This window comes from Papio anubis, unplaced genomic scaffold, assembly GCF_008728515.1.
Source record: "Papio anubis isolate 15944 unplaced genomic scaffold, Panubis1.0 scaffold50, whole genome shotgun sequence".
Lineage (NCBI taxonomy): Eukaryota > Metazoa > Chordata > Mammalia > Primates > Cercopithecidae > Papio > Papio anubis.
Window position 1 is genome coordinate 182,226 of NW_022165199.1, and position 217,851 is coordinate 400,076.

The following is a 217,851-nucleotide window of genomic DNA, read 5'->3' on the forward strand; positions in this document are numbered from 1 at the left end:
CCTGTCCTCCTGTGTTCCTCTACCTTAATTTGATACGATAAATACAAATAATGCTTACTCCTCCCAGACACGCTGCTAGAGGCTTCCCTATGTTACATTTTGGGAGCCTCCGTTATTTTATACAGGTGGCACTTTCATGCTCATTTGCAGACAAGAAAGATAAGCTTCGGTGAATTGAGACAGCTGGTAAGTAATTCGTGGGTTTTGGAACTGGTGTCTGTTTGGTCCCGGGGAACCAACTCTTAGCTTATTCCTGGTAACTATATTATGCTGTCCTCCTATTCTCTAGGTTTCTGTCCATGTCCTCTTTTTTTAGGTGTGTGTAAAGCACACAGAAATGTTTCACATTCCCTCCAGGCCACCCCCTGCTGTTTTTTAGCCTCCTTTTCCTTATCCCTAGTAACTGCTCAAGCAACCTGTCCCTTTTCCTGACTTTTTCATTTCTGATCCAGTTACCTGGTTGCATCATTTCCCTGGGGAAGAGTTGAGGGCCTTCATCATCCCTGAGGAGAAAGCAGTAGAATTAACCAAAGTGAGGGCCTGACAGAAACCATTCTCATGTGCACTTCTTTCATGTTGAAGCTCAGAGCCAGCCCTTCCTTTTTCATCCCAATGCCATCCTCATCCCTTGATGGCTAGTCACTTCTGTGTAGCCACCTGCACCCCTCTTTTCCTTAAACAGCTACTGCCTACCCAGAGTGCTAGATTTTTCCCCTCTTATTCTGAGGATCACTTTAACCTCAGTTGGAAGTAAAAGAAAACAAGACCCAAGCTAGCTGAAGCAGAAACAGGAATTTAAGCAGTAACTGGAGAGTCCGGGGCCAAGACATCAAGGATTTTAAATCTATGGCTTGAATGCTGACACCTGGATCTAGTTTCACTTTCACTATTTCTCCTCTGCACCTCCTTTGTTCTCATTCAGGCTTTCCTGTTGTTGCCCAAAGATGGCTGCCAACAGCCCTTAGGGGTATATGCTTTCTGGCTCAACTTCAGAGAGAAATACAAGAATCATCTTCTTAGGAGTTCTCATTAAAAAAAAAAAAAACAAAAAAATCCCTAACTGGATTATGCACCCATTCCTGAACCAATGTCTGTGGGTCCTGGGAAAAAAGGTGCTAGTTGTTTTAAGCCAATCAAGGCTCACACATGGGGCTGAGAGTACAATCAATTTCACCTAGGCCATTTTATGGAACATTTTAGGGTATTATTAAAAAGTGGAGTTAGGGAGAATAAATTTGGGGAAGTAATTTGCAAATGTCTATAATACATACCTCAGGAGTCCCAGTGATTCCAGCTTTGAGCCTGGGATCCAGCTCTCGCTCTATCAAGAGGTCAATAGATGTCTTAGTCTGTTTGGGCTGCTATAACAAAATACTGTGAGCTGGGTAGTTTATAAACAGCAGCAATTTATTTCTCAGAGTTCTGGAGGCAAGTCTAAGATCAAGGTGCCAGCAGATGTAGTGTTTGGTGAAGGGCTACTTTCTCATAGATGGTGCCTTCTCATTGTGTACTGTTTCGTAGAAGGGACAAATTACCTCTCTGGGGCCTGTTTTATGAGGGTACTAATCCCATTCATGAGGGCTCTGCCCTATGATCAAATTACTCCTCAAAGGCTCTGCCTCCTAATACCATCACATTGGAGGTTAGGATTTCAATATATGAATTTTGTGGGGGACATGAACATTAAAACCACAGCAATAGTCTTCCTAGAAATATTGCTGCCATCTTATATCTCCAGTTCTCAATTATCTTTAGTGGTTCCCCATCGCTTCCTATTGTCTTCCACCAATGACATCTATAGACAGTTGTATTTGTACAGCATACTAGAACATACCTGGCCTAGAGTTGACCAGGTGCCCTGGCTTCTGCCTGACTCCTTTGAAAGGTGATCGATAGCTTAGCACATTGGCTGCCCATTCTTGGTACATCTCTTGGGAACCTCTGGTCTATAAAATGAAATTTAAACTTTATTTTCTGGCTCTTCTGAATCTGACTCAAACTTTCACTACACTCAATTAACAAATATTTATTGAGTAACAAATATTTATTGAATTTCTACTATGAACCAAACATCATTAGGTATTAAATATTTTAAAATGTACCAAAACTTAATTCTAACTATTCCTTTTCAAGGGCACTTTGTCTTTAGCAAGGCTGGTCTGCTAAAAACCTAAAAATGCCCTGCACCTTCCTCTTTCTACTGGCTTGTTCTTACCACTTTCTACCCCTGAACATCCTAACCCTGTAAATCTCAACTCTCCTTTAGGGCAGAAGTTCTTTGATTCCTGAATTTCTTAGTCCAGTAGTGTTGTATTTCAAAACCAAGTTAGGGACTCAAAAAAGGTAACAACTTCTTAATTTTTCTAGCAAAAACAACCCCCTCCCCCATCACAGTGTATTTGTTTTTTTATAGAAGAATGACGTTTTTGGCACTAAAAAAGTATACTTGAACTGTACACTTAAAAATTGTTAAAATGGTTAATTTTTATGTTATGCATATTTTACCACAATTTTTTAAGACAGTAACAACAAACATATAGCCCTTTCCAAGAAAAGAAGACAATGTTACACCAACATATAAAAAGTACAGAAATTATCCAAGTATGGTGGCATGCATCTATAATTCCAGCTACTCGGGAGACTGAGGCAGGAGAATCACTTGAGGACTGGGCCACAGAGTGAGACCCCTTCTCATATAAAAAACAAAACAAAATAATCTTACAAATTCTCACAAACAGATAAAAATAAAAAAGAAAATATTTTAAAATGTAGAAAACTGTAACTTTTTTCTGGGTTTTTATACCATATAGAAATTGTTTTTATACAAGTTTGTCTATTCAGTAATGTAAATTCCACAGTGAAATATGAAATAGAGCCAGATCTTGGACTTTGATATAATTTAGGATTTTGTCAGCACTGAGATCTCAGACATGGAGATTCTCCGTCCCCATAGCCTTAGTTAAGCCTCCTCATCCCACTCCTCCCATTCTCCAACATTATTGAGCCTACTCATTTCCTTTATCAAGTTTTTGGTCCCTTCCTGGCCAGTCACTTCAATGTGGCCTCCTAGACTCCTCTTTTCCTTAAACTTTCTATCCAGATATAGATGACCTCAAATGCCCACTGTCTTCTGTCCTATTCTAGGTATTGCAGGAGAAATTTAGGACCAGACAGGATTACTGGGTGTGCATATTGACACCTTCTAGCCTTGGTCAGGACGTTCATCCCTATCATCTATCTCTGCTCTTTGAGAGAAGACTTCCTAATGGCAGTCCCAGACCTTCCCTACCCCCTTCAAAATTCCCAATCCCAATCTCAAATGTTCTTTTAAAGTAGGTGGCTTCCCTTCCTACTTTATGGAGATGACATAGTTCACTATTTCTCAAACTTTACAAGCCTGAGAATCACTTGGGGAACATGCTAAAACATAGTTCATTAAACCCCATCTCCAGAATTTCTGATTCAGTGAGTCTTGGGTGGGGCCAAAGAATTCACATCTCTAAGAAGTTACCAGGTAATGTTGACACTGCTAGTCCAGGGACTATACTTTGAGAACTACTGATTTAGTCCATTGGCCTCCAAACTACTCAGTAGAGCCCTAGTGGCTGAGAAGCCACTGAGGAGAGTTCATTGCAGAGTGGGTAAGGGGCTCTGGGAGGATCCTACCCTAGCTCCAATCAAAACAGCTCATATACCTGTTTTACACTTCCATGTAGAGTTCATGTGAAAAAAAGTATTCCCAAACTTTTTCCTTTAAATCTTCCAGCCCATGCTGATCCATCCCTTGTACTGAACTTATAAACCCATCGCATAGCTTGGCTTTCGATTGTTTCTTACCTGTCAGTTTTGCCTTCATAACTAGAATTCAATTTCCTGGAATAAAGTAATAGAAAAGGTTGTGAGACTTGAAGCCAGAAGACCTGATTTTGAGTCTTTATCTGTCATGTATTGGCTGAGTAGCTTTGAGAAGTGTACTGAGCTCTTACAGTGACTTGTGTGAATTTTGTAGAATTTGAGGCACCTAATGCACAGGGCTATTCTTGACAAAAAATTATAGATTATGAAACTTGCCATTTTTGTGATGTTACATACTTGCTACGAATATAAATTTTGTGTGACTGACTCATTCAGTGGTTTGTGGGAAGAATAATCTCTGACTGTGGTTGCCATAAGTTAATCACATTTCTTGAAATGTAGGTGCCTGTTATCCTATTGACTGTTTAGCATGGTGCCATCTGAGTATAGACATACAAGTGTCAGGCCTCTGAGCCCAAGCTAAGCCATCATATCCCCTGTGACCAGCATGTATACATCCAAATGGCCTGAAGCAACTGAAGATCCACAAAAGAAGTGAAAATAGCCTTAACTGATGACATTCCACCATTGTGATTTATTTCTGCCCCAAACTAACTGATCAATGTACTTTGTAATCTTCCCCACCTTTAAGAAGGTTCTTTGTAATTCTCCCCACCCTTGAGAATGTACTTTGTGAGATCCACCCCCTGCCTGCAAAACATTGCTCCTAATTCCACCACCTATCCCCAAACCTACAAGAACTGATGATAATCCACCACCCTTTGCTGACTTCAGACTCAGCCTGCCTGCACCCAGGTGAAACAAACAGCCACATTGCTCACACAAAGCCTGTTTGGGGGTCTCTTCACACGGATGTGTGAGACAACAGGATGTGCAGATATTCAGAGAACAAAATGGCAAGGGTTTGATGGAGATGGTGTGTGATAAGATTGACTCTCTTTTTGGAGAATGAAAAAAAGGTGAGACTGGGAACAACTGATTATTGATATTAGACATGAGAGAGCAGGGAACCCTTGCATTGGCATCCCAGTTGTGCTTGCTACACAGTCAGGACAAATTATAATTTGAGAAAAAGGTGTTTGCCCTCTTTAGTTCTGACCAGAATGTCTTTGATTAGGTGTTGAATTCTAACTTAGGGAAAACTCTTAATGAAATCATCATTGTTTCTAGTGTTAATATGTGTGCTAATATGCCAGATTTGGCTTCTATTTTTTCAACAGCTCTCTCTCTCCTTTCAATATCCAGCTGCAACCCACATACTCTCCATCCCAGTCACAATGTACTCTTTTTTTTAAATTTTATTATTCATTTTGTTTTTTAACTTGATTTTTAAAAATTTTTGTCTTTCCATAAGTTGTTGGGGTACAGGTGGTATCTGGTTACATGAGCAAGTTCTTTAATGGTGATTTGTGAGATTTTGGTACACCCATCACCTGAGCAGTATACACTGCACCAGATTTGTAGTCTTTTATCCCTTGCTCCCCTTCCACTCTTCCCAAGTCCCCAGAGTCCACTGTATTAATCTTATAGCTTTGCATCCTCATAGCTTAGCTCCCACATATCAGTGAGAACATATGATGTTTGGTTTTCCATTTCTGAGTTACATCACTTAGAATAATAGTCTGTAATCTCATTCAGGTCACTGCAAATGCTGTTAATTCATTCCTTTTTATGGTTGTGTAGTATTCCACTGTGTGTGTGTATGTGTATATATATCACACACAGGGATCGCCACACTGTTTTCCATAGTGGCTGTACTAGTTTACATTCCCACCAGCAGGAATGTTTACTGCATCCATGCCAACATCTACTGTTTATTGATTTTTTGATTATGGGCATTCTTGCAGGAGTGAGGTGATACCACATTGTAGTTTTGATTTGCATTTCTCTGATCATTAGTGAGGTTGAGCATTTTTTAGTATGCTTGTTAGTCATTTGTATGTCTTCTGTTGAGAATTGTCTATTCATGTCCTTAGCCCCCTTGTTGATAGGATTGTTTGTTGTTTCCTTACTGATTATATTTGTTGGTTAGTTTCTTAGTTTCTTATTGATTAGATTTGTTAGTTTCTTACTGGTTAGAATTCGTTGTAGATTCTGGATATTGGTCCTTTGTCAGATGTATAGATTGTAAAGATTTCCTCCCACTCTATGGGTTGTCTATTTACTCCACTGACTGTTCCTTTTGCTGTGCAAAAGCTCTTTAGTTTAATCAGATCCCAGTTATTTATCTTTGTTTTTATTACATTTGGTTTTGGGTTTTGGGTCATGAAATCCTTGCATAAGCCAATGTCTAGAGGGTTTTTCCAATGTTATGTTCTAGAATTTTTATAGTTTCAGGTATTAGGTTTAAGTCCTTAATCCATCTAGAGTTGATTTTTACATAAGGTAAGAGATGAGGATCCAGTTTCATTCTCTTACATATGGCTAGCCAATTATCACAGCACCATTTGTTGAAAAGAGTGTCCTTTCCCCACTTTATGTTTTTGTTTGCTTTGTCGAAGATGAGTTGGCTTTAAGTATTTGGGTTTATTTCTGGGTTATCTATTCTGTTCCACTGGTCTATGTGCCTATTTTTATACCAGTACCATGCTGTTTTGGTGACTATAGCCTTATAGTATAGTTTGAAATCAGGTAGTGTGATGCCTCAGATTTGTTCTTTTTGTTTAATCTTGCTTTGGCTATGTGGGCTCCTTTTTGGTTCAATATGAATTTTAGAATTGTTTTTTTCTGATTCTGTTTAGAATGGTGATATTCTGATGGAGATTGTGTTGAATTTGTAGATTGCTTTTGGCAGTATGGTCATTTTCACAATATTGATTCTACCAATCCATGAGCATGGGATATGTTTCCACTTGTGTCATCTATGATTTCTTTCAGCAATGTGTTGTAGTTTCCTTTTAGAGGTCTTTTGACTCTTTTGTTAGGTATATTCCTAAGTATTTTTTTTTTTTTTTTTTTTGTAGCTATTGTAAAAGGGATTGAGTGCTTGATTTGATTCTCTGCTTGATCACTGTTGGTGTATAGAAGAGCTACTGATTTATGTACATTAATCTTGTGTCCGGAAACTATGCTGAATTCTTTAATAAGTTCTAGGAGCTTTCTAGGGAAGTCCTTAGTGTTTTCAAGGTAAATGATCATATTGTCAGCCAACAATGACAGTTTGACTTTCTCTTTACTGATTTGGATGCCCTGTATTTCTTTATCTTGTCTGATTGCTCTGGCTAGGACTTCCAGTACTGTGCTGAAGACGAGTGGTGAGAATGGGTATCCTTGTCTTGTTCCAGTTCTCAGAGGGAATGCTTTCCATTTTTCCTGATTCAGTATTATGTTGGCTGTGGGTTTGTCATAGATGGCTTTTATTACATTGAGGTATGTCCCTTGTATGCCGATTTTGCTGAAAGTTTTAATCATAAAGGGATGCTGGATTTTATTGAATGCTTTTTCTGGATCTATTAAGATGAGCATGTGATTTTTGTTTTTAATTCTGTTTATGTCATGTATAACATTTATTGGCTTGCATATGTGAAACCATCCCTGCATCCCTGGTATGAAACCCACTTGATCATGGTGGATAATCTCTTTGATATATTGTTAGATTCGGTTAGCTAGTATTTTGTTAAGGATTTTAGCATCTATGTTCATTAAGGATATTGGTCTGTAGTTTTCTTTTTTGGTTATGTCCTTTCCTGGTTTTGGTATTAGGGTGATGCTGGCTTCATAGAATGAATTAGGGAGGGCTGTTTTTTTCTCTATCCTGTGGAATAGTGTCAAAAGAATTGGTACCAATTCTTCTTTGAATATCTGGTAGAATACTGCGTGAATCCATCTAGTCCTGGACATTCTTTTCTTGGTAATTTTTAAATTATCATTTCAATCTCACTGTTTATTCAGTGTATCTAATTCTTTCTGATTTAAGCTAGAAGTTGTCTTTTTCCAGGAATGTTTCCATCTCTTCTCGGTTTTCTAGTTTATGTGTGTAAGGTGTTCATAGTAGCCTTGAATGACCTTTTGCATTTCAGTGGTGTCAGTTGTAATATCTCCTGTTTTGCTTCTTTGTGAGGTTATTTGGATTTTTTTCTCTTCTTTTTTTGGTTAATCTTCCTAATGGTCTGTCAATTTTATTTATCTTTTCAAAGAACCAGATTTTTGTTTCATGTGTTCTTTGTATTTTTTTTGTTTGTTTTGATTTTGTTTAGTTCTGCCCCGATCTTGGTTATTCCTTTTTTTTCTGCTGGGTTTGGATTTGGTTTGTTCTCGTTTCTCTAGTTCCTTGAGGTGTGATCTTAGGTTGTCTGTTTCTACTCTTTCAGTCTTTTTGATGTAGGTGTTTAGGGGTATGAACTTTCCTCTCAGCACCGTGTTTGCTGAAACTCAGAGGTTTTGATAGGTTGTGTCATTATTGTCATTCAGTTAGAAGAATTTTTAAATTTCCATCTTGATTTTGTTTTTGACCCAAAGCTAATTCAGGATCAAGTTATTTAATTTCCATGTATTTGCATGAAGGTTTCTTTTGGAGTTGATTTCCAGTTTTATTTCGCTGTGGTCTAAGAGAATGCTTGATATAATTTCAATTTTTTAAAATTTATTGAGGCTCATTTTATGGCATATCATATGGCCTATCTTGGAGGAAGTTCCTTGTGCTGTTGAATACAGTGTGTATTCTGTGGCTGTTGGATGACATGTTCTGTATATATCTGTTAAGTCTATTTGTTCCAAGGTATAGTTTAAATTCATTGTTTCTTTGTTGACTTTCTGTCTTGATGACCTGTCTAGTGCTGTCAGTGGAGTATTGAAGTCCCCCAGTATTATTGTGTTGCTGTCTATCTCATTTCTTAGGTCTGTTAGTAATTGTTTTATAAATTAGGGAGCTCTGGTGTTAGGTGCATATATATTTAGGATTGTGATATTTTCCTGTTGAACAAGGCCTTTTACCATTCTATACTGTCCCTCTTTGTCTCTTTTTAATTGCTGTTGCTTTCAAGTTTGTTTTGTCTGATATAAGAATAGCTACACCTGCTCACTTTTTTTGTCCATTTGCATGAAATACCTTTTTCTACCCCTTTAAGTTTATGTGAGTCCTTAGGTATTAGGCGAGTCTCCTGAAAGCAGCAGATAGTTGATTGGTGGGTTCTTATCCATTCTGTAGTTCTGTATCTTTTAAGTGGAGCATGTAGGACATTCACCTTCAATGTTAATATTGAAATGTGAGGTACCATTGCGTTTATTTTGCTCTTTGTTGCCTGTGTACTTCGTTTTTTTTTTTTTGTTTTTGTTTTTGCTTTTTACTTGTAGTTTTGTTTTATAAGTCCTGTGTGATTTATGCTTTAAAGAGGTTCTGTTTTGATGTGTTTCCAGGATTTGTTTAAAGATTTAGGGCTCCTTTTAGCAGTTCTTATAGTGGTGGCTTGGTAATGGCAAATTCTCTCAGCATTTGTTTGTCTGAAAACGACTGTATCTTTCCTTCATATATGATGCTTAATTTTGCTGGACAGAAAGTTTTTGGCTGATAATTGTTTTGTTTGAGGAGTGTAAAGATAGGTCCCCAATCCCTTCTAGCTTGTAGGGTTTCTACTGAGAAATCTGCTGTTAATCTGATAGGTTTTCCGTTATAGGTTACCTGGTGCTTCTGTCTCACAGCTCTTAAGATTCTTTTCTTCATCTTAACTTTGGATAATGATGACAGTGTGCCTAGGCAAAGATCTTTTTGTGATGAATTTCCCAGGTGTTCTTTGTGCTTCTTGTATTTGCATGTCTAGGTATCTAACAAGGCTGGGGAAGTTTTCCTCAATTATCCCCTCAAATATATTTTCCAGGCTTTTAGAATTCTCTTCTTCCTCAGGTACACCGATGATTTTTAGGTTTGGTCATTTAACGTAATCCCAGACTCTTGGAGGCCTTGTTTATATCATCTTATTCTTTTTTCTTTGTCTTTGTTGTATTGGGTTGATTCGAAGACCTTGTCTTTGAGCTCTGAATTTCTTTCTCTTACTTGTTCAGTTCTATTGCTGAGACTTTCCAGAGCATTTCACATTTCTAAAATCATGTCCAAACTTTCCTAAATTTTTGATTGTTTTTTCTTTAAGTTATCTATTTCCATAAATATTTATCCCTTCACTTCTTGTATCATTTTTGAATTTCCATGCATTGGGCTTCATCTTTCTCTGGTCACTCCCAGATTAGCTTAATAACTAACCTCCCAAATCAGGGATTTCTTCTTGGTTTGGATTCATTGCTTGTGAACTAGTGTGATCTTTTGGGGATATTGATGAGCCTTGGTTTGTCATATCACCAGGGTTGGTTTTCTGATTGCTTCTCATTTGGGTAGGCCCTGTCAGACAGAAGGTCTAGGGCTGAAGGGTATTGTTCAGAATTTTTTGTCCCACAGGGTGTTCCCTTGATATAGTACTCTGCCCCTTTTTCCTATGGATGTGGCTCCTGTGAGCCGAACTGCAGTGATTGTTTTCTCTCTTCTGGGTCTAGCCACCCAGCAAGTCTACCTGGCTCTAGGCTGGTACTGGGGATCGTCTGCACAGAGTCCTGTGATGTGAACCGTCTCTGGGTCTCTCAGCCATGAATACCAGCACCTGTTTTAGTGGAGGTGGCAGAGGCTGCAAGGGACTCCATGAGTGTCCTTAGCTTTGGTGGTTTAGTACTCTATTTTGTGCTGTTTGGCCTTTTGCCAGGAGGTGGCACTTTCCGGGAAGCATCAGCTGTAGTAGTGTGAGGAGGGACTGGTGGTGGGAAGGGCCCTAAAATTCCCAAGATTATAGGCCGTTTTTCTTCCACTACCAGAGTGGATAGGGAAGGACCATCAGATGGGGGCGGGGCTAGGCATATCTGAGCTCAGACTCTCCTTGGGCGGGTCTTACTGTGGCTGCTGTTGAGGATGGGAGTGAGGTTCCCAGGTCACTGAAGCTGTGTACCTAAGAGGATTATGGCTGCTGAGTCTTGCAGGTTGTCAGGGAAGTGGGGGAAAGCCAACAGTCACAGGCCTCACCCAGCTCCCAGGCAACTTGAAGGGCTGGTCTCACTCTCACCATGCCCCCTAACAGTCTGTTTCCAGGAGGAGGGCGAGAGGGGTTTGAAAAGTTGCCCGAGGCTTTCCACCTACCAGCTGCGAGAGAAAAGGGCTTTAGTTCTTCCCCAACCTGTGAAGTCTACACACCCATTTAGTGCCCTTCTCTGAGTTCTGGCCAGGAGGCTTTTCACCTCATTCAAATTGTCACAAAGTTCAACTAGAGAATTCCTTCTCCCTGTGGACTTTTACCCCCTGCTCCTCTGGTCACCCTCCTGATAGATCTCTTTGGTGCCAGGCAGGAATGGGCTGCTTGGGGGCCCAGCAAGCTCACAGGGCCTTTCTCTACTCCCGTATTTCACTTGGCTCTCCAAATGGACTCAGCTTCAAGTAACGTCGGAAACCTCTTCCACAAACAGACCTTCAGCTTCTCCAGTGGGGGTGTGTGGTTTGAGAGAGGAGGGTCTACCTTTCCCACGTCCACAGTTGGGGCACTCACAGTATTTGGGGTGTCTCCTGGGTCCTGCAGGAGCAGTCCGCTTCCTTCAGAGGGTCTGTGGGTCCTCTTGGGATTGTGGGTTTGTTCTTGCAGTTGATCTGGAGCTAAAATTCACAATGCAAGCCTCCGCATGCTGCTCTGTTGGGAGCTCCCAGTCACCATGTACTCTTTATTTCTGAATGTGTTGGTTAATTCTTTATACTTAGGTCCTTTGCTTCTTTGTTTTCTTCTCTTGTAATATCTTTTCTTCTCATTCAATTCTTAAATGTAAAAGTTTCCTAGCATTATGTCTTCTACTTCAGCTTTTTATTGTTTTTCTATCTAGTTGATCTCATTTATTCCTATGGAATTGACTGCCACCTGTATGCTGAGCACTTCTAAATATTCAGCCCAAATATGTCTGCTGAGTTCTAGATCTGATTTAATTATGGCCTGCTGAACACCTACAGATGAATCTATTCCTTTATTTACTCACATATTAATTTATTCATTTGTTGTTTATTTAAAATAAACTACTGTACTATGTGCAGATTACTTCATATGGAAGCATGTAGGACAAACATTATTCCCATTTTTTGGTAAGGGAATTGAAACTCAGGGAGATTAACCAACTTGCTTAAAGCCACACACAGCAAGTCAATTGTGAAGCAAGGATTATAACCCAAATTTTCTGATTCCTAGTTAAATGCTGGTATGCTAAGCATAGTGGGTCGAATGTGTCTCACGCTGCCCTCCAAAAAATGATATATGTATACCCAGCGCCTGTGAATCTGACATTTGAAATATGTGTTTTTGCAGATATCATTAAGCTAAGGATCTTGAGACAAGATCATTCTGGGTTAGGCTGGGCCCCAAATTCAATGACAGGTATCCTTAGAAAAGAAAAGAGACAGAGAAGAGAAGGCAATGAGAAGATGGAGGCAGTGATTGAAGTGCTATTTCTACAAGCCAAGGAATGTCAAAAGTTGCTGGCAGGCACTAAAAGGTATGAGAGAGGCCTGGAATGGATTCTCCCTCAAAGTGTTCAGAAGGAGTCGACTCTGCTGACACCTTGACTTTGGACTTTTGTCCTCCAGAACTGTGCGACCATAAATTTCTGTTGTTTTAAGACATCAAGTTTGTGGTGATTTGTTGCAGTAGCCCTAGGAAGCTAATATGCTAAACCACATTGTGTTTCAAATAAATTGGGATTTTGACTTCAAAACTAGGAGGCACAATGGTCAAAAAAAGTCCAGTAGTTGACAAAATAGAAAGAAGTACAAGGATCTAAAGTAGGCTGTAACTATTTCACTGAAACAGTGAGAATCCTCATATAATTGGCCTCATGGTGAGTAAAATTGTGATCTGGGAATTAAACATTTCCCATGGAGTCAGGGTCAGCTTGTTGACCCCAGAATCTCAAGTTAACTGATCATTTACTGTTGTGGTGATTCAGCTTTTTTCTATTGCTGTTTTGTTGATCCTGCCACAAATTTCACCCTCAGTACTATAAAACATTCCAACCCCCAATCCCCCATGCATGGATTCTGCGTAATCAGGTGTTCTATTGGCTTATGGCATGTGATTACCTCCTTCTCCCTGCAAATCTTTCAGCTTTGGCTCCCTGTAGACTCAACTAGGTTCCCAGTTTTCTAGGTCATATTCTTAGGATAATAAATCTGGTAGCCCAGACAATCACCCACATACATGATCGTGTAGAATGCTGAGGTTTCTGTCCAACCATTAGACTATTGTACTTGAGTAAGATGCATGGTCCTGGTCCAGTCAGCTGTGTGTATTCCTGGAGGTGGATGGAAGTGGAAATAGGGAAGGTAGTTGGGTTTCCTTATTCAAAACATTGTCACTATAAATAAGGCACTCACCAGTAGATAGTTGGCAATTTTCCTCTAAAGGAGCTTATCTCCTGCTTTGTTAAGATATAATTCTCTCTGATGACTAATAGCTACTTTCTATTACTAATAAATTATGATGTAATTTAGTGCTTACTTGTGTGGCAAGATCATATCTTAAAATATTTATGGAAATTCAAATTTTTGTCTGATGTCATTTTCCTTCTGCTGGAGGAATTTCCCCTAACATTTCTTGTACTGGAGATGTGCTGGCAATTAATTTTTTAACCTTTGCTTTCTGATAAAGTCTTTATCTTACTTTCATTTTTGAACAGTATTTTCACTGAGTATAGAATTCTGATGTGATAGTTTTTATTCTTTTGGTACTTTCAAGATATAAGTCTATTGTCTTGTGACTTACATAGTTTCAGGCTGCTGTAATTCTTATATTTGTTATTTTTTTCCTGTTTTCAAGATTTTCCCTTTATCTAATTTTCAGCAGTTAGATGAGGGGTGTGTGTGTGTGTGTGTGTGTGTATGTGTATGTGTGTCCTTTCGGATTCTCTGAGCTTTCAGATCTATGGTTTGATATCTTTGATAACTTTGGAAAAATTTGGGGTCATTATCTTTTCAAATTTTTTATCTGTCTGTTCTCTCTCTTCTCTCTCTTTGACTCCAGTTTGTGTTCGGTCGTTTGATATTGCTCAAGAGTTTTTATGTGAACATTTTTTATTTGCTTTTTTTCTTTTTGTGTTTCAGTTTTGATAATTTTAAACCTATGTTCAATTGACTGGGATTTCCGCCTCAGCTTTGATAACTCTAGGTAGTTCTTTATTTATGATATTGTGTTTCTTTATTTCCAGAATTTCCATATGACCCCCGCCCTTTTATTTTTATGGTTTCATCTCTGTTGATATTTCCTTATCTTCTCACACATGTTGTTGACTTTTTCAACTAGATCCTTTAAAAATTTTTTATGTGGGCGGAGGAGGTAGAGCAAGATGACCAAATAGAAGCCTCCAGTGATTGTCCCCACCACCCCCCATGCGAACATCAAATTGAGCAACTATCTACACAAAAAAACATGTTTATAAGTAAAACAAAAAAACCAGGTGAGTGAACACAGTACCTCACTGTGTTTTAATATCTTATTAAGGAAAGTGGGACTGGACATGGTGGCTTATGCCTGTAATCCCAGCACTTTGGGAGGCTGAGATGGGCAGATCACTTGAGGTCAGGAGTTCGAGACCAGCCTAGCCAACAGCATGAAACCCCATCTATACTAAAAATACAAAAATTAGCTGGGTGGTGTGGTGGTGGGCACCTGTAATCCCAGCTACTTGGGAGGCTGAGGCAGGAGAATCACTTGAACCCGAGAGGCAGAGGTTTTAGTAAGCCAAGATTGTGCCTCTGGACTTCAACCTGGACAATGGAACGAGACTCCACCTCAAAAAAAAAAAAAAAAAAAAAAAAAAAAAGGGTATTGAAGAGGGTAGGAAAGACACTCTTGAATTGCCTATACAACCCTTCCCAGATCCCCTGGCAGCAGCCTCATGGCATGGAGAAATAATCTGTGTGCTTGGGAGAAGGAGAGCACAGTAATTGTAGGACTTTGCATTGGAACTGAGGACTGTCCTGTCACAATGGAAAGCAACATTTAACTGAATTCAGCTGCTGCCCATGAAGAGAACGCTAAGACCAGCCATAGCCAGAGGTGAATCTCCCATCCTAGTGGTCAGTCTGAGTTCTGGAAGCCCCGCCACCATGGGCTAAAGTGCTGTAGAGTCCTAAATAAACTTGAAAGGTCATCTAGACCACAAGGACTGCAGTTCCTGCAGAAGTCCTGTTACTGTCCTGGGCTTAGAGCCAGTGGACTTGGAGTACACATGACCTGGTGAGACACCAGCTGGAGCAGCCAAAGGAGTACTTGCTTCATCCCGCCCTCAACCCCAGGCAGCACAGTAGAGAGACTGTGCAGCTCTGGGAGAGACTTCTTTCTTCTGCTTGAGGAGAGGAGAGGGGAGAGAAAGAAGACTTCGTCTTACAGTTTGGATACCAGCTCAGCCACAGTGAAATAAGACACAAGGTAGGGACCTGAGGCCCCCATTCTAGGCCCTAGCTCCCAGATGACACTTCTAGACATGCCCTGGGCCAGAAGAGAATTGGTACCTTGAAGGGAAACATCCATTCTTGGCAGGATTCATCACCTGAGACTAAAGAGCCCTTGGTCCCTGAATAAGCAGCAGCGGTAGCTAGACGGTATTTGCTGTGGGCCTTGGGTGAGACTCAGAAATATGCTGGCTTGAGGTGTAACCCAGCACATTCCAGCTGTGGTGGCTACAGACAGAGACTCCTTCTGTTGGAGGGAAAAAAATGTGATGAGTAAAGGGAGCTTTGTCTTATAGTTTGAGTACCAGCTCAGCCACAGTGGGGGTACAGTGCCAAGCAGGCTCCTGGGGTCCCTGACTCCAGGCGTTGGCTCCTGAACAACATTTCTGGACCTGCCGTGGGCCACAGGGGAGCCCACTGCCCGGAAGAGAGACTCAGGCCTGGCAGAATTCACCACAGGCTGACTAGGGAGCCCTTGGACCTTGAGAGAACATTGGAAGTAGCCAGGCAGTACTTTCCATGAGTCTGGGACAGTGGTGGCCATGGAGAGAGACTCTTCTGCGTAAGGAAAAGGGAAGGAAGAAGAGGAAGGACTTTGTCTTGCAGCTTGGGTGCCAGCTCAACCATGGTAGAATAGAGTACCAAGTAGATTTCTAAGGTTCCTGACTTTAGGTCCTGGTTCCTGAACAGCATCCTGACCCACTGAGGGCTAGGGGGATCTTGTAGCCCTGAAAGGAAAGATACAAGCAAGGCTGGATTCACCATCTGCTGATTGTAGAGCCCTTCAGCCTTCAGTAAACATAAGCAGTAGCCAGGCAGTGGTCACCACAGGCCTTGGGTGAGATCCAGTGCTGTGCTGGCTTTGGGACTGACCCAGTTCAGTCCCAGTGGTTGTGGCCATTGGGATGCTTGTCACCTTTCACCCAGCTACAGGCAGCTCAGCACGGACACAGACTCCATTTGTTTGGGGAAAAGTAAGGAAATAGAACAAGTGTATCTGCCTGGTAATCTAAGCGAATCTCCTAAATCTTACCAAGACCACCAAGGCAGTATCTCTATGAGTCTGCAAGAGTCACAACATTACTGGACTTGGGGTGCCCCAATGCAGATATAGCTGCAGTTACCAAAGACTTAGATCACAATAGCCAAGTCCCTTGGAATACCTGGAAAGCCTTCCCAAGAAGGACAGGTACAAACAAATCCAGGCTGTGAAGACTACAATAACTACCTAACTCTTCAATGCCCAGTCACTGACAAACTCCACAAGCATCCGAAACATCCAGAAAAATGACCGCATCAAATGAACTTAATAAGGCACTAGTGACCGATCCTGGAGAGATGGAAATACGTGACCTTTCACACAGAGAATACAAAATAACTGTTTTGAGAAACCTTAATGGAATTCAAAATAACACAGAGAAGGAATTCAGAATCCTGTCAGATAAATTTTAACAAAGAGATTGAAATGATTAAAAAGAAGCAGAAATTTTGACTCTGAAAAACGCAATTAACATACTGAAGAATACATCAGAGTCTCTTAACAGCAGACTTGATCAAGCAGAATAAAGAATTAGCTTGAAGGCAGGCAACTTGAAAATACACAGAGGAAACAAGAAAAAAAACAAAACAAAAATAAAACATGCCTATGAGATGTAGAAAACAGCCTCAAAAGGGCAAATCTGAGTCATTGGCCTTAAAGAGGAGGTAGAAAGAGAGATTGGGATAGAACATTTATTCAAGGGAGTAATAACAGAAAGTTTTCCATATTTAGGGAAATATATTAATAAAGTATAAGAAGATATTAATAAAGTATATAAATAAATAAAGATATTAATAAAGTATAAGAAGGTTATGGCATACCAAGCAGATTTAACCCAAAGAAGACTACCTCAAAGCATGTAATAATCAGACTTCAAAGGTCAAGGATAAAGAAAGGATCCTAAAAGCAGCAAGAGAAAATAAACAAATAACATACAAGGGAGCTCCAATACATCTGGTAGCAGACTTTTCAGTGGAAACTTTATAGGCCGGGAGAAAGTGGCATGACATATTTAAAGTGCTCAAGGTAAAAAAATATTTTATCCTAGAATAGTATATCCAGTGAAAACATCCGTCAAACATAAAAGAGAAATAAAGACTTTTTAAGACAAACAAATGCCGAGAGACTTCATCAACCCAAGACCTGTCCTCCAAGAAATGCTAAAAGGAGTTCTTCAGTCTGAAGGAAAAGAACATTAATGAGATTAAGAAATGATTGAGAAATCATCTGAAGGTATAAAACTCACTGATAATAGGTACAGAGAAAAACATAGAATATTACAACACTACAATTGTGGTGTGAAAACTAATCACATCTTGCATAAAAATACTGAAAGATGAACCTATCAAAAATAGTAACTACAAGAAAATTTTAAGGCATAGACAGCACAATAAGATATAAATAGAAAAAACAAGGTAAAAAGTGGGGGATATAAAGTGTAGAGTTTTTATTTTCTCTTTGCTTGTTTGTTTATGGAATCTGTGTTGTTAGCAGTTTAAACTAATGGCTTATGACATATTATTTACAAGCCTCATGGTAACTTCAAATAAAAAAACTTACAACAGATACATAAAAATAAAAAGTAAGAGATAAAAACATACAGTTAGAGAAAATCACCTTCACTAAAAGGAAGACAAGAAAGAAGGAAGAAAGAGAAGATCACGAAACAGCCAGAAAACAACAAAATGGAAGAAGTAAATCCTTACTTATTAATAACAACATTGAATATAAATGGACTAAACTCTCTAATGAAAAGACACACAGTGGCTGAATGGATAAAAAAGCAAACCCAATGATCTATTGCTTACAAGAAACACACTTCACTTGTAAAGACACACATACACAGAAAATAAAGGGGTGGAAAAAGATACTCCATGCCAACGGAAACCAAAAAAGAGCAGAAGCAACTATACTTATATTGGATAAAATAGATTTCAGGACAAAAACTGGAAGAGACAAAGAAGGTCACTACATAAAGATAAAGGGATCAATTCAGAAAGAGGATATAACAATTTTAAGTATATATGCACCCACTACTGGAGTACCCAGACACATAAAGCAAATATTATTAGAGCTAAAGAGAGAGACTCCAATACAGTCATAGTTGGAGACTTCAACACCACGTTTTGAGCATTGTACAGTTAATCCAGACAGAAAAATCAGTAAAGAAACATGAGATTTATTCTGCACTATGGACCAAATGGACTTATTGAAGACATAATAAAACGTCTCCCAGCAAAACAAAAGCCAGGACCCAATGGCTTTACTGCTGAATTTTATCAAACATTTAAAGAAGAACCAATATCAATCCGACTCAAACTATTCCAAAAAATAGAGGAGAAGGGAGTATTTTTTGACTCATTCTAGGAGGCCAGGAATCATCAACAGAATTTTAGCAAATCAAATTCAACAACACATTAAAAAGATCATTCATCATGACCAAGTGGGATTTATTCCAGCAATGCAAAGATGGTTCAACATACACGAATAAATCAATGTGGTATATCATATCAACAGAATGAGGAGTAAAAACCATATAATTTTTTCAGTTGATGGTGAAAAAGCATTTGAGAAAATTCAACATCCCTCAAAAATCAGGTAGAAGGAACAGACCTCAACATAATAAAAGCCATATATGACAGACCCACATGCTGACACATACTGAATGGGGAAAAACTGAAAGCCTTTCCTCTTAGATGTGGAACAAGACAAGGATACCCACTTTCACCACTATTATTCAACATAGTACTGGAAGTACTATTTAGAGCAACCAGACAAGAGAAAGAAATAAAGGACATTCAAATTGGAAAGGAAGAAGTCAAATTATACTTGTTTACAGATGATATAATCTCATATTTGGAAAAACCTAAAGACTTGACCAAAAAACGATTAGAACTGATGAACAAATTCAGTCAAGTTTCAGGATACAAAATCAACACACAAAAATCAGTAGCATTTCTATATGCTAAGTGAACAATCTGAAAAAGAAATCAAGAATATAATCCCCTTTACAATTGCTACAAATAAAATAAAATACTTAAGAATTAACCAAAGAAGTAAAAGATCTCCACAATGAAAACTATAAAACATTGATGCAAGAAATTGAAGAGGACACAAAAAAGGAAAGATATTTCATGTTCATGGATTGGAAGAATAAATATGTTAAAGTGTCCCTACTGCCCAAGGCAATCTACAGATTCAGTGTAATCTCTATCAAAATACCAATGATATTCTTCACAGGTATAGAAAAAAAATCCTAAAATTTATATGGAACCACAAAAGCTATCCTGAGCAAAAACAAACAAACAACAAAAAAACAACCTGGAGGTGATGGGTGCACTAAAATCTCAGTTAATCACTGTACAATTCATCCATGTAACCAAAAACCATTTGTACCCTAAAAGCTATTGAAATAAAAAATAAAGAAGTGGGATCTGAAGCAGGATCATTTTTGTGAAGAACAGATGATTCTTAGAACTGGTGTACAATATTGCTTGAGCTCTTTGAGCCCTCCACTTCCATGGCTCATCTTTTCTGCACTGGTGAGTCTTCTCTCAGGCCAAGTCTCTCTCTTTTTGGTAGAAGCTTTTGACTTTATTTGGGATTTGGTTTGGTTATGAGGCCACTTTATATAAAGGACCTTATATATCCTCTTGGGATGTTAAAAAAACTTTCTGTCTTTTCTGGCAAATTCTTTAAGTATCTTTTTGGTTTGAGTACTCTGGTTTTTACAGAACTTACATTCTATCAGTGGGCATGTCTTTTCTGGTAAATTTACTTGTGGTTCTTTCTGTGTGCCTAATTTAATATTTTGTTTGATCTGCACACTTGAGTTACAAATTTTTCTGAACATTTATCTTGGTCTCATTTTGGTCTCTGGTTATTTAAGTGATTTAGCTCTTTCCCTTGCTTGTTTCTAAAAATCTTTCAAGAGCAAAAATAAACATACTAAATGGTAGATACAAGATGACTACTTAAAAGCCACTAAGACAATCACGACAATCTAAAATACCAGTCCAAGCTCCTGATACTCTCTGACAGGATTTGTAAGATAGTCTTTGCTCTTGAGAGATTTTAAATAAGTGGAATGGCAATCTCAAACATTAAGTCATGCCAAGGTTTTCTGAGACTCTGGCCAGCTATAGTATTATCCATTCTCATGCACATTTAAAAAACTGATGTGCAAATTGCATCAAGGAAAATGTAGAGCTCAATTTACATTATTTGAACCTAAAAAATCTACAGCTATAGTTAACATGTAGAGCCTACTAAGTTTTTTGCTTATCTCTGTCTCTCTTTTTGGCCTACCTTGAATCTCCTGACCTTTCTTCTGGTGTTGAAATAAAACTCACTACTTATGATATTCCAGCCAAAAAAAGAGAGATGGTGAGTATTAAATGGCTTTGAAATTAATGGTTTTACAAATTATAACAGCGTTATGGTACCCAACTCCCTAGAGAGCTTTTGGAAGTATAAATTTAGGTTTGCCTGTCTAACAATTGCTTAAGGTGATGAAATATTTAATGAAGGATTGAAGTTTAAAATGAAAAAAACCTAAATAAATGTGTATAAAAGTTAGGTCTCAGAGCAATTATATCAAGTATCTCTATCTGTCATAAAAATTGCTTTGTTTGGTGCACAGGGGCCAAAAGGAAAAGCAACAAAACAAAACGAAAAACCTCTAAAATGCTTTGCCATCTGCATTGACTAGTTAAATCAAACCAGCAAACAAATATATATATGTATATATTTATTACCAAGAATTCAGGGATATTAGATTTTGTTTGTTTTTATACCAGTCAGCCAGTCCTAGCTAAAATATAAACATTGAAAATTTAGCCCTAAACTCATTTGAAACTGAAAAAAATATCTTTTAAAACCAAACTTCTTTACCCAAAATTGTAGCTCACGGCCTTCATTAGATGACCTACTGGGGCAAACAAAGTTTAGCCATGTGAACAGGTCTCATTTTGTCAGAAATATAATTTGGATCCACCTATTATTTCTATTAACTGGTGAATTTGTATTGCTATCTCATGACTAAAGCTCTAAAATGAGAGTTATAATATCTTTGTGTATGTATATGTGTTTAAGTGTATTTATGCATATGTACATACATTATGTTGTATGTTGTGTCTACATGGTAAAATGTGACATAGTTATCTAGAACCCCCTTAAGAAATTCTATTTAAATTGGCTTAGATAAATGAGTGTTTATGTAATATATATACTAATTAACCCAAATGCCTTTTAGTTCATGTGACTTAGGTAAATCTTTAGTAAATAAGTTGGTTTAAAAATTGTTGTTAAAATAAAAATAAAAATGACTTCAAGATTGTAAACACACATTTTTCCTGGGTTTATTGGTCAGACAGTTTTATCTTCTTCTTCATTAGTTGTTTTAAGGTGTCAGAGTTTGACACAAAGGTTATAAAACTGTATGTTTATAGTTTTATAAATATAGTTTTATAACCTTTATAAACATATAAACACATACAACAATACACTATAAGTCTAAAACAGTGATCTTTGTGCAATTCTTTGATAAATAAGACTAATTCAATATTATTGGTTTAATAGAAATAACTATTTGAGAAACAGCTTCTGAGTTATTGGCAAAATGCATATATATTTAACTTTAAGGTTCTTAGGTGAACACCTGATAGTCACAAACTATAAAAGTAGTTAACAAGAAAAATAACTAGCTTTGTTAAATATCTCAGTTTTCGTAAGTAATCTATACATAATGGTTAAAAATAGGTAATGTAAACAAGATAAATATAAGTAAGCTTTCATATAATTCAAAAGCTTAAAGTTATGTTATGTTAAATTAAGTAATAGATACTCATTAAATGCTTGGATCATTTCAAATAAAATAAAAAACTTAAACAAATTGCTGTGCAGCCTGGCCAACATGGTGAAACCCTGTCTCTACCAAAAAGTACAAAAATTAGCTGGGCATGGTGGTGAGCACCTGTAGTCGCAGCTACTCTGGAGGCTTGAACATGGGAGGTGGAGGTTGCAGTGAGTCGAGATCACGCCACTGCACTCCAGCCTGGGTGACAGAGTGAGACCCTGTCTCAAAAAAAAAAAAAAAAAAAAAAAAAAATTGTTGAATATAAATATGTTTGTTCTTGGTTTATTAAATTTTTATAGAAATACTAAATATATTTGGAGCTACTCATATACATTAAAAATTATGTAATAGAAAAATAGGTTTCTAAAAATTATAAAATTGTTCTCATCTATAAAATATTGATATATAACATACAGTTGATAATTGCTTGGTAAAAATTAAGGTTACTCCTAGTTAAATTTCTGATTAGTGTATATATAATTGTATAAGTAAAGTGTTCCAAAAATATGTTTTTGATGAGAAAAACTAAGAAAGACATAAAATGTGTTTTTCTAATTGAGGAAAAACAATAATTTTGTCTAATTTGTTTCAAGATATGGATTTAGAAAGGAAATAAAAACAAGACAGAACAGAACGAGTAAATAGGGTAGAGAGATGTAAAAAAAAGTCCTGGGTTATTCAGATGTATTTTTGGTTAGATATGTTAAAAAGAAAAGATAATAATTTTATATAAAAAGAATCCTGTGTGATAAATTTTTGTCCTTAAGTAAAATGATTAGTTATTCATGAAAGAGAAAGTATAAGACAAAGCAGAAAGTTTTAGCTGTTGTTAAAGGACTGAATAAGTTGTGATAATGTTTGTGAACGATATGTTTATGAAAGAAATTTTGCATGTGATCAAATTGGCTATGATTAGAAGCGAATTATTTATGTCTTTCTAAAGATTGAGCTTGGATATTAAAAATTCACTAATATAAAACTAAAAATTTGGTCCTCTGTGTTAGAACAACAAGGTTTTTTAAAGTATTGATCTTCTCTTCATAAAAATTAGAAGAGGTTTCGATTTTTAATTTTAAAATCTGTTTAACAGCCATCTTCTAAACTGCAACAGTTTCTATTTCTGCCACACAACTCATTTCCTTAATTTTAGTTTGGAAATTCTGTCTTTTTCAATCAGAATGATAATTTCATTTCTTGTATTTCTCTAAGAGTTTTTCTCTTAAAGCTTCTCAGATTCATATCTCAGAAGTTCAATTTTTGCTTTATCTTGTTGCACATGATTTGTAGGCTGTGCATCATTGCCTTCAGCTCTTTCTCCCCTTAAGAAGGTGTATCTTTTTGTTTGCCTTGAACGAAAACTCTTTCCTTCAACTTTTTTGTCAGCTTCTGTAACTTCTCTTGTTCAGTTCTAATTCTGCTGTTATGATTTGTCACTGAAATGTTCTGTTTGAAGGCTTACAAAGACAATGTTTTCCTTCAGTATAATTCGATTCTGTACTCTTGGCTTTTCTTGATATGTTTGAATTGTTCCATGTAGCCAGCAAATTTCATACACTCTTACTTTTTTCAAGAGCCGTGCATTCCTCTGCTCAATATACCATTTTCTTATTTACATTCCTCTATAATATGGTGTACCTTGATAACTTTGGACACATTCTTTCTGTGTGTAATTAAATGCAGTGTCCTTTTCATCAGTTTTGACTTCCAGGTTATCTAAACAGGCTTCCCAGAAGAAGCAATCACAATGCAGGAAGTTTTTCTTTACCTTTTTGGTAACTGGCCTAAAAACCTCCACAAAATATTACATTTTATCAAGATAAATTTCAGTGTTGTCTTCACCAGGTTTTTGATTACTTGGGAAAACTGAGCTTTGAAAGGGTTAAGGTTTTAAAAATCCATGTACCTTTCTGTATTGCGTTTGAAATCGTTTGATTATCGCTCTGGTTAAATGAATATTATTTCACTCCTTCGATCAAATGTTTTGAACTTTTTGACATCTTTGACAGACTTTCCCAGGATTAAAATTGTAAATTAAATCTTTTTGATTTAGAATTAATTTGAGATTTTCTAGATAGGCCCTGGGAGAGCCTCAAGGAATGTATCTCTCATCTTGTAGAGATATTAAATAATTAGGCTTAATTGGCCAATTATATGGAAAACATTGTCAGACAATAAGTGATACTAGATTGCCTTTCAATTACATTTATGGGCATTTTATTGCTATGAATATTTCTAAATTGTATAAAACTCTTAGAAATCTAATATGAAATCAGTCACGATTATGTTGTCTGCCATAAAAATAACTAAATATTCTTGCCAATTGCTGATTGTGATCAACTTCCATCAGATTTTTAACACAGCCGTTCTAAGTTTTTGTCATCCATAGTTACTGTTTTAAGTCCTTAGTTCCTTAGTTACTGTTTTAAGTCCTTCTCTAAAAGCATTTCCAATCAGATTTATGGAAAAGACTCTAACAAGTACTCTTAAATACAGGTTTCTAATAACTTTAAGATTAATGAATTAAATATAATTTTTTTCAAAATTCGAATGAAGAAACTAATGAGTTTATGAAACTGCTAATCAATAGATCAGGTAGAATAAAAATTAACTACATGATATTATATAAATGATAAAGAAATGTTTTTATGACTTCTTTTTTTTTGTTTTTGAGACGGAGTCTTGCTCTGTCGCCCAGGCTGGACTGCAGTGGCCGGATCTCAGCTCACTGCAAGCTCCGCCTCCTGGGTTTACGCCATTCTCCTGCCTCAGCCTCCCAAGTAGCTGGGACTACAGGTGCCCGCCACCGTGGCCGGCTAGTTTTTTGTATTTTTTAGTAGAGACGGGGTTTCACCATGTTAGCCAGGATGGTCTCGATCTCCTGACTTTGTGATCCGCCTGTCTCGGCCTCCCAAAGTGCTGGGATTACAGGCTTCAGCCACTGCGCCCAGCCTGTTTTTATGACTTTTATCTAACATTAGTTGTTCTTCAAGTGTTTTGTTTTCCAGACTTAAAAAAATTTTTCTCTTTTAAGCTATCTATAGTTTACAACATTTTGGTAAAGTATGCTTTTGTGAATAAAGCTGGAAGCATTTACTCTTAATTCTTACTATTCCTCAAAAATTTGGAAACTGTTCATGAGTTTTCTTATGGCAATATAGTTATTTGCATAAGTTCAGCAAAAATCTTATCTCTCTCTCTCTCTCTCTCTTTTTTTTTTTTGAGACAGCTTCTCGCTCTGTCTCCTAGGCTGGAGAGCAGTGGCACAATCTCAGCTCACTGCTGCCTCCACATCCTGGGCTTAAGTGATCATCCCAACTCAGCCCTAGGGTAGCTGGGACTACGGGATGTGCGACCACATCTAGCTACTTTTAAAATTTTTCGTAGAGACAGAGTTTCGTCATGTTGACCATGTCAGAGTTCTTTTTTCTTTTTCAATAGCAGAATACAATCAGAAACATTAGTTATATTACCAAGGCTTTGATTAAAATATCATATTTGAGAATGTGCATAGAATGACTGGCCTCAAGTGTTCCCAGACTTATAATAAATAGATAAAAGTTGTCACTCCCTGGCAGGCCCAGGAACCTTCAGACTATAGGTAAAATCTAAATCTGCCTTGGTTTGGCTTCCTAGCCTAGAGAAATTTTTAAATCTGAGTTTCCCATGTGATTAATATAGATTGAAAAAGTTATGTTTCTGAAGAAAAGCTATAACACACCTGTTACTACATTGTAGCTCTGTGCATTGTTTTTGAGTTCCTGTGATCTACCTACAGACTAGAATTCTAGATCCTTCCAATCCAACTTTCTTTCATGGAATTGCTAAAAATTGAAAATGCTCCATTCCTGAAGCCCTATAAAGCTGAAACTAGATAAATTTTAAGGAACAAGTCTTGTGCCTGATAATGAGTCACACAAAAATTTACCAAACCACCTGCTGCCGTAGACAGATTTAATCTGCAAACCAGGATAAGATGTTTTTGTGCTCTAGACAGCCTTCCCCAAGATGTTAGAACAGGAATCCATATCATAATAAGACTCTTACCCCTGTTAATGCCAACCATTTTTACTTTACAGGATAATGGTCATTTGATTTATTCAATTGGTTGTCTTTAGCCCAGGTTCATATCTCAAAACCATTATGCAAACTAGAATTGTCACAGTACTATTAATTTTGTGTTGTATTTTCTTATTTTAAACTTTGTATTTGTTATTTCTTAAATTCTTGCAGAGGTACAACTCTGAACAGAATAATGCTGGCCCAGAACTTGAGGATGATAGCAAACCCCTACAAAACAGACAAAATTAAACTTATTAATGGATTCCAGGTAGACTAGCCTGAGAGCTTTGCTTCAAGCTCCCTTTGTTGCTCAAATGTGGCCAGAAGAGTTTCAACATGACTCCTAGTCACCAATCACTCCCTCCAATGTGGGAGTAAACTAGCAACCTGGGACAAATCCATCCTGGCACTGAGGGACATCAAAATCCAACTATAGGTTGATTGATCAGTGATGCTTTTGGAGAGAAGATCTTGATGAAAAGGAGGGAAGTATAAAAGTTCTCAGAATCAAAATGGAGTCCACTGTGTTAAAATCCTCCCTGAGAAATGGAGCTGGGGTAGGCTATGCAGAGAAAAGGTCTCATGAAATGCCTGATAATACAAACTATCACAAAAGACTACAAAACTCCCAGCCTTCACAAAGACCGTCACAGCCTTTACAAAAAGCACTTCTATGTGGATATTTGCCCAGTAATTCACTGTTCAAGCTCACCTGCTGTCACCCTTGTTACTGATCCTTGTAGCCAAAACACTATGTTTTTTTTTTTTTTTGAGACGGAGTCTCACTCTGTCACCCAGACTGGAGTGCAGTAGCGTGATCTTGGCTCACTGCAACCTCCACCTCCTGGGTTCAAGCGATTCTCCTGCCTTAGCCTTCCAAGTAGCTGGGATTACAGGCGCCTGCCCCCATGCCTGGCTAATTTTTGTATTTTTAGTAGAGACGGAGTTTTACCATGTTGACCAGGCTGGTCTCCCAGCTAACTATGAAATTTTCTTAATTTTTCTCTTAAAAACCTTTGTCTTCCTTTACTTCCCTGAATTCACACATAGTTTACTATGGCGTGTGCATTCCTATTGCAATGCCTTATTCCCAAATACATATCATTTATTTTTAGAGGGTCTCTCTTTGCTATTTAGGTTGCCTCTATTAGAATTTCATTCTAATGAAGTAGTTTTTCATTAGATTCACTTCTCTTTTGAGCATATTATCATCATTATCATCATTATTATTGTGGTTATTTCTCTAAAGAGCTCCTCTCTGCAGCTGTTTCCTACCACCTCAGTGGACTCTGTCAGGATCAAAGAGATCTGCTTCAAGGCTTAATGCACATACACATATTATCCCCTCTCACACTTGCCTTTTGTTTCCTTATAATATTAACTATTTAACCAGGAAAACAGGTCTGACTCTGATTTGAAGAGGAAGAGAGGTCAGCAGTCTACGATCAGATTAGACTCTACTAGTGATACTAGGATCTCCTTTCTAACTTCTGGCCTATAGCTTGCTCTCTCATGTCTTCTGTGTTTCATGCTTATGACATGACTCAGATAATATACAGGGACATACTGGGCACTACAGCAGACCTAGCCAGTCAATCATGGCATTATCTTAGGCTGAGCCTAATTGTGTCAGAATTGTTCTTAACACAGTGCTCTCAACTGCTGCCACCACATTAACAGATTTAACCCCTGAGATTAGTTCTGCTTTTCATCTCTGTAGTATTGATTCATAGATGAATAAGAGAATCACCTGGGAAGCTTTATAAATAGCGTGATATATTGTTATTTTTAAAAGGGATACTTATCTTTTTGAGATTCGTACTAAGTTTTTATGGATGAAATGATATCGAACCATTTGAGAGATAGTTGTAGACAGTATAACATTTTATTCCTAAACACTTTCAGTATGTATCACTTAAAACTAGAGAATTTTGTAATCTAACTACAATAGAATTATAACACTTGGGAAATTTGAAGTCGACACAATTTTATTATCTAATATTACATTCAATATTATTATCTAATACGAATTCTTATTCAGTTTCCTAATTATTTCAATAATATCTGTGTTAGCCTGTTTTGTGCTGCTATTACAGAATACCTTAGACTGGGTAATTTATAAAGAACAGAAATTTATTTTTTCGTAGTTTTGGAGGCTGCAAAGTCCAAGATCCTTTGCATTAGCAGGTTGGGTTATCTGGTGAAGGCTGTAGCCTCCAAGGAGAGGAATGCTGTGTCCTCACATGGCAGAAGGTGGAATGGCAAGGAATGCACACTACATGAAGCCTCTTTTGTAAGGGCCTTAATCCCCTTCATGAGGGAGAAGCCCTCATGGCCTAATCACCTCTTAAAGGCCCCACCTCTTAATACTATCACATTAGCAACACCTACATTTTGAAGGGGACACATTCAAACCATTGCAATGTCTTATAGCTTTTTTTTTTTAAATTTTTTTTTAAACCATCCAAAAGCCAATCTAGATTACACATTGCATTTAATATTAAATATAATTACTTATTTATGTCTTTTATGTTTACTTTAATCAAGAGCAGTCCCCCAGCTTTTCCTTGGTCTTTAATTGACATTGACATTTTTGGAGCCCAGGCCAGTATTTTGTTGAATGTTCTTTAACTTGGGTTTATGTGATGTTTCCTCATGATTAGATTCAGGTTTTGCAGTTTGGCAGGAACACTGAAGAAGTGGTGTTCTGTCCTCAGTGTGTCAGACCAGGAGGCATCTGCTGCCTGATTGTCCCGTTATTGCTCATATTAAGTTTGATCACTTAGTAAAAATGCTAACTTCCAGATGCATTGGAAAGATGTAGTTCTTCTTCATAATTAATACATATTGCATGGAGTTATACTTTTAGATCGTATAAATATTCTTTTATGCCTCAATTTCCCACTGAATGATTTTGGCACTCTTTGATGATCCTTGCCTGAATCTATTATTTCTATGGTGGTTCTGAGATGGTTATTTCCTGTTTCTATCATTCCTTCTACATGCATTCATTGGCATCTTTTCTTTTTCTTTTTTTCTCCTTTAAAGGATGGGTATAGACTCAGCAATTTAAAAAAAATTCAATGTTATATATTCTTTCGTATCATTGATCTTGGTTGGCTCCTGTGTCTTTTGGCAGGTCCTGATCAGCCTTTGAGCATGTTCTGATACTCTGAAACAAGAGATGTTCCAGGATCACCTTTTGCTTCCCTTGACCCAGCCCTGGAATAAGCCATTTCTCCGTGGGATTCTGCTTTTGTCTTTTGACTATGGTGTTTAGGCATGGAAGCCAGGGTGCAGGTATACTCCTTCTGCAGGAGGGTTACTGCTTCTAGGCTCTTTCAATGGACAAAATAGGAAATAAATACTTTTTTTTTTTTTTTTTGGAGACAGAGTCTCTTTCTCTCTGTCGCCCAGGCTGGAGTCCAGTGGTATGATCTCTGTTCACTGCAACCTCCGCCTCCCCGGTTCAAGTGATTCTCATGCCTCAGCCTCCTGAGTAGCTGGGATTACAGGTGTGCACCACCACACCTGGCTATTTCTTGTATTTTTAGTAGAGGCAGGGTTTTACCATGTTGCCCAGGCTGGTCTTGAAGTCCTGACCTCAGTTGATCTCCCTGCCTCAACCTCCCCAATTGCTGGGATTACAGGCATGAGCCACTGTGCCTGGCTAATATATAGTTTTAAAGACCACGAATTTGTACTGATACCTTTGATTTCATAATCCAACACCAAAGAGTTTGCTGCTTCTTCCTTTACTCCATATCTTTTTTAAAAAAACAAAACACAAGCTTCCTACAGTGGAAAAAGTGGTTCCCAGTGAGACAGCCAAGTGGGAAGGGGGTCCCTGGAAAAACTCCAACTGGCTTGTGCACTGGGAAGAGTACACACTGGGGTGGAGACACAGAAGTTTACAACGTTTGTATCAGGGTTCCTCTTCCTGTGTGGAACCTGCAAGGCCCCTCCTCTTCCTGTGTGGAACCTGGAATTCAAGGCCCCTCCTCTTCCTGTGTGGAACTTGTGGGTGGGAAGCTCTCTAGCAGGGACTTTGGCCTTAGGAGGATCCCTGTTTTCCTTTCTTTCCCTTTTACCCAGTAAAACCCTGCTTTACTCAAGCTTCAAACCATCTATGAGCCTAAATTTTGGTGACCATGGGATGGACAAGGACCCTGTCTTTAGCTGAACTAAGGAAAAGCCCTGCAACACCAGCAAGATCATACGTTTATCTATTTGAAATTCTAAAACACACACTAAGTAGTTTCAGAATTACTACATCAATACCACTACCAAAGACAAACTTACCTTACCAGGTAAAGTTCAAGGCTTTCTTAGTTATTATCTTTAGAATATTCCCTGAGGGTGACTAGTTAGAATTTCACATTCAAAAGTTACTTGAAATAATTATTTTTCTTGTTCTGAATAATTACATTTTTTATATGATACATGCTTAGGTTGATTTGTTTCTGTTTCTGTTCAACTTACAGCCCTCCCAACCTGGTGATTAAATTCTATATTTGAAAACCTAGGCCAGGCATGGTGGCTCACGCCTGTAATCCCAGCACTGTGGGAGGCCGAGGCGGGTGGATCATGAGGTCAGGAGTTCAAGACCAGCCTGGCCAAGATGGTGAAACCCCTTATCTATTAAAAACGCAAAAAATTAGCTGGGCACGGTGGCAGACACCTGTAATCCCAGCTACTTGGGAGGCTGAGGCAGGAGAATTGCTTGAACTCGGAGGGCGGAGGTTGCAGTGAGCCGAGATCATGCCACTGCACTCCAGCGTGGGTGACAGAGACTCCGTCTCAAAACAAAACAACAAAAAAAGTGTAAACATTTATGTGGTTCAAAAGTAAAATAAAAATGTAATCAGAAGAGTTCCATCTTTTTCCATCTTTCTCATTCATTTTCATCCTTTTGCTTTAGGTAATCAATCCCACTAGTTTCTGGTTAATCCTTTCTGCATTTCTTTTTTTGCAAAAATTAGGGCACATGCATGTATTTTCTGACAAATCAGCTTTGGCCAAATAAAAATATTGTCTTGCTGGGTACAAAGCACCAGTTTTCAAAGAAGTTTCCAATGACTGAGCAAACATTTTCTCTTCTTGGTGTACCTGAGTGCACCTGTGATAGTAAGAAAGAAAGGAAAAAGAAAAAAAGGCATGGTGAGAGTGGCGGCAGAGAGTAGGGGGCCTAATTAGCCTTAAGAAGTTATTCACAGTTAGTAAAATTTCCACTAGATGGCAGTAACACTCCAAGAATAAGTTTCCTTTGTGTTCCGGGACAGGGTTACCCACCTACATGGAATGATGAGCTGTGGAGTGTGTTTAGGACGGACTCCCACCCAATGCAGAAATATTTTAAATGGATTCATTTTTCAGATAATACCGATTTAACTTTTAAAATTAACTCTAAATCCAGTTTTTCCCTCAGTAATGTAATATACTGAAAAAAGAAAGAGACTGATCCTGAATCAATGTGTGACTTACCTGTGATTGGTAGCCTCTCAAATCAGACAAGATACTATAAACAGCAAATGTTAAAAAACCTTTAAGATGCAGTAAAATGTATTTTTATGTCCAGTGTTAATTAAAATCTCTTTATTGAATGCACTTTACCTCTTTATTTTTTGTTCAATTTTGTTTTATCCTGATTTTTAAAACAAGTAAAAAGTAGTCAAAACCAAAAAGTAAACTAAATATCAAGGTTCATTTCAACTCAGATTAGGATCTGGTACATATAGCCGGGATTGTAGGGGTAACACCATACCCCTGATTAACTCAATAGATCTTGCAAAAAGTTCTATTTAATATCAGTCACTGCTTTTCATGGCTCAGCTAGGCTATAGGAATGAAATATCTTCTATGATGTTCAGTAGTGTAATATGATATGGAAGCAACTGCTTCCATAAGTGTAGAGGGCAGGAGTGATCTAATCAGCTGAGAGTAGTCAGTGAGGGCTTCCAGGAGTAAGTGAACTTTGAAGAGGGTGCTGAAGGAAATCATAGATATGAGCTGGTAGTTAGGGAAAGGTGGGCCCTGTGGATAGGAGGAAAGATGTAAAAAAAAAAAAAAGGTAATTGAAGATTACATCATCTCTTATTAAGTCATTCTTTCATGAGGAAGTGAAGGAAAACATGACTTAACTTTGTGATATGGTTTGGCTCTGTGTTCCTACCCAAATCTCATCGTGAATTGTAATCCCCATGTGTCAAGGAGGGGACCTGGTGGGAGGTAATTGGATCATGGGATCGGTTTCCCCCATGCTGTTCTCGAGATAGTGAGTGGGACTCATGTAATCTGATGGTTTTATAATTGTTTGACAGTTTTCCTCTTTGCTCTTCTCTCCTGCTGCCATGTAAGATGTGCCTTGCTTCCTCTTTGCCTTCTGCCATGATTGTAAGTTTCCTGAGGCCTCCCCAGCCATGCGTAACTGTGAGTCAATTAAGCCTCTTTTCTTTACAAATTACCCAGTCTCAGGTATTTCTTTATAGCAGTCTGAAAACCGGTCTAATACACTGTAAATGCAAAAGTCTATCATGTTCACTAGAATTATCTCAGAATGTTTTTCATGTCTCTTCCTCTCCTTTGCATTTCTACCACCATCATCCTACTCTAGGCTTTTCATACTGGGAAATGGACTCGAGGTTTCAACTTGGCATCCCTGCTTCCATTCTTCCCTCCTCTAATCTATTTTCCACATTGTGACCAGGATTGCCTTCCTAAGGCACAACCCTGACCTAGTATGTTTCCTTTGGTAAAACAAAGGGACCGAATTAGCTCGGTTTCCAGGGCACCATGAAAACAGTCTATTGATAGGAAGTTGGTCTCAAAAAGCCCTTCCATTCTAATGTTTTATGATCCTTATGTGTCATCCTTTCACTGAGATAGCATGTGTGGCTCACATTTATCTACAGATGAAGTTGATGTTCCCTTTTTAGACATGCAAGGCAGTCTACAATGTGGGCCTGTATTTTCTGGGGTTTCTTCCCCTCACTCATGATCAGTTCACTTTAGCCAAATCAGACAGAGGCCATATAACATGGTATCTTTAATTACGCTGTTCCATCTGTCAGGAATGCAGAATTGTTCCTCCCCTGTTTCCATTTTAAATGCTTCATTCATAGAACACTTGTGATTTGCACAAAGCCACCCTTTACTGTTGTGGCACCTAGCCTCTAAGTTGACGTCCAGAGAGCCATGCTGCCTGGTACTCATGCACTGTGAAATGACCACACTGAATCATGGCTGACCCCGTATGGTCAATAACTGATGGAATATGGTGAAAGTAAAAATCTGTTACTTCTGAGGTTAGCTTATCAAAAGCTTTGTAGTTTCTGCTTTAGTGTCTTGGATCACTCACTTTGAGGAGAGCCAGTTGCATGCTATGAGGACACTAAAGCAGCTTTATGGAGAGATATACTTGGCGACAAGCTGAGGTCCTTACTCAACAGTCAGCGCCAACGTGCCCACCATGTGAGTGAGCCATTCAGAATGTGATTCCTCCTGCCCCAGTGAAGCCCTTGAGTGACTGCAGAATCAACTAGTATCTGACTGAAGACAGCAAACCAAAACTGCCATTCCACTTGCTCCCGAATTTCTGACCCACAGACACTATATTGTTGTTTTAAGCCACTAAGTGTTGGGGGTGATTTGTTATACAGCAATAGATAATACAACTATCAAGCCTCTGATGGCACAGTTTTGGCAGCCAACTTGAATTACTTGCTCTTCGATTTCTATTTTTAGAAGAAAAGTTCTTGCCTTTAAGGGAAATGAGGGCTTTGATGAGGTTGATATCCTCAAAGGAAGGTCCCGGCATCTCCAGGTCTTCAGCTTCTCTCCTAAGCTAAGCATTTGATTCATTCTTAACTCCTTCCTATGTATTATGCATAGTCAGACCCTGAAACAGTTTGTTGCTTATCAAAAGGGAAGATAGTAGAAACAGAGGCAGAGTAACAGTCAAGGTCATAGATTGTGGAAGCAGATGTGTGCGTAATTGAGTCTCGGCTTTGCCTCTCCCTCCCTGCATGTCTACTGGCTTTGGAGGATTGCATGGGGGATTGACTGTTAAGATCTATGCCATGCCCACACTTCAGTGCCTGGAAAATACCCAGGACTCAGTAAATGCTATGATTTTTATTACTAAGATTACCTGGACATCAGCCTCTTTTCATTACTGCATTAAACTAGAGTCATCTTTATCATTCCTCCTTGCTTTCTACTACTATTTCTTTCTACCACAGGCTCCTCCACGGAGCTACCAAGATGTTCTTCTTCAAAGTGAAATATAGCCATGTTGTTTTCCTGCTTAAAAGACCTCTATTAAAATACAAAACAGATCCGTAGGGTTAAATCTAGGCTAGAGTTGCTTTGGGGAGGAGGAGGAGGACGGGGGGGCTTTTGAAGTGCTGCCATGTTGTTTCTCGACCTTGATGGTGATTATACAATTGGGTACCTTTCATGATAACTCTGAGTTGTGTCCTAGATGCTCTGTGTGTTTTTCTGTATGTATATTATATTGCAATACAAAGTATATTCATAAAAAATGAACATACAAACAAGTGAACATCACTGTTGGCTTCCTTGCTGTCAGGGATAAAAGCTCTTGCTTTCCTTCACCATCCAGAGCTGCCCCGTGGCTCCTGTTCAGGACCTGCTTCTTTAGCATTATAACTCACTCCTGAGTCCCACACAGCCAGTGTTTCCAGTGATATTTCTCAGCATTCCCTGAACACGCCATGCAACTTCTCTGCCTTTGTGCATTCTGTCCACTTCCTCTTTCCCTACCTCAGTTCTTACATTTCAGGAAAATTCATATTCATCTTTCAAGAGCCCCTCAAACATGCCATATATGAAGCCTTATGTGCCCTCCTCAAGCAGAGAAGTCACTGCCTCCTCTGGCTTACCACAACACCTCTCTCACAGTGCTGTGCAGACCTTCTGTGCTCATGGAAATGTGTTGTGTATGCTGTCCAATATGGTGGCCACTGGAAACCTGGTTAGTGTGGTTGAGGAAAGGAATTCTTAGTTTTGTTTCACTTAAAAAAATTTTTAACTCTTTAAAACAACTTTATTGGGGTATGATTTACATGCCATAAAATTCACCCATTTTCTGTACTAATCTTATTTAATTTTAATTAACTTAAAATTAAATAGCCACATATGCACAGTGCAGCTCCATCACAAGTTGTCACACAATGTGTGTATAAATCACCTGTTTACATATCTTCCTCTTGTGGAAGATCATGAGCTTTTTGAGGGGAAAGATTTTGTCCTTATCAGTCTCTTGGTGAGTGAAAAGCCTGTTACTTAAGAGACGCTCAATTATTACTATAAATGAATAATTGGATTGTATTTCTAAGAACCCTGCCCTGATTGCCTTTGAGTCCTCTCAGCTCATTACTGAGAATTTCTACCCAAGTTTTTCCTTACTCTTTCTCCAATAGGAATCAAAAACCATGGCCCAGGATCATGGTGGTAAGGCCTTGGAGAGTCTGGAACCTTTCACCTCTGAGTTTGTTGTGTTTTGGTTTCTCTATTCTTGGTGGTATTAATCAGTTAGCATCCCTTAAAAGGGAAAGGGCCTTTGTGCTTATCTACAGGGGCAGCCAAACAGGAAGAGGAAAAGGAGGTCGCTGCTCTTGCTGTGGCTGGTCTTGGAAAACGGACGTCCCAAGGGTTGGGGCAGATGGAGTCAGACTTAAGAAAAGGGGAAAGAGGAACAAAGAAGATGGGCCCTGGAGGCAGGTGCAGGTCAAGAGCATCCCAGGGTCACAGATATCGGGGTGGGGATCTCTGACCAACGGCTTCTTCCATGATGGAGTTCTAGAAGGTACTAGTAGATTTTTCTCTTTCAAGGATAGTCTCATTGTCTTAGAGAGATCAGTGTTTGTACATTCTCAGTTACTGCTTCCCAAAGTTGCCTGCATATTACAGTCACCTTAGGAGTTTTTAAAAAAAGTGGATTCCCCAGTCTCATTCCAGAACTACAGAATTCGAATCTCCAGGAGTGAGGCCTAAAAGTCCCTATGTTTTGAAAAGGTCCCCTGTTGATTCTCTTGCAATTTATTCAGGTGGATGTTTAGGAACCACTGCTCTAAACATAGAGTAAAAATCTTATGTCAGTAGTTTTCCCCAGAGAAGCATGGTGTGTTATTTCATTCTTTGTATATTTTGAATCCGGGAATTAGAATAAATGAAACTATGTTATGGTTTTAATACATGATAAATATTGATCTACTTTGGTAAATAACATTTACCGAGTAATGATATTTATGGCACTCTTAACCCTTCCTAAATGCTTTGTTATCTAAGTTTTCATAACTACTCTGGGAGGTAATGAATCAAAAAATATTTAATGAATTTCTAGTGTTGATCCGACACAGTGCTGGGTAGACAGGGATATAATTATGGCTTCCACATTACACATTAGGAAATGGATTGTAAGTGATTTAACTAAGTCCCAAGGCCAGTCTTGGAAGAGTCAGGAGTCTGGGCCTGGAGTGGGCAACTTGGCTTATTACATTACTAGGCTTTGCTGCTTGGAAACTAGTGTTGTCATGGTTACCCTGGGGGAGCTCCTAGATATCAGTGATGGCTCAATGTACTCATCTTTCTATTTTATTCTCTTTCTTTAAAACCATTTTTTAAAATTTCAATAGCTTTTGGGGTACAAGTCTTTGTTTTTTTACATGAATAAATTATATACTGGTGAATTTTGAGATTTCAGTGCACCTATCACCCAAATAGTATATATTGTACCCCATATGTATTTTTTTAATCCCTAGCTCCCTTCCATCATTCCACTTCTGAGTCTCTAAAGTATGTTATACCACTCTGTATGCCTTTGCATACTCATAGCTTAGCTCCCACTTATAAGTGAGAACACACGGTATTCGCACACCTATTGTGCTTACCCAGTTTTAATTTCTATCTGCTTATCAAGCAGGAAACATCTTGCTGTGCAGTTGGACTTGAGAGAAAATGTGATCTCTAACAAAAATAGTTTCTTTAGCATGTAGTGGTTCATGAAGTTACTTCCCCTAATATGCATATTCCAGGGTAGTCAGTGAATTTTCTGAAAATAAAATTTGAAGTTTTGTAGGAAGATTGTTAACAGTGAGAATTACTTAATGCTTGAACTACTAGTCTGATCCATCACAGTCACTCTAAGGAGTATTGACTCATCCATCAAACACACATATTTATTTATTTACTTATTTTACTTTAAGTTCTGGGATACATGTGTAGAATGTGCAGCTTTGTGACATAGGTATACATGTGCCATGGTGGTTTGCTGCACCCATCAACCCGTCATCTAGGTTTTAAGTTCTGCACACATTGGATATTTGTCCAAATGCTATCCCCTTGCTCCCAACCCACCGACAGGCCCTGGTGTGTGATGTTCCCCTCCCTGTGTCCATGTGTTCTCATTTTTCAACTCCCACTTATGAGTGAGAACATGCGGTGTTTGGTTTTCTGTTCTTGTGTTAGTTTGCTGAGAATGATGGCTTCTGGGCTCATCCACGTCCCTGCAAAGGATATGAACTCATTCTTTTTTATGGCTGCATGGTATCCTATGGTGTATATGTGCCACATTTTCTTTATCCAGTCTATCATTGATGGGCATTTAGGTTGGTTCCAAGTTTTTGCTACTGTGAACAGTGCTGTAGTAAACATATGTGTGCATGTGTCTTTATAGTAGAATGATTTATAATCCTTTGGGTGTATACCCAGTAATGAGATTGCTGGGTCAAATGTATACCCAGTAATGGGATAGCAAGGATCTAGTTCTAGATCCTTGAGGAATCACCACACTGTCTTCCACAATGGTTGAACTAATTTACACTCCAACAGTGTAAAAGCGTTCCTATTTCTCCACAGCCTTGCCAGCATCAGAACAGACACATTTAATTAACTTATCTGTTCACACAATTTCCTCTATACCAGCAATTGAGTCCTTTCATGCTACTTTGGCTTTGGAAATAAAAAGGATTTACAATGCAGACAGACTTCTTAGAAGATGGAAGACTAGGAGAAAGTGGCCGTTGTATGGGTATAAGATAACAATAAAGGTAGAAAAAGGTAAGAAGTGACTGGGAAATAATGTTTTTATTTTAAAAATTTCCAATTTCTAGTTTGAAATCAGGATATTTCCAGTCAGTGAAATTCAGTTGACTTTACAAGGTATGCTTCTTAGATAATAGTTCATCCTTGGCATTGTGTAATTCCAGTATCTGCCACCAGGTGGGAGATGATGCCTAGTAGGATATTAAGGTGTGGCAGTGGTGCCTTTTACGGTGTTTAGGTATGGGTAACAAATGACTGAGCAGATAATTTATCCAGATATCTATCTATCTATCTATCTATCTATCTATCTATCTATCTATCTATCTATCAATCATCTCTTTCTCTCTCTGTCTGTCTCTCTATCTATCTACCTGGACCTGCAATGCTCTGTCCTTTGCTAATAATGTACACACACCTTTGACACACCTCAGATCATTTCTTTAGTGTAAATTCCTGGAAATAGAAGGATTGAGTCCCAAGGTAGACACATGTATGGGGTGTTTGATACATTGCAAGGCTGCCCTCTGGAAAGACTGCACCAGTCTACCCTCTTACCACCAGGGTATGAGACAAGCTGTCCCAATGTGGTTTACAGATTGCAGAAGGACGAAAATGTGATAGAATCTCTCAGTCACTGGCTAGAGTGATACTAAGATGAGCATTACAGTTGGCAGGTTGTGCTCACAGCTCACAGTTACTAAAATATTGATAATTAAGTTGGTAAGTGAGAACTTTTATAAGGGAGTAGTTAAGCAGAGAATCTTGTCACTAGATGTGGTACAGTGAAAACATCCTTAAAATAGCAGTTAGGCCTGTGTTCTGGAATTTAATAAATGTTGGGTTCCTTCTACTCCTCTCTGTGATGATCACCTCATCTTCAAGATGACGTCCCTCCCAGCTCTAACACTGTGTACATCTCTGAGGATCATGTGCGTCACTTCACAAGAAGAAGCATCGTGAGCATGATTAAGGAGGGAGAAACATCAGATGCCTCATGGTGCACAGTGACATGCAACAAGGCTGTTCTTGTGCCATGGTTGTTTGTTATGCATTTCTTGGCAATTTGCATTGTTGCCCTCGGAGACAGTGATTCAGATCTTAGAGCACATTCACTCTGAGACACTTCCAATAACTGAAGCAAAATGCTGCTGGCAGTTAGTCAGGATGTTTAAATGTCACTCGGTGATTGATCACTTGTGAGTCATGATGACGCACAGTGACGCTCAGCATGTAAAGGACACAGTGGCTGTCCTCAGCCGGGACTGCACAGAAAGATGTATGTGTAACCTGCTAACCCTCTGAAGAGCCTTCCCAGAATGCGCTGGCTAACATGGAGAATCTAGACAGCTTCTCTCAAAACATTGCTTTTCTAGAAGAATTTACTTTGATTGGTGAGAGCCAGGGATATTAGGTAGCTCCACTTAGATAGCCCACTGGCTGGCTCATAATAGATCCTTGTTGGATGAATGGAACATAAGGAGAGTGAATGAGATAGTATTTTTGGGAAGATTGACGTTAAATCAGTGCTAGCATGTAGCTTGATTCTGTGACTGTAATATATTTGAGAAGCCTCTTGCACAGTGCTTGATGCATTGTAGGACATCAATATGTCTTATAAGTGCTCCAATAAAAAAATATGAGCAAAAGCTATGGGGATACAGAATTCAGAACCCAAATAAGAGAACTCTTATTGGTGTTTCAGGGATTCATCCCTGAACTGAAGAAAAGAACTTTTGTTTCTTTTGTCCAATGTTTCAATTATAATAATAAAATAATATGTATGGAATGCTTTTCATGTACTCAGCACATTATTTTATTGACCCCTCACAGCTCGATGAGGTAGGTACCATTACTAACAACCCCATCTTACAGATGGGGTAACTGAGACACACAGGGTAACTTGTCTGGTGGTGTTCAGCTGCTGCGTGGCGGAGCTGGGCTTCACGCAAAGGCAAGTCTGACTGCAGAGCCCCACCCCCTCCATCAAGCAGTGTGGCCTCTAAAGACACACAAAGTTTGTCCTGTGTTCTCAGTACCACATCACAAAGGGTAACCCCCTCCCCCGCCACAAATGGGACATCTGGTCACTTTCAAAAAGAGAGAAGGGACGAAGTGAACTAATTTCTACTTAGCAATTAAGCCCTGCTCATTTAGCAAAGGAAACAATTAGGATACAATATCTTGATCATGGAAAAATCAAACAGCCCTTCCAAACCAACATTTAAGCCACATTTGCCCCAACCTGGCTTTATCCCTGTATGAGTGGTGAACTGACTGGCTTTTTAATTTTTCTCCTGGACGTTTTGACATTTTATAGATGCACAGAATGCATTCGTGAAGTGCCCACAGTTTGAAGTTTCTGCATAGCGCTCCTCCCTTTAGTTCTTGCCATGATAAACATGCCCAGATAGCAACTTCACAGAAGGCTGTGAACTTTGAAGTCTTTGAAAAATCTAAAAATTATATGACAATGTTGTATATGGAATCACTGGCGAGAGAAACCCAACATCTCCCCGAGTGCCAGACACGCGGCCCTCATAAATCCTGGGCTAAGAGCAGAGAGGGGTGGTCTTGTTTACTTAAACTCTGGGATGGAATGGGCATGGTTAGCATCACAGTAATCGACTCAATCAGGGGATCCAAATGGAATTGCTGCTACTTGTGTGCATTTAAATGTCATGCTTATATCAATAGTTCGGAAGAGGAAAGTATCCACACTCAAGGTTGGATTAAATAAAACAGCTTCACCTTTCATTGAAATGTACATGAAAGAATTATTAAATGTCAGAGGACTGCTCAGTGTAATTTTGGGGAGATATGAGTTAATCAGTGAGAATTTAGCACTCTTTTGTAGGCCTTTTGAAGCTACATCTGTGTTCCCTTAATTGGATAGAAAGTTTCCCCATTGGATATAAGAGGAGCCTAGGACATTTCTCTTTATGGTCCTCTGCTTCAATGGCATTAGTATGTAGTTACAGTTTTATGTATGTCGGGTTTCAATTATGATGACTGGTGAAAAAATACGTCCAGAAAGTAGACTCCAATTCCTTGTTTAGCAGAAAGCATTTGCTTATTGTGCCGCCAGGTAAAGTCTCATGTGGAATTCTTGTGCTTGGATTTTTAATGAGTTTGTTCCCCACACTTAGTTTAGATTTACAGAATGTCTAGGAGCATGGTCATGTGTGCACATAAAAGGTCACCTAAAGCGGTCTTGGGCAGATGTGACAGGTCAGATGCTCTGGGTATAGCTCAAGCAATTCCCACAAGCCACAGTGATAACGATTCATGGAAATGAGGTTAAAATGAGAGGTTCTCTGAAGTGTGACACCATCAAGTGATGGCAGAGTGGTTAAAGATTGAGAGCAATGTGGAAAAACTGTTCAGAATATTGATGGAGGGAAAATCCAGATGATGAAATGTAGAGTACCTCCTTATCACCCTACAGGTTAGAATTTGTCCCACTAAATATTTAATGAAGAGAAAACGGAGAAAGTTTAGAGATGAGTGATGCATCACACTCAGGTCTCAAAAGGAGAAAAGATAGCTTTCAGATTTCGACCAGCTAAGGACTAAAGGACTGGGAACATAAAACCATTTAAATTTTCCTCTAAGATTAGACTTTGAGGCTCTAAGTTAAGGCTTAGTTGTTCTGGACAACCCACTTGAACATTCAGAAAACCTGAAGAATCTTGTTAACAACGTTCAGGTTTTGTTTTACTGCTGTGAGAGTAAAAATAACTTCACCCTCACATCTGATGAGTCACGGAGTGACTGTTGAGCTTGAAATGTTCTCTACTTCTGCTTTGTCATGAGCTAGCTGAGCATCGGAACACAGAACTCAAACAGATGGACCAGAAGTTGTTCCACATTCTCTCCTTATTTTGGTCAATGCCACCAACATTCCCCTAGCCATCAGGGCAAAGAATGTGACATCATCTTTGACTTTTCCCCTCTTCCTTCCTCTTCTGTTGCCAAATGGTGTCAATTCTATATTTGGAATATTTCTTGAATCTATACTTTGTTCTCCATTCTTGTTGACACTGCCTTAGGCTATTATTGTCATGTACTAGGATAATTGTAAGGGTTATAATCTAACCCTGTTTTTTCCCCTTATTTCCCATTATCTCGTTCTACGCACTCCACTTGCCAGATAAACTGAGGCACAGTATTTGATGTTCTTTGCAGATACTCTGTTTTCTGACTTCTCTGTCTTTGCTCCTGCTGTTCCTTCTACTTGAATGGCTTTCACTCCTTATTGTTGTACACAGGAATCACACCAATCTTCAAGGACTAGCTCAAGAGCTTTCTCTTCCCCAAAGTCTGCTCTGATCTTGACCCTCTTCTCACTTGTCTTTCTTTCCCATTGCAACTTTCCTTCCACCTTTATAAGAGCACTGATCATTGCATAGTTTATTTTTCATAGTTATTTTTACATTATGTTTTATTTCTTTTGCTAAACTCCAACTTTTAATTTTTATTTATGTTTGACAGTCTGTTTTTCTTTTTTTCCATTTCTCTCTCCCTGACTATCTATCATTCTTACATATTAATTTATTTTTCCCTATTTTACTGAGGTATAATTTATGAATAAAAATTGTCTGTATTTAAGGTATACAATGTGATGATTTGGTATACATAGACGTTGTGAAATAGTTACCATAATCAAGCTAATTAACATATCCAATCACCACACAGTTACCATTTTTTTATTTTAAATTTTATTTTTTATAGAGATGGGATCTTGCTATGGTGCCCAGGCTGGTCTTAAACTCCTGGCCTCAGTGATCCTCCTGCGTTGGCCTCCCAAAGTATTGTGATTCCATGCATGAGCCACTGTACCTGGCCCATTTTTTTTTTGTGTGTGGTGAGAATGCTTAAGATTTACTCTCTTAGCAAATTCCAAGTATATAATGCAGTATTATTAACTATAATCATCATGTTGTATATTAGATCTCCAAAACATATTCATCTTTTAACAGAAAGTTTGTAAATTTTGACCAACATCTCTACATTTCTCTAACCCCAGCCCTTGGCAACTGCTTATTATGCTCTCTGCTTCTGTGAATTTGACTTTCTTATTTTTAACTTATTTTTATTTTTTATTTTTGAGACAGGGTCTCACTCTGTCACCCAGGATGGAATGCAGTGGTGTGATCATGGCTTACTGCAGCCTCCACCTCCCCAGACTCAGGTGATCCACCCACCTCAGCCTCCTGAGTAGCTGGGACTACAGGCATGTGCCACCATACCTGGCTAGATTTTTGTATTTTATTTTTTTGTAGAGATGGAGTTTCCCCATATTGCGCAGGCTGGTCTCAAACTCCTGGGCTTGAGCAATCCTCCTGCCTTTGCTTCCCAAAGTGCTATGATTATAGGTGTCAGCCACTGTGCCCAGTGAGTTTGACTTTTTTAGATTTCACATGTAAGTGAGATTATACAGTATTTATCTTTCTGTTTCTGGTCTATTTCACCTAGCATAATGTCTTTCAGGCTAATCTAGGTTGTCACAAATGGCAGGATTTTCTTCTTTTTCATGGCTGAATAATATTCCATTGTTTCTGGGATACATGTGCAGAACGTGCAGGTTTGTTACATAAGTATACGTGTGCCATGGTGGTTTGCTGCACCCATCGACCCATCATCTACATTAGATATTTCTCCTAATGCTATCCCTCCCCTAGACCCCCACCCCTCAACAGGCCCCAGTGTGTGATGTTCCCCTCCCTGTGTCCATGTGTTCTCATTTTTCAACTCCCACTTTTGAGTGAGAACATGTGGTGTTTGGTTTTCTGTTCTTGTGTTAGTTTGCTGAGAATGATGGCTTCCAGCTTCGTCCATGTCCCTGCAAAGGATATGAACTCATTCTTTTTTGTGGCTGCATGGTATTCCATGGTGTATATGTGCCACATTTTCTTTATCCAGTCTATCATTGATGGGCATTTTGGTTGATTCCAAGTCTTTGCTATTGTGAATAGTGCTGCAGTAAACATATGTGTGCATGTGTCTTTATAGTAGAATGATTTATAATCCTTTGGGTATATACCTAGTAATGGGATTGCTGGGTCAAATGGTAATTCTGGTTCTAGATTCTTGAGGAATTGCCACACTGTCTTCCACAATGGTCAAACTAATTTATACTCCCACCAACAGTTTAAAAGCATTCGTATTTCTCCACATCCTCTCCAGCATCTGTTGTTTCCTGACTTTTTAATGATCGCCTTTCTAACTGGCATGATATGGTATCTTATTGTGGTTTTGATTTGCATTTCTCTAATGACCAGTGACAATGAGCCTTTTCTCATGTTTGTTGGCCGCATAAGTGTCTTCTTTTGAGAAGTGTCTGTTCATATCCTTCACCCACTTTTTATGGATCCATAAAAGAATCCATATCTAATTAATATTCATATTACCAATGCAAGCTTAGGATGGCTGTTCCTGTACTTTTTATTATGAAAGTCATGAAACAGGATACTAATTATTTAATAGTTATACAACCTGTATTTAAATAAATATTGCCAATAACTTGTTTATTTTCAAGTTGGTTTCAGGGGTGCCAAACCACAGGCCAATTGTTGAATGACTATTATAGTGTGTGTGAGTGCTGTAATCAGGCATAGAAACAATGGCCTTTGGCATTACTTTTAAAAATAAGTGAAAGGACAAAATAAATCTAATAAAAGTTTGGACTAATATAAATATAATCAGGTAAAATTTCCAGAACAAAACATTTTTGTATCTAATGCTGAGTAATAGGTGCAAGAGCAGCAGCTGCATGATTTTATAACCATTATTTTAAAAATATTTCTAATTACATGATAATATTAATTAAAATAAAAATATTTTTAGTATTTTAGTGTTAAAATATTTATATTTAATTAATATTAATTATAATATAATGATATTATGTGAATATAATAATATATAAATATTGTTAGTATTATTCCAAAGATACTACTAAGAGTTTGAAGTATATCAATGCTTATATATTGGTGTTAAACATTTGATTATAAGATATTGAAATGTTACTCCCCTTTTTGCCTAATTGTGATGAACTAGAACTTATATTTCTAGCATATAAATGAAGAATCAGACATACCTGGTTTCTTGGGGGTGAAACATTCACACCAGCTCCTCTAGCGAATAAAAGGAGACGTCATTATAGAGAGGCAGAGATAGTGGATTGGTTAGGCACATAGATTCTAGAACCGGACTGTCAGGTACAAATTCCACTTCTGCCATTTTCTAGCTCTGCAGCTTTGTGAAAGTTCTTTAACCTTTCTGTTTCTCTGATTCTTTATCTGTAAAGGATAGAATTATTGTAATATGAAATGAATTACTATACGTAAAGCACTTAGAACTATTAAGTACTGCATAGCTATTAAGAGTTCTTACCTATCATTATTGATATGCTTAGGTTTTGTGTCCCCATCCAAATCTCATTTTTAATTGTAATCTTTATAATCCCTGTAATCCCCATGTGTCAAGGGAGAGACCAGGTGGAGGTAATTGAATCATGGGGGCAGTCTCCCCCATGCTGTTCTCGTGTTAGTGAGTGAGTTCTCATGAGATCTGATGGTTTTATAAGAGGCTCTTTGCCCTTCACTAGGCACTTTTCCTTCCTGCTGCCTTGTGAAGAGGTGCCATGCTTTTCTGTCACCTTCTGCCATGACTGTAAGTTTCCTGAGACCTCCCCAGCCACGCTGAACTGTGAGTCAATTACACCTCTTTTCTTTATAAATTACCCAGTCTTGGGTAGTTTTTTATATCAGTGTGAAAATGGACTAATACAATTACTAATACAGAATGTTAGACTAAGGAGAGTTGCTTAGACATTGCAATCCAAGACTCTTACTTTTTAGATGAAGAAACTGAGGATCCCAAGAAGTTGAGTGATTTGTATAACAATACTCAGTTACTCGCCAGAGCCTGGGTAATCTTATCACAGGAGTCCAGGGCTCTTATATGCTATGCTAGGCCCAGTGCTACCAGTGGGAAATTGAGTTGCTACCCTCAGGTATTGGAGATTCAGACAAAGGGACAGGTATGAGATTATAGCAAGGCAAGTGCCGTGATGGGGAAGTGCAGCATATCGTGGGAGCCCAGAGAAGCTCTGATTTCTTAAAATTCTCTGAAGAGGATTCCTAGAGGAAGTGAGAATGCAGTTAAGACCTGAAAGATGTAAAAAATTTAGCCAGGTAAACAAGGCAGGGAAAGGGCATCTGGGCAGCCTGTGAAAAGGCCTCGACATGCATGTAGAGTAGAGAACCAAAGAAGTCTAGTCTGGCCAAGTGGTGGAGACCTCTAGATCTCTTTATAGCAAATGAAAATCTCTGTAGTACTCTACCATGTAATTTCTTTTCTTTTTTTTTTCTTTTCTTTTCTTTTTTTTGAGACAGAGTCTTGCTCTGTCTCCAGGCTGGAGTGCAGTGGCACCATCTTGACTCACTGCAGCCTCCGCCTCCGGGGTTCAAGCAATTCTCCTGCCCCAGCCTCCTGAGTAGCTGGGACTACAGGCGTGTGCCACCATGCCCAGCTAATTTTTGTATTTTTAGTAGCGACGGGGTTTCACCATGTTGGCCAGGATGGTCTCGATTTCTTGACCCTGTCTACCACATAATTTCAGTACTGGCCATTAATTTAAATCCCCTTTTGCTTTTGTGCTGCACTGAATAATGTGCCCCCAAATTCACGTCTACCTACAACGTTGGAATGTGGCATTACTTGGAAATGGAGTCTTTGCAGATGTTAAGATTTTGAAGGTCATATTTGATTATGACCATAATCAAATCATATTTGATTATGACCATAATCAAATCATATTTGATTATGAAGGTCATATAAGATTATAAGGTCATATTTGATTAGAATGGGGCCCAAATCTAATCATGTCCTGATAAGAAGGCTGTATAAAGACATGAAGAAACAGAGAAGACACACAAAGTGCATGCCATGTGTTGACAGAGGCAGAGTGTGGAGGGATGGGTCTACAAGCCAAAGATTGTCAGCAGGTACCAGAAGCTAGAAGAGAGGCATAGAACAGATTCTCTCTCAGAACCTCCATAAGAAACCAACTTTGCCAACACCTTGAGTTTGGTCTTCCAGCCTCCAGAACTGTGAGAGAATCAGTTTCCCTTGTTTTAAGCCACCCAGCTTGTGGTACTTTGCTATTCCAGCCCTAGGAAACTGATACAGCATTCTTGATATGAATTTGACTCCTCAAGATAACAAGAAAAAAAAAAAACCAGATTGCATTCAGTGATGGACATGAGTGTAGCTGGGAGTCACAATTTGCTCACACTATTATCTATATGCCCTAAAATATGTGGCTACTTAACTTTTTTTTTTTTTTTTTGAGACAGAGTCTCACTCTGTCACCCAGGCTGGAGTGCAATGATGTGATCTCAGCTCACTGCAACCTCCGCCTCCCAGGTTCAAGTGATTCTCTTGCCTCAGCCTCCCGAGTAGCTGAGATTACAGGTGCACGCCACCAGGCCCAGTTAATTTTTGTATTTTTAGTAGAGACAAGTTTCACCATGTTGGTCAGGCTGGTCTTAAACTCCTGACCTTGTGATCCACCCACTTCGGTCTCCCAAAGTGCTGGGATTATAGGCATGAGCCACCGTGCCCAGCCTACTTAACTTTTTACAAAGGATCTGTCCTTTTTCACTAACTCACAGACTCCAAAGGGTAAGTAGGGAAAAAAAATCCCCAATAAACCTTCCACTGACCAATTTACCAACCACAGTATTTTCCAGTTCAAATAAGCTTTTGATTATTTAGTCTTTTTTAGGGCCTTTTGGTGTCCCTCTCCTCCCCTGCTTCTCTCCAGAATGGCATCCCAGAGAACCTATGTGACTCTGTGACACTAGAGGGAAGTGGGAGCGTTGGATCCATGCCAGGTCCTCTGGATTCTCTTTGCACAAGCAGATCTTGTCATTTTGGCCCAGGCCTTGCCCTTCATCAGCCATAAGCAGGCAGGAACATAGCCTCAAGCATCTACAGCCAACTTTCTTCTCCAGTGTTCCATACTGCTCCCAGCCTTGCTGGATCTGATGCTCTGATGGACAAGGGCACCCTTCAGAGCCACAGGAAATGGGCCCTTAGCCTAGATTTTCCATGTGACTCCAACTTTCTGGATGTTTCTAAAGCCAGCTCCCTCTTGAAGCTTAGCTCTGAAGCTAGGAAAACCCAGGACTCTGGTGTCTGTCTCCATGTTTCCCCTTCTTTCGCTGGCCTCTGGCTTGACTTAACTCCATAATTGTTCCTCCTGCTTTTCTGGGGTGGTATTCATTCCTTCTTCTCTTGACAGACTGGATACAAAATGAAACACTGGCTTACTCAAAAGAGAAGCTCTGAAGGTAGCACCTTCCTTACCCTGAAATGCGCAGAAACATGGGGTTGCACAAGAAGTAACTCCATCATTTACTCATCTGCCGTAGCCCCTGGGCCTTGAGACTGGGGCACACTCTACCTAAAGGTGGCTGAGCATTGGTGGGGATGTGTGCCGAACCACAGTGAGGCATACCTTGGTATTGTTCATCTGAAATTAATGTTTCTTCGAAGACAGATCTTACTGGTGTTTGTTCCTCTCCCCATGTATAATGTGATATCTCTAGAGGGCGGGATGGTCCTAGAGCTGCCTTGAACAGCTTTATCTCTCTCCTGCCATCTGACACTTTAACCTCCTGCCTCAGTGCAGTCTTCTAGTTTTGTAGGATCAATTTCTTTGCAATCAACATTATAGCACAAGCTGCAACAGTTTATTTATCTAAGAGAGAATGCATCTAGGTTGCTATCCTCAGAGATAGTGTGTATAAGGCAACATTTGCGGCCTCCATGACTCAATTCTTGCCTAATCTTTGCCTGGTCTCTGATCCATTAGGACCTAGAAATTACCTTGACTGATATACTGAGATGATGGCAAACTCACTTTTGCTCTCCACTTTCATGAATGCTGTGGGATGTATGTTTGTGACTCACTCCAGCCATTTAGAATGGAAGCCCAAGTCACAGTAGAGGAAGGCTGTTGTTACTGAGCTGAACTTAGGTCAGTCAATGTGCCTGCCCATGCAGCAAAGCCAAATGCTAACACTGGGATTGATTTGCAGTGAGGGAAAGTGAGGCATTTATTGCAGGGTGCTATGCAAGGAGAATTGAGCAGCTAATCTTAAAACCCAAACCCCTTGATGGCTTACATGTAAGAGTTTTTTTTTTTTTTTTTTTTAAATTTATTTATTATTATTATACTTTAAGTTGTAGGGTACATGTGCATAACATGCAGGTTTGTTACATACGTATACTTGTGCCATGTTAGTCTGCTGCACCCATCAACTCGTCATTTACATCAGGTATAACTCCCAATGCAATCCCTCCCCACTCCCCCCTCCCCATGATAGGCCCCGGTGTGTGATGTTCCCCTTCCTGAGTCCAAGTGATCTCGTTGTTCAGTTCCCACCTATGAGTGAGAACATGCGGTGTTTGGTTTTCTGTTCTTGTGATAGTTTGCTAAGAATGATGGTTTCCAGCTGCATCCATGTCCCTACAAAGGACGCAAACTCATCCTTTTTTATGGCTGCATAGTATTCCATGGTGTATATGTGCCACGTTTTCTTAATCCAATCTGTCACTGATGGACATTTGGGTTGATTCCAAGTCTTTGCTATTGTGAATAGTGCTGCAGTAAACATACGTGTGCATGTGTCTTTATAGCAGCATAATTTATAATCCTTTGGGTATATCCCCAGTAATGGGATGGCTGGGTCATATGGTACATCTAGTTCTAGATCCTTGAGGAATCGCCATACTGTTTTCCATAATGGTTGAACTAGTTTACAATCCCACCAACAGTGTAAAAGTGTTCCTATTTCTCCACATCCTCTCCAGCACCTGTTGTTTCCTGACTTTTTGATGATCGCCATTCTAACTGGTGTGAGATGGTATCTCATTGTGGTTTTGATTTGCATTTCTCTGATGGCCAGTGATGATGAGCATTTTTTCATATGTCTGTTGGCTGTATGAATGTCCTCTTTTGAGAAATGTCTGTTCATATCCTTTGCCCACTTTTTGATGGGGTTGTTTGTTTTTTTCTTGTAAATTTGTTGGAGTTCTTTGTAGGTTCTGGATATTAGCCCTTTGTCAGATGAAAGGCAGGGAGGCAGAGGTTCCAGGCAGAGCCATAAATCAATACATGGAGGCTATACATTGGTTTGACCTAAAAAGGGGGGGCATCTCCACAGGTTACAGGTAGATTCAAAGATTTCCTGATCTGTGATTGGTTAAGATTTGTTTAAAAACTTGGGGTCTCCAGCTGCATCCATGTCCCTACAAAGGACACAAACTATCATTCAGAAAACCAAACACCGCATGTTCTCACTCATAGATGGGAACTGAACAATGAGATCACTTGGACTCGGGAAGGGGAACATCACACACCGGGGCCTATCATGGGGAGGGGGGAGGGGGGAGGGATTGCACTGGGAGTTATACCTGATGTAAATGACGAGTTGATGGGTGCTGACGAGTTGATGGGTGCAGCACGCCAACATGGCACAAGTATACATATGTAACAAACCTGCACGTTATGCACATGTACCCTAGAACTTAAAGTATAATAATAAAAAACAAAAAAACAAAAAAAACACGTGGGGTCAGCAGAAAGGAATGTTGAACTCTGGCCTGTGGGTGTGACTTCTGCCAGGCTCCTCAGGAAGAAATTTAGAACAAAGAACAGTGGTCAGAGTTCAGTCCCCAGTTGCCCCTTCCCCAAGGTCTGTGTGCCAGTGGATGGTGTTTTCCATTTGGTGGGCGGTGTGTGGGCGGGGGCAGGTTTCTGCAAAACAACTCCGGGACATATGTTAAGATGTTATTTTTAGTTTCTGTTGGGACTCTAACTTCTTTGGCTATTGTTTCAAGCTATTACTTCCTTGCTTATAAGATTTCCTGCCACTCTCCAACAAGCATGGAAATAAAGGAACATCTTGAATTTCTTCAATGGAAATTCCAGGCACCTAGCTAGTCCTGAGCATTAAATGAGCAACTTGATAAGTAAGAAGGTAATAGTAGCTTAAAATAATAGCTAAGGAAGTTATAGTCATAAGGTGTTTGGTTGTCTACAGAAACTAAAGATAACATCTTGACATATGACCTTGAGTTTACTTTTCAGAAACTTGGACCTCCACCAAATGGAAATCTTTCTTGCATGAGGTCCAGGAACCCTCTCTTGGGATCTGGATTGGGATCCCTTTCCGGTAACAATATCAGGACATCAGGACATTTCCTGGGTCTGTTCAGTAAATGTTGTTAACCTGTTCTCTTAACTGAAACTGTCTAAGAATGACTAACCTCCTGGCAATGTAAGATGGAGTTGCTCTGGTTCAAATGCCTTGGATGCCTCTGACAGTATTAGTGAAGTTTATTTTTATTTTTTTTTCGGACTGTTAGCTTATTAGGAACTAACAAGACCCTCCCTAACTCATCTACTCATCTTTCAGGACTCAGCTTCACTTGTTCTGAGGGTTTCGCTTGACACCTCCACACCCACACCAAAGTATGACCTCCCCTCTCCTATAGTTCCAAAGCCTGTTTTGACAAGGGGCACCTAAATTAGAGTTACTATCACATTGTGTTACAATTTGTTCACAACTATTTTCTCTTCCACTGGAAGGATTCTTGTTAGGGCAGATATCAACCTAAAAGAAAGAAGCCCAGGCAAAATAGATGTAACTAGAGGGTTTATTTGGGCCAAGCTTGAGGATTGCAACCTGGGAGCATAGATTCAGGTTTTCCGCAGTTACAAGCTGTAGCAGCAGTTACAAGCAGGTTTTTAAAGAAAAGAAGAGGCAGTTTCTAAGTTGTTTGCCAAGAATTTACATTAAAATAACATAAGTTATTGATTGGCTATATGTCATTTCCTTGTATTATAAATTCCAGGAACATGAAGATAATGGGTGAGGCAGCTAGGCAGGAACAAAATGCCTTTAAACAATTGCCCCCACAGATGGGTTTGGGGGCACATGAGTGAAGTCTTAGACTCCGGTCTCTTTTGGCCTGATAAATTTTGCGAACCTCCCATAGTGCAGACAGCTCTGAGCTATTTTTCTTTTCTCATGGAGACCAGGTCTTGGTTACCTTGGAGTCCCCAGTGCCTTGGAGAGGAGTTGATACAGAATTGGGGCTTGGAAAATGGTGAAGAATGTGTGAAATGTCCCAGAGACATGTCCTGACTAAGAGCCTGAACTCCTTTGATCTTGGACCCTACACTTCCTGAGTGTCATATAAGAGGTAGGAAATTTTCACACCCAGTGACCTGGAGGACAGGCTAAAAGGGTAAAGAGATGAAGAGCTGCGCTTCTTTAAAGCCACGTGGCTTTGCTGCTTCTCATTGGGATGACAGTTTGCTAGGGAGAAAATGGGGCTGGAGTGTTAAAAGACCCTAAGTGTCTGGCTGCTCCTTGGGTCTTGGAGATTCTGAGATAACAAGAACCATGGAACTCTGAAATTGATCCAGATTGGGTTCATTGTTCTACTCCTCCTTTCTTGTAAATAAATGCCCTGATTGTTGGAAGGACTTCTTATGATGTCAATCTATAAAAAAGCAGAGGCCAAAAGTCTTTACTGGATACCTATTATGTGCAAAGAAGATACTATACTCCCCTGATAGCAAGGGATACATTATTTTAGGGAATGTGTCTCTTGCTGATGCCAACAGCCTATTCCAGGATCCAGTTTTGACTGTGGAGCATTAATCACTTAGAAATGAATTGTTAGAATGACTTTTACAACTAGAGCTGCCAATTGTCTGGCTTGGTGTTAGGCCGTCTCGGTCATCTAGTTCTGGAATATATGGTTCAGATAGTGTTTGAAAGGGCAAGTTAAATGTAAATCACTTAATTTTGGTGAGTGGGCTTGCATAACAACAAGCCCTCTAGGATTTATTGTTCTTGCTTGTGTCTGAGTGTCTGCACTGTAAGGGATATTCAGGAGAACCCTTGAGGAAAGTCCAGATCCCTGTTAGGAGCTGGTTCCCAGAGGTGGCTTTTAGCACCCATAAATTTGGGTATTTTTTTTTTCTTTTAAAAATCTTACCAGCTTAATTGTAATGTAGTGGTGGATTTATATGACTCTTAAGTTTAATTACTGAAATTTTATTAGTAGAGTAGAAAAATCCTCTGCTCCTAAATGTGGGTCTCTTATTTGTGGCTTAACTTCTAACTTTTTGTTTGCATTCTCTTATTCTCTTTTTGTTCTTTTCATGAGTTAGTTGAGTAATAACTAAAACTGAACTGTGAGTCTTTTCATAGAGGTTGGAAAATCCCACATAGGAAATGGCACCACCAGCAATGGTCAGTCGTTTATGTTGGCCAATGTAAAGAAACCTCCTTTGTTTCATAGAAGGTTAAGTAATTGGTGGGGAAATTGGGGTGGGGGAGGAGTTGAGTTACCTTGTCTTGGTGAACTTCAGCCCGATACACAGTGGAAAGTGCCAGATAATAAATGAAACTACAAGAGGTTAGAAAACTATACTTTCTTTTTAGATATTAAAGGCCATGAGGTCGTATGTTACTTCAAAGATTTGTTGGATCTGTTTCCGAATGGGAGGGAAATTGGTTTCAGTCACTCAAGAGAAGGGGGCATGGTGGGCCAGGAACATTATTAGTGTACTGTACTCCTGTCACCTGCTGAGGTAAGCAGGTTCTGAATAGCTCCTCTGGGGTGCAGGAAGAAAATACTAAAACTTTGAATTGTCCTTATTGATCTCATCCCTTTAAAATGTCTGTTTTTGCTGTTTTATGGCGTATGGAAAGGATATGCTTGGGGAATACTATCCTTGAGAGAGGAGGAGGAGGCAGGTAGTTGGATCAGAATGCAAATAACTGGAGATGTGGAGTAGCTCAGAATTCAGAGGTCTCATAACTGCCCAATGGGTTCTCATTGCCTGCTGCCTAGACAGAGCCAATTTATTAAGACAGGGGAATTGCAACAGAGAAAGAGTTTAATTTACACAGAGGCAGCTGTATGGGAGACAGGAGTTTTATTATTACTCAGAGCAGTCTCCCTGAAAATTTGGGGATTGGGGTTTTTAAGGATAATTTTGTGGGTAGGGGGTCAGAAAGCGGGGAATGCTGGTCGGAAGAGTTGAAGATGAAATCACAGGAGGTTGAACTGGGTTTTCCTTGCTGTCTTCTGTTCCTGGTTAATTCTGTAAACCATTCAGGAGCAATATGGGGAGGTTCAGAATCTCGCAGCCTCTGGCTGCATGACTCTTAAGCCGTTATTTCTAATCTTGTAGCTAATTTGTTAGTCCTACAAAGGCAGACTGGTCCCTAGGTAAGAAGGGGGTTTGTTTGGGGAAGGGCTGTTACCATCTTTGTTGCAAAGTTAAACTATAAACTAAATTTTTCCCAAAGTTAGTTCAGCCTGTGCCCAGGAATGACAAGGACATCTTGGAGGTTAGAAGCAAGATGGAGTCAGTTAGGTTAGATGTCTTTCACTGTCATAATTTTCTCACTGTTATAATTTTTGCAAAGGTGGTTTCAGTCTCCTATCTGTTCTGATAAAGAAAATGTGGTCCTCATTGGATTCTGGAGAGATAGTAGTTTCTTGTTACTGTGGAACCTTGGTAGGAAAAGGCTCCTGTTTCTGTGAAAACCTGAGGGCCCAGTGTGAGGATGTTCCAGGAGAGTGGAGTTGACAGTGCGCAGGGGATTAGCTTGCTCTGGTGATAAAGACATGATTAAAATCTATTTGATTTCAGTACTTAACTGGCAAATCTGATGCAACTTCTGGAAAATTCCTAGATGGCTTTAGGCATATTTAAAAGAAGCCATATTCTTCCTTTTAAAAATAGATATGCACCAAAATATTTTATTTTCATCTAATCCCACTTTAACGACCAGAACCCCCTTAAAAGCAATTCCAAACTAAAAAATGTAAAACCATTTCCTATGGGCATTTGTTCTTTGGTATCATCAGGGTTAATGTTTGCATCCTCTGTGCTGAAATTAAGGATGTTGGGAAAGAAGTGTCATTGCTTTGCCTACTAAATGTCTCTTGAGTATGCTTAGCTTTCATCCATAAGAGAGCCGAACTTCCCTTGTGATGATTAAAAAAAAAAAGACAAAAACTCACTGCTGATTCTTTCATCTCTGCAAAAGCAGGTGGGAACTGCAAAGAGATTTGCTTATCTTGCTCAGTCAAGGGCTGGTAAAAGTTTGGTAAGCAGACCTGGTAGCTGGTGTCCCCTTCCACAGTTCATTTTCATCCTTCTGAATTCTTGATTCCCATAGAAGAAGCCATCCTCAGAAGCCAGCCTCTTGGGATTTTCCTTTTGTTTCTCCAAGATTAACCAGTTCTGTCCTGTCAGCAGGAGCAGGCAACTAGGGAAGGAGAGGCTCTTCAGGGCTTTCAGCATTTTTCCAAGGAGTGCTTTTCTCCCTCAATTCCTCACTGGTAGTGAAGCTGCTTTCTTGTAACGTCTTCCTCTTCTTCTGATGAGATGCTGATTCTGATTGCCATCTAGCAGCTTCCGGTGGTGGTAAGTGGTCAAGAGTGTTTTTCCGGGACTTGATCTCAGGTTTTCAAGAATACCCCCTAGAGACCCAGTCTGTGTTCTGTATCATCGCTCGAGCTTTCAGAGTAGCCTTGCTTTTCCCCTTGACATGGTCATGTTTGATCTTCCTGCACTGCTGGGAAATCTTCCTTTTGGGGGAGAGGATTAGGTCTGGGTTGAGGTGAGTAGATGGGTAGCATTCAATGGTTAGTGAGATGAAGTGGAAATTTAGCTGTGGGCTGGTTGGAACGATCTGTTTCTTTTCTCCAGATCCCTATTTTTTTTTGCTGTTTTCATCTTGGTGACTAAGATTTCACAAATATTCTTTATTATTCTCCTTTTGTGAAAAAATAAATTTGGGGGAGTTAGTTGGAAATGGGAGATAGGACATTTTCTTTTTTGTTGTTTGAAATTTCTATTTTTTTTTCTGTTAGCATGCCTATTAAATGATCAATGACAGCAGCATAAATGTGCATTTCTTCTTGGTTTGTAGGTCTTGTTCACTTCCTTTGGTGGTAGTTGGTTTTATTTTTTTCATGGAGTTTGTATCCAGTGCACCTATTCAATATATTGTTTATGGTCAATTTATGCTTTAGACATGAACAGTTTGCACTGAGCTAGCCCTCTGCGGTTTGAGGGTTATGTTTTCAGTGCTAAAATTTGTCTGAACAGAAAAAGGTATCCTTCTAGTTGTTTTGTTTATAGGCAAGAGAGTGTCTCGGGTCCCTGGTTAACAATTAGCTGTTTTGAAGAAAAGAAAACTGGTGAAAAACATTAATTGGAAGCTGAAGGCTTGTTAGAAAGGAAATGAGGAAATAGAGGTGTTCTTGTGGGATTACCAACACCTGTGCCCATGAAGCATTTTCCCCGCCCCCCCCCCTCCCCCTTTTACTCAGCTGTTGCTCCATGCTGGCCTTTACTGCAAAATGTAATCTCAGAGTGATTTCAGTTTTGATTTTTTAAAATTTATTTTTTATTTTTTATGTGATATGTAATAACTGCACATATTTATGGGGTACATGTGATATTTTGGTATATGCATACGATGTGCAATGATCAAATCAGGGCAATTAGCATATATATCACCTCAAACACTTATCATTTCTTTGTGTTGGGAACATTTCAAATCTGCTAGCTATTTTGAGGTGCAATAAATTAGCATTATCTATTGTCATCCTACTGTGTTATCAAATACTAGAATCTGTTCCTTCTATCTAACTATATGTTTGTACCCATTAACTAGCCTGTCTTCATCCCCTTCTTCCTCTTCCCCTTCCTAGCCTCTGGTAACCACCATTCTCCCTCTCTACCTTCATGAGATCAACTTTTTTAGCTCCCACATATGACAGAGGATATGTGATATTTGTCTTTCTGTGCCTGGCTTATTTTGCTTAACATAATATCTTCCAGTTCCATCCACGTTGCTGCAAATGATAGAGTTTTATTCTTTTTCATGGCTGAATAATGTTCCATTGAATATAAATACCACATTTAAAAATTTTATTCCTCAAGAATAAACATAATTGCTTCCATATCTTGGCTATTGTGAATAGTGCTGCAATAAACAAGGGAGTGCAGGTATCTCTTCAATGTACTTATTTTATTTCTTTTGGATATATTCCCAGTAGTGGGATTGCTGAATCATATGGTGGATCTATTTTCACTTTTTTTGAGAAACCACAGAGTGATTTATTTTAACCTATATTGTGCCTGTATATTGTCTCTGCAGAAGTCTTTAAAAATAAGGGAACAAATGATTTTTTTGTATCCCTGGAGGATTTTTTTGTGGGTGGGAGAATTTTATTTTGTTCATATGTGGCATATTGAATATTTTCATTTAGTGGGAAAAAAGTTAACTCACCATCTAAAAGTAAATTGGAAATTGTAGCTCTCATTGAAATTAAACTTAATGTATGTTTGGCTGGATGCAGTGACTCATGCCTGTAATCCCAGCACTTTGGGAGGCTGAGGCGAGCGGATTACTTGAGGTCAGGAGTTTGAGACTACCCTGGCCAACATGGTGAAACCCCGTCTCTACAAAATACAAAAATTTGCCAGGCTTGGTGGCGCATGCCTGTAATCCCAACTACTCAGGAGGCTGAGGCAGGAGAATTGTCTGAACCGTGTGGTGGAGGTTGCAGTGAGCTGAGATCAGGCCACTGCACTCCAGCCTGGGTGACAGAGCGAGACTCTGTTTCTAAAAAAATATATAAAATAAAAAAATAAATAAAAAACAAAACTTAATGTGTGTAATCTAGATTCTTGTATAGCATGAGTAGGAATTAGAAACAAGTATTTATTTTTAGAATTTCTCATGAAAAGATATTAAAAAATGGTAACCCCCTAGCAACATTATATATTTCAAATATAATAAAAATTCTTGTTAAATATTACATATTGATTGTTATGTTTTTGGAAACATGTTCCTTCCTTACTTTAAAGCTACCTTGCTTTTCTTTCTCCTTTTATTTACTCAACTGAAATTTGAGTACCTACCCAGTGCCAGGCACTGTGCTAGATGCCTGGGGGAAGAGGTCACAGAGGGAGGGCCACAGCATTTCATTTCAATGGATCCTTCTCTGACCTTTCTTTTGCAGTTGAGCGCCCTCTAGAGCTCTGTCCTTGTTCCTCATCCTGTCTTTTCCTCACCTCTTGTTCTTTCTGGGTGAGGTCATTCATTCCCCTTGACTTCGCTCCTTCCTTATATGTTGATGATTCCAAGTCTACAAATCTGTTTTTTTGTCTTTTGTGCTGTGAAGATGTTTTCAATGATCAAGAGGCCTACATTTTCAAACTAAATTCATTATTTTTTCATCCCAATTCCTTCTTCTGCCCCTTCACCTTCTCCTCCTTTTCCCTTTACTGCTGTATTTATCGTCATAGTGGCACCTCTATTCCCTCAGAGTCCCAAGGCAAAAACCTGGAAGTCACCCCAGATTCCTCCTTGTTCTGCATCCAAACACACAGACCGTTTATTTTATTTTGAAAAGACGGGATCTCACTATGTTGCCTAGGCTGGTCTCTAACTCCTGGGCTCAAGCAATCCATCTCCTCGGCCTTCCAGCTGGGATTACAGGCATGAGCCACCATGTCTGGCCCATACAGATCATTTATCATTTATAAACTGCATATTTAACTATGGAAACATTTCTAGAATTCAGCCCCATTTGCCAGTTGTCATTGCTCCCCCATCTCCTTTTCTGCCAGCCCATACTGTGAGATTAACCTTCCTAAAATCTCTGACAGCCTGGACTGGCACAGAAAGACAAAAAGGAACAAGGATAATGGAAAAGAGGGCTGAATTCTAATTGTGCCATTCTACTTAGATACCTCTTCTGTCTCCCTGCAACCTGCAGGAGCAACCACAGGATCTTGACCATAGCGATGCTCTGTGTCACCTTATCTATAAAATGGGGATAATGATAATTCCTGCTCATAGAGTTTTGGGGAGGACTGAATAAGACAACACACATCAAGTGCTTAGCACAAGGCCAAGTCCCCAGTGAATGGCGGTGATGATGAGGACACTGATGAAGATGATCCTTTCAGAATCCAGCTCTTACCTTCCTTGCCAGCCCCATATCACTGCACATTCTTCCTGTGCCTGTATGCTCTGCTTGCCACGACTATCACTGCTCCCCAAACCTTCCTTCCCTTTCATAACACTTGGCCTTTCCTCATGCTATTCCTTTAACTTGTCCTTACCTTATTTTGTTTAGGAAGCTCTTCCTTTCCTTTCAAAAGGACTCAACTCACAATTGCCATCTGTGAGGTCTTCGCTGACTCTGCAAAGTCAGAATGCAGAATGTGACTGCATTCTCTCTGCCTCCATAGTTCTCCATCCCTCCTTCTACCATAGCCCTACATTCATCATCCTTTTTAAAAATATTTATTTATTTATTTATTTTGAGGCAGGGACTTGTGTGTCACCCAGGCTGGAGTGACGTGGCGCAATCACAGCTCACTGCAACCTTGAGCTTCTGGGCTCAAGTGGTCCTCCCACTTTAGCCTCCCAGGCAATGGGACTGGAGGTGTGAGCCACCATGCCCGGCTAATTTTTTGTGTTTTTTGTAAAGACGGGATTTCGCCATGTTTCCCAGACTGCTCTCAAACTCCTGGACTCAAGTGAGGAGACAGGGGGCATCTGCTTACCTTGGACTCCCAAAGTGTTGGGATTACAGGTGTGAGCCGCTGCGCCTGGCCTACACTCACCATTTGAGTGGTCTTTTATGTGTCTGTCTGCTCTCATCTTCCCCAGACTGTGGGCTTTCGAAAGACTGGAAATGAATTTTTGCCTCCCTCGTGCCCAGCCCAGGTTAGATATAGACTAGGCACCTGATAAGTCTTTGATAATTGAATGTCAGTAGAGGGAGGAGATGGTTCTCAAATTTGGTAGGAGGTTTTCTTCACGTGGAGAGTTAAAAAAATACATTTTAAGAAAAATAAAAATAATCATCGCTTTCCCTTATTGACTACTAACTTTGTGGCAGGAGGCGTTGAGCTTTTCTTTATGGGAATGGATTGGTTTAGTTTTCCTAGTGATCCTATGAGTTGCTCTGAGTCCACAGAGGAGAAAACTGGAGCTTAGAAGGGAGGGGAACTTACTTGAGATTCTAGGGTTAACAGGAGCAAACTTGGGCGGCCTAACCCCAGCACTGGCGGAGCAATAGGGAAGTGAGAAGAGGAAGGAAGATGGCCAAAGCAGGGTTGAGAGAAGAGGGACAGGATGAGGACAAGGAGGGGAAAATGAGAAAGAGACCAGCAAGAGCAGGCTAGGAAAGGAAGAGAAGAAAAGAGAAAAGGAAAATAGAATGCATTTCATAAGTGCTTCCATTGTTCCCTGAAGTTTTGATTGAAGTAACTCAGGAAGGGAAAACCAAACATTGTATGTTCTCACTCTTAAGTGGGAGCTAAGCTATGAGGATGCAAAGGCATAAGAATGACACAGTAGACTTTATGGACTCAGGGGGAAAGGGCAGGAAGGGGGTGAGGAATAAAGGACTACAAATTGGGTGCAGTGTATACTACTTGGGTGATGGCTGCACCAAAATCTCACAGATCACCACTAAAGAACTTACTCATGTAACCAAACACTGTTTCCCAATAACCTATGGAAAAAAAAAAATAATAATAATAAAAAAGAGGAAACCAGGAGACCAAGAAGGAAAATGAACAGGGGATACGTGAGAGGAAGAAGGGCAGCTTTGAAATGTTGTGGCTGGGTAACGGCTGCATGACTAGAATATAAAGAGACTCCTGTATGGACATGACAACTCACAACAATTAACCTGCTATTTGTTATACAGGAAATATAACAATAATTTATTGTTGAGGCATGGTAATTGCATATACCTGTAGTTGCAAGCCATTTATAAATTTGGCTTTTTTTTTTTTTTTTTGATGGAGTTTTGCTCTGTTGCCCAGGCTGGAGTGCGGTGGTACGATCTCAGCTCACTGCAACCTCTGCCTCCTGGGCTCAAGCGATTCTCCTGCCTCAGCCTCCCAAGTAGCTGGGACTACAGGCATGCGCCATCACGCCCAGCTAATGTTTGTATTTTTAGTAGACATGGGGTGTCTCCGTGTTGGTCAGGCTGGTCTTGAACTCCTGATCTCAGGTGATCCACCCGCCTCGGCCTCCCAAAGTGCTGGGATTACAGGTGTGAACCACCGTGCCCGGCCTTATAAATTTGACTTTTACACGCGCCCACACATACACACATACACAGATTTGCTTAATATTTTTTTTTACTTCTACTTTTGTACAGTTCCTACAATCTACAAGCACTGTGGCTGTTGGCAGCTGTCACCGATACCGAATAGAATTATCTCTAGTGCCCACCGTCACACTCACACTCAAAGCTGCACACGTTCAGGGCAGAAACCTGGGCTTGTTCCTTTTCTCTCACTGGTCTTAGCTCTTAGGCTGAGATTTCTCTGCTTCATCTGGATCGCCAGTCTCTGGGGTCTCGTAGCTGAGTTTCAGTTCCCCAATCCTACCTGATCCTCAGGGGGCCAGCACTGGGGCTGCAGGTAGTATTTTGGGTTGGCAGGCAGGGATGCCTGTGGGTGTGACAGCAAGGTCACCCCTACATGGGTCCCAAGGTGGGAGGACTCTCTGAGGCTTTGCTCTTCAGGCTCTGGGAACCTAGGGCCAGAGGGAGGAAAGGGGAAGGGCTGGGCAGCCGGAGGAGAGACGGGCTTGTTCCTTCCTCCTGTCATCCTTGCTTGCCATCCTCAGGCTGGGCTCCTGCTCAAGCCCACACTGGTGCAGCCCTCAAAGGGAGCCTCTTCCTCTCCATGCTTCATTGGGTTAGTCCTCAGAGAGATGTTGGGTTGGGATGGGAAGCAGGGGCCTTATTGAGAATTGTGAAGAAACGTTAGGGAAACGGAAAGGAAACTGGGAGAGAAGGAGATGGAGTAAGAGGAGAAAAAGTAGACTGGGGAGGTGGAAATGAGGTGGAGGGAACACATTTTTATGGAGTGAACTGTTCATATCTGTCTACTTAACCTCACACAGCTTGGAGGAAGGCATTCCCATCTCCACTTTACAGATGTGGAGATTGAGTCTCAGGCAGGGTACGTGACTTGCTCAAAGTAATGCTAGATAGAAAGCCACTGAGCTGGGACTTGAACCTTGCTATTCTAAAAGTCTCTTCTGTGTAGAACTCTGTCTCCAAAGAGGAGAGGAGGCAAGCAGAGCAGAACAGAGAAGGGAGCATAGAAAGCGATCTAGGGTTGGGTACATTGGGTATTGAGTCTGGGCTTGGGCATGTTCCATATTGGGTCCCTTCGTCTTTGGCCTGCTTTGTCCTGAGTCTTCAGAGAACTGGAGAACACCCATACCTAAAGGAAGTAGAAGATCCCCACCCTGGTGGGAACACTTCAGTTCCTCCCTAGGCTCTCAGATAGGAGACAGGCAGGGAGGGGCTCGCCTGGGTAGGTCTCCGGGCCAGCGAGGTGGACTGCCAAGGCTCTGCCTGTGCTTTTTCCTGGCCTCCACTGCTCCTGTCTCTTTCTCAACTGCCCTGGCTCCTTCCTTTTCCCGTTCTTTTCCAATCTCCTCTAATTCCTTTGCTTTTCTGTCACTCTACTTCATGTCTTCAATCTTTCTCTTTCCACTGGCCCTAACCCCTCAGTTTACCACATGCCCCCTAGCTCCTCACTGCAAACACAGCTTCTGTTTAAGTCCCATCATCTGTTCACTCTTATGTCCGTTTATTTATTTATTTGTGTAGAGACAAATAAATAAATAATTATTTATTTGTTCAGGCTGGTCCAGAACTCCTGGATTCAAACAGTCCTCCCACTTCAACCTCCCAAAGTGTTGGGATTACAGGCATAAGCCACCCTGCCCAGCCATTGTCTCCTTTCTTTTATTGCAGAATGTCTTAAAGGAGTTACACTTGCTGTCCTCATTTGTTCCTAATGTTTATGCAGAAACGTTGACAAAGAGACATCAATGGTCTGCCTTTAAGATAACTAATATCAAATGCACACTCTCATTATGTGCCCTGTCCCCACGACCCACCCAGGTTGGCTCTGAAGTTTACAGAGCGTATTTGCCCCAGATTCTGTAATGAGTTAGTGGGAAAAGCAGGAATCCAAGAATAGGGTGTGTGGCCCCAAAGGACAGGCTTCTGACCACCATGTCCTGCTTCCCCATCCCCCCGAACAGCTCTGAGGGCTGTTCTCTTGGATGGCTTTTGGTGAGTTTACTATGGCCAGAGTGGGCCATTTGTCCTGTAGACTGTGGACTGTAATTCAATAGCACACCCAAAACAGATCTTTCTGGGGGCAGATTAATAGTAGCTCAGGAAACTGATGATATAAAATAAGAATGACAATTTATTAATTTAAAATACATACTCTGTCAGGAGAACCAGAATGTTCACTCCAGCATGACAAGTGCATTCTTTCCCTGTGGGCAGGCTTCTGTGGGAAAGCAGATTATTATCAGCAGGTTGCTTGGTGAGCATGGAATCAGAGCAAGGGGAATTAGCTGTAATAACTTGATTGCTGTATGGCCTCAGAGCATTAAAGAGACTCTCCATTTTAATCCTTTGCTTAAAGTGGTGCATCACCTGCACCCAGATGTGCCCATTTTCAGTGTAAGAAGAGACTTCCTTGTGGAAGGCTGATCTCTTCCTCACAGGATGCTTAAGTAGCAGTTCCAGCATGGAGGTCTTGTTATCTTCAATCTCAAGGTGTCTAAAACCAACTCTTTAATTTCCCTGCACAAACTGGCATCTTCTTTTGACTTTGCTATTTCTTGCATTAGAAAATTATTTTCCATGACCAAGATTCAACACCTAAACCTGAAATGTAAAAAAAAAAAATTGTGGAAGTGCGAATTTCAATCTTTAAAACAAATATGCATTGCTTTTAAAAATAAATTAATATATGTAAAGTCCGTAGCTATTATTTGCTACATTCCTCTCTCTACTTTCTCACACTTCCCTTATTAAAAACAACCCTCTAGGATTTGCACATGAAGAAACTACCATTTTAATCCCTGGCATAAGACGAAGCTAAGGGAAAGATAAGACCCATCCAACAGCTTTCGTTTTTCCATTTCCTCTACTTTGAGGCAGTTTTTAAGAGGGAGAACTTATTCTTGTAAATATTGTTTGCTTCAGTACTTGTAAAGGGTTAAATTTCAAAATCCTAAGTTCCTGCTTCTAGAGCTAGACTTGACTTTAGCAAACCTTTTTCTTTCAACTGATTTTGTTTACTCTATTTCCTTAGATCTTTACTGTTCCAAAAGTTCAGCGAAAGATGACTTTTTCTTTACTCCGACAACCTTTAGAGGTGGAGCGAGTATCAGTGGTGGTATTTCGGTGAGTTGATAAATTTGCAAGAATGACAGAACTAAATGTTGCTTCTAGAGTTAAACTAGAATCTGCTACATTACTATGAGTCCTCCGTAAAGTATACCTGATTGTCATTGCTACTAGAAAAAGACTGGATTTGAGGAAACATGGACTTGAATGTCAATTCTTATTTTTTCGATGTTACTTTATGTTTTAGAGAGTGACAACACTTGACTAGGATCATTAATAAGAAACAACTTCTGGAAATCTTAGAGAAATATTGTTTATTTCATGCAATAGTGATTATATAATTCCCATGACAGAATATTTTCTACACAAGGAAAAATGGCTAAAATTGAAAAATAGATTTATTCAGTATGTTCAAAATAAAAGGTTTCAAAGACACTTTGGAAGATGATATTGGAGAAATTAACAATAGCAACATAGCTGTATGTTTTAAAAGTAATTTTAGGAAGAATATGGAAGAATATGACATTGCTTTATGTTTGAATGTCTAGAAACTTTTAAACTGAGAAGTGCTAGCAGGAAGATCTAAAATAAGATAGAGAAGAGGTTACACGGATATTTTCTCCTTAGTTACCTTACATTACACAATTGTATTTAAGTTCATCTTTGTTATCTGTTAGTACCAATCCCACAAACCAATCTAGCAAACCGATAAGGACAAAGAAAGGATAAGCTGCCAAGTGCCTGGTACTTTGATTAGCTTTCTGAGAGATAAATGTCTTCTGTCTGCATTCTCATTGCCACTGTTTGGGTACAGAGTCCCCTCTTTTTTTCATCTTGCTTAAAGAATTGTTCTTCTTTTCCTCTGCTCTGGGGACTCAGCCCATGAACACAGAACATGTTGACTTAGTCCCACTGGCGAATTTTCAAGCCCTAACAAGTTGGCTTGGAACTTGCTGATGAGCCTTTATCCTCTGGGCAAGTGGGGCCACCAGATACAGATGTCATTGTCACAGAATTCATTCACCTGCCCAGTACCATTTTGTATTTGTTTCTATGACTATTCTGCGAAACAAAAACAATTTTGTTTTTTGTTTGAGTATTTTGTGAAACAAAGAAACAACAAAGTCCTTCACCCATGAAAACTCACTTGTGTCTGTGGTATTTTTCACAGGAAGTCTTTACCGCCAAACATCCTTTTTGTGTATCTTCCTTTGTAATTATAGTGCCTCCTCTCCCCAGATTTGCTCATTTTCTCTTCTTTCTTCTGCTCTTCAATTTGCCTGCAACACTCTTCCTATTGCTAACCCAGTTTTGCTCATGCTTTGAGGTTCTTCCCAGGCTGAAGATAAGGGTGTGTAAGAAGATAGGGACCAGAAAAAGGGAGGGAGCAGCCAAAAAAGCTGCAGCCACTCCAGCTTGAGAAGGCAGATCTGAGACATTTTGGGCCTGGGGACTGGGGTCTGGGATCCAGGGAGGGATAGTTACGGAAAGGAAAATGTCTTTTAGCATTTGGAAGCCCTTCCTCCATTTCTTGTGGAAATTAATCTTTCATTCAACAAGTGTTTACTGAGCATTACTATGTGCTAGACAGGCATTAGATGCTGGAGATACAGCTATGGAGCCCTGTCCTAAAGGAGTTTGTGGAATAATAGGAAAATAGCCAATATAATAGAAAAATGTATTCTAGAGTGATTGGGGCTCTCACATGGGCAGTGCCAGGTTCTACGGGAACGCACAGGAAATGCTCCTCCTATCTCTGATTTGGGGAAGTCGGAGAAGGCCTCCTAAAGGAAATGATATATGAGTTGCCATTGGACAGATGAAAAGGAGCTAGTCTGATAAAGGGAGTGGAGACAGATGGCTACAGGCAGAGGGAAGAGCATGTGTGAAGGCTCCCAAATGGAAGGAAGCTGAGTTGTATATTTCTGGAGTGCAGACATGAGGAGGTGCAGAGAAGCATGGGAACAGGGAGGGAGAGTGATGAGGAATCAGGCTGGAAAGATGAGCAGGGACCACGTTGCAGAAGGTCCTAGGAGTCATGTTACAGCTTTTTTCCTGAGGCCAACAAGAGGTGTTGGCAGGGTTTTTAGCAGGAGTGTGACATGATGCCATTCTCCTTTTATAATGATGACTCTGGCTTTGATGTGGACACTGGTCTACAGGTGGCCACGCCTGGAACAAGGGAGGAACATAGCGGGAGAGCAAGCACTGGTCAGCAGGCATGTCCTGGAGATAACCCACTGCTTGGGGCTGGGGTGGGGGAGTAGAGAGGTGGGGCTAGGAGGCATGGTCTTGGGCAGCCTTGCTGGCAGCTGATTGAAGGTGCGGAGGGAGCCACAGGGGAGTTACTGATGGGGTCATATATGATGACCTAGCCTTGCTTTTAGCAACACCTGGCAGCGACACCCCTATCTCCTTGCTTGGATTCATAAGTTTTAGTTACCTGGTCCCTATAAAACACTGGGTCCTGCAAAGTATCAGTGACCCTGTTTGTCAGGCATACCCCAGGGGCCAGAAAAGGAAGAAATGGTCTCAGGCTTTTTAGACTTCTTGGTGATTTGTAGTGGAGAGTGCGTGTTGATGAACTTCCTCTGCAACCTCTTTTCTTGTAACTACTAAGCCATAAGTGTTGTTCTTCCCCTTCTCTGGTCACCATATGACTGACCAACTTCTTCTTTATGTACGTTGGCTGCATCCTGCCACACCACTTTCCTGAGCAGGAAACAAACCAGTCATTTTGTTTTTTCTAACTGAAAGAGCATGCGGTCAGTACCTCTGCCTGCACCGTCATATGTTTGCAAAAGTGCGTTTATTTCCATGGTATTTTGGGTTTTGAATGTTTGAAATCACTTGTTTGCTCCTTCATTTCTCATTCTAAATCTCTAAGAGTTTACAGAATGAAGGAAATTAGACCACATGTAGGGAAAAATGAAATCTAATAATGATATTATTCTGGTTTTAAAAAAATAACTGCCCAGAGAAGACTTACATACATGAGAATAAATTGAGGGAAAGTTTTGGATTGCATTTTGTTTCTCTAGAGCCTGGGCAGTAATTTCCTCTCACACATAGTTCTCGAAGTTCAGTTGTGGTTCTCAGCTATGGCTTGTGAAAGAGTCACCTATGGCACTTAAATAAAAGGCAGATTCTGGAACCTTACCCCTGAGATATTCTGATTCACAGGATTTGAGATCTGTTTCACTCAATTTTAATGCCAAATTGAGTGGCATATTTGTGCTTACCTTGAGTTGTCTCATATGGCCTTTAAAATACAAAGATTATTTTTGTACAGAATTATTCTTATCTGGCTGGACTAAAGCCTGATAAATTCAATCTGTTGTTCCTTCCTGTGTCAGTGACTTCCTAGTTATCTAGATTTGTCTAGGAAGAAAGTTAAAGGAGGCAAATTTATAGTTATTGTGCATTTTTCAGATACTAATATTGCATACTTCTGCTTTCTTAGGTCGGCCACCTGTTGAGACCTGGTGAAAGATCAGGTAGTTCTACAGTAAAAAGAAATCGCTTGGTAAGTTTTGAGTTCTTCCAATGATGCAAAGTGATGTTTTAAAAATATAATTTTAATTTTTTCGTGGAAGTTTAATTTATATACAAAAAGCACACAGGTCTAGGTGTTCAGCTCAATGAACTTTGACGATTATATACACCCATGTAACTACCAAGGGTGTATAAAACAAGATATAGAACATTGATTTCTATCACCCCAGAAAGTTCCCCTGTGCCCCTTTTCATTCATTCTTTCTACACCCATTGTGGCCATCTTTTGATTTCTGTCAGATCAGTTTTATCTACTTTTGAAATGAATATAAATGAAATCATACAGCATGTGTTCTTTTGTATTGCTGCTTTTGCTCAGCATAAGGTTTTTGACATATACTCACACAGTTGCGTGTATTAATAGTTTGTTCTTCATTTTAAATTTCAAAGCAGTGTTCCATTGTGTGAACACACCAACATTTAAAACAGAGTTCATATAGTTAGAAATAATTTTGGTCATGATTGCAGAAAACACACTTTGGTTTTTTGGTTGAGTAATTTGGTGGATTAATTAAAAGTATTACACTTCAGTTTACTGAATCCAATTTCTTTAATATAGCATCCACACCAGAGAGTGTTGATTTTCTCTTTTGTCTCTAGTTAGTCAGTGACAGGCTACTATGTAATTAGAGTTTACATAGTGCCCTGTCCCTCCTTCCAATACCATCCCTAATAGGTGGTTAACCTACTTCCACAGGTACTTAGAGCATGATGCATTTCATTCCCTTGTTAGATACTTGTTCATTGCAACATTCAGTCTTATAATGAGCTGAATTCTGTCTCAATGTGGTTCCCACCCATAGGCCATTAGTTATGCCCTCTGGAGCAATATATTCATATTCCCAATGGTAATCAGGAGTCTAGAATTATTGTCACCCATTTTTTTCAAGTAAAATGATTTAATTATATTTAATCTTAATAGTGTAAAGATAAGATTAACTGGCTTTAACACAAACAGATTTTCAACAGGACCCAGTGTTGCAAAGTTTTGATATGTTCTAACATGATCTAAGATCCAGGTCTCATTCTCTTAAACAGTAATTCATATGTATATGTGTATGTATGTATTAATGCATATATGTAAAAGTAGGTAATTTTTGGAAATAAAAATAAGAAAGCAGAAGTCACCATAATCATGCTGCCTAGAGATAAATTCTTGAGGTTGCTGTGTTGCACAACTTTACAGGGCTCCAATTATAGTGACCTCTATTAATGTATTTGTGTATATTGATCCAAATATATATCCCCAAATAGAATTATCCTGTACGTTATTTTGAAACTTCCTCTTTAAACTTAGAATTATAATCAAAGACACCTTTTATGTCTTTAAACATTTCTCAATAACATTATTCTTATTTACATTTCCCCTAACTTTTAATTTTGAAAATGTTGAATGTTACATAATTGAAAGAATGATACGATGAACACTCATAACTTAATTCTACAATTATTACTATTTTGCCACGTTTGCTTCCTTACTGTCTGTCTCTTTTTCTATACAAACACATTCCCTCATGTGTACACACACACACATGGGGTCTTTTTGTTTTTCAAATTTCAATAGGCTTTTGGGGAACAGGTAGTGTTTGGTTACATGAATAAGTTCTTTAGTGGTGATTTCTGAGATTTGGTGCACCCATCACCTGAGCAGCATACACTGTTCCCAATTTGTAGTCTTTTTTCCCTCACTCCCCCTCCCACCCTTTCCCCCAAGTCCCCAAAATCCATTGTATCATTCTTATGCCTTTGCATCCTCATAGCTTAGCTCCCACTTATGGGTGAGAACATACAATGTTTGGTTTTCCATTCCTGAGTTACTTCACTTAGAATAATGGTCTCCAATTCCATCCAGGTTGCTGCAAATGCCATTATTTCGTTCCTTCTTATGGCTGAGTAGTATTCCATGGTGTATGTATGTGTGTGTGTGTGTGTGTGTGTGTGTGTGTGTGTATGCCACATTTTCTTTATCTGCTTGTTGATTGATGGGCATTTGGGCTGCTTCCATATTTTTTGCGATTGTGAATTGTGCTGCTATAAACATGCGTGTGCAAGTATCTTTTTTGTATAATGACTTCTCTTCCTCTGGGTAGATACCCAGGAGTGGGATTGCTGGGTCAAATGGTAGATTTACTTTTAGTTCTTTAAGGAGCCTTCACATTGTTTTCCATAATGGTTGCACTAGATTACATTCCTACCAACAGTGTAAAAGTATTTCCTTTTTACCACATCTGCATCAACATTTATTCTTTTTTGATTATGGCCATCCTTGCAGGAGTGAGGTGGTACTGCACTGTGGTTTTGATTTGCGTTTCCCTGATCATTAGTGATGTTGAGCATTTTTTCCTATGTGTGTTGACCATTTGTATATCCTCTTTTGAGAATTGTCTATTCATGTCCTTAGCCCACTTTTTGATGGGATCCACTTGTTTTTTTTCTTGCTGATTTGTTTGAGTTCATTGCAGATTCTGGATATTAGTCTTTTGTTGGATGTATAGATTGTGAAGATTTTTCTCCTACATGTGGGTTGTCTGTTTGCTGATTATTTCTTTTGCTGTGCAGAAGCTTTTTAGTTTAATTAAGTAACATCTATTTATGTTCGTTTTTGTTGCATTTGCTTTTGGGTTCTTGGTCATGAAGTCTTTGCCTAAGCCAATGTCTAGAAGGGTTTTTCTGATGTTATCTTCTAGAATTTTTATAGTTTCAGGTCTTAGATTCAAGTCTTTGATCCATCTTGAGTTGATTTTTGTATAAGGTGAGAGATGAGAATCCAGTTTCATTCTTCCACATGTGGCTTGCCAGTTATCCCAGCACCATTTGTTAAATTGGGTATCCTTTCCCCTCTTGATGATTTTGTTTGATTTGTCAAAGATCCATTGACTATAAATATTTAGCTTTATTTCTGGGTTCTTTATTCTGTTGCATTGGTCTACATGCCTGTTTTTATACCAGTATTACGCTGTTTTGGTGACTAGGGCCTTATAGTATAGTTTGAAGTCGGGTAATGTAATGCCTCTATATTTGTTCTTTTTGCTTAGTCTTGCTTTGGCTTTGTGGGCTCTTTTTGGTTCCACATGAATTTTAGGATTGTTTTTTCTAGTTCTGTGAAAAATGATGGTGGTATTTTGTTGGGAATTTCATTGAATTTGTAGATTGCTTTTGGCAGTAGAGTCATTTTCACAATATTGATTCTACCCATCCATGACCATGTGTTTCCATTTGTTTGTGTCATCTATGATTTCTTTCAGCAGTGTTTTATAGTCTCCCTTGTAGAGGTCTTTCACCTCCTTGGTTAAGTATATTCCTAAATATCTTTTTTATGGCTATGATTAAGGGGTTTGAGTTCTTCATTTGATTCTCAGCTTGGTTGCTGTTGGTGTATAGCAGGGCTACTGATTTGTGTATATTAATTTTGTATCCTGAAACTGCTGAATTCATTTACCATTTCCAGGAGCTTTTTGGAAGAGTCTTTAGGGTTTTCTAGGTGTATGATCATGTCATCAGCAAACAGCAACAGTTTGGCTTCCTCTTTACTGATTTGGATGCCCTTTATTTCTTTCTCTTGTCTGATTGCTCTGGCTAGGACTTCCAATACTGTGTTGAATAGAAGTGGTGAAAATGGGCATCCTTGTCTTGTTCCAGTTCTCCAGGGGAATGCTTTCAACTTTTCCCTATTCAGTATAATGTTGGCTGTGGGTTTGTCCATAGATGGCTTTTATTAACTTAAGGTGTGCCCCTTCTATGCTGATTTTGCTGGGGGTTTTAATCATAAAAGATGCTGGATTTTGTCAAATAACTTTTTCTGCATCTATTGAGATTATCATGTGATTTTTGTTTTTAATTCTGTTTATGTGGTATATCACATTTATTGACTTGTGTATATTAAACCATCCCTGGATCCCTGGTATGAAACTCACTTGATCATGGTGGACAATCTTTTTGATATGTTGTTGGATTTGGTTAGCTGGTATTTTGTTGATGAGTTTTGCATCTATGTTCATAAAGGATATAGTTCTGTAGTTTTTTGTTATGTCCATCCCTGGTTTTGGTATTAGGGTGATACTGGCTTCATAGAATGATTTAGGGAGGATTCTGTCTTTGTCCGTCTAGTGGAATAGTGTCAAAAGGATTGGTACCAATTCTTTGAATGTCTGATAGAATTTATTTGTGAATCCATGTGATCCTGGACTTTTTTGTTGTTGGCAACTTTTAAATTACCATTTCAATCTCAGTGCTTGTTATTGGTCTGTTCAGAGTTTCTATTTGTTCCTGGTTGTGTATTTCCAGGAATTTATCCATATCCTCTAGGTTTTCTAGTTTATGGGCGTAAAGGTGTTCATAGTGGCCTTGAATGATCTTTTGTGTTTCTGTGGTATTGGTTGTAATATCTCCTGTTTCATTTCTAATTGAGCTTACTTGGATCTTCTCTCTTCTTTTCTTGGTTAATCTCACTAATGGTCTATCAGTTTTATTTATCTTTTCAAAGAATCAGCTTTTTGTTTCATTTGTCTTTTGTGTGTGTGTGTGTTTTTTTTTGTTTCAAATTCATTTAGTGTGCTCTGATCTTGGTTATTTCTTTTCTTCTGCTGGGCTTGAGTTTGGTTTGTTCTTGTTTCTGCAGTTTCTTGAGATGTGACCTTAGATTGTCTATTTGTGCTCTTTCAGACTTTTTCATGTAGGCATTTAATGCTATGAAGTTTCCTCTTAGCACCACCTTTGCTGTATCCCAGAGATTTTGTTAGGTTGTATCACTATTATTGTTCAGTTTGAAGAATTTTTAAATTTCCATCTTGATTTCATTGTTGATCCAATGATCATTCAGGAGCAGGTTATTTAATTTCCACTTATTTGCATGGTTTTAAGAGTTCCTTTTGGAGTTGATTTCCAGTTTTATTCCACTGTGGTTTAAGAGAGTACTTACTATAATTTCAGTTTTCTTGAAATTGTTGAGATTTGTTTTGTGGACTTTCATATGGTCTGTCTTGGAGAATGTTCCATGTGCTGATGAATAGAATGTATATTCTGCATTTATTGGGTAGAATGTTCTGTAAATATCTGTTAAGTCCATGTGTTTTAGGATATAGTTTAAGTTCATTGTTTCCTTGTTGACTTTCTGTCTTGATGACCCGTCTAGTGCTGTTAGTGGAATATTGAAGTCTCCCATTATTATTGGGTTACTGTCTATCTTGTTTCTTAGGTCTAGTAGTAATTGTTTTATAAATTTGGGAGCTCCAGTGTTAGGTGCATATATATTTAACATTGTGATAATTTCCTGTTGGACTAGTCCTTTTATCATATAATTTCCCTCTTTGTCTTTTTTAACTGTTATTGCTTTAAGGTTTGTTTTGTCTGTTATGAGAATAGCTACTCCTGCTTGCTTTTGTTGTCTATGTGCATAGAAAATCTTTTTCCACCCCATTTCCTTAAGTTTATCTGAGTCTTTACGACACACAGGTTGCTGTTGTTTTTGTCAAATGTTGTAGACATCATGACACTTACCCCAAATACTTCAGCACACATCCCCTAAGAACATGGACTTTCTCCTGCATACCCACATTATCATCACCATATCCGAGAAATGTAACATTGATAAATAGCATATATTCCATTTTTTACTTTCCTCAATGGTCCCCAATACATCTCATCTCTTGGAATTGGTTTTAATTTTTGGTACAGTATCCAATCAATGTTCATAAACTGAATTTGGCTAATTCCTTTATTTTCTTTTTATTATTTTTTAAATTATACTTTAAGTTCTAGGGTACATGTGCACAACATGCATGTTTGTTACATATGTATACATGTGCCATGTTGGTGTGCTGCACCCATTAACTCATCATTTACATTAGGTACATCTCCTAATGCTATCTCTCCCCCTTCCCCCCTCCTCACAATATAATTTTTCATTATTTTCAATTTTGGGAAAGTCTAGTCTAACCATTTTATTGAATATTCTAGCATGGTTTAATTTCTTCTAAAGTAATTTGGGTTAAACATTTTTGGCACAAATAGTATGTACGTAATATTTGTTTTTTAATGAACAATTCATTAATTAGTTAATTGACAGTGTTTTGATGAGGAATGAAACTTGTTAATCCTTCTGACACAGAACTTCATTTTATAGACAAATAGTAATTGCTACGTAATCAGTCTAAGTTTTGGCTGTGTAACTGTGTCTGCATTCGCTTCCTGATGGTGACTGGCAGAGAAAGCTGAGGCCAGTCACTTCTTCTTGGACTTATTACAATGACCCATGACCTGCAAGACTGACATGTGATGAAATGATCACCATCATTTGTATCATCATGAGTGGGACTGACACATCTTTAGATGACATTGGTTTCTGTAGATATGGCAATAGTCTGGAGAGCTTTTTATTTTAACCTAAAACATGCATTCATTTATTTAGTCACTCCACAAACATTTTTGAGTCCTTATAATTTGCGAGGTAGCACCAACCTTGACTTCAAATGGCTTTTTACATTTCAATAAAATATATGTATTCTCACACAATTTTTAAGTTTATGGTATCAAGGATAACTTAAAAATAGTTTATTAAGCATCACTGTAAGTGGTATATTTGCCTACAGTGGTATCTTTGCCAGAGGGACACAGACTGAGATCTTCTAATCAGCCTGGAGTTGTCAGAGGGAAAAATCATGCAGAGATGATATTTTATCTCAGTGAGAAAGTTCATGTCTGCAGCCTTTAATAAAGGTGCACTTACATTTGTATGCTCTTTCACAACATCATTGGGACGCGTAGGACCTTGATGATGTGTTTGAAAATATGACAAGCCAGCCACGGGTCTTGTGGTGAAATAACAACTTTCTCCCAGATATGCTTTATTCTTTATTATCTCCATATTCAGATGTCTTGCATTCTTTAAGATGTAAAAAGTTCCAGCCCCTTGACTCAAATGTTTAAGATATTATGATTACAGTCTATTTTCTGTTTGTTTTTTGAAATTCACTCTTTCCTTATGGCTTGTATGAGATGTCTAAAGACAAATTGTTTTAAAATGTACATGTGACGTGGTGCAGTGGCTCACACCTGTAATCTCAGCACTTTGGGAGGCTGAGGTGGGATGATCGCATGAGGTCAGGAGTTTTAGACTACAGTGGCAACACAGTGAGACCCCTGTCTCTACCAAAAATTTAAAAATTAACCAGGCACGGTGGCACGTGCCTGTAGTTCCAGCTCTTTGGGGGACTGAGGTGGGAGGATCACATAGGCCCAGGAGACTGAGGCTTCAGTGAGCTCTGATCGTGCCACTGCACTCCTGCCTAAGTGACAGACTGGGACCCAGTTTCTAAAAAAAAAAAAGAAAAATTAGAAAAGAAAAAAAAATTGTACACGTGCTTTTCCACAAAGCAGTCAGGAAGGATGTTGTTTATGGGTGAAATACCTAATTCAGATCTCATTAGTTTAGAAATATGGGAAGCAAAAGAAGTACATAATTAGAGGCCTTCTTTAAACCAGCTAAGCTGTTCTTTATTCCAAAATGTGGGGGTTGTGGAGCCAGACACATTACTGCCTTAGTATGTTTATGGGGTGTAGAGTAGGATGAATCAGACCAGGGCCGTGTATGTCTTCTGTGGGCCCAGGCACTTTTGCCTTTGTGGGTCCCTTCCTCCATAAAAACATATTAAAAATTATGTTTGATGAATATGTCAGTATAAAGACAAATATCATCCAGGCTAGATTCATTATTATGCATCCATTACTATTATATTCATTTTTCCTCTGGTTTTAAAATAAAGGAAAATTGAGACAGTTTTGTGGGCTCTTGAAAATATCATGGGCCCTAGCACTCTGCCTACTATGCCTCCTGGATAAGTCAGCCCTGAATCAGATACACATATTGGGCTGAAGTAGCCTTCCAGAGAGCAACTCTGTATATCTTGGGGAGAAAAAAGACAGTTTCTTATGCTTATTTTTGTGAACCTACATATAGAAAGTAGTTAAATATGCTTTTAGTGGCAGTAGTGCTTTCAAGTTATTATTGCCACTACAAGTTTAAAAACCATGTGGTAGCCAGGGCTTGGTGGCTCATGCCTGATATTCTAGTGCTCTGGGAGGCTGAGGTGGGAGGATCACTTGAGGCCAGGAGTTGGAGGCCAGCCTGGGCCACATAGCAACACCCTGTCTCTACAAAAAAATTAAAAATTAGCTGGGCATGGTGGCATGGTTCTGTACTACTCGGGAGACTGAGGTAGGAGAATAGCTTGAGCCCAGGAGGTCGAGGTTGCAGTGAGCTATGATTGTGCTATTGTACTACAGCCTGTGTGACAGAGCGAGACCCTATCTAAAAAAAAAAAAAAAAAAAAAAAAAAACACCTGACAATACAGAACTGTATGGTACTCATATATTTTCATGACACAACCAAAATCTTAAATTTTTTCTTGCCAACTTGTACATACTATTTGAGTTTAGGTGACTGTGACATAACAGATCAATAGCATAAGAATTTACTGGGTTTGGCCAGAGTGGGTATTATGGGTTTACAAGGCTCTGTTAATTTTCTGTAATTGTCCTTTGTGAACGCAGTTGTTGCATGACAGAAACAACATGAGTCAGAAGTGATGGGAGTGAACCTGGTTCTACTTACCAGGCATTGGTATTCCAATCCTCTGAGCCTCAATTTTCACATTTGTAAAATTGGGACTAATGTTTACCTCTGAAGGTTACTGTGAATGTGAACATAAAATGAAAGATTATATGTGAAGTAACTCATAAATTATAAAAGCACTATGTAAATGTTAGACAGTACTGAATTCATAGATATATGATACAGTTCATTGATTTCCATGTTTTTCTCCTGAAGACTCCTAATTTCTAAGTTTTACTAAAACGGTTTTGTCCAGTTTTATGGCTGACATGAGCATTATATATACAGGTGGGTTTCCTATTTACTGAGGTCACTTGTATGGGACTCTGATTTCCAAGAGGACACCCTGGAAGCCTCTTCTGTACCCTCTGGGACTCTTTCAAAAGGGTTGTTTACTTACGGTGACTCTCTAGAGGCCTGCCAGTGTGGTGCAAATGACAGTGGTCAATTGCTTTGGTTGAAGTTTATATACCTGCTTCTCAGGCATTTACAACGACTTCTCTTACAATAAATGTTGCATTATCACGTCTGTTTAACAAACCAACAGGCTGTAATAGGACCTAGAGGTCATGAAGGTTCACTGCTAACAGCATTTTGGAATGTATTATTTTTGGTCTGCAGTTGGGGAATAAAGTGTGTATTTTTTTTTTTTGTATACTTAGATTACATAATACCATAAACATTGCTTTGAGCATATATTATTTATCAGGTAATGTACTTTTCCTTTGATAGAGGGTGATAAAAAAGATGAATAAGACATGGAACCTACCCTTATAGGTACCTTATCAATGCATATAAAAGTATTTTTATTTGTATTAATTTATATGTTTAAAGAGTGTTATTTCTCATTGGGTTTATCTCTTATGGAACAATAAATCCAAAAGCTGTTTTCTCAAGTAGATTTTCAGTTACATTTGTGAAGGAATTAGTTTTTGTTTGAACTTGCATTTCCTCTACCATAATAATTTATTTTGAATTGCATCATGTTTTTAAAAGTCATCTGTTTTCTTAGTTTGATTAAATGAGGCTGTTGAAATGAAGTACCGCATGGTGCTGGTCAGTGAGTGACATACATAAGAGAGCGCTGGCTTCACAAAAGCCCTCTCATAACTTTGGGGTTCTATTTCCTAATGAGTTCTCTTCTATGTTTTAATAACTTTTTGGTGTCCAGAGAGAAAGGGCATGGGAAATTATCTTTGGTTCCACTAGAGATGAGAGAGAAACACCTAATCTCTTCCATTTCAGTATACAAAAATTCTGTGCAAAAACATGATTGAAATTGTTGTAGAGACTGAATTCTTGCTGGTTGTTATAAATATTGCAGGGCATAAGCCTTCCATTTGTAGGTTCATTAGCTTTTACAGTTGGGAGCGATGGGAGGTAGTATTGCAGTCCTTAGTCCTAGGTATGGTCTAGAATTTATCCTGTATTTAAGTCACTTTGGAATAGAAGTTTTTTTTCTCAGACAGGATACACTATATATTTTTAAATCTTGCCCCATAATTATAGTGCAGAGATATAAATAGAAGTACAGATAAGAGATGTCTTCTGCCTTTCAAACACTTCCCAAGTTTATGTACTGCTCTAACTTTATTCACATAGAACAGTCTGTTTTATTACTCAGGATATGGGCTAGGTTAGGATGCTGTAACAAACCACCCCTGTCACAGAGGACTTCCTAAAGAGAAGCCCCAGGGACTGTTCCTCCCCACCACCTTTCCCTCACCTCTCTGTGGAATTGGGGGAGAGTGGCTATTCTCTCCACGAAAAATCTTTTTTTCTTGGGTTTCATGACCTTCATGCAGATTCTTCTTGCTTCTCAGGCTGCTCTGCCTCTGTCTCCTTCATTGCACCCTCGTGGTGGAATTTCCCCTGGTTCAGTCTTCTGTATTTTTCTCTCTGTTCATTTTGTTCCGCAGAGAACTCCTTCTCTATCTTGGCTTCTGTTCATCTCTATGGAGATGACTCTTAAAACTATGGTATTTATTGTGAAATCTTTCCTAAACATTATATGTTAATTCCAACTGTTGCAGATTTTGATTTAATAGTTTTATCAATATAGCTTTAGATTGCATAGAATGAGAAAACCTGGAAATTAGAAGAATCTTCAAAGTCAGTTTATCCAGCTTTATTTCTACTTTGATAATCTGTTTCTAGAGTGCTGATGAGTATTTTCCATGAATATTGCTCTGCCAAGTAGCTCAGACATCTAATTTGGGAGCTGTCTAAATCTTTTTCTTTTTCTTTTTTTTTTTTTTTTCAGAAACAGGGTCTCACTCTGTCACCCAGGCTGGAGTGCAGTGGTGATCATAGCTCACTACAGCCTCAAACTCCTGGGCTCAAATGATCCTCCCACTTCAGCCTCCCAAGTAGCTAGGTCTACAAGTGTGCCACCATGCTTGGCTAGTTTTTAAATTTTTTTGTAAAGACAGGGTCTCACTATGTTATTCAGGTTTGTCTTGAAGGCCTGGCCTTGAGTAATCTTTCAGCCTGGGTCTCCTAAAGTGTTAGGATTACAGGCGTGAGCTACTGTGCTCAACCTCATTCTCTGTTTTGACAGTAAATTCAACCATATGTTAACAGAATTTCAGATCCTTGTAAAGTTTACTTTCTGTTCTGAATTTTGGAATAACACAGAGTATTTGTTCTTCCATCTACCTTAAAAATAATCGAATATTTGAAGATCTCATTTTTCCACATGCTCTCTTTCTTTTGCTAATATTCTTTCTCTCTTTCAGTCTCTGATTTTTTGGGTAGACACCTGCAAGTTTTCTCTAATATATGATGATATGGTTCATAGTTTTTAGACTCTCAGTATCTCACCTATAATATGAACTTCACCAGGGAAGGGCTGCTGTCTTTCTCATTTTTGACCCTACAACATGTAGTATGGTGTGTGTCACTTTGTTCTAGAACCTGGACATCTATTGAGTAGATGTTTGAATGAACACATCATGGTCACAAAACTTTTTGATGCTCTTGGCTTCTCCAGTGGCTTCTGCACTGCCTACAACTGGGTTCGATTGAACCCAGTTCTCAAGATGCAGTCTGACTTAACTTGGAATGGAGTGGTACAAGATTCTGCTGATCCGGAATTTGGTTTCTGCTAAGATTGTATTAATAGCTTTTGGGAATTTGTACTTATGGCTCACTGAGCTCTCAGTGAAGGCAGAAAAACCATGAAAGGGTCTTGAGTCAGGTGTTAGGTTTCTGTATTTATTAAGTTGATGTAGCGTCACTGAATTAGTCAGGATTCTCTAGTAAAACAGAATGTATGTGTGTGTATGTATGTGTGTATATATATACACATACACAAATATAGACAAATATATGTGTATCTATAAGTCTATGTATGTGTCCAAATATATACATATATGGATATATGTATGTATTTATACATATTCATATATATTGTATATATAAATACTGTATGGATTTGCCTCATATGATTATTGATGCTGAAAAGTCCTGATTTGCAATTGGCAAACTGGAGACCCAGGAGAGCCAGTGGCATGATTTCAGTCCAAATACCAGCAGGCTTGAGACCCAGGAAGAGCCAATGTTGTAGTTTGAGTCTGAAGGCAAGAAAAAACTGATGTCCCAACTCAAAGGCAAGAGGAGTTCCTTCTACTCAGCTTTTTGTTCTAATCAGCCCTTGAGCTGATTGGATGAATCCCACACACATTAGGGATGGTGATCTGCTTTCTGCTGCCTACTGATTAAAATGTTGATCTCATCCAGAAAGACCCTCACAGACACACCAGAACTATGCTTGACTTAATATCTGAGCACCCTGTGGCCAAGTCAAGTTGACACACAAAATTCACCCTCACAGACATACTTTAGTTTATCAAGATGTTTTTGAATTTGTGTATTTCTCCTTTTGGTTTGTCAGGTTTTTCTTTATATATTTTGAAGCTATGTTATTGGATGCATACAAATCTTGAGTTGTTGTATAGTCCTGGAAGATCAATCTTTTGTTACTATGGGATGACTCTATCTCTAGCAGTGCTTGTTGTATTAAAGTTTAATTTATCTGATATGAATTTAAAGAAATAAAAAGCCCTCAACCTGCATGGAGTTCACATTCTGGGGGCGGGGGTGGGGGTGGGGAGCGGCACAGGGCAGAAAGACAATCAACAAAATAAATGAATAAATAATCTTCTACATTGGGTGGGAGTGTGCTGCAGTTTCAAAAAGAATAAGCATGGAAGGCTGAATTGAGAAGACATATTTGATAGCAGATTTGAAAGAAGTGACGTGGCAGCCATGTAGATATTTGAGAGATAAGCATGCCAGGCAGAGAGAACAGCAAGTGCAAAGGCCCTGAGATGAGAATGGACCTGGTGTGGTCAGGGAACAGGAGACCACTGAGACTGGAGTTGAATGAAGATGGCGGACAGTGGTTGTCAGGGCTGGATCCAGGTTTTTTTTTTTTTTTTTTTTTTTTTTTTTTTTTAAGATGGAGTCTCACTCTGTCACCCAGGCTGGAGTGTAAGGATGCAATCTCGGCTGATTGCAACTTCTGCCTCCTGGGTTCAAGCAATTCTTCTGTCTCAGCCTCCCGAGTAGCTGGGACTACAGATGTCCACCACCACGCCTAGCAAACTGTATTTTTAGTAGAGATGGGGTTTCACCATGTTGGTCAGCGTGGTCTCAAACTCCTGATCTCAGGTGATCCACCTGCCTCGGCCTCCTAAAGTGCTGGGATTAGAGGTGTGAGCCACCGCACCCAGCCTGGATCTAGGTTTTTTGAAGCCTTAAGCTAATACAAAATACAAAATCAGGTATAATAAAAAATATTTATTTAGAGTGAGAAAATCTCTATAAGTTATAATTTTGAAAATATGAAAAATACCCCAAACATCCCAAAATTCAGAAAAATAACACAATAGCTTCATTTTGCTGAATGTGCCTTTATAATACATTTTCTTTCTTTATTTTTGGCCTCTTATTTTTGATTGCCTCTCATATAACAATTATTTTGTTACAAAATTTTCTAAAGAGAGACTTAGATAATCCAATTTTCCCTTTGGTATAGTTAATTAACATTAAGAATTATGATAGCTTAGAAAAAATTTTCAGCTTTGTGACTTCACAGTGTCACATAAACATTTAGAATGGTCAACCTTGGAAAAACTTCCACCAAGTTTCTTTCACATATGAACTGTTACAGATATACTTGCCATAAGTAGTGCTGCTATAAGTAGGTTTATACTGTATAAGCACTGGAATTCTAATGCATTTTATTCTGTGAAATCCACATGAAAAAAGAAAAATATGTTTATTATACTTACTAAGTATAATAAGCATATCATGTCACACTTTAGGTATTCATCAACTCCTAGTCAAAACAGAATTTATCACCTCTCAAGAATATGAGGAGTATATATATAATATATAATATATACATTTATTTAATTATATTAATATATATTACATATTACATATTTAATATGTAATACATGCATGCATATATAATATATAAATGAAATATGTAATAAAAATGTTTTATATATAGATACGTACATATCCATATCCATATACTTGATACTCCTCATATTCCTGATAGGAGGTAAATTCTGTTTTAACTAGGAGTTGATGAATATTAAATGTTACACATACAATTTTACACGTCTGATGATTGGGAGAATTCTGCACAGGCTAACTTCAGCTCTATATTTCAAACCTGCAGTCTCTTCCACAGTTCACACACTTCTAGTGCCAGTTGCTGTAGGATGTGATCATGTTGCCATGTGGCCTCAGGCCCTGCATTCTTATGTTATGGCACTGCGTGGATCTGCATTCCTGACCACCAATAACTTAACTCTATGTAGAAGTAACTGTGAATCACATAGATAGACTCCAGGAAACACAAACTCATGTAGTTGCAACCTGATTGCCCCTTATCTGGATCCCAGCAGCGCCATCTGATATGAGGCAAAGTGCGATGGAAGGAACGTTAAAGTGGAGGAGATGTTGGTCTTAGCCCCCTGTGGCTAAAATATTTGACTTTTGTAAACTGAGAAAAAAGGAGTATGCAAACACATTTCTAGTGCTACTCCTCGGGATGAAATGTGCAAGTGAGGTGGGCTGAGGCTTGTTTAGCTTCATGGTAAGTCACCCTCTGGTGGTGATGTGAGGCCAGGGAGGTAGTGGGGTGGATGTGTAAAGATTAGGCAGGACCGTGAAGGCCTTGGTCACAACTGGCTTCTGTGTCTTTAGATGAAGAGCTAGTGGATGGCCTTGAGTAGGAGAGAGAGATAAGACTTGCGGTAGGCAAAAAATAATACCCCTTGCTCCAGTGGTGTCCCAGAACCTGTGAATACTTTACCATATATGGCAAAAGGAACTTTGTGGATGTGCTTAAGTGAAGGGATCTTGAGGGTGGTAAGAATATCCTGAATAATGGAGATAGGTGCAGTGTAACTGCAGGGGTCCTTATCAGAGGGAGGCAGGAGGGTCAAGGTCAGAGAAGGAGATGTGACAATGAAAGCAGAGGTCGGACTGCTGTGGGCCATGAGCCAAGGGATGTGGGCAGCTTTTAGAAGCTGGAAAGTCAAGAAACAGATTCTTCCCTAGGGCCTCTAGAAGAAACTCAGCCCTGCTGACACCTTAATTTTAGCCCTATAAGACCTTTTTCAGACTGCTGACTTTCAGAACTGTAAGATAGTGTTTATATTGTCTTATACCACTAAATTCATGGTAATTTGTTAGAGCAGCAATGGAAAACTGGTAAAATTGTGACAGAAGCATTCTGGCTGCTCATTGAGAATAGATGGTAGGGGGAAGGGGCAGAAGACCAGAGGGGAGGCTGTTGCAGTATCCTGGGCAGAGGGGATGATGGCTTGGACCAGGGTGTGTGCAGAGGAAGCCTGAGAAATGGCCGATTCTGAGCATTTACCACCTTTCTTTTCTGCCTCAAATCCTGGCCCCCTTGTATCTCTTTTTAAAGCCTTATTACCTGAATGTGTCATGAATAGATAAATAAAGTGAGGCTCCTATTTTTTTGTTGGTCTTTTCACACTTGGAGTGATATTAGAAGGAACAGCTGAGATGAGACTGTGGTGATGTCCTCTTTTAGTGTCCATATTTTTTACGCCCTCTCAGGTGGCAGACCGCCTCCACCAAACTGCTTTTCATTACATCACTGTGGTGCAGTTTGGATCAGGTGCCTGGCAAAATAACCCTGCACACCGCATGGTTTGTCTATGGCTACGTAAGCTCCTTTCAGAGCTGCCTGGGACAGGCAGGGATGCTTTTTGGCCACCCGTCTAGATATGACGTTCCTTTTCTCCAGTTGCTGTGGCTCTCTGGCCTCTCTTCTACATCCTTGCTGTGCACATATCTGTGGGCATGAAAACACTTTGAAGGCAATCACTGTCTTGTTTGTCTTTGTTTTGTCTTTGCTGACTAGCTATTCTAGCTAGATGAGCAGCTCTATTAGCCTTGCTCAAAGGAGCTCAATAAATATTTTTGGGATAACTCACTTTCCCTTGGCTCTAGTAAATTTTATTTGCCATATGGATTCAGGGAGCTGAGATACAGAAACCAATATGTATTAAAGAAACTCGGTTTATAGCCTCATGCACCTTAAAATGACAAACACGAAAGCTTCCTGTGCGACCCCTTAGATATCAAGCAGAGACGTGTTCTCTTCAGAGCTTCTTCTTGCCTGTCTTTCTTTTATGCCTGGAGTTATTTCCTATCATTTTATGACAGGAGGCTTTCTTGGCCAACCCTTAGGTGGCCAGCCTGTGTTTCACAAAGGGAAACAGCCTGTGTTTCACAGAGCCTTCTAGCTTCTAGGCTCTTATAATCTTTGGGACAGATGCTGATTTTTTTTTTTTCTCTTTGAGTAGAGATGATACAGAAAGAAGGAAATGACTATTTCCCATCTTTAGAGAAAGCATTCTGTTGTTGGTCCAGTCCATAAAAATGCATTTTTTTTTTTGCTATAGATAATCAAATTGTAAAAGAATATAGATAGAGAATAACAGATTAGAACAGGCACATATAAAAAAAGTTTCAAAGAAAGCAGTCAGTTTTCAACAGGAGTATTCTCAGCAAACTGCCCAAAGTCTTCAAGGAGAGAGGAAACACGCCCTACAGGAAGGCCTTCCCAGTGCAGCAGAGACCAACCCTGGACATGATGAAGCGTAGGAAGTGTCTGGGCCATGAGGTTGTTTGGGATGGGGTATATGATTTGATGTACATCTGGAGTATTGCATTTGATGAGAGAGGCTCTTACCCCTATCTTTGACCTTTGGACCAAGGCACAAACCAAATTGCAGTTTCCCAGTCATCTATGCACAGTACCACCACCATCTCCTTATATCCGGAATCTCTTCTGAGCTTCTTTTATAAGGGATACAGTTCTGTGTTTGCATTCTGACTCTACTGCATAATCTTGCAAGGACTCTGTTTCTTCCCCTGTAAAGGAGGGCTGGTAACAGCATGTACCTAATGGGATTGTTCTGAGGATTAGCAAACTAATGTGTGTGAAACACTTCATGTAGTATCTAGCTTGTAATAGGTGCTCAATTAATGTTAGATATTACTATTATCATTATAGTAAGTTTTAAATCTCTAGTCGTGAATCTGTACTTATAGAAAGCTACATGCTGAGGGTTTATATGGAGATTGTATTAATTTTATGTGTAAGTTGTATAATCCAGCTTATGTATCCTAGAAGAGGAATGAATAATGAATTGTTAAAAATTTTACATTTCTTTGTGAAGCTATAGTGAGCCCTGGGAGGAATAAAGCTCTTAAATCAAATTTTCCAGCTATCTGGACTTGATGAGCAAATTGGCTTAGCCAAGAGAAAAACAAACCCAAAGCCCTTTAGTATTTGTTTGAATCCCCTAACTTTGTTTCCAAGCTCTCTTGTGAAGACAAGCATAAAAAAATTATGGGAAGAGTTTTTTTTTTTTCCTTCTATTCTCTTTGGTTTTCTGCTTAAATGTCAATATGTCCCAGAAGCTGCAGGTCACCACTGGGTTTCAATAGGAAACCCCAACTCGGGACACATATTTTTCAGTTGTATCAGAATGTGTTCTTGGAGTCAACTCAGGAAATCTTGGAGGCTGAGGGACTCTTTTCTTTAAAGCTCTCCCCACTCATTGTTCTTTCCTCATGTCTTTAATGAATTGCTTTGGCTTCCAACTACATGGACCAGATTATGAAGAATGAAAGAAAATTAAGAAAGGAAGAAGCTTAAGTTATTGATTTAGCTTGAGGAAATTTTTCAGAGATTTCTGACCCAACCCCAAAAAACCCACAATCACCCTAAACCCCAAATGACACTTCATGTTTGGAGACATTCTTCAGCTTTTGGATCGGTACCAATCTTGCTCAGGAAATACCAGTCTATATCACTGAGTTTTATATAGGGACCCTGAATGCTCTGTGGTGCTTCATCATTTCATGATTTTGAGGGTCTACAGCCAAGTGCCTGAGGCTGTTTTCTAAACCACATTTGGTGAAGGACAAAATGCTCTGGAGTTAATTAACGAAAGACTGTTGTATTTGTTAATTAGGGATACATACTTGCTATGGTCGCTCATGGATCTAGTGGAAACTTGCTAACTCTTCCCTTTACTAGCAGAGCTCATGCGTTCACTACCTAATCTTAAATACTAAGGTGTTACAAATTGTTCACAAACTGATTTTTAGGAAAAGGTTGTAAATGGCTTGTTTTCTTTTGTCTACTGGAAGTGGAAGTTGGATAACGTATAATTTATTATATTATGATGGAGAAGTGCTTAGATTAGGAGTTGGGTGTTGCCTTTGAGGACCTGGAGTAGAATCAACGAGTATTTGCCAATTTCCATTGAAAATATTTGAAATGTTCCTTCAAGATCTTCTTGGGAAATAATCATATTAGCAACTTTAAGACTGACTATTCAAGCTTGAGTGATTTCCTTTTTTGCCCATTTACTAGTTTTCAGTTTTTTTAAAAAAGGATTTTTCTGGTATTTTTCTGTTTACAATGTATTTTCCATATATTTCCTCATTGAATGATTATAACACACAGAGGCATTATTTTACTGAGGAACCGTAAGTAAGAAGAAGTATGAGTTAAAATGTGCTTGTATAGGTAGTTGCAGAAGGATCATTGGCTCTTGTTGCCTCAAGGTCCAAGCGTCTTTTTATTTCATGAGGACTCTCTTTCTTTCTTTCTTTCTTTTTTTTTCTTGAGATGGAGTCTCCCTCTGTCGCCCACGCTGAAGAGCAGTGGCGCCATCTCCCTCACTGCAAGCTCCGTCTCCCGGGTTCATGCCATTCTCCTGCCTCAGCCTCCTGAGTAGCTGACTACAGGCGCCCGCCACCAGGCCCGGCTAATTTTTTGTATTTTTCGTAGAGACAGGGTTTCACCATGTTAGCCAGGATGGTCTCAATCTCTTCATCTCGTGATCTGCCCACCTCGGCCTCCCAAAGTGCTGGGATTACAGGTGTGAGCCACCCTGCCTGGCCTATGAGGACTCTTTCATCAAACTCTGGTTTTTATGGGTCCTAAAAATCTTCCTAACAGGGGAATAACACCTTAATTGAACTTAAAAATTTCTAGCAGAGGGCCAGACATGGTGGTTCATGCCTGTAATTCCAGCACTTTGGGAGGCCAAGGTGGGAGGATTGTTTGAGGCCAGGAGTTCGAGACCAGCCTGAGCAACATAGTGAGACCCTGTCTCTATTTATTAAAAAAAAAAATTCTAGCAGGATAGTATTATGTCCTCTCATCTTTTAAGCTTGTTTCTTAGTGATCTGATTGTAATTTTGGATGTTCTGTCTGTATCTCCCCTTTCCAAATGGAAAGACAAGCATAAGTAGATATAGTTTTGTTTTTAGTCATAAACCGGGAGTGACTTTAACAAACCATCAGCCCTGTGAGATAATTCTTTTTTTCCAGGGAAGTAGGGAGCCATAGATTAATTATTCTGAAACTGAGTTATTCTTTTTGGTAAATGTTCCCTAATATTTAACTGGTTTGTAAATGATTACTTCCTAAAATAAATGAGGTATCCTTATTTAATTATCTTGGAGAATATGACTGGAAGTACATGGCTTAAAGATAAGCATTCAATGAGTGCTTCATTGCTATCCTATTTGGTTGAGGAAGGCATCAAATTATATTGGGTTTTATGATTTTGGGGGATTTAAGGTTATTTTCCTCATCCTATATGGAGTAGCAGTTTGAAGGCTTACTTATCTATTTTTCTATATTCTGGAGCAGATTCAAAACAAATGTCTAAGAGATTTCTGCCTCTGCTGATGGCTGTTATCTTGGATCACTAGAATGACAAAGGATGGCTTCCTTCCTATCCAAGCACATGTTTTTGTTAGGCTCCTCAGGTGTCAAAAAATGATGCAAATGCTATTACCAACCTGAACTTCTTTTGGGTCTTGTACTCAGCCAGCAATACAGTGTAGCAGCATTCCAGGTATGTTCCAGGAAGTTCAATATCAAGCTCATGGTCACGTAGTATTTAGTACAGTGAAGTTGATAGAAATAAGAATGATTACTCAGTGGACACATAGCTTATGCATTCTTTCAAATATCCCAAAATATATTCTTGGATTTAATCAGATCAACAGAGAATGAGTACAGAGACCCCATTGTAGGCCTCTCTCAATTGTGTCTTGGGGTGATATCCTTAGGGATGTTACAAAACATAGCTCCAAAAACCTTATTTTATGTTCTTTATATCAAACAATGACTTCCTTATGAGGATTTCTTAGGTAAATTAATGCCTGAGGCAAGAATTACTAATAGTTGTACTTTTCCTGAGAAACTGATTTATTATTATCTATCAGAACTACTAATAATTGCACTTTTGCTGATAAATTGACTTTCTTATCTCACAGACTTTGTAAAATAGGGCAATAGACAGGCATTCCTTTATTCTGTAGCATTTGTGGCACACCTGGATCAGGTGTGTGGGTCATTGGATTAGCCATTTTTATTATCATTCTTGACTCTGGTCGGTTATCATTCTTCCTTCTGTATCTTCTTCCACCCCTACTGTACTTTAAACATTTAAACAAGTATTTTTCCTCTTCTACATTCTTTTTTGTAAAATTTTTTATTTTAATTTTTGTGAGTACATAGTAGGTATATATATTTATGGGTTATACATGAGATGTTGATACAGACATGGTGTATATAATAATCACATCATATAAAATGGGGTATCCATCCCCTCAAGCATTTTCCTTTGTATTAGAAACAACCCAATTATACTTTTAGTCATTTTTAAGTGTACGATTAAATTATTATTGACTATAGTCACCCTGTTGTGCTGTCAAATAGTAGGTCTTACTGTTGTACATTCTTGAGTAGCTGTTTTGCAGATGGTCGTTGTCTGTAAACACTTTTGCAGAGATGTCTTTATTTCCCCTTCACACTTGATTATTTGGCTGGGTATAGAATTCTAAGTTTCAAAATATTTTTCTTTAAAACTGAAAAGAATCACTCCAGCGTCTTCTAGCATCCTTATTACTGATGAGAAATGTCATATTGGTCTGATTCTTGTGTTTCAGGCTAACCATTTTTTTTCTTTTGGAAGCTTTTGGGATTATCTCCTTGTCCTTGGAGCTCAGAATTTTATGGGTTCATTTTCATTCATCCTGATTGGTACTTGGTGGCCCTTTCGCTTTGAAGAGTTACTTCTTACTCTGGAGCAGGGCAGTTTTCTTCTGTTTACTTGATTGTTTTCACCTATCCATTGTCTATGTTCCCTTATCCTAAGTTTTTTTCCCCACATTTTCCTTCTGTTTGTCATTTTGATATATATTTTGCGAGATTTATACAATCTGATCTTCCATCTTGTCCATTCTACTCTCTAGTGTGTCCAGTAAATATTTTGAATTCTAGGGACTTTTTCTTGTTCTCTGTTTTCTTTGTTTATATTAGCTTGTTCTTGTTTCATGGATGCCATGTCTTCTTAAATATCTTTGAGGTGCTGGGTACGGTGGCTCATGCTTGCAGTCCTAGATATTCAGGAGGTTGTGGTGAGAGGACTTTTTGAACCCAGGGATTCGAGACTGCAGTGACACTCAGCCTGGGTGACAGAGTGGTATGCAGTGGCACAATCTCAAAAAAAAAAAAGTATCTCTAAAAAACCCTATATATCTATGTATATATATTCAAGGCACTAATTAGAATTAAAAAGAAAAACCAATCCCCCTTTTCTACCTGTATTCAGCATTATTTCTTCTTGTTGAATCCCTCTTTTTTGTGCTCTTGGTTTTTCTCAGCTGCCACTGATTTGTATTTATAAATAAAGGACTAGATAGATTAGTGCCATTGCAAGGGTCTTTTTCTCTGCCAGGCCTCTCCTTTGAACAGGAGTGAGCAGCCTGCTGACAGAGGCTTTTCTGTGGGTTAGTCAGGCAGTCTGGCAAATTCCACAATGGCCTCAGTCAGGCAAGCTTTACTAGGGGCCAAGTTGGCTATACCTGCTGTACAGTGGCAGAGCTCTTCCTTCTCAGCCTGAATACCCACCCTTGGTTTCCCCGCCGATGTGTTGCCTACCCTCTTTGTGGGTAAAGAAGGGTGTGAGAGATCTCAATTGGTTCAGTTATTTTTTTTAATTACTCTGAGGTGGTAATATTATTTATCATCAAATGGAGACACTTTTGAGAATGAAAGGGGAACCTATCAATTATTTTGACAAGGTAATAGGCATAACCTGGGCCTGTCACCCTGTCCATAACATACTCTCAATCTTCGTATTTACCAACTCTGAATTTAGAGCTGCTCTGGGCTCACTGGGAAGATTACTCTTCTAATTCTTTTGGCTAGAGTTACTTCTGTCTTTTTTTCCCAGTCAAAATGATCTCATCTGCTTTCTATTTTATTCTCTAGGCTTTCTTCAAAATTTATGAACCTCTGCTAGCCACTACTCTTGTTTTCCAGCACTGTTGTGTTTTTAATTTAAAAAAATGTTTTCTGTAATTTCAGTGGGACCTGAGAAAGAAGGGAGGAAAAAGACATACTCAACTGGCCATCTTAAACCAGAAGCTCTTTTATCTCTTTTGGTCCGCCTTAAACTTGCTGGTTTACTATATTTTATACATCCTTATATATTGCCTTACTCCTTTTTGGAGGTGGACACATTCAGTGATAATTGTGCAGGTGTGAGCTCACACTGGTAGATCATCAACCCCTTGGTGACTAGTTTCCTTTCATTCCTCTTACATATGGAAGGATCCCATGATGCCTATGAAGTATCAGGCATTAGTTCATTGAACCTCTGAGCCATTCTCACTGGGAATAGTTATGGGGAATTTGTTTTCAGCTTTCTCTTTTTTCAGGATGTGACTTATTGCAAAAAGGTCTTTATATCCCCTCATACACTGTGGTAGCACAGAGAAGAAAGGAAATTCCTACAAAGATAATTCAGGTGTAGCATAGTCAGATTAAAGACAGAAAACCGTAGGGATTTAGAACCAAAGCCTGTATTTTGCAGAACTTAATGAAGGGATGCTAAATTTTCTGCCAGAATTAATCCAGGAAGACTTAGTTCAGAAAGATGATAATTAATAGAAGTAACAGAGGCAACAATTCAGACTTACTAAGAAGGATTTAGAAGGAAAAGTGGGCTTCTTGGCTGCAATCAGGTTTTGTGGGACAAGAGCAATTTGGATACCTGAAAGAAGATCCAAACTGACCTACCATAGAAACTACTTGGCTGCTTTGGGAATGGGCTAGTCCCTATCCCTGTGGAGTGTGGTTACATGGAGATGCTGGGCAGGATGGTTTCTTTTTTTTTCTTTTTTGTTTTGAGACAGAGTCTTGCTCTGTCACCAGGCTGGAGTGCAGTGGCGCAATCTCGGCTCACTACAACCTCTGCCTCCCAGGTTCAAGCGATTCTCCTGCCTCAGCCTCCCGAGTAGCTGGGACTACAGGCACGTGCCACCACGCCCAGCTAATTTTTGTATTTTAGTAGAGATGGGGTTTCACCATGTTGGCCAGGGTGGTCTTGATCCCTTGACCTCGTGATCCACCTGCCTCAGCCTCCCAAAGTGCTAGGATTACAGGCATGAACTACCACACCCAGCCCAGGATAATTTCTATGTGGCTCACAGAGTCAAGATTCTGGTGTTTGGAGTGGGTAAAATTAGGTAGAGAACTATAGAATTCTACTGTTGGATGTGCTTCATATAAATGTGAAATTTTAGAAGGATCATCATCTGAATGTATATGAACTAAGCTAAGTCCAATTAATATATAATTAGTATATCTGATTTTTGTTTTGCTGCTATAATCTACAAATTACATGCAGCATACCAGTGGTCCAGGTTAACCTTTTGCCATGCAGAAGGAACTCTCGCTCCTACCATCCCAGTAATATTTTTTGCTTTCCTGACAGCAATTTTACTACTTCTGGGTTATGGTGGTGTTATATAAATAAATTATCTAGCTTTTTAAGCATTTAGGTTCCCTCACCCTTCAAAGTACCACTTTGGGATCTGATGTTTTAATTCTTTGTTGGGGCATCAGCAAGAAAGAGAGGATGGTGCTTTTTAGCCAGGGTTTGAAATGTTTTCTTCAGGTGGGTGAGTGGTTGAGAGGTTGCTTTCTGGTGGGTTCTGGATTTCAAAGTTACAGGTTAGGAGCAAGCCCATTCAGGTATCATCAACTATTGATGTCAGCCCAATATTATTCTTATCAGCAATTAGTTGAGCCATACTAGAAAACAGGAACTATCACAGGGAACTGGCTTTATTAGATAGGCAAGAAGGAAACCATGCAGGTGGTTACTGGACAGACAAAACACCCTACAAATGGTAGAAACCCAGTCATAACCAAAGACAGGGTGTCATTTGTCAGGGGCAGTCCTTAGAGGTGACCTTCAGTCTTGGGAGTTGAACTACCAGGGCTACAGAGAGATTCCGCCTGGACTTTTGGAAAAAATTTGTTCTTACAATTCATGGTGGGTGCTAAAATATATTCCTTCCTTCCTTCTCTCCCTCTTCATCTCCCTCATTTTCCTCGTCTCCCTTCTGCTTCCAGCTCTTCTTTTTCACTTTCCTTTTGCTCTTCCCTGCTCCATCCCCAACATGTGTCTCCAAGTTACTTTCCACCATGCAGTCTCCTTTATCTCTCTGGTTGTAAGTGCCTTCTCCAAACTCAGACTCTTACTGCAGTCCTTCCACCTTTTACCACCTGTCACCTACCCAGTTGGAGAATTATGGGATTAAGGGAATTTAATGGTGAGAGGGTCAAGTCACTCGCCATGAGAGTCCAGCATTGACATCTGGTGGTTACCTTGCTGACTCTTTTCTCATAGCTTTCATCATTCCATCCTAAATCTTCGGTCAACTCTGGAAGTAACTCTTCAGTAAACATGGAGCAAGAATTTGCTACCCTTACTACAAAACTTGTTCTGCTGGTGTTTCTGGGGCACTGTCTTTTCTTGCCCTCTGCAAATTTTTATTCTGCACTGTTATAATCTTTGGATTTATTGTCATTTTTATATTGTTATATGTACTGGTGTTTGTGTTTGCTTTCAGAAGAGATTTTATTCTTTGGTCACTTCCAGCTAAGGGCAGGTCTCAGTTTCCTGATTATGTGTCATTCTTCTTAATATGCCTGGGCTGCTTACAAATATCACCTTTGGTTCTATGACCATAAAGTCAGTGACCTCACTGGCCACTTCTGTATGGTTTTATTTGGCTATGTTATATTTTGTGACTTTGTAGCAAAAAACCTCACAAAACATTCCTTGTCAGGATGCATTTGACTTTGTCAGCTCCTTCTCTTAGGAACCACTTGAAGTTAAGAGAAAGGGTCTTTGCGGTGCTGGAGGGACATAGAAATTGGAGACACATAATGTTTTGCTTTATGGTTGGCATCAGGAGGACAATGAGAAACATTGTAGCTTTCCATTTTGTGACTTTCCAACACATGTTCCAACATGTACTCTGGAAAAAGCCAATGCCCTTCAAATTTGAAAGAAAAGAATTCTTGCAACCTTAACAACAAAGCAACCTAAGTGATGTTGTTTTAATGAGTTATTTGTTTCTGTGGGCCTACAATTTAATTTCATACCTGGTTTCTCTCTCTTTAGAAATGGAACGGATAGTGAAAGCCAATGACCGTGAATATAATGAAAAGTTCCAGTATGCGGTGAGTAAAACACACATAACACATGCATACTGGAATAGGTCTTATCTAAAGACAGTGGGATGCATGTCTTCTAGAACTGTATGACTTCACCAAAAACTTTATTCATTGGACCATTTTAACAGCAAGGTGCCATATGTTTCCATAAATACAGATCTTAGTAATGTTTACAAACTAGTTATTTCCCACTAAGAGTGGTTGGCATGCTTATTGTCATGGGAAGATGATAAAATCTCTTCTTTCTCAAGAATTGATGTTTAGCTCAATTTGGTACCCATCTGGTTAGTAGAATACATAGGAATAATATGAAAATGGACCTTTTTAGTAGCACTTGGGGATGGATGTAGTGACATTAGCTGGTGGTTGATGAATGGCATTTGAGGGATTTTCTCTAAGCAACTCAGGCTGAATGTGGAAAAATATATGTAAGATAAAGTTCCACTCCCACCATTCTGGAAGACAGTATGGCAATTCCTCAAGGATCTAGAACCAAAATACTCTTTGACCCAGCAATCCCATTACTGGGTATATACCCAAAGGATTCTAAATCATTCTACTCTAAAGACACATGCACATGTATGTTTATTGCAGTACTGTTCACAATAGCAAAGACTTGGAACCAACCCAAATGCCCATCATTTGGGCATAGACTGGTTGAAGAAAATGTGGCACATATACACCATGGAATACTATGCAGCCATAAAAAAGAATGAGTTCATGTCCTTTGCAGGGATATGGATGAAGCTGGAAACCATCATTCTCAGCAAACTAACACAGGAACAGAAAACCAAACACTGCATGTTCTCACTCTTAAGTGGGAGGTGAACAATGAGAACACAGGGACACAGGGAGGGGAACATCACGTAGCAGAGCCTGTCGGGGGCTAGGGAGCTAGGGGAGGGATAGCATTAGGGGAAATTCCTAATGTAGATAATGGGCTTATGGGTGCAGCAAACCACTGTGGCACGTGTATACCTGTGTAACAAACCTGCACATTCTGCACGTGTCCCAGAAGTTAAATAAATATATATACACACACACACACATATATATATATATAATATATACAAATATATATATATGAGGCTGGACTGGGCGTGGTGGCTCACACCTGTAATCCCACTTTGCGAGGCCAAGGTGGACAGATCACAAGGTCAGGAGTTCGAGACCAGCCTGGCCAATATGGTGAAACCCTGTCTCTATTAAAAATACAAAAGTTAGCTGGGCATGGTGGTGGGCGCCTGTAGTCCCAGCTGCTCGGAAGGCTGAGCTTGGAGAATCACTTGAACCCAGGAGGTGGAGGTTGCAGCGAGCCAAGATTGTATCACCGTACTCCAGCCTGGGCAACAGAGGGAGACTCCATCTCAAAAAAAAAAAAAAAAAAAAAAAAAAAAAGAAAAAAACAGATAAAGTTCCCAGGTCCTGAATGATTGTATTTACAGAATGATTACATGTGCGGGCTTTAGGCTTGTACTGAACAGTTTATTTTAAGTGAGGATATTTTTCATTGACGTAAGGAATATTTATTAAATGTCTACTAAGTGACTGGCACTGTCTTAGGCTACAGTGGTGAACAACTTCATGAATTACATCATGGCCTTCATAAAGTTCTTTTTTTTTTTTTTGAGACGGAGTCTCGCGCTGTCGCCCAGGCTGGAGTGCAGTGGCGCGATCTCGGCTCACTGCAAGCTCCGCCTCCCGGGTTCACGCCATTCTCCTGCCTCAGCCTCCTGAGTAGCTGGGACTACAGGCGCCCACCACCGCGCCCGGCTAATTTTTTGTATTTTTAGTAGAGACGGGGTTTCACTGTGGTCTCGATCTCCTGACCTTGTGATCCGCCCGCCTCGGCCTCCCAAAGTGCTGGGATTACAGGCGTGAGCCACCGCGCCCGGCCATAAAGTTCTTATTCTTCTGTGACTCTATCTAAGTTGCTACCTGGAATCTTTTATAAGCTCAAAGATAGATAACTGGTAGAGTTGTTTCTGTAGGTGATATGTGGCCTGTAAGACCTGTTATATGATTGCGTTTACTAGCACATTTAATGAAAGAAAGTTTCAATTCAAAGAGGGGTTTGACGGCTATTAAAGCATAGAAATACGAGAGTCCCAGGGGCAAACTTTGGCAGTGTCCATTAGGCACCAGCTAGAGGAGAGAGAATGTTGGTCAATGGAGTTTTTTGTGTGTTGTTCCTATTGGCAGATCTTTCCCATATATGGAGATGGGTGCATTGGGCTATTATAGCTTGATTATTATTAATTATTAACCTCTCCTAAATATTAATACATATTAATGTTAATTAATCATAATCATAGTTGATTAATTATGATTAATTAACATTAATATGTATTAATATTTAGGAGAGGTAGCTAAAATTTCTCTTTTTTCATGCTGTGCTAGTCATGCAAACTTGTGTTTATAATTTGATTTTCAATGTAGGTTTCCCTGTAGTAATTCAATATGCCATCTTCATGACAGATTTCTCATTGTAGATCAGTATACTGACACACTCTGATTTTATTCATCAATCTTGTAAGCTTGGTTAAAGTAAGTCTGCTCTTGAGACAAGAAATCCTTCTTAGGAGGCTGATAAACATGCTTCTTAGCTTGGGAGAGGGAAGGGCTATAATTCCCCAAGGTGACAAATGTCACTCTGTATGGCCTCCTGACATATGGTCATTCAGCCCTCCTGGTGAACACCAGACTTGGCCCCATGCCTTTCCATCCATTCTATAGCCAGTCCTTTAACTGTAGAGAATGACCTCTGAAAGTCTTGACCATCAAGTCCCAAATGAGAGAACTAGATACATGTATATTTAAGACCTTGAGAAAAATACCCAGTAATAACTAATCTGCTCTGGGATAATTATGCATTTAAGTACTTGGCTTCATTTACTTGTTTTCCAATATATAACAAGTATTTTCCTTCTGTGAGTCGTAACCCTATAAGGAAAGCCTTATTATGTTTGTGCCTTGTAAAATGGTATGCTCTTTTCAATTTGCAATTATTTTTGCTTAATTAATGGAATATTGCAGACTCACAGAGAAGCATGGGGAATAACAACATACCATTTGCCTACCACCCATATTGAATAGATGTTAACAATTTGCCATTGCTTCAGATCTTTCTTTCTTTTAAAAGTCATAAAATGCTAATGATAGAGACATGATTTTCTCTTGAGCTTTCATGATATTGAACAAAAGCATGCGCATGTGTGGCTGTGACTGTTTTCTGTTGGGTTTTCCTAATAATGACGAGGCAGTAGAAGAGTACCCCGTGGCCACAGCAGATTGAACAAGGTAGCTCTATTTCTGAGTTAAAACATACCAAGATGGGCTGGGCGCGGTGACTCACGCCTGTAATCCCAGCACTTCGGGAGGCCGAGGCTGGTGGATCACGAGGTCAGGAGTTTGAGACCAGCCTGGCCAATATGGTGAAACCCTGTCTATACTAAAAATATGAAAATTAGCCAGATGTGGTGGTGTGTGCCTGTAGTCCCAGCTACACAGGAGGTTGAGGCAGAAGAATTGTTTGAACCCTGAAGGTGGAGGTTGCAGTGAGCCAAGACTGTGCCACTGCGCTCCAGCCTGGCGACAGAGTGAGACTCCGTGTCAAAACAAAACAAAACAAAACAAAAAAACCGAGATAAAAACAAAATCCACTATGGAGTGGCAAAACTAAGAGTGACAGCAAAAGTGGAGAAAGAAAAGCTACAGAGCAGAGAGGGGCACAGATATCCCAGAATAAAGGACTTCCATTGTGGCTTAGAGGGAATGAGTTCCTGCCATGCTTCTAGAAGGAGCATGGGACCCCCCACTACACCTAGGTGGTGTTGCCTTGATTCGGGAACACCCAAAAGGCTGATTGGCTGTGCAGTCAGAGGGCTGCGGAGCCTCTCTCAGCTTCAGTCTATTCTGCTGTATGTTGGGGATAATCAAAGCACCTATTTAATACAGTTATTGTAAGGAGTAAAGTAGAATAAAATACGACAACCCTGTGAGCTAGTCTAAGTAGAGCTGGGATTTGAACCTATGCCTATCTGATTTTAAGCTTTTTTTTTTTTTAAACTGCTAAATGGAATATCCTTTTAAGAAAGGCAGCGTTCTGGTGTCTTTTGCTCAGTCTTGCCCAGCTTTAAAGAATATCACTCCAAATGGAAATGAATTTGGAGACATATCCCAGGGAGAATGTTCATAATAATTAATAAAGATAGTGATAATGATAGCTTAAAACAGGTAGGGCTCACCATATGAAAGGCATGGTTCTAAGCACTGTACTGTATTAAACTTATTTAATCTTATAACTAGTCCTTGAAGTACTCTTATTTCTTACTTTTTAATTATATTTTTTAAATATATGAAAACATTAAGCCATTGAGATCTCACTTAAGTGACTTGCTCAGGGTCACACAGATAATAGCTCACATTCGTACAGCTTGAACCCAGCTGTGTACCAGGTACTTTGAACATACTTCAATCTTCCACAAAACCCACTGAGATGAAGATGGGGCTCCATTTAGTAACTTGTCTAAGTCATGCAACTAAAAGGTAGCAAAGCTGGAATTTTAAAAAAAATTATACTTTAAGTTCTAGGGTACATATGTACAACGTGCAGGTTTGTTACATATGTACACTTGTGCCACGTTGGTGTGCTGCACCCATTAACTCGTCATTTACATTAGGTATATCTCCTAATGCTATCCCTCCCCGCTCCCCACACCCCACGACAGGCCCTGGTGTGTGATGTTCCCTGCTCTGTGTCCAAGTGTTCTCATTGTTTAATTCCCACCTATGAGTGAGAACATGCGGTGTTTGGTTTTCTGTCCTTGCGATAGTTTGCTGAGAATGATGGTTTCCAGCAAAACTGGAATTCTAATGCAGATTGGCCAGATTCTAAAACCTATATTTTTTTTCATGATGTCATGTGGCTCTTTTGAGCAATCTTGGAAAACAAACAAAATACAAACAAAACAAAAAACCAATCAACCAAACAACAACAAAACAAAACAAACCCCAATTACTTTGCCTTGCCTCACATAAATACTGGTAAAGTTCTTATATTCTAAAGACAAAGGTAGATAAAGGAGATACACAATTTTACAATGTGAGGCTAAGCATGACCTTAAATATTACCCCGGGCTCTTGTAGGTAAGAATTTAGGAGAAAAATTTACAGATGGCTCTGATAAGTTGTGCGATTTCCAGAAACATTAAACCTGGCCAACCAAACTTTTTTCCTGGACGGCTGGCAGAAGATACCTCAATACCTCGAGAACCTTCATTTATCAACAAACTCTAAAGCTGCAAATCACATTTTAGGACATAGCACAGGCTTAAAAATGATCAAAAGCACTTTTGAGAAATAAAAGGTTTAGGACATAAAAGATAAGGTTAATGATTCTAAGTCAAATTAATATGTAAATTAGACGTGGTATTGTGAGAACTGGAAGGTAAAAACATCAAATTACAAGAGGGATTTAGACTGCCAAAATGTGTAAGACAAAATGGGATTGAAGAGGGAGAGTGAGCCAAGTGCTAGAATTATAATTCTCATTAGAAGGGAGTTCAATGTTTTCTTGGTTAATAAAAGGAATGAATAATAGAAGTAGAAAACAGCTCTATTAAAATATGTTAATGTTAATAATGGTTAAAAGAAAAATTGTGAGTGAGTCAAACAGTCAGACTCACTCCTGTTAAAAGGATTTCAGAGTGAATGGTAGAAGTGATGAAAACAGTTGAAGTTGTATTAAAATGTATTAATGTTAAAAGATGTCAGAAAAAGTGTTAGCTTAATTATAGCTATTTTCTGATTTTGTTTGAAAGTTCAAAAAAAAATGATGGAAAGCACTGGTTCCCATTGATTCTTGTTCTCTCACTCTCTGTCACATAGGCCCAGGCATGATCTATCCCCATTCAATTCTCTTGAACTTTAACAGAATTTGAGAAGGGAGATGAACTCATTTGAGTGATGAGGAACTTATCCTGCCTCAAACTCAGAAACTTCAGTAAAGCCAAAACACTTAATAAATTTTATCTGAATATATTTAATGCACAAAGGTAGATGGGCAGTTTTTAAAGGATTTTTTTCCTGAGTGGAATTATTGATCCCGTTTAGGAAGTGCATAGGCTTATGTAAATTGATGAAGATTTAACCAGTAGTTTTACATGCTTAGAAAGAAAGAGTCCCACCTAAAAATTATGATTCTAATGCTATAATTTATTCCTAGAATCTGAAAACGCCTTGTTGATATCCTAGTTATTGGATGAAATCTATTGCTGCTCTCATGATGTTTTGTGGTTGGTAAAACAATGCCCATTTGGATTTTCCGAAGTGTTCGTTCAGTGCAGTCATATGGTTGAGTGCCTCCGACTCCCAGCAGCCAGTGCCACAATCACACCACTAAGGCTCCCTGCAGCATGAACTCCTTGTATTTCCTTCCCGCCCATTTATACAGGACTTAGTACGTTTCCACAGTCAGCAAACTTCTCTCTCCTCTTAACTCAGAATCTAAGTGGTTGAGAGCAGAGTAGAAAAACATGGTTCACCATCATTCTCAGTGTGTGAGCCGAGATGGTCACTGGGCCTCTTTAGGCCCATGTCATAATAATGTATCTGTGTTTCTCTGAGAAAAGACTGGCTTAACAGGAAAATTTCCTGTTCCTGTGTGTGGGGTGCATAGACCACTCATTGTCCCCTTTTATTTAATAGAAATAAAAATAATTTTCAAAATTTAATATTCACAACATACCTGCTCTATACCTAACAACATGTATGTTTGTTGCCTTTTCCTCATTTATTTTCCAAAGAATGTTTGAGGCAACTTGCAAAAAGCATATAAAGTTCAAAGGGATAACAATACATGAAGAAGCTAGTGTAGGCAGAGTATGTTTAGGTGGGCCCCAAAGTGCATGCTACAGGACCTGCCTGCTTAGACTAGCAGTGTGTTGAGTGCTACTGGAGCTATTAGGAAAGGGGGTACAGGCCGGGCATGGTGACTCACGCCTGTAATCCCAGCACTATGGGAGGCTGAGGCTGGCGGATCATGAGGTCAGGAGATTGAGACCATCCTGGCTAGCACGGTGAAACCCCATCTCTACTAAAAATACAAAAAATTAGCTGGGCGTGGTGGCGGGCGCCTGTGGTTCCAGCTGCTCAGGAGGCTGAGGCAGGAGAATGGTGTGAACCCGGGAGGCGGAGCTTGCAGTGAGCAGAGATTGTGCCATTGCACTCTGGTGACAGAGCGAGACTCCGTCTCAAAAAAAAAAAAAAAAAAAAGAAAAAAAAAGAAAGGGGGTACAAATTCTGCTTTCTACTTTCAAGGAGCAAATATAATCTACTCAGGAAGAGAAGCCCAGCACACTAGAATGAAACTAATAATAGTTAAGAATGAAAAGGTGCTGCAAAATTCTAATTTTGTGATGTGGGCTGTAAAGCTAGGGAAAGGAGACCTCAAAGTACGTGAAAATGTTTGAGGAAGTTTTGCCAGAGGGAATGGGAAATGATTCCTGCCTTGTTTGTTTATTTGTACCACCAGTGTTAGCAAGGAGAGGCAGGAGCAAAAGCCTGTAGTCGGACCTTAGACTACAGGCTAAGGGAGGTGAGAGAGTGTCATGAGGAATTATGGCTTGGGTAGGTGACACCATACTATTTAAAAGAAGAGTTTAAACATGAGGTAATTGGCTCTCAGGGGCTGGGGAGTCACAAAGTGAAAAGGGATTTTATTTGTCCTCCATATAAAATAGGCCAAATCCCCAAATGGAAATGGCCAGGTTAATATGGAACAGAAGTTGGGTGTGGTAGGAGCTGTAGACTTAGGAATATCAGCTGGAAGGATATTTGACTGTAAGTTAGGAGAGAAGTGGGGCTTGTTAAACAGTGAGGGAACTTGCTAAATGTGAGGTATGGGGTGGAAACTCAGTTTGTTAGAGAGTGGGAGGGAAAGAACTTAAGAAGGAGCAGAGGACAGCAAAGATTGAGGTGAACGAAGAGAGGACAGTGGAGGAAAGTGTTAAGGAAGGGAACGTCTCAGGAAAGAGGGAGTGGTGAACAGGTCTAATAGTAGATGCCTATGAGGTTGAGAACTAAGGGAAAGCATCTTTAATAGAAGGAAGTAACTGGAGGACCTCAAGAAAGCAGTTTTAATTTTTTAAGAAAGTTGAGGTTTGACTATCATTCTCAGCAAACTATCGCAAGAACAGAAAACCAAACACCGCATATTCTCACTCTTAGGTGGGAATTGAACAATGAGAACACTTGGATACAGGAAGGGGAACATTACACACCGGGTCCTATTGTGGGGAGGGGAGAGGGAGGAGGGATAGCATTAGGAGATATACCTAATGTAAATGATGAGTTAATGGGTGCAGCACACCAACATGGCACATGTATACATATGTAACAAACCTGCATGTTGTGCACGTGTACCCTAGAACTTAAAGTATAATAAAAAAGAAAAAAAAAGAATGAAATAATCGGAAAAAAAATCAAAATGCAGGTTTGCTTTAAAACATGAAATTCAGCTGCTGTTACTGTCCTATATTATCACCCTAAGTTGGTATTGGGATTGGCTTTATGTAAAACTTGATTATGAAGAATAAAATCTTCAAAGAAAAAAAAAAAGTTGAGGTTTGAAAGTCAGAGGGCAGGAAAAAACTGTAAAAAAAAAGAGGGAGTTGGGTAGAGCTAATTCAATTAATAGCTTGCAATAAAGAGAAGAGAAGCAGTGTAAAAGCTTCCGGGCTCACTGAAATTTGGTCAACTATTTTTTAAATCAATCTTTTCACATATTTTGGCTTTTCAGATATGTATTTAAAATCCATGGAAAGATAAAACTCTGTGAATATTTTCTTTGGGGGGACTCTTGGGATGTCACAGTGTTGAAACACATCCCCAGACTGATGGGACATTTGAGTCTGTATTCTTCTTGAGCAGCGTAGCTGTACTGCCCACATGATGTGGATCCTCATCTATAGGCCTGATGACCGGATGCACCAACTAAAGAGTACAGGTGATGACAAGCAGTGTGACAAGTTGGAATTAGTCATGGAAAGCACCAGTAACTTGCATTTGTTACGGGTTTCTGGTTGTTAGTTGTTGCTTTTTTGTATTGGGGCCTCACCATAGTAACAGTGGCTTTTTAGCAAACATTGAAAATGGCTTCTGTTTTGTGTGCTGTTAATATCTGTGTGTGTTATTCTAAGTTTGACATGGCAAAGGTTTTAATTTTTTCTTTATAAATAATTTACTTGTAGGAGAAAAGATATTTGTTGGATATGTCTCAAATTCATTTTCTTTCTGGATTCAAGAGCATGAAAGCATAAATTTTTTTAATCTTTTTGAGATCTGATTTGTTTAAATAGTGTTATTCTTTGGCTAAGTTTTCGTCTGATTTCTTGTTGCCCTAATTTAGTTTGCCTGTTTTAATCTTTTTTTTTTTTTTTTCTGGCCTCTGAATTTCTATTCCTAAATGTTCTAAAATGGCGCATTAAAGTAATTGAATAATCTAGGTAAGTTCTCTGAGGTATTTGTTTGTTATTTACCTGTTCCAGGCTTGAGATAATTTCATAAACTAGTTCCCATTCCATCTGCTTTGAGAAGTAAATTTTAAGTAAAAAAAAATACAGATTTGGCTTATTTATTTGTTTTTACTTTTACTTTCTTCACTGCAATGTTACAAAACTGAAAAGTATACAAGCAATACGTAACTGGAATTGTAAGAGTTAAAATAAGCAATTTTTGATCATAGAATTTTGCTCTATTATAGCTTGGCTATAATGGAATAAATGTAAGATTGAAAAATGAAAAGATGACATAGAAAGAAGAGTAAGTTACTTGTGAAGAAGGAACTATAAATGCAGTTTCCTTTGCTGGCAAATAGTTCATGAAAATAATCCATAAATCAACTGTGTGGATGAAATTGGGCAAGTTTAGTAACAATTGAGAGGTTAACGGAAAAACCACGAACCCCAACGGTTTCAAAGTGGTTTTTATCTTGTTTTGCAATCTTCTTTACTGGACCAAATTGTCTGGTTCTGGGAATCATATTGCTAAAAGATGGTAACAATCATATTGTACATTTTGTTGTTGAAAGGTCAAATGATTTATGTAACAAGGTAGTCTTACATTCACGTCCACTATTATGAAACTAGTGCCCAGATTACTGTCACATTTTAGACCTGACTTTCTATGTAGTTTCTTTTTTTTTTGACAAATAAAAATTATATATATTTATAGCACACAACGTGATGTTTTGAAATATGTATAAATTACAAAATGGCTATATCGAGCTGATTAACATATGCCATGTCTCACATAACTTATTTTTTTTTTGTGATGGGAGCACTTAAAATCTTCTCTCATAGCAATTATCAAGTGATATGATTTGGATCTGTGTTCCCACCAAATCTCATGTCGAATTGTAATCACTAGTGTTGGAGGTGGGGCGTAGTAAAGGTGACTGGATTATGAGGATGAAGTTCTCATGAGTGGGTTAGCACCATCCCCTCGGTGTTGTTCTCATGATAGTGGGAGTGAGTTATCCTGAGATGTGGTTGTTTAAAAGTGTGTAACACCTCCTCCCTCTCTCTTTTGCTCCTGCTTCAACCATGTAAGATGTGCCTGCTTCCCCTTTGCCTTCTGCCATAGTTGCAAGTTTCTTGAGGCTTCCCCGGAAGCAGAAGCCTCTATGCTTCCTGTACAGCCTGCAGAACCATGAGCCAATTAAACCTCTTGTCTTTATAAATTACCAGTCTCAGGTATTTTGTTACGGTAGCATGAGAATAGACTAATACATCAAGTATACAATTTGCAGGTTTATGTCAAAAGTAAGCTACTTAGGCATTAAACTTGAAAATACTTTAATACTTTAAAAATGATCCAAGACTTGGGCTATATATGTGTCAATAAATCTATGCCTATTGCATGAATGTGTGCACAGGGGTAAGGCTGTAGTTGTGAGGAAGTATATACAGTTTTGTAAGAATGTTTTTGCTTGAATAATGAAAGACTATTCTCAGAGGAATTAAGCAGAGGACAGCAATCAGAGTCACATGCCGAGATGGGTGATCTAAAGCTCTGGCTCCTGATACCCTTGACTTGGTGTCTCTAGCAGTCCTGATTGTATTGGGTTTTATGTGTGCTCCTTGGTTGTCAATTCACATCATTACAGATGTGGCTGTTCAGGTGTCATCTAGGTATGTAATAGATGGTGACATCATTATGTCCCAATTGTCCAAAAGTTTAGGGAAGAAGGGCTTTTTTTTTTTTATTTTTTTTTTATACAAAAGGAAAAACCTGATTTCTTAGGTACTGCAAGGAAATTAGCCTAACTATAATACACTGTGGAATTTCAGTGTGGAATTATCCTTTAAAGCTTTTCCATTCAACTCTCTTTACAGAATTCTAACCAACTCCATATCCTGTCTGTGCTTATATCCCTCTAGAAGAGGGGACCTCATTACCTCCCCAAACAGCCTTTTCTGTGTTTGGGTAGTTTTAATCATTAGGTAATTTTTTCCATCAGTTGAACCAAATTGATATTCTCTTGCTTTATTTTACATTGTTTTAGCTTTTCTTCAGAGACCAAAGCAGAGCAAACATGTCTTCTGTTTCATGCAATAACACTTCTGATATTTGTGTTTAAAATTATCAAACACAAATTCATTGAATAAACAGATCTCCAGGAAAATCACCTGCTATTCCTTTTCTATTCAAAGAGCCTCAGCTTTTCTGTAACTTCTTCAAGTGGGTTCCTCCAAAGTCAAACACAATAGTCTAGAATTTAGTTGACCATCTTGAAGTAGAGAAAGATGATTAATACAGTCTAAGATTGCACTGTCTTTTCAGTGACTGTTGAATCTATTAATCTCAAATTTATTTTTATTGTTAATGACAAGAACTGTGTCACATTTATCTCCATATCTTGCTTGTCATAGGGCTTGTTGGCACATAATAGACACTCTGTCATTAAACTATTCCTTTTATTATCATATCTATGCGGACTTAGCATATCTCTGCGTTGTCATTGATAGTTAAACAAATGGGTCAATTAAATCAGAGTTTTAGGGGTGGAGTCCAGGCATTTTTTTTTTTTTCTTACAGCTCCCCTAGTGATTCTAATGGGCAACCTGGATTAATCACTGATCTAAGTTAGTAATAAAAATACTGAGCACAACACAATTAAGAACATAGCCATGCATCTTATCACTAGAGACCTCCCTATAGGTTGCTGTTGGGCCATTAATCATTACATCTTGTTTACTTAACTATTTCCAGTTTCTATAATGAACTGTCCTTGCCGGCAGCCCAATTTTTGTTTAATTATGTAGTAATATTGCTCTTTGTCTTAATAAGCAGAAAGGCTTTTTTTTTTTTTTTTTTTAAAGACATCTATTATAGTAGTGGTTTAAATTACTTCTACATGTGTGGAAGCAGAAGGATAGAATGAATAACTGAACTTTGAAGATTCCTCCCCAAGTCATATCCCTGTGATTCTTGCAAACCACTTAGTACCACGTGTGATATTTCAAAGATTCTTGTAGACCCAATACCACAAAAACGCCATTGTCCTAAGAAAGACATTTTTGAGGTTAGAAGCACAAGTGAGCTGAACTTCTTTACAATGCTTTGCAGAAAAAGAAATGCTTTTCTAGGTGAGAAAATTAGCTAACAGAATATTTGATTTTTTTCTCCCTTGCACTCTGATATGAAAAATTTAATAAACTGCATGTTGTGCTAAATAATGTGAAAAATCTATATTTATGCGAGTGCCTATCTTCCTTTGGCAAAAGAACTTCTATAGGTTATGTACTGAAAATTATTGTGATGCGTCATTAATTATGAAAAATTATATTAACTCATGTTATTTTCTCATAAGTGGAATTGTCTTCCTCTCATATATTATTTTGTATTTTTTCCAGTTGGGTTTATCAGCCATGTTGTCTTAGACTGTTCTTGCATTGCCGTAAAGAAGTACCTGAGACTGGGTAATTTATAAGAGGATTAATTGGCTTGGTTCTATAAGGCTGTACAGGAAGCACAGCAGCATCTGCTTCTGGGGAGGCTTCAGGAATCCTCCAATCATAGTAGAAGGTGAAGGGGGAACAGGCACATCACATAGTGAAAGTGGGAGCTAGAGAGTGAGTGGGAAGGTGACACACACTTTTAAATGACAAGATCTCACTAGAACTCACTATTGTAAGGACAGTACCAAGGGGGATGGTGCTAAGCCATTCCTGAGAAACCGCCCTCATGATCCAATTACCTCCCACTAGGCCCCACCTCCAACACTGGAGATTACATTTCAATATGAGACTTGGGTGGGGACACGCATCTAAACTATATCGCATGTATTGAGTAATTCTTGCTTATCACTTTGTTAAATGCTCTAGACACTTAAAAACGTATAAGGTCTCAGCCCTTCAGGAGCTCTTGGAATTTTGAGATCATTTCACACACATAAATGAAATAACAGTATAAGACATTACAAAGTTAAGTAATGTTAGCTTATAATAAACATTTTCACTGTATCTGGGTAAGGAAGACAATTTTCTAGGAAGAGATAAATGCATTTCTTAAAGTCGTTCACACTGGTAATAAAGGTCTTTCAAAGAGAGTGAAATAATGGCAAAATACCATGTTTCATTTATGTAGTGTGAAAATGACCTGACTTGGCTTGAAAATTTCCCAATTTGCACTGTACTTTGAATCCCTGTCTGGATTTGGGGAACCATTTGGCTACTCAGAAAGTCATGTGCCAGTCACATTTAAGTAGATCTAAACCTAAACTGACTGAAGAAGATGATGAGCTCACTGAAAAGTACTTCCAGGGTATATTGGAATTGAATGCTTTAAATATGAAAAGCAGTTAATTTTTGTTGTTTCTTTAATTCAAATGTGAATTTTATATAGGCTTATTGAAATCAATAAGGTATTTTGACATTGGAATAGTTTTGCATTTATGTTTTGTCAACTAATAGTTATTACTAAATTCCTGAAACCATTCAGGGCCTACATGGTATTGCCTGTGAAAATGATGCCTATGCGTTTTGGGATGTACATTTTTTAAAAATAAGAATTTCTTTGATCCCTATTCCTTCTCCTTAGCCTGCTATGCTCCTCCTTGCTTCCACATACCTGTGGAATTTCCTCCATGGTTCCTTTGTTTTCCAACTTGATGCTTGATCTGATCTTTTTATTTGCCAGAGCTTAAATTGAAAATGCAGGGAAAAATATCTGATTTTTCACTTATTTTTTTCCCCTTCCAATATACTTTTCTTAAAGGATTGAAAATGAAGTCTAGAAAAATATCTTCAGCTGAGTCAAAAGGGCACATCGTACTTCTAGCCTAAGTCCCGGAGTAAGGCATTTCAGCGTTTCACCTGTGACACTGATTCGACTCCATGGCCTACTGGGGGAATCCAGTACCTCCTAAGGTTCATAGTCTCTAGTGCAGGAATGGGACTCCCTCGGCTTTGTACTAATTTAACTTACATCAGCTTTTGAAAAAGCTGCATGCAACCTTTCCTATATCACAGCAATCTGTGCGTATCAAAACTCTTAGAGCTCTTTAATACTCTGCTTCTTGAAGTGTGGTCCACAGACAGACCAGCATCATTGGCCTCACCTAGAGCTTGTTAGAAATGCAGACTCTTGGCCGGGCGCGGTGGCTCACGCCTGTAATCCCAGCACTTTGGGAGGCCGAGGCGGGAGGATCACGAGGTCAGGAGATCGACACCATCCTGGCTAACATGGTGAAACCCCGTCTCTACTAAAAATACAAAAAATTAGCCAGGCATGGTGGTGGGCGCCTGTAGTCCCAGCTACTTGGGAGGCTGAGGCAGGAGAATGGCATGAACATGGGAGGCAGAGCTTGCAGTGAGCCGAGGTCAAGCCACTGCACTCCAGCCTGGGCAACAGAACGAGAGTCCATCTCAAAAAAAAAAAAAAAAAAAAAAATGCAGACTCTCAGGCCCCACCAGAGAACTACAGGTGTATCACTGCATTTTAACAAAACCCCAAATGATTCATATACATATTTGAGCTTCAGAAGTTCTGAACTGATTCTTTCTTCTTATTTTAGTTAGTAGTGCCTGGAAGATTTTGGCAAAAGCAAAGAGGTGGTGGTGGGGGCAGGACGGGGAAAGTATGTAATTATCAAGCACAGTGCTAGGCACTTTACATGTATTATCTCATTTCATCTTCACAACAACTCTGCATGGTAGGTATTCCCGTGCAAATTTACACGGGGGAAATGAAGGATTGGAGGAATTAAGAGAAAGGTCACTTAGTTGATAAAACATGGAATCACTTTTCAGATTCAGGACTCTGAGCCCTCACTTTTTCCTAAATATCTCTTGGGAAAATTGTGCTCACTCAAGTATTATTTAACTGGATTGTTGTTTCATTGTGGTGAATATGAGTAGATTTTTTGGGAAAAATGTCTTTAAGAAGTTCTTGAAGCTTTTCTGAAACCGGGTTTGTGAGGAAGGTCTTTGTTCTTAACCTGTGTGTGTTAAGTTTAAGGCTTGAGGTGATGTGTCTTGTCATATAAGTAGTTCCTTTCAGTACAGTATGTCTGCCTTCCCTCCTTCCTTGCCTCCTTCCTTCCCTTCTTCCTTCCTAGTGGCAGCTTTTCTATAGTTCTGGAATCAGAAAATTTCCTAGAAACCCAGGGCATGCTGTGGGCCATGGCTCTGGCTCAGCCAAGGCAAGTGCCTTTTGGCCTTTCTGGGTTTCAGTTTCCTTACTGAGGGCAACTCATTTTACAGTACTGGAAATGACAATTGTGGGAAGAGAATACCTAAAGCAGGCTTGATATCTTGTGGAGTTATAACAAGAAATATTAACTATTTGGGGAAAATCAGTTTCTAAAAAAGGGCTCAGGCCACAGACCCCTAGGTTTTGCCTCCTCCAGCCCTTCAAGTCCCTTATCTCATTGATAGCACCCCTGGTGACCCTCAGAGGGAGGGATACAGGGCACAGTCATCTATCTATTCCTGTGACAAGCCTTCTGATTTTGTTCCTCCATACCCTCTGACTTCTCTGGCTTCTTCCTCCTCAAAAACTGACACACTTGCATAAGTGTCTGGATGAACTTTGTTTTCTAACCCTTATGCCAGATGGAGTGAATCAGGAAGAGGAACATGGATGAGGAATGCACTAGGGAAGAGGATTATGAAGGCAGTGAAATGAGATGGTGGAGGAGGTCCAGGAGCTGCAGCTAGAGCCATTCATTCATGGAACAGGGGAAAGGACCTGGTTTGCTTTGTTTCACAGTTTTGTACATTTACAATTATTCCTAGCTGGCCTTCCTAGTGATGCTCTGGTGGATCATTAACTATTAAACAACTAAGTCACACTGTTATTTGACCTGGAGCCTGGTACTTAGAGTTGTTCCCGTAGAAGTGGCTCAGTTGCAAATCAGTTCAGTGACTTAGAGGATCTGGCCTAGTGAGTTTTGATTGGAGACTCACTGTGCATCTTCTCACCGTGCAGCTCTTGCTCCGCTCAGCATCCACCTGGGCTTCTTATTGAATCTCCATGTTGGTTCCTACAGAAGACAAATGCCTATTTTTGTATATGTAATCAGGGAACGTCATTGTCAGTCCCACAAAGCAAATTTATGGTAGTCTTTATTTAACTCAGACTAGCTCAAGCATAACCTCAAATTTGGTGAAAATTCATCAAACCCGTTGTGCATGATATAATCACAAAAATTAAAGAGTGGCACTTTATTCATAGATTATTATTGATAGGTTTTAATGATAGAAGATGCTTTAAAACTCTTCTTTTCCCTGCCCTCCCCTACCTGCCCCATGTAGAGAATTTTCCTTCTGTATTTCCCAGTCTTCTCTCCCTCTCAACACCTCTACTCCCAAACAAAAGCCACTCAGCAAACAAAAAACACAAAGCCAGGTGTTGTGGGTTTGTCTGAATGTAGATTTACTCCCCAGTCCTGGCTGCGAAGGGGCTGGAGACCAGGAAAGGCTAGGACTGTTGCGGGAGAACACCTTCATGAGTGGATCAGGGTCCCAGTTGCTCCAGTACCCCCTGGGCTTGACAGAGAGTGCTCACAATTGCATGTACTTTTTCCATCTGATCCTTAGGGGTTCAGGAGAAAATTGCATAGCTACCCCTGAGGTGGTGTTATTTATGTAGAACTCTAGTATAAGAAGTAGAGTGCTAGGGAGGATTAGACTGTGTATAGTGTGCTATTACAACTCTTTGGTTCTTTGGGCAATTCTTTATGGGTGCTTTTCCTCATTAACTGGACTTTTCTGTTGTGTCTTTCTTATTGTTGTAAACACTGAGGTCTTGAAATTTGGCTTAGTTCCCAGACTACACAGCAGCATGAATATGGTCTAATTTTCAGACCTAATAAACAAAGAAATCCACCTGTACTAAGTTGTCCAAAGAATCCCCTGTAGTTCAGGAAATGGGCTTGAACAAGCCAGCTCCCACCTCAACTCAAAGAAATGCCCACTCTGAACATATAAGATCCCTAAAGCTCAGGCTGAGATGAATTTGTGGACCAAAGCTGAGGCCTGACTCCCTAGATCCCCAGCTGATTGAAAAGGAGGAGGCGTAGATGAGCTCTGGCCCAGCAGAGATAGGAGGCAAACAGATCATTAGCGATGCCCCAGGGAAGTCCCACTGAAACACAATTTTTGCTTTCTTTTATTTTTCTCTTTTGTATGTCTTCTTCTTTTCTCTCTGGAGAAGGCATATACTAGGTCTTTTTCTCTCTCTCTTTCTGTCTGTATTTTCAGTCCTTTTTTAGATCTCACAAAAAGAAAGTAAACATTTTATTGCAACTATTTAAAATGTTATATGCCTCTAAACACCCTGGAGAAAAAAAAATAGTGTGATTAAATTAATCTCAGAGGGAAATTTAATTTGTTCCCCTGATAATTATCCAAAATTAGTTCTTTGTAGATAAATTACTATTCATAGGCCATTTACTAGCTGTAGAACTGTCTTTCAGACACTGGAACACTAAATTAAGGCTAGGGGGTAGAAAAGAGAATAAAGTTTGTGACACTGTCAGACAGATTTGCGTTGTGGGGAGACGGAGGCCTGAAAGCTTTCCTGGCCACTATCTCTGTTCCTAAGGTCTAGATGGAAAATGAGCTCCCTAGACAAGCCCAGCAATATTCTCCCTAGATTGAAAGGACTGGAAGTGACTGCTCCGGCTGATTGAATTAATGTGAGCCCTTCCCTGTGATTTAGTTTAGAGAGGTTCTGTTCTTCACCAGAGTGAAGGATGTCAGATGAGGGCTAGTAAGTCCATTAACCAAAAGGCAGTCTAGAGACTTCCTAGTTTCTGACTTGTTTCTCATGGAACACCATTTGGGACAACACAGGATTGTATAAGACTTGCTTTTATAGGCAACCGTCAAAACTGTTCTAAACCTCAGTTTCCTCATCTGTAAAATGATGCTGAAATAGTCACAGCTCATTGGATTTTTTTGAGGACTGCCTGAGATGATGTACTTACAGTGTTCAGCATAGAACCTGGAGATGGAAGGAGGCAACACCATTATCTGGTGTCACTGTATGACCCAGAGAAGCCATGACATAGAAAGTCATATGTTCCCATTCTGTGCCCAAGTCTTGGTGAAACATGTTCTAAAAGGTGGAGGCACAGATGAGCTCCTTTGTCCATAACAGTGTTTAGTCCACAGTTTTCAAAGGTTTTGAGCATGTTCCTCACTTGTAAAAGTAAATTAAATCTGACTGAATGTGGTGGCTCATACCTGTAATCCCAGTGCTTTGAGAGGCCGAGGCGGGAGGATCTCTTGAGGCCAGGAGTTCGAGATCAGCCTGGGCAACATAGTGAGACCCTGTTTCGATAAAAAATTTTAAAAAAAGAAATTAATCTATATGTGTGTATACATATAGACAATGCATACATTGTACTATTAATATTTATATACGTGTATACACATATATGCATGTGTGTACTATATATTATTTTTACTATAGATAATGTGTATTGTCTTTGCTATAGGTATATATATACACATACACATACACATATATTATCTATAGTAATTAAACATTAGTAACATTAACATTTTTAGTTAAAATATACATGAAGTTCTTTTTTATTTTTGATAGCCCAAAGGATTCTTTTGGGCACCCAGGAAGCGAGCACCCTCTACGGGACACGTATTCCCACTGGTCTCACCAAGTAGGGTAATCTTGATACTGCATTAACCTGGAAAATCAAGCAAGAAGGCTTCCTGAGGGAGTCTTGGCAGGCAAGGTGCTCCTGCTCTATTGTTCATTATTTTTGTCATAGCATTTGATGATCACCTCCTTAAATTGTGTCATCAGTTTACAAGTTTATTGTCTGCTTGTTCCTGCCTCTCTCTCCACAACTAACATACAAACTTACTCAATGAGGGGAGGGTCTTTGCTTAGTCATGTCTATAGCCCTGGCTCAATAACATTATTGCCTGACGTACGGAAGGACTTTTAACAAAAATTAGTTGAATGAATGAATGAGTGTTGGGGGATATGTGCCCTCTGCTCTTTCCTTCCTCATACACGTTTTCTGCTCAAGTCTGGGAGCCCAGACTCAGGAGAACGTTAAGATGATGGTGGTGGTGGTGGTGATGATGAGTGTAGTCATTATTGATTGACACTCTCTGCAAAGCCTCTTCTGTGGTTGAGGCTTCCTCAGCAGAGTTCATAGAAGAGCACTGTTGTCTTTCCATTGCCCCTATCCTGGAAAGCTGTGGACTCTGCACCAGGCAACAGTCAGCTGATACTGAGGAGCCTCCAGGAGTTCTTCCTGGTATCAGTGAGGTACCAGATGTCTAATCTCCAGGTCCCATACAGGCATTCTTCTGAGATCTTTGCATAAACATGGGTGATTCACATATTTTCTGAGTGGTACAAATGCCTTTTGGCTACTTCCTCTTTTATGCCAGTAGTTTGTGGACACAATGCCTTTCTGTTTTTTATTTTATGGCTTAGAGATAATCTCTCCCTTATTAGTCAGGATTATTTCTGTCTCTGGAATCTGGATCGTACCATAAAAATACTGTATCTGCCTCCTTTTGTGGCAAGAAAAGCTAGATGTTTTCCCCTTCAAGCTCTGGAAAGTTACTTTTTATAGTTGTCATGATGTACAAATGTCTCATCAGATGTGGGATGATGATTTGATAGTGAGGAAACTGTGGTACTCATTGCAAAAGCTCCTGGGGCTTGTGGGACTCATAGACGTAGGCAGTGTCCCTGGACAACTACTGAGCTCATTTGGGTTTAAGCCTTCTGGGATGCATTCTTTAAGACAAACATAGAGATACAAGTAAGCTATTATTTAAATAGCTTACTATTTATATGATCTTGCATATATTATGAATGCTCTTACCTAGTGTTTGGTTGGTGGAGAGTCAAAGAAAAACCAACTCAAATTGACTTAGTTTGAGTTGAATGAACAGATCATATAACTGAAAAGTCCAGAGATAGGGCTAGTCTCGGGAGAGGCTTGGTCTAGTTTCTTTCTCTGCATTTCTTGGCCCTGAATTTTTAGTGCAGTTTGTTCTTGGCAGCCTCCCCACTCATAGCCCCAAGTTGCTGTTAGTAATCTGTAGGGCTACTTGTTTCCAGATTGGAATGCAATAGGAAAGAGAAAGCTTACATTATCAGCAAATTTCAGAATTGACGTAGTTTATGTGCCAGTGTCTGAATTCCAAATTGTAATTAGGAGGGTGGGCCGTGTACTTGCCTTAAGCTAATTTGACCCTGGAATTATGGATGAGAGATGAATCTATACAGTTCAAGGGACTAAGGAACTTGGCACATTGTTTAGCTGATGGGGAGAGGAAATAGTCAAATGAATGTTACATATGTCATTAACAGGACTGAATTTAAAGTGCTGAGATTGGTTTTTGGTATATTTGGTAGTAGATGTGTCTCTTACTCTCAAGATACTAGGTTAGCGTCCATTACTGGTTATAATAGCCATTAGTGACATCCATTAATGTGTCTAGCTTTCTGTCTTTTGGACACATGGTGACTCTTTTGACCAATAAATTGTGAGCATTTGGGTTGAAGCATTACATATGAGAGTGGGACTCTTCAGAGCTTCTTTTTCCTCTGGTAATATACCTTGAAGCATTGAAGATGGTGGGTGGTCCATTATGAGTATCTGATGAGCAGACTCATGTTGGGCAAGTAGCATGAGCAATAAATAAACTCTTACTGGGTTAAGCCGTGAAGATTTTGGAGTTATTACTGTAGCATAGCCGGTTATCCTGACTAGTACATTGCATTTATTGATACAGTTGAATTATTTGGGGGTCGCTCACAAAAATGCTATATTTGCATAATTCTTTCAATTTAGCAGAAATGCTTTTACGTCTATGCTCTCATTTCCATGATAGTTCTATAAATATATGAGAAATGTTGTTAGTTCCATTTTGCCAGTGGAAAATTGAGGCAATCTCCCAAATGCTTCAAATGTTTGTTAATATAACAGAGTTTGTTATTTTCTATTTGCTTTGTTTACTTAAGCAATACACTTACTTTGTATGTATAATGAGGATCTCTAGAAAAAATAATACTTCCCATTTTATTAATATTTTATTTGGTAGCCCATCTCTGAAAAATTTGTCATTTTTACTTCATTTTCTTTACTTTATTCCCCACCTTCGCTCCCGCCCCCGCCCCCCACCAAGTAGTAAATGTTGGAAATACAAAGGACTTTGGCCATTGTGCTTGGGTTGAAAGCTAAAGTAAGGGAGTAGTTATGCATACTATTTGTCTGCATTGAGCTTTGTTAGGGGCCAAGAGAATCACTCTTTAGGGGAACTGAAAGAGAATCCAAGGAAGCTGTAAGCATGCATCAGGCAATAGAACAAGGGCTGTGCCTGAAGGGCTTGACTAGAGAAGAAAAGATAAATATACTGAATTTTCTTTGGTAAGAAAGTGGCAGCAGGCTTGAAATGCAGACTGCAAGAGAGAGCAAGGGCAGATTACTCTGAAAGCAGAAGAGGTAACTGCTTTGCAATGAACTGGAGCAGCACAGCGGTGAAGAGCGTAGGCTTGGAGCAGAATGTCTATTACTAGATACAAATCCTGGCTCTACCACCACTTACAAGCTGTATCACCTTGTGTAAGTTACTTAATCTCTCTGAACCTTGGATTTCCCTTCTACAGAATGGAAATAATAGTACCTACTTCATAAGGATGATGTGAGGATAAGATGAGCTATAAAATGTAAAACTCTTAGAACAGCACACATAGTAAGAGCTTGACAAATGTCAATTATTATTACTATTCATGATCATGCCTTCTGCCACCACCCTGATGCAAGCTGTGCATCATCTCTCACCTGGACTAATTCAAAGACCTCCTCATTGCTCTTTTCATATCTGCTCTTGTGTCACCACTGATTTGTTCTCCACTTAGCTAGGGTGATATTTTAAAATAAAAATCTCAACAAGTTACTTCTTTGCCTAAGACGTTTCAGTAATTCCCCCTTCACTTATGATTTTGGTCTTTATTAGTCTTTATAATAAAGACTCTTTTGGTCTTGATAATAAGGACTAAAATCCTTAGTATGTATTCTGAGGAACTACTCCATCTAGCCTGTTTGTGCCGACCTGTGCAGTCCAGCCTCGTAGGCCCTCTTCTAGATCCCCAAGTGTACCACCTTTTGCTCACCTAAGGGCCTTTGCATTAAAATATTTTAGAGAAGCAATGACGTTGCCTTCCAGGTGGAGGGTTCTCTACTGGTGTGACACTTCTCTCCCAACTCCATTACCCACTCTGCCACATATGTGATGAAATCATTGACCGGATGGGCCAATCTTGAAGGAATAATGGGCCTCAGCTCATCTTTGCCCTTCTCCCTCGTGGAAGCACATTTTCCACAGGGAACAGGTGCTTCCTCATGTTCATTTATGGGGAGGCATTTTCCCACTATGTGGGATCATGCCCTGGTCTGGCATCACCTGTGACTGTGAGCCCAAGCCTACTTCATCGTGGAATCTATGAACCTTCCTCCTCACTAACAAGCTAATGCCATGGCCTCTAGTTTGGCTTTTACCGGCACCAAAGAGGCTTCGTGGAGTCTCCTCCTTTTCTTCTGGATTGGGAAGTTTCTAGTCATTCATGGTGGGAAAGTACTTCCGAAAGGATAGTGGTGAAGATCTTTCTGTGCCTTATTATGAAATGAATTGGACTCAGATTGGACTGTAGGCCCATAGCCTATGAAATGACTAAATATTAATGTGCCTGATTTAAGGTCTTACCAATACAGTACTCATATGCTTGGACAGGGCAGTGGAAATGGAAGCGTGTTTTGCTTTTGGTTGAAAAACAAAGAAAAGTAGACTGGCCCAGAGATTTTCCAGGAGGGGGAGCCCTTGTTCCTTGTTCCCATTCAAAGCTGTGAGGGTTTGCATCATCTGTGACTAAGTTACAACAGAACAAAAACAATCATTGCTATATGTCAAGCTAAGCAAATAGGAGAATATTGTCATAATTTCTGTTTGGCATTATTACTTTATCCCACAGAATTAACTCTTTACCTATATGGAACTCAGTTTTGTAGGAGAGTTTCTTTATAATTCCTACCGTGGTTTTGATGGTTATAGACATTGTATATGTCCTTTTGGCAAGATGCTAGGCTAACCTCTATTTTAGTTTTAAGTTAGAAGGAAAATATAAAACAGAATTAGGAATATGACCTCCTTATTTAACTGTATTTTCTCCTTAGCTTTAATCTTCCCCATTCTTTTCTCCAAGTCCTTTCTTTAGAGAAACATATGATTGACAGTACCCACACCCTATTTTGCAGTGTGTTAACTTCTTGAGTAGTTAACGTACTACAATACCATCATTATTAGCTTTCAGAACAGTTTTCAGTACATCAGTGCGCATCAGACCAACTAAGCTGGAAACTCTTCTCTTGACATCTCTTCTTATTTTCCCACAACTTGTAGCACAAAACTGGACACCTTGATTCCTGACAAATGTTGTATTAGTCTGTTTTCATGCTGCTAATAAAGACATACCTGAGACTGGGTAACTTATAAAGAAAAAAGGTTCAATTGATTCACAGTTCAGCATGACTGGGGAGGCCTAAGGAATCTTAGAGTCATGTTGGAAGGGGAAGCAAACACGTCCTTCTTCACATGGAGGCAGCAAGGAGAAGTGCTGAGCGAAAGAGGGGAAAGCCCCTTATAAAACCATCAGATCTCGTGAGAACTCACTCACTATTGTGAGAATAACAGCATCGGGGTAACCACCCTAATGATTCAGTTACCTCCCATCGGGTCCCTCCTATGACATGTGTGGATTATGGGAACTATAATTCAAGATGAGATTTGGGTAGGGACACAGCCAAACCATATCAAATGTTAAAAATGGTCATTTAACAGATGACCGGATTTTAAAAAAACAGATAGGAGTGATGGCTAGGAACCAGGGTAGGTTCACCTAAAACAAGTTACCCCAAACTAACCTAATTCAAAAAATATTATTCTGGGCATGTTGATTCTGAATTTCAGTAATATTTTTCACCCCAAATTTCTCATGTTATTTTTGTGGATAGGATAGAATTAAGCCTCAAAGAATATAGTTATATGACTTTACAAATGGTTAAATGAAACATATTTAATATGTTTTATATAATACCTGAAAAAAGTATTAACATTAATTTGTAGAGAGATCTCTGGTAGTTTGCCATAGCTTTATTGGTTTAATTAAAAAAAATTTTTGGTACATTTAGCCTTTTTAAAAAATGTGTATTTGCCTACAGCTTTAGAAGAATATATAAAAGGCATGTGTTTGAAATTTTCTGATGACACAAAGCTGGGAGGAATATCTAATGCTTTAGATAGTACACTCAAGATTAATTTTTTTTTCATTAGGCTGGTGTAATAGGAAATATGAAAGATGTTATACAGAAATATTTTAAAAACCAACTATAAATGTATAGGAAGGGAAACATGATTTAATAGTGATTTATGTAGCAAAGATCTAGGAATTTTTGTTGATTAAAACTTAATATGAAGACATAGTGAGACACAATTGCCAGAATGCCAATGAAATCTTTGGACATGTCAATATAATAGTTCAGAACACAGAACATCAAAGTCCTTACTATATATAGACTTGTTGAGGCTGCTCTGCAGTTGTGTTTGGTTCTGGGCATCATGTTGTAAGAGAGATGCAGAGAAGCTGGGATGGATCCAGAAGAGCCTGACTGGGAAGAAATGCCTGTAAAATAAATCATGGAGAATAGTTGAAAGGTTTGGGAATGTCCAAGTCAGCATAAGTATTTATGGGAGTCCTATGAGTGGTTTTCAAGTATTTGAAGGTTATCAACATAGAAAGGCCTTAGACTTGGTCTAGGTGACCCCAGGAATGGAATTTGCTATGTGGCAATAAGACACGTCTCAAAAGAAGACATACATGTGGCCAACAAATATATGAAAAAATGCTAAATATCACTAATCATTAAAGAAATGCAAATCAAAACCACAATGAGATACTATCTCACACCAGTCAGAATGGCCATTATTAAAAAGTAAATAAAATAAAATAAAATAACAGATGTTGGTGAGGTTGCAGAGAAAAAGGAATGCTTATACACTGTTGATAGGAGTGTAAATAAGTTCAGCCATTATGGAAAATAGTGTGGCGATTCCTCAAAGAACCTAAAACAGAACTAGTATTTGACCCAGCAATCCAATTACTGGGTATACACCCAATGGAAAATAAATCGTTCTACCAGAAAGACACATGCACTTGTATGTTCATTACAGCACTATTTACAATAGCAAAGACATGGAGTCAACCTAGATGCCCATCAATGGTGGACTGGATAAAGAAAACGTGGTACCTATACACCATGCAATACTACACAGGCATAAAAAAAGAATGAAACATGTCTTTTGCAGCAGCGTGGGTGTGGCTGGAGGCCATTATCTGAAGTGAATTAACACAGGATCACAAAACCAAAGACTGCAAGTTCTCACTTATGAGTGGGGTTAAACAATGGGTACTCATGGACGTATACGGTAGCAATAGACACTGGGGATTACTAGAGTGAGGAGAGTGGAAGGGTGGGAGTAATGGTTGAAAAACTACCTACTGGATACTGATGCTTGTTACCAGGGAGAGTGGATGTCCCAGCTCTTGTCTAACTTTGGAAGAAAGATTTCAACCAAGAGACAGTAGGAAGACAGTGAAAAATGTTATTGAAAAGAAATATAGTGTAAAGAGCTTATTGTAGGAAAAAATGGGTACACCTCAAAGGAGGAGTGGGATGATCCTGTGCGAAAACAGTTCCAAAGGTTCTGCGCAGGAAGCTTTATCATGTTGGACTTTTTCTGCAAATTACTGCCCCTGTCTCAAGTCTCCACCTTTCTCCTTTGCCTCATTTTTCCCGCTCCTGCCTTAACTCCTCACCTAGGCTTGTGGGACCCTCCCTTACTGTTGGTTAATGTGCATGTATGGGCTGGTGATCAATACAAATCCTGTCTGATGGTGGCCCTGCTCATTGCTATCATCCTAGAAAGGTTGTATAGTGGTCAAATCTATACCTGTTGGGCCCGCATATCTCTTTGGAATTTCCTTATCTGTCCTAATTTGTACTTGTGGTGCCAGGTTTCTCTTGGTAATGTCCCTTTGCCCGTCTTTTTCCTTTTTTTTTTTTTTTTTTGGAGGAGTCTTGCTCCATCACCCAGGCTGGAGTGCAGTGGTGCAATCCCGGCTCACTGTGACCTCTGCCTCCTGGGTTCAAGTGATTCTCCTGCCTCAGCCTCCTGAGTAGCTGGGACTACAGGCGTACACCACCATGCCTGGCTAATTTTTGTATTTTTATCATGTTGGCCATTCTGGTCTCGAACTCCTGACCTCAGGTGATCCACCCACCTCTGCCTCCCAAAATGCTGGGATTACAGGTGTGAGCCATTGTGCCTGGCCCCCTTTGCCCTTCTTATTAGCATGTAGCTAACGACATTCTGACATTTTAACTGCAGAATGAATGATTATTGGAGTGTCTTAAGAGGCATTCTGTGGTGTTTCTTTCTGTATGGCTACCTCCTCTCTCTCCTACCCACATACGATTAAGTGCTCCCAACCCCCACAAGCATTAGAGATGGCATTAATTTGCAAATTTTGGGTGGTCCCTCAGGTGTGAGCCTTCCCAGAGATTTCCTTTCCCAGGAGCTCCCCTCCTGTTCATGTCTAGCCCTCTACCCACTCTAACATGCTCTTTACCTGGTGACAGGATCATTCATACACCAAACCTCAGTGACACATAGTTCTCTCATGTGACAATCCTGCACACATGCCCCTGAACCTAAAATAAAATTGGAAAAAAAATAGTTGTTAAAATTAAAAAAAGAAGTTACAGGGAGGCAGATTTGAATTTCTCATAATAAGGACCATTCTAGCAATTCCCATTCTGAAATGGGGACAGGCTGCCTTGTGAGGCAGTCAGTTTCCCATCACAGGAGACCTTCTAAGAAAGACCTAGGAGCCCCTTGTCAGAGGTATCTAAAGGGGTCATGCTTTGGGAAGGTGGACCAGATGATTTCTGAAGTTCCCTCCTGCCTTGCAAGCCCCAACAGGAAGGAACTCAGTACCTGCATACAGTAGGTACTCAAGCAATGACTGCCAAATAGTTGAGTGCCTGACTCAAAAATCTCAGGGGTAGACTTTTGCATTTGATACATATTTTGTCACAGGTGAGTTTATGGCATGGACCAGTAATTTCACCTAGTATCAGGAGCATATCATCTTGGGGAAAATGAAGGCTTTGAGTCATACAGAGTTGAAATTTCCTAGATAACTGGCTTATCTTTCTTACTCTGGCTCAGGCTTGTAGGTTTTAGAGCTGTTTCTGATAATGAGCAATGCCTTGCCCCAAACTAACATGATGGTATTTCTTTTTCAGGATAATCGTATCCACACATCGAAATATAATATTCTCACCTTCTTGCCAATTAATTTATTTGAACAGTTCCAAAGAGTGGCAAATGCCTATTTTCTTTGCCTTCTGATTTTACAGGTAATATTTAGGTTGTATTTCTTTATTATCTGTTTGTTTGAAGTATTCATATACTTTTAAAAAGTAGGTCAATTTACTTAGCTAAATGTTCGTGATTAGATAAAATCATCCTTTATCAGATTTTTAATCTTGTTGTTGCTGTTTCTCTTCACAAACGTGGGAGGGGTAGGAATGGTTAAAAAGTAGTACATTCATCATTTTAAACACTGAGGTCACTTTAAAACACAGCCTTGCACTTTATTTGAACCAAACCAGAGCCTAATAATTACTGTTCATAGCCTCCCTCCTTTCTTTATCTCCCTCTCACATCTACAGGGTGGGGATTGCCAGAATTGAGGCAAAGAGTCTTAGCTGACTAAGACTGAGTAAGTTGTGGAGCTTAATTTTGCACATTTAATTTTCATTTAAGAACAGTGACATATTTTTAATATATGTAAAGTAAGTGATGATGCTATATGTTATTTCGCTGTAGGTTGACTACTTTTACAGTTTTGAATGGTTAATTGGTAGTTAATAACCTTTGCTTTTTCTCCTGTCTGACTAAAATTTGCCCTTAAATGAAATTTCAACTTTTATGGATATTTTGGGAAGGAAAAAATATAAATCAAAGAAACTACATATATACTATACACATACATACTGTACACACACATAAATAGTTCATGTTAGCCAGTTATTTACCTAGTATTTATGTTAGCGTACTTTAACCAGATCAAACTGGTAGGTCGAGAATGGCTAAGAAGTAAGAAGATGGATTAGATTAATAGATTTGAGTACTGTTTTCTCTTTAATTGAATATCTATTTAAAAATCTTTATGTTTTGAGTGACAGAAATCTTAGTTTAAGCAAAAGACGAATATATTCATGGGTATCTCATTTCAAGTATTACTGGATTCATGGGCACAGTTTCATCAGGATGTGGCTTCTCTTCTCTGTTTTTTTTTTTTTTTTTTAACACATTGACCTTTCTTAGGTAGGCCCTTTCTACTTGGTGGCCCTGACAGCTTCCTAGTTCCAACTCAAGTCAGAGCGATAGAGAGAGCAGGGAGGGGAGGGGGAAGCGGAGAGAGAGAGAGAGAGAACGAATGAGGGAATTACTTTTTCTGTTGCTCCAGCAAAAGTCTTGAGATTAGTTCTGACTGGAGCTATATCTTCATTCCTAAACCTGTTACTGTGGCTCAAGAGTTTGATTCAGTAATTGGCTTAACCAAGATCATATGCCAAACCCTGGATCCATGGTAGAATCAGTTTCCTAAAATTATGTGGACAGAAAGTGAGGGGATATGATGTTTCCCTAAGAAATAGGAGTATATTTGAGAAGAACTGGGTGCTGATCCGGAAAACAAAAGCCAACAATGAATAAACACCTTACTATTTATTGAAGAAAGCTTAGAGTCCAAGATTTCTCCTCCCACCTCTCCCCATGAAATCGTTTTTGGTTTCTTCAAGTAACACTTCACACCATTCCAGAATTTTGAATTCATTTCTCTAATGGCTTTCTCATTTGTGGCCAAAGGCTCTTCTTCATAGAATTTTATATATAGAAGGGAACTTTGGGATGGTTCAGTCTAACCTCTCCTTTCTTTATTGATGAAGAACTTAGACCCAGAGAGATTAGGTGGTAAGGCTTTCACTGTGAGTTGATGATGAACTAGGACTAGAATTTAGCTTTTCTGACACCAAGCTCAATATTTTTACTGCTACATCAGAGGCTTTTGAGTTTTTTTTTTTAAAGTCTTATGTAGAAGCTACTGTATAAAAATGGATTTAGAGTTGTTTTGATGGGGCCTGATCTTTAGCCACTGACCATCTCTACCCCATCCTTTCCTGCCTGATGACCCTGAAGCAGCTCCAAAATGAATCCCATTTGAAACCACTTGTCTAAGAGATTTATGTCACTGTGTCTCTCTTATGTGGGTGGCTTTGGATGTATAGGCACAAGGGAATAGGCCTTGGAGTCCAAGAGACCTAGTTTCAAATTTTAACAGTATGTGATCTTGGCCCAGTTGCATGATCTCTTAGATTCTTCATTTATAAAATGGGGACATGATACCCAGGTCTGCAACATTTCCTGACTCCTGGTCACCATTCATAATGTAGTATTCTGTGTTGTGTACTGGGGGTGCTATTTATGTGGAATACAAACCTTCTGGGATTATACAAAAGCAATGCTAGTAAGAATCTAACTCAGTGAACTTTTCCGAGGATTAAATGACATAATAAATGGAAAGTACCTGGCACAGTGTCTGGTGCAAGGCAGATGTTCAAATAATCTCTCTGGGAATTGGTAAAAAGAGTAGTTAGTAAAATTATTAAAAGTTGAGATGAAAAGCTGAAAAAGATGGGTGAAATTTAACATATTGGAGAAGGTGATCATCTGTGAAAGATTTTAAGAAGCTTCTTCCCTTGCTATAAAAATTTCAGTTTTCGGTTAGGTAGTTTGAAAACAAGTTCAATAATACTTCTACTTTATGTGTCTTATAACCAAATACAAACACTTAAATTATTGAAAGTCAATCTTCATTTGTAAAAATAAGTCAATATAACCCCATTAATTTCTGCTAAGTCTTATAAAATTAAATGACACAATTTGGAAGATATATTTTCTAACTTTAAAAGCCCTAAACTATTTGGAATGTTTGTTTCAGCTAATTCCAGAAATCTCCTCCTTGACCTGGTTTACCACCATTGTGCCTTTGGTCTTGGTGATAACTATGACAGCTGTCAAAGATGCCACAGATGACTATGTGAGTATTTGCTCTTGAGCATTCTTGAGGTCTCAATTTCAGTTATGGCTTCTCAGAAATAGATAATGAAGATACATTTGAAATTTTGAATGAAGTTATTTTGGTCAATATCGTATAAAGCTATTTTGCTATTTGTTTGATGATTAATACAGGTACCATAGAACCAGAGCCTGTTTAAAAGCAAGAGGGTTTCAATAACTAGATTCACTTTCTTCTTTTATAGATGAGAAAACTAAAGCCTAGAAAGAGCTAATGATTTGCTAATAATATGACCAATTTGTGGAAGAGCAGAATTAGAAATCAACCTGCATTCACTCAGTGAAGTGTTACTTATTCTTTATCACGTCTTTGTTTAAATTGTGAGAGTTGGTAAATATTAGGTATTCTCATACATGCTTGTCGTTACATTAGAAGTTACAAAGTCAAATATAGTTGACCCTTGAATGATGTGGGGGTTAGGGACACCAATTCCCTGTGCAGTCAAAAATTCGTGTATAACTTTTGACTCCCTCAAAATCTTTACTAATAGCCTATTTGTTGGCCAGAAGCCTTACCAATAACATAAACAGTTGATTAACACATATTTTGTATATTTATTATGCACTGTATTCTTACAATAAAGTAAACTAGAGAAAAGAAAATGTTATTAAGAAAATTATAAGGAAGAGAAAATATATATGCTATTCATTAAGTGGAAGTGGATCATCATAAAGGTTTTCATTCTTGTCATCTTCATGTTTAGTAGGCTGAGGAGGAAGAGGAAGAGGAGTGATTGGTTTTACTGTCTCAGGGGTTGCAGAAGCAGAGGAAGGGGAAGCAGGAGAGCAGGCACACTCAATGTAGCCTTTAGAGAAAAAAAAATCTGTGTATAAGTGGACCTGTGCAGTTCAAATTTATGTTGTTCGAGGGTCAAGTGTAGCTTCAAAAGTCAGGAAACTAATGTAAATAAGTCAGGTATAAGGCAATAGATAGTTTTAAAGTCTGCATAACCCAAAGGAAGTAATTCTCAGTCAAAGACAAAACACAGTCTTGGGAAAACCAAACATTCTAAATCCAGACAAATTATATTTTCATCCTGAGTGATTACATGTGCCCCCTCAATAACTGTCTAAGCCAATGAGTTACAGGTTTATATTCCTAGCCCAAGTCACTCCTCTGAGCTCACACCTATATTTCCTGTTGCCTATTTTTAACCTATCTGTATCTTTAAAATGGTTTTCTTTTAGACAGCATATATAGTAGGGTAATAATTTTTAATAAAATCTGAAAATCTCTACCTTTCAATTGGAATATTTAACCTATTTATGTTAATATAATTATCATTATGATTAGGCCATCTATCATCTTGCTGTTGCTTTCTATATGCCCCATTGGCTCTTTGTTCTATTTTTCTCTGCCTACTTTTAGATTAATTGAGTATTTTTTTTTGTGATTCCATTTTATCTTTATTATTGGCTTAACAGACATACTTTTTCATGGTTGTTTTAGTCTGTAATAGTCTATCTCAAGTAATCCGGCTTCAGAACCCTGGCACTTACTCACCACACCCCTCTGTGCTAAGCTATGTGGATAATGCAAAAATGAAAGAGACACAGAAACTGAAGTTAAAAAAAGCTTAACATTCAATAGAGGGAGATGGGTCATGTACATGAATAACAATAATATGAGATAAAAATGGTGTGAAATTCATAATTTAAAAGAACCAAAGTGCTTTGGTTCTTTGAGGAAGGAAGATGACCTTCAGTAGCTAGATTGATAACAGAGGTGGGATATGTGAAAGAGAATTAGGGAAGACATTATGGAGAAAGTGGGAACCCGCTCCTGCTAAGAGTAGTTGAGTATGGTAAAGACATATGGGAAGATTTGTACTTATCAAGTTGGTTTATGTGATGTTTCCTCATAGTTATCTTACATATGATTTTTTGATAAATCAACAATTTGATGCAAGTCACTTTAAAATAGCACACATACACACAAATAATGTACTTGTCTTCATATATCATTTTTTAAAGAATACACAGGATACACTCTTCATTTCTTAATGAAATTTCTAGCCTATTTCATGGTTCACATTTTGACTATAACCTTTGAGGTTAGTTTTTTTTTTTTTTTTTTGAAACAGTCTCACTCTGTTACCCAGGCTGGAGTGCAGTGGCATGATCTTAGCTCACTGCACCTTCTGCCTCGCAGGTTCAAGCAATTCGCCTGCTTCAGCCTCCTGAGTAGCTGGGACTACAGGCATATGCTGCCACGCCTGGCTAATTTTTTGTGTTTTAGCAGAGATGGGGTTTCACTATGTTGGATTTTTTTTTTTTAATTTTAAATTTTTTTTTTTTGAGACGGAGTCTCGCTCTGTCACCCAAGCTGGAGTGCAGTGGTGCGACCTTGGCTCACTGCAACCTCTGCCTCCTGGGTTCAAGCAATTCTTCTGCCTCAGCCTCCTGAGTAGCTGGGACTATAGGCACGCACTACTACATCTGGCTAATTTTTTGTATTTTTAGTAGAGACGGGGTTTCACCGTGTTAGCCAAGATGGTCTCAATCTGACCTCGTGATCTGCCTGCCTTGGCCTCCCAAAGTCCTGGGATTACAGGCGTGAGCCACTGTGCCTGGCCCCGGATTTTTAACAAACACATAGGATCCATCCACACTGATGAGTAATATCACATTAAAGTGGTTAGCGTCGAATGTTCCTGGAGTTTACTGATTCCTGTGAGGTTGCCATTGTTCAAGGTACTTTGGGAGCTCTTCTTATAGAATTGTCTTCTGAAGGTCAGTGTACAAGGTAGTTGTATGACTTAATGGCTTCACAGCTTTGGAAACAAATGCTACTTCTCAGCCTAATCAAAAACCTTATCAACCAGACATGCTTTCTAAGAGTGGCTTTCTTATATTTCAAAACATAAGACATCTCATTATGTCTTTTCAAAGGACATAGAGCTCGATTCTCAAAGGATAGAGAACATTCTGGAGAACGGGCTATGAGCTCCAGAGGTAATTCTAAGAGAGGAAATTTCAACAATCATTTGAGCAATGGCATCTTTGGAGTAAATGTGTGGTTTTTCCATGTTATCTGATTTTTCAGGGAAATGGTACTCATTTAGATGTATGAGTTCCTACATATTGGCCTTAAAGGTCTTCATTATAGTCACACTTCATAGAAGAATAAATGGTAGAGTAGAAAGTATATTGGCTTTGGAGAAAGACACCTTACTACCCTACCACCTTACCTTACCATGTACTGACAGTTTGACATGAGGCAAATGACTTAACTTCTCAAACCTTTCCTTTTCTGTATAACATGGCCAATGACACCAGCACTGTTGGGAAGACAGAATGAGATGATATGGGTAAAGCATCAGGTATAGAACCTGACTCACAGGGAATACACAATGAATATAGCCCTCTACTCACTTTCTTTCCTGTGGAAGTTCCCCTCTATGACTTCATATTTATTTCTAGAGGAGAAATTGTCAATAATAGTCAGGCTGGGCTTGAAACTACCATTTCTAATCCTTCCAGGCTCCATCTACTCCAATATCAAGTCCTCTTGGTAAAACCTGAGCAGAAGTAGAAGTGGTTGCATCTCCCAGAGAGTGAACTGCTCAGCTTTTGGGGGATGAGCTGACTGGTCTTTTTCTGTGATGTTGAGCTGGTCAATTTAGGAGATTTACGTGACTAAACAAAAAGTCTCCTTTTGATTCCGTTGCAGTTAATGCTTGAATGTGCCTTCACTTTTGTGATGTTATGTGCCAGTTCATTAACTGGACACCTTCACCAGTCAGGGTCTTGGCAAAACACAGAAGTCACCCTGAAATTGGGTGGATTGGAGAGTTTAATAACGAAGGGATCATTTACAAAGGGTGTGGGCATGGAAAAGCAGCTATGACAGCAACATGGGTGGCAATACTACTAGAACTAAAGAGGCAAAGGAAGGAAGCAGTGACCAGACATGGAGATGTAGTTGAGGCCTGTTTGTAGCAGCTGTGGCCATCTGTGGAAGCAGCCATTGCTAACCCAGCTAGAAGAAAGCCAGGGGATAAATTCCCTCATTTCACTCTTCTCTGACCCTCGAATCTTCTGCCTGTACTGTCTGTTGGCCAAATCTTACCAGAAGTCAGAGGGCAACGACCACAGAGCCCAGCTTTTCATGGCACAGGGCAGAGTGAAGAATGCCATGTAGATATGGTGGAGGAGAGAATATTCAGCAACCCCTCCAAATTATGCACTCAGATCAAATAATGTTTCCATTTCTATTGTTCTACTGGTAGAAAGTTTTCATGTCAGTGGGTGACGTGACTTAATTTACTCCTTTACCAGTATTATAAACTATTTTTATGTTAACAAATGCTAAATAGCTTTGTTTTCTTATTTTTACTGGTAATATCTATTAACTTATACCTGCCATTCTGAGTTTGCACTGGGCATAGCATAATAGAAAGATTGGGATGGATTTGGGAATGCTGTAGGAAAAGGAAAAGAGCTGGTTGAAGCATTTTATATTTTGTGATTTTGACACAACATTTTGTATTTAAGAAAAAAAGAAATCATTCTGATGATTAAAATCTATGAAATCAAAGTTTCTGTCTCCTGAACAGACTACCCTATTCATCTGTGCATGTAGGCTAATTTGCTGAAATAACTGTATTATAGCCTATTACTAATGGTATTACCATTTTCTCTATATTACCTTTATTTCTCTTACAGCTACTACCTGATCATGACATTTCACATAGAAAGACTTACCTGAATGACTCCTAATTTATGAGCATAGTAGGGAGCTCTTAATAGATTCTTTCAAGCTATATAAGATACTTACATTACTGGAGTATACAATAAGAAATACAATCATTTGGACATAAATCACAAATCTGCACCAAATGTGTTTCAGTATTGGATTCTAATTTTTGTTTTAAATGCTCAGTACTTCATAAGATCACTGTTAACAATTAGAATTTCTGGAGAATAAAAATTCATGTTGTTACAAATAACTTCTTGACTTCAAAGAAATCCATAAAACAGAAAGAATGATGTTCTAATAAAGCATTGAGTACACATGGGAGAGAAATGGAAGTCCCATTCCTTGTTAAAGACATCAAAATTAATACATGGTTTTCTCTGAGACTATAAGGTACAGTAGAGAGCATATTGTCTTCTTAGAAGCAGCTAAACGTGTGCGGAGATTGGAAGAGTACGTGGCTAGCCCTGTTGTTTCATTGGTGACATCCAGAGTGTAATGTAGTGAGAAGGGTTTTGATTTAGATTTAGAACATGTAGAGCTGGGTTCACAGTAAGCCCAAACAGTGTCATCTTAGACCAATGACAGCACTGTTTAAGTGGATGAACTCAAAGTATTGCCAGTGTGCTTATTTGGGCTGACAAAGTACCTTGTAATGTATTTTCTCACAAACACTTTGATTTTTCAGTTTCGCCACAAGAGTGATAATCAAGTGAATAATCGGCAGTCTGAAGTGCTCATCGACAGCAAGTAAGACATACGTTCTTTGGGTTATTCTGAAAACTTCTAGGACCCTGAAACAGCTCTTGACAATTGGTGACATTCTCTTTTAATTAGATATATGATTCTTTTTGCCCTTTATTAAAAATTGAACTTTAATTCCATTTTATCTTCATGGCTTTCTTTTATGTTTAGCAAATGCTTCTGCTACCCACTCAACTTTGACTTCAGATTCCTTTGGAGTACCTTTTGTGGAACACAGACACCTCTTTGTCACTTTCCATTTCTAGATCCAATACTATTTAGAATTGGTGCATGTGGGGTTTTGTATGTGGCAGATGTTTCATGAGTGTGTGAATTATTTAATTTGGTAATTTCTGGGGAATATTGTAGAGAGACTTCTGACACGTTACTGTATCAAGTGATAGTGATAAGAATTTTGTATTCACTTGATAGTGGAATTTAGATGAGCCAACTACCATAGTACAAATTTTTCATTGCTTTTATATTCATCCATCGATGAAGAAAAAGTATTTTTGGGAACAGTACTAGAATCAGAAATGCTTTAAAAACACATGTGTTTATACACAAATGACAGCAAAAACACCTCCAGAAAACTTAGCAGAGGTAATTTTAAAACTTCTTTCCATAATTTCTTACTCTCTTTTTCACTGTCCACCTCCTTATTTTTTTGCTAATGATAACATGTGGCAAAGTAAATTTTAATGATGTACTTAAATCTGGCAGTCAATCACATCAGGCAATGATTTTGAATCATTTGTGTACTGTGAAGAATGTAATTTTTAAAGAGAAAATCATAAAACGAATTAACCATATGTGAGGGAAAATGCTAAAGATATCAAGAGGGGCTAGGTAGCCTAGGAAATCCATGGTGATATTGAAGTAATCTCTATAACTAAAATATTGACTGATTACTAATTACATAATGAATACCTACAGTTTTTCTTTTGACTTGTTTTAGAAAATGATATAAAAAGGACAGTGAAGAAAAATGATCTCAATCTAAAACCATAGTTTTAGAGACAGAGCCTTGGAAAGTGTGATCCTGGTGTGACATGGATAAGCCATAAAGCTGCCTGGACCCCCATGGTTCAATTCCAGGTTAACGGGTTTTGAATCGTTGCCACCACAGTGTGGTGTTAAAAGTATGCATTTTGCACTGAGAGACTTAAATATGAGTTTTGTCCGTCTCTGAATAATTCTGTGGTCTTGGGAAAATTTTTAATCTCTGTAAGCATTGGATTTCTCCTCTGTAAGGTGGGGTTATAATGGGTTCTCTCCCATGGATGGAGTTGCTGTGAAGGTTAAAGGAGTTCTGTAAAACGCTTGGCCCAGTGTCTTGTGTGTTGTTAGCATTCTCCATGTAGTCTTGTTACTTCTTTAAAAGGCTCTTTAGAAGACAGAGTGTGTGTGGTTTTGGGTAGTACTGCTGCATATCTTGACTTTCTCAAGTCTGAAAGTTCTGACTAGGTATTAGATCTGATGTTAATACGTTCCTTTCCCAAGGAACATCTAATCATCAGTCTCATTACTTTGAAGTCTCATCTTATATAAAGTGTGTTAAAAGTAAATACACTTACATAGTGAATTTGAACTAATAACTCTAGCATATCTTTTATTGTCTCTCAAATTACCGGTCAAAATACCTGGATTGTGATAGATGTTGGGGCCTCTATTTGGAGGCCATGAGATTAATCCAGTAACTTAGATATTCAGAAATTTGATGACTATATGTCTCCCACACATAGTGGCTATCATTATCATTATCATTTGAAATAGTGTTAGTGTACTTTCTTGTGGTTTTATTTAGCTTTTTGTTAATTCCTTGTGAGATAGTATGTCTTTATAACTCAATATGGTGTGATGTTTTGAAAAGCATTGTCGCTGATCCTGTAAAGTTGAATTGAGAATGGAACGGAGTATTTTTTAGGATTCAGTGAAAAATCAGGCAAAAATGTCCATTTGAGAGATTACCCACAACCTTGAGCTCCCCTAGGGTAGGGGTCCTCTCTCTTGATGGTGTTTGTGTCCCTTGAGCCTACCACAGTATCTGTTGAATTTTCAAACTAAGCTGTAACAAGTGTCCTTGCAGAGAGGGCAACCTACAAGACGGGCTTGTTCTGTTAAATTTTGCTAAATCCCATCATTAGCCAATTCCAGTGCATAGGATGGTGGTTTCTGTAGAATGTGCTCAGGCTATGGAGACTGGCTTTTCACTTTTTGGATTTTGAGATACTGGGGAAATCAAATGGGCTTAGAGCTGAACTAGTACAAGGAGTGTTGAGTCCTGTGGAGTTGGTGGTTATGGAGGATAATGTTGGGGTTCTGTCCAGATCTCCCTGTCTTCCTGTACCCATCCCCAAGCACCCATGTATATTACTTCTAAGAGCTTGCACCTGCCACTTTCTTCATGGCATGGCCCTTGGGATGTTGGACCCGGTGACCAATTGGGGCAGGCGCGTGAAACAGCAGCTCCCCTGCCTCAGGTTGGACCAGCTCTGAGGTGTAATTTGCACTCCTGAGTGCCCCTCGAGCTTGGGCTGAGGACAGGACTTGCCTGCAATCATGTTCTTGCTTGGTTTCTTTCCCTTTCCTGTGTTGCTTCTCATCTCCCTTCCCAGTTTCTCCTAGAAATACTTTCTTAACAAACCACTTGCTTGTGGATACTCATCTTAGGATCTGCTTCCAGGGAAGCAGGTATAAGATAGTAAATGCGTAATTAAGCCCATGGCAATATTAAGAGAAAATATTTTAAAAGTGTTTTGGCCCTATCCTTGGCATCTGTGGGCCACAATTCAGGAATAAAGTAAAATGGCTGGAGGGGATCAGGGCCCTGGGAGTCCAGGTGTTACTGGGGTGGGTGTCACATTGGGTTGGGCACTGCCAGGTGCTCGTGGCTTCGCTTGTGTATTCCTGGCAGAAGGTCTTGGACTTAAGGTCTTCAAACTAGGGCAGGAGCCATTGGCATGTCCTGGAAGGAGGCAGGGTATAGTCGGCTTTGGAGAGGAGGACCCTAAAGGGAAGAAAGTGGGATGAAAGTAGCAGTCAGGAAATCTGGGTCTTTGCAAGTGATTACTGTGTGACTTTGGGCAGTTGATTTTCCTTCTGGGCTTCAGGTACCCCTTCTCCTGTGATCAGGAGCCAGGAAGGTGGGTGGCTACATTCAGATTCAACACGTTTATTGAGCAACTACTATGTGTTCGCCCCAGTGCTCCTACACTTAAGTCTCATAAAACCCTAAGGTGTGGGTAATAGTGCCCCAATTTTAAAGATGAGGAGATTAAGGCCCCGAAGGGATGACCATCCCAGGGTTTCATGGCAGGTAAGAATCTACATTAGAGTTCTATCCATTCATGATGCAATGTGTCAAGTGTGGACTTTGTGGTCTGATCAAGTCTTCTCTATTTATTTTATGTTTGAAGGGCTTTGTATATAATCATAGAAATATAAACATCATTATGTAATATATATGTAGTTTACCTATATGTTAATATACATATGCAAATACACACATACATCCACACTTTCAGTGCCTGGAGCATTACTCATTAACATTCTTAGCACCAAGTGAATTATAATGTAAACTTCAGCCACGGTATAATTATGGAAGTCAAACCCTTCCCTTTTAACCTTCCTTTACAATTTCACTTTTTTGGTTTTCTTACTCTATTCCTTTCAAATCAGGATAAATCTTCTGCCTTTGCAAACTGTTGTAATATGTGAAAGTGCTTAAGAAATGGGTGTTCTTTTAGCTTTTGGTAAAATCTTTTGATGACTTTTGTTTTAAAAGTAAGTAGCGGTGGCATGATTCCTTATTGTAGAAGTTAACGTGACTGCTGCACAAGAAGTGCACATTCTCAGCCCTAGGCTACAAGATACTGTTGGCGAGTCTGCGAGTACCAATGCATACTTAAATGTTTCGTAAGAGGATGTTTCCTCAAGTCATACTAACTATTCCTGGCTACCATGGGAGCAACTGTGCAGATGAGGGGCAAGTGAGAGGGATCCTGAAAGTTCCTGCAGAGGTCACCTAATCCCATGCTCCTCAAACTGGACATCATATTAGAATCACTTGGGGGAGTTAAAAAATACCCACATCCCATTTACAGCCCAGAGCAATTAAATGAGGGTCTTGGAGATGAGGCCTTGGTGTTTCTTAAAGTTTCCAAGATGAGTCTAATGTACAGACAGGTTTGTGAGCCTCTAATTGAAGCCATGTCTCTACCCATATCTGTCTGTTTATACTTACATTTTATGTCTGATTTTAAAAGACACTCAATGGCCAGGTGTGGTGGCTCATGCCTGTAATCCCAGAACTTTGGGAGGCTGAGAAGGTGGATAACCTGAGGTCAGGAGTTCGAGACCAGCCTGACCAACATGGTGAAAACCCATCTCTACCAAAAATACAAAAATTAGCTGGGCATGGTGTCAGGCACTGGTAATCTCAGCTACCCAGGAGGATGAGGCAGGAGAATCATTTGAACCCGGAGGGGGAGGTTGCAGTGGGCCAAGATCGTGCCATTTGCACTCCAGCCTGGGCGTTTTTTTTTTTTTTTTTTTTTTTAGATTAAAAAAAAAAAGACACTCGAGGAAAGGAATTCCGTTTAATCCAAAATGGTAAGCATCTATACACCATTGGTGGGAATGTAAATTACTCAACCACTGTGGAAAGCAGTGTGGATATTTCTCAAAGAACCTAGAACAGGACTACTATTTGACCCAGCAATTTCATTAGTGGGTATACACCCAATGGAAAATAAATCATTCTACCATAAAGACACATGCACACATATGCTCATTGCAGTGCTGTTCACAATAGCAAAGACATGGAATCTTCCTAAATGCCCATCAATAATGGACTGGATGAAGAAAATGTGGTGTATATACACCAAGGAGTACCACATAGCCATAAAGAAGAACAAAATCATGTTCTCTGCAGCAACATGGATGCTGCTGTAGGGTATTATCCTAAGTAAATTAACACAGGAACAGAAAACCAAATACCACATGTTCTCACTTATAACTGGGGGCTAGTTATTGAGTACACATGAATATAAAGATGGGAACAATAAACATTGTGAACTACTAGAGAAAGGAGAAGGGGAGCAGGACAGGGATTGGAAAACTACCTATCGAGTACTATGCTCACTACCTGAGTGGTAGGATCATCTGTATCCTAAACCTCAGCATCACACAATTTTCCCATGTAACAATCCTGCGCATGTATCCCCTGAATCTAAAACAAAAGTTAAAATTATTAAAAAATAAAATAAAATGATAAGCATAGTTTTTCACATAATAAATATTTTAAAAAGCCGAGGATTCTCTGTTCGTTCTTCCAGGGTGCTACCACCCCTTCTTTGTGTCATTATTAACAAATAGAGTCTGTATCACTTCTTAACATTTTTACTTCTCCAACGTCTTCTAAACTTAACATTTTGCATTAGAACAGTCTGAGATCAGATGCTTCAGTGCAATTACCCTTCATTTAGTCGGGATATTTCCCTGACACTTTTAGATTTTAAATTGTACTTGACTATAAGCTTTTTGTGCAGCGTTCTACCTTATACTTTCCTGCACATTGATAAACTTTGCTTAAATCTCTGAAGCTCTCGTAGGCCTGTTTCCATCAATCTTATTCATTTTTGGAAACTGTGTGTATTATGGGGAAAGGAAGGAGCTTGCTTTTACTACTGTGGAGTATTGTCTCTGCACTTTCCAAGTCTGGTATTTCCAGAAGCTGCATAATTACATGAACAAACATACTCTTTCAGTAGGAACAACTTGTTTAATCAGCTTTTCTAGTTTAATTGAGTGATGACTCCCATTGGATATTAGGATTTAAAATTCTGTTTCATTTTTTCTTTGGTGTATACTTTTTTCCTTTATAAAAGCAGCATATATTCATTAAGAGAAATTTAGAAAACAAGAAAAAGTGGAAGGAAGAAAATAACTTTCATTCTTCCACTATCCAAAGTAATTATGGTTACTATTTTCTTATATTTCCTCTCTGTCTTTTTTTCTATGCCAAGATTTCTTATAATTATGTATTTACATTTTTATCTTTCTGCTTTTACTTTACATCATATCATTATGATTTCTTATTTCTTTATACATATGATTTTTAGGGGCTATATAACATTCTATCCAGTGCATATCTCACAATTCACATACTGTTTGGCGTTTAGTTTGTTTTCAATTTTAAAATATAATTTATGTATCTTTCTTGATCTAGAACCAGAAATACCATTTGACCCAGCAATTCCATTACTGGATATTTACCCAAAGTATTATAAGTCATTCTACCCTAAAGACACATGCACACATGTTTATTGCAGCACTATTTACAGTAGCAAAAACTTGGAACCAACCCAAATGCCCATCAATGATAGATTGGATAAAGAAAATATGGCACATATATGCCATGGAATACTATGCAGCCATAAAAAAGAATGAGTTCATGTCCTTTGAGGGACATGGATGAAGCTGGAAGCCATCATTCTCAGCAAACTAACACAGGAACAGAAAACCAAACACCACATATTCTCACTCATAAGTGGGAGTTGAACAATGAGAACACAAGGACATAGGGAGGGGAATATCACATACCAGGGCCTGTCAATGGGGGGCAGTGGGTAAGGGGCAAGGTGCGGGAGAGCATTAGAACAAATACCTAATGCCTGCGGGCTTAAAAACTAGATAACGAGTTTATAGGTGCAGCAAACCACCATGGCACATGTATACCTATGTAAAAAACCTGCACACGTATCCCAGAACTTAAAGTAAAATTTAAAAAAATAAACATTTGTTGACTTAAAAATGTATAATACATGTAAATCCCCAAACAGTAACAATTGAAAACAATTTGAATATATTACAATAATTACATATAATTAACTATATAGCATTTAAAAGTAAAGTATATAAAGTAGTAGTTCTGGTCTGTAGCATCTTGATAGCAAATTTGGGTATTGATTCAGAGGGGTGGCTAGCAGATCCTTCAGGCAGCTAGGAAGGACCTATTCCCACTTTCCTTGTACTTCCAGGTTAGAGGCATGTAGACCTATGGTCAAGAGATTTATAATTTGTTACTGTATTCTTGGAAACAACGTACCCAGGAAGGTGGTGGTAGGGGGGTGGATATATACGATATTGCCTTCTGGTGGATTTTATCCAGTGTGTCAGTCTTGGGTAAGAGTGAATTATTACTCTTATTAAATATTCTCTTACTTTTTCTATTTGAGCACTTGTAACAAAAAAACCCAAAGATCATTGAACTCAGTGTATTTGCAGCTGACACACATTTTGTGTGTGTGTGTGTGCATCTTGTAAGGGGGAGAGTGAGATCTTGTTGATCACATGGGATAATTAATGTACCCTCAATTGAGTTATTCCATTTCAATTATGGGCTTAAAATTAGAGTGGTTAAACGCAAGGCACAGGACCAACTGCCTGAGTCTTTTATCTCTAGCCCACCCAGATTATGTATACATTATGAGGGTACCATTGGGGCTAGGGGAAAGGTATTTTGGGTCTATAGGAACAGACTTGCAGATTTGAAAGGAGATTTTGAGCAGAAAAACTTGATTCTTTTTTTAAAAACAATATTAATAAAACACACTTTTATGGGTGTAACAGTGACACCCATAACAGTGAGTTCAGAAGCAAGCTAACAAGAGTGGTCTCAGTGCTTTTTGAACTCAGTGAAGTGGTTTAAAAATTAATATTCAACTCACAGTAATACTGCTTCAAAAACAATTTTGTCTTCAATAAGTTAATTTCAGTTTCTTAAGTCTTGGACTGATCATTTCTTGGGCAGTTTCTGGTTCTCAGCTTTGCAGATGGAAGGGTTCCTTTGCCAATGGGCTGGTTTCTGTATGTGAGCCGTGACATTATTGTAGTTCTTTTAAATGATTTTCCACTGTAATCAGTTATTATATTGCATGAATACAATTTTTAAGGATTGAATTTCTAAATGGTGACTATTTTCCCAAATGAGGTGCATCTTGACATAACAGGAAATTATAACACTTTCAAAACTCTGCACATGGGTTTTCAGTGGCATCTCTTAATTTCTTTTTAAAGTTTATGTGACCCAGATGTTAGCTGTTCTCTTTTTCTCTTCTTAAAGCTCCTTCAAAGAGCCCTCTCCCATAAAAGGCTTAGAGGGCAAGGTAGAGTTGACTGAAGAATCTGTGGGGGAGAAACTTGAGGAGCTTTATTTCTTATACTCCTTAGTATGAAATCCTGTTTCAACATTTTTCTTCACCAAAGTTCTCCTCCTCAGTTTTTGACCTTTTTAATGTCTCCTTCCCCCATTCTGTGCTCAGGGTAGCTGGCTCTATTCTCCCCTCTCTCGGTGTCTAGGGCACCAATCAATTAGCTCTTCAATGACTGACCTTTGCTGGGGGGCCAATTCTATCAAAGGTTATTCTGAGACAATGACATCCCTGCCACCAGCCTCCCAAAACTGGTATTAGCCATCCCCACCTCATATGTGTGCACCCAAAGCACCCAGTGCACCTGGAGTACCTCATGCTTCCCTGCACCTATTGCTGTCAAATAAGAGTCTGTTTATTTGTTCATCTCTTCCCCTAGACCCCAGACTCCTTGAGGGCAGTGACATGGGTCCTAATAGTCCATGTGTCCATAGCACCTAGCACAGTGGCTGGTACTCAGAAGTGTTTCTTAAATATGGGATGGATGGGTAGGTGGATGGATGGATGGATGAAAACCATGAATCCCTGCTGCTACTCTCAATGCTCCTATAAAACCTCTATCATATCCCTGAGGATGCCCTAGCACATGCTGATTGACACTGAGCCAACTGGATTATCGGAATGAAATTCGTCCTGTTACCAATAGAGCCTCTTAAATCTCCACTGCTGTTTGTGTGCTCTCCTCCATGAAGCCCTCTCCAAACTCAATTCCACTTCTCAATACTTAACTTTTCTTCTTTCCCCCTGCAACTCCATCATACTGGACTGAACACTGGACATTAAGCAAATTTAAAATCCAGTTAGTGTTTATTGTGAAGGAATGCCAAGATTATGGAAAATATACTTTACTGCACCATAGACAGTAAGTTCTCACTTAACATCATGGATAGGTTCTTGAAAACTATGACTTTACGTGTAATGAAACGTAACAAAATCAAGTTTTTTCTCACCTATACTATAATAAAAGACTTTGAACTCAACAACGTTATTTGAGGACCTGCTGTATGTTTTTTCACTTAAAGTCACAGTTTCCAAGAACCTATCAGCAATGTTAAGTGAGGACTTACCATATTCTCCATTAGAAAATACCATCAACTTTCTTCACATCTTGAAAATCTATTCTTTCTCCATCATTAGAATCCATTACCTTCCTTCTTCAATATTCAGTATCACTCTCAATTATATTTCCCAGTCTTCCTCATCTCACAGCTCTTCCACAATACCACTGCCAGAGTCTTCTTTCCATATGTTGCCGATGATGTTACTTTTTACAGTAACCCAAATTTCCCAGGTCCGTTTGAGTCCTTAGATCTAATTTAGACATCATTACTCTTACTTTCTATGCTGTCTACTTCTATCTTTTCCTTTTCCTTCCAGTATTGCACATCTAATTCTTATCAAAGATCAGTAAGTAGAGAGAATTAGAAAGTGCCTAACATGGAATAAGGAAATAGATCTCAGTTTTTTAGAAAACTGGTCAAGTTTAAAAACGTTCCAGTGCTCCTGAGTTATAGCTTCAAAGCACCATTCCCAACCAGGTTCCCAAAACCTACCAAGGTTTTTTACCACTCAGCATTGTTTCATCTACAGAGCCTGTATACTGACAAGAACTTTTGAGAGCTGTACGTTCCTAATGAGATGAGTCATTTTGCTCCGCACCTTACCCAGAAGTAAAAACAACAAAATGTGAGAGTATCCTGGCAATTCTACAGATAAACCTATCCTGTACCATATACATATGATTGCATTATATTTGGGGAAAACATTATATCTTATTAAACTCTGTATCCTCAGCATATTGTAGGTTGGTGCAAAAGTAATTGTGGAATCACTTTTACTTTTGCACCAACCTAATAGCATTCTGCCTGACACAGAGTAGGCAGAGAATAAGTGTCTACTGAGTGAAAGAATGAACAAATGAACAAATATAGACCCTCTCAAGTAAAAACTAAAAACAAGTGAATATTAGTCTTCTAGGGCTGCTATAACATGTCACCACAAACCATGTGGCTTAAAAACAAACCATCACGAACCAACTGCTTTAAAACAACTTTGACTGGGCGCGGTGGCTCACGCCTGTAATCCCAGCACTTTGGGAGGCTGAGGCAGGTGGATCATGAGGTCAGGAGATCGAGACCATCCTGGCCAACACGGTGAAACCCCGTCTCTACTAAAATACAAAGAATTAGCCAGGCTTGGTGGCGCGCACCTGTAGTCCCAGCTACTTGGGAGGCTGAGGCAAGAGAATCGCTTGAACCCAGGAGGTGGAGGTTGCAGTGAGCCAAGATCACACCACTGCACTCCAGCCTGGCAACACAGCAAGACTGCATGTAAAACAAAAAAACAAAAAAAACCAAAAAAACCCCCAAAAACAAACAAAGAAAAAACTAACAAAAAAGCCCGGCAGAACTTTATTCTCTTGCAGTTCTTTAGGCAAGAAGTCCAAAATCAAAGTGTTAGCAAGGCTGTAAACCCTCTGGAGACTCTAAGGGAGAATCTGTTCCAGGCCTCTCTGCTAGCTTCTGATAGCTTTAAGCATTCCTTGGCTTGTGGCTATGTAATTCCAATCTCTGCCTCCACCTGCACATAAGCTTCTTTTCTGTGTCTCTTCTTTCCTTCTCTTCTCTCGTAAAGACACTTGTGGTTGGGTTTAGAGTCCACCCTAATCCAAGATGATCTTACCTCAAGATCTTTAATTTAATTATGTCTGCTAAGAGCCTTTTTCCAACTAAGATCATATTCACAGATTCTGTTGCAAATACCTTTGTACTATTCAACCATAACAGTAGGATGTAGTATAAAATAATCTCAATTATTTTTAAAAAGGAATATTGTGTAGAGAAGCAGAGAGGAAAAAGAAGAGGAGGAAGCAAAGATGGAGGAGAGGGAATCATAAAATGCACCCACAAATTAATTGTAGTTAACTCTGATCTCGGTAGCAAGATCAAGGGCGATTTCTATGTTTTGTTTGTACTCTTCCAAGTTTTCTTAATTTACTACTGACACCAATTAAAAATGCATGGAAGAAATTAACCCATTGAAATCATGTCAGGAAGTGTAAAGCAAAATGCCCCTGTAGTAAAAATTTGCTGGGAGGAAAAATTGATGAGAAATAGCCAACAAATGCTGTTAAAACATTTGTTTGGTTTGGTAGAGACAACCTTTGAGCTCTGAATGAAACCAAATTTCTTCACTATAATATTTTGATCTCTTTTAGCTTTCAGATTTTAAGATCCTAAGAAAACTTTAGATTTTTAAAATTAATGTTCTAACATCTCCGAGGCCTTTGTGGTTGAGGTTTGAGTTTGTTTGTTTGTTTGTTTTTTCAAAAGAAATTCTGGATCTCCTCCCGATAACAACTGAGAAAAGATGCATAAACCTATTTTTTTTTGAAAAGAGAAAGAAAAGAGTTTTAAATGGCACATAGAACTTGGTGTATCTTTAACTTCCATTATCATCTAAGATAAATGCATCCTGGTTACAAAAGACCCTGCTATTTTGGTGATTCGCTGCAATAGATTTGAGTTCAGAGCTGAGAGAGAATCAAACTACTTTGTGTAATAAGGGGGAGGTGAGAGAGTGGGGAGAGCATTGGAGAACCCAGGAAGAGGTCAGGCCATAGAGGATGACTAGGTCTTTACAGGCTTGTTGAAGAGGGAGGCTAAGAATATGCTGGATGAAAAACGAGCCCAAATCCACCATCTCCTGTCCCTCCAGCTATGTGCTCTGGTGCAATGTGGTCCATCACAAGTACCATCTTCATATGCAGGCTGTTCATTGTAAGACTCTTGGGCAGCACGGCAGTGAGAACCTCTGTTGTCTTTCTACCCCATAAGGCAGGAAGGTGTTGGGAAAAGTCTACTAGCCTGGTGTCAGGAGGCTGCGATTCAGTCCTGCTCTGCCATGAACTGGCTACATGACTGAGGACCAAGGACTTGAGTTTTCTCATCTATGAAACAAAGATATTGGATACCAGTCATTTTCAAACATTTCTTTTTCCAATAAGCAGAACCCTTTTCAAATGAAATCTTATGTACAGTGCAGTTGCTCAGAGCGGGTGCCCTCGGCTGCCCTCTCACCCTTTGTGGTAGATCTTGAGGATCCCCCACAAGCATCACAGCACTGGATGGCACCTCTGCACATGAGGTCTGAGGACCGCCTGCATCTGAATCACCCAGGTGCAGATTCCTGGGCTCTTTCCCAGACCTCTTGAATTAAACTTTTTGGTCTGGGACTGAGGACTGTATTTTTTAATGAGCACTTCATGGAATTCTCATGTACATTGAAGTTTGAGTACCATTGGGCCAGATATTTCAAGGTCCCTCTTAAGGTTTAAGTACTGTGACTCTGTGATCCTCTTCAACTTTGGTGTAATGGTGAGGAGCCAAAGAATGGAAGTCAGTGACTCCACCTGGTAAAAAGATTTAACAGAAAATGGGAGATTGGAAGTATGAGGATGGATTTGATGGTAATAGTAATAGAGATGACAGTGGAACAGGAGGGTAGGATATAAAAGTTACAAAATGGATTGGGTAAGAAAGAAGAACTTTAATCATAGAGTCTTCCAACAATGAAGATAAATCATATTCCAGATGGAAGAAATTGTAGCAGAAGGTGTCAGGAGACAATTCAAAGCATGAGGCTACTAGGGTAATGTCCTGACCATATTCCCACCATCTTTGTTTGTCTTGATAATAGCAGTCTATTGTATCACGGCACATAGTGTCATAATGGTGTCCTTAGCTTTCGTTTACTTGCCAATCTTTATGGAGTGCATCCTGTGTGCCAGGCATTGAGCTAGATTCTGCAAATACAGGTCAACCCAAACAGATATGTTCTGTGCAATCACAGAGCTTAGTATCTGGTCAGGGAAGTAGGCAATAAAATAGCCATGCTAAGTAGTGTATAATTACAAACCAAGGCAAGTGCTGCTAAGGAAAAGAGTGTGGTTCTAAAGAAAGGTATTTTTTGTGGGGGTTGGTAGAGGTGAGGTGAAGCAGTTTAGGAATGGGTTCTTTAAGGGAGTAGTACATTTGAGCTGAAAACATAATGATGACTAGGAGTTAACTAGGCAAAGGTGGTGATAGGAGTGGGAGCAATGGGATGAGAAGAATTCCAGACAGAGGGAAATCATGTGCAAAGGTCCTGTGGAGGGGAAGGAGGATGGTGATTATGAGGGACTGATTGACAGAAGTCCAGAGAATAAGGCGGAGAGAACAGCAGCAGCAGACAGGGCTGGAGAAGCCATCAGAGGCCAGACCCTTCAGGGTCTTCAAGCCTACATTAAGAGTTTGGGTCTTTATTCTCGTAACAGAGGGATAGTGTGGAAGGATTTGTCTTTGGAAAATCTCATACTTGCTGCATGGGAAGAAGCTAATGCAGAGGGGTCAAGATAGATATGGAGAGAGGTTAATTGCCTATTGCTATACTTGTCTGTCTGTCTGTATTACTGCTGTGACTTACTTGAGGCTGAAGCAATCTCCATATTCCCATGTAGGTAATATGCAATAATTACATGATAGTGGGCAAAATGCACTAAAGTGAATTAAATAAAGCCTGTTGGAGCAAAAGCAGAATATAGTTTAGACTCCTCTTTTCTTCCCTGCAACTAATATGGGGCAAGGAGAAGTATTCATATATTATGTGTTTGTGCACATTGCTGCACGTGAGAGTGTGAGGTCCTTGGATACCAAGCCCATCTTTACCCTAGTGTTCTGTGTTACTGGGAGTCTCTTGGGCACTGCTGGAAATTAACATGTATGGGACAGTGTCTGACACTTAAGGAAAGGGGAGGGTTTAGGTCTGCCTGGACTTCATTTCTTAATTAGCAGAGCTCAAGATACGATTTGAAGCAATGCTTACTGTTTCATTCGCAGCTGCCCCCAGGTTGCAGCACGTTGGGCAAGCCAAAATGTGACAGGCAGCCCTAGACACCCGGTGGAGAAGCAGGAATAGACTTGCTGGGGTTTGCGGTGGACATTTCCCTCACAGAGGCACTTTTTGAATTGCCTGGATGACGAAGAGTGTTCACCCAGCTGGCCTCAGCTGGTTACCTTGCCCCTTTCCAGGCATTTGTGTACTTACATGCTTTCCCCTTTCACACTGATAAATTTAAGGCTTTATTTTCAAATCAAATGCTCGTCTGGCTGGCTGCCTCAGAAATCACATGTGGAGCGCTGAGAGACCCAGGCAGGGGATGGTACCCTTGGTTTTGGAGAGTAGGTCTGGAAACCATATGAACTGTAAATAGTTTCAAAATGTGAAAAAAATTTAAAGCTCTGCCAAAAGGGAAGAGCTGAGGTTTTTTTCTTTCTAGGCTCAGTTATTAAGTATCTGTTGGAAATTACCTACCTCTATCATACAATCTGTTTACTCTCTCTGTCCGTCCAGGGTGGACAAATCCAGACTTAACCCCCATGAGAACTCAGCTCTGCAAACGCTTGCTTTATTAGAAATAAGTTTTGGGGTCACAGAACCATAGTTAAACTGCTAGATACATAATTTTTATGGGAATTTACTTTTTTTCATTTAATCCTTCCTTTGAAACTTGAGTAATACAAATATCTTAATATTTTTAAAAATAATAGAACTTAATTTTCCAGTAAGAACAAGACAAATAAAACATGAGAAAAGGTACATGGCTTCCTTAATTTGCACCCCATCAGATAACTAACGTGCTAGAGTATCACTTCTCATTTTGAGAAATACTTTTCAGCGTATGTCCTATTTTCTTTATTGGACATTCTCATTTTCACCTGATCCTTCGTTATAGTTTTAAAAGACTTTTTTTTTCTGCCTTTGGTCTCAATTTTTGTGGGTGCAGAGGCAAAGAGATGCTGTCATGCTTTTCACACTAGGATAGCAGGGGCACTTTTCATTCTGTTTTGATGGATATCTTTAGATTCTTTTTTCTTGCTTTCTCTGTATCTCATTTCTTACTCTCCTTCTAAGGATGATGAAGGAAGAACATTGGAATTGAGATCTAAAGAATGATAGGAAAACAATAAGCAATGGAGGCCCTATTAAATAGGGAACATTTTAGAGTATTAGATGCCTAAAAATGTAGGCATTAGAGTTTATGCAGACAAATATGCAAAGGACTGTGGTATAAATGCTTGTAATTGGCCTGCAGATTTTTTGGTGTTAAATTTCAAATCTGGTACTGATAATATCAAACTAATAAAAGTTTTACCCAAATGTACCTAATTATGGCCACAATCACTGGCACGAAATCTCCTGATTAACCAAATTGAAAATATCGTTCCCAGTAGTGGCTCTTGCGATTAAGAAAGGAATTCAGAAGAGAGAAGATTGGTTATACATATATTTAGACATATTTTTACAGACTATAAATAAGACCATAAGGTCTTGAAACCCCTTGATAGCTAGAAAGCAGAGAGGGCTTGGAGGACTATGAGGCCAGCCTGTCATTGCTATTAAGCAGAAAAACTTCATCCTGGAGCTGGGTGGAGCATATAACTTAGAGTGTTTTCCAGAAAGTAATTAAAAGGACAACTTTCTGGCAGAAAGTTTTCATCTTCCTAATAGAGAAAAATGGAGTCTACTCCAGGCAAAAAATCATCCTATAGATATATCCAGGGAGTAGAAAAACAACCTAGAGACTTTGGGGTTTGAGTAGTGCCGATGAATAATGAAGGCATTGCATTAGAAGGTCTTTATTATTTATCTTATTACTAAAATATGAGAAATGGAACTGCCATTTGATATACCATCCCTGAACCCAAGGCTTTCCCCCGTTCCAGGGACTTACTGTGGTCAACGGGGCACGGAGAAACAGATTTAGGACCTTTACCAGAGGCCAGGTTTACCCAGACCTGATGGGTTTGGAAATAGAGGATTTTTGGGGGCACTCTAGTTCATGTCATAGGTTGGGCAAAGGGAGGGTATCGCAGTTCCTGCTTACACTCTAATCCTATCGGCTCGAACTGGAGAAAGTGATAGGGCTCAATAATAGAGCCATTTTTCTTGGAGTCATTTGAATTATTGTCCCAGCATTAGGAACAGACATAGCATGGATGCTCTGAACCAGAGGAATCTTCAGGTCTATCTTATTTCTGCAAATACTAAGTATCTCCCATGTACCAAAGATGATTAACATAGCATTTCTGTTTTCACAACTCACAGTTTGTGGGGGAGGGAGACAACCAAGTTTTTAGTTTCAATATAATGTATAAGAGGATGGATGTGTTGATGGACCGCAATGGAAGCACTAAAGAAGGGGTACTTAGGCCTGTCTGGGGAACAAAGGAGGCTTCTGAGAAGTGAGTTTTTATCTAAAATTCATCAACTAAAAATGTGAAAAAGTCAGAAAAGTAAAAAGGTCTACTTTTTAGGGAAACGTATTATCCCTTATTGTTGCATTTTTTTTTTTTTTGCAAATATACATATATGCAAAAGAGCCCATGCAATATATGCAATCTTGTTTTCCACTTTTTTCTTTTGGAAAAAAGTTTTTCTTTGTTTCTTTTATTGTCTAAACCATTATCCTTTGCCTTGCAATGATTCATCCTGTCCTTACCCTCTTCCCATACTTTGTCGTTAGCTTTGTTACACTTTCTCAGAGTCTTCTCAGGAGACATAGCCATGTGAAACTATTACTCATGTCAGCTCTAGAACTAAATATGCTATGCACACATTATGAGTGACCACATAAATAGCTAATCTGTTCAAATATTCATTCACCAACATGTGTTGAGCCCCTACTATGTGCCAGGCACTCTCCTATGTACTAAAGATACAGAAATGAGGAAGCTAGATAAATCCCTGCCCTAGTGAACAACATTCTAGTGTGGAAGACACATAATAAACAAAATGTAAATAAATAATAAGATTTCAAGTAGTTGTAAGTACAACAAAGAAAATAAAATAGGGGAATAGGATAGAGAGTGATAGGGTGGGAGATGAGGAGATGATTTTAAAGAGGGTGGCCAGAGAAGGCCCCTTGAAGAGGTGATATTTGAGCTGAGAGGCAGCTAGCCATGCCAAGATCTTGGGTAGAAGAAACAACAAGTATAAAAACTCCAAGGTAGAAATGAACCTGACAGTAAGATGTCTACTGTGGCTAGAGTATTGTGATAAAGGGGAGTGCTGAAGGGCTGGCAAGAGCCAATTCCTAGAGGTAGTGATAGAGAATTCCAATTTTATATTAAATGTGATGAGAAGCCAATTGGAGGGTTTTCAGCAGGAAAATTATATGAACAATAAAAAGATTTCTCTGGCTTCTATGTAGACAGTAGACAGCAAAGGGAGACAGGAGCAGAATGACAGTGACAAATTTTGTTTTCTACTCTTGTCCAGGTATGATGGTGATGCCATGGACTTGAATGTTAGCAGTGAAGGACATAAACACGAGTAGAATCAATCTTTCTTTCTTTCTTTTCTTTCTTTCTTTCTTTCTTTCTTTCTTTCTTTCTTTCTTTCTTTCATCATAATCACCATCACTCATGGATTTTCAGACACACATGCACACACAAATAGAACAGTACAATGAATCCTTTTCTATGTATTACCTAGCTGCAGCAACTTGCTATTCTTGTATACTTGTATACTTCTTGCTATTTTGTATCCATTTTTATTTTTTTTTCTGGGGTATTTTAAAAGCAAATCCTATATGTCATATTCTGTTATCCATCAATACTTTAGTATTTATCTTGAACATATAAGGACTTAAATATATTTAGCCATACTACCATTACTCATTTGACAAAATAGCAGTAGTTCCTTAGTAAATATCTCCTAGTACCCACAGACTGAGATGTATTTTGAGGGTAGAGGCAATAGGAATGTTGCTGTACTGGGTGGGTATGAAGAGAGGCATCAGGAAACCTAGTTGTTGGCTGAGGTTCCAAGATGGAGAAAACTGGGGAAGAAGCATGTGGTGGTGGTGATGGTTGTTTACTGCCTGGTCTAGGAAACCAGAATTCTATCAAGATATTAGTCATTCTGTAGTTGCATTATTGAAGCTTAGGGGAGAGATGTGGGCTGAAGATATAATTTAAAAGTCGTCACACTTTGGGAACCTGAGGCGGGTGGATCACCTGAGGTCAGGAGTTTGAGACCAGCCTGGCCAACATGGTGAAACCCCGTCTCTACTAAAAATACAAAAAAATTAGCCAGGCATGGTGATGGGTGCCTGTAATCCCAGCTGCTTGGGAGGCTGAGGCAGGACAATCGCTTGAACCTGGGAGGTGGAGGTTGCAGTGAGCCGAGACTGTGCCATTGCACTCCAGCCTGCCTGGGCAACAAGAAGGAAACTCCGTCTAAAAAAAAAAACAAAAAAAAAACAAAAAAAAACAACAACAACTCATCCGAGGCTGATTACAGTGGCCTATGCCTGTAATCTCAGTATTTTGGGAGGCCAAGGCAAGCAGATCACTTGAGAGCAGAAGTTTGAGACCAGCCTGGGCAACTGGGCAAAACCCCATTTCTACTAAAAATATAAAAATTAGCCAGGCATGGTGGTATGCACCTGCAGTCTCAGCTACTCAGGGGGCTGAGGTAGGAGGATTGATGCCTGGAAAGTCGGGGCTGCAGCAAGCAGAGATCATGCCACTGCACTCCAGCCTGGGCAACAGAGACCCTGTTTCAAAAAAAAAAAAAGGTCATTTGGCCACCTAGGATGAAGATTCTGGGCCCTACATCGTGGGGAGAGGAGCTCTAACTCTCAGGCACTCTAAAGCTTGAAGATGGGCAAAAGAGAAAGGGCTGGCTAAGGGTATGAGAAGCAATGACTAATGAAATAAGATGAAAACTAGTTGTATGTTCTGGAGTTAAAACAAAGAAAGGGTTTGAAGAAAGAGGGGGTGGCCAACTGTGATAAATAAAGTGAAGACTGAGAACTGATCATTGGATTTAGTAACATACAGGGTGACCAGAGAGGTTGTAGTTGGAAGGATGGAGACAAAATCCTGATTGGAGAAAGCATGGACAGTGAAGAAGTAGAGAAAGTGAGTGCAGATAGTTCCTTTGAAGACTTGAAATCAAAATCAGAATGTACAATCCTTATAATGAGGTGCTTCATAATAATAAAAAATAGCCACAATATTTTAAATGTATATATTTTACAGTTTACAAAATGCTTTAATGAATTTATTTCATCTGAAAGTGTTTAAATGTTAGGTGGGTTATGGTATTTTAAAGACCTCAGTTTTCTGAATAAAGACATTCTGAGGGGTTGATAAGAGCCAGTTTTGGTAGGTCATGGCAGGGAATTCCAGTCTCAATCAATATCTTGCCTGAAGGCTGGTTGGTGCTGAAGCTTGGACTCCAGTGCATGTTTTCCAGTTCTACAACACATACTCTTCTACTATGCTGCATCATTTCCTTCATAAACAAGGGGGCCAATGTTCTCTTCTTTAAAGGTATAAAAGTTAAATTCCAATTTCTGGTCCATTCTGAATAGAATTTGGTTTCTGCAAGTGTCAAGATTGTTCCTAAAAAGTCATCCTCAAAGAACAGAGTCTTACTATAAAATTTCTGGGTTTTTGTTGAAATGACCCATCAAGATTTGTCATTCATGGATTTACATTGCCTCAAACTCTGTTTCTCCTCATAATGAAGGTGCTGAGGGTACAAAGCTGACGGTCTAATGACAGGAAGTACTCTGGTAATTGTAAGCAAGAAGATTTATCCTGGTCCTGAGAAAACTATGAGTGACATAATGGTTGAAGCTTCAGCGAGTAGAGATGTTTTACCCATGATTATAAATAAATCCTGATTGAAATCTGTTGGCGTTGATGTTAAGCCATGATTCTGAGAAGACAAGCCTAGAGGGACCAGAGTAATACAGTCCAGACATATAGTTTTCTGATGAGCTCACCATTTATGGGGACAAAACTTGGAATATATTGAGAAATGAAAGTTAATATATCCTTTATTAGACAGTCTTTCTGGTCTATCAGTTTTCTCACTGGACTTTTGATGACAGCTGTATGGCAAACAATCTAACACTGAGTTCATTCTGAAGTGCAGGTATTCTTCATTGTTGATGGGAAGAATATCCACATACTCCAGGTATCAGAAGACAGAGATAGTTTAGTTGCGGTTATTTAAGAGCCAGACTTATATTTTTCCACTAGTCTCCAGGTTTTTTGATAACCACAGTCTGTATCTAATTCCACTTGCAGCTCTGACACTCAGCATAGTGTCTAGATTAGAGTGGTCATTTTGTACACATAAGAGTGGTCTTAAACTCATTAATGAAGGGTGATGATACAGCATATGCCAGTGATCAACTCATTAAGAATTCTAGGGCCAAGCTCGGTGGCTCATGCCTGTAAGCCCAGCACTTTGGGAGGCTGAGGTGGGCAGATCATTTGAGGCCAGGAGTTCAAGACCAGCCTGGCCAACATGGCAAAACCTTGTCTCTACTAAAAATACAAAAAATTAGCCAGGTGTGGTGATGCATGTCTGTAATCCAGCTACTCAGGTCGCTGAGGCACGAGAATAGTTCAAACTCAGGAGGTCGAGGGTGCAGTGAGCCAAGATGGTGCCACTGCACTCTAGCCTGGGTGACAGAGTGAGAATGTCTTAAAAAAAAAAAAAAGAAAAGAAAAGAAAAAAAAAAAAAGAATTCGACTTATGTGCTATCCCATTTTTGAGGAACTAGGGATGATAAACATTACAACTTATTTTAAAGTGACATCTTGAAATTTTCTTAAAAAGTGTTTGGGACAATATTACTGCTAACCTAATAAGTAAATTAACTCCTGATATTCCAGTGATACCTTTAATTGTACTTTGTGCTATAAAATCAGAAATGCTGTTTCCAGAATGTTAGGTTTTCTGGCCAGAGCAAACCACATCACACCAACACTTTTGCTTTGTGTTGCTATGGCTTGTATTATTAGTTGACATGTAAGGCAGCCAATATTTTTTTCTAGTTTAAGAGACATTAGGTTATCACTTAACTTGGCTCTGTATAGGAAAATTGATTGAGACTATCACTAGAGGCAATGAAAAAATATAACATAGACCTTTTATCCTGGAACTAAGATATCCAGGTTTTCTTCTCCATTGGAAACTATCTTCTTTTGGGGTATTTGTATCTTTCAAAAAGAGGAGAATTACTTGTGATTAAGCTTAGTAAGAGTGAATTCTCTGATTTTTTCAAAATAATGTGTGGCCACTTAGATGAAGAGAATAGTTGATCTACTTGGCTAAGGTGATAGTACATTTTTTAAATCAAAATATGTTCTTCATGTAAGAAAGATTTTGGGAACAGTGATATTTTCCTATAGACATTATTCTTAGGATAGTTAGGTAGTCAGTGATTATCTGTAGAATATTTTTAATGGATAGATACTAGAGATGTATCTCCCAACTTTATTCTACTGTTGGTAAAGGAGGTGAATCAGATGACCTCAGATTTTACAGATTTGTTTTCCCCAAAAGTTTTAAACTTGGATGGGGGAAGCACAAAGATTCATGGCAACTTACCTGCATTAACTTTATAGTATTGAAATTGAAATGACAGAAAAGTGAAGCTTAGAATTAAAAAAAAGGAATATTGGTTCACATCTGTAATCTCAGCACTTTGGGGGGCCGAGGCGGGAAAATCACTTGAAACCAGGAGTTCAAGACCAGCCTGGGCAACAAAGTGAGACCTCCCCTGCCCCCTGCCCCCCAAGGAAATGTTATAAATACATGAAGATGTCAATAGCAAATCTGGGAATGGGCTCTCAGTTTGTAGTGGATGTTTTGCTGTGCCACCCACATCCCCCCTTAGGACTGCAGAACATGTTTTCCCAGCTGTCAGGAGTGCTGCCCACATATAGCTTTCAGCTTGCAGCCCTCTCTGGGAATTGCCCTTGGCTGACTAGAGTGTTTTGTTTAAGGACATTCCTCCTTTTTGGGGTCATCCTGCATCCAATGACTGAATCATGCCATGATATAAAGTCCTGCTCCCTTTGATCCTATTCTAAAGGCCTGTTGCAGCTCCAGAGCTCTCCGTGGGTGTGGCTGTTGCTTTCACTGTGGCTGCATCAAGAGCCCAACTGCTCCCTCTGCCCAGCAGTGCTGCCTTCCTCTCTTACAGGTGTTAATCCCAAGAGAACTTGCCAATTAACCTCTTATACACAAAGCTCCCTCTAAATCTACTACCCAGGAATCCAACCTAGACCAATAGCTCTGTTTTCTCCAAGGTCAATCTAAGATATTTCCTCTAGCTTTCATAAGTGAGAACAGATGGAATAGTCTTTCTCTGAAATCATTTTCTTTTGAATTCCTGTGGCTTCATAATCTATAGCCATCTATTGACAGAATCCTACTAAGAATCTACAGAAGATAGAGTCTTAGGAGGTTCATTTGGGCAAGGGTTTCAGTTTAGGAAAATGATGAAAGAGAATACATTTCCTGTACAACATTCAGCAGGCTTATTGTTCAGGTAAAACTTAGTGAGTTGATCATTTTATTTTCAAAATAGGAAGGCTAAATTGTGTGTCTATTTCTGCATCTGAATAATGCACAATAGCATTTATATAAATTAGGCAGGGCATCTGTAAGATTGATTACTTTTTCTCAGCAAATTGTTAAACTAAATTCTCCATGCTGTAGCACTACGTCTTTCATCATCTCCTCTTATTCTCACCCTCCTCCCTGGCAAAATTGGTGAGAGAGCATCTTCAGCAGCTGACCAGAGACCTCCCTGTGTGATTTTTGCCTCAGCATAAGCATTTTGCTAAAATGAAGGGAGAAAAAGGGGAAACATCTGCATTCTTTAAAATAAATAGATTCCAAAGACATGAGCATTATGTTCATTCTCAGTGTAATGAGATCCTGTTCACCAGTCTGTTATTAGGGGATTAGGGTCAAGCTGTCTGTTTTCCTCTAGCGCAGCTCTGATGGTGCTGGGATTGAAAAGAACCAGAAACTGCTGCTGTCCACTGAGTGTTTGTGCCAGGGGATCATGATTGTAAGCTGTCTTTGGATCAACTGGTTTTAAATGCCAGGAGTGTGCACTGTTGCCGTGATTGGGTCCTTTCAGCTCCTTAGGGTCCAATCTTTTTCTATATAGCTAACACATAATTACTCTGGGAAATAAAGTAAACAGGAACAATAAATATAGATTTATTAAGAGCATGAGCTTTGTAGCCAGACAAACTTGGGTTCTGGTCCTAGACCTGCCACTTATATGTGACCTTGGCAAAGTTTTCTTCTATTACTTCTTCTTTTTCTATTCTTCCTTCCAGTTGGCCATTAAAATACTAATATGTGTAATGCCAAAAAATTTAAACAGTACAAAAGAGCATAAAATGGAAATGAAGTCTCTCTTCCACCCCAATTTCTCTCTTCATTTTATTTCTCTATTGTCAACCACAGTAGTTTCTTGTGTATGTTTCAAGAAATTTTCTATGCCTATAAACATGTATAATATATCCTACATGCACTTACTTCTTTTTACATTACCTAATAATGTAACTAACAGCATATTTCATATTAGCACATATAGACCTACCTTATTCTTTTCAGTGGCTGCACTATATTCCATTGAGTGAATGAACCATGATTAAATAAGTGTTTCATGGTACATCTATCTAATTCCTCTTGATGGACATTTTCGTGGCTTCTAATCAATTTCTGTTACAAATAATGCTGCAGTAAATATCCTGGTACATTCATATTTGAGTACCTGTAGGATCAGTTTTCAAAGTGTGTGGTTATTTAAACTTTTGATAGATACTGCAAAATAAGGCAAAGATTGCATGAACCTCAGTGTCCTATTCTATAAAATGGGAGTCAAAACAATACCTATCTCTAGGACTGTTGTGAGGATTAAATGAGATAAGATACATGAATAGTGTTGCCAGATGTAGCAAATTAAAATATAAGACTCTATTTAAATTTGGAATTCAGGTAAACAATAATAATGTTTTTGTATAAATGTGTCCAATATATTACATGGAATATATACTAAAAATAATTTGTTGTTTATCTGAAATTCAAATTTAATGAGGTGCTATTAATTTTATTTGGCACCCTATACATGAAGGGATCAGTACAGTCCCTGGAATGCAGTAAGCACTAAATAAACGTTGGATGCTATAATTCTTTTTAGGCATTCAGGCAAATGCTATCATTCAACAAATGTTTTTGGAAATGATGATTCTATACTCCTTAGTTTATTTATCATTCATTCACTACATACTTACTGAGTGCCTGCTGTGAACTAGGCATTGTCCTCAGGATGAAGTCCTCAGGATGAAGTCCTCAGGATGAAGTGGTGAACAAAACAAAGTTTATCAGCAAGGGAATACTTTTGAATGTTATAGGGCCGACATATGCTTGAGATTAAAGAAGAAACCAAGCTCAGCGTAAATGGATTGATTGGTTAATTAGGGGAGGTCAATTATATTGACCTTTATTATCTTCTGTCTCTAGTACCCCAACACTTCTGTAGCTTGTGAGGAAATCCCCTTTTCAGGAATCCATGTTGCTGGTGGGAAATCAGGAGCATTAGAACATGGAAAGGATGACCTTGATGAACCCATTGAAAATCCCCTCTTGTTTCTTAAGCTTTAGCAATACACTTGCAATATTGCTTCCAAAAGTGTTGCTTAAGGTCAACACTTGATTTTCAGCTTTTGAAAGCAATGGTCTAGTGACATGGAGCATGGTAGGTGCTGCCTCACTCTCAGACTTTCATTTTCTCAAGGAGATTTTCAGCAAAGTCTAGCAGCTCTTACCTTGCTATGCCTCATCAGGAAGAAGCAGGTACAGACCAGTTTATCAAAAATTATTAGTTGCAGTTGCTATCTCTTACCTCCTTTTCTTAGAACTCAAGAGTTGTGAGAGTAGATATATATATATTTTTAAAAATTGCTTCAAATAATTCTAGTTGTTGTTCTTTGGCAGTTAAACTCCATATGTTTTATGGTGCCTTTGGAATTTAAATTTTATGAATTTTTTACTTGGATTTTGGCTTATTTAGCAATTGGCTTGTGAGTTTGCTAAGGTAAAGTCTATCTCATTATCCCATATGTATTTAAAAAAAAACCCTGATTCTAAGATGCATTAACTAGATTATGTCAGAGTTTTATACTCTGAAATAATTATATGATGCTGAAATTTGAGCCACATTTTAAAATCTTACAACTTCTCCTTTCTTTGCAGAATATTCATATACTGCAATTCATCTACAGGAGCTTTTACCTTTTGACAACGGCAAAAGCAAAGTTTGAAGGTGCTGAGTCTGTGGAGCCAGTATCACCTTCACAACCCAAAAGGCCATCCTATGTCCCTCTAGAAGAGCTGTGGTGCAAGATTGCTTTAAACACGAACCCTGAGAACAGCTGCATCACATACGTAGAGCCAGGGAGTGTCTGCTTTCATGTTTCAAGTTGGTGACGAAACCCAATCACCATACAGGCTAACATTTTAGAAGTCTAGAAATATTCTGAAGATGAGTTTTAAAGCAAATAATTTTGTCTGCCCCTCCAGTGCTGCTGGGACATTTTTTATGTATTGTTGTCAGTGGTGGTGGTTGTAGGTAGGACAAGAAAAATGGTTGGATTCAAAATATAGATTATTTAAATTAGTTTACAGGTCTTTATCAGTTTATGCTTATTCAGTAAGTTTGGGTACTTCTGTTGCTATGACCCTTAGTGCTCATTAAATGTATCTCTGAGTTCCCAGTTAAGTATAGTTACATATATCAATATTTAATAAGATAGAATAGGGAATAACATAAAAAATCCTCTGATTGTATTGTACATACTGATTGTTCTACAGGGATATATTCAAGTCAGAGGTTAAGCAAGGCATCTCACACAGCCTGTGGCTTACCAATATCTCCAGGCTCTTTTTCTGTAAACTCTAGTTACATTTGTAGAGTGTTACTTTCTCCTCTTTAAAATAATCTATTTTGTACTTCTTTTTCTTACTCTTTGTTCAGTTTCTGATAACTTTGTCAAGTCATAAGACACTTTCCTATCATGATCTTACTTTGTGTGGGCTGTGCTTTCTTCTTGTTAGGGTGCTGTCCACAAATCTGAAAAGTGTGTCCAATTGTCCATTGTACAGGTTATTGATGAAGTAGTTTGGATTGTGCTAGGCTCAGCGTCAACATCCAGGACTACTGCCTACTGTTTCTTGTATGATCCTTCCTAGAGCTTGTACTATACAAGTTGGAAGAATAAGAGTTTGGAAATAAAATGCAATATCATCTCAACTTCTTCCTGAGGCAGGTGCACTTTCAATAGAGACTTCAAGGCAATTTGGTAGCAGTGCAGTTTCCAAAAATGACACAATAGGCTTCTCCATCCACTCATGCCTATTTTTTCTGAGATACTGTTTGCTGAGAAGTGTCAGTAAGGTGCCAGAGGAGGTGTCTCTAGGAGAAATTAACCAGCACGTAATTCATACCTGTAAAGATAAACGAGATTTAGAAGGCTTCCTAGGTTCTTCTGTTGTTGTCAAACTAGATAAAGTTCAGAAAAGTGTAGCACTGGAAAAATGATTGAATTCTGGCTAGAGATGAAAATACTGCAATTGAAAAATTTCCAGAACAACATGTACTTGGATCTGTATTAAAGAAAAATTCTTTGAGTGTTTAAGCCAAATGATCCAGCAGAGTTGATAGTGTGAGGCATATTTCACAGTTGAATAAATATTTAAAACTATTTTCCAGGCTATAAAACAAGTAAATTAGGTTAATTTTTTTTAAAAGTACAATGAAATTAACCTGTCCACCTCAACTTTTGGGCAAACCTGCTCTACTCATCCCAACCTTTTCTCTTAGAAGGGAATCTCTGAGAAAGAAATGTGATGAAAACTTCCAAGTTAGAAAACAAAGCTGGTTTACATTTCAGGGAATTTCAGAAGGAATGATTAGCATCATGGTGTACTGACCCAGGTGGTCTGTATCCAGAGGGCCTGTCTGGTTTTGGGCAGCCCTGACTAAGTTGTCACCAGGGGCCAGATTCAATGGACACAATAGCTTTTCATAATAAACCCCTTTGAACTGGGTAGAGGGTGGGCTTGGGGCTCCATCGTATACATGAGCTGCACAGAAAGCAGTGCAGTAGGTTGACTGTGTTGTTCTCTATTCTGAGCTGCTGTCCTGTTAGAATACCACCAAGCCTGTCCTTCAGCCTCAGTGCTGGTTTGTAGGTGGTCCTTCTCATTCAGTCTTCCAAGGCTTCTTTTATCATGCTTTGTTGTTCTTGTCCTTTCCAGACTTTAACATATTTTTCCTGTTGCATTTTAGCTGTTGCTCTACCTTGCCACTGTCTCCTTCACTTTCTTGCCTCCAGTTAAATAGACTTCTGAGGCAATGGCAATGATGTTTCTGTATTAATAAAGAGTTTGAAAAGAATGTCGATGACTAAAATTTATTGAGATTTCATAGCTGCTGCATAAAACTGGCACCATGCGGGTGGTGGAAAGCGTGCTCAGCCAAGAGTTTAGCATGTTGAGTTTAGCCCAGGAGTACCAATAACTCACTGGGTATCTTTGGGCAACCACTTAACCTCTCTGGGCCTTTGTTCTCATGTTAATGTAAGGCCATTTTGAATCTAACATACTAGGAAAGTCTCGTCTGCTTCCTCTGTTATATGATGTTACATTGTGAATACATTCCCTTGGTTGTACTTCTGAGTCTTCATTCTTGAAAAAAATTAATTTTGTTTTTGTTTTTAGACTACAGAATGAAAAATGGATGAATGTCAAAGTGGGAGACATCATTAAATTAGAAAATAACCAATTTGTTGCTGTGAGTATTCAATATTGTTTAAAGAATTTATCGCAGATTAAAGTAGCCTATATATGGAAGTATTTACATTTGCAAATTTAGTAAATCCTTGCTAATCCAGAATAATTATCTTCAGTATGTATTAGTAAAAAGTCACAATTATAAAATATTTTAAAAGGCATTGATTTATTAGTTTCAATAACATGGTAACTCACATAAGGTTGAGTGAGTATCACCTTGTGTATTTCCCTAGGGATCTTTTAAATTAATAGGAACAACAGATTTTAAATTAGAAAACCAATATTTGATGTAAATAAGAGTTTTTAAAATGCTCCTGAGTACTTTAAAAAGTCTGTTCTCACGTATTTTGTGATTAGTACTGTTAATATCCTGATTAGTATTGTTAATTTACAGTATATTTGAAAAAAACATAAGCTAGAGAAAGAAAAGATATGTTTCTTCCTTAAAAATTAGAAAATGTGTATTGATTGTGCTGAATTAATAACATGTTAATTAATGAGATTTTACTTTATCAAATATACTATAATTTATATACTCAAGTGGCCTATGTTATAATTTCCTTAATAAAATTCAAGGGATTGGTCTAATCACTAAAATATATGCAACTAACTATAGTTCAAATTAAATTTAAGGTAATAAAAATTATTGAGATCAGAGATTAAAAATTCAAGTTATTGTTTATGTCAAATATATATTAGATTACATATGAAATTTTTTGTGTTGAGTGCTATTTTGTGTATCAACTTGAAACATTTTACCACAGGGAAAAAAATATGGCCCCAAGAGTTATTTACAAGACAACTCAGTTAAGACTCCTAAACATTCACTTTCAGAAGCAGTCTTCTTTCATTAATGCACCATCTGTGTATACTGAATTCTCCAGAACAGCCCACACTAAGGAGACTACTCAGTAGACTGGTCATTCACAAAAGAGTTCACACTTTAAGTAGAGAAGTGCTTATTTCTCTGGTAACCGCAGTGCTTTGGAAAATAGTTGGGAACCAAAAATAAACAAAAAGGTGTCGACAGCCAAAACAGAGGTCTCAAAGTCCACTCTGGGTTAAGCTCCTCATAAGTAGAACAGTTTGCCAGGTTCTCACTCGCAATCTATTTACTTTTATTTAAGCCGCAATTTAAATTTGCTTGTCCATCTTGTTTTTCAGCTCATTAAAGATTAGAAATAATACCCTGGAGGGTGGTGTCTGTTAGAACATACTGTGTGTGTGGAATCAAGGTAGATCCAGTGTAAGGGCACTAGATGGGGAACTGGGTGAGAACTGAGGCTTTGCTCTATTCCTTCAGTGACAGCAAAGACTTTATCTTCTTTGTCTTTGGTTTGTCCATGTGTCAAATAAGAAGCTAGAGCACTACAGGATCTCAAAACTCCCTTCCATGCTGTGATTCTCTGTGTAAGCTGACACCAGACTATATGATTCTTGCAGGCAAAGCGCATATTGATTTGCCTGTTTTCCAACACTTGGTACCATGTTCCATCATCAGGGGCATTTGGTAAATGTTGGCTAAATAAATAAGTATTGATCTTTGTAAGAAAGAAGACAGGAAAAAAAAAGAAAAGTGCATATAAATTTACAAAAATTCAGATGTTCTGGGTCAGTGGGATACCAGTAAACAGTATCTGCCCTAATTAAAGATTGTGTATATTCAGGATTCTTTGTCTAAGAAGAAAGGGCTCCAGGCAACTCATTCGAGTTCTACTCTCAGTTAAAATGATTACAATGAAAGAGTTTTGGTGCTTCTAAGTGGATAACCTTAACTTATAAAAAAGGGACATGTGAAATTCTAAGATGTGTGCATTCAAATGTTTTTGGCAATGACTTTAGCTAGATAGTGTCATAATAGAGAGGAATTAGCATAAACCTATATATGCCACACACTTAACTATCATATTATTTGGAACTGAATATTTCAGGGGCAATGCTAGGTATGTTTTTTACTTCCGGTATTCAGTGAAAACAATGAGTCCTAGGAGCCCCATGAATGTGCTCTAACAAGGGGGAACATCAGACTGGACTCAGTCTGCTCATTTCTCACATTTTTAGGAGTGGGTCCAGAAAAGAAGCAGTCAAATCTATGTCTCAAAGCTTTTAACTCTGTGGTGCCTCGTGGCCAGCATATCTAGGCTCCAATCGGCACTCTAGCCTTTATATTTGAATTTGTATTTTCCTTGGACTTTGTTTTTAATTTAGTTATATCTTCTATATTATGGTATGTATGCTTACTTGCTATTGCAAAAGCATCAATGAAATGAAATACAGAAGGCAAGCACAAGTGCAATTGAAGAGCAGAATATTGAATTTTAATTAATTTAGATTTAAATAGCTGCGTGTGATTTGTGGCTACTGTATTAGACACACAGATGTAGCCTTTTATGGTGGTTCCCATGATGGGGTGAGAATGCTTATTTTCCACTCTTCCTCCTGTTTTCATTTGGAGGGACGGCACCAAAATACCACTTTAAGTGTCTTTCATCCACTTGCTCTCTCCTCTCTCCTAGGAGTGACTTCTTGGATTGGTGAGTTTGGGAGCTGGGAGTGGTACACATGACCTAGGTGATGCTTCCTTAATTCTTATTCTTTTTGAGCTGCACCTGTGTGCAGAGAGTCCGTTCTGCTCTGCTCTTCCGTGCCATCAATGTTATAGAAACAAATCCCTGTGGTGGGGGTAGTGGGAGGGCCAGGGAAACTTAGAGCTTCCAGCATCTGTGGTTTGATACGTTTGTCTGATAGGGGTGAAGCCCATTTGGGCCACAGACCTAAAGCCTGGTCTTTATCAATAATAACAGCTTTATCAAAAAAAGATGATATTTTTATCTCCATTGTTCTCTGTTTGACTTCTACAAATGTAGTTCTGTTGGCCTAATCTTTGAATAATCGAGGATGGGAGTCCTTCAAAACCACCTCACAGCACCTCTTGATTAGATAATTTTGTTCAAAGTTTTCCCATGACTACCTACTCAGCACCTACAAAACCATTTTCAAGGGCAAGAAAATTTTTTTTAGGTGAACCACTGGAATCACTTAGGAGTACTAATATATCTCCCTGCACTCTGGTATGAGCTGGCAGGGGCTTCAGAGAGCTTGTATTTGGGGGGTAAAACTTATGGGACCCTGAAAGAGACCCACTTAGGAGTTATACTGAGGTGGATTTTGGGGGAAACCAGGTCATGAAGGTCATGAAAACAATACTAGCATTTATTGACCATGCGTCACATGCCAGACAATATTAACAAGCACTTTCTGTGATTAACTCATTTAATCCTCACATTAGCTCAGTAAGGGCAGGTTATATAGTATCCTTATTGCTCTCACTTTACAGATGAGAAAACAGAGGCACAGTGCCATCAAATAGCTTGCTAGTGGGACATTCAGGAGTTAAGTCTATGTAATCTAGCTCAAGTGCCCCCACTTCTAACCACTACCATTTGCTATTCCTGACTGCATTGGAAAAGTCATCCTCATTGACTTGAGTCTGGGCTACCAGCGTTAGGGGCTCTGGGCTTGGATGCTGGAAGCCAAGTGATCAGAAAATATGTTGTGCCCAATGCAGATGCATAACTTCTGGCTGTTCAGACTTAGAATTTGCAACCTGATTTATGTCAGTTCATCAGTAAACTTTTAAGCAAGGAAAAATAACTCACCAGAGATTGCCAATTAGCTGGCATATTCAGAAGTTACTTACCTTTTTTTTTTTTTTTTTTTTTTTAATGTAGCGAACCCCCTTGTTTTGCATTTGTATATACATTTTAAAATTCAAGAATACTTTTGGGCTGAATTGCCAGAATTCCTAGTTTTTTGGCGCAACCAGGAAAAATGCAGAGTATAATTCAGATACCACAAGGAGTTTGACTGGCATTAGAAGAACCAAATACATTTTGTTAGAAAAACATACTGCAGAATTCCTGATACTACCGGAACCCGGGCCATGGGAGCCAGGTGTACCTTTCTCCTTCACTTGACAGCAGTGCTCTTGTGTTGTTTCACTTTTCTTAGCTGATGGTAGAAACAAAATCCTTACTGGGCATGAGTATATTTGAACATTACCAGAATTGAGTTGTTTAGCTTGTTTGAAAAGTCCTTCCTTTCCCTCCACAAAAAGGCATTCATAGAATTGTTTTAAAACCAAGGCATTCTTCTGATACAGGAATGGACAGTTTTACCCTTTGGAAATGATAGGGCTAGAAAGATTAATTTGACCTAAACTCCAGGTGTGACTGGAGTGGGCTTTTGCTCTTTCTTGACTCATCAGAGAATTTCATCTATTCTTTTTCAACACCTTTCTTGGACGCACTTCCAGAGAGGCGCTTTTTTTTTTTTTTTTTTTTTTTCTTTTTTTTTTTTTTGGTGGTCTCATTGCCCTCATTGCTCTTTTAAGTTTTACAGCTTCAAGTCAGTTACTTGTTGTTCCAACCTATTTGCTGTAAATAAACCATCTCTATCTTTCCATCTCTTTCTGTGTGTGTGTCTCTCTCTCTGATCTATATCTAATTGTCATATTTATATGACAGTAGAAAGTGGGGGTAAAATATTCAGGCAAGGATTTTTTTTGACCAGAGGAACAGCCTGCCTGTTAAGAAATTTTATGATGTCCATTATTATTCTCACACTTCCTTCTCTTCTTTATCACCATCTTTTTCTTATTCTTCTCAAATCACTGTAATTAGAAAAACAATGATATGTCTAGTACATATTAGTAACCAATATGCATTTATTGGACCTGAAATTTAAACTTTAAATACAAATGTTACCTATCACCATACAAAGTTCATTTTTAGAATCTCATTCTCGTTTTTTGACTCAATACATGAGCTATTTTGTTTTTTATTTTTATTTTTGGATTATAATAAAAGATAATGTTGTAGATGATAGAGAAGATAAATAACTCTATGTGTGAGAATGGCCTAAAAAATAAAAGGAGATCCAAAAGTGTTCAACTTAATTCTACAAATTTATCTTTCCATCAGGTCATGGAACCACAATCCAAATATTCTTTCACCATTGTGGTTTTGATTTTTGAACGCCAACAAAGCAAAACAAAGCATAAAACAAAGTGAAATACTTTCTGTTTTTCATAGTTTTGTGTTCCAGTGATTTAGTAGCCCACCAGAGGAAAAGAGCATACATTTTGGGATCAGAAGTTCTGAATTCTAGTTCCAGATCTGCAATTTAAGCTATGCGTGTCCATGAGGATTGCGTTAAGTCTCTTGGGCCTTTGGGTTCCTCAATGACTTTGGAAGGGCCATGGGCTTTACATGAGTTAATTTAGTTCTTCTGGTGGGTGTGGTAGAGTCTATTCCTCCCTCACTCCTGAGCCAGATATGACCTCCCCGGTTCCTCATCCATACAATGGGAAGAATACTACTCACAGGGTTAAGAGAGTAAAATGACACAATTATGAGAGAGGGTTTTATAAATCCTTAAATAATTGTATAGCTTTAAGGTGTTATCGTTGCTTTACATTTTACTTTATTCTTTAACTCAACAAACATTAATTATGACTAATAAACCTATGAGGACAATGCCTTTGGCTCTGAGGACCCAAATATGTTCAGTGCATTCTTTTCAGGTTCCCTCTAATGGGAATATTTGTTTTCTGTTGCCCATGGAAGCTGGGGAAGGGGCGTTGTATTGGAAAACACTGGTTCCTTCATGGAGGACATAGCAGAGCCTTTCCTGGCAGAGCAAGGAGAAAAGGCACTAATAATTCACAAAAGAAAGTAAATATGGGGCATATAATAGGTGGTTCTGAATGGAATTAATGATATCCTGGCCCACCTGTGAGTTTGGATATTCATGCTTTTCCTTTCCACTTCTTTACTCCTGTTAGTCATTCTGCCTTGGGGACCTCCTTTCACTGCATCTAGAATCTTCCATGATGCCCTTCCTCAACTAGCAATCCAATGTTGCACTCTCATTTGCACTCCCTTCATAGCACTTTATTAATAAGGCTCTTAGAACCCTTATATTCTGCCTTTATTAAACTATACAAATCCTTGAAGCAAAGAGGTTTTGAATCATTTTGGTATCCCTTGCAGTATATGCCTCATACTGCCCAGATTGAAATCCTGGCTCCTCCACTTACTGTGTGACCTTGAGGAAGTTACAGTACCCCTCTGGGCCTTACTTTGCTCATCTGTAAAGTGGAGATAACAATAGGACCTGCGCTATAGGATTTCTGTGAACGTTAAATAAAATAGCACATGTGAAGCTCTTAGGACGGTGCTGGACACATAGTAAACCCTCCCTAAATATCAGCTACATTATTTGGAATCATAAACACCTACATCTGGAACACAAGTTTCTGGATCAACTAGGAATTGGGTCCCTGTAGGATTTACTGGAGGAGTCAGTTTGAGGAGGCCTGCTGTGAGACTCAGAGTCCTGGGGAAGGTGGGCCCCGAAATCCATGTGTTGCTCCACTCCTGGCACAGCACCTCTGGAAAGGGGTGACAAGGGATGAGCAGGGCTTTTTCTGCAGCTCTCCTGCCCTTTCCTTTTCACAATTATGACTGAGTGCACTAGAAAATAGGCCTGCCTGCATGACGATGAGCACATTGACCTCTTATCCTCCTGGCCCCCCTGGGCCTTCCCTTCACACTCCCTCCTCAACCACAATGAATTAATGCCTTGAAGGATGAGGTTAACAAAAGGGAACAGCAGGCCTCAGCAGAGGGACAGGGAGAAGGGAGGATAGATGAAGGGAGTGCAGCATGGCGATCACGGAGTAAGAAAGCCGGAGGAAGGTTCACAGAACATCAAAGAGAAAGGTGGTAACTGGGGAGATGGGCGGAGGTGGGGAAGGTAGGTGTCTCCGTCCCAGAGAGTACAGTGAGCAGGAACAGTTAGCCTGGAACCTGTGGGGGTCAGCCTGTGGGAAGCTGGGTCACTGCTCAGGAGAGAATCTGACCGCCAGATGGCAGTGGCGCCTCAGTCACATGTTCCTAGCCAGCTGTGTGCAGGGACTCCTCCCCTTGTTTACCATGGTGTGAGTGTCAATGCAGCCCTGCCCAGTCTTCAACAGTAACACTGGATTCGAGTTTCAAAGAAAAGCAGCCCTGGGTACAAATAGGCATCTTTCTCTATACTTCATAACTGTATTCAGTCACAGATTCTTAGGATTAGAGAATTTTGGATTTTGTTTCAAATGAGCCTTTTAAGCTCAGGGGAGGAGAGGCGCAGGCCCACAGACTGACTATTGAGCTCTTTTCCTGTTTAGTGCCTTGTGCCTGCTCTTATGCATTGAAATTTAAATGTGGGAAGTAAGATCAAGGTGAATTTTCAGAAAACTTTTTTTTCCCTTTAAAATCAGGATGGGTAGTTTTTGGTCCAAGAGCGACATCACTTTCTTTATGTGGCTTTGCTCTGTTCACAGTGTGACAAGTCAGAAAATTTCTGCCTCAACAAGCTTCTGTGGCTCTTTGATTCAGAGTTGTGTAAGAGCCTTGGTAATGCAAACCCACTTATTCCTTTAGGGGCTGTCACAGGGCATTTTTCCCCAGCTCTGTTTTATTCCAATCCCAATTTGGACAAAACCACACACACACACACACACACACGCACGCACACACGCACACACACCCTATTTTTGAGTTGCAAATTTAAAAGCTTGAGACTCAAGAAAGTAAATTGATTCTAAATTTAACCCCCAAGACTCAAGAACAAAGCAATTCTAATGTTTTAAAAAACAAAGGTAAGAAAATTTCACAGATTTGGAATGCCAATCATAGATTCAGACATAGCTAGAAAATTGTTAGGCTAATGTCTCAAACTAAATTGCTAAAATTTAAGCCAATTCTTTTTAGATATTCAGACTCTTCAAAATTTTATAAAAATGCTTATTTTTAAAATAAGTTTAGAAATTTGAAATGAAATCGATAAGAACTTTACCAATTTAGAGAGCTACCAGGATTCTAAAACTGAATTGTGATAGGTGATTTGCAAAGCTCAACTGGACATCAGAATAGAACTGATTATCTCTGAAAAACCCAAACTACTCAGTCTCTGATTTCTTCCCACTGCCTTTAACTACATTTTCTCTTCTGTCTTGCTCTCTTCCTTAGTCCCTACTTTATCTTAGCTCTCCTTTCTTACTTCCTACCATCTTTTACTTTTTTCTTACCATCTTTATCTCTTTCTTAACTTCCTTGCCTCTCTTATTTTTATTTTATTTTTTTAGTTGCCTCCATCTATTTCCCTTCTGTTTTGTCCCCATCTCCTTTGTCTGCTCCCTGTTTTTAACTGATGACACAAGGTAATTAAAGTTTGTGCATGTATTTCCAATTATTTATTGGAGAGAGTTTTATGTTAGTAATTATCAAAGCAAGAAAATAGAATTTATATGTTTCATTCAAAAAAGGTGAATCAAGTGGTTATTAATTCATAGGACAGCTCCTTCGCTTGTTTATGTTGTGATAGTCAAGGGGCATATAAAGGACGAACAGGGAAGAGGGAGGGTTTGGTTCAGGGCATATGACATAGAGGTAGAACAGGATCTCACTTCTTTTACTTTGTTTCTAAGGCTCTGTTGGCTCGTTAGTAATCAAGAGGTGATATACTGTAGAAGACTTTCAACCAATCTAACTTCTCAAGTATTATTTTGTTATGATTTTTGAAAATAGGCTGATTTACTTCTCCTATCAAGTAGTGAGCCACATGGTCTCTGTTATGTTGAAACTGCTGAGCTTGATGGGTAAGTTATTAAAATTGGAATAATTCAGTTGGTTTTCAATTTATTTAAAAGTAATGTCTTTAGAGATAAGACTTAACCTTGTTCGGTATCTTCTTGGGAGACATAGGAGTTTACATCGCAAAGTCCATAGTTAATTACTCTGCAGTAATTTTGAAGCTGTCTTTTCTCTTAAATTTATTTTCTTGCAGAAACAGTGAGCTAAACTTATATACAGGGATAACTTTACACAGAGAATCTTCAGTAAGATTCCTCAGATGTTTTCAAAAACAGTTTCTGCTTGTTTTGATTTCAAGTGATTTTATAGGGAAAATGAGAGGGGTAGAGATCAAGATTCCCTGAGGAGGGAAGGAAGGACTGATGTTACTTTAAAAGGCAACCTTTAGGAACTGTGTCAAATGAAGACATAGGAAAAGAAGAGAGAAACAGAATATGATGCAGTTTTGATGTTGATATTAATTTTTAATTTAGTTATAGACCATATAGCAGTTCTGTTTCAGAGGATTTAATTTGTCTGGCATAAAAACATTTATTGAATGTTTACATTTTAATGACAGTATGTGTTTGTGTTCTTTAGGTGGAATTTATCATTTAATCCTGATATAGATGCTATATAAGCCCTATTGTACAGACAATGAAATCAAGGCTTAGAGAGCCTAAGTAATTTGCCCAAAGCATCTGAAGAGTGAAACCAGGACTCGAACCTGGCAGTCTGACACCAGAGTCCATGGTTTTAACTGGTGCCTTCCAAATTATTGCCATACTGAGCTATTCAAATAGTGCTTTAGTCTGTGGGACCCTACTTTGGTCAGAACAGTTTAGACACAACTAACACAGTTCTGAGAGGAACATTTATGGCATACATTTGAAAAGAGAAAAATTCTCAAATAATCTTATCATTCATCTAAAAAACCTAGAAAACAGCAAAATAAACCCAAAAGAAGCAGTAGGAAGGAGATAATAAAGAGCAGAAATAAATAGACTTGAAAACAAAACAAAACAAAAAAATAAAGACAATCAACAATACAGAGCTAGTTCTTTGGAAACATCAATACAAGTGACAAACCTCTAAGAATACTGATAAAAGAAAAAAAAGAAGACACAAATCAGCAATATTATGCATGAACAATGGCAATTTGGCAGTTTGGTATAGATCCTGAAGACGTTATAAAGGTAAAAAAGAAATACCACAAACAACTGTGCACACAGAAATTTGACAATTTAGAAGAAATGGACCCTCTTTCTCAAAAAAAACAGACTATACACTTAATATGACATAGATAATTTGAATAGCTCTATAAGTATTATAGAAATTGATTTCAAATGTAAAGTATAAAAAGCTTTGAGAAAAAAAATAGGAGATAATCTTTGAAACCTAGAGCTGGCTAGTCAGATTCTTAGACTTGACACAGAAAACATAATCCGTAAAAGGAAAACCTTGATAAACTGGACTTCATGAAATTAAAAATTTTTGTTCCACAGAAGTCCCTGTTAGAAGGGCTTAAAGATAAGTTACAGACTAGAAGAAAATATTTGTAAACCATCTATTTGACTAGGGACTTGTATCTTGAATATATTTTTTAAAAGCTTCTTAGCCCGGCGCGGTGGCTCAAGCCTGTAATCCCAGCACTTTGGGAGGCTGAGACAGGCGGATCACAAGGTCAGGAGATCGAGACCATCCTGGCTAACACGGTGAAACCCCGTCTCTACTAAAAAATACAAAAACTAGCCGGGCGAGGTGGCGGGCGCCTGTGGTCCCAGCTACTCCGGAGGCTGAGGCAGGAGAATGGCGTAAACCCGGGAGGCGGAGCTTGCAGTGAGCTGAGATCCGGCCACTGCACTCCAGCCTGGGCGACAGAGCCAGACTCAGTCTCAAAAAAAAAAAAAAAAAAAAAAGCTTCTTAAAAACTCAATAGTAAAAAAACAAACCATACCATTTGAAAATGGGCAAATGACATAAAGAGACATATCACCAAAGAGGACATACAAATGGCAAAGAAGCACATGAAAAGATGCTCAACACCATTAACTACTGGGGAAATACAAACTAAAACTACAATGAGACCTCACTACAGACCTATCAGAATGGCTAAAATAAAAAAGAGTGACAACTCCAAATGCTAGCAAGGAAGTAGGGAAACAGGATCATTTATACATTGTGAGTGGGAATGTAACATGCTACAATCACTCTGGAAAATGGTTTTGTAGTTTCTTAAAAACTGAACATGCAGTTAACATACAGCCCAACAATTTCACCCCTGGGCATTTATCCCAGAGAAATGAAGACATGTTTGTACAAAAATCTGTACATGAATGTTTATGGTGGCTTTATGCATAACATCCATAAATGAAAACAACTTGAATATCCTTCTATAAGTCAATGGTTGAAAAAATTGTGGTGCATTCATACCATGGAATACTACTTAGCAATAACAATGACTGAACTACTGATACATGTAACACTCTAGATGAATCTTCAGAGAATTATACTGACTAAAAATAGTCAAACCCAAAGGTCACATACAGTATAATTCTGTTTATAAAATTTTGCCTTTTGAAAAGGCAAAATCATGGAAATAGAGAGCAGATTAGTAGTTGCCAGGTGTTAAGGTGAGGTGGGAAAGGCAGGGAGGTGGGTATGGCTATGGAGCACAACCTGAGGGATCCCGTGGTGATAGAAATGTTCTGTATCTTAACTATTTCGATATCAATATCTTGGTTGTGATATTATACTATGGTTTTGCAAGATGTGAAACTATAGTAAGATGCAATTCTGAGTAAGGGGGATACAGCATCTTTTGGTATTGTTTCTTACGCTGAAAATGACTTTGAAGTTTATCAAGATACTCAGGCAGATTAAGGAAGAGTGTGGAATGACAATGAAGGCATTAATCAGGAGTCTTGAAAAATACTTTTTAAAAGTATCAAGAAGGCCTATGTGTGATTATTCTTACTCTTTTGTTTTTCGCATTTGAAGGTAGAAGTGAGATAGTGGAGAGGATCCTGAGGAAGTAATTCAAAATGATGACAAACTTTGATAAATGACATGACGTAGATTAGGGCTAAAGAACTAGGGCTATCTGTCTTTTTTTGGTGTGACTATTTCAGTTATTTGAACAGTTGTTTAAGTGGATGGACATGTTGACCCTTTAGCCTCTCTACCACTTATCTCACTCTTGTCCATCAAGCCAGCTCAATTTCTGCTTCATCTATGAAGTTCTTGACTATCTCAATTCCTACTCATCTCTGCCTCCTAGGAATCAGCAGGTTTTGATGAATAAGATTACTTTTAAACAAACTAGCTTCAGTTATACATCCAACTTAGTCTTTCCTGAAGAAAGCTATTTTAACAATGGGTATTCCTTGAGTTGGACTCATATTGTCCTACATCATTGTGAAGTTCATTTACAGAAGGTTAAGATTGGATGCCTTGTTAGGTATCCGCTTTTTGCCTGTCTACAATGAGTTATTTCATGGATTTGCACAAAATTCCACACAGTGATGTTTGCTTTTTTACCTACCACTTGTTTTCCCCAAGAGGATGACTATCCTTTTGGGGGAGCATTGAGTATCTTGGGTGACTCGGGTATGTATTTAATCAATATTTGTTGACTGAATGAATGTATCACTAAACATTTCCATAAAACATAGAACTCTGATAACTGATCTTAACCTACAGTGTAAGAGAATTAGGCTGAATTCAGTGAGAAAACTGGGATGGTAAGCCCTTAAACACAAGACATAAGTGATGGCCATAGAATCTTAACTGCTGGCTGTTTATGAATATCAGAGAGCCATCTGTCCAAAGTATGTGTGGTCCCACCTATAAGAAGATGCACAACTCACTGTGATTTGCTAAGCTTGTGTAGGTTGTCTATTTTAGATTTATGGATTTCTTGGATTGATTCTCCAAGAAAATGAAAGCTGTATTCCTTTTCCCATTTAAATTTCAGCTACTGTGAAATTAGCCATGACCATCTTTTGCAAGTAAAACTCCTATGTAGATAGTAGACTCTGGAGTGATATTAGCTTCCTTTATTTGGCAACTGTGTTCCTATTCCAAATGTGTTTTGTAACTCATGCATGATGTCTGAGTAGGTTCAAATGAAACCATATTTGTTATGTCCTCTGTTCTTTCAAAATGCAAAACAGATCAGTGTGTTGTTATAAAGATGTGCCATGGGTAGAATGCCAACTCTTAGGAGCCCAAGAAGCCCTGCCCACTTTCCTGAAACAGTGAGCGAAGTGTGAATGACATTCAAAGGAGAGTTTCTTGGATCTCTTGGGTTTGGCTTTGCATGTGCTACACCCACCTGATTGCTTTGGTCGGATGCTGTTGGCTGTTCCATATAAAAATTCATGTCATGTCAATAATTTCACAGGGAAACGAACCTAAAAGTCCGCCATGCACTATCAGTTACTTCGGAACTTGGAGCAGATATCAACAGACTTGCAAGGTTTGACGGTAAGTATTTTAAACAGATAAACAAACAAAAATCTCAAACCCAAAAAGCAAAGCAACAAACTAATTATGTGAGATCCACCTTATGTTTCTTTTTATTTGGTGGAAGGACATAAAATTCTCCAGGCATCAAAGCCTGTAATTTATTCTCACGCTAAAGAGAGTAAAAATATTTGCCAAGGGGAGAATGGCTTTATTAGTTTATCATTCATTTCATGCTTGTTTCCTTTTTAAATATCATTTACTTCAATCCCATAATATCCTTTACTTGCCTAATGTTGGCCTCCCTGGAGCCATATACAGACTTGCTGAGGAGGAATATTGGCTACCCTTGTATTTCTAGCTCTAGGTCTAACCACCCGTCCATTTCCTGGCTCCATAACAAAAACTACCGGACCTCAAACTTCATGAAGACAGCCATCCTGCCTCATATATTTCTGTACCTTGTATGGTGCTTGGTATAATGTCTTGAAGATATTAGGTGTTCAAGAAGAATATTCTGATTTATTAATCAGTTGGTCATCTGTTGACTTTTATTTTAGACCATGGTTTCAGTATTTCCATCTTCATGCCATTCAGCTGGTCCCTTGATCTTCAGTATAATCTCTCTTGCCTCTCCTTTTCTACCTATATCTTGTTCTATTCTAGTAAAGTTATTCTTAAGTTGTCATGGAACAACCGTCAGATGTTGTCCATTCTAGGGATATCTGCATTTATGATTAAGACACCACAGAGAAATGCAATACTTCAAGAGTCAAAGGAAAGAAACACTGATTGTAGGATTTTAGGCACAATAATAGACTGCAGAGAGAATCTTTGGAGTCTCTCTTTCACTCCTCAATGGTCTCCTGCTTTACCTACTTGTCAGTCTGGCCCAGAATATTAGTATATCCATACAGATTGGCTTTATTTACTAATAGATTTTCATGAGTTTGAGACAATCTTCCAAAATGTGTTTTTGGGGGATCCACTTATGGAAAACATGGATAAGGGTCTTAGCATAATCACATGAGTTAAAGCACAGGCAAGTTTATGTTGTAAAGTTTCTCCAGTGCAGAGCTTAGAGCTTCTATTGCCTGTGCTTTGCAGTTGCTTGTAAACTCTGTCTGGATTCTGTTAATATTTTAATCTCTTTTAAATGAGTGCCTTTATAACAGATGTTTATAGAAAAAAAATTCCTCCAAATTGAGATTTAAGTCAGGGAGTAGCCAGGAAACTGAATGGTCCAAGGAATATTTTGATTAGAATAAAACAAATTACACATTTTCTACTAAGTAATTTTTTCAATGAAATTTTACTGTTATGTGAATCCAAGAAAAGTAAATTGTGTTCATGAATCAAAATACTTGCTTAAAATACCTCATTGAATATTTATGGAGTCCTAAAAGGGCCACCTAAATATAATTTACTATTACTCATTTCTTTCCTGGCAGAGTTGTACCTTTACACCTCTATTGATCTACGAAGAGGTAGAAATTCATGAGTTTTAGTGTTGTTAACCATCAAAAAGCAGAGCGTGATTGTTAACAATTATTTAGGTCCCATTCTTTCCTAGATGTTTGCCCAGATAGGCTACACTATGATGCAGTTATAAACAACCCTGCAATCTTAGTGGCATAAACACAGTAAAGGCTTATTCTTACCCATGTCACATCCTGAGTGGGTTGGGTGGCCTTCTCCGTCACGGAGCCACAGTATCTGGACTAATGGCGTCTGAGGTCCCTGCATCGGGCAAAGGGTAAGATGAAAGAGACACAGTGGTTTTTAAATTCTTCTTCCTCTTATAGTTCATTGGCTAACATTGTCACCTGGCCCTGACTTAACTGCAAGGGAGGCTAGGAAATAACAAATATGAATACTTGTTGAGCATTAACTGTCTCTACCACACCCTCCAAGAATCATGGCTCTGTAAGTCGATGCCAGGATAATGCATAAGGAGCCAGGCTGGATTAGGTGGATTTCTTACATGGAACTACAGGATTGGGGCTAAGTATCCCTCTCTTCAGCATGACTCCTTATACTCTCAATCCACCATACCCTGCTTGGCTTTTTCTTCTTCTTATAGCAGAAAATGAATAAATAGTTATAAATTCCAGTGTGGGGCAAAGAGGAAGACCAGCATCAGGCCCCAAAAAGACATGGGAGGGCAAAGGAAAGGCCTAACGTAAAGAGACTAGGAAGGGCGTGTGAAACGATGGGGTGAGAAGGACTGAGAAGGAGTGCTGGATCCTATCCTCCTGGAAGGCAGGTGTCTGGGAGAGGGATCAGCTGGCATGGTAGTTTTAAAATGTCTTTACTTCAGATCCTTTCTGATGTAAGAAACTGGAACACAGTAGCTCCAAATTTAAACCAATACAAGTGGTTTTGCTCAGGCTGAAAACACTTTCCTCCCCTAAGATTTTACACATGAGGTAACAGGTCTTGAGAAGTTAAAGGACTTGCTTATATATAAAAATAGCCATTTAAAAATACTTCACAAAATTTACTTTTAAGGTGTGTTAATAATTATTACTTACTAGATATGACTTGAATTTACTTCATACAGAATGGGCAACTCACCAAATCCCCAATGAAGAATTGTTTTCCCCAATAAAGGCAATACAGAGCCTCCCTTTTTTATGATTATATATACTTAAACTGTGGTCAGCTTTTCAGAAAACATGTAATGCCAAATTCATGAGGCTGGTACACTTCTGGGCTAAAATCCAGGTTTCTGTTAAGTTTACTTTTTTGTTTTAAAATCTTGGGCTGCATTTCAATCTACCTTAAAGTTCAAGGCAACAGGGTGTTTTATGGGTTTATTCTAATAAATAAAAAATATAATTTCCTGTTTCTAAGAAAGCATCAGAAGAATGAATAGATGAATTGAAGGAAAATAAATTAGAAACAATATACAAATTAGATTCCCCCCAGTTAGCAGCCAAATTTAAAGACCAAGAGGATGATGCAAGATGTGGCATGGAAGCCTTTGAAAGAGTTACGACAGTTAATAAACCCTAAATCCTTCCCATGATTGCTCTTGCTTTCCTTGGCCTTCAGTTATTTTCTCCATCCACTTCTTTCCAAGACCTAATTTATGCATTTCAATTTTAATATCACACACACACACACACACACACACACACACTCCACTATCTGCACATGGTTTTCTAACTACTCCATTTCACCATTCTTCTCTTTCCTTTTTTTCCTTCCTGTATTCTTGCTTACTGTTCTCATCTCATCTTCCTCCTTCACTTTTTATCTTAGCTATTTTCTCCACCTGCAGTGTCACTTTTCTGTCATTCTTTATCTTTGTTTTAATCACTCTCTCCATAGTAATTGGTTTAAGTCTTTATTAAGTACCTCCAAAGTACAAGATGCAAAACAAAGTATGTAGAATTATAAATGATCTCTCCATATATTATCCAGGTTCTTTTGATCCTTTGCTCCTTGTTCTTTTTCTACTCCCTTTTTTGTGTCTTCTTTATTCACCTTTGTCCTAATGAAATATCAATAGATTACAGGTTTTCCTCTGGTGATTGGAAAAAGACTTTCTTGACTCATGGGAATCAAAACCAGATATTGCATCCTTTAGTTTAAATTAAAATAAGATATCAACATTGTGTATGTTTGACAATGACCTGGCTAGCTTTGGCAAGGTATAATAGATGAGACAGATATGTGAGGCACACTCTTTACCATGTTCTATCTGTGCTAAGTATATGTTTTAATTTGTGACTTCTGGGCAAATCTGGGTATGGCATTATTTTTGCTTCTGGTTACTGTGTGTTTTTTCTTCTGAGACTTGCCAAATACTTTCTTTAGCACCAAATTACAGTTTTCTGTCCTTGAATCATAAAAGCACATCTTCCAAGTATCTAAAGACCTGAATTTCCCACTCCTATCCCCAGAGAAGTTCCCACTGGGGACTCCACGTTTCGGACACATAGGGTCAGAACTGAGATGGGTTGAAACCTCAGGATGTCTCTGGTGAGTCTCTCTGCCTCCTCACTTTTGCATCTATATTCAAAGATAGTGTCTTTCTGGTGAGCTGATTTCTTTCATCCATATGTGTACAGTCACCCATTATTCATTTAGCAAATGTATGTTTAACACAAGGCCAAGGGATTTGTTAAGCCTAGGATACAGTGGTTAATAAGTCAGGCTCAGGCCATGCTTTTTTAGAGCTTATTTCCCAGGGGAGAAGACAGACTTGAAAAAAGTCTCATCCCTAAAGAAGCCTTTGATTAGGTAAAGGTCCTAAAGTTCTCAGGCCCTAAACTTGATGTTGATATGTGAGCAAGAGCTCCCTATGTACCAGGCACCATGCTGAGTAATTGCACACATTATCTTGTTAAACCCTTACAACTCTTGAAGGAAGAGATTATTGTTAGCTCAATTTATGGATAAAGAATCTGAGACCAAGGTAAATTGATTAACTTTCCCAGTGTCATATGGCTGTTAAGTGGAGAAGCCAGACTATGAACCCTGGACTTTTGGCAAAGCCTATTTTACAAAGGACACAAAAGGACACAAAACCCCAGGTTGTAAACCAAAGTAGAAAGACAGCATTGGAAAGTTAGGGAAAATTAGCACAAGAGCTTAGCTCCTGATTAGGGAAATAAATGAAATTTTAAAATATTCTAAACCTGAAGGTACAAAATTAATTACCAGAGATCAAGTCCATCCAGGACAAGGATGAGGTCATCATATTTTTAAAACGTAGCAATGTTCTCAGTGATTTTGAATGTCAAGATCCCTGACAAGAGTTTATAGAAGACTTGGCCAAATGTAGAGATCAGTGCACACAAGAGAGTTGGGTTTTGGCAGGTAAATCCATTTATTTGAAAAGTTCTCATGCAAATATTTTTATACATTTCAAACATCAGAAAAAAATGATTTATGGTCTCTTGAATTTTGTAAGAAAAGATACATAACTTGATCTAACATTGTAGATCAAATATAATATAAAAAGAGATTGAGTGGGCCTTGATTTTCATGTTAAAGTCTTATGGGAATTGAAAAGCTTTTATAAACAAGTAACTGAAATACTTGTCAATTATTATTATGTAAACTGGACATTCTTATTCCTTGGGGAAATCCCCGGATGTAAATTGTCGAAATGTGTTTAAGAATCTTTTGCATATTGTTACTGACTGAACTGAGATCTGTTTTCTGCAACTCCTGACAAGTTTACATATTTTGTATGACTGTTAATGCTGAATTCTGAACCAGGGAAAGGTTGACTCTTTATTCAGGAATCCTTGTATATTTTGTGGTTCTTTCTAAAGAATAGCATGTGTGTAATTAAAACATGGAAAAATAAGCATCTCTTTTTGGTTAAAAAAATAAAATAGCTTGGTTAGCATCTTGTGAGTTTTTTTGCTTACCAGATAGCTTTCCTATTCACCTGGACAGGAGCACACCCCAACAGCACAGCTGACGCATGAGGCATAGATTCCACGTAAAGGCGGAATCTTTACTGCTGGTGCCGACATGCCATTATGGTAATGATGGATGGGTGAACCTTGACAGTTGAAGAGTAAAGAAGCTTTAGAAAATAGGAAGGTGACACTCTTCTTTCTAAGAAAATAAATAAATATTTGTCACAATCTTCAGGGCAAACAGTAGTGGGCAATCTCTAAAATGCTAAGAAACTCTTGGCTAGAGAAATTCTTGAACAGCAATATTGATGTTTTATTTGCTGGATAATTTGTCTTATGGAAGAGTTGCAGTTCAGATAATCAGTAACTATTTCTATTAATAATGTACACAAAGAGATGAAGCCAGCTTCTCTGGAAAATCATAGAATATTGGGCACTGAGTTCCATGTTTATGATAAGCTGCAGACTTTCTCTTTGAGGTTAATACTTAACTCGAGAAGTCTGTCAAGTTGGTAATTAACCAACAATCCGGCTGACTAAATCTAGAATGCTTAGGAAGGTCCAGAATGAGATCCTGTAGATTTTTTTCAGTGTGGGTCTAGAGTATTTCTGTGTGAGTGTCAAATGGATAGATTGCAATCTGCTTTCCTGTCTTCTCTTCAGAGGGGCAAACAGATATGAGCAGCTAGTTTGATTGTATTTACACTTCATTATTGACGTGATTTTCTTCCAGCTTTATTATTGCCCATTAAAGATGACTTTGTGCTCCAAATATGTATTCAATAAATGACTATGTGAGAAATGATGTGATTTTTTCCTAAACTGTTTCCTCATCAATTGTCAAACTGACCATTTACATCCTCTTTCTCTTCTCTGATTGAACTAGCAAAAGGAAGAAGGGTCCTAAGAGAGCTTTCCCCTCATCCTTGTTATGCTTCATGGCTAGGCTCTCATTTTGGCTGCTTCTAATGCACTTTAATGCTCCCACCTGTTTTCAGTACTCTCCGATCTACTCGGCTCCCGTTAGATTTAGGCCAGAAACTAAGCCCCGCCTGTTGTGCCTCGGCTATTTGGTTTTCTAGTCCTTCATCACTATCATGGAAATATACCTACTTTGTCCATTTTTCTTAGATCTGCTCTCATATCCATCTCATCTCTTAACCTCTCTCTTGAAATCATCTGAAATTTTTTCTATCCATCTCTTCGACAAAGATCCTATTATGTAGATAGTATAATAGTTTATAGGAATACAAAGGTGAATACAGTGCTCCCTTCAAAGGAATCTGTTCATCCCTTTTGGAAAGTGGTACAAAAGAAATTGGGAAGTGTGTGTTTTATGCTAATAGAGCTTAAAAAGGGGAAGCCGAGCACTTCTAATGATAAAAACAAATGTAGTTTGGCTTTGTTCCCACCATTTTGTTTTGACTGGGGCCTGTATTTAGAACTTACATCACCGAGACCACACTCTTTGAGAAAGGCTGAATTGGGGCTTAGCCTCCAAGAACCCAGGCAGTACCCCTTGGCCCTACTGCCTGTTCCTGTCTAGAACCACACCCTTGGTGTGAGGCCAGCGAGGAGCGAGCCAACGTGTTTAAGGCTGTATTTGCCTCCATGTCAGTCTTTGCTTACGACAATAGAAATGATCAAATGAACCTGTTTTTTATATTCCTTTTGGCAGGGATTGCATATCATGTTGTTTTTGCCCAAAGCACATTTTTTTTTTTTTTTTTTTTTTAAGTGGCTCAGTTTGAAGCCTGAGAAATTGAGTCTTGGGTCAAGAATCTGAAATAAACTTTAAGTGTTACTGTTAACCTGTTATTTTATGTAGATTTTGCTGGTGATAGCCAATTCAAGATTTTACAATTCAGAGTGAAAATTGGTCAAGAAGAAAAGATATTGAATTCTGAAAATGTCTCCCCATCTACAACATAGTTGTCCAAACATCTTGAGCCAGTTTAAATCGGTTTTAATTTACTTTTTACTATCAGTGAAAGGCCATAATGGAGCTAACCAGAATTCAGCCCCTTCCCTTGGCAAGGTTATTTGTCTTATCCAAATCCTCCTGCCAGTAGTCTCTATTTAGCAGTGGGAAATAGGGATGTCTGGGAAACTGCCAGTGAGTGCCTGAGTGGAAAGGCTTTAGGCAGTACTTTTGTTATACTGGGGAAAGACAGGTGGAGGTTGGAAAAGCGGCCCTGAGGCCATGAGACCCTCATTCCTTTCACAGTTTTATTTGCTTTTGTTTTTTTAATGCAAGGGCTGTTAGTGATCTGGTTGGTCAGGAGTGACCAGTGGCCTTGTGGCAACTGGTTGCTGTTACCTCTGTTTAGTAGTTTTAAAGGGAGTATCCTAGGAAGAAAGGGGACCCACCTAAGAAGCCTCTTTTAAGTTCAGACGGCAGCTTGGAGAGTGGATGGAGTCAGTGTAATATAGATCTCTAGGCTTACTTGGTCCCCTTTCTCTTTAATCAGCGCTAAAGATACAGTCCCCTTTTTATTTTCCAAATGCTACGTTTTATGTTTCAACTTGCCCTTTTGACTTCTGATTAAATGTGAATGTATTTTTGTTTGTTTGTTTTTGAGAGAGAGAACTTTGTAGGTACTAATCTCACCCCCAACTCCGACTCAAATCCTGACTGGATCTAACCACAGCTTCCTTTTTCATATCTCCCCTCTCTTTTTTCCTTCCTCCCTCTGTTCCTCTCTCCCTCCATTCTGTTCTTTCGTGTCTTTGTACTCATTATGTATAATAATTTTTCCTCACCTTTTGCAGTGGATATGTATATTAATCTAATAGTTATGTTTTGTGATAGGGTCCGTGAAAGATTCTTTGTGGTTTCTTTTTCTATCTAGAGAACCCCCATCCTAAATGTATATTTTCATATTGAAATAATGGAACGAATTGATTCGTTGATTTGGAGTGGGCATGCCTTTGGTTTGGAATTAAAGAAACTAGAAACATCTTCTAGGGGCAAGTTATATGGTGCCTTTGAGAGTCCCCATAACTCTGAATCTAATCAAGATAAGAAGCATAGAACAGCTGAAAGGAATCACACGCATTCTCAGACACATGTGGCAAACAAGGCCCAGGTTTATTTCTGGTGGAATACAGTAGGACCTCTGAAATCCTGATTATGAGCTTAGAAAGATGGTTAACTTTTGTTGTGAGACTGGAAGTATGCTATTTTAAACTGTGTAAAAGTTCACATTTAGCTGAAAGAGATGGAATAAGAGAAACTTTTAGGACAGTCACTGCTTTATCTTTTCAAAAATTATTTGTTATAAACTAGAAGTAAAGATATGCTCTTTTTTTTTTTTTAAAAGAAAAAATATCCCATGGCTCTTAAGATTTCTATTGTTATTTGTTTTCTTTTTTTAAAATTTTTATTTGGACAGTACAGAAAACTGTGTTTCAAAATAGTTGATGGCTTTCCATTTCTCTACCTCCCAGCTTATTTTTTCTAGCACAATTCTGTGTATGTAACCCCGTGCTGTTAAAGGGAAACAGTGGTAAAACAGTGCTGTGGGCTTCTGAAGAGAATTTTGGGTGAGTCGTAAAGAGGTTTGTTTTGTTTTTTTATTTTCCAGGGATTGTTGTCTGTGAGGCGCCTAACAACAAGTTAGATAAATTCATGGGAATCCTTTCTTGGAAAGACAGCAAGCACTCCCTCAACAATGAGAAGATAATCCTGAGAGGCTGCATCCTGAGAAATACCAGCTGGTGTTTTGGAATGGTTATTTTTGCAGGTACAGCATGTGACCTAGTTCTATGGGAACCTTTCCTGCAACGTACACTAGCACAGTCTACGATTCTCCAAGTTCTGATGAGCACAGTGCTTTCATTCCATGCGAAGTAGTGCTCTGGAGCTGGCTTCAGATTGTAGGACACCAGGAGAAAACACCATTGCTCTGAAAAGAGTACAGGTGGCCGTGCTGTATGAGGAACTACTGCCATCTTATTCTTAAAGATGCTGGAGTTTTAACTAGACAGTGGGTGCTAGATACCTACTGCTTAATTTTTCTTTATTAACCCCATCTTAATCACCTTTGTCATTTTATGTATGAATCTGCCTTTAAAGTGGGTAAGAGTATGAAAGAAAGCCCCTGGCTGTGCAGTTAATTTTGTAGTTTGCAAAGGTCAAGCAGACCTTTTGGAAAAGGCTTCTTGATCCTGTAATCATTTCTGTTTATACTCCATAACTTTTTCCACTGTTCGTAAATAGGAGAGTGGGTTCTGGAAAGACTGTGCATGATGGGGGTGGGTAGGGTGGGGGGAGGTGCCTCTTACTCTTCTTGCCCACCATATTTCTTTTCTCTGCTTTATTTATGTAGGCCCAAGGTGGCCCTCTCTTGCTAAGAAAGCTTACAGTAGCACCATTTCATAAAGCCACTCAAATTGTACTCATGGCTTCAATTGCCAGCCCTTGATTTTAAAAGTCCTGTTTATTGTGACACCAAATTAAGATGTGTTTTGGGCCTCTTGACTATGTGCAATCAAAATTGGAATGTTTTTCTTAACTGACCTTCCTCAACAACAACAAAGTGTTCATTAAAATCTTAGAAGTGTTCCAAACCTAGAATTGTTCTCCCAATTCCTCTAAATACTGTCAGCTGTCAGTGTTATCAGTGCTCTTGCTGCTTGGGGCACTGCCGTTGTAAAGACCTGGGAAATCCCTAGAAATGAGCTTTTATGTTTTAGTTGGGGAAATAAACATATGATCATATATTTCGTTACACAGATAAAGAGAGAGCTAAGCTTGTCCATGAACATTCCTTTAACTTCCTACTTAATGATGGGGAAATTTCGTGGTCTTCTGATGGGAAATACCCTCCTGACTTGCTTCCTGTCATCATAGAGATAGAAGTGCTTCATCCTATGGATGGGATAAAGCCCCAAACTTTGTGTTTCTGTGATCTTGTTTGGAATGGCTAATTCAGGACTCAAGTTCAGCTGCAATGTTTCATGCTAGGGCAGCTGTTGTGAACTACTGAGAGGCCAAGTTCTTCTTTGTAAGGTTCCTTTATGGGAAAATGCTCTGAAAAACATGGAAGTTGGCTGGTAAGTTGAACAGGCCTCCCTCCAAGGAATTGTAACAGAAAGTTCACAGAATTTCGATTGGGCAGACCTGAGTTTGGATTTATTACTATTTTTTTTATTTATTGTTATTATTATTATTATTTTTACCAGCTATAGGACTGTAAGCTTTGGTTACTTACACTTCCTAAGCTTTAGTTTTTTTTCTGCTGTAACATGGGGATAATAATGAGTACATTAGAGTCATTTTAAGTGCTCAATGAGATAATGCATATGGAAAAGGATGCTTGACAAATGTTATTTTCTTTCCTTTTCTGCTTCTCCCTCCTTTCAAATTTAATTCAGAGCACCCAGCCTGCTCTCTAGGCTGAGAGTTGGAAAAACTTAGTGCTCTCTGGACTTTGGCAGCAGGCAGCAGGCAGCAGGGAGAGGGGGAATACTCCCTTCTCTTGTGATTTGGCCACGGTATTCACTTGCAGGGGACCTTATCAAGTGGATATTTGTAAAGCAGAGCATGCCTGCATTGACTTTAGTCTGGTTACAAATGTTGGTAGAAAGCTTTATTAGAATGCTGGCAAACAGAAGAATTAGTGGTTGGCTTCGTCAGTGTCAGAGATGTACAAATGGATGTCGCAAAACCTCTAAGTCTTAAGACATTTAGTTGGGGAACTAGTTCCAGGTCAACACCTAGGTCTAATGAAAAATATCCAATGAATTATTAAGTATTCTTTCTGTATTATTACTCTAGTTATACCTACCACTAGGAATTGTGCAAGGAATATAGATGACACAGATATGGTTTGCTTTACAAACGTATTATTTATGAAGGTCTAATATATATTAACAGCTAGGCTACACTTCCCTGGTAATGCCTTCTTTACGCTTAAGAGAGGAGAAAATCTTGTTTCTGAGGGCAGGAATTATATTCATTTAAACAGTCTCTAGGAGTCTGTACCATCTTGAGTGCACACTGCATTTTTGTCCTAGATGTCTTCTGTCTGCCTCTCCAGATTTCCTCTCACCTTTTTCCACCCTTCTTTCTGCCCTAGGAGGCTTACTTGTGTGGTTTATATTAACAGGTTACCTTGTACTTCTGCTTCTGGTTGGGCTTTGTCTCAGGGCTCCCTAGGATGAGATCAAAAGGAGAAAGGAGATTACAGTCAAGGTATTTACTCCTTCAGGCTGCATTCTTGTATGGTAACTTCAGGCTGGCCAGATCTATCAGCAGAAGGCCACTCTTACTCTAAGGGCTGCAAATTCCTATCACCTCTTTCCCTTAGAGTCCAGTAGCCATTCTTTCCCTTCGTCCCTTCTGGCTCAGATGGAGAAACAGCTTGATTGCTACATGCCCTTCGTTAATGCACTAACCTTTTGTTTCCCCTATAATCCCACCTACGCTTTCTTTTTTTTTTTTTTTTTTTTGAGACGGAGTCTCGCTCTGTCACCCAGGCTGGAGTGCAGTGGCCGGATCTCAGCTCACTGCAAGCTCCGCCTCCCGGGTTCACGCCATTCTCCGGCCTCAGCCTCCCGAGTAGCTGGGACTACAGGCGCCCGCCACCTCGCCCGGCTAGTTTTTTCTATTTCTTAATAGAGACGGGGTTTCACCGTGTTAGCCAGGATGGTCTCGATCTCCTGACCTCATGATCCGCCCGTCTCGGCCTCCCAAAGTGCTGGGATTACAGGCTTGAGCCACCGCGCCCGGCCCCCACCTACGCTTTCTGTGAAGAGTTCCTTTATAAATAAACCTCCTCCAATTATCTTTGTTCGATGTGTCATCTATTTCCTTTTAGGATCCTGAATAAGACACAGTCTTAGATATTGGTTGACTATTTCATATAGTTTTAGAAAATAGTAAAGACCAAGAACTTTAGAATTACTTACATCGAGGTTCAAATTCTCACACTGACACTTACTAGATGAGAAATCTCACACAATTTCAATTCTTTAAACTCAGTTTCATTATTATTGAACTGAGGATAATAGTCCCTAATTTGTTAGTTTGTTGTAAGCATTAGTTGAGATAATAGGTGAAATGTAGATGTTCAAAAAATTAATTTACTTAAAAATTAATTTACTTACAAATTATTTATTGAATGTCTACTATATGCTGGGCATTATCCTACTTACTCATTGGGGATTAAAAATGTGAACAAAAGCAAATGTAGTACCTTCACTCGTATGATTTTCAGTATGGTAGGAGAGAGAAAGAGGTATTCATCTCAAGCCAAAATCATATCAATGGCCAAGGCCCTGTGGCAGGAGTAAGGAAAGTGAGGTCAAAAAAGAAGACCAGTATGGGGTATGGAGAACACAGATGGATATGGGACTGGAGACATGGATAGGGGCTAGATCACGCTGGTAGACCTTGTGGTCAGTATCCAGAATTTTGATCTTTATCCTAAGAGCTTCGGGACACCATTGTAAGTTGTCAAACAGGTGGGTATATATGTGTTAATTGTGAAAGGCTTAATCTTGCCAAAACTGTTTGTAATGTTTGTAAATAGACAGCAGGTCCTGGGGTTGGGGAGGAGGAAAAATATTGGTTAGTTTTGGGGGCAGAGTGGATGCAGGGAGACAAAGTTTCTAGGTTTTTACAGTTGAGAGATGACAGTCCCTTAGATTAGGGCGGAGATTGTGAAAGGAAAGGGAAGTAGATAAATTCAGAAGGCTTTTAGAAAGTTGAATTGACAACCTTTGATGACCAGGTTTGAAGGTGAGGATGATAAAGTTATCCACTATGACCGAGGTTTCTTCCAATCTTCACAACTGGACGGATGGTGATGATACTGAGATGAGAAGCTTGGAGAAAGATTGTAAGCTAGATTGGACAAGGGCCACTTGAGAAGCCTTAGAAGAATCCAGATGGAAATATACAGGAAACACAATACGTAGGTTTAAATATATGGATTTAGAGCTCAGAGGAACAGCATGAGCTGGGGATACACATCTTGTCTATATTATTAAAACTATTAGTCTTAAAGCTACGGTCTTAGGTGACATTGTCCAGGGAAGATTGAGTAAGAAGATAAGGTGACCTATGCCTGCGTCTTAAGGATTCTCAGTCTTTAGTAAGTGGGTAAAGGGAAAGGAGGGTAAGTATCACGGAAGACAGGAAAGGAGCTACCAAAGAGGTAGGAAGGAAAGCAGGAGAACATTATAACACAGAAGCTAAAGGGAGAGTATGTTTCAAAAAGATGGAATAGTCAACAGTGTCAAAGATTGCTGAGTGGTCAAGAAGTTATGGAGGATATTGATGATAACACCAGATCTGTTTTGGTGTTGTGATTGGCCCAGAGACTAGGTTGAATAACGAGTGGGAGATAAGAAAACAGAGGCTGTTGAGTGCAGAAAATTCTTTCAGGGTCTTTGACAATGAGAAGAAGAGATGTGCATATAAACACTTGTGGTTATATTTACATAAGTGCTTAACAATCCATAAAGAGGATTCCTTATTAGTCTGTGTGCATTTGTGTGCTTAATGAAATGTACATTTTCAGCACCTAACTGGTCTTTCCTTATTTCAGTTTTTAGCAACCACAAACTTTATGTGTTTTTTTTTTAAAGCCTACAGCACCAAGTATCCCCAGGCAGTCTCCCATCCAAGTACTAACCAGGCCTGACCTGCTTAGCTTAGCTTCTGAGATCAGATGAGATCAAGTATGTTCAGGGTGCTATGGTTGCAGACTATTTGGCCTTTGTGATCTTTACCATAAAAGAAATATTTCCCATCCTCAATGTTCATATGATTTTAATAAATGATTCTGAGAAAATGTGGGTGGTCTCCTATACACAGCAGTAGCTAGGAATAGGACACTGGGATGCAATTTCCAACTTAAGACAATGAATTGTTATGAAACCTCAATTATTGCTTCTGTTTTTCTCTTACATAAAGGAAAGTCTTTTAAGGATGTGCCTATCCTTCCCTGACTTCTGGAGTGGTATATAATTTTGGGTGTGCCTCCCTTTTCTCCTTTCTTTAATTTCCCCCTTTCTCCTATATTAAATGGCTCTATGGATTGAAAATCATGAGAAGACTACATGGAGAGGAAACACTAGAGAAATTAGCTTTAATTAAAACTTAATTGCTTTTATTTAGCGTTTTCTCTGTCCACAAGGAATTTCTTTAACAATATTTTTCAATATTTTTATTTGTTCATCATCTGATAACCCACTTCTAAAGCAGTTGATTATATGCTTAGAATTCTGGGAACAAGGCACTTATCATGGGATAATGTAATTACCTGAAATAAATCTAACACAACGTTTAAGACAGTTCTCATCTTTGCAAAAATTACATGTTATATACATGCAGTATATGATACACAATAAAGGTTTAAATTACTTGCTTATGTATTTTGGGGGCTATTCTAGTTTCTCCTTCAAAGGGACCTCTCAAATCTTTTTGGGAAACAGATCTAGAATTTGATTTCTTATTTTTCCATTTTTTACCTTAGTGTTCTGAATTGTGTTTGTTGCTGCATTCTTTTTAATATTTCCAAATTATTCCTCACTTTTCTTGACTGTGTTATCTTTAACTATGTCAAACTAGAAGCCTATTTGTGCATAGACTTTGAAAAAATAGCTTTACTTAAACCTATCAACTACAAGTTCTAACTGTATATATCCTGGTCTAAGAAGACCACATCTCTTGCAGTTTCCAGGATTGTTGTTAACCTAATTGTTGAGAATCGTATACAATTTAATGGCCCTTGCTCTTAATAAAAGTTAAATTATTGTGAAAAATATATATTTTTTTCTTTCAGAGACATTTGATGTGAGCAATAATAAGAATAAGAATACATAATCATATCATTTCAAAGTTATTTACTTTTTTTGTTTTTGCAGGCCCTGACACTAAACTAATGCAGAATAGTGGTAAGACAAAGTTTAAAAGGACAAGCATTGATAGATTGATGAATACTCTAGTACTATGGGTAAGTTACAAAACTAGGCAATATCACTAGTCATTGTTATCTTAATATATTTACTGTATCTTGCTGGGAATTCTTTAAGAAGCCTATATTCTCCTTGTGGAGTTTGTTTTTGGGGATTTTGCATTTGAGGCTCAGTTACACTGCCTTCTATTTTCTAGATTATGCTAATTTCTCAATCAGTGGTAGAATTTATCATGAGAGGTAGGTTAGTGTTTATGGAAGTATTCATGGTCTTGCAAATTCCCCATATCCCAAGGATTTGTTTTTGGAAAACCAAACATAGTTTTTAAGGCAGTTTGATGTTTTTGTTATCTTACTTTTTTTCAGATCCTCTATACATAGCTTATGGTGGGCAAGGCTGGCTTCATGGGCGTGTAATCTGTGTAACCACACAGGGCCCCACACTCAGAGGGCCTTATGTTTGGTTTATTGAACTTCTGTTGCCATCTAGAAATTCTTAATACTTTTAGAACAGAAGGTCCCACATTTTCATTTTGCACTGAACCCTGAAAATTATGTAGGTGGTTCTGGTTATGAATCCTTTGAGCCCCACCTCACAGTTCTCCTCCTTCACAGAGACCTCTAACCTCCTTAGCTCATGATTATCTTTCTCTTATTAACTGTTTTGTTTGTTTGTTTTTTTACTTCTGATTCTTTTGAAATGATCTTCTCTACCACCCGATTACCAAAAATATTCAGATATTCCTTACATTCCATCCTTTTGTCAGTTAAGCCTGTGCTACCTCTTATTATTGATATAATATCTAGTCTTTGTGTAATACTACTTTGTCTGCTTGTATAGGGGTAAAATTCGAAGACAGCCACTTTAAAATATAAAGACTGTGACTTCAAACCATGTTTTCACATGTACCCTATCACAGGCTCACAATCATAAAGAATCTGAGCTCAATATGTATTTGCTTACCTGATATGTAATAGTTGTACTCTGAATAAGGAAAGAAGGAAATTAGCACTTGCTGTGCACAAAATATTGGCCCGGCTTTGTGTTTTACTTTCAGTATCACCTGCAGACCTGGGGTTTTCTCCAGCAATACCAGTCACCTTCATACAGAGCCTATGAGACCAAGAAGACATGCCCATAAGGGTTTGTTACCCTTCTGCCCCCAAGGAATTTCTCATTTAAATAGCCCTGACTCCACTTCAGGGCATGCAGGGTGTGTCTACCCACCACAGAGCAAACTGACCCTATCTTTCATGCTAGAAAATAGGATGACCCACTGGGGAGTTATAAGCCAAATCAATTCTTAAATTATGGCATTTAATGTATTTTACATTAAATTTTAATGCTCTAAAGTCATGTTTAATTAATTTGTAGTCTCAGCCATTAAAGAGGATACTATAATATAGGTACCAAAGTCATAGAAGTTTTGGGGATTCACAGTCCTACTTTTCTCTCATATATGGTTTTCTAATATACTTTAAATCAGACTTTTCCCAATCTTTTCTTCTTATACACCTATTCTTACATGCCCATATTATGGAATAAGGAAGAAAGCAGCTCTAGAATTTCTGAATATTCTTTCTTGGAAGAAAAAGGAAATAGAGGAAAAATCCATTTCTGTTCTCTAGCCCTACTCTTCCCTCTACATTGGCTGGTCTCAGCTCCCAACATAGTGTGACACTCAGCTGAACAAAGTCTCCGCAACATCTTCTTCAACTCAGGTCTTAACCATGTTCACTGAGTCTGTGGCCTTTCCTTTCCCAGGAAGGGTTTTAGACTCACTGTAGATTGACCTTGTTGTCTCTCTAGTTGTTATACCTACAAATATGTGTTTTTCTAATTCTGTTACTAATAACAATGTAAGTGTCTGCTAATGGTTTTCAAGTTGCTTCCCACATTTGTATCCTAAAAGTAAAGTATACATGTCATGAAGTATTTTAGTTATCCTTACATTTCTTGTTGACCTCAAGTAAGGATTGTGTAGCCAGATCTATAGCCAAGAGACTTGGTTAGTCTGAAATTGTTCTTTATCACTGATATTTTCTTTTGCATTTATGCCTTGGGTGGCCATATAATTTATCATCCAAACAGGACACTTTTGAAGGTGAAATGCAACATGATTACTATTACATCTGGACAATGGTTGTAAACTGGGGCCATCCAGGACAAATCAGTGCATATGGTCTCCTTTAATTAAGCCACCTAAATATACCTACTTACCACAAATTGAGGATGTGAAGTTGTTAACTATGTGAACATAGACAAGTTACATAGTCTTTATGGTGCTTCTATTTTACTTTGTTTTTAAACTGTAAAGTGGGAATAATGACTGTTCCCATCTTAGAGCGTCAATGGGCAGATTCAGTGAGAAAATGTATGTAAAATATTTAGCTGAGTTCCTGACATAAAAATTTGAAATTTTATTCATATGACTAATGGTAAGAAGAGGTTTGCATACTTGCTTTTCAAATGACTATTTCTTGGAGTTAGACGCATAATTAGATCATGTTGATATGACTAATTTTGGGTTCAAGTTAACCTTAACCAGACTTCTATCTTATTTCAGATTTTTGGGTTTCTGATATGCTTGGGAATTATTCTTGCAATAGGAAATTCAATCTGGGAGAGTCAAATTGGGGACCAATTTAGAACTTTCCTCTTTTGGAATGAAGGAGAGAAGAGCTCTGTGTTCTCCGGATTCTTAACATTCTGGTCATATATTATTATTCTCAATACAGTTGTACCCATTTCCTTATATGTGAGGTAAGATGAGAGTTTACATTTTAATGAAATAATTTCATCCAAACCTTTGTTTCCAGTAATCATTTTTGTTTGTTTTAAAATTTCAGCAGTGCAATAGATATCTTGCTCTTAACTGCTTATGATTTGTGACATCTGTTTCAAATGGGACAGCTTAGCTGTTTAATCTGTTTAACTTTTATGTTTTCAAATTATAATAAATGTGGTTCATTTTCTTCTTGATTTGATTTGGTTTCTTAGAAATGTTTTTCTCTGTAAGACATGGACTACAATATAATCTCATGTAACCTGATCAATTAGAATTGGTTAATTTTGAGTAAGAAAAGGAAGAACATTGGGGAGATCTATAGAGGGGGTGCCTCTTTGCCACTAGGCTGGCTCTATAGATACATGGATTCAGGTCCTGTTCTACCACTTACTAGCTCCATAATCTTGGGCAAGTAACTTCGTCTTCTAGTGCCTCAGTTCCCTCATTTTAAAAATGAAGAAAATTATAGTTCTACCTCATAGGATTGTATGAGGAGTGAATACATGCCTATAAAGCTCTAAGAATTCCTAACACATTATAAAAGCTTAATGAATATTAGCTTTTCCTATTATTATTAGTAACTATAAGTACATTCATAAAGGAGTTAAAATATAGTAGGTGATGCTAGTCCATTGTAAGATAAGAAGTATGATTTATAACTTCTACTACAATTTGATCTGTCAGGATTAGATTTGATCCCATAAATTAGAGCTAAGGTGGTCTCTCTTTTTGCCTCTCTGTCTCTCTACATACACAAAGAACATACACACACACCTCTTTATTTAGATACATGTATATGCATATATGTATATGTGTGTGTATTTGATAAGTATTAGAAATTGGCCCTAGAATCTGTACCTGGGACATTCTTGATCCCGATCCTAACAAGACTGAGCCAAACTGTCCCAAAAACACTGGAGCCAAGATGGGACTTGGTTGTTTGACACTTCTCATCATCAATACTTCAACAATACACAAAATCATCAGCTCTAAATCCCCACTTATTTTTATACACCCCTTTTTATCTCTCTTCAAAAACCTAGCTATGATGAAGCAAGGGAAGTTTAATGCACAAAATCCACCCTTGTTTTGGATAGTGGTCAGGAAACTGAAATGCCAAGTTGTGGGAAATTGACTTGAAGTAGTGGCATGTGGCCACAATACCACAAATTGCTTTGGGCTCTCTGGAGCTGTGGTCAGAGAGGCTCTATTTAAACTATATCCTACTGGCTCATCTTTGATTTTGAGGACCTCTCATGCTTGTATCCAATTATAAAGTCTGTAATAAATCCTGCTTTTTGCCGGAAGAGCTACAGTCAGCTTTTATAGCATTCCTTTATGTCCTAAATGAATAATAAATGTGCATAGTGGCTTTCCATCTGCACATATGCAGTTTCATATGTCCTCACGAAGGACGTATATTCTGTATACATTCTTTCTTTGAAGAACATTGGCATTTTCATTTAATGATTTGAAAGATTGATTTTTTTTTTTAATGATACCAAAGGTAGATTCTCAGTTTGGCATTCCTTATACTTCTAATGTGCCATGGTTCATTAGACAGAAAACGTATTTGTAATAGTCCAAACCCAGTTTCTGGTCTCGGTACTGCCACTAAAAGCTGTGTGACCTTGGAGAAAGTGCTTGACTTCTCTGTGCCTTGGTTAGTTTGTCAAATATGTGCTTCCCCATTAAAAAAGGGGATTAAAAGATTAATTTCTGAGTTGCTTTATCCTCCACATAATACCACCTTACCTTTAGGTAACATTTTATATATATAAAGTGATTCAGCATGATACGTTATCACTTAAAAACTACTTTCTTATGCATTCTTATAATTTTCAAAATTACTAATGTTCTGTAATATACCATGAAATATGATACTTTAAGACTCTGTGAATGCTTTTCTCTTTTTTTTAGCATTTTATATTTTACACGTCCACATACTTTATCTCATTCATGTTGCCCAACAATCTTATGAAGTAGGATTTGCTGAACTGCTTTCAAAATGATGAGAGGATTTGCTCAGGATCGTGAGCTAATGAGGGACAGAAGTCTTCTGAGAGTTGGGACAGTGTTTTCCTCTATCCCTAAGCTATGTATGATTTATTACTCAGTGAAGAAATCAAAAGAAAAAAAAGAGTCTAGAGTTCTGTCCTAGTTGTAAGGCATGGAAATTACGAAGACAAATGAGAGCCTTTCTCTCGCCAAATAAGTACAGTGATTCTGATCTTAACTCGAGGGAAAAAGCATTCCAAGGAATTTCAGGTTACGCAGTCCTAAAGATTGAGACATAGAAAAAGAGAACTCCCAGGTATTTCTGTCCAGAATGATGAAGACCTTCTGCCAAAGCTTCTATTAGGCTTTAGAATATGTACAAAGAGTAAATTAGTGCCATATATCACTTGAGGATAGAAGTTCAGTATTTGCTCTGAATGGTTAACAATTCCAGGCGAGGAAAGGACATTTATTTTGGTAGGATGTTTCTATGTTGTCAATTTGTTTATCTGTTGTGTTAAGGCGGACCCAGCTACAGTTTTTTAAAAAATACATAATCTTAAGAAATGCAACCATTGTTTCCCCAAGGAATTAGCTTTTGAGTGTTCTTTCCAAAGTAATAGGAGTTCATTTCTGTGTTGCTTGTTTTGCCCGAGACTGGGTGAAATTATAAGCTCTGTTCTGCGAGTATTCAGGCAGAAAACACTAAGTGGCCAGAGTATGCTAACTCTGAATATTTTTCTCCTTTTCTCTGCTATTGTAAAAGAAAGAGCTGAATGTTCCACTGTGGCTCTTCTGAATCCTCTTTTCCCAAACAAAAACGATGCCCATTTTCTCTTCAGACTTTTAAGCTCTAGGAATTTGAATAAGTTTTGAATACTTCCATTGGCTTATACTATAACACAGAACAGTCAAATTCTGTTTCATTCACTTTGGTTTAAGATTACAGGGAGCTACTCGATTTTCAGATAAATAAAAAACTTCATGGTTTGTATTGTGACCCTCATAATGCCATTCTTAAGGCCTGGTCTGCACTGGCTTTCCCAAATCCCTGAGTTCTAGTCTTGGCTCTGTGGCTAATTATTGATGTGACGTTGGGTTAGTCACTTTATCTCTCTAAGTCTTAATATCCCTATTGGTGAAATTAGAGTCCAAAGAGTTAAAATTCGTACACCCAACACTGATTGACTGCCTCTGATGGGCAAGATACTACCCCAGCCCGTTGTAAGTGCTAATGCTTTTTGAGTGAAAGGAATAAGGAAAATAAAGCTGAATCAGACTAGCTAGCGAGGAATTTACATGGAGGGTGGGGGTGGGGTGGGATGCAGACGAGTAAACCATACATGAAGATAAATAAATAAATAAAGAGTGTGAGTTATGTATCTTAATATCATATCACACTCTACATAGTCACAGTGTAATTTTAGTTAGGGAGAAAAAATGTGCTACCATTCAAATAGTTAAAAATGAATTGGCCCCAAACCTCTTTTGGGGAGGGAAACGTAGGTATGTCATGTACTTTTAGAACTTGAAGTATAGAATTTAATAACCAGAAACGATTTGAGTGTCATCTAGCCCAACTTTCTCACTCTACAGATGAGAGAAACCAAGGATTAATTTCCACTAAGATCAGAAATAAGCTATGGTACCTGCTATTACCATAACTATTTTCTACTGTTCTGGATATCCTTGTTAAAGTACAAAGACATGAAACTGAAATATCCATGAATAAGATAAGACATGAAACTGAAATAAACCTATTGGAAAGGAAGAACACAGATAATAATATGATTATAAATCTAGTCAATCCATAAGAATAATCTGTAAAACTTTCAGTAGGATAATTTAGTTATGTCTAATTATGAAAGTAACATTACAAAAATTAAAAGCTTTATTTTAGTACAACAACAATTTAAAAACTTATCCTATCAAAAAAAAGTTTAAATTCTGCCCTTTGTATCCATGGGTTTTGTATCTATGGACTCTACCAACCATAGATGGGAAATATTTGAAAAAAAAAGGATGGTTGTATCTGTACTGAACATGTACAGAGTTTTTTTCTTATCATTATTCCCTAAACAATACAGTATAAGAACTATTTACATAGCATTTACATTGTATTAGGTATTATAAGTAATCTAGAGATGACTTAAAGTATACAAGAGGATATGGGTAGGCTATATGCAAATACTATGCCATTTTATGTAAGGGACTTGAGCATCCTCAGATTGGGAGTCCTGTAACCAATCCCCCATGGATTCAAGGGACGACTGAACAAATCTATAAGGCTATGGTATGAACCTATGTGAAAAAGCAAAACTAAACTAAACTAAAATTCCTTAACTAATTGAGGTACTTTAAAAAATGGAATTCCTAAAAAGATTTGACCTTCTCCTTGAAGTTGTATTTAAGTTTATAAAATATCAGTTCTTTTCAAATAATTAAGAGTTTAACATAGACCTAACCAAAATCTCAAATAAATTTTGTAGGAAAATTAATACATTTATTCAAATGTTTACTTCGATGAATACATTGATTCTATCAGGAAAAATAAATGGGTGATTATAGTTAAGAGTTTTTGAAGAGGAAGAGAATAAAGGTGATTTTGTTTCTTCTATGTATTGCCAGTTATTATAAAGCTACGGTAATGAAAACAAGAGATGCATTAAGTGTCATATCAATGAATAAAATTGAAATCCATAAATCAGATGGTAGTGAGTAAAATGATTTATTTGTGACACAGAAAGCATCCCAGCTTAATGGGGAAATGATTGATTGTTCAACAAATGTTGATGTAACATCTTCTTGTTTGGAAAACTTGAAATTTGCTCCTCATATGTACATCAAACTTTCAATTTCAATCATAAATTTCAATTGGGATAAGTAATTATGAAAAAATCAATAAAAACAATTAAAATATAGATATCTGTATATATAATCTTGGCATAGATAAGGCTTATCTAAACAAAACTATAAAACAAAGTATAAACTTCTGATGAATTTGATCCTTTAGAAAGAGAAAACTTCATATCAAAAAACTGGAAATAAAATGAAAAGACCATCAGCCAGCTGTGGTGGTACATGTAGTCCCAGCTACTCTAGAGGCAGAGGTGGGAGGATCGCTTGAGCTCAGGAATTTGAGGCCAACCTGGGCAACATGGCAAGACCTCGTCTCTAAAAAAAAAAAAAAAAAAAAAAAAAAAAAGAGGACAAGTGGCCAGGTGCAGTGGCACACACCTATAATCCCAGCACTTTAGGTGGCCAAGGTGAGTGGATCACCTGAGGTCAGGAGTTTGAGACCAGCCTGAACAACATGGCGAAACCCCGTCTCTACTAAAAATACAAAAAAATTAGCCAGGCATGGTGGAGCATGCCTGTAATCCCAGCTGCTCTGGAGGCTGAGGCGGGGAATCGCTTGAACCAGGGAGGCAGAGGTTGCAGCGAGCCGAGATAGCACCATTGCACTCCAGCTTGGGCAACAAGAGTGGAACTCCGTCTCAATAAAAAAAAAAAAAAAAAAAGACAAATGATAAATTGGATAAAATATTTGCGTTGTTTTTTTGACAGAATTAATAGACTTAATAACTATAGAATTCTTACAAATCACTAATAAATATACCGGTATCAGAATAGGAAAAATAAAATAGGCAGATACAATTAGATAATTCCAAGAAGAAATGTCACTGGCCAATAAAATTTGAAAAAAGTGTTAAACTCATTGATAAGAAATGCAGTAAACAGTAGTGACATAGCTTTTGAATTTGCATATGGTGAAAGATAATTCTTAATAATCTGATGGTAGAAACACGTTGCTATGACGTTTTTGGAAATCAGTTTGACATTATGTATGACATTGAGCATTGAGAGAGTTCATACACTTTGCCATAGAAATTTTGCTTCTGGAGCTGGGAGGTCATAAATGATTACTAGAATGTAGTCAGAATTATATTAATAATTAATTATTGTAATAATTAACATAATTATGTAATTAGAATGTGATGCAACACTCTTTTCATGGTAAACGGGCAGAGTGGTTTGACAACACATCCTGTTTTCACTCAGTATCTGTTATGGTTTGGTTCTGCTTCGTGGAAATACTATTTTCTATCTCTTTTGGCAAAGTGAAGCCACATCAAACAATGTATTGGAGAGAAAGTTCTCAACAGCACATTTCTTTAGATTAGACATCAGACAAACATCTTCAATAATAATTAGTTTCCCCTACCACAGAGTTCCCCAACTCCCAGACCACAGACCTGAGCTCCGCCTCCTGTCAGAGCTGTGGCAGCAACATTAGATTCTCAAAGGAGTGCAAACCCTATTGTGAACTGCGCAGCGGTTTATATATTGCAATGTAATAATAGAAATAAAGTGCATATTAAATGTAATGTGCTTGAATTATCCTGAAACCATCCGCCTTCCCCTGATCTGTGGAAAAGTGTCTTCCACAAAACTGGCTCCCAGTGACAAAAAGGTTGGGGACCACTCCTATCATATAGGAGGAGACACAAACTAATACGCTACACACAAAATCTCCACTGGGCCTGTTTAATGTAGAAAACCATGAAACATTCCCTAAAGTTTTATCCTAAGCTGGCTTATTGTTTTATGGTGTTGCAGGAAATGACTTGGAAAGGTTTATAAGCAGACTCTGCCGAGAAGCTTCTAAAGATCCCTGTGACCTAGGGACAAAGCATCCACATTTTCCTCTAAACGCTGAAGACTTTGGCAGACTTCTTATTTTGGCAAAATATTGTATGTTCTGAAATTAATGGAGCATTTCTTTTTTTTTCCATTTTAATGGATGACAGCGTGGAAGTAATTCGTCTAGGACACAGTTATTTTATAAACTGGGACCGGAAGATGTATTATTCTCGAAAAGCAACACCTGCAGAGGCTCGGACGACCACGCTCAATGAGGAACTGGGGCAGATTGAGTACATTTTCTCCGACAAAACGGGTACCCTCACTCAAAACATCATGACCTTTAAAAGATGTTCCATTAATGGGAGAATCTATGGTAAGAGACACAGTTCCTTTCTCTTAACGGTATTTTTAACAATTTCTTAAATAACTTACCCCATTAAAAAAATTTAAAAATCCAAAACAATCACTGGCTTTCTTATTAATATGGGCACCATCAGCATCTATCATATAGATGCTGGTATGCTTGGCAGACAGTAAATTCTCATTGAATATGTATTGGATAAATGTTGAGTAATTTAGATGAAACTTTGGATTTATTGCCATTTATGGATAGAGAAGAGAGTTAGATAAGATAACTCTCTGAAGTTCCTTTCAGTGCTCTGTGGGATTCTTTATTATTATTATTATACTTTAAATTCTGGGATACATGTGCAGAACGTGCAAGTTTGTTACGTGGGTATACATGTGCCATAGTGGTTTGCTGCACCCATCAACCCGTCATCTACATTAGGTATTTCTCCTAATGCCATTACTCCCCTAGCCTCCCAGCCCCCAACACGCTGTGGTGTGTGATGTTCCCCTCCCTGTGTCCTTGTGATCATATTGTTGAACTCCCACTTATGAGTGAGAACATGCAGTGTTTGGTTATCTTTTCCTGTGTTAGTTTGCTGAGAATGATGGTTTCCAGCCTCATCCAAGTCTCTGCAAAGGACATGAATCATCCTTTTTTATGGCTGCATAGTATTTCATGGTGTATATGTGCCATATTTTCTTTATCCAATCTATCATTGATGGGCATTTGGGTTGGTTCCAAATCTTTGCTATTATGAATAGTGCTACAATAAACATATGTGTGCATGTGTCTTTATAGTACAATGATTTGCAATCCTTTGGGTATATACCCAGTAATGGAATTGCTGAGTCAAATGGTATTTCTGGTTCTAGATCTTGAGGAATTGCCACAGTGTCTTCCACAATGGTTGAACTAATTTACACTCCCACCAACAGTGTAAAACCATTCCTATTTCTCCACATCCTCTCCAGCACCTGTTGTTTCCTGACTTTTTAATAATCACTATTCTAACTGGTATGAGATGGTATCTTATTGTGGTTTTGATCTGCATTTCTCTGACGGCCAGTGATGATGGGCATTTTTTCATGTGTCTGTTGCCGCATAAATGTCTTCTTTTGAGAAGTGTCTGTTCATATCCTTTGCCCACTTTTTGATGATGTTGTTTGTTTTTTTCTTGTAAGTTTAAGTTCCTTGTAGATTCTGGATATTAGTCCTTTGTCAGATGGATAGATTGAAAAAATTTACCTCCATTCTGTAGGTTGCCTCTTCACTCTGATGATAGTTTCTTTTGCTGTGCCAAAGCTCTTTAATTAGGTTCCATTTGTAAATTTTGGCTTTTGTTGCCATTGCTTTTGGTGTTTTAGTCATGAAGTCTTTGCCCATGCCTATGTCCTGAATGGTATTGCCTAGGTTTTCTTCTAGAGTTTTTATGGTTTTAGGTCTTATTTTTAAGTCTTTAATCCATCTTGAATTAATTTTTGTATAAGGTGTAAGGAAGGGGTCCAGTTTCAGTTTTCTGCATATGGCTAGCCAGTTTTCCCAACACCGTTTATTAAGTAGGGAATCCTTTCTCCATTGCTTGTTTTTGTCAGGTTTGTCAAAGATCAGATAGTTGCAGGTGTGTGGCATTATTTCTGAGGCCTCTGTTCTGTTCAATTGGTCTATATATCCCTTTTGGTAGCAGTACCATGCTGTTTTGGTTGCTGTAGCCTTGTAGTATAGTTTGAAGTCAGGTAGCATAATGCCTCCAGCTTTGTTCTTTATGCTTAGGATTGTCTTGGCTATAGGGGCTCTTTTTTGGTTCCATATGAAGTTTAAAGTAGTTTTTTCTAATTCTGTGAAGAAAGTCAATGGTAGCTTGATGGGGTTAGCACTGAATCTGTAAATTACTTTGGGCAGTATGGCCATTTTCACAATATTGATTCTTCCTATCCACAAGCATGGGATGTTTTCCCATTGTGTCCTCTCTTATGTCCTAGAACAGTGGTTTGTAGTTCTCCTTGAAAAGGTCCTTCATATCCCTTGTTCGTGTATTTCTAGGTATTTTGTTCTCTTTGTAGCTATTGTGAATGGGAGTTTACTCATCATTTGGCTTTCTGTCTATTATTGGTGTATAGGAATGCTTGTAATTTTTGCACATTGATTTTGTATCCTGAAACTTTGCTGAAGTTGCTTGTCAGCTTAAGGAGATTTTGGGCTGAGACGATGGGGTTTTCTAATCATGTCATCTGCAAACAGAGACAATTTGATTTCCCCTCTTCCTATTTGAATACACTTTATTTCTTTGTCTTGCCTGATTGCCCTGGTCAGAACTTCCAATACTATGTTGAACAGAAGTGGCGAGAGAGGGCATCCTTGTCTTGTGCCAGTTTTCAAAGGGAATGTTTCCAGCTTTTGCCCATTCAGTATGATATCGACTGTGGGTTTGTCATAAATAGCTCTTATTATTTTGAGATATATTCCCTTAATACCTAGTTTATTGAGAGATTTTAGCATGAAGGGGTGCTGAATTTTATCAAAGGCCTTTTCTGCATCTGTTGAGATAATATGTGGTTTTAATCATTGGTTCTGTTTATGTGATGGATTATGTTTATTGATTTACCTATGTTGAATCAGCCTTACATCTCAGTGATGAAGCCAACTTGATCATGGTGAATAAGCTTTTGGGCGTGCTGGTGGATTTGGTTTGCCAGTATTTTACTGAGGATTTTCGCACGGATGTTCATCAGGGATATTGGCCTGAAATTTTCTTTTTTTGTTGTGTCTCTTCCTGGTTTTGGTATCAGGATGAGGCTGGCCTGATAAAATGAGTCAAGGAGGAGTTTTTCTTTTTCTATTGTTTAGAATAGTTTCAGAAGGAATGGTACCAGCTCCTCTTTGTATTTCTGGTACAGTTCAGCTGTGAATCTCTCTGGTCTTGGGCTTTTTTTGGTTGGTAGACTATTAATTACTGCCTCAATTTCAGAACTTGTTATTGGTCTATTCAGAGATTCAACTTCTTCCTGGTTTAGTCTTGGGAGGTTGTATGTGTCCAAGAATTTATCCATTTCTTCTAGATTTTCTAGTTTATTTGCATAGAGGTATTTATAGTATTCTCTGATGGTAGTTTGTTTTTCTGTGGGATCGGTGGTGATATCCCCTTTATCACTTTTTATTGTGTCTATTTGACTCTTCTCTCTTTTCCTCTTTATTATTCTGGCTAGTGGTCTGTCTATTTTGTTAATCTTTTCAAAAAACCAACTCCTGGATTCATTGATATTTTGAAGGGTTTTTCGTGTCTCTATCTCCTTCAGTTCTGTTCTGATCTTAGTTATTTCTTGTCTTCTGCTAGCTTTTGGATTTGTTTGCTCTTTCTTCTCTAGTTATTTTAATTGTGATGTTAAGATGTCGATTTTAGATATTTCCCTCTTTCTCCTGTGGGCATTTAGTGCTATAAATTTCCCTCTAAACAATACTTTATCTATGTCCCAGAGATTCTGGTACATTGTTTCTTTGTTCTCATTGGTTTCAAATAACTTATTTATTTCTGCCTTTATTTCATTATTTACCCAGTAGTCATTCAGGAGCAAGTTGTTCAGTTTCCATGTAGTTGTGTGGTTTTGAGTGAGTTTCTTAATCCTGAGTTCTACTTTGATTGCACTGTGGTCTGAGACTGTTTGTTATGATTTCTGTTCTTTTGCATTTGCTGAGTAGTGTTTTACTTCCAATTATGTGGTCAGTTTTAGAATAAATGCAATGTGGTGCTGAGAAGAATGTATATTCTGTTGATTTGGGGTAGAGAGTTCTGTAGATGTCTATTAGGTCCGCTTGGTGCAGAGCTGAGTTCAAGTGCTGAATATCCTTGTTAATTTTCTGTCTCGTTGATCTGTCTAATATTGACAATGGGGTGTTAAAGTCTCCCACTATAATTGTGTGGGAGTCTAAGTCTCTTTGTAGGTCTCTGAGAACTTACTTTATGAATCTGGGTGCTCCTGTATTGGCTGCATATATATTTAGGATAGTTAACTCTTCTTGTTGCATTGATCCCTTTACCATTTTGTAATGCCCTTCTTTGTCTCTTTTTGTCTTTGTTGGTTTAAAGTCTGTTTTGTCAGAGACTAGGATTGCAACCTCTGCTTTTTTTTGCTTTCCATTTGCTTGGTAAATATTCCTCCATCCCTTTATTTTGAGCCTATGTGTGTCTTTGCATATGAGATGGGTCTCCTGAATACAGCACACCAATGGGTCTTGACTCTTTATCCAATTTGCCAGTGTGTATCTTTTAATTGGGGCATTTAGCCCATTTACATTTAAGGTTAATATTGTTATGTGTGAATTTGATCCTGTCATTATGATGCTAGCTGGTCATTTTGCCCATTGGTTGATGCAGTTTCTTCATAGCGTCGATGGCCTTTACAATTTGGTATGTTTTTGTAGAGGCTGGTATGGGTTATTCCTTTCCATATTTAGTGCTTCTTTCAGGAGCTAAGGCAGGCCTGGTGGTGACAAAAATCTCTCAGCATTTCCTTGTCTTTAAAGGAGTTTATTTCTCCTTCACTTATGAAGCTTAATTTGGCTGGATATGAAATTCTTGGTTGAAAATTCTTTAAGAATGTTGAATATTGGCCCTCACTCTCTTCTGGCTTGTAGGGTTTCTGCAGAGAGAACCACTGTTTTTCTGATGGGCTTCCCTTTTTGAGTAACCTGACCTTTCTCTCTGGCTGCCCTTAACATTTTTTCCTTCATTTCAACCTTGGTGAATCTGATGAGTATGTGTCTTGGGGTTGCTCTTCTCAAGGAGTATCTTTGTGGTGTTCTCTGTGTTTTCTGAGTTTGAATGTTGGCCTGCCTTGCTAGGTTGGGGAAGTTCTCCTGGATAATATCCTGAAGAGTGTTTTCCAACTTGGTTCCATTCTCCCTGTCACTTTCAGCTACACCAATGAAACGTAGGTTTGGTCTTTTCACATAGACCCATATTTCTTGGAGGCTTTGTTCATTCCTTTTCATTCTTTTTTCTCTAATCTTGTCTTCATACTTTATTTCATTAAGTTGATCTTCAGTCTCTCTGATATTCTTTCTTCTGGTTGATTGATTCAGCTATTGATTCTTGTGTATGCATCATGAAGTTCTCATGCTGTGTTTTTGAGCTCCATCAGGTCACTTATGTTCTTCTCTAAACTGGTTATTCTAGCTAGCAATTCGTCTAACCTTTTTACAAAGTTCTTAGCTTCCTTGCATTGGGTTAGAACATGTTCCTTTAGCTTGGAAGAGTTTGTTTTTACACACCTTTTGAAGCCTACTTCTGTTAATTCTCTGTCCAGTTTTGTTTGCTTGCTGGTCAGGAGTTGTGATCCTTTGGAGGAGAAGAGGTGTTCTAGTTTTTGGAATTTTCAGCCTTTTTGCACTGGTTTTTCCTCACCTTTGTGGATTTATCTACCTTTGGTCTTTGTTGTTGGTGACCTTCAGATAGGGTTTTGTGTGGACATCCTTTTTGTTGCTGTTGATGCTATTCATTTCTGTTTGTTAGTTTTCCTTCTAACAGGCCTCTCAGTTGCAGGTCTGCTGGAGTTTGCTGGAGGTCCACTCCAGACCCTGTTTGCCTGAGTAACACCAGTAAAGGCTGCAGCCCAGCAAAGATTGCTGCTTGTTCCTTCCTCTGGAAGCTTTGTCCCAGAGGGACACTTGCCAGATGTCAGCCAGAGCTCTCCTGTATAAGGTGTCTGTCGACCTCTGCTGGGAGGTGTCTCCCAGTCAGGTTACCTGGGGTGTCAGGGACCCACTTGAGGAGGCAGTCTGTCCCTTAGTGGAGCTCGAGCGCTGTGCTGGGAGATCCGCTGCTCTCTTCAAAGCTGGCAGGCAGGAACATTTAATTCTGCTGAAGCCGTGCCCACAGCCACCCCTTCCCCCAGGTGCTCTGTCCCAGGGAGATGGGAGTTTTATCTATAATCCCCTGACTGGGGCTGCTGCCTTTCTTTCAGAGATGCCCTGCCCAGAGAGGAGGAATCTAGAAAGGCAGTCTGGCTACAGAGGCTTTGCTGAGCTGTGGTGGGCTCTGCCTGGTTCAAACATCCCGGCTTTGTTTACACTGTGAGGGGAAAACTGCCTACTCAAGCCTCCATAATGGTGGATGCCGCTCCCCCCACCAAGCTTGAGCATACCAGGTCAACTTCAGACTGCTGTGCTGGCAGTGAGAATTTCAAGCCAGTGGATCTTGATTATCTGAGTTATCTCAGTAAGGGCAGCATTTTATACTTGATTCCTATCAGCTCTGGGGTTTATGTAAGTGCACATGGTTTTGGGAATCTACTATTCATTTACAGGGCTGCCTTGAATGGCCAGATAAGCTGTTTCATTAATACCCACTTCTTGTTTGTGTGCTTTTCTCAGAATACATGCTCTATATTTGGCTTTTCAAGCATTCTATTTATATGTGACCCTTGTCACCCCAACGCTGGCCGATTTGCATATTGTTACTTCTGCTGAGAGCACAGAGGCTCTGTGGAACTTTCTGTGGATTCCTCTGGTCTCCCAGTGTCCCTTCACGGGACTCTGAGTGTGAGTTTCTCAATACAGAAATCTCAGGAAGTAAAGGAAATCCAAGAAAGAGGGAAAACCTTTCCTTTGTCCCCTGATGGGAAACTTCATACATTGCCAAGTATTTTAAAGCAAGATTTGACCCTGAACAAAACTAAGAAATAGAAGAAGTTGATGTTTGCAATCTCCTACTTTTTGACCTCCTTTGGTTACCCACACCCATATAACCCATGGTCATTGTGGTTTCCTCAGCTGTCTTCCACTCCCAGTTTCCTCTCCTGCCATCTCTGGTAGTGGACAAGATGATTTCCAACCTGGACTTCCACAAGCCCACAGTGGTATTGTTATATCAATATATTAATCTTATATCAGTATCATAATGACTGGTAAATAACAGAACCTTTCTTTAAAAAGTTCCTATTGGACATTATTTTCAGAGGCTTTCTAAAAATATTGCTTTAACCCAAAAAGTAGTTTAAATAGGAAACTTTTAATCAGAATATTGAAAATATTTTGAATTTTGGGGACTTTTTGGATTTTTTTTTTGGCCACATATTGATCTAATAATACAACCACTTCTAGGAAGCAATCTTAAAGGAATTATCAGACATGTGGACCAAGATTCATTTGTAGAAATGTTTATCATATATTATGATAAAGGTTCTATTTTTGGAGAAGGCCCTTGACTTTCACAAGAACTTTGCAAATCTCCAAATTCACAAATCCCATGATAGCTTGTAATTCCTCTCATGAAATGCAGGAAAGTAACTTAAAGATTTAAGTGATCCTTTAGACTCTTATTTTATATGCTATTATAATTTATAATGCATTTATAATACCATTAAAATAAATTCTTACTAAAGCACTCACAGAATGTTTCAGAATCATTTTTCCTTGTTTTCATACAAGTTGGGCATATTAATATCACAGATGCAGGCCTTGGGAAAATGTAACATTCGACTGTAATTTATCTAAATCTTCTATTTCCTGGGTAAGAAATATTATCTTCTTAGGCAATTTTTCTTCACTTTCATCACCAGCCCTGTAAATGGGCTTTTATTGTAGGGAGGAGGCAGACCATTTAACACAAAGACACATTTTTTTTTCTTTTTCTTTTTTCCATCATTTTATTAGAGTGACTGCGTACAGGGTAACCACTAGAGCATAACACAGTGAATTTGAGATTTAAATTCCAGGTGCTAGGCCAGGTTCATTCACTAGCTCAGGGACTCCTCCCACACCACAGCCATACAGCATTCCAGATTCAGACCAATGCCCCAGAGAAACAACAAATAGAACTGCTTGTCGAGTGGTTGGTGCTCATAGCATTGTATAGCGAAGAGAGAGAGAACTTAGATTAAAAAACCCACTATGCTTACTTTAGTTTTCATTTAGTCATGTCATTTTGAACCATTCTTTGGTTCTCTTATCCATAAAACGGAAATGAAAATCTTCACTTTGCAAGTTTATTATAAGGATCAGTGATAATTTAAAAGCCTGGCACAGGTTGATTCAAGTAACTCTTTTTTTTTTTTTTTTTTTTCCAACTTTTAAGTTCAGGGGTACATGTTCAGGATGTGCAGGTTTGTTACATAGGTAAACGTGTGCCATGGTAGTTTCCTGGACAGATCATCCCATCACGTAGGTATTAAGTCTAGCTGTTCTTTTAGCTGTTCTTCCTGATGCTCTCCTTTCCCACATCAACAGGCCCCAGTGTGTGCTGTATCCCCCGTGTGTCCACGTGTTCTCATCATTCAGCTCCCACTTACAAGTGAGAACATGCAGTGTTTGGTTTTCTGTTCCCATGTTAGTTTGCTGAGGATAATGGATTCCAGCTCCATCCATGTCCCGGCAAAGGATATGACCTCATTCCTTTTTATGGTTGCACAGTATTCCATGGTGTATATGTACCACATTTTCTTTATCCAGTCTATCAATGATGGGCATGAGGTTAATTCCATGTCTTTTCTATTGTGAATAGTGTCGCAATGAACATATGTGTGTGTGTATCTTTATAATAGAATGATTTATATTCCTTTGGTATATACCCAGTAATTGGAATGCTGGATCAAATGTTATTTCTGCTTTTAGGTCCTTGAGGAATCGTCACACTGTCTTCCACAATGGTTGAACTAATTTACAGTCCCACTGTAAGAGGTTCTTTTTCTCCACAACCTTGCCAGCACCTGTTATTTTTTGACCTTTTAATAATAGCCATTCTGACTGGCGTGAGATGGTATCTCATTGTGGCTTTGATTTGCCTTTCTCTCCAATGATCAATAATGTTAAGCTTTTTTTCATATTTTTGTTGTCCTCATTTATTCTTCTTTTGAGAAGTGTCTGTTCATGTCCTTTGCCCACATGGGAGTTGACAGGTTTTTTCTCTTGTAAATTTGTTTAAGTTCCTTGTAGATTCTGGATATCAGACCTTTGTCAGATGGATAGATCACAAAATTTTTCTCTCATTCTGTAGGTTGTCTGTTTACTCGGATGATAGTTTCTTTAAGTCACTCATTATTATTATAAGAAATATAATCCTGGCAAATAGTATGAAACCTTCCAATGCCAAGTAAAAATTAAAAAAAAATTAATGCCTCACAATAGGGAAAGTGAAAGTAAATTATGCTACATCTATAATCATGGGCTACTATACAATGATTCAAAATAAGATTCAAAACAATTTGATTGATAGGAGAAATTCTCATGGTTAAAAACTGTAAGAACAAGAAGTTTATGAACAATGTGGTGAATATATGTGTATATAAAAATACACAATAAAAATCATTCTACAAATACTAGTTATTTCTGGATGAAGGGAAGTGATTTTTATTTTCTATTGTAAATGTCCCCTATTTTCCATTATACCTGTAATAAGTACATATTAGCTTAATCAGATAATCAAGAACTTGCCCACCCTAGGACATGATTCTATTGAGCACTACAGAACAGAATCACACAGCTGGGGGGACCAGGGCAAGATGGCCAAATAGGAACAGCTCCAGTCTGTAGCTCCCAGTGAGATCAACTCAGAAGGGGGACAGTTTCTGCATAATGGTGATATAATAAATAATAAGTGTATTCCTTAAAACTAAATGTCTAATCTAATTTCAATTTCACTTTTAATTCTCAATTTTTGTTTTGTCAGGTGAAGTACCTGATGACCTGGATCAGAAGACTGAAATAACTCAGGTGTGGAAGTGATAAAATTTTATTCTTAGTTTCAATTTCAAATTATATGTGGTTTTAAGAAAATGATAAACTTTTAGTGTCCTGATTTCCACTAAGACCAGATGAGATACTTAATGCATAACATTAAAAAATAGATTAATATGATTCAGAATTCCTTCTTATACTACTGAACCAACCACAGAGTTCTCCTGTTTTTTATTCTTGAGATATTTATGCAGATACAAGGAATCATATTTCCCCACCTTTTACATAGTGGAGAAATATAATTACATAGGTGGTGGCATAATTTACATAATGTTCTTCAACTTTCTCAACAATATATCTTGGAGATCTTTCTAGATTAGTTTTAAAAAAGTACTTTCTCATTCTTTTTAATGGCTGAATGGTATTTTGTTATATTGATGTTCCAAAATTTATATGAAGACATTTAGGATTTTCAATATTTTTCTAGTAAAGAAAATGCAGCAAAAAAACCCCCAAAACTGGATACATATGTTATTTCACATGTTAGAGAATATAGAATCTGTTTCTAGAAATAGAATTGCTAAATCAAAAGATATATGCATTTGTAATTTGATAAATATTGCAAATTGCCTTCTTTAGAATTTATAACAATTTACCCTGACACAAGTGTAAGAATGTCTGATTTCCCCCACTGTCACCAACACAATGTTTTATCAAAGTTTATGATCTTTGGTGAGATTATATGAAAAATGGGTACATCAATATTCATTCTAATTTTAACTTCTCTTATTATAAGTGAGGTTCAACATATTTTCATATGTTTGAGAGCTAATTATGTTTCTGTAAGTTTCTGGTTCGTAATTTTTTTACCCATTTTTTTCTATTGGGTTGTCTATTACAAAAATTAATTTGTATATTTCTATATTGGGGAAAATAAGTATTTGTCTGTGAAATGAGTTTTATGTATTCTTTTCACAATTTGTCATTTGTCCCATGATTATTTTTTCTGGTGTTTTTGCCATGAAAAATATTTTATTTTCATGTAGTTGAGTTTATCACTTTTTCCTCCATCACTGAGTTTTATGTCTTAGATATAAAGCACACCATCATTATAGAGTTAATGTTTTACGTTTAAATCTTAGATTCATTTGGATTTTATCCTGGTGTAGAAGGTAAAGCATAAGTCCAACTATATTTTTCTCCAGGTGATTACTGACTTTACCCATTTATTTAAAAGCTTGTCCTCTTTTTCACTGATTTGGGATGTTACCTTTATAGCATGCCAAACTCTTGTGTACTAGATCTATTACTGAATTTTTGATGTGTTTTCTTTCTATGCATATGTTAGTATCATACAGTTTTAATTGTTGACAAAGGCTGGGTGTGGTGGCTGATGGCTGTAATCCCAGCACTTTGGGAGGGTGAGGTGGGAGGATCACGTGAGGTCAAGAGTTTGAGACTAGGCTGGCCAGCATGGTGAAACCCTGTCTCTACTACAAACATAAAAATTAGCCAGGTGTGGTGGTGGATGCCTATAGTCCCAGCTACTTGGGGGGCTGAGGCAGGAGATTTGCTTGAACCAGGGAGGCAGAGGTTGCAGTGAGCTGAGATCTCACCACTGCACTCCAGACTGGGAGACAGAATGAGACTTCATCTCAATAAAAAGAAATTCATTGACATTGACAAGGCTCTAACATTTGGTAAGACTAATTGTTTTTCAGTGCTCTTTTTTTTTTTTCTGTAGATTTCTCTGAACTGTTTTGCTTAAACTTTCCTCATGATTTTTTGTTAGAATGATGTTAAATTTATTGGTTATCTTAAGAAGTGTTAATATACTTATGATGTTGAATCTTCTTATCCAAGAACATAGCATGTATTTCAAGCTACTTAAGTCATATTTTGTGCCTCTCAGAAGCATTTTCAGGTTTTCTGCATAAATATGTTGCTCATTAAAAAAAATTATTCCTAGGTATGCAATTAATTTTGGGGGTTCTTTGAAACCAATGAGAACAAAGACACAACATACCAGAATCTCTGGGACACATTTAAAACAGCGTGTAGAGGGAAATTTATAGCACTAAATGCCCAGAAGAGAAAACAGGAAAGATTTAAAATTGACACCCTAACATCACAATTAAAATAACTAGAGAAGCAAGAGCAAACACATTCAAAAGCTAGCAGAAGGCAAGAAATAACTAAGATCAGAGCAGAACTGAAGGAGATAGAGACACCAAAAATCCTTCAAAAAATCAATGAATCCAGGAGCTGGTTTTTTGAAAGATCAACAAAATTGATAGACTGCTAGCAAGACTAATAAAGAAGAAAAGAGAGAAGAATCAAATAGATGCAATAAAAAATGATAAAGGGGATATCACCACCGATCCCACAGAAATACAAACTACCATCAGAGAATACTATAAACACCTCTACACAAATAAACTAGAAAATCTAGTAGAAATGGATAAATTCCTGGACACATACATGCTCCCAAGACTAAACCAGAAAGAAGTTGAATCCCTGAATAGACCAATAACAGGTTCTGAAATTGAGGCAATAATGAATAGCCTACCAACCAAAAAAAGTCCAGGACCAGATGGATTCACAGCCGAATTCTACCAGAGGTACAAAGAAGAGCTGGTACCATTCCTTCTGAAACTATTCCAATCAACAGAAAAAAAAACTATTCCAATCAACAGAATCCTCCCTAATTCATTTTATGAGGCCAATATCATCCTGATACCAAAGCCTGGCAGAGAGACAACAAAAAAAGAGAATTTTAGACCAATATCCCTGATGAATGTCAATGCAAAAATGCTCAATAAAATACTGGCAAACTGAATCCAGCAGCACATCAAAAAGCTTATCCACCATGAGCAAGTGGGCTTCATCCCTGGGATGCAAGGCTGGTTCAACATATGCAAATCAATAAACGTAATCCATCATATAAACAGAACCAAAGACAAAACCACATGATTATCTCAATAGATGCAGAAAAGGCCTTCGACAGAATTCAACAGCCCTTCATGCTAAAAACTCTCAATAAACTAGGTATTGAGGAGACGTATCTCAAAATAATAAGAGCTATTTATGACAAACCCACAGCCAATATCATACTGAATGGACAAAAACATCCCTTTGAAAACTGGCACAAGACGGGGATGCCCTCTCTCATCACTCTTATTCAACATAGTGTTGGAAGTTCTGGCCAGGGCAATCAGGCAAGAGGAAGAAATAAAGGATATTCAATTAGGAAACGAGGAAGTCAAATTGTCCCTGTTTGCAGATGACATGATTGTGAACAGGCAACCTACAGAATGGGAGAAAATTTTTACAATTTACCCATCTGACAAAGGGCTAATATCCACAATCTATGAAGAACTTAAGCAAATTTACAAGAAAGAATCAACCCCATCAAAAAGTGGGCAAAGGATATGAACAGACAATTCTCAGAAGAAGACATTTATGCAGCCAACAGACACATGAAAAAATGCCCATCATCACTGGCCATCAGAGAAATGCAAATCAAAACCACAATAAGACAGCATCTCATACCAGTTAGAATGGTGATTATTAAAAAGTCAGGAAACAACAGGTGCTGGAGAGGATGTGGAGAAACAGGAACACTTTTACACTGTTGGTGGGACTGTAAACTAGTTCACCCATTGTGGAAGAGAGTGTGGTGATTCCTTAAGGATCTAGAACTAGAAATACCATTTGACCCAGTCATCCCATTACTGGGCATATACCCAAAGGATTATAAATCATGCTGCTATAAACACACATACACATGTATGTTTATTGTGGCACTATTCACAATAGCAAAGACTTGGAACCAACCCAGATGTCCATCAATGATAGACTGGATTAAGAAAATGTGGCACATATACACCATGGAATACTATGCAGCCGTAAAATAGGATGAGTTCATGTCCTTTGTAGAGACATGGATGAAGCTGGAAACCATCATTCTGAGCAAACTGTCGCAAGGACAGAAAACCAAACACTACATGTTCTCACACATAGGTGGGAATTGAACAATGAGAACACTTGAACACAGGGTGGGGAACATCACACACCGGGGCATGTCGTGGAGTGGGGAGAGGTGGGGAGGGATAGCATTAGGAGATATACCTATTGTAAATGATGAGTTAACGGGTGCAGCACACCAACATGGCACATGTATACATATGTAACAAACCTACACGTTGTGCACATGTACCCTAGAACTTAAAGTATAATTTAAAAACCCTAAAAAATTTTTATTTTTCTAAAGTACAAGTTGGATACTGAATTTAGCAATACCCCTTTGTCACCTATGAGGATAACAAAATATTTTTTCTTCCATGGATATATTAATGTGATAAATCATATTAACAGATTCAATTTTATCCATATTTTCCTGGGATAAATGCCACTTGTCATGTTAAACTGTTTTTTAATGTGGTACTAGATTCTGTTTACTAATGCTTGGTTTAGATATGCGCATTGATCTTTGTAAGAGACATGGTTTTGCAGTGTTCTTTTTTGGGGTAATAATTGTTTTGCTACCAATCTTATGTTTGCTTTAGAAACACAAATAGGGGATCATTCCTTCTTTTTGTATTCTGTAGGACAGTTTACATGAAATCAAAATAATGTATGCCTTAAAGTTTTCACAAAATCCCCCTATAAAATTATGTGGACCTGGTGCTGTTTCAGGTGATAGCTCTTAGATAATGTTCTTATATTCTCGTCTACAGTAGTTATCTGTTTAGAATTTCTATCTCTTTTGGAGTGATTTGGAAAATTATATTTTCTTAGACTATTGTCTAATTCAGTCAGATTTTCACATTTATTTGCAAACACTCATAAGTCTTTTAAATTCACATTTGTTTACAAAGACTCGTAAGTCTTTTAAATTCACATTTCTTTTCACATTTATTTGAAAAGACTCATAAGTCTTTTAATTTCCTCTTTATCTGTGGTTCTTTTTATTATTTATCTTTTGTTTTTGTCCTTTCCTGTCTTGCTTATGTTAGCAGTTTAGTTGCCCCTTTCTCCCACAAAAAAGTATAGCTGTTGGATTTACTTATTTTTTTCCTGCATTTTAATCAATAACTTCTGCTTCTTTATTAATGCCTTCTTCATTCCTTAAATATTTTTTTTGTTTTGCTTTTTCTTACTTCATACTTGGATGCTTTATTTATTTTTATTCTTTTCTGGTTTTTTAAGAATACAAATATTTAAGGTTAACAATTTCCCCCTGAACACTGCTTTAGTTTTATTATGTATATTTTGGCATGTAGTTTAATAAGGTATTTTAATTTTATTTTTATATGATTATTTTATCTTTATTTTTGTCATATCAGTGAGTTCAAATTGAACCATTGAGTTTGAACCATAAGTTTTTAAGGAAGAATTTAAAATTTGCAGATGGTAAGGGCTTTTTTTCTCCCTAATTTTATTGCACTTTTAATGCAAGAATATATTTTTATTGTTTCTACCTTTTAGAATTTATTGAGGTTTTCTTTGTGGCTTAATAAGGTTAATTGTTATTAATGTTTCAGGACCCTTAAGAAGAAAGTACTTGTATTCTCTTTTCATAAGGTAGGAATTAGCTATGTATAATTTAGCTCTATCTTGTTAAAGATATAATTGGTCTTCTATATAATTATTTATCTTTTATTAATGTTAATCTGTTTGAGTTGAAGAAGCTAATTAAACTGTTCTGATCATACTGTCTGTCTATAGGTCATATATATACCAAAGTCTGTTTTATTGAGTATTGGTGCTAGTTTTTGGTAACACTGATGATCATAATGGTTTAACTTTTATTATGAATTACGGATTTTAACATTAAAAGTACTCTTTTTTGACTCATTCAATTCTTCTTGGCCTGATTGAAACCTCATTTGATGTTAAGATAATTATTTTTGGGTATTTTTCATTTATATTTGCCCACCTTTTATTTTCAAAGTTCCTGAATTACTTTGATTTAGGTATATCTTTTGTGTAGAACACAGGGCTGTAGTTTGCCTTTGCTTTAAGTTCCAATCTTTTAATGAGTTTGGCTCATTTACGTGGGGCTATACCTTGTCTTGGTTCTGTTACAACATTTTAGGTTATTATTTTTTGTCTTTATAATTCTTAATAATTATTTCCTTATATGGTCTCTTTCTTTTACTCTGTGTGTGTGTGTGTGTGTTTCTTGTAATATTTAAGGAAGTATTTTATTGTTTCTGTACTGTATACTCTCAAGTGTTTACATAATACTTTAAATTTTTTCTTAAGGCAGTGTTGATCAATTTCCTAATGTGAACAATGATGAGATTATTATTTCTCTTTCTTTTCCTCATATTTTCCTAATATTTTTCTTAATAGTACTTTTAATCTGAAATGTATATTAATATCTATGAGTCGATTTGCAGCTTTAAATGATATTTTTTCATTTTCAGATACCAAAATAAGGAAATCAGCATGTTCTCCCAATTTCTTTTGGCAATCTTTTCATGTAGTCAAGTGTGTAATATTTGCATTTTTTTGTCATCCTAATCTGTTGGTTTTAGACCTAAAGATATTTTATGTTCACCACTAACTAGTCCCTTTCTCAGTTATCTCAGTTTTTTTTTCAGTTATTTTTCCATTTGGCTGAAGTTCATCCTCTAATTTCAAGAATGCTTCATAAGAAATATCTGTTCAGGCCAAGTATGGTGGCTCATACTTATAGTTACAGCACTTTGAGAGGCGAGGTGGGAGGACGGTTTGAGGCTCGGAGTTTGAGATCAGCCTGGGCAACATAGTGAGACACTGTCTCTACAAACAATAAAAAAACCCAATTAGCTAGGCATGCTGGGGCACACCTGTAGTCCTGGATACTTGGGAGGCTGAGATAGGAGGATCACTGGAGTCCATCAGTTCCAGGCTGCATTCCAGCCTGGGTGACAGAGTGACACTGTCTCAAACAAAATCTGTTCAGAACTATTTGTTGACTTTATATTTGAATGACAGTTTGTCTATAAACTCTTTGGGCCAGTTTCTTCTCTGGATGGTTTTAGGGAAGTCCAAGGCCAGTGTGTATTTTAGAACTTACTAGTCATATAATAATACATACACTTATTTTAAATATTTTAAAATTTAAAAACTTATAATGCAGTTGTGTTCAAAATTTGTTACACGAACAAAACAATCTGTGATTAAATAAGTTTCTATGATTCTGGGACCAACATAAGTAACTGAGTGTCTTGTATATAGGTTATCTCATATACCTGGATAAAGTGTAAAGTAATATTATTCTACAATCTCTAAGACAAAGCATCTGTCGAACTTATTTCCCATTGAATGTTTTTGAAAAGACATTACTACAGGGATAGTACTTGAGTCTTAAACTTTTAAAAGTATATAGTGTACATTTCCAAAAGTCAGTAAATTAATAGGGATCTTATTTACTATTGGATCTTTTCCCACTATTTTATTCTGTTCTTTATTGAATTCCATTTTATTCATTTTGTTTCTATTTTTTACTCTCAACAAATTTTTAAGTGTTGAGTATGGTATTGTTAACTCTAAGCACATACCAAATCTCTAGAATTTTTTTTTTTGTTCCATGTCTGAAACTCTACACTAATTGCACAGCAAATCACCTTATTCCCATTTTCCCAGTCTCTGGCAAAAACCATTCTATTTTATGTTTTGATGAGTCTGACTACTTTAGAGACCTCATAAAAGTGGAATAATTCTGTATTTTTCCTTCTGTGACCAGCATTTTTCATTTATTATAATGTCAAGAGTCATCCATATTGTAGCATGACAGGATTTTCTTCTTTTTTATGGCTGAATAATATTCCATTGTATTTGTCTATCACATTTCCCTTATCTATTCATCTGTTCATGGACATTTAGGTTGCTTCCACCTCTTGGCTATTGTGAATAATACTACAATGAACATGGGAGTGCAAATATCTTTTCAAGATCCTGATTTCCATTCTTTTTGGATAGATAAGGGATTGCAGGATAGTATGGTAGTTTTATTTTTAATTTTTTGAGGAACTTTCTTACTGTTTTCTATAGTGACTACATCATTTTACATTTCTATGAACAGTGCACCAGGATTCCAGTCTTTCTACATCCTCAACAATACTTGGGATTTTCTGTTCTGTTTGTGTGGTTTTTGTTTGTTTGTTTTCTTTCTCCCACTTTTATTTTAGAATCAGGGTACATGTGCAAGTTTGTTACAAAGACATATTGCAGAATGCTGAGGTTTGGGATACAGTTGAACCCATCACCCAGGTAGTAAACACAGTGTCCAAGAGGTAGTTTTTCAGCTCCTGTCCTCCTCTCTCTATGCTACCTCTAGTAATTCCCACTGGCTATTGTTCCCATCTTTGTGTCCATGTGTGCCCAGTGTTTAGCTTCCACTTATAAGTGAGAACATGTGGTATTTGGTTTTCTGTTTCTGTATTAGTTTGCTTAAGATAATGGCCTCCAGCTGCATCTGTGTTGCTGCAAAGGATATAATTTTGTTCTTTTTTTAATTGCTGCGTAGTACTGCATAATGTATATTTACCACATTTAAAAAATCCTATCCACTGTTGATGGGCACCTGGGTTTATTCTATGTTTTTTGCTATTATGAATAGCAGTGTGATAGGCATATGGGTGCACGTATCCTTTCGGTAGAATGATTTATTTTCTTTTGGGAATATACCCAGTGATAGGGTTGCTGAGTCAAATGGTAGTTCAACTGTTAGTTTTCTGAGGAATCTCCAAATGGCTCTCCACAGTGGCTGGACTCATTTAATTCCCACCAAGAGTGTATAAGTGCCCCCTTTTCTCCACAGCCTCACCAACATCTGTTGTTTTTTGACTTTTTAACAAACATTTTTCTGACTGGTGTGAGATGGTATCTCATTGTGATTTTGATTTGTGTTTCTCTGATGATGAGTGATCATGAGCATTTTTTCATGTTTGTTTGCCACGTGTACACTTCTTTTGAGAAGTGTCTGTTCATGTCCTTTGCCGACTTTTTAGCTGGAATATTCATTTTTTGCTTGATGATTTAATTTCCTTAACAATTCTGGATATTAAGTCTTTGTTGAATGCATAGTTTGTGAATATTTTCTCCCAATCTGTAGGTTGTCTCTTTACTCTCTTGATGGTTCTCTTGCTGTGCAGAAGCTCTTTAGTTTAATTTAATTAGGTCCTACTTATCAGTTTTTTTTGTTGCTGTATGAGGGTTCTCTAGAGGGACAGAACTAATAGGATAGATGTATGTATGGAGGGGAGTTTATTAAGGAGTATTGACTCACACAATCACAAGGTGAAGAGATTGCTAGGTTTGTGCAGAAATCACAAACATTCTTTTACACCAACAATAGGCAAGCAGAGAGCCAAATCATGAATGAATTCCCGTTCATAATCACTACTATTTTAATCACTAAAGAGAATAAAATACCTAGGAATACATCAAACAAAGAATGTGAAGGAACTCTTCAAGGAGAACTACAAACCACTGCTCAAGGACATAAGAAAGGACACAAACAAATGGGAAAATATTCCATGCTTATAGATAGGAAGAATCAATATCGTGAAAATGGCCATACTGCCCAAAGTAATTTATAGATTCAATGCTATTCCCATCAAACTACCATTGACCTTCTTCACAGAATTAGAAAAAGCTATGTTAAATTTCATATGGAATCAAAGAAGACCCTATATAGCCAAGACAGTCCTAAGCAAAACTAACAAAGCTGGAGGCATCGCATGCTACCTGACTTCAAACTATACTATCAGGCTACAGTAGCCAAAATAGTGTGATACCAGTACCAAAACAAACATATAGACCAATAGGGCAGAAGAGAGACCTCAGAAATAAGACCACACATTTACAACCATCTGATCTTCGACGAACCTAACGAAAACTAGCAATAGGGAAAGGATCTTCTATTCAGTAGAAGAAAACCTAGGCAATACCATTCAGGACACAGGCATGGGCAAAGACTTCATGACAAAAACACCAAAAGGAATTGCGACAAAAGCCGAAATTGACAAATGGGATATAATTAAACTAAAGAGCTTCTGCACAGCAAAAGAAACTACCATCAGAGTGAACAGGCAACCTACAGAATGGGAGAAAATTTTTCCAATCTACCCATCTGACAAAGGTCTAATATCCAGAATTTACAAGGAACTTAAACATATTTACAAGAAAAAGACAACTCCATCAAAAAGTCGGCAAAGAATATGAACAGACACTTCTCAAAAGAAGACACTTGCATGGCAAACAAACATATGAAAAAAAAACCTCAACATCCCTGATCAGAGAAATGCAAATCAAAACCACAATGAGATACCATCTCACGCCAGTCAGAATAGCAATTATTAAAGAGTCTGGAAACAATAGATGCTGGGGAGGTTATGGAAAAATAGGAATGCTTTTACACTGTTGGTGGGAATGTAAAGTAGTTCAACGATTGTGGAAGACAGTATGACGATTCCTCAAGGATCTAGAACGAGAAATAACATTTGACCCAGCAATCCCATTACCAGGTATATATCCAAAAGAATATAAATCATTCTACTATAAAGACACATGCAAATGTGTGTTTATCGCAGCACTATTTACAATAGCAAAGACATGGAACCAATCTAAATGTCCATCAGTGATAGACTGGATAAAGAAAATGTGGTACATATACAGCATGGAATACTATGCAGTCATAAAAAGGAATGAGATCATGTCCTTTACAGGGACATGGATGAAACTGGAAGTCATCATCCTCAGCAAACTAACACAGGAACAGAAAACCAAGCACTGCATGTTCTCACTTATAAGTGGGAGTTGAACATTGAGAACGCATGGACACAGAGAGGGGAACAACACACACCAGGGCCTGTTAGGGGGTGGAGGATGAGGGGAGGGGACTTAGAGGACAGGTCAATAGGTTCAGCAAACCACCGTGGCACATGTATACCTATGTAACAAACCTGCACGTTCTGCACATGTATTTTGTTTTTTTTTGTTGTTTGTTTAAGAAGAAATAAATAAAATTATCCAATCTGTGAAAAAAAAAAAGAAAAAGAAAAAGAAAAAAAAGTAGGGAGCTGAGAGTGCAGCCTTCAGTTTGTAGCTGAAGGCCTGAGAGTCCCTGGCAAACCACTGGTATAAGTCCAAGAGACCAAAGCTGAAGAACTTGGAATCTGATGTTTGAGGGCCAGAAGCATCCAGCACAGGAAAGATGAAGGCCAGAAGAGTCAGCAAGTCTGCTCTTTCCCTCTTCTTTTGCCTGCTTTATTCTAGCCTTGCTTGCAGCTGATTCGATGGTACCCACCCAGATTGAGGGGGGTTGTGCCTCTCCCAGTCCACTGACTCAAATGTTAATATCCTTTGGCAACACTCTCACAGACACACCCAGGAACAATAATTTGCATCCTTCAGTCCAATCAAGGTGACATTCGATATTAATCATCACAGTTGCTGTTACTTTTGAGGACTTAGCCATAAATTATTTGCCAAGACCAGTATCAAGAAGAGTATTTCTTAGGTTTTCTTCTAGGATTTTTATTGTTTGAGGTCTTACATGTGTGAGATGGTACCTCATTGTGGTTGGTTTGCATTTTCCAGATGATTAGTGATGTTGAGCATCTTTTCACGTATGTGTTGGCCATTCATATATCTTCTTTGGAGAGTTTCTATTGAAGTCCTTTGTCCATTGTTAAATTGGATCCTTTCCTTTCCTTTCCTTTCCTTTCCTTCCCTTCCCTTCCCTTCCCTTCCCCTTTCCCTTCCCCTTTCCCTTTCCCTTTCCCTTTCCCTTTCCCTTTCCCTTTCCCTTTCCCTT

The 217,851-nt window shown here is 38.5% G+C and overlaps 1 protein-coding gene and 1 pseudogene across 4 annotated transcripts; one reads left to right on the forward strand and one right to left on the reverse strand.

Moving 5' to 3' along the window:
* Nucleotides 1-54,642: 54,642 nt before the first annotated feature.
* On the forward strand, nucleotides 54,643-207,484 carry LOC116273273 (probable phospholipid-transporting ATPase IM). 4 transcript variants are annotated; one of them, XM_031662243.1, is made up of 15 exons: nucleotides 54,646-56,018; nucleotides 64,583-64,674; nucleotides 68,081-68,143; nucleotides 93,860-93,918; nucleotides 121,838-121,951; nucleotides 124,600-124,698; nucleotides 130,124-130,185; nucleotides 158,052-158,124; nucleotides 166,760-166,830; nucleotides 171,210-171,292; nucleotides 180,243-180,401; nucleotides 186,535-186,623; nucleotides 189,152-189,348; nucleotides 196,183-196,391; nucleotides 206,029-207,047. In XM_031662243.1, the coding sequence occupies exons 4-15, from the start codon at nucleotides 93,862-93,864 to the stop codon at nucleotides 206,082-206,084; spliced, it is 1,269 nt and encodes a 422-aa protein (XP_031518103.1). In that variant the 5' UTR covers nucleotides 54,646-56,018; nucleotides 64,583-64,674; nucleotides 68,081-68,143; nucleotides 93,860-93,861; the 3' UTR covers nucleotides 206,085-207,047. The 4 variants fall into 4 exon arrangements, with proteins under 4 accessions (XP_031518106.1, XP_031518103.1, XP_031518104.1 ...); XM_031662246.1 differs by lacking the exon at nucleotides 121,838-121,951 and having other exon boundaries at nucleotides 54,643-56,018; nucleotides 206,029-207,484; XM_031662244.1 differs by lacking the exon at nucleotides 64,583-64,674.
* LOC116273274 lies at nucleotides 185,252-185,374 on the reverse strand (annotated as a pseudogene).
* Nucleotides 207,485-217,851: the final 10,367 nt, after the last annotated feature.

Excerpts from the sequence above, each read along its gene's own strand:
- LOC116273273 (XM_031662243.1), top strand. The coding sequence starts at position 93,862 with ATGGAACGGATAGTGAAAGCCAATGACCGTGAATATAATGAAAAGTTC. Across the intron at positions 171,293-180,242 it reads CAGACTTGCAAGGTTTGACG|GGATTGTTGTCTGTGAGGCG; the intron begins GTAAGTATTTTA and ends TTTATTTTCCAG. Across the intron at positions 189,349-196,182 it reads CCCATTTCCTTATATGTGAG|CGTGGAAGTAATTCGTCTAG; the intron begins GTAAGATGAGAG and ends AATGGATGACAG.